A 288,358-nucleotide genomic window follows, 5' to 3' on the forward strand; every position below is an offset into this window, starting at 1 on the left:
ACCTAAATTCTCACCTTGTAATTATCCAGACAACCTGAATTCTCACCTTGTCACTGTCCAGACAACCCGAGTTCTCACCTAGTAATCCTAACATCTCCCCCTTTCTTTTGATTTAGAACATAGGACAGTCATGACCTTGAAACATAAATCCATCAATATGGGAAGTATTACAGATAATTACATAAATTACATAAGCACATAGTAACATAGTAACATAATACATTCTAGAAGTATATAACAAATAACATAATCAAATAATCATAAATTGAAAATTTATAAATGTCCATAAGTCCATTGTCCATTAGTCTCATCTTGTGTGAGGAAGTCCAATGATTCCTGCTGGTTTTTAAAGTTCTTTAACAGTCTTCTTATTATCCATGCTCTTTCAGTGTCAGATGTTTCTTAGATCTTCTCCTTTATTTTGAGGTCTTTCTCTTTTTCTGTCTCTCTCTGATGGACAAGGCGAATATGACTCGTTGGCACCCATCTGATTCCTTCTCCTGCTGAAGAAATACAAGCAAACCCTCTCCCCCAGGCAGTTAACCTCTCTGGTCCCTTCCATTCACCACTTTCTGGATCTCTCCACATCACCTGGCGATTATCTAAGGACAGTGGAGATGCTCGCACTGGACACTGCCCTTCTGGTGGGTTATAAAACCTGTCTGCCGGAGCCAGTGCATCTTTGTCAAAAATTAGAAAATTAATGGTATAGAGAACTAAATTTAGAAGTTCCCTAGGGCTACCTGTGGCTCCCCCTTTCTTTTGTTTTTGGAGGAGTGTCTTAATATCTCTCTTTCTTCTCTCTACTATTGCCTGCCCTTGAGGATTAAAGGGTATGCCCGTGGTATGTAAAATCTTATACTGTGCACAAAAGTGTGTAAAATGTTTGGATGTATATGCAGGTCCATTGTCTGTTTTTATTGCTTGTGGCACACCCATAATTGCAAAAGCTTGTATAAGGAATTCAGTGACCACTCGGGCTGTCTCTTTTGCTGCTAGCATTGCAAATGTGAATCCTGAAAAGGTGTCTACCACGACATGAATAAAAGATAGACGACCAAAAGATTTATAATGGGTCACATCCATTTGCCAGATTTCATTGGGTCTCAAACCACAAGGATTCTTCCCTGGAGGGAGTGTAGGAGCATGGAAAGGAAGACAAGCTGTACAGCTTTTTACTATGCTCCTAGCTTCCTCTCTTGTGATTCCAAATTGTAAACGTAAAGCTCGAGCAGCCTGTCTCTTTTATCCTCCCAGAGAATGGGCATGGGATAATGCAAGGGCTTCTGGGAAGAACCACCCCAGCCAATGAGCTTGCCCCCTCTATTAAGTCAATCTGAGTTCTCACCTTGTAATTATCCAGACAACCTGAATTCTCACCTTGTCACTGTCCAGACAACCCGAGTTCTCACCTAGTAATCCTAACATGTAACTGTATACTCTGAAGAGTATACAGTTCAGAAAAGTAGTAAATATACTTCTCCCTAAATCACACCACCTTGGAAAGGCCAAAACTTACAATTCACCAGAATTACCTCTGAAAAAAGCTGAAAAAAAAAACAATAATAAAAACAATTTTTTTTGAAACTTGGGAGAATGCCCCCACCCCTTGGGAAGCAGATCCCCACTTTAACACAGAGTTAAAAGTCAAGAAATAATAAGAAAATGAAGAAACATTTTTTTTAAATTCTGACCATAAGAGCCAAGAGGGAGGAAAGAAGCCAGAACATTGCCTGAACCCTTCAAGTTTCCCTTGAAAACAATTCTAAATCAATGTTCTGAATGGATTCTGGAGTGACAAAATTAACAAACATGTAAAGTGAAACAATTTTTCAGCTTAAGATATATGGAATGATTTCTGAAAAGGTCTGTCTCACTTAGGCAAGGAGGAATGCAGCCCAGTGCAGGCACAGGAGAGGGAATTTAGTGAGAGGCTTCTAGATAAAACACAGACCAGCACTGACAGCCATTCTAAATTGACTCAGAGGGACAGTGGTTCAGCAGTTCAGCTGTGACATATCCAACCCAAGCAGAGAATGCAAATTTTGATCCCCCAAATCTGATCATAACAGGTGGAAGTAGGCCAAGGCAACCAGCAGAGTGGGAAAGCTGCTAGCACTTTTAGCCACAGCAGGACAAGGCATTATCCCTTTGCAAAAAAAAAAAAAAAAAAAAAAAAACAAAAAAACAAAACAAAACAAAAAAAAAACCTGAGGATAATTGGTGAGGGAAAAGATGAAAGCATAGAGAAGAGTACAAATGAAAAAAAATAGGATGGAGGGAAATAGAGTTGATAATAATAACTGTGAATGAGAATGGGAGAATATTTCCGTAAGTCACAAATAGATAACAGAGTGTCTTAAAAGTCAGAAACATGAAATATGTTGCTTGCAAGAAACACATTTGAAGCAAAGTGGCACACACAGAAAAAAGGTAAATGGTTGAAACAGAATCTATTATGGTTCACTTGAAGTTTAAAAAAAAAGCAGAGGCGGCAATCCTGATCTCAGTTCAAATAAAAGTAAAAATAGACCTAGTTAAAAGAGATAAAGAAGAAACTACATCTTGCTGAAGGGTACCATAGAACATGAAGTAATATCAATACTAAACATATATGCATCATACTGTGTAGCATCCAAATTCTTAGTGAAGAAGTTAAATGAGCTTCAGGCAGAAATAGAGAAAAAAACTATACTAGTCAGGGATCTCAATCTCTTCTCAGAACTAAATCTAACCACAAAATAAACAACAAACAAGTTAAGGAGATGAATAGTATTTTCGAAAAGTTAGTATAAAAGCCCTCTGAATAAAACTGAGTGGGGATAAAAAAAAATGTAGTTTTTTTTTTTTTTTTCCCCTGAAGAGTATGCTACACCTACACAAAAAGTGAACATGAATTAGGGAATAAAAACCTCACTACCAAATTCAGAAATGCAGAAATATTAAATGCATCCTTTTCAGATCATGATGGAATAAAAATTGCATGCAATCAAAGGCCATGGAAAAATAGACCAAAAATTAACTAGAAACTAAATAGCCTGAGATTAAAGAATTGCTGGATCAAACAACAAATCATAGAAATAATCGATGTCATCCAAGAGAATGACAATAATGAGACAACCCACCAAAATTTATGGGATAAAGCCAAAGCAGTTGCTGGGGGAAATTTTATATCTCTAGAGGTTTACATTTTAAAAATAGAGAAAGAGATCACTAAAGTAGGCATGTATAAGGGTTCATAAGAGAGATCAGGCAAGCATAGTTAGGATATAACACAGGTCTATGGCCTGGAGGTCCCTGGACATGATTGGGTATAAGTACATAGGGCTTTCCTTCTTGGGTAGGACTTCTAGCCATGATGGGTATCCTAATTACTCTTAAATGGAGTCAGGACTGGGAAGTATCTCTGTCTCTGATTGATTATGTAGGGTGACCTGCATATAAACTCAGTGGAGGAGGAACCCTACCCATTTTTACCTGGAGTGTGGCCACGGGGAGAGAGACTAAGATAGTGCAGGAGGTCATAGGGTGAAGTGTAAACCATGTGAAATAGTCTAAGATTGCCTGCTAAAACTCTTGGGGTGCTTTATTGTGCTTAAACTGTGTCAGTATGAGATATCAGCCAGAGGATTTCTGAAGGTCTCAGGAAGAGATAAGATTGATAATATTTACCAGAGATTTCTCTGCTACTCTTGGAATTAGGAGAGAACTGGCAATAGCAAAGACAACAATAGTATCTTGCAGACATGGGAATAAAAAAAGCTAGAAGAATAAATTAAAAATCCAAAATTAAATACCAATTTACTGATTTTTAAAATCAAAAGATCAATAAAAGTGAAAATAATATAACTATTGAAATAATAAGTAAATTGAAGAATTGGTTTTATGTAAAAAAAACATTAGACTAGATAAATATGTTCCCAATTATATGCCAAATTTAATTAAAATGGATGGATAATTATATGAAATATAAATTGTTCAGATTAGCATAACAGGAAATAAAATACTTAATCCCATTTTAAAAAATAATTTGAACAATCCATCAATGAACTCCTTAAGGAAAGAAAAAAAAATTCCAGAACAGATAGATTTACAAGTGAATTCCAACAAACATTTGAAGAACAATTTATTCCAATAATATATAAACTATTTGGAAAAAAATAAATGAGGAAGGATTCCTGCAAAATTCTGTTTATGACATAGATATCTACTTATATATAAACCAGGAAGAAAAAAAAATTTATAGGACAAGTTACCTAATGAATACTGGTGAAAAAATATATTACAGAAAATATTAGCAAAGAGATTATATCAATTTATCACCAGGATAAAACATTAAGATCATGTGGGATTTATATTATGAATGTACAGATGTTTTAATGTGAGAAAAATGATTTGCATAATTGATCATATTAAAAACCTAACAGAAATTACATGACAATTTCAATAGATTCAGAAAAGGCATTTTACAAAACCCAACACCTATTCCTAATAAAAACACTGTGAAGTGTAGGAATAAAGGAAGTTTTCCTTAAAGTGATAAGTAACATATATCCAAAATCACCCTCAAGTATTATGAGTAATAGGGTTTTTAAAAAGATAAATGGTGAAACAAGGATGTACAATATTACCACTATTATGCAATATACAACAGAAAATTTAGCTTTAGCAATGAGAGAATAAAGAAAAAATTGAAGGAATTGTAAGCAATGAAGAAACAAAACTACCCTTTTTTAAAAATTTTATTTATTTATGATTTTTTTCACAGTATATATGCATGAGTAATTTTTTTTAATAATATTATCCCTTGTATTCATTTTTCCAAATTATCCCCTCCCTCCCTCTACTCCCTCCCCTGGATGACAGGCAATCCCATACATTTTACATATGTTACAATATAACCAAGATACAATATATGTGTGTAAATACCATTTTCTTGTTACACATTAAGTATTAGATTCCGAAGGTATAAGTAACCTGGGTAGATAGACAGTAGTGCTAACAATTTACATTCACTTCCCAGTGTTCCTTCTCTGGGTGTAGCTGTTTCTGTCCATCATTGATCAACTGGAAGTGAGTTGGATCTTCTTTATGTTGAAAATATCCACTTCCATCAGAATACATCTTCATACAACATTGAAGTATACAGCGATCTTCTGGTTCTATTCGTTTCACTCAGCATGAGTTGATGTAAGTCTCTTCAAGCCTCTCTTTATTCCTCCTGCTGGTCATTTCTTACAGAGCAATAATATTCCATAACCTTCATATATCATAATTTACCCAACCATTCTCCAATTGATGGACATCCATTCATCTTCCAGTTTATAGCCACACGAAAAGAGCTGCCATAAACATTTTGGCACATACAGATCCCTTTCTGCTCTTTGGTATTTCTTTGGGATATAAGCCCAATAGCAGCAATGCAAGATCAAAGGGTATGCACAGTTTGATAACTTTTTGGACATAGTTCCAAAGTGCTCTCCAGAATGGCTGGATTCTTTCACAACTCCACCAACAATGTATTAGTGTCCCAGTTTTCCCACATCCCTTCCAACATTCATCATTATTTGTTCCTGTCATCTTAGCCAATCTGACAGGTGTGTAGTGGTATCTCAGAGTTGTCTTAATTTGCATTTCTCTGATCAGTAGTGATTTGGAACACTTTCATATGAATGGATATAATTTCAATTTCATCATCTGAGAATTGTCTGTTCATATCCTTTGTCAATTTATAAATTGGAGAATGGTTTGATTTCTTATAAATTAGGATCAATGCTCTATATATTTTGGAAATGAGACCTTTATCAGAACCTTTAACTTTAAAAATATTTTCCCAATTTGTTACTTCCTTTCTAATCTTGTTTGCATTAGTATTGTTTGTACAGAAACTTTTTAGTTTGATGTAATAAAAATCTTCTATTTTGTGATCAATAATGATCTCTAGTTCTCCTCTGGTCATAAATTCCTTCCACCTCCACAGGTCTGAGAGGTAGACTATTCTCTGTTCCTCTAATCTATTTATTATCTCCCTCTTTATGCCTAAATCATGGACCCATTTTGATCTTATCTTGGTATATGGTGTTAAGTGTGGATCCATATCTAATTTCTGCCATACTTATTTCCAGTATTCCCAACAGTTTTTTTTTCCAAATAATGAATTTTTATCCCTAATGTTGGTATCTTTGGGTTTGACAAAGACTAAATTGCTATAAACGTACCGTTTTTTGTCCTTTGTATCTAATCTGTTCCACTGATCTACCGGTCTATTTCTTAGCCAATACCAAATGGTTTTGGTGACTGCTGCTATATCATATAGCTTTAGAGCAGGTACACTTAGACCACCTTCATCTAACTTTTTTTTTATTAGTTCCCTTGCAATTCTCGACATTTTATTCTTCCTTATGAATTTTGTAGTTATTTTTTCTGGGTCATTTAAATAGTTTCTTGGGAGTCTGATTGGTATAGCACTAAATAAATAGATGAGTTTGGGGAGTATTGTCATCTTTATTATATTTGCTCGGCCTATCCAAGAGCACTGAATGTCTTTCCAATTATTTAAATCTGACTTCATTTTTGTGGCAAGTGTTTCTTAATCTTTCTCATATAATTCCTGACTAGTCTTTGGTAGATGGATTCCCAAATACTTTATACTCTCAACATTTGTTTGGAATGGAATTTCTCTTTGTATCTCTTGCTGTTGCATTTTGTTGGTGATATATAAAAATGCTAAGGATTTATGTGGATTTATTTTGTATCCTGTAACTTTGCTAAAATTCTGAATTATTTCTAATAGCTTTTTAGCAGAGTCTTTGGGGTTCTCTAAGTATACCATCATGTCATCTGCAAAAAGTGATAGTTCGATTTCCACATTTCCTACTCTAATTCCTTGAATCTCTTTCTCAGCTCTTATTGCAGAGGTTAGCATTTCTAGTACTATATTGAATAGTACTGGTGATAGTGGGCAACCTTGTTTCACTCCTGATCCTACTGGGAAAGGCTGCAGTTTATTTCTATTGCATATTATGCTTATTGATGGTCATAAATAGATGTTCCTGATTATTCTAAGGAATAGTCCATTTATTCCTATACTCTCAAGCGTTTTTAGTAGGAATGGATGTTGGATTTTATCAAATGCTTTTTCTGCATCTATTGACATGATCATATGGTTTTTATTAATTTGATTATAAATATGGTCAATTATACTAATAGTTTTCCTAATATTAAACCAGCCCTGCAGTCCTGGTATAAATCCTATTTGATCATAGTGTATTATCCTGGGGATGATTTTCTGAAGTCTCTTTCCTAATATCTTATTTAAGATTTTAGCATCAATATTCATTAAGGAAATTGGTCTATAATTTTCTTTCTCAGTTTTCGATCGACCTGGTTTAGGTATCAGTACCATGTCTGTGTCATAAAAGGAGTTTGGTAGGACTCCTTCATCCCCTATTTTTTCAAATAGTTTATATAGCATTGGGGCTAATTGTTCTTTAAATGTTTGGTAGAATTCACATGTAAATCCATCTGGTCCTGGGGATTTTTTCCTGGGTAGTTGATTAATAGCTTGTTCTGTTTCTTTTTCTGAAATGGGACTATTTAAGTAATTTGTCTCCTCCACTATTAATGTAGGAAGCCTATATTTTTGGAGAAAGTCATCCATTTCACGTAAGTTATCAAATTTATTGGCATAAAGTTGGGCAAAGTAACTCATTATTTCTCTAATTTCCTCTTCATTGGTGGAAAGGTTCCCCATTTTCATTTGTAAGACTAACAATTTGATTTTCCTCTTTGCTTTTTCTGATCAGATTTACCAAAGGTTTATCTATTTTATAGGCTTTTCCTAAAACCAACTCTTTGTTACATTTATTAATTCAATAGTTTTTTTTTTTACTTTCAATATTATTGATTTCTCCTTTTAATTTTAGTATTTTAAGTTTGATTTTTGGTTGGGGGTTTTTAATTTGGTCTTTTTCTAGGTTTTTAAGTTGCAGGCACAATTTGTTATTCTTCTCTTTCTCTATATTGTTCAAATAAGCCTCTAAAGATATAAAATTTCCCCTTATTACTGCTTTAGCTGCATCTCACAGATTTTGGTATGATGTCTCATCATTGTCATTATCTTGGGTGAAATAATTAATTGTTTCTATAATTTGCTGTTTCACCCAGTCATTCTTTAAGATGAGATTATTCAGTTTCCAATTACTTTTTGGTCTATTTACCCCTAACTTTTTACTGAATGTAGCTTTTATTGCATTGTGATCTGAGAAGAAGACATTTATTATTTCTGCCTTCCTACATTTAATTTTGAGATCTTTATGTCCTAATATATGGTCAATTTTTGTATAGGATCCATGAACTGCTGAGAAGAAAGTATATTCCTTTCTATTGCCATTCAGTTTTCTCCAAAGGTCTATCATACCTAGTTTTTCTAATGTTCTATTTACTTTTTTAATTTCTTTCTTGTTTGTTTTGTGGTTTGATTTGTCTAAATTTGAGAGTGCAAGGTTGAGATCTCCCACTATTATAGTTTTACTGTTTATTTCTTCTTGCAATTCTCTCAACTTTTCCTTTAGAAAGTTAGATGCTATACCACTTGGTGCATATATGTTTAGTATTGATATGGCTTCATTATTTATGCTACCTTTCAGCAGGATATAGTTTCCTTCCTTATCTTTTTTAACTAGATCAACTTCTGCTTTTGCTTGATCTGAGATAAGGATGGCTACCCCTGCTTTTTTGGCTTTACCTGAAGCATAATAGATTCTGCTCCAACCTTTTACCTTTACTCTGTATGTATCTCCCTGCTTTAAGTGTGTTTCCTGTAAACAACATATTGTAGGGTTCTGACTTTTGATCCAGTCTGCTATCTGTCTCTGTTTGATGGGAGCGTTCATCCCATTCACATTTACAGTTAAAATTACTCATTCTGTATTTCCTGCCATCATATTATCCCCAGATTATGCTTTTTCCCTTGACCCCCCTGAACCCCGTCCCCTATATTTAATTTATAGACCCCACTTGTGATGCACAGCCCTACCTACCTTTTTTTTAGTATCCCTCCCCCCTCCTTCCAAGTTCCGTCCCTTATTCCCCTTTTCCTTTTCCCATTTCTTCTCCCTCCTTTTAATGAGGTGAGAGATAATTCTCTGAAAAACAAATATATCAATTATTTACTCTTTGAGACTATTCTGATGAGAGTAAGATTCACACAATGTTTCTTCCCCTCTCTAAATTCCCTCAGATATGGTATATTTTCTATGCCTCTTCTTGGGATGTAGTTTCTCTCTTTTATTACTCCTTCCCCTTTTTCTGATACTACCCCCTTCCCTTTACTACTCCCCCCTTTTTTTTCTATCAGTAAAATCAAATTATCCATGTGTACTTTCTATATATCCACAACAGAGATACAGTTCTCAAGGGTTCTGTGTACCTTTTTCTGTTTCTCTTCAGTGTTGTGGATGTAGATCAAATTTTTTGTTTAAGTCTGTTTTTTTTTTCTTAGAAACATATGGAATTCCTCTATTTCATTGAATGATCATCTTCTTCCATGGAAAAAAAAAATGCTAAACTTAGCTGGGTAGTTTATTTTTGGTTGCAATCCTTGATCTTTTGCCTTTCAGAATATCAGGTTCCAGACCCTTTGATCTTTTAATATAGAGGCAGCCAGATCTCTAGTGACCCTTATTGTGGCCCCATGATATTTGAATTGCTTTTTTCTAGCTGCTTGCAATATTATTTCCTTTGTGTGGTAATTCTGCAGCTTAGCCACAATATTCTGTGAAGTTTTTTTTGTTTTTTTTGTTTTTGTTTTTTTTAGGGTCTTTTTCTTTTTCTTTTTTTTTTTTTTTTTTTTTAGATCAATTTGGCTTTAATGGAGCAGCATTGATGGAAGAAATATGAAATGATTGGAACTTGGTTATGAAAAATTTTAAAGACCAAACACAAGTCTATCCTAGAGACTCATAGGAAAAGTTGTATTACTATTCTGAGAAATTTTCACTGGTAGAGAGGCTGGTCAAGATGGTCTCATCTAAAAAGACCTTTAATTTTAATATTCTTTTTTTTTTTCATATTTTTTAATTATATATATATATATATATTATAATATTATCCCTTGTATTCATTTTTCCAAATTACCCCCCCTCCCTCTATTCCCTCCCCCCGACGACAGGCAATACCATACATTTTACATGTGTTACAATATAGTCTAAGTACAATACATGTGTGTGAATATCATTTTCTTGTTGCACAATAAACATTAGAATCCGAAGGTACATGCAACCTGGGCAGACAGATATTAGTGCTAACAATTTACATTCCCCTCCCAGTGTTTCTTCTCTGGGTGTAGCTACCTCTGTCCATCATTGATCAACTGGAAGTGAGTTGGATCTTCTTTATGTTGAAGATTTCCACTTCCATCAGAATACATCCTCATACAGTATTGTTGTTGAAGTATAAAGTGATCTTCTGGTTCTGCTCATTTCACTCAGCATCAGTTGATTTAAGTCTCTCCAACCCTCTCTGTATTCCTCCTGCTGGTCATTTCTTACCGAGCAATAATATTCCATAACCTTCATATACCACAATTTACCCAACCATTCTCCAACTGATGGACATCCATTCATCTTCCAGTTTCTAGTTACAACAAAAAGAGCTGCCACAAACATTTTGGCACATATATGTTTCTTTCTGCTCTTTAGTATTTCTTTGGGATATAATCCCAGTAGTAGCGCTGCTGGGTCAAAGGGTATGCACAGTTTGATAACTTTTTGGGCATAATTCCAGATTGCTCTCCAGAATGGCTGGATTCTTTCACAACTCCACCAGCAATGTATTAGTGTCCCAATTTTCCCACATCCCCTCCAACATTTGTCATTATTTGTTCCTGTCATCTTAGCCAATCTGACAGGTATGTAGTGGTATCTCAGAGTGGTCTTAATTTGCATTTCTCTGATCAGTAGTGATTTGGAACACTCTTTCATGTGAGTGGATATAGTTTCAATTTCTTCCTCTGAGAATTGTCTGTTCATATCCTTTGACCATTTATTAATTGGAGAATGGTTCGGTTTCTTATAAATTATGGTCAGTTCTCTATATTTTGGAAATGAGACCTTTGTCAGAACCTTTGTTTTTAAAAATATTTTCCCAATTTGTTACTTCCCTTCTAATCTTGTTTGCATTAGTATTATTTGTACAGAAACTTTTTAGTTTGATGTAATCAAAATCTGCTATTTTGTGATCAATAATGATCTCTAGTTCTCCTCTGGTCATAAATTCCTTCCTCCTCCACAAGTCTGAGAGGTAGATTATCCTCTGTTCCTCTAATCTATTTATTATCTCCCTCTTTATGCCTAAATCATGGACCCATTTTGATCTTATCTTGGTATATGGTGTTAAGTGTGGATCCATATCTAATTTCTGCCATACTAATTTCCAGTTTTCCCAACAGTTTTTTCCGAATAATGAATTTTTATCCCTAATGTTGGAATCTTTGGGTTTGTCAAAGATTAGATTGTTATAGATGTACCCTTTTTTGTCCTTTGTATCTAATCTGTTCCACTGATCTACCGGTCTATTTCGTAGCCAATACCAAATGGTTTTGGTGACTGCTGCTATATAATATAGTTTTAGATCAGGTAAACTTAGACCACCTTCCTCTGAGTTTTTTTTCATTAGTTCCCTTGCAATTCTTGACCTTTTATTCTTCCATATGAATTTTGTTGTTATTTTTTCTAGGTCATTAAAATAGTTTCCTGGGAGTCTGATTGGTATAGCACTAAATAAATAGATTAGTTTGGGGAGTGTTGTCATCTTTATTATATTCGCTCGGCCTATCCAAGAGCACTGAATGTCTTTCCAATTATTTAAATCTGATTTTATTTTTGTGGCAAGTGTTTTGTAATTTTTCTCATATAATTCCTGACTTTTCTTTGGTAGATGGATTCCCAAATATTTTATACTCTCAACATTTGTTTGGAATGGAATTTCTCTTTGTATCTCTTGCTGTTGCATTTTGTTAGTGATATATAAAAATGCCGAGGATTTATGTGGATTTATTTTGTATCCTGCCACTTTGCTGAAATTTTGAATTATTTCTAGTAGCTTTTTAGCAGAGTCTTTGGGGTTCTCCTAGTATACCATCATGTCATCTGCAAAAAGTGATAGTTTAATTTCCTCATTTCCTACTCTAATTCTTTGAATCTCTTTCTCGGCTCTTATTGCCGAGGCTAGTGTTTCTAGTACTATATTGAATAGTAATGGTGATAGTGGACAACCTTGTTTCACTCCTGATCTTACTGGGAAAGGTTGCAGTTTATTTCTATTGCTTACTGATGGTCTTAAATATATACTCCTGATTATTCTAAGGAATAATCCATTTATTCCTATACTCTCAAGAGTTTTTAGTAGGAATGGATGTTGGATTTTGTCAAATGCTTTTTCTGCATCTATTGAGATGACCATATGGTTCTTATTAATTTGATTATTAATATGGTCAATTATATTAATAGTTTTCCTAATATTAAACCAGCCCTGCATTCCTGGAATAAATCCTACTTGATCATAGTGTATTATCTTGGAGATGATTTTCTGAATTCTTTTTGCTAATATCTTATTTAAGATTTTAGCATCAATATTCATTAAGGAGATTGGTCTATAATTTTCTTTCTCAGTTTTCGATCTACCAGGTTTAGGTATCAGTACCATGTCTGTGTCATAAAAGGAATTTGGTAGGACTCCTTCATCCCCTATTTTTTCAAATAATTTATATAACATTGGGGCTAATTGTTCTTTAAATGTTTGGTAGAATTCACATGTGAATCCATCTGGCCCGGGGGATTTTTTCCTGGGGAGTTGATTAATAGCTTGTTCTATTTCTTTTTCTGAAATGGGACTATTTAAGCAATTTATCTCCTCCTCTGTTAATCTAGGGAGCCTATATTTTTGGAGGAAGTCATCCATTTCACTTAAGTTATCAAATTTATTGGCATAAAGTTGGGCAAAGTAACTCCTTATTATTTCTCTAATTTCCTCTTCATTGGTGGAAAGATCCCCCTTTTCATTTGTAAGACTATCAATTTGATTTTCCTCTTTCTTTTTTTTGATCAAATTTACCAAAGGTTTATCTATTTTATTGGCTTTTTCATAAAAGCAACTCTTGGTTTTATTTATTAATTCAATAGTTTTTTTTACTTTCAATTTTATTGATTTCTCCTTTTAATTTTTGTATTTCGAGTTTAATTTTTGGTTGGGGGTTTATAATTTGGTCTTTTTCTAGCCTTTTAAGTTGTAAGCCCAATTCGTTAATCTTCTCTTTCTCAATTTTCTTCAAATAAGCCTCTAAAGATATAAAATTTCCCCTTATTACTGCTTTAGCTGCATCCCAAAGATTTTGATATGATGTCTCATCATTATCATTATCTTGGGTGAAATTGTTAATTGTTTCTATAATTTGCTCTTTCACCCAGTAATTCTTTAAGATGAGATTATTCAGTTTCCAATTACTTTTTGGTCTATTTACCCCTAACTTTTTACTGAATATAGCTTTTATTGCATTGTGATCTGAGAAGAAGGCATTTATTATTTCTGCCTTCCTACATTTAATTTTGAGATCTTTATGTCCTAGTATATGGTCAATTTTTGTATAGGATCCATGAACTGCTGAGAAGAAAGTATATTCCTTCCTATTGCCATTCAGTTTTCTCCAAAGGTCTATCATACCTAGTTTTTCTAATGTTCTATTTACTTTTTTAATTTCTTTCTTGTTTGTTTTGTGGTTTGATTTGTCTAAATCTGAGAGTGCAAGGTTGAGATCTCCCACTATTATAGTTTTACTGTCTATTTCTTCTTGCAGTTCTCTTAACTTTTCCTTTAGAAAGTTAGATGCTATACCACTTGGTGCATATATGTTTAGTATTGATATGGCTTCATTATTTATGCTACCTTTCAGCAGGATATAGTTTCCTTCCTTATCTTTTTTAACAAGATCTACTTCTGCTTTTGCTTGATCTGAGATAAGGATAGCTACCCCTGCTTTTTTGGCTTTACCTGAAGCATAATAGGCTCTGTTCCAACCTTTTACCTTTACTCTGTATGTATCTCCCTGCTTTAAGTGTGTTTCCTGTAGGCAACATATTGTAGGGTTCTGCTTTTTGATCCAATCTACTATCCGTCTCCGTTTGATGGGATCGTTCATCCCATTTACATTTACAGTTAAAATTACTAATTCTGTATTTCCTGCCATCGTATTATCCCCAGATTATGCTTTTTTCCCTTGACCCCCCCTGATCCCCCTCCCCGATATTTAATTTACAGACCCCCCTTGTGACGCGCAACCCTCCCTCTTTTTTTTTTTTTTTTTTAGGATCCCTCCCCCCTCCCTCCAAGTCCCTTCACTTATTCTCCTTTTCCTTTTCCCTTTTCCTCTCCCCCCTTTTAATGAGGTGAGAGAAAATTCTCTGAAAAACAAATATGTTAATTATTTACTCTTTGAGCCTCTTCTGATGAGAGTAAGATTCACACAATGATTCTCCCCCTCACTAAGTTCCCTCAGATATGGTGTATTTTCTATGTCTCTTCCTGGGATATAGTTTCCCTCTTTTTATCACTCCTTCCCCTTTTTCTGAACCGACCTCCTTCCCTTTACTACACCCCCCTTTTTTTCTTTTATATCAGTAAAATCAAATTATCCTTGAGTATTTTTTATATACCCACAACAGAGTTACAGTTCTCAAGGGTTCTGTGTACCTTTTTCTGTTTCTCTTCAGTCTTGTGGATGTAGATCAAATTTTTTGTTTAAGTCTGGTTTTTTTCTTAGAAACATATAGAATTCCTCTGTTTCATTGAATGACCATCTTCTTCCATGGAAAAAGATGCTAAACTTAGCTGGGTAGTTCATTCTTGGTTGCAGTCCTTGATCTTTTGCCTTTTGGAATATCAGGTTCCAGGCCCTTCTATCTTTTAATGTGGAGGCAGCCAGATCTTGGGTTACCCTTATTGTGGCACCTTGGTATTTAAATTGTTTTTTTCTAGCTGCTTGCAGGATTTTCTCCTTTGTGTGGTAATTCTGCAGCTTAGCCACTATATTCCGTGGTGTTCTTTTTTTAGGGTCTATTTCAGAAGGAGTTCGATGAATTCTTTCCACATCTACTTTCCCTTCTGTTTCTATTATCTCTGGACAGTTCTCTTTGATAATTTCCTGTAAAATAGAATCTAGGCTCTTTTTTTGGTCATAGTTTTCTGGAAGTCCAATAATCCGCAGATTATCTCTCCTAGATCTATTTTCCAGGTCTATAGATTTTCCCAGTAAGTATTTGACGTTGTTCTCCAGCTTCTCATTTTTTTTGTTTTGTTTGACTGATTCTTGGGTTCTCTGTGAATCATTCATTTCTATTTGTTCCATCCTGACTTTTAAGGAGTTATTTTCTTCTTTCACAGTTTTTAGTTCTTTTTGTAAATGCCCAATTTCGTTTTTAAATTAATTATTTTGCTCTATTGAATTTTTTTCCATTTCCCTAATTTTTTTTTTTGAGAATTATTTTCTTTTTCCAATTCAGAAATTCTATTTTCTTGAGACTTTTTTATCTTTTCCAATTCAGAAATCCTACTTTCCTGTGTTTTTTTAACCTTTTCTAATTCACTAATTTTGTTTCCCTGCATCTCCTGTGAATTCTTTATTTTTTCCAACTCCAATTTCAGGACGTTGTTATTCTCTATCATAACTTCCCTTTCCTTTCCCCATTTTTCTTCGATCTCCCTCAATTTTTTAAGAGCTTCTTCTAGGAGAGAGTTATGTGATGCGGGGCAGGAATCGTTCCCCTTTAGGTTGTTATCTTCTGAATCTTTGCTGTTAACTTCCTCGGGGTTGGATACCCGCTCTTTCTCTGTATAGAAGGAATCTATAGTTTTTCTAGCTTTTTTGCTCATACTTAAAAAAATCTTTTGGGGTCTGTCCCTGGGGTAGGAAATTATTTACTTCTTTACCAGCTTCCTCCCAGACCGGATGGATGCAGCGGCCCCTGCGCCTGAGCTAAGAGAGAGCTCTGGGAGAGAGTTCCCTACCCCCTCCCTGGAAGTGCCTCAGAGGTGATTAGCACTACTGTGCTTCGAGGGTGTAGAATAGTGAAGACAGCAGGAAGCCCAGCCTATGTGTCCGGGTGGGGCGTGGATGTCTGCAGCAGGTGACGTAAGAAGCCCCTGTGCTCAAACTGGAAGTGTCTGCCAGAAACCGCGGTCCCTAGTTCAAAGGTTCTGCTTCTCTGGGACTTCCTGGAGCTGAGTTCCACTCCCTCCAGCTAAGCTAGGCAGAGTGTGTTGCCTTGGGCCGTATCCACCCACTTGTCAGTCTCTTAACTATTCTCAGGAGGTAGCTGAGGCCACACCCCCTGGTGCTGAGATCTGCTGAGTCACCCCCAGGGTCCGGGGGGAGGGGGGGGAATCTAATCTGAGTTTTAAAATATTTTGGCTTTCTCTTCTGAACTGCTAAATAATTAGCAGAGAAGAGCTAACAGCCTGTGCCAGATTCCTTTACCTCAGTGGCTTCTGTGATCCCAGAGCCCTTCCCAGCGCAATGGGCGCAGTGTGCCCCTACCCCACCGTCTGTGCTGGTCTTTCTTATTCCTCCCCTGAGAACTGACCTTTCCTGTTGAAACTCCAGATTCTCTTCAGCTGGTAAGTCGTGCTTCCAGTCCTTGTGGTATCTATCAGTCCTGAGCTAATTTTGAGACTTAATTTATCTAATTGGTTGTGAGGGAGTGAGGACGTTCACTGAGTTGTGTGTTTCTTCTCCGCCATCTTGGCTCCGCCCCCTAATTTTAATCTTTTAGGGTCTTTTTCAGAAGGTGTTCGATGAATTCTTTCCACATCTACTTTCCCTTCTGTTTCTATTATCTCTGGAAAGTTCTCTTTGATAATTTCCTGTAAAATAGAATCTAGGCTCTTTTCTTGGTCATAGTTTTTAGGAAGTCCAATGATCCTCAGATAATCTCTCCTAGATCTATTTTCCAGGTCTATAGATTTTCCCAGTAAGAATTTGACATTATTCTCCAGCTTTTCATTTTGTTTTGTTTTGTTTAAGTGATTCTTGGGTTATCAATAAATCATTCATTTCTATTTGTTCCGTCCTGATTTTTAAGGAGTTATTTTCTTCATTCACAGTTTTTCGTTCTTTTTTATATGCCCAATTGAGTTTTTAAATGAATTATTTTGCTTTATTGAAATTTTCTCCATTTCCCTAATTTTTTTAGAGAATTATTTTCTTTTTCTAATAGAGAAGTCCTGTTTTCTTGAGACTTTTTTATCTTTTCCAATTCAGAAATCCTACTTTCCTGTGATTTTTTGATCTTTTCTAATTCACAAATTTTGTTTCCCTGAATCTCCTGTGAATTCTTTATTTTTTCCAACTCAAATTTCAGAACGTTGTTATTCTCTATCATAGCTTCTCTTTCCTTTCCCCATTTTTCTTCAAACTCTCTTAAGTTTTTAATAGGCTCTTCTAGGAGAGAGTTATGTGATGGCGGGCAGGTATCATTCCCTTTTAGGCTGTTATCTGCTGACTCTCTGCTATTAACTTCCTTGGGGTTGGATACCTGCTCTTTCTCTGTGTAGAAGGAATCAATGGTTCTTTTTTGCTTTTTACTCATATTTAAAAAAAATCTTTGGGGGTCTGTCCTTGGGGTAAGAAATTATTTATTTCCTCCCAGCCCAGATGGATGCTATGGCTCCTGTACCTAAGCTAAGAGAGAGCTCTGGGAGAGAGTTCCCCTCTCCATTCCTGGAAGTTCCTCAGGGGTGATTAGTACGGCTGTGGCTGCACTATGAGGGTTGCCTAGTGAAGGACCCCCACTGTGTGTCCTAGAGACTTCCCTGAAGTTTAATACTGAACAGTAAAGGCAACACAAAACCCAGCCAATGTGTCCTGTGGGGTGTGGATGTCAGCAGCTGACATGAAAAGCCCCTGCACTCAAACTGGAAGTGTGTGTCCAGAAACGCCGTCCCTATTTCAAAGGTTCCGCTTCTCTGGGACTTCTGTGCCTGAGTTCCACAGCCTCCAGCCGAGCCAGGCACTATGCCAATTAGATGTTGCCTTGGGCCGGGTCCCTGCTTTTAAGCTCTTAACTACTCCCATGTGAAGCCCGGGCAGCCGGAGTCAGCCGCACCCGCAGTGCAGCAATCTGTTAGGTCAGTTCAGGGTTGATTCTAGGATCTGGCTTTATATTTTAAAGTGGCTTGATTTCTCTTCTGAACTGCTGTTTTATAAGCAGAGAAGAGCTATCAGCCTGTGCCAGATTCTTCTATCTCAGTGGCTTCTCTGATCCCAGATTTCTCTCCAGTACGATCAGCACAGTGCGCTAGCCCCCAACTGTCTGTGCTGGCCTCTTTTGTTTTCCTCCCCTGGGAACTGACCTTTTCTGTTGAAACTCCAGATTCTTTTCAGTTGGTAAGTCGTGTTTCTAGTCCTTGTGGTTTCTTATCAGTCCAGTGTTATTTTTGAGGCTGATTTAACTAATTGGTATTGCAGGAAGAAGGGAGCTCACAAAATCGCTTGTATCTTCTCCGCCATCTTGGCTCCGCCCCTGTATGACTGTTTGAAAAATACAAAGACTCAAGCTTCTGGACTAAGATCTCATTATTTGACAAAAATTGATGGGAAAATTGAAAATAACATGGTAGAAAACAGGCATATATCAACATTTCATACTCTATGCCAAGATAAAGTCAAAATGTGTTCAAGAATAAGACAAAAAAGATAATACTGTAAGCAAATTAGAAAAGCAAAGGATAGTTTACTTGTCAGATCTTTGAAGAAGAAAGGAATTCATGACCAAAGTAAAACTAACGATTATTGGTAAATGCAAAATGTATAGTTATAATTACATCAATGTAAAACAGTTTTTACACAAATAAAACCAATGCAGCCAAGATTATAATAGAAGCAGAAAGTTGGGAAACAAATATTATAGCCAGTATTTCAGATAAAGGCCACATTTCTAAAATATATAAAGAATTGAATCAAATTTATAAGAATAAAAGTAATTTCTCAATTGAAAAATGATCAAAGGTATATAAACAGATGAAAAAATTAAAACTATGTATAGTCATATAAAATTCTCTAACTCACTATTGATCAGAGAAATGAAAATTAAAACAACTTTGAAGTTGTTTATTATATTATATTATATTATATTATATTATATTATATTATATTAATCAGATTGGCTAGGATGACAGAAAATGATAATGATAAAAATGAAAAACAGGGATGCTAATGCTTTTAAATTGGTGATAATAAGTAAATGTTTCATTGAGTTCTCTTCACTTGTAAGAGCTTTAAACTTTAAAAAACAGCTTTTGTCAAAGCACATGACATCAGTGAGATAGACTTCTTTAGCCAACTAGGCAAATATATCATTCCCTCTTTGAGGCAATTACAATGAGAGAGAGGTTAATGTGCTCCCCTCCCTGCTTTCCCCCATTTTTTCTTCTCTGTTAAATCTCTTTCAGACATGTTTTGTCATTTTTATGATTCAAGTTAATTCCAATAAATGTAATAGAAAAAAACAGTCTGTTTCCACAGAGAGAATTAAGGAGATTGAATATGGATCAAAGTACTGTATTTTCATCCCTTTTATTGTTGTTTACTTTTAAACCCTTTCTTGTTTTGATGAGTGTTGTGGGCTAATCCAACTTTTTTGTTTGTTTGTTTGTTTCAATTTTTTTATTATAACTTTTAGTTGACAGTACGTATGCATGGGTAAACTTTTGCAACATTATCCCTTGCACTCATTTCTGTTCCGACTTTTCCCTTCCCTCCCTCCCCCATTCCATTAGATAGCAGGTAGTCTTATACATGTTAAATATGTTAGAGTATATCTTAGATACAATATATGTGTGCAGAACTGAACAGATCTCTTGTTGCACAGGAAGAATTGGATTCAGAAGATAAAAATAACCTGGGAAGAAAAACAAGAATGCAAACAGTTCACACTCATTTCCCAGTGTTCCTTTTCTGTGTGTAACTGATTCTGTCCATCACTGATCAATTGGAACTGAATTAGATCTTCTCTTTGTCAAAGATACCCACTTCCATCAGAATACATGCTCATATAATATTGTTGTTGAAGTGTATAATGAGTGTATAATGATCTCTTAGTTCTATTCATTTCACTCAGCATCAGTTCATGTAAGTCTTTCCAAGCCTCTCTGTATTCATCTTGCTGGTCATTTTTTTACAGAACAATAATATTCTATAACATTCATATACCATAATTTACCCAAACATTCTCCAGTTGATGGGCATCCAATCATTTCCAGTTTCTAGCCACTACAAAAAGGGCTGCTCAAGCATTTTGGCACACACTGGTCCCTTTCCCTTCTTTATTATCTCTTTGGGATATAAGTCCAGTAGTAACATTGCTGAATCAAACGGAATGCAAAGTTTAATAACTTTTTGGGCATAAGTCCATATTGCTCTCCAGAATGGTTGTAATCCAACTATTCTTGAGAGTGATTTGGAACTATACCCAATGGCTATAAATCTGTGCAAATCATTTGATCCAGCAGTGCCATTATTGTATCTGTATCCAAAAATGATCATTAAAAATGGAAAAGAACTCACATGTGCAAAAAAAAAAAAAAAAAAAAAAAGTTTATAACAGCTCGTTTTGTGGTTGTAAAGGGCAGGAGCTTTGGAGAAATATACTTAAGGCTCAGTATGGTTGATTTAAACAAGGTATTAACTTAGTGGAATTGATAAGACAATGGTTATCTAGTTTAGCATGTGTGTGCTCTAGTTCAGTTTGATTGCCCTAGTGATATAATAATTGGTTTATACTCAGTATACTGGATTGATGTAATTGTAATAGAGGATATAAACTGGGACAAACTCAGTCAGAGACAGACTTGGAGAAAACAGAGAACTGGAGGCTGGAGCTCAAGCTCTCTGACTCAAAGAGATTTCAAGAGAGAGAGACATTCCATATTTGATCAGACTCATGGGAGTTCTCCTGCTTCCTGCACTTTGGGACATTCCATCTCCCACCATTGTGATGGCTGGCCTTTCCTTCTGCATTTCCTCTACTGGGACCAAGGCCTATCTGAAGGCCCTTCAGAAAGCTAGCTAAACCCCCAGTGAAGGAGACACACTGTGAAGAAGACAATAAAGACTTTGAACTTTATCTCTGGCTATTTTCATGGAGTTTACTTTGCTGAAATGAAGGCTGGTCCCAAGACCTCCAGAAAGCTGACCAGAGCATTATATTTTGGCACCTGAACATGGAAATAAGGATCTACATTCATCAGTCCAGGCTAAGGTTCAGGCCTTATTAGATATAGTACAAGAGTAACTTGAGCAAATTATCTTCTCTAAGTCCTTGGAATTCCCCTGTATTTGTTGTAAAAAATAAATCTGGAAAATGGAGGATTTGACTATTTAAGAAAAGTAAATACACAGATGGAAACTATGGGAACTCTTAAGCCTGGACTTCCATCTCTTACTCAGTTGCCTAGAGAATGTCCTCTTTGGGTTATAGACATTAAGAATTGTTTCTATTCTATCCCTCTAGATAAGGAGGAAAAAAAAATATTGCCTTTTCAGTGCCCAGTGTTAATTTAGCTGAGCCTTATAAAAGATATGATTGGACAGTTTTTCCACAGGGAATGAAAAATAGCAATACTATATGTCAAATGCATTTTGCTGCTGCTCTTACTCCAGTAAGAAAAGCATTTCCAAAAGTAATGTTATTACATTACATGGATGATATCTTGGGGTATGTACCTGAGGAGCAATTGTTAAAGAAGCATGTTTACAAAAGACCATAGAAACACTAAGTAATTACAAATTGCATATAGATTCAGAAAAAAAATTCAAAGACATGCTCCTTTTCAATATTTAGGATATGAAGTATATCTTTCATTTTAAGGGAGACACTGCTTTAAACTCACCATCACAGCTTACAAAAGAAGCTCAAGAAGCTTTGAGAAAATTGAACTGTCTTTATCCAATGTGATTTAGAAGAATTACTCAAAAATGCTTGGAAATATCAGTTTTTGCTACAAAAGAGGCACCCATAGCAGTCCTTCATCAAATACACAGTGTTATAGAGTCGGGTGCAACTCCCAGCACAATATAAAAAAGACTTACTCCTTACCCAGTGGCTAGAATTTTATTAAAAGCCATTAAGCAAGGAATACAATTATCAGGGATAAGACTTGACAAGATATAAACCTTTTGTACCAATGAACAAATTAATGTATGCTATGAAACCATCCCAGAGTGGCAAATTTTATTGGCCATAGCTCAAAATTTTACACATGCATCCCCATTACAGATAACCTGGCTATTACATAATTGGCAATAGATTTTTGAAGAAAAGATTTCTAAGGTTCCTCTTAAAGGACCAACTGTCTTTACAGATGCATTGAAACATAATATTTCTGCTGTATATTCTCATGATTTAACTATAACGAGAGTAGTTAGAATTCTTTTAGTCCACTCAGCAAAATGAATTGTATGCAAACATTCTAGCTCTTAATTATTATCCAGGAGATATAAATATAATATCTGATCTGGCCTATTCAGTAGGTGTAGTACAAAGAGTTGCAACAGCCCAAATAAAATGTGTAGCTTCTAATATATATATCAGCTCTTTAAGGAACTTCAAGAGCAAGTGAGAAAGCATCCAGGCAAGATTTATATCTTGCATATCCACTCTCATTGTGGACTTCCAGGTTCTATTTTTTTATGGAAATTTAAAGGCAGATAGCCTTCTAACCATGTTAGCCAATATTCCTTTATTTCAGGCACCACCAAAATGTCATTCTAAATATCATCAGGCTGCTCAAGTTTTACTTATGAAATTTGGGATAACCAAAGACGAATCTAGGAGCATAGTAAAAAGCTGTATAGCTTGCCTTCCTTTCCATGCTTTGCTCCCTCCAGGGAAGAACACTTGTGGTTTGAGATCCAATGAAATTTGGCAAATAGATGTGACCCATTGTAAAACTTGTGGTTGTCTGTTTTTTATCCATGTTGTAGTGGACACTTTTTCAAGATTTACTTTTGCATTACCAGAAGCAAAAGAAACAGCCCAAGTGGTCACTGAATTTCTTATCCAAGCTTTCACAATCATGGGTTTGCCACAAGCAATAAAAACAAATAATGGACTTGCATATACTTCTCAACATTTTGTACACTTTTGTGCACAGTATCAGATTTCACACACCATTGACATACTTTTTAACTTTCAAGAACAGGCAATAGTAGAGAGGAGAAACAGACATCAAGATACTCCTCCAAAAACAAAAGAAAGGAGGAGTCACAAATAACCTTAGAGAACTTCTCAATTTAGCTCTCTGTACCATTATTATTATTATTATTTTTGATAAAGATGCCCTGGCTCCAGTAGATTGGTATCATAACCCACCAGAGGGGCAGTGTCCAGTGTGAGCAGCTCCACTATCTTTAGATAATTGCCAGGCGTTGTGGAGACATCCAGAAAGTGGTAAATGGAAGGGACCAGATAGGTTGAATGCTTGGGGGAGAGAGTTTGCTTGTATCTCAAAAGATGCAGAAAGAATCAGATGGGTGCAAATGAATCATATTCACCTTGTCCATCAGAGAGAGACAGAAAAAGAGAAAAAACCTCAAAACAAAGGAAAAGACCTAAGAAACATCTGAAGAAACACTGAAAGAGCATGGCTGATAATGGGACTGTTATAGAACTTCAAACCTGCAGGAATCATTGGATTCCCTGAAACATGATGAGACCATTGCAGGACTTCAAAACATGCAGGAATTATCAAACTCCCTGACACATGAAATAATGAAAAATAAATTGATTTTGGACTAATTCTAGGACTTATGGACATGTATAATTCCTCATATTGATTCATGTTATTTGGTAATACCTCCCATGTTGATGGATTTATGTATCCCTGTATCAAGTGAGACCCTTCAGAAACTCCCTAATCTGGTTTTTGTTGGAATACATGGGATAGCTGCTGGAGTACATGGGAGCCAGCTGACAGTGGCTGCTGAAGATCCAATGCAGACCCTTCAGAAACCCCCTAATCTGTTTTTTGTTGGAATACATGGGATTGCTGCTGGAATACATGGGAGCCAGCTGACAGTGGCTGCTGAAGATCCAATGCAGAATGGATTTCTTCTTGTGAGAGGATGATGCAAGGAGACTGAGAGACAGTTGCTGCTCTCTGACCTCTCTAACTGAGAGGCTGTTGTATTATTTGACCTCTCTCCTCTTTCCTCTGTCTATAATTTATCTCTTTGCCAGTACACAACACCTGTGTTAGCAAAGGCTGTCTTTCAACTCCTTCAGATGTTATGATCCTCAGCTGTGGAGGCTCTCAGGGAATTGACCTGTCCCTTAACAGGTTTGATTCCCCATTTCCCCTTGGTGATTTCACTTCCTTTCCTGAGATGTCAGAGAGGGTTGTTTTTACCCCCTTTTCTCAGAAGACAGGAAGGGACTGATCACTTCCTTTTTGAAGTTCTCATCTCCCTGAGAAGTCATGGAGAGCATGACCAATTATGTTCTAAAACAAAAGAAAGCAGGGGATATAAAGGGCGGGAACTTTGGAGAAATATGCTTAAAGCTTAGTATGATTGTTTTAAACAAGGTATTAAGTCAGTGGAATTGATAATACAATGGTTATCTAGTTTAGCATGTGAGCTCTCTAATTCAGTATGATTGCCCTAGTGATATAATGATTGGTTTATACTCAGAATGCTGCAATGATGTAATTCTAATAGAGCATATAAACTGGGATAAACTCAGTCAGAGACAGACTTGGAGAAAACAGAAAACTGGAGGCTGGAGCTCAAGCTCTCTGAGTCAAAGAGATTTCAAGAAAGAGACATTCCATCTTTGATCAGCCTCATGGTGGCTCTCCTGCTTCCTGCACTTTGGGACATTCCATCTCCCACCATTGTGGTGGCTGGCCTATCCTCCTGCATTTCCTCTACTGAGACCAAGGCCCATCTGAAGGCCCTCCAGAAAGCTAGCTGAGTCCCAGGTGAAAGAGATAGATTGTAAAGGAGACTATAATAAACACTTTTGGACTTTATCTCTGGCTATTTTTGTGGTGATTACTCAGCTGAAATAAAGCCTGGTCCCAAGACTTCCAGAAAGCAAACCAGGACATTACAGTGCTCACAAGGATTTGGAAGTTGAATTGCTGCTCATCAAATGGAGAATAAAATATTATTGCTCTATGAGAAATGATGAGCAGTTAGATTTTTAAAAAGTATCAAAAAACTTGCATGAACTCATGCTGAGTGAAATGAGTAGGACCAGGAACACATTGCACACAGTAAGAGCAATACTGTATGATGATCAACTATGATAGTTCAGCTTTTCTTGGCAAGTATTTTATATATATTTTGAAAAATAAAATACTATTGAGGAAAAAAATCTGACCATTGAGAGTTACTATGGTAACAAGGAAGAACAAAACACATTCAAAAGAAGACAAAAAGGTCAAAATTCATACCTCCAAAGCCCTCTAGAAAATAAGAATTGGTTTTAGATCATGGAAGAGCATTTAAACATCTTTTAAAATTAAGTAAGAGGTATAGAGAAGAAATTGGCAAAAGAAATAAGAGTGATTCAAAAAATCATAAAAAGAATTCAGCACTTTGGTAAAGGAAGCAAATACTGGCATGCATTGATAATACTGAAGAAAATGACACTTTAAAAAACCAGAATAATAACCATAATAAACCAGAATGATAAAAAGACACAAAAATCAAATATAAATAACAATTCCTTGAAAAGCTGAATTAAACAAAAGGAAAAGGAGATACACTAAAAAAAAAAAAAAAAAAAAAAAAAAAAAAAACCTCCTTAAAAAGTAAAACTAGCTAACTGGAAAAGGAGGTACAAAAGGTTACTGAGGAAAGTAATTCCATAAAAGCTGGATTTTGGCCAAGTGGAAGCTACTGACTATGAGACATCAAGAAATTATCAAATAAAATCAAAAGAATGAAAAGAAAATAAGAAATTATCTATTAAAAACAATCAAGAGAGATAAACTGCCTGAAAGCCATGTTTTATTTTTGTTGTTGTTATATTTTCCCCCTAAGGTAATAGGAGTTAAGTGACTTGCTCAGGGTCACACAGCCAGGAATTGTTAAACATCTGAGGCCAGATTTGAACTCAAGTCCTCCTGACTTCATAGCTGGCACTCTGTCCACTATACCAACTAGCTGCTCCTAACCATGTTTTCTAGATATTCTAAAAACAGTGGGTAAAATAGAAATTTAAAGAATCCACTAATCACTTCCTGAAAGACAACCTCAAGATGAAAACTCCCAGATCAAAGATTAAATACTACAAGCAACAATAAAGAAGCAATTAAAATATCATGAAGGTACTGTCAGGCTAATACAAGATTTAAGAAAGTTCGAATTACAAGGTGTTTCCCCTCCCTGCTTCCCCTATTTTTTTTTCTCTACTGTTAAATCTCTTTCAGGCATTCTTTATGTCATTTTTGTGATTCAAGTCTATTCCAATAGACTGAATAGAAAGTACAATCAGTCTCCAGAGAGATAACTTTAGCGACTGAATATGGATCAAAGCATAGTATTTTCAATTTTTTTTTGTTATTGTTTGCTTTTTTCCCCTTGTTTTGATCTTTTTTGTTGTTCAGTATGATGAACATAGAAATAAATATGTTTAGAAGAATTACACATTTTTAATGTATATTAGATAGTGTTTTATCTGGAGGAGAAAGGAAGGAGAGAGGACAAAAATCTGGAACACAAGGTTTTACAAAGTTGAAAACTGAAACTATCTTTGCGCATATATTTGGAAAAAATAAAATACTATTAAATTTTTTTTAAAAATATTGTCATACCATTATGTTAAAATCACACTTCTACTTTCTCTCTGTCCCTGTCTCTCTGTCTCTCTGTCTCTCTGTCTCTCTGTCTCTCTGTATATATATATATATATATATATATATATATATATATATATATATATATATATATATATATATATATATATATATATATATATATATATATATATATATATATATATATATATATATATTCCTTCTAACTTTCTTATTAAGGAGAAAAATTTTAGGAGTTATAAATATCATTTCTTCATGTAGGAATTTTAACAGTTTAACCTCACTGAATCCTTTATGGTTTCTCTCACCTGTTAACCTTTTTATAATTCTTTTGCACCTTTTATTTGAAAGTCAAATCTGTTCAACTCTGATATTTTCATCAGGAATGCTTTTTTCTATTTCATTGAATATCCATTTCCTCCCAAAGGGATATATTTAGTTTTGTTGAATAGATCATTCTTAGTTGTATACCTAACTTTTTGCTCTCCAGATTATGATATCTAAATCCCCCAGATCTTTTAATAAGAACATTGCTAAATCTTATATGTATATGACTGTGATTTAGTTCTATTGCACTTTAAGAAATGATGAACAGGATGCTCTCAGAAAAATATGGAATTGTATAAACTGATGCAAAGTGAAATGAGCAGAACAAGTAAAACTTTGAATACAGTGTTTTGAATAACTTAACTATTCTCAGCAATATAATGATCCAATGCAATTTAGAAGGACTTATGATGAACAGTGCTGTCCATCTTCAGAAAAAGAACTTGTAGAGCTTGAATGCACATTAAAGGTATTTTCCTTCATTTTTTTATGTTTCCATTTTTGTGTTTTCTTTCACAGAATAATTTACATGGGGATGTGCTTTACGTAACTATACATATATAACATGTCAAATTATTTTGTCTACTCAATCAAAGGAGAAGAGTGTGAGGGAGAGAGAGGAGTGGAAAAAGGAGGGAAAGAGAAATACACAGGAAGGGAAATAAACAGCATTCATAACTGAAAAAAATATATAGCAAGTTTCTCTGATAAAGTCCTCATTTCTCATATATATAGGGAACTGAGTCAAATTTACAAAAAAATAAGAACTATTACTATTAATGATAAATGTCCAAAGGACATCAATAGGCAATTTTCAAATGAAGTAATAAAAGCTTTTTATAATTTTATTAAAAATGTTTAAATCACCATAAATTAAATAAATATAAATTAAAATAACTCTAAGGTACCACCTCCTAGCTATATGATTGATTAACATAGTAAAGGAAAAGGAAAAAATGTGTAAATGGGTTGGGGAATAATACTACAGAAATACTATATTACATACTAATACACTTTTGGTGGAACTGTAAGCTAATTCATATTCTGGAGGACAATATACAGGTAAGCAGGAACAACAATAAAATCATGTATACCCTTTGATTCAGTATACCAAAGATTCTTTTTTTAGTTTTTGTTTTTTTTTTTTAATAAGAAAAGGGTTTATATGTACAAAAATATTTAAAGCAGTTCTTTTTATGGTGGCAAAGGATTTGAAAGCAAGGGGATGCCTATCATTTAGGTAATGACTACACAAGTTTTAGTATGAAATATTATTATAAATAAGAAATGAGTTGGATGATCTCAGAAAGCCTGGAAAAATTTACATGAATCAATAAAAAGTAAAATGAAGATAACCAGGAAAACATTAAATATCCTAACAGCAATACTATACTATGCTACACTTATGCTACACTGTGAACAATGTAGCTATTCTCAGAAATAAAATGATCCAAGGCAATTCTAAAGGACTAATGATTAAAAAACAAAACAAAAACAAACAAACAAAAAAAAACAAAGCAAAAAAAACAAACAAAAACTATCTATTTCTAGAGAATGAACTAATAGAGTCTGAATGAAGAGTGAAGCATGTTTTTTGTTTGTTTTTAATTGATCTATTTTTGTTGTTGTTGTTGTTTTCCTTTTTCATTGGGGGAAAGAATATGCATTTTCTTTTACATCATAATTAATATGGAAATGTGTTTTACATGACTGCACAAGTATTGTAATGCCAGAGAAACTTGAGGCAAGAAAAAGATTGGTTTTTAATCTTTTGATGTGGAGTTTTAGGCTAGCTGACAAGATTCTAACTGAGGAACTGAGGCAGGGAACTTTTATAGGGTTTTAGTTAATTAGGATTTGCAAGTAGGATACAAAAGCCGAGAATACAATTACTCTTAACATTTTTCATTTGTTGTCTTTACTTCAGAGTGAGAGAGAGCTGAGAGGGAGGAGTTAATTTGATATTTACAGATTGATTGTGGCTTAGGCCCTGTCAGACAAGAAAGGAATACCATTCTTGGATAGATAGGGAATATAACTTAAGTTATTTTAGGCAGCCGACAAGATAACAGTTCTATTCCAGGGTAGTTTGGGACTCCATCGAGTAAGATGGAGTCAGAGTGGCAGGCACCTGGATATTGTTTTCCTTTTCTGTTCTTTATTGTGTCACAATGGTATGTAAAGCTCAATTTCCAGTCCTAATGCCAAGGAAAGGGGGGGGCAGTGCCCAACGATATGGCAAATTAAATTTCTTGGTTTCTCACTGAGATGTTTGTGGAAAGAAAGAACTTGGAATAATTTTTAAATGCTAAAATATATATTTTACATATTATTGGAGGAAAATAAAATATTGAATAAATATAAACATTGTTCAGGAATGCTACCTCCCAATCCATAAATATCAAACTCAAATAGTAAAAATGCTCATTATATGTTATTCCATAAGGAGTTTTAACTAAAAAATTAACATTTTTATGTTTTATTATATTTTTCTTGATTTTGACAAGTATTTCTCTGTTACATTTTAAGTCACCTAAGTCAGTCCTTCAGATGACCTTGAGTTTGCAAATTCTCTAACTCTGTAGTCTATAAGATACATAAATTCTTCTTAACTTGATTCCAGCATTATTCAATATTTCTTCCATAATACAAATAGAAGGAAGAAGAGGCACAATAAAAACAAAAAGAGAAAACTCTCACTCACAAGTACCTTTCCTCTTCAACAAACCACATATTGTTTGTTGTTGTTGTTTAAAAGTAATTAATTAATTTATTTTATTATTCTTATAGCTATTTATTTACAAGATATATGCATGGGTAATTTTTCAGCATTGACCCTTGCAAAACCTTCTGTTCCAATGTTTCCCCTCCTTCCTCCCACTCCCTACCCTAGATGGCAGGTAGATCCATACATGTTAAATATGTTAAAGTATATGTAAAATATAATATATGTTTATGTATCCATACACTTATTTTGCTGCACAAGAAAAATTGGACTAAGGTTAAAAATAACCTAAGATGAAAATCAAAAATGTAAGTGGACAAAACCAGAGGGAATGAAAATGCTATGTTGTGGTTCATACACATTTCCAAATAGTTTTTTTTTTTTTTTTTGCTGGGTGTACCTGGTTCTCTTCATTATCGAACAAATAGAACTCATTTGGTTCATCTCATTGTTGAAGAGAGCCATGGCCATCAGAATTGATTACGATAATGTACTGTTGTTGAAATATATAATGACGTCCTGGTCCTGCTCATTTCACTCAGACCACTTCATGTAAGTCTTTTGAGGCCTTTCTGAAATCATCCTGCTGGTCATTTTTTACAGAACAATAATATTCCATAACATTCATATACCACGACTTATTCAGCCATTTTCCAATTAATGGGCATCCATTCAATTTGCAGTTTCTAGCAAATACAAAAAGGGCTGACACAAACATTTTGGAATACAGGTCCCGTTACCTTTTTCAGTTTGATAATTTTTTTGAGCACAGTTCCAAATTGCTCTCCAGAATAGTTGGATTCATTCACAATTCCAACAAAAATGCATCAGTGTCCTAGTTTTCCCGCATCGCCTCCAAGATTCAGCATTGTCTTTCCCAGTCATCCCAGCCAATCTGACAGGTGTGTAGTGGTATCTCAGAGCTGTCTTAATTTGCATTTCTCCCATTAATAGTGATTTGGAGCATCTTTTCATATGGCTAGAAATAGTTTCTATATCTTCATCAGAAAATTATCTGTTCATATCCTTTGACCATTTATCAATGGGAGAATAGCTTGATTTCTTATAAATTAGAGTCAATTCTCTGTATATTTTTGAAATGAGGCCTTTATTAGACCCTTTGAGTTTAAAAATGTTTTCCCAATTTATTGCTTTCCTTCTAATTTTATCTTCATTAGTTTTGTTTGTACAAAAGCTTTTTAATTTGATATAATCAAAGTTTTCTATCTTGTGATCAATAATGATATCTAGTTCTTCTTTGGTCACAAATTCCTTCCTCCTCCACAGGTCTGAGAGATTATACTATTCTATGTTCTTCTAATTCATTTATAATCTCATTCTTTATGGCTAGATCATGAACCCATTTTGACCTTATCTTGATGTATGGTGTTAAGTGTCAGTCAATGCCTAGTTTCTGCAAATATTAATTTCCAATTTTCCCAGCAGTTTTTGTTAAACATTGAATTCTTATCCCAAAAGCTGGGGTCTTTGGGCTTGTCAAACACTAGATTATTAAAGTTATTGATTATTTTGTCCTGTGAATCTAAACTATTCCACTGATCAACTAGTCTATTTCTTAGCCAATACCAAATGGTTTTGATAGCCACTGCTTTATAATATAGTTTTAGATCTGGTTCAGCTAGGCCACTTTCATTTGATTTTTTTTTCATTAGTTCCCTTGAAAGTCTTGACTTTTGTTCTTCCATATGAATTTTGTTGTTATTTTTAATAGGTCATTAAAATAATTTTTGGAAGTCTGATTGGTATAGCAGTAAATCAATAGATTAGTTTCAGTAGTATTGTAATCTTTATTATATTTGCTCACCCTATCCAAGAGTATATATTTCCAATTGGTTAGATCTGACTTTATTTATGTGGAAAATGTTTTGTAGTTTTGCTCATATAATTCCTGACTTTCCCTTGTCAAATAAATACCCAAATATTTTATAAAATCAACACTTATTTTAAATGGAATTTCTTGCTGTACCTCTTGTCTTGCTGTTGGATTTTGTTAGTGATGTATAAAAATGCTCATGATTTATGTGGGTTTATTTTGTATCTTGCAATTTTGCTAAAGTTGTGGATTATTTCTAATAGTTTTTTAGTAGAATTTCTGGGATTCTCTAAGTATACCATCATATCTTCTGCAAAGAGTGATAATTTGGTTTCCACATTACCTGCTCTAATTCCTTTAATTTCTTTTTTAACTCCTTGCTGAAGCTAGCATTTCTAATAAAATATTGAATAGTAATGGTGATAGTGGGCAACTTTGTTTTACACCTGATCTTACTGAGAATGGTTCCAATTTATCCCCATTATATATAATGCTTACTTATGGTTTTAAATAGATGCTATTGACTATTTTAAGAAAAAGCCCATTTATTTCTATACTCTCAAGTGTTTTTAATAGGAATGGATGCTGAATTTTATCAAATGCTTTTTCTGTATCTATTGAGAGAATCATACTTTTTTTTTGTTAATTTGGTTATAGATACAGTCGTTTATGCTAGTAGTTTTCCTAATATTGAACCAGCCCTGCATTCTGGTGTAAATTCTACATGGTCATGCTATATTATCCTGGGGATGATTTTCTGCAATCTCCTTCTAATATTTTATTTAAGATTTTTGCATCAATATTCATTAGGGAAATTGGTCTATAATTTTCTTTCTCTGTTTTCAACTTACCTGATTTAGGTATCTGTACCATGTCTTTACTATAAAAGGAATATGAGAGGAGTCCTTCATTACTTATTTTTAAACAGTTCATATAAAATTGTAGTTAATTTTTCTTAAAATGTTTTGTAAAATTCACATGTAATTCCATCTGTCCTGGGAATTTTTTTCTTAAGTAGTTTATTAATAGCTTGTATTTTTTTTGAAATTGGATTATTTAAGATTAGAGGAACAGAGTATAGTCTACCTCTCAGACCTGTGGGTGAGGAAGGAATTTATGACCATAGGAGAATTAGAGATCATTATTGATCACAAAATAGAAGATTTTTATTACATCAAATTAAAAAGCTTTTGCATAAACAAAACTAATGCAAACAAGATTAGAAGGGAAGTAACAAATTGGGAAAATATTTTTACAGTTAAAGGTTCTAATAAAGGCCTAATTTCCAAAATATATAGAGAACTGACCCTAATTTATAAAAAATCAAATCATTCTCCAATTAATAAATGGTCAAAGGATATGAACAGACAATTTTCATATGATGAAATTTAAACTATATCCACTCATATGAAAGAGTGTTCCAAATCACTACTGATCAGAGAAATGCAAATTAAGAAAGACAACTCTGAGATATCACTATACACTTGTCAGATTTGCTAAGATGACAGGAAAAGATAATGATGAATGTTGGAAGGGATTTGGGAAAACTGGGACACTGATGCATTGTTGGTGGAGTTGTGAAAGAATCCAGCCATTTTGGAGAGCAATTTGGAACTATGCCCCAAAAGTTATCGAACTGTGCATAACTTTTGATCCAGCAGTGCTACTACTGGGCTTATATCCCAAAGAAATACTAAAGTTGAGGAAGGGACCTCTATGTGCCAAAATGGTTGTGGCAGTTCTTTTTGTAGTGCCTAGAAAATGGAAAATTAATGGATGTCCATCAATTGGAGAATGGTTGGGTAAATTGTGGTATCTAGATGTTATGGAATATTATTGCTCTGTAAGAAATGACCAGCAGTATGAATACAGAGAGGTTTGGAGAGCTTTACATGAACTGATGCTGAGTGAAATGAGCAGAACCAGAAGATGACTGTACACTTCAACAACAATACTGTATGAAGATATATTCTGATGGAAGTGGATATCTTCACATAAAGAAGATCCAACTCACTTCCAGTTGACCAATGATGGACAGAAACAGCTACACACGGAGAAGGAACACTGGGAATTGAATGTAAAGTGTTAGCACTACTGTCTTTCTATCCAGGTTACTTATACCTTTGGAATCCAATTCTTAAAGTGCAACAAAAAAATTTGATTTACACACATATATTGTGTCTAGGCTATACTGTAACACATTTAATATATATGGGATTGTCATCTAGGGTCAGGAGTGGAGGGAGGGGAAAATTTGGAAAAATGAATAAAAGGGATACTGCTATAGAAAAAAATCACTCATGAATATGTACTGTGAAGAAAATTGTTTATAATTATAAAATTAATTTTTAAAATGGGACTATTTAAGCAATTTACTTCCTCCTCTGTTAATTTTGGCAGCCTATATTTTTGAAGATAGGCATCCATTTCAATTAAGTCATCAAATTTATTAGCATAAAGTTGGGCAAAGTAACTCATTATTGCTTTAATTTCCTCTTCAGTGGTGGAAAGTTCTCCCTTTTAATTTTTAAGACAAACAATTTGATTTTCCTCTTTCCTTTCTCTAATCAAATATACCAAAGGTTTAATTATTTTTTCAGTTTTTTCTTAAAACCAACTCTTAGTTTTATTTATTAATTCAATTTTTTTACTTTCAATTTTATTAATTTCTCCTTTTAATTTTAGAATTTCAAGTTTAGTATTTGATTGTGGGTTTTTAATTTGCTCTTTTTCTCGCTTTTTAAATTTGCAAGCCTAATTCGTTGATCTTCTCTTTCTCTATTTTATTGAAGTAAGCCTCTAGAGATATAAAATTTCCCCTTATTATCATTTTGGCTGCATCCCATAAATTTCAGTATGTTGTCTCATTGTTGTCATTCTCTTGGGTGAAATTATTAATTATGTTTATGATTTGCTGTTTCACCCAATCATTCTTTAAGATGAGATTATTTAGTTTCCCATTACTCTTTGGTCTATTTACCCCTAGCTTGTTGTGGAATATAGTTTTTATTTCATTGTGATCTGAAAAGAATGCATTTACTATTTCTGCCTTCCTGCATTTAATTTTGACATCTTTATGTCCTAATATATGGTCAATTTTTTATAGGTTCTAGGAACTGCTGAAAAGAAAGTATTCTCCTTTATGTCTCCATTCAGTTCTCTCCAAGGATCTATCATATCTATTTTTTCTAATATTCTGTGTACCTTTTTAACTTCTTTCTTATTTGTTTTGTGGTTTGACTTATCTAATTCTAAGAGTGCAAGGTTGAGATCTCCCACTATTATAGTTTTGCTGTGTATTTCTTCTTTCAATTCTTTTAATTTCTCCTTCAGGAAGTTAGATGCTGTACCACTTGGTGCATATATGTTTAGTATTGATATTACTTCTATTGATATTGCTGAGTATTTAGTATATTTAGTATTGATATTGCTACTATTGATATTGTTGGGTAGTTTATTTTTGGCTGCATTCCAAGTTCTTTTGCCTTACAGAACTATCATCTTTCAGGCCCTTCAATCCTTTAATATGGAAGCTGTTAGATGCTAAGTGATCCTTATAGTGGCTTCTTGCTATTTGTATTGTTTTTTTTTTTTTTTCCTGGCTACTAGTAACATTTTCCCTTAGTCTTATAGTTCTGAAATTTAGCCACAATATTTCTTGGAGTTTTTATTTTGGGGTCTTTTTCCGAAGGTGTTCTATGAGTTCTTTCAATGCCTGTTTTACCTTCTAATTCTATTACATCTGGGCAGTTCTCTTTGATGATTTCCTGTAAAATAGTGTCTAAGCTCTTTTTTTCATCATAATTTTCAGGAAGTCCAATAATCCTTGGATTATCTCTCCTAGATCTGTTTTCCAGTTCTGTTGTTTTTCCAGGTAGATATTTAACACTTTTCATTTTTTTTTTCTTTTTTTCTTTTTTTTGGTTTTCTTCACTGATTCTTGATCTCTTAACGAATCATTCATTTCTATTTGTTCAGTTCTGTTTTTGTTGATTTATTTTCTTTATTACTTTTTTTTTTACTTCTTTTTGTATATATCCAATTCAGTTTTTAAATGAGTTCTTTTGCTCTATGGATTTTTTTTCCCATTATACTATTTTTTTAACTGAGTTATTTTCTTTTCCTACTTCCCAAATCCTACTTTCCTGGTAGTTCTTTATCTTTTCCAATTCATTAATTCTGTTTCCCTGAGATTTCTTTACCTTTTCCATTTCACATTTCAGGAAATTGTTTTCTTTTTCCACTTTATCAAATTTTTCTTTTTATGAGTTATTTGCTTTTTCCATATTCTCTTGCAGAGCTTCTCTTTCCTTTCCCCATTTTTCTTTTATCTCTCTTTTAAGATTTTTTCTAATTTCTTCTAGGAGAGCTTTGTCCACTTTGGAGTTTCTCTAGAGATTGATTGCTATTAATCTCCTCAGGGTTAGAAATCTGCTCTTTCTCTGTATAGAAGCTATCTATAATTAGATTTCACTTGGCTTTTTTACTCATTTTTAAAAGCCCTTAATGTCTGCCTTCAGGGCAGGGAGGTTCTCAGCTTCCTCTACAGAACTGGGATATATGGAGAGTAGCTGTCCTGTGAATGGGCTGTGAAGTGTGGCCAGGCTCATGTGGAAATGTCACTGTCCAGGGCAGAGTCCTGCTATGTGGAACAGTGGCCTCCCTGGGATGAGTGGCTGAGCAGTGGAAGTGTCACTGCCCTTGGCTGAGCCCCCCCCTGTAGACTGTGGTTTTGCAGCTGCACTGTGATCTTGTGTTGAATCACATCTGGTGCTGGTGGGTGTGGCAAGGTGTTCTTAAGCTCTGGGGTTTTGGGGTACACTCTGCCTTTGGTTTTTGTGTAACTTCTCTGCTGATCTACTGCTTTGCAACCAAAGCAGAGCAGCCAATCCATGGTAGAGTCCTCCCTATAAATTCTCCACCTACAGAGACTGCACCCCATCTCTGGACCCCTCAATGTGAGCTAGCCTCCATGTTCTGCTTCCTTGCCTGCATTGACCTACTCCTGCCAGATCAACACAGACCTTTCTGGCAATCTTCCAAGTTATCTTTAGTTGGTAATTTGTTGTACTCCCAATATTCTTGGATTTTACCAGTCAAATACTATTTCTGAGGCTGAATTAGGTAATTAGTAAATGAGGGTAGAAGGGAACTCAGAATGCAGCGTGTATCATCTCAGCCATTTTGGTTCTGCCCCTCCCCAATTGTTGTTGTTGATGGTTATTAATGAAAAGTCTCAGTTTTTTTGTCAAGATTTATTCTTTGTGATCCTAAGACAGTGGGTTAAGGATAACCACCAGTTGTCAGTTCTATTACTTCAAAAGACTCAATCTGAGATGTCATTCAAGGTTTCAGCCTTAGGTGATAAAACTTTCCCTTATACCAACTATACTAATTGTTACAAAGTTTTGTATCTCTCTAACTTTAAGCAATATTTTCTCCTTTCTACTTATTGAATATATTCTTCCAACAAAAGGAAGAAAATCAGTAGGGAAGAAAAAAAACAAAAAAACAATTCACAACATAAAAAAAAAAATCAGGTTAATTTGCAGAAGCTAAATTAGATAGTTAATTTTCACTTATTTTCAAATATCTCTGACATTTTCTCCTTTTCTTTATTTCACTCACATATCTAAAAATTTATTTCTTTTTGTGTCTTGTTCCAATTATTATCATTTTATTACTCATGGTAAAATTCAGATGAAGTCAAAATGTAAATGATCTTGCAAGCTCAATTTACTCTTTGACAATCAGCCTCTTCCCCATTGCTTTAGAATTTACTACAAAAGTAATTTTAATCATTAAAACTCATGAGCAACATGAACAAAACAGATTTTTTTTCAGTCTTTTGTAAATACTTAAAAAAACCAGCAAAAGACCAGGTTTATCTTTAAAACTGAATCAGTTCAATTTTAATTTGATCAGTGATTCCTCATCATGAGGAACCTAAAAATATTCTTTTCTTTTGTTTTATTGTTTTTTTTTGTTTTGTTTTGTTCTGTTTTGTTTTTGTTTTTTTTTTAAGCAATCAGTGGCAAGTGACTTGTCTAGGTTCACATAGCTAGTAAGTGTCAGGTGCCTGAACCTGGTTTTGACACAGGTTCACCTGATTTTAGACTACCTAAAGAGCCCCTACTAAACTACTTAAAGAGTCCTTTTTCTAAGAGTTTCTAAAATTATATAAACATATAATATTTTAAGAAAGGCAGTTTAATATGATGGGTGAAAAACTGACCTCTAATCAGGAAGACTATTTTAAATATAGATTCTGTGAGGTTCCTCAGGTATCATTAGACAAATGTCTTTAGAGTTAAATTGGCAGAGAAAGTATCAACTGGAAATTGACGAAATATCACAATGAAATTCAATACAATGAAACATAGATTGACAACTTTTTTGGTAGAAATTATTTACTAAAAGTTCTGTAAACTTGTGAATAAAACATCTAGTTCAAAAATCAAATTAACAATAAACTTGGAAAGGCTTGATATACAATTAACCATATTTTCTCAAATAAGACTAAAGAAAACAATACATATGTATCAAAATGGATAACTGTTTAGTTGAATTGTTTCTAATCTGAATTGAATCACTCAAAAAATGGCATTTTCATGTGTAAGTAGAGGTTTCTATGTGAAACCATAATTTTTATTTCACAGTCTTTTTATTTTTTAAATTATACAATCATTTCTATGTTACTTTCATCTTGTCCTGCTTTTGTGTTCTTGTTCCTTTAACTTTCATCTCATTTCTGTACTTAAAAAAAATTAATAGTTCCCTTTTTTGACATAACAATTTTTAAATTCTCTATCCTCAACATCCCTCCACTAAAATTCAAGAGTAAGAAAGATTTTAAAAATCACCATAGTCAAGCAAAATGAATCTCCCATATCTATATCCAAAAATGTATGTCTCCTTATTTTGTCTTCATCCATTCTCTGAAGAAGGTGAGTAATATCTTTCATGGTTATTTCATTCATCAGCATTCTTCTTGTCTTTCTTCTTTTAAAATTCATATTTTCTACTTTTGTTTAAATGCTTTTTATCTTGATGCTTTTCACCTCACTATGCATCATTTCATACTACCCAATTATAACTCTATAAACAATTCTTTCATTTTTTAACAGCATAATTATATTCCATTACATTAATGTGCCATATTTTGTTTAGGGTTTCCCTGATTGTCTCAAAGGCTATCTAAAGAATCATACTCCCTTCTAATTATTTGACAACATCTCTATCTGTCTCTGTCTCTGTTTATTTTGTATATCTGTGTAAGAATACATATATATGTATACACATATATACATTCTCACATACATATATATATATATAAAGACATATCCATAGCTATAGGATTTCTACTCCTAAATATCCAAAAGATAGTTGATACTGCAGGATTAGAGTTCAGATTAGATACTCAGGATTAAAGAATAAAATTCATTTGTAAATCATCTCCAAAGAAGTGATAATTAAACCTTTTGATTGTTGATGAAATCACCAAAAGTGATAATATAAAACAAGAGATCTACAAATAAATATATTATGCATATATATATATATATAATATATACACATACATACACACATATATAACATGTTTATGTATACATGTTTACATGATGTGTCTCTATGTGTGTGTGTACATGAGCAATTTATAATAGGAAAGTGGTTTATCCCAGGATTGTTTCCAACTAAACTCCATTTTAAAATGACAATGTCATAATCATCATCATTGCAAAAACAACAGGAGCAGCAACAACAACCTCACAGTTATTTTGAAAATCAGATTCCAAATGTGTCCTCAATAATGTTATTAGTGTTAATCAATTTATCAGATCCCAGTAGTATTCTACTTAGAAAAAAAAAAAAAAAAAGAGGAATTATATGGGGGCACTATTGACTCATTTAAAAGTAGGCAACAGTGACCTATGAAAACGATTTTTCGAAAGCTCTCTACATGATTAAACAATACTTTATAAAATAGAATAATAAGGCTGCATGAGAATTAAAAGTATTTAAGATGTAACCATAGTCACCAAGTTAATTGCAATTCTAACTACATAGCTATCAGTTTAGAATATCTGTACGAAATTCAAAGGCTTTTTGAAGTGACACAGATACTCTTTTGAGCCTTCTCAAGTACTGGGATATGAAGTAAATAACACCTAATTCTATCTAAATCTCACTTCTTTTAATACAAATAATTTCTGTTATAGATTAATTTAGCAAAAAATTACATTCTTTCTTCAGCACATTCTCTTTGCTTGCTCATGGACTTTAACTATTAGAAAGTAGTGTAGTTACAGTGTGCTGTAATAGATTAGCTAGTTTTCTATATATCATAATATTTGTTTCATTAAAAAAATCATACAATTGGTCATTTTACATTGTGTATAGTTACAATATATACTATGTTTAATTATAGATCTGGATAAAAATGTGCTCCATGGCAAAGTAGTAAAATAATGTTTATTTTTACAAATGTGAAAATACAATAGAAAATGGAACTGGGTGAGACACTTAATCTACAAATTCTCATTAGATATTTGCCAAAAAAAAATCATCAATTTTAATTAAATAGAGTAAGTGCAAATGTATCAAAGGTGAATCAAGAATACTTTTATATTTTGAGTTATGCTTATTGAATTTCAAAAGAGAAAAAAGATAAATTACATTAGAATGGTTTCTACAAAGAATTAACACTCAAGAAACCAGGTGACTAAAGTTTTAATTATAAGAAAGTATTTTGAATCAAATTATAAAAATAGAATTGATTTTTTTTGGAAGAAGGAATAAGGTCCCTCTGTACCTATAATATTATTAGTGCAGGGAATTTTCATTGATGAGATTAACTCATTACTGAATGTCACCAACTTTTTTCCAGCTTATAGATTTAGAATTGCTTTGGGGCAATGAGGGATTACATGATTTATCCTATATGTCTCAGTAAAACTTAAGTTCAAGTTTTCACTCCAACTATAGCCCTCTATTCATCCTGCCATGCTAAGTCTCCAACAAATATTTTTTTCTCTTTCCAATTTACACTTTGTTCTCCTAAACAGGAAAATAAATGAAAGAAAATTAATTAACTAATTGAATGCTGTATTTATCAAAAGTTGTCCCTTGTCCCATTCTCCCTGAGGACTGATCCCATTCCTTCATCCATCTTCTATTCTACAGTGTAGCTGAAAACATCCTAATCCTTTAAGTTATCCTTAAATTTACTTTCCAGTGTCAGTTCATTCTGAACTCTAGCAGTATTTTTACAGGATCCTGCTATAATTGTGTAATTATCCCTTATTACCTGCACTTTTTTCATCTTCTGAACATGTCTTTTTAAATATCAAAGATAGTTGTTAATCTCCATGTGAGTCAATGTCAGTGATTTCTGACAAAAGTCTATTTTCTTTCTCATGGAAAGTGTTGTCCTGTTCTTTAGAAGTCTCTTTGGATTTCTGGAAGTTTTCTCTGGCTTCCCTTCTCATACAATTTTATCTAGTGAGAATCTAAGAGTCCTTTTTTTTTTTTTTTGAAAATAATAAAATCAACTCTCAGAAAATATTATGTGTATGCAAACTATACCCAGTTTTCTTCTCTTCAATAACAAATTTTAACAGAAAGTTGCCATTTCCCCTAAGGTTTAAATAACTTATCTCTTAATAAACTTTTTCTTATTTCTGGTCAACAAAATCTATCTTTTTTGGATCTTTCACCATTTGGAGGATGAATTTAAAGAAATCTTTAGCCATTTTATTTTAGCCAGGAAAAGAGCTTCATCAGGCATACAAATGCAACAATCCCTTGAAGAGTGTTAAATAATTACAAAGAACCATGGGATTTACATTTCTTTCAAGTTTTGAAGAACCTGTGATGAATGCTTGTATAGAATTGGAGATAATGGAGGTAAAGGTTTTTTTCAAGGTGGTGAGATTTGGAAAGACATTTTTCATGTTCTTAAAGAATGGAACTGCAGGTGTGACTGGCACCAGTTGCTATTCTAATCTGTATTGCAGGCATGAGAATCCCACCAATTCTTTATTCTTCTCTCCTTATTTGCCTCAAAAGTTCCCCAAACTCTTGCTATTGCTCCATGGGATTTTTTTTTTTTTTAATGAACAAACAAAACAAGCAAAAAACACTTTCTCCTCATTTGTCCAAGAGCTTATTTCCCCTTAGTTTCTCTTTATTCTAAATTCAGAACTTTAAATTAGAAGGGTTTTGTGATAAGTAGCTTATTGTCAGGGATTGTGACAGAGATGATTCAAGTCCTTCATCTATGCTCACCTTTGTATCAGGATAAATTTATTTCCTAAATCCATAAGATTTTCTCTTTTTCTTTGCTTATACTCTGATGACATGTGGCTTCCGTTTCTCTCCCAAGTGATGTTATCCAAATGCTTCCCCTCAGCTTTCTGGAAATATTCACATAATTATATCATAATATGATATACTACTCCTACTACTCTATATTATGCCCTTTTAATCATCATTTTTTAAATTAAACATCAGTTTACACAATCATGGGAAATAAATTTTATGTATATTTCTGTTTTATGTAAGGACTGTTATTTGTTGTTCTATAAACTTCAGTATAGGGGATATAGATGGCCATCATCATTACTAAAACTAAGAAAGGTCCAATATCACAGGCTAGTAATTTTCTAAGATTTGATTCAAATTCAGGTTTTCCTGATATCTAATGTTCAGTCCTCTATGCTACCTATATCAATCAATAGACATTTGTTAAGCAATTGCTATGTTCCAGGGATTGTACTAAGTATTAGAGATATAAAAAGAGGCAGAAGATAATCCCTGAACTCAAAGAGCTTACAGTCTAATGAGAATGACAACTTGAAAACAAATATATGCAAACAAAGTTATGTGCAAGATAAATGAGAAATTGTTATGAGAGAGAAGGCATTGAATTAAGATGTGTTTGTGAAGGACTTCTTAAGATATTTAGTCTTCCAAAAAAACAAATTTGGAAGACTGGACATTTGACATGGACTCGAAGAGACTGAAATTCTGTATCTCTCAGTGTCCCCATCTTCTCTTTCTCCTCTTTTTGTCTCTGTCTATATCTGTCTGTCTCTTTCACTGTCTCTATCTCTGTCTTATTCTGCCTTTCTGTGTTTCTCTGTCTCTGTTTCTGTCCAATACTATTGGACTTTAAGAGAGATGTTACATTCTTAATTTGATAGGATTTTGCAAAACTATCAAGGATCCAGAGTCACATATACATCATGATCAAACTGATCATGATCATTTCCTTAGTATTAAGTCAGTGAAAGTTATACAGTACTTTACATATATGTATATATATACATATATATACACACATATATATGTATGTATATATGTATGTATGTATATGTGTGTGTGTATGTGTGTATGCTGTTATAAATGTTCTATTGAATGGAGGCATAGAACTGGTTTTCATTGTTTCCCAATATGTTATATTCAAAAATAGAAAAAAATATAATTACAACTTTCTGAGTTATAGCATGGGCACTGTAGAAATACAGGACTAATCAAATATTTATTAGCAGAAGCTGTCATATAGCATGCTAGTTTAAATTTTTTTTTTTCTGTTTTCATTTCAAAAAATTAGATTTCATTATCCTTTTTAAGTTATGATCATCAGGATTTCACTTAATTTGTTAATTAGAAAGAATTCTCAGGTATAATGCATGAGTGGTTGTGAACACACTTAGTTCTTTGAAGGGACTAGGATGTTCTGTAGAGACATAGCTCAGCTTTTAAAAACTGTATTTCCCATTGCTGACAGAGACAAAATTGGTCTTCATGCTTATCTAAGATTTTATATTAAGGAAAAAAGAAATTGTATAGCTGTCCAAGGAACTAATTTTATAACATTCTAGTCCCCGAAATTTGGAACTTGAAAAATGAATTGCATGCAAATCTGAAATAGAAAGAAGGTGTCACCTAAAAATTATATTTTCAGGCAATTATTTATTGAAAATACTTCATCCCTATATATGATCTTATGATAACAGGTTTAATGATGAAATAAGATTGAATTTATTCACTTTTCAAGGTTTCATATCTATATGATCTTAAATGCTATCCAAAAGTGATGGGCATGGCATAATATTAAAATTTGAGAATAATTTAACAATTAATATTTACAAAAGTAAAAATTAGTGATAAAGATCTTTAAATTAAAAAAAATAATCTGGAATATAAGCTTTTAAAATGTTTCTGATCAGAAAAAAATTAAATGAGTTAATAAAAAAGCAAGGTACTAATACAAATAAAATTATAACATAGATCATATTCATATTTTTGTATGCCTACTAATAACTTTTGAGAAAGTTTCCTCTGTTGAGGACTGCAGGATGATGTCTATTTCTGAGTAAACAGGGAAGAGATTATGAGTAGAATATTTGGGAAAAAATAAAAAAAAATAAAAACTAGAAAAACAAATTTGGGCAACTAGAAGGAAAAAAAAATGTAAAGAGACCCTTACATTCTAAAAGGAGGAGGGGATGTAGAGCCAAGATAGTGTAGAGTTGAAAGGTCTTTGTCTGAGCTCTTCCTGGCTTCCTTCAGCATCAAACCAGATCAAGCCTCTGAAAGGGTTTTGGAATGAAAGAATTCACAAAGATTTGGAATGAATCAAATTTCCATCAGAAGATAATTTGGAACAACTTTAGAAAAGATCTGTCTCAATCAGGCAGGATGGGAGGTAGCTCAGTACAAGCACAACACAGGGAAACCCAAGTCAGCCCAAGGTGGGGAGGCTCTGCAAATTTGGAAAATCTACTGGAAGACTCTTAGACAAAATAAATATAGCTGGCTACTCTGTCTTGCCTCAGAAGCCAATGGATCATTCAACTAGCTGATTTAACAGAAGTAGAAAAAGAAAAGGATAACAAAAGAGGGACTGTGAAAGAAGAGGGCAATAAAGGTGGTGATGAAAAACAAAATACTGGGGAGTAGGGAAAGGAGGAAAGGAAAGACAAAAAATTTAAGTTGGGGAAAATAAGATGGTGGGAAATACAATTAGTCATTTCAACTGTGAATGTAAATGAGATGAACTTTCCTATAAAACCAAAGCAGATAGCTGACGATTAAAAACCCAGAATCCTACAATATGTTATTTACAAGAAATACATTTAAAGCAGAGGGATATATAAAGAATAAAGGGGAAATTCTGGAGCATAACCTATTATGCTTCAGTTGAAATTTTAAAAAAATTAGGGATATTGATTCTGATCTCAGATCAAGTAAAAGCAAAAAAATATATCTAATTAAAAGAGATAAGGAAGGAAATTACATAGTGCTAAAGTGTACCACAGACAATGAGAAAATACCAATACTAAATATATATGTACCAAGTGATATAGCATGAAAATTCTTAGAGAAGTTAAGAGAGTGGCAAGAAGATATAGACAGCAAAACTATAATGCTGGTGGGGGCAAGGGGATTTACACCTTGCTCTATCAGAACTAGATAAATCGAACTACAAATAAATCAGAAAAGAAATGAAGGTGGTACATAGAATGATAGGAAAGTTAGGGATGATAAACATTTGGAGAAAATTGGATGGGGACAGAAATAAATATACATTTTTGGTGGTACATGGATTCTATACCAAAACGTACCCTGTATCAAGGGATAAAACATCAAAATTAAATTCAGAAAGGCAGAAATAGTAAATTCATCTTTTACAAATCATGATGAAATAAAATTAGACAAAATAAAGATCCGGGGGGGGGGGGGGGGAAGAGTGAAACAACAAATGATAGAGACAATTGATAATTTAATTCACAAGAATTATAATAATCAAGCATACCAAAATTTTTTTTTTATTGTAGCCAAAGCAGTTCGTAGGGAAAATTTTATATCTCGAGATGTTTAGTTAAATAAAATAGAGAAAAAGAAGATCAAAGAATTGGATATACCACCAAAAAAGCTGGACAAAAGCTAAAAATCTTCCAATTATATAAAAATTTTAAAATTCTGAAAATAAAAGGGGAGATTACTAAAATTGAAAGTAAGAAAACTAATGAACAAAAACAAAACTAAGAATTCGTTTTATGAAAAAGTTAACAAAATATATAAATGTTTAGTTAATTTGATTAGAAAAAAAGAAAGAAGAAATCAAATTTCTAGTATTAAAAATAAAAAGAGTCTACTTTCCACCAATTAAGAGGAAATTGGAGCAATAATTAGGAGCCATTTTGCCCAACTATGTGCCAATATACCTAATAATCTAAGTAAAATGATTAAATACTTACAAAAAATATAAATTGCCAGATTAAGATGATGAAATAAATTACTTAGCTAGTCCCATTTCAGAAAAAAAGAAAGTGAACAAGATATTAACCAGTTCCATAAGAAAAACTCTCCAGGGTCAGATGGATGTACAAGTAAATTCTACCAAACATTTAAACACTAATTACAAATACTATGCAAACTATTTAAAAAAAAAAACAGGGAAAGAAGGAATCCTAACAAATTTCTTTTATGATACAGATATGGTACTGATATCTAAACCAGTTAGGATGAAAACAGAGAAAGAAATTTATAGACCAATTTTCCTAGTGAATATTGATACAAAAATCTTAAATAAAATAATAGCAAAGAAATTACAGCAAGTTATGCTCAAGAAATACACCATGACCAAGCAGGATTTATACCAGGATATCAGGGGTAGTTCAATATTAGGAAAATTTATTAGCATAATTGACTAGCTAATAAAAATCATATGATTATCTCAAAGGACGTAGAAAAAAAATTGACAAAATCCAATATTTGTTCCTATTAAAAACATTAGAGAGTATAAGAATAAATGAAGTTTTCCTTAAAATGATCAATAGTATCTATTTAAAACAATTAGCCAGAATCATATGTAATGGGGATAAACTAGAATAAATCCCAATAAGATCAGGAATGAAACAAGGTTGTCCACTATCACCATTGCTATTCAATATTACATTAGAAATCGTATTTTTTGGAAGTGGATATCTTCAACACAGAGAAGAGCTAATCCAATTCCAATTGATCAATGATGGACAGAATCAGCCACATCCAGAAAAGGAACACTGGGAAATGAGTGTAAACTGTTATTTTTACCTTCTGAATCCAATTCTTCCTGTGCAATAAGAAATTCGGTTCTACACACATATATTGTATCTAGAATATATTATAATATATTTAACATGTATAAGACTGCCTGCCATCTGGGGAAGGGGGTTGGGGGAGGAAGGGAAAAAATCTGAACAGAAGTAAGTTCAAGGGATAATGTTGTAAAAAATTACCCATGCATATGTACTGTCAAAAAAAAGTTATAATTATAAAATAAAATAAAAAAAAAAAACAAACACACACACACACAAAATAAACACACACACACACACACACACACAAACAAACTAAAAGAATACAAAAAAAATTAAAAATAATTTTTTTTAAATCCTATCTTTTAGGAATAGCTAGGTGGTGCAGTGGATAGAGAACCAGTCTTGAAGTCTGGAAGACCTGAGTTCAAATCTGATCTCAGACACCTAATACTTTCTAGCTGTGTGATTCTGGGCAAGTCATTTAACCCTAATAGCATCAGCAAGAAAAAAAAAAAAAAAAAAAAAAAGTTAGATTTAGCAATAAAAGAAGAAAAATAAATTGATAGTATACTGAAAGAATCCTAGGGGCAGCTAGGTGGTGCAGTGGATAGAGCACTAGCCCTGAATTCAGGAGGACTGGAGTTCAAATCTGATCTCAGATACTTAACACTTCCTAGCTGTGTGACCCTGGGCAAGTCACTTAACCCTAGCCTCGGGGAAAAAAAAAAAAAAAGAATCCTAGAGGATCAATTAAAAAACTATTGGAAACAATGAACAACTTTGGCAAAGTTGCAGGATATAAAATAAAACCACACAAATTATCAGAATTTTTATGTTACCAATAAATTCCAGCAGCAAGAGATACAAAGATAAATTCCTGTAGATTCAAAATAACAGTAGATAATATAAATTTGGGAGGCTACCTGCAAAGACAAAATCAGGAACTATATGAACACACAATTACAAAACACTTTCCACACAAATTAAGTTAGATCTAAGCAATTGGAAGAATATGAAGTGCTCATGGGTACACCAAGGTAATCATAAAAAATAACAATTCTACCTACATTAATCTATTTATTCAGTGTCATGCCAATTAAACTTCCAAGAAATTCCTTTATAGAGCTAGAAAAAATAATAACAAAGTTCACCTGGGAAGAACAAAAAGTCAAAAATTTCAAGAAAATTAATGAAAAAATGCAAATGAAGGTGTGCTAGCTATAGCAGACCTAAAATTATATTATAAAACGACAGTCATCAAAACCATTTCATACTATGAAATAAATTAGCTGATCAATGGAATAGGTTATGTTCACAAGATACAATAACCAATAGCTACAGTGATCTAATATTTGGTAAACCCAAAGACCTCATTTTCTGAGATAAAGAACACACTAGTTGACAAAAATTGGAAAATAGCATCAGAGAGACTAGTCACTTACCAACACCTAATACCCAATACCAAGGTTAGAAGGGAAGCAAAAAACTATGGGAAAAATTACATCTAAGGGTTCTGATAAGGGCCTCATTTCTAAAATATATAGATAATTGATATTTAAAATATTATTTAAAAGATATTTAAAAGAACTCAAGCCATTCTCCAATTAATAACTGATCAATGAATAAATTTCAGATGTAGAAATTAAAATCGTTTCTATTCTCTATTGATTATAAAAATGCAAAATAAGACAACTCTGATATAACACTACCCACCTCTCAGATTGGCTAAGATGACAGGAAAAGATAATGACAAATATTGGAGGGTATGCGGGAAAACTGAGACACTAATACATTGTTGGTGAAGTTGTGAATTGATCCAAACATTCTGGAGAACAATTTGGAGCTATGCCCAAAGTACTGTCAAACTGTGCATGCGTTTTGACCTAGGACCTAGGAGTGTCCCTACTTGTTCTATTTGCAAAGAAGATCATAAAAAAGGGAAAAGGACCTTTTTGTAAAAATGTTTATGGCAGCCCTTTTTTAGTAGCAAGGATCAGGAAAGTGAGTATATGCCTATCAGTTGGAGAATGGCTGAATATGTGATAGCATATGAATGTTATGGTATATAAATATGAATGGAATATTATTGTTCTAAAAGAAATAATCAACACAATTATTTCAAAAAGGCCTGCAGAGACATATATGAACTGATGCTGAGTGAACTGAGTACATGTTGTGCCCATGCTCCCTGACTTCTCAGGAATGGAGGTGAAAACACCAAAAAGGAGGTGATCATGCCCACCCTGACTTCTCAGGAAGGGAGATGGAAGCACTAAAAAAAGGAGATAATCATGCCCTCCCTGACATCTCAGGAAGGGAGATGAAAAACACCAAAAGGAAGTGGGGATTGCTAGCGGGTTTCTGAGCTGAAGGGTCTTATTAGAGACAGGTATGCACAAACCCATCAGGATGGGAGGTGTTACACGAGCAATAACGCACAGGCTATAAGTGATGACTCTCCCCACAGTCAATGAAGGCTTGATGAGGTATAACAAACATGAATTGTACATGCAAGTAGTAATATAACAAACAATATAAATCAAAATGGTCTTGTAAAACATTTCCAGAAGTCCTAGAAGGAGGGTATGTAAACATTAGTCATACATATGCCTTCTTCAGCAACCAAGTGATAGTCCCAAACCAAACTATTTTCCATTGCTTCACTTGGCAGGAAATCCAATGATTCCTGGGGTCTTATCATGTCTCAGAAAATCCAATGATTCCTGAGGGTTTTGAAGTCCTACAACAATCTTTTCATATTTCAGGGATTCCAATAATTCCTGAGGATTTTTAAGTACAACAATTTTTGATGTCCATGAGTCAAACACCATAACTGCCAGTCTCTTTCAGTGGTGGGCACAGTCAGCAACAGAACCACCCGATGTTTCTTGGGTCTTCTCCTTTGTTTCAAGGGTCTGCTTCATCTCTCTCTGAGGTACAAGGCAAATACAGCTCATTGGCACCCATCTGATTCCTTCTCCATCTCTACAGATACAAGCAAACCCTCTCCCCCAAGCAATTAACCTATCCGGACCCTTCCATTTACCACTTTTTGGGTCTCTCCACATGACCTGGAGATTATCTAAAGACAGTGGAGCTGCTAGTACTGGACACTGCCCTTACTGTGGGTTATAAAACCTGTCTGCCAGAGCCAGTGCATCTTTGTCAAAGATTAAGAAGTTAATAGTAGGGCGGAGCCAAGATGGCGGAGAAGAAACACACGTCTCTGTGAACGTCCTCACTCCCTCACAACCAATTAGATAAATTAAGTCTCAGAATTAGCTCAGGACTGATAGATACCATAAGGACTGGAAGCACGACTTACCAGCTGAAGAGAATCTGGAGTTTCAGCAGGAAAGGTCAGTTCACAGGGGAGGAAGAAGAGAGACCAGCACAGACGGTGGGGTAGTGGCACACTGCGCCCATTGCACTGGGAAAGGCTCTGGGATCAGAAAAGCCACTGAGGTAAAGGAATCTGGCACAGGCTGTTAGCTCTTCTCTGTTAATTATTTAGCAGTTCAGAAGAGAAAGCCAAAATATTTTAAAACTCAGATTAGATTTTCCCTGGACCCTGGAGGTGACTCAGCAGATCTCGGCACCAGGGGGTGTGGCCTCAGCTACCTCCTGAGAATAGTTAAGAGATTGACAAGTGGGTGGATACGGCCAAGGCAACACACACTGCCTAGCTTAGCTGGAGGGAGTGGAACTCAGCTCCAGGAAGTCCCGGGGAAGCGGAACCTTTGAACTAGGGGCCACGGTTTCTGGCAGACACTTCCAGTTTGAGCACAGGGGCTTTTCACGTCACCTGCTGCAGACATCCACTCCCCACCCTGACACATAGGCTGGGCTTTGTGCTGTCTTTACTATTCTACGCCCTCGAAGCACAGTAGTGCTAATCACCTCTGAGGCACTTCCAGGGAGGGGGTGGGGAACTCTCTCCCAGAGCTCTATCTTAGCTCAGGCGCAGGAGCCACTGCATCCATCTGGTCTGGGAGGAAGCTGGTAAAGAAGTAAATAAATAATTTCCTACCCCAGGGACAGACCCCAAAAGATTTTTTTAAATATGAGCAAAAAAGCTAGAAAAACCATAGATTCCTTCTATACAGAGAAAGAGCGGGTATCTAACCCCGAGGAAGTTAACAGCAGAGAATCAGCAGATAACAACCCGAAGGGGAACGATCCCTGCCCCCCATCACATAACTCTCTCCTAGAAGAAACTCTTAAAAAATTAAGGGAGTTTGAAGAAAAATGGGGAAAGGAAAGGGAAGCTATGATAGAGAATAACAACGTCCTGAAATTGGAGTTGGAAAAAATAAAGAATTCACAGGAGATGCAGGGAAACAAAATTTATGAATTAGAAAAGGTTAAAAAAAACACAGGAAAGTAGGATTTCTGAATTGGAAAAGATAAAAAAGTCTCAAGAAAATAGAATTTCTGAACTGGAAAAAGAAAATAATTCTCAAAAAAAAAATTAGGGAAATGGAAAAAAATTCAATAGAGCAAAATAATTCATTTAAAAACGAAATTGGGCATTTACAAAAAGAACTAAAAACTGTGAAAGAAGAAAATAACTCCTTAAAAGTCAGGATGGAACAAATAGAAATGAATGATTCACAGAGAACCCAAGAATCAGTCAAACAAAACAAAAAAAAAAAAAAAATGAGAAGCTGGAGAACAACGTCAAATACTTACTGGGAAAATCTATAGACCTGGAAAATAGATCTAGGAGAGATAATCTGCGGATTATTGGACTTCCAGAAAACTATGACCAAAAAAAGAGCCTAGATTCTATTTTACAGGAAATTATCAAAGAGAACTGTCCAGAGATAATAGAAACAGAAGGGAAAGTAGATGTGGAAAGAATTCATCGAACTCCTTCTGAAATAGACCCTAAAAAAAGAAAACCACGGAATATAGTGGCTAAGCTGCAGAATTACCACACAAAGGAGAAAATCCTGCAAGCAGCTAGAAAAAAACAATTTAAATACCAAGGTGCCACAATAAGGGTCACCCAAGATCTGGCTGCCTCCACATTAAAAGATAGAAGGGCCTGGAACCTGATATTCCGTAAGGCAAAAGATCAAGGACTGCAACCAAGAATGAACTACCCAGCTAAGTTTAGCATCTTTTTCCATGGAAGAAGATGGTCATTCAATGAAACAGAGGAATTCTATATGTTTCTAAGAAAAAAACCAGACTTAAACAAAAAATGTGATCTACATCCACAAGACTGAAGAGAAACAGAAAAAGGTACACAGAACCCTTGAGAACTGTAACTCTGTTGTGGGTATATAAAAAGTACTCACGGATAATTTGATTTTACTGATATAAAAGAAAAAAAGGGGGGTGTAGTAAAGGGAAGGAGGTCGGTTCAGAAAAAGGGGAAGGAGTGATAAAAAGAGGGAAACTACATCCCAGGAAGAGGCATAGAAAATACACCATATCTGAGGGAACTTAGTGAGGGGAAGAATCATTGTGTGAATCTTACTCTCATCAGGAGAGGCTCAAAGAGTAAATAATTAACATATTTGTTTTTCAGAGAATTTTCTCTCACCTCATTAAAAGGGGGGAGAGGAAAAGGGAAAAGGAAAAGGAGAATAAGTGAAGGGACTTGGAGGGAGGGGGGAGGGATCCTAAAATAAAAAAAAAAAAAAAAAAGAAGTTAATAGTATAAAAGGCTGGATTTAGAAGTTCTCTAGGGTTACCTGTGGCTCCCCCTTTCTTTTGTTTTTGGAGGAGTGTCTTAGTATCTCTTCTTCTTCTCTCTCCTATTGCCTGATCTTGAAGACTAAAAGGTATGCCAGTGGTATGTAAAATCTTATACTGTGCACAAAAGTGTGCAAAATGTTTAGAAGTATATGCAGGTCCATTGTCTGTTTTTATTGCTTGTGGCACATCCAAAATTGCAAATGCTTGTATAAGGAATTCAGTGACCACTCGGGCTGTCTCTCTTGCTGCTGGTATTGCAAAAGTGAATCCTGAAAAGGTGTCTACCACGATGTGGATAAAAGATAGACGACCAAAAGATTTATAATGGGTTACATCCATTTGCCAAATTTCATTAGGTCTCAAACAATGAGGGTTCTTTCCTGGAGGGAGTGTAGGAGCATGGAAAAGAAGGCAAGCTGTACAGGCATTTACTATGCTCCTAGCTTCTTCTCTTGTTATTCCAAATTGTAAAAGTAAAGCTTGGACAGCCTGAGGATATTTAGAATGAGATTCCTGGGCTTCTTGAAATAAAGGAGTATTGGCCAACAAAGTTAGAGTGCTATCTGCTTTTGAATTACCATCAAAAATAGGACTTGGAAGTCTACTTTGAGAGTGGACATGCAAGATATAAATTTTACCTGGGTGCTTTCTCACTTGCTCTTGAAGTTCCTTAAAGAGCTGATATATATATATATATATATATATATATATATATATATATATATATATATATATATATATATATATATATATATATATATATATATATATATATATATATATATATATTGGAGGCTACAAATTTTATTTGGGCTGTGGCAATTCTTTGTACCAGTTCAAATCATTGGTATCGAAATAATTTATATTTATCTACCAGAAAAACTGATCAAACTCCCAGAAATCCCATTCCCTTGAGAGAAAAAATGAACTAAAATCTATTTGGCCCTTTCATCTGTCCTAATAGATATTAGATATAGATATCTGTCCTAATATATATATGTCCAAATAGGCCAAATCATATATTATATTTATGTCTCCTGGATAAGTAAGAGTTAGAATGATTGTATACACTTCATTCTGTTGAGTGGACAGAAAAGGAGTTCTGACTACTCTATAGTTAAGTCACGAGAGAATACAGCACAAATATTATGTTTAGATGCATCTGTAAAGAGAGTTGGTCCTTTAAGAGGAACTTTAGAAACCTTTTCTTCAAGAATCCATCGCCAATTATGTAACAATCTGGTTATCTTTAATGGAGACCTGTGTGTAAAATTTGGAGCCATGGCTAATAAAATTTGCCACTCTGGGATGGTTCCACAGCACACATTAACTTGTGCATTAGTATAAAAGGTGTATATCTTGTCAGGTCTTCTCCCAGATAATTGTACTGCTCGCTTAATGACCTTTAATAAAATCCTAGCCATAAGCACTGGGTAAGGAGTAAGGCTTTGTTCTGGTTGTGCTTGGAGATTCACCCACTCTATCACACTGTCTCCTTGATGAAGGACTGCTGTGAGTTCCTCTTGTGTAGCAAAAACTGATATTTCCAAGGGTTTTTGAGTGACTCTTTCAACCACATTGGATAAATCCAATTCAACTTGTCTCAAAGCCTTTTGAACTTCTTTTGTAAATTGGTATGGTGAATTTAAAGCACTGTCTCACCTTAAAATGTCATATAATGGTTGCAATTAATAGGGAGTCAAGCCTAACATGGGACACATCCATTGGATATCTCCTATCAATTTCTGGAAGTCATTTCAGCTTCTCTGTTCTTAAGGAGAGTTTTTGTACTCTAAGCATCTTAAGATATACTTCTTATCCTAAATATTGAAAAGGAACATGTCTTTGAATTTTTTCTGGAGCTATGTGCAATTTATTATTTCTTAGTGTTTCTATGGTTTTTTGTAGACATGCTTCTAATATTTGTTCCTCAGGTGCACATCCCAATATATCATCTGTGTAATGTAACAACATTACTTTTGGAAATGTTTTTCTTACTGGAGTAAGAGCAGCAGCAACATACATTTGACACATAGTAGGGCTGTTTTTCATTTCCTGTGGCAAAACTGTCCATTCATATCTTTTATAAGGCTCAGCTAAGTTAACGCTGGGCATTGAAAAGGCAAATCTTTTCATATCCTCCTTATCTAGAGGGATAGAATTCAAGCAATCCTTAATGTCTATGACCCAAAGAGGCCATTCTCTAGGCAACTGAGTAGGAGATGGGAGTCCAGGTTGAAGAGTTCCCATAATTTCCATCTGTTCATTTACCTTTCTTAAATCAGTCAACATTCTCCATTTTCCAGATTTCTTTTTTACAACAAATACTGGTGAATTCCAAGGACTTAGAGAAGGTTCTAAGTGTCCTTGGTCAAGTTGCTCCTGCACTATATCTAATAAGGCCTGCATTTTATCGCTACCTAAGGTCCACTGTTCTATCCACACTGGTGTATCAGTTTTCCATTGGATAGCAACAGGTGAAAGTGTTGGCAGGCCTTCAACAACAGCCCTGCCTAAAAAACTGAAGTATTCATTTTTAACCCTAATTGTTGTAAAATGTCTCTTCCCCACAGATTGATGGGGATTTTTTCAACTATAAAAGGCGTAAAAACTCCTGTTTCACATTCAAATATCCATCTTAAAGAGGTAGCACTAACTTCAGCTGCTATTGATCCTCCTACCCCAGACATGTAGATGTCTGCCTTAATCTTTGGCCAGTGACTGGGCTAGCTGGCACCTCTAATGACTGTGCAATCTGCACTTCTGTCTACCAGTCTTTCTCATGGTATGCCATTTATATAGATGGTGAGCATAGGTCGATCAGCTGTCACAGCTGCTGTCCAGTATATTCCTGGGTTTTGCTGCTTGGAGTCAGAACGTGGGTGACTGTCATCAGATTGCTTATTAGGGGTCTGTATCAATAAAACCTATGCTACTACTTCCCCTGGTTGATAAGTCATACATTGTCTGCCTGTGTTAGTGACTGGGATATTATCTACACATTCCCCAGTTTCCCACATCAGTGTATGAATGAACACTGTCTTGTAAGTACTCTCAGGAGGTGAAATGGTAAAGCCTACTGTCCCTGGAGGCAAGGGATCCATAGTTTGGAAAGGAACAGATTTAACCTCTCCAGGGGGTATCTCAATTGTCCCAGCTGCATACAACTCTATCCTCCCTAATTGTAGTCCCTTTCTCCCATCATGTTGCTTCCTGGCTGATGGATTGTGTAATCCCTTTCTCCCCTCAGATGGCTTCCTGGCTGATTAGTCATGTCTGGGTATTGGACTTGGAGGCACTCTCTCAGTGTAGCATTGGCTGCCATCATGCCCCAAGTGTTTTTTGCCTGGGGCCCTGGAGCTGGCCCACTCATTCCATTTCCCTGAATCAGTCTACACTCTGATGCCCAATGCAATAATTTGTTGCATTTTGGACACAGGGTATTGGGTCTTGTTCTCCCACCCTGTTTTCTCACTCTGTCTCTATGCCAACATTGAGCTTTCAGCTGCCCTACTTTACCACATTGAAAGCATTGATGAGTCTCTCTGGAAGTCCCTTGCCAAAAGAGACCCTGTCTTCCCATGTTGGGATCTTGGGAAGTCTGCATCATAGCCTAGCTATAAAAGGCATGTGTGCCCACTGTGGCACAGCAACTTATAATCTCCTCTAAAGTAGCATCCTTGCTTAGTCCTAGTAAAATTCTTCTGCAAATCTCATTAGCATTTTCTTTAGCAAATTGCCTTATCAAAATGTCTGTTACTGTAGTTTCACCATTAGTCCATATGATAGCTGTCTGTAAATGTCCCACAAAATCAGCAAAGAGTTCATTTGATCCTTGTACAATTTTTGTGAAAGTCTCACCCTTGTTGTTTTTATTGGGGAGAGAAGCCCATGCTTTGATAGCAGCAGCAGCAATTTGCTCATATGATGCTATGAAGTAATTAATCTGTACTGAAATTTCTGCATAAGAACCTACACCTGTTAGTTGCTCACAGGTGATAGAAGTATTAACTCCACTTTGACTATTTTTGGGGGCTTGTATCCTACAGAGTTCACTATATTCAGAAAGCCACAACAAGTTTTGTCCAGGTTCTAAGCATACCCTTGCTATAGATTTCCAGTCACTAGGGGTTAAGACTTCATAAGCCAAATTCTGTAATAACATCTTAACATAAGCTGATGTAGCCCCATAAAGAGTGCAAGCCTTTTTCAGGTCTTTGAGGACATCTTGACCTGAAGAGTTAAACTGTTCAATCACGGGAAAAATTTGAAGTCTCAGATCCCCTATTTCCTTCCCTTCTTCTGTAGCTTTAAGTACTGTTTTTTGCAACCTAGTCATAGGTGGTGCTGATTGCTGGGGGGGAGGGGCTGATGATATCACAGCCCCTCCTACTACTCCTCCTCCCTTCATCACAGAAGGTGGAGTTAATGGGGGCCTGTCAATAATCTGCTCTCAAGGCCTCATGAGAGCCAGAATTACTACACCCTTGAAACTCATTTAAATTCCCATGCAAGGTCTGTAAGGTCTGGAGACTGTTCATTGTCTTCCTTTTTTTCCTCACACTTCTAAAACTTTTCCTTTTTCTACAACTTGCATGACTGTAAATTGAATTATGTTATATATATATAACAAGCCTCTGTGGAAATTGAATGCTGACCTCTATTGTAGAATTCACAAAGTTGTTGTCCAACAAGTTTCCAATTATCTATACTTATTTCTTCTTCCTCTAAGAACCAAGGGGACGTGTGTTTTAATGTACCTAAGAGTCTAGCAATCTGTTCCCTGGTTATAATTAAACCTTGCCCCTCCATTAACTTAAACATGTTTTCTATAGCACCACTTTGGGGTGGGGATGGGCTGCGGGGGAGAATCTTTTCCTAACATTTGCCCCATTTCAGCTATAAAAGGTTACTAGAAACCTAACAAAGTAAGTTCCTTGTTTATCTATTAAAATACTCACCTAATTTCCTGGTCACCAGAGGACTTCAGTGAAAGTAGGGTGCTTGGCCCACATGTTGGATGCCAAATATTGTACCCACCTTAGTACCCTAGATATCTTAGAATCAACTGGAGTCAGAATAAGCAAAAGTCTTTATTTATGGTTTTTTGGGGTTCACCATCAGGGGATTAGATATAGGAATCTCCATACCTCCTTTCTCTCTCTCCACCTCCAAAGAATGATCCTGCCCTCTCCTACTCCACCCGGTGATCTCTCCTCCCTTCTCTCACCACACCCACAGATCCAGCCAGCATAGAGTTGAGTAGGGTCATCCTCCAAACATGTTAATAGAGAATTGTTCAAATGGTAATTAGCCTTAAATGCTAGGTTAAGTGCATCTGCTCACTTCTAGACCTTTACAAGTAGAACCAAGAAAACACTGCACAAGGCAACAGTAAGATTATATAATAATCAATCCTGATAGGCATGGCTCTTTTCAACAGTGAGGTGATTCAGGCAAATTCCAATAGAATTGTGATGAAAAGAGCTATCTGCACCCAAAGAGAGGACTGTGGGAACTGTGTATGGACCATAAAATTGTATTTTCACTCTTTTTGCTGCTATTTGCTTGTATTTTCTTTTCTCATTTTTTTTTATCCTTTTTGATCTGATTTTTCTTGTGCAGGGAAATAATTATGAAAATATGTATAGAAGAATTGTACATGTTTAAACCATATAGGATTACTTATTTTCTAGGGGAGGGGTTGGGGGAAAGGAGGGAGAAAATATTTGAAAAATGAGGTTTTGACTTCTGGCCAAAATGTCAGAGAGGACACACACACCTATTTATTCTCTGTCTTTGCTCGCAGAATTTATTTCATGACAAGCCTCAGAATTAGTGCTTAACTGGAAAAAAAAAAAAAAAAAAAAAAAAAAAAAAAAAAACGCACAAGTAATTACCAACAGAAGATATCCTTGAAATTCTCCAGAAAAGGTCTGTTTTTGCTCAGGGACAAGGACATCTAGATTGGTTGCAGGCTGAGGGTGGGCAGTGAGAGCTTGTCAGGCAGCTCACACTGTGCAGACCTGAGGGGGGAGGGATGCTATCTCTTCTGTTTCTGTGGAAAGACCTTTACCACATTGTGGTGATTCTATCTTGACAGGAAGCCAGGATCAACCGAGAAGATGTAAACACAGGAGGTAAAGACTATAATTCTGAAAAGCTAGGGTCTCTCAGGACCTGGCCCCACCACCCGGGGTGTCTCAGCATGTTCTTAAAGGCTAAGAGTCTCAGAGAGTAAATGCAGCGCAGCAATTGCTGTCCTGCTAGTGGATCGCTGCTGTCCCCCGCAGTCTGTAGAGGGAGCCCAGTAACACCATCCAGCCCCCCTTTCCCCCAAAAAAGCAGACTATAGTTGTTTTTCTTGTTAATTTGTTTACTTTGATTCTTCTCTGACAATGAGCAAAAAATTCAAAAGGACTCTAACCATTAATAGCTTCTATATGGATAGAGAGCAGGCTTTAAACCCTGAGGAAACTAAAAACAGACTATTTACAGATGAATCCCCAAAGGGAGATATGATCTGCTCCTCAATACACAAAACTATCATAGAAGAAATCAAAAAGGCTCTCACAAGAGAGCTAGGAGAAAAATATGAGAAAAAGATTGGCAAGAGAGTCTGGATAAGTCAGCCCACTCATTTAAAGATAGACTGGATAAAGAAATCAAATAATTGGAAAAAAGAATTAGTGAGTTGGAAAAAGAAAATACCTCTCTAAAAAATAAAATTGGTGAAATAGAAAAAAATTCCATAGAACAAAACAACTGAAAACTCAATTGGACAATTAGAAAAAAGATATAAAAAAGTGAGTGAAGAAAACACTTCATTGAAAATCAGAATCAAACAAATAGAATTGAATGACTCCAGGAGTCACCAAGAATCAGTCAAGCCAAACCAAAAAAATGTAACAATGGAAAACAATGTCAAATACCTTCTTGGGAAAACAACAGACCTGGAAAATAGATCCAGGAGAGAAAATCTGAGAATTATTAGACTATGATGAATATGATGAAAAAAAGAGGCTGGACACTATTTTCCTGGAAATTATCAAAGAAAACTGCCGAGACATTTTAGAAAAGAGGGTAAAATAGAAATTGAAAGAATTCATCAATCACCTACTGAAAGAGAACATAAATTCAAACCACCAAGAAATATAGTGGCCAAATTCCAAAACTATCAGATGAAAGAAAAAATACTGCAAGCTGCTACAAAAAAATCAATTCAAATATGGAGTAGCCACAATAAAGATTATCAAGGATCTAGCAGCATCCACATTAAAGGATTGAAGGGCCTGGAATATGATATTCTGAAAGGCTAAGGGACTTGGTATGCAGCCAAAAATAACTTACCCTGCAAAAATGAGCATCTTTTTCCAGGGAAGAAGATGGACATTCAATGAAATAAGTGAATTTCATCTATTCTTGATGGAAAAAAACACTATCTAAAGAAAAAGTTTGATCTCCAAATAGAGAACTCAAGAGATTACTAAAAAGGTAAAAAGAAATCTTGAGAACTATATTTCTGCCATAAAGATATATAAAGAATGCATGTATAATTTGTTCTAGAAACTAGAGGTGGAAAGGAAATTGTACTAGGAAAAGAGTAAGTAAAGTGGTTGTGCTACATCTCATGAAGGCAAAAGTAACCTATTATATCTGACAGAAAGAATGGAGGGGGATGAACATAGTGTGTATCATATTCTCATTAGAATTGGCTTAAAGAGAAAAATATAGACATATTCGATTTATGGTGAAACTCCTTCCACTTCATTGAAAAGTGAGAGGGGAAAAGTGAAAAGGGAAGGAGTAAGTAAGCAGAAGGGAATATAGAAATTGTGAGGAAAAGGGGTAAAATAGGGGGAGGAACTCTAAGGTGGGAGAACTATACTAAAAAGGGAGGATTGTGAGAAGCAAGTGGTGCTCACAAGTTTAATACTGGGGAGGGAGGTAAGGGGGAAGGAAAGGAGAAAAGCATAAGCAGGGGTTTAAAAGATGGCAAGTAATAAAGAATTAGTAATTTTAACCATAAATGTGAATGGGGTAAACACCTCCATAAAGAGGAAGCAGTTAGCAGACTGGATTAAAAGCCAGAATCCTACAATATGTTGTTTATAGGAAACATCTGAAACAAGGTGATACATACAGAATAAAGTTAAAAAGTTGGAGCATAATCTATTATGCTTCTGGTGAAGCCAAAAAAGCAGGGGTAGCCATCCTCATCTGAGATCAAGCAAAAGCAAAAATTGATCTAATTAAAAGAGATAAGGAAGTGCATTATATCTTGCTAAAGGGTACTATAGATAATGAAGCAATATCAATATTGAATATATATGCACAAAGTGGTGTAGCATTTATATTCTTAAAAGAGAAATTAAGAGAGATGCAAGAAGAAATAGCAAAACTATAATAGTGGGAGATCTCAACCTTGAAATCTCAGAATTAGATAAATCAAACCACAAAATAAATAAGAAAGAAGTCAACTAGGTAAATAGAATACTAGAAAAGTTAGATATGATAGATCTTTGGAGAAAACTAAATGCAGACAGAAAGGAGTACACTTTCTTCTCAGCAGTTCATGGAACTTACACAAAAATTGACCATATATTAGAACATAAAAACCTCAAACTCAAATGCAGTAAGGCAGAAATAGTAAGTGTATCCTTTTCAGACCATGATGCAATGAAAGTTACATTCAATAAAAGCCAAGGGAAAGATGAGGTTTTACAAGGGTGAATGTTTATACTATCTTTGCATATATTTTCAAAATGAAAAGCTATTATTAAAAAATAAAGAAAATAAAATGAGAGGGAAAAAAATGCCCCTTAAGAATTTCATTGTCTTTTAGCATCAAATGCAGACTAAAAAATAGATAAATATAAGGCCTCACAGAGAATTTCTCTTGACTTTTTAAAATAATAGTGGAAAGACAAGAGCAAATAAACATATTAGGGAAGAAATGAAAATAAAAGAAGGAATCATTATTTTCATAATTTGAAAGTCTCAGGGGAAGAGCATCCAAATATAAATAGGAAGTGATGGACATAAACATTTGTCCATCTCACTCTTATCTATACTCGGTAAAAGAAAGTGGAATGTTGACAGATAAAGTATTTGGCCCAAAAAATCATTAAAATTATGAAATTTCACGATTAAGCATTAAATAGCATTTAAAATATATTGTTTAAAGTGATATGTTGAAAACAGAAAAAGGGAGGAGAGACAATTGGGAAAGTAGAGTTGGAGAGAAAATAGTCCTTAGTCAAAAAAGAAGAAAAAAATAAGTACTTCAAATTTTTAGGATAGATCAAAAGGAAAGAATTAAAAGGAGAAAATATAAGAAATAATAAATGAGGACTGAACTGAATGAAAAGAGGAGGATCAGAGGTGTTTTATCAGACCAGTTGCAGTAGATACATTTTGCTAGATTTATTGACTTTTCTTTTTTTCTTTTCTTTTCTTTTATTTTTTTTTTTTGTTATCTTTTTTCTTTAAAGTGAGGGCAGCAAGTAGCAAAGATACATGATTATGAACAAAATGAAGACACAATTAACGATCATCACTGTGATTGTGAATGGGATAAATTCAGAAGCAGAACATAACAATATGTTATTTAAAAGACACACATGATATATGAATGTCATATAAACTTTAAATGAGGGATCAGAGCATAATTTATTATAATTCAGGAATATCCAAAAAATTAGATATGACAATCATGATTTTAGACAAGACAAAAGTAAAATTAAACATGATTAAAAGGCATAAAAAGGAAGCTCTGTTATGTATCAAGCAATATAGATAATGACATTGTATCTATAATTAATATGTAAGAACTAAAAAGTATAGCTCATACTCTTTAATGAAAAAGCTAATCAAACAGCATGAAACAAGTGATTACAAAATTATCCCAGAGCTGCATTTATTTATTTTAGGCACAGAGAAAAAAAAAAAAAAAAAGAATGAACCAGCTATGCAATTCAGGCTATTAAGCTACCAGTATCAATCAATAAAAAAGCATTAATTAAACATCTGCTATGCACCAGGCATTGTGCTAATTTCCAGAGATACATAAAGAAGCAAAAGATAATCCTTGCCTTGTAGTTTACAATATAATGGGGGAAACAACATGGATATATGCAAAAGAAAACATGTACAGGATAAATAGGAAATTATTAGCAGAGAAAAAGCAGTGTAATCAAGATGAGTTTGGGAAAGACTTCCTATACAAAATGAAATGAAGCCAGCCAATAAATGGAGTAGAGAATGGAGAACATTCCAGAAATGGTGAAATATCAGAGAAAATGCCAAGAGCAAAAAATAGTGTTTTGCTTTCAGGCTGTCTATGAAGTCAGTGTCACTGCATTGAAAAGTATGAAAAATAATAATTCATAAGAAATAAAAGGAAATTGTACAAAAAACAAAAAAAAATTTAATTATATGAAAATTTTGATGACTTAATGTTACAGATAAACTGTTTTTAAAAATATTTAAAATATCCAGATTAACAAGATACAAATAGAAAAAATGCATAATAAAACCTCAGAAAAAGAAATTTAATAATTTATATACAAACTCAGCATATATGGTATATATGCATGGGATATGAAGGCCAGGTGAATTTAAAAATGAATTTTATAAAACATTCAAAGGAAATTGACTCCAATATTAAATTAATTATTTATAAATTTATAAAAATTAAGAAATTAGACGACTTATTGTATTGGAATTTTAGGGAGACTAAAGAGGAACATTATTCATCATTGTGGGTTCTTAAAGCTGTGATCAGATAAAAGCAAGGAGAAATCAATTAGTAATGACCCAAGTAGTCTTTTATTCCAGACAGCTGGGATAAGGTAGACATCAAGATGGAAGGCATATTTACATGTGAATTCTACCAAACATTTAAAGAACAACTAACTCCAATGCTATATAAACTATTTGAAAAAATAGGGATTGAAGGAGTCCTACCAAATTCTTTTTATGACACAGACCTGGTACTGATACCTAAACCAGGTAGATCAAAAACTGAGAAAGAAAACTATAGACCAATTTCCTTAATGAATATTGATGCTAAAATCTTAAATAAGATATTAGCAAAAAGACTTCAGAAAATAATCCCCAGGATACTACACTATGATCAAGTAGGATTTATACCAGGAATGCAGGGCTGGTTTAATATTAGGAAAACTATTAGTATAATTGACCATATTAATAATTAAATTAATAAAAACCATATGATCATCTCAATAGATGCAGAAAAAGCATCTGACAAAATCCAACATCCATTCCTATTAAAAACGCTTGAGAGTATAGGAATAAATTGACTATTCCTTAAAATAATAACGAGCATATATTTAAAACCTTCAGTAAACATCATATGTAATGGTGATAAACTAGAACCTTTCCCTGTAAGATCAGGAGTGAAACAAGGTTGCCCACTATCACCATTACTATTCAATATAGTACTAGAAACACCAGCCTGGGCAATAAGAGCCAAGAAAGAGATTCAAGGAATTAGAGTAGGAAATGAGGAAATCAAACTATCACTCTTTGCAGATGACATGATGGTATACTTAGAGAACCCCAAAGACTCTGCTAAAAAGCTATTGGAAATAATTCAGAATTTAAGCAAAGTTGCAGGATACAAAATAAATCCATATAAATCCTCAGCATTTTTATCCATTACCAACACAATCCAACAGCAAGAGATACAAAGAGAAATTCCATTCAAAATAACGGTCCATAGTATAAAATATTTGGGAATATATCTACCAAAGGAAAGTCAGGAATTATATGAACAAAATTACAAAACTCTTGCCACAAAAATAAAGTCAGATTTAAATAATTGGAAAGACATTAAGTGCTCCTAGATAGGCCAAGCGAATACAATTAAGATGACAATACTCCCTTAACTAATCTATTTATTTAGTGCTATACCAATCAGACTCCCAAGAAACTATTTTAATGACCTAGAAAAAATAACAACAGAATTCATATGGAACAACAAAAGTTCGAGAATTTCAAGGGAAGTAATTTTTTAAAAGTACATTATTGATCACAAAATAGAAAATTTTTATTACATAAAATTAAAAAGGTTTTGTACAAACAAAACTAATGCAAACAAGATTAGAAGGGAATTAGTAAATTGGGAAAACATTTTTACAGTTAAAGGTTTTGATAAAGGGCTCATCTCCAAAATATACAGAGAATTGACTTTAATTTAGGTATCAGTACCATGTCTGTGTCATAAAAGGAATTTGGTAGGACTCCTTCAATCCTTATTTTTTCAAATAATTTATATAGCATTGGAGTTAGTTGTTCTTTAAATGTTTGGTAGAATTCAGAAGCAGAATATTCCTGGGGAATTTTTTCCTGGGGAATGGATTAATAGCTTTGTTCTATTTCTTTTTCTGAAATGGGACTACTTAAGCAATTTATCTCCTCCTCTGTTAATCTAGGAAGCCTATATTTTTGGAGGAAGTCATCTATTTCACTCAAGTTATCAAATTTATTGGCATAAAGTTGGGAGGTCTTTTATATCAGTGTTGGAAAGGTGTAAAGACAAAGGTGACATCATCATGTTCAGGAATACAATTTTCTTCCCACCAGTCCAGTTGTCACATTCTCACATCCACAATTCTTCATCCACTCTAAGAGACCCATAGGCACAAACCACTTCAGATCACCACCAAAACTCTCATTTAAACTAAGTACAGTATTATAGTCCAAATGGACATGGGGTTTTGGGCCTTGTTCTCTCACCATGTCTTCTCACTCTATCTCTGTGGCAATACTGAGCTTTCAGATGCCCTACTTTACCACATTGAAAGCATTGATGAGTCTCTCTGGGAGTCCCTTACCACGAGGGACCCTTTTTTCCCATGTTCTGCATCTTAGCCTGGGCATAAAAGTCATTTATGTCCACTCTGGCACAACATCTTATGATGTCCTCCTTTTGTAGTTCCCATATAATTCTTCTACAAACCTCATTAGCATTTTCCTTAGCAAGTTGTTTGATCATTATTTCTGTAACTGCATTTTTTCCATTCGTATGACAGCTGTTTGCAGACATCCCACAAAATCAGTAAAAAGTTCATGTGGACCTTGCTCTATTTTCCTGAAGGCTTCTCCTCTCTCTTTTCCTGAGAGGGAGCCCCATGCTTTGATAGTAGCACTAGTAATTTGCTCATCAAAGAGTAATTAATCTGTACTTTAGTGACTGCATACTGACACTAATTGGTCAAAGGTGATTTGTATATTAACTCCAATTTGCCTATTTCCTTGTGCTTATATTCTACATAGTTTACTGTACTCTGAAAGCCGCAAGAAGTTTTGTCCAAGTTCTAAACATGTCCTTGCTATAGATTTCCAATCACTAGGGGTCAACATTTCATAAACCAAATTCTCTAATACCATCTTAATGTAAGATGATGTAGCCCAAAAGGAGTGCAACCCTTTTTCAAATACTTGATTTTTCCAGATTAAAAGGAGTATATCTTCTCCTTTCTTGACCTGAAATGTCAAACTCTTCAATAATGGGGTATGCATTTATTTTTAGATTAGATATATCTGTCCTTTTTTGGTTTAATTAATGCCTTTTGTAATGGTGTCACAGGCTGCTTCATAGGTGGTATTAATTGTGTTACTGCCCTTCCCCCTCCTCCTTTTTCTCCACCCATGAAGGCTTAAGTGAGGAGGGATGGCTCCTGCTGTGAAGCACCACACTCCTTTATTTCATCAGAATTGTACTTTTTTCTTGTCTAATTCTTTATCCTTTTCACCTAGTTTGTCAGTATCCTCCCCCTCCTGAAGGTTCTTCTTTTTCTTTATTCTAATACTTATAATTTACTAAAGCCAGTTGTATTAAGTTTTATGTATAAAATGGTTATTTAGGAATTGAATTAGGACCATTATCATTATAATATTCACATAGTTGCTCTCCTACTAATTTTCACTCATCTGAATCTAATTCTTTTTTCTTTTTCCAAGGAGATGTGTATTTTAATATTTCAAAGAGTTCAATGATCTGCATCCAAGTTACAATCAAACCTTGTTTTTTTATGAGTTTAACTATGTTTTCGACACATTTTCCTTGAAGTGGAAAAGGCTCCTTTCTAAACATTTGTCCCATTTCAGCTGAAACACTACTTTATCCCTTAACAAAGTTTCCTTCTTGTCTATTGTTGTACTCACCCTAATTTCTGGGTCATGGAGACTATTTCACTGAATTCAGAATAGGAGGCTTTTCCACTAAAATCAGGAGGAGCTCTAATATGATATTCTTGAAAGAAAAAAAGATCTGGGATTCTAATATATATATATATATATCCATTGGGGGAAATGAAAATATGATAAAATCAAGAATTTGGAACTTATTAAAAAAAACTAATCTTTAAAAATGCACATGTTATTGGAAAATACTTAATGTAAAATATGTATATTTAACATAATCCGTTTTAAGGAAATTTTAGATACTATTCAATGTAACTGTCTCAAACAAAGAAAAGGGAGACAGTTATCAAATACATGTGGCTATATAAAAATGAATGGTATCCTTATTGGAGAAAATTCATATTATTTGTAACAGGAACTATATAAAGAACTTATTGTCTAAGAACAAGTATTCTCCTTTTTTAAAAAAATAACTTTTATATTTTCTCCAGTTACATGTGGAAACATTTTTGGTAATATGTATGCATTAAACAACAAGAAGAACATTTTCTTATGAATCATGTTGGGAGAGAAAAATCAGGAAAAAAGAGGAAAACCACAAGGAAAAAAAAAGAGAAAAAAGAAAAAAAATGAACAAAGGATATGTTGATTTACATTCAGTCTCCATAGTTTTACATCCAAAGTTTATTTGGATTGCCTTGAATCACTAAACCTCTGAACAGAACCAGGTTTGTCACAGTTGATCATTCCACAATCTTGCTTTTTCTATATACTATATTCCTGATTCTTCTTGTTTCACTCAGCATCAATTTGTGTAAATCTTTGCATTCTTTCCTAAAACCAGCTTCTTCATTATTTTTATGGAACAATATTTCATTATTTTCATATACCATAATTTATTCAACCATTTTCCAACTGATGGGCATTTACTACTTTTCCAGTGCTTTGCTACCATGAAAAGAACTGCTACAAACATTTTTGCACATGTGGGTCCTTTTCTCTCTTTTATGATTTCTTTGGGATATAGATCCAATAGTTGAGGTTGGGAAGGGGGACCCCAAAAGTCCTAGACCAGTGTTGCAAGATATCTCAAAAGAATTTGCAAACTTAAATATATCTCCTAGTCCTAGTCAAGGAGCAAAGATTTATTGAAAAAAATGATTTGAAGATTTCTGGCCAAGGTGGAAGAGAGGAGGCACATGAATTATCTTCTGCTGGTTATAATATTTATAATATAACATTTGTGGGTTTTACCATCCAGAGCTAATTCAGAGGATAGATTTGCTTATTAGTCTTAGGGTTGTAGGAGAAGGTCAGAAAGAACTCCACCATCTTGGCTCCACTCTCCTTTCATTTTTAGAGTTTGGCATTTGATTGGGGTTTTTGAAAGGAGAACACTTTCTTCTAAGCAGTTCACGGAACCTATATGAAAAGTTGACCATATATTAGAATATAAAGACCTCAAAATCAAATGCAAATAGGCAGATATAGGAAATTCATTTTTTTTCAGATCATCATGCAATACAAGTTACATTCAATAAAGGGCCAGGGGAAAATAGATCAAAAAGAAATTGGAAACTAAATAATTTCATCCTAAAGATTTAACAGGTGAAATAGCAAAGCATAGATACAATCAATAATTTCATCCAAGACAATGACAAGAATGAGAAAACATACCAAAATTTGTAGTATGCAGCCAAAGCAGAATTCATGGGGAATTTTCTATCTCTAGATGCTTATTTGCATAGAATAGAGAAAGAGAAAATCAATGAATTGGGCTTGCAACTTTAAAAGCTAGGGGAAAAAAAATTGACAAACCCCAATCAAATGTCAAACTTGAAATTCTAAAAATAAAAGGAGAGATCAATAAAATTGAAACTAAAAAAAAAAAAACCTATTGAAGCAATAAATAAAATGAAGAGTCAGTTTTATGAAAAAAACCAACAAAATCGATAAACCTTTAATTAATTTGATTAGAAAAAGGAAAGAGGAAAATCAAATTGTTAGTCTCAAAAATGAAAAGGGAGAAGTTTCCACTAAAGAAGAAATTAGAGCAATAATTAGGAGATCCTTTGATCAAGTTTATGACAATAAATTTAACAACCTAAGTGAAATGGAGGCATATCTCCAAAAATATAGGTTGGCCAGATTAACAGAAGAGGAAATAAATTACTGAAACAGTCCCATTTTAGGAAAAAAATAGAAGAAGCTATTAATCTATTCCCTAAGAAAAAAATCCCCAGGATTAGATGGATTTACATGTGAGTTCTACCAAAAAAATTAAAGAACAATTAATTTCAATACTATATAAACTATTTGAAAAAAAAATAGAATGAAGGACTCCCACCAAACTCCTTTTATAACACTGACATGGTACTGACGGTAGGATGAAAATAGAGAAAGAAAATTATAGACCAATCTCCCTAATGAATATCCATGCAAAAATCTTAAATAAAACATTAGCAAAGAGATTACAGAAAATCATCTCCAGGATAATGCACCATTTATTTTATACTAGAAATTCAGGTCTGGTTCAATGTTGGGAAAACTATTAGTATAATTGACTATATCAATAAATAAATTAACAAAAAACATATGATTATCTCAATAGGTGTAGAAAAAGCCTTTAATAAAATCCAACATCCATTCCTATTTAAGAAACACACACACACACACACACACACACACACACACACACACACACACACGAAAGTATAGGAATAAACAGAATTTTCCATAAAATAGTCCATAGCATCTATTTAAAATTATTAGCAAGCAGCATGTATAATGGGGATAAATTAAAACCATTCCCAATAAGTTTAGGGATTAAACAAAGTTGCCCACTATCACCATTACTATTCAATATTATATTAGAAATGCTAGCTTTGGCAATAAGAGAAGAAAAAGAGATTAAAGGAATTAGAGTAGGTAATGAGTAAAGCAAGTCATCACTCTTTGTAGATGATATGATGGTATACTTAGAGAACCTTATTGAATCAATGAAAAAACAATTAGACATAATCAACAACTTTAGCAATGTTGCAGGATACAAAATAAATCTACATAAATCATCAGCATTCTTATACATCACTAAGAAAGTCCAACAGCAAAAAATACAAAGGGAAATTCCATTTAAAATAATTTTGATAGGATAAAATATTTCAAAAGCTATTTGCCAAAGGAGGGTTAGAAACTATATGAGCAAAACTACAAAACGCTTTCCACACAAATAAAGTCAGATTTAAACAACTGGAAAAATATTAAGTGCTCTTGGATAAGTTGAGAGAATATAACAAAGATGACAATACTACCTAAACTAATGTATTTATTTAGTGCTATACCAATCAAACTCCCAAGGAAATTTTACTAACCTAGGAAAAATAAGAACAAAATTCATCTGGAAGAACAAAAAGTCAATAATTTAAAGGGAATTAATGAAAAGAAAAGCAAATTAAGATGGCCTAGCTATACCAGATCTACCATTATATTATAAAGCAGTGGTCATTAAAACCATTTGGTATTGGCTAAGAAATAGAAAAGTTGATCAGTGGAATAGGTTAAATTCACAGAACAAAATAGTCAATGACTAGAGCAATCTAATATTTGACAAACCAAAGATATCAGCTTTTGGGATAAGAATTCACTATTTGCCAAAAAGTGCTGGGAAATTTGGAAACTAGTATGGCAGAAACTAGGCACTGACCCACACTTAACACTATATACCAAGCTAAGGCCAAAATTGTTTCATGATCTAGGCATAAAGAATGATATTATAAATATATTAGAAGAACATAGGATAGTTTACCTCTCAGATTTGTAGAGGAGGAAGGAAATTGTGGCCAAAGATGTATTAGAGATCATAATTGATCACAAAATAGATAATTTTGATTCTATTAAGTTAAAAACTTTTTGTACAAAAAAATTAATGCACACAAGGTTAGAAGGGAAGCAATAAACTGGGAAAACATTTTTATAAAGATTCTCTTTAAGGCCTCATTTCTAAAATATAGAGAGAATTGACTCAAATTTGAAGTACTTCAAGGCATTCTCCAATTGATCAATGGTCAAAGACATAGACAATTTCCAGATGAAGAATTTCAAACTATTTGTGGTCACATGAAAAGGTGTTCCAAATCACTATTAATTAGAGAAATGCAAATTAAGACATCTCTGAGATACCACTACACCCCTGTCAGATTGACTAAGATGACAGGAAACAGTAATGACCAATGTTGGAGGGGATGTGAGAAAACTGGGATGATGATACATTGTTGTTTCAACTGTGAATGGATCCAACCATTCTGAAGAGCAATTTGGAATTATGCTCAAAAAGTTATCAAACTGTGCATACCCTTTGATCCAATATGTAAACATGTAAACATGTAAGTGTTTCTACCAGGTTTGTATTCCAAAGAGATCTTAAGGGAGGAAAAGGGACCCACATGTACAAAAATGTTTGTGGTAGCTTTCTTTGTAGTGGCAAGAAACTGGAAATTGAGTGATTGCCCACCAATTGGAGAATGGCTGAATAAAATTATGGTATTTGAATGTTTGGGAATATAATTGTTCTGTAAGAAACAATCAGTAAGATGATTTCAGAGAGGTTTGGAGAAATCTTCCAACACCAAAAAGCTACTATAAAATTTTTGTAACAATAGCTCCCCTTCCTTTCATTTCCTCGGAATAATTTTTTATCACATGGTGAGTTCTTGGCTCCAATATGGCTCTTTCTGTGTTTCAAAACACTAGATTACTATGGTAAAATTTTATGCTGCATTATGAAGCTAATCTTTATCTCTGATCCACTAATCCATTTCTTAGCCACTAGTAGATTTTTGTTGATGATTATTACTTTGTAATATACTTTGAAATCTGGTATTTCTAGAATGTCTTCTTTTACATTTTTTGTCATTGATTTAATTGATTTTCTTTTGCTTTTCTGTATGAACTTTTTGTTTTGTTTCACTCAGATGTATAAAATAACATTTTGGTACCTTAATTGATATCTTTATATCAAAGCTGCTTAAATTGTGGATTGCAACCCACAGTTCATATGAAATTGTATAACTAAATGGGGAGTTCACAAAATTATGATTTATTATGAGTTAATATTTCATTTGTATATTTACTTTATATACCTATGTGCCCAGAGTTGTATACCCAGAGTTCTCAAGTGAAAAGGGGTGGCTAGTAGACAAAGTTTAAGAAGCTCTATTCTAAGTATTCTATCACATCTACAAAGAATGATAGTTTTGTTACTTATTACTTATTCTCATTCTTTCAATTTCCTTTTCTTGTTTTATTATTGTAATTAGCACTTCTAGTACAATATTGAATAATAATGATGCTAATGGATATCTTTGATTTTGGATAATGGACAATGTTTTTATGCTTTCCCAGTCACCATGGAGTAAAGCAGAGTTGTGTTTTTGTTTTTTTGTTTGTTTGTTTGTTTGTTTTTTGCATTTGCTTCCTTCTTTTTCAGCACAATTTTTTCAAATGATGTTGGGCATCATCAACCAGAAAAAAAATGCATCAAGGTTAGTTACTGCTAATGGTAAATTATTTAACTTGAAAAAGGCTACAAGTCAACACTGAAGTGGAGGGAGAATTGATGCACAACACTTTGCCTAAAAATTGTGTACTAAAGGCAGTCTCTGAGATTGACATGTAACAGAGTATGGACTCATTCTCTGCTGCTTGTACTAATTTTTTCCTAACAATTAACACCAAGAAAATAAAGTTCTCTAATCAGCATTGCAATATCCAGATGTGATACCATTGATTAATTTTGAATGTTATTGATTTCATTTTTCTTCACAGTATACTTGGGATATGCACTTAGATTATGAATTTGATAAGTGCATTATCAAAGCTAACAGTATTTTGAGTTCTCCAATGGAAATTGTGGGAGAGAAGAGGTATTAAGTTACTTACCAAATGGAGGATCCACAGAGCCATTATACTTGTTGCATTGCTGTATGCCTGTAAAACTTGGTATATCTGGTATACCAGCACATCAGTGTCATGACAGGAAACTGAATCATTTCCATGTGAATTGTCTTAGGAAGATTCTGAAGATCATCTGGAAACATAAGGTGCAGACATTGGAGAACTTTCTCAAGTTCAACTGCTAAGCATTCAAATTATAACTTTAATGACCTAGTTATGTTGTTTGAATTCTAAATATATATTTTCCTGAGATATTATTTTATAGAGAACTCAAGCAATGTAAGTACTCCATTGAGGTCCAAAGAAATGACAAATGAATACTTTAAAGATTTCTCTAAATAATTTTTTAATTGATTGTGAGACATGAGAAACACTACCACAAAAATACCTAGCATGGCATATTTATATAAAACTAGGTCCAGGACTCTATGAGTGAAATAAAATTTCATTAGCTCAAAAGGAATGTGAGATGTACAGATTTTCACTGTAAATGTTCATATGACTTATTTGTACCTAAACTGTGGTTGGGACTTCCATGCCTGTATTGGTCTGACCAGCCACAGTTTAACATACTATACTTTCATTTTGACATAGTAATGTCATCTTAGCTCTCTTCAAGAATGAAGGACAAAAACAACCTGGAACTTGGCTATAATATTTCTGAAAGTTTTCATTGTTTTTATCTTTTTCAGAAGTTAAATGCCAATTTATTTCATTTTCTATTTTAACCTCTTGATCTAAGATATCAGGGCAAAATGTGAAAATATCCAGCCCTTTATTTAACTCTATGTTTTTAATTTTTAAGTGTATTTCTTATGAATAACATAATGTCGAATTGTGGGTTTTAATCCATTATGCTAAACACTTCTGTTTTTTTGGTAACTTCAACCAATTCATATTGATAGTTATGCTTCTTATAAACTTTATTATATCCTATTTTCTTCTGTTTTTCTTTCATTTTTTCTTACCCTCTTTTTTTTCTTGAAAAATGTTTTCCTTTTGGTTACTTCCTTCTACCTCTGTCTATCACCATTCTCTCTCATTCCTTCTCCCTATGCATGTATACATATGTGTGTATGTATGTGTTTTTCCCTTTGAATAAATTCATTTGAAAATGAAGTTCAAGATTATTCACAGAAACAACAAAATTATGCAACAATCACTTCAGATGAACGTGACTCTTTTCAACAATGAGATGATTCAGGCAACTTCCAATAATCACCCTGCATGAAAGAGGATTGTGGGGACTGAATATGGATCACAACATACTATTTTCACCTTTTTGTTGTGGTTTGTTTACATTTTGTTTTTTTTATTGCATTTTTTTTCCTTCTGGGTATGATTTTTCTTGTGCAGCATGGGATTGGAGGAAGGGAGGGAGAAAAAATTTGGAATATAAGATTTCTAAGGATGTATTGAAAACTGTTTTTGTATATATTTGAAAATAAAAAGCTATTATTAAAAAACAAAAAGAAAAAATGAAGTTCAAGTGTTGCTTCCACATTTTTCTTTTCCCTCTCATTACAAAGGCTCTTCTTTGTGCAAATATCTTTTATAAGATAATTCCTTGCATTTTTCCTCCACCTTTGCCTTTCAGGACATCTCTCTTTTATATGCATATGCTTTTCAAAGATCATCCCAACTTAATAAACTCAATCCTGTGCACTCTTTCTATCTATATTTTTTCCTAACCATGATGATATTAGGAGGTACATGCGTCATCATCTCACATGGAAATATGATCTATTTAATATTCTTTATTTCTCCTTCATATTTATTTTGTAATACTTCTCTTGGATTTTATATTTGAAAATCACATTTTCTATTTAGCGTGGGTGTGATATTATGTTCTCTAAATTGTAATTGTTCTCTTGGGGGGCAGATTTCTTGGGAAGCTTCTGGAGGCAAGCTTAGTTTCAGTTCAGTTCAATAATCCCAAAATGCAGCCAGGAGTTAAAGTCCAGATCCTTTATTGTGTCCTTCAAAATCCTGAATCTTTTCCTGGGTCCAGTTAGCTTTCTTAGAGACCTTTCTCTCTCTTTGGCTCCCGAGAGCTCTTGTCTGAATGTCTCCAGTCAGCTTCGGCCTCTCATGCTCCCAATGTCTCCAGCCAGCATGAAAGTTGAAGTGGGAATGAATTTTCACCCTGAATCTCCTAAGAAGTTTTCCCAAAGTCCTCCTTGGCCCTGAGAACTTCCTGCTTATTTGAGTATACACAACACTGAGTATACACTAATCATTTCATAACTATGAAACCATTACTTAGGATTAAATCAATGCTAAATTAGATTTAATCATTGTCTCCTCAATTCCACTCAGTACCTTGTTTCAAGTATCAGATCAATCATACTGAACCATTAGATCATTATATCCATTCCAGTGATTTAGAACCTTGTAAGAATCATAAAACTTGGGTCTTTTCAATAGCAATGCTTAAAAATATCCATTTCTTCTCTTAAAATATTATTCTCAGTTTTGCTTATTAAGTTATTCTTGATTGCAGTTCCATACCTTACACATCACAGAATGCTTTATTCCAAGCCCTCCACTATTTAACGCAGTAGTGCTAAATTTTCTATAATCACAACTGTGCCTTCACATTATTTTGAATAGCTTATTTTTAACTGTTTGGAGTACTTTCTCTTTGACTGGAAGCTTTGGATTTTGTTATAATATTCCTTGGAATTTTCATTTTGAAATTTCTTTCAGTTTATGATGGACTCTTTCCATGTTTTCTATTTTACCTTCTGATTTTAGTATATGAGGAGGACAAGTTTTCTTTATTATTTCTTGAAATATGTAGTCCCTTTCTTTGATCTTGTATTTCAGGTAATAATTCTTTAAATTATCATTCCTCAATCCTTTTTCCACGTCAATTTTCTGATGAGACAGTTTTATATTTTTTTCTAATCTTTGGACTTTTGTACATATCCAAGTTTAATTGAAACTAAAAGAGAAAATAACCAATTAAATAAATCTCACCTACAAATATGATAAAAATCTTATAGTCAAGATATATGTAAAATTTATTTTAAAAAAAACCAAAACAAAAGCCATTCTCCCATAAGTGGCAACAAAAGAGGGATGAACAAGTCATTCTCAAAAAAAGACTAAACTATCAATAATCATATAAAGTATAATAGTTATCATTAATATTAAAAATATAAATTCAAGCAACTCTGTAGTTGACCTCACACCTGTGAGAATTTCAAAATGTCAAAGAAAATCCTGACAATGTTAGAGTAGCTATAGAAGGACAGTATCATTAATGTTCTCATTGCATTTGAAGAAACATCAAAGCAAGAGAGCACAGTGGAAACAAAAAATGAATAACAAAATAATCCCTACTTGTAAGGAAGATTCATTCTAACTATGACACCCAAAAGTAAATACATTCTTCATAATTATTACCCAGTGATACCACTAGTAGGCATAAACCTCAGAGACCAAAGATTCAAGGAAAGAATGTTGTGTCAATAAATATTTGGGGCAATTATTTTTATAGTGACAAACAAATGGAGATTAGAGCTATACTGAGCATTTGAACAATGACTGAAGAAATTGTGGCAGATGGATTTATATCATTAAGACTAAGAAAAATGTAATGAATTCATAAAAACCTGGTTTCAGATAATATTTTGTGATAATTAAAATATTATAAAAGAAAATAAGGTTTAAGAGTTAAGAATTATGTGACTAAAATTGACTCCATGACTCCAGAACTAATAGTTCAGCTTGCTTTTTTCAGAAAAAGTGATGTTGTTGAGCTGCAAAATAAGATGCATATTTTCAGAGAGGATCAATGTATAGATTTTGGTTTTTTTTCTTTTCATTTTTAAAGTTTATTTTATTTTTAATTTATAAAATAAAACATTTTCATAGCAATAATAAAAATGCACATGAAACTGCAATTTTATTATGTACAAGCTGTTATTTCTTTTAAATATTTAACAAATTTACAACATAAATTTCTTTTTTTTCTTACCTACGACCTCCACCTTAGAGATGACTACTATTAGACACAAATATGTGTGTACACAATTTGTTATTCTTAATTATACTTATTTGTTACGAGAATGCTTTATTTGGAGTGGAATGAGAGAGAAAGGAGATACAGATTTTAAAATGAATGAAATATTTTACAAAACAAAAAAGAGAATAGAGCTGACTTCAGAAAGGGACACAGGAGGCCAATTTTATTATTATCTTATTAAATTAAATTTATATTTGCTTATAATAGAAATATACAATTCACACTAAAAATTAAAGTTAAGCCTTAATTAAAAATAACATGCAGGAGAATGTTATTACATATTGCACCCTATATTGCAAAATTACTTGTATTATTCTTTGTGCTAGACTTTAACACAGCAAAAATTATAATTTAGTAAATTCCCAAAATTTATTAAACCCTATCTTGATATTTTTTCCCTTTAGAAGCTTGTAAGTGCTGAGAAATTATTTTATTTAGAAACATGTTATTCATTATTCATGTTCATAAAATATGAAAAAATACTGTTGTTGAAATATTTTGGTTGTACCTGTAATATTTATGAATGTAGTAATTTGACTAATTAAATGGCAGAGTGAACATTATAAGAATTTGTATGGGGAAAGAGTCTATATAACTTCCCATTATACGTAATTACAAAAATAACAGTATGGATATAGTGCCAACACTAAACCATGACAGTCATTCTTTTTGGTTTCACAAAGCTCAAGGTAAATTCATCTCTTCTGTAAAGTTTCATTAAATTTTAAGGCATATTCGCAAAGTGAAATGTGCATATAATATAATCTATGCAGTATCAAAAATACCCTTTGGTATATTTTAATACTTATTTTAAAATATACTTCATGATGTATTTTGGATCATTTTTTTTTGTTAAAAGTAGGTATTCCTTGATTAAATGACTGTACTATTTAACATATGACACATATATAGCCTTTTAAGCTTTAAAGTATTTTTACAAGTGCTAATTATGTCTCATAACATACTGATTAAGGCAGTCTGCTATTTACAATCATTATCCTTAATCTACAGGGGACTGTAGACTGGTTGGTGACACCAGAAAGGTAATGTCACAAGTGGAATTATGACTGGCTGCTTACATAGACAGTGGAACCAAATCTTCCATGAATTTGCCTGGTAAAATAAGATATTTCTTCAAGGGAAGAGCCAAATATTTCTCTGCCAGAGCTTCTCTCCATTTTTTCTTCTGCTGCTGAGCTGGAGAATTAGATTATTTTTCTGGGTTAGGCTCCAGGTCTTTTCTGCCTTAATATCAATTTGTGATCATTTTTCTTATTCTATATGCTCTACTGTAGTATAACACAAATAGATGGTTGGAGTTAAGGTATTATTATAATCTGAAGTTGAATAAATCTCAAATACACTATAAACTCACTCAAATACAGTGTAAACTAAAGCAGTAATATGTCATAAGACATTCCAATTGTGTATCTTTTTAGTGCTCTTTGTCCCATTATTTGGGACACTACTCATTAATTGACTCTACTTGTATCCCATACATAGGATAAGCTCTCACTCTTCATAAATTCATATATGTTTAAAGAAATTGGCTTTTTGGGGAGGGCTAAGGGATCTTGATTCTAAATCTCTCCCTTTTAGCCTTAGTTTATATCTACTATCCTGGTTACTGTTCTAGGGACTATGAGTAATCAATTTTGACAGTATTACTGAATTCTGCCTTGCCCCTTGATAGGACTTCTTAGCTCTCTGTCTCTGTCTCTGAATCTGTCTCTGTCTCTATATCTCTCTGTGTGTCCCTATGTCCCTCTATCTGTCTCTCTTTATCTCTCTCTTATCTTTCTATCTAAATTGTTTTTATTAAATTTAGTAAATTAATTTACTTATTATCTATTTACCTATTTATTTGTTGAATGTGTATGATGGACCTCTTTGGAAAACTGGTAAATATTACAGATATCTACTTAAAACAATGCTTCTAATTGTATAAAATTGAATATATAGAATAACAAGGAAACCAATTATATTGAAATATATTTATCAAAAATATTTTAAATAAGCTCACAGATCCAAATTTAAAGACTCCTTCAGAGAAAACTTTAATTTATCTTTGACTCATGGCCTCTTAGTCCATTGATCTATTTTCTAACATGAATAATATCAAAATCTCCCCCCCAACCTATTTCTCTGAAAACATTTTATAATATTTACAGAAAAACCCATTTTCCAATTAAAAATAAGACAACATAACTCCTTTTACTTTTAGGCCTTATTTATTTTCTTGTGTTCTTTTCTGTTTTTAAAGAATTTTCTGGGCATGCTTTTATTCTTTCTATTTTTCTTGTTCTTTTTTTCTTTTCTTTTTCTTTCTTTCTTTCTTTTTTTTCCTATTACCATCACTTTAACTTATTCTCCCATTCAACAATCCTGATATCACTAAATGAAAATCTTCTCTTTTAACAACTAAATATAGTCATGGAATATTTAAGTAAAAATTAGATCTATAATTATTGAGAAGCTTAAGAAGTGATTCCTCTCCAGATGCTCAGAATGCTATGAGAGCTTATGATTTAACCACCTGATCAAAAGTAGTTTCTTGTTTACTGATAGAGAAAAAATATAAAATCTTTAACCTGGTATTGAAATCTTCCCATTCAGTTTCCAAATTACCTTTCCATTCTCTTTTCATCTAGTTTCATTTAATGAATTTTATGTTCTGTTTAAACTCAATATTCTCTTCAAATTCAATGATATGATCTTACTCTGTTTTTTCTTGCTTCTATGTTTAATCAGTGTGCCTGGAATGTACTCCTTTCAAATCTGCCTATTGAAACTCTCCCCTTTCTTTAAGGCCAAGCTAGTCCCAAGAGTTGAAAGGATCAAAATCTTCCTTTCTGACTTGTCATTCAAATCTTTCTTTCTACTCTTTGACCTTTCTGCATCTATCATATTCTAATTTGTATTTCAGTTATTCATGCACAACTCTTGTCCATCTTTTTAGGTTAATAACTCCTTCTATTCAGGAAATAATCAAATTTGTGTCTGCATTTCAGCACCTAATACATTATGTTCCATATATTTAGTGCTTAATAAATATTTGTATAATTGAACTAAAGACAATGTCACATATTAAATTCTTAGCCCCTAAATTAGCTGATTATATTAGGAAAAAAAGAATCCTAACAAAAACAAAGGGAAAGAAACACAATAGAAATGACATTTGAAGTGAGAGAGAATTTAAACGAGGAAATGACAGAAGAAAAGGCTATACATATCAAGTTCTGGGATGTTTCTGGTAGATGATGAAATGCAAGATAAAATACTATTATAAAGATATTGACTTCTGAGACACTAGGTATGAATATATTGAGATATTGAAACTGAGGAAACAGATGAAATTAAGACTAAAATAGAAGATACTTATGGAAGACAAATATAATTTTATATATTTTTCATTTATAATTGTCTTTTTAAATTTAAATATTATGTTTTACTGTAATAGACATTTCTTACTTAGCACATACCTATATGATGCCTGATTCTTACAATCAGATATCTTTCTCCACAGATAATTAAGCCAGTTAGTTAATAGCATAATTGCAAAAGAGAGAAAATATTGCTTCATTGTCTTTTAACTTCATTTTTATTAATATCATTGTAGTCATTGTGTATAAGATTATTTACTGTCTTTTGTCATTTTTCAATAGCTCATATTTCTCTATTACTATCATTCATCAATAATACTTTATTTCTAAAATATCAGACTCATGTCTTATTTTCAGGTGTTATCACAGATGCTATTGTCCTTATAATTTTTTGCACATTAGTCTTTCTGTTCTTTCAACACACTAACTAAGATATAGTCAAATCCAGTGCTTGTGGGTAGGCCGAGCGAATATAATAAAGATGACAATACTCCCCAAACTAATCTATTTATTTAGTGCTATACCAATCAGAGTCCCAAGAAACTATTTTAGTGGCCTAGAAAATATAACAACAAAGTTCATATGGAAGAATAAAAGGTCGAGAATTTCAAGGGAATTAATGAAAAAAAAAAGTCAGATGAAGGTGGTCTAGGTATACCTGATCTAAAGCTATATTATATAGCAGCAGTCACCAAAACCATTTGGTATTGGCTAAGAAATAGACCGGTTGATCAGTGGAACAGATTAGGTACAAAGGACAAAAAAAGGTACAACTATAGCAATCTAGTGTTTGATAAACCCAAAGATACCAACATTAAGGATAAAAATTCATTATTTGAAAAAAAAAAACTGTTGGGAAAACTGGAAATTAGTATGCTAGAAATTAGATATGGATCCACACTTAAGACCATATACCAAGATAAGATCAAAATAGGTCCATGATTTAGGCATAAAGAATGACATCATAAATCGATTAGCAGAACAGAGAATAGTCTACCTCTCAGACCAGTGGAGAAGGAAGGAATTTATGACTAGAGAAGAACTAACTAGAGATCATTATTGATCACAAAATAGAAGATTTTGATTACATCAAACTAAAAAGTTTCTGTACAAACAATACTAATGCAAACAAGATTAGAAGGGAAGTAACAAATTTCGAAAATATTTTTACAGTTAAAGGTTCTGATAAAAGTCTCATTTCCAAAATATAGAGAGAATTGATCCTAATTTATAAGAAATCAAACCATTCTCCAACTGATAAATCGTCAAAGGATATGAACAGACAATTCTCAGATAATGAAGTTGAAACTATATCCACTCATATGAAAGAGTGTTCCAAATCACTACTGATCAGAGAAATGCAAATTAAGACAACTCTGAGATACCACTACACACCTGTCAGATTGGCTAAGATGACAGGAAAAAAATAATGATGAATGTTGGAGGGGATGTGGGAAAACTGGGACACTAATACATTGTTGGTGGAGTTGTGAAAGAATCCAGCCATTCTGGAGAGCAATCTGGAACTATGCCCAAAAAGTTATCAAATTGTGCATACCCTTTTGATCCAGCAGTGCTACTACTGGGCAAAAGAAATCCCAAAGAAATACTAAAGAGGGGAAAGGGACCTATGTGTGCCAAAATGTTTGTAGCAGCTCTTTTTGTAGTGACTAGAAACTGGAAGATGAATGGATGTCCATCAATTGGAGAATGGTTGGGTAAATTATGAAATATGAAGGCTATGGAATATTATTGCTCTGTAAAAAATGACCAGCAGGATGAATTCAGAAAGGCTTGGAGAGACTTTCATGAACTGATTCTGAGTGAAATGAGCAGAACCAGAAGATCACTATACACTTCAACAACAATACTGTATGAAGATGTATTCTGATGGAAGTGGATATCTTCAACATAAAGAAGATCCAACTCACTTCCAGTTGATCAATGATGGACAGAAACAACTACACCCAGAGAAGGAACACTGGGAATTGAATATAAACTGTTAGCACTACTGTCTATCTATCCAGGTTACTTATACCTTTGGAATCCAATACTTAACGTGAAACAAAAAAATTAGATTTACACACATATATTATATCTAGGTTATACTGTAACACATGTAAAATGTATGGGATTGCCTGTCATCTAGGGGAGGGAGTAAAGAGAGGGAGGGGAAAATCTGGAAAAATGAATACAAGGGATAATATTATAAAAAAAATTACTCATTCATGCATATATACTGTCAAAAAAATTTGTAATTATAAAATTAATTTTAAAAAAAGAAACTATGGGTCAAGAGATAATTTTTTTTCTTATGCAATTCCAAAATTCTAACTAAAGCAGTTGAACCCAGACATAGCTCTACCTACAATTCATTATCAAATTTCGCTTCCCACAGTCATTACACAATGTTTTTCTTCATATTTTACTATGTTTGCTAATTTAATGGGTGATGAGCAGTTTTCATAAGGTTGTTTTTTTCCACTTATTTGGTTTTTAGTGATTTATATTTTTAAATGTAGTTTTTATAATATTCATTTCTTTTTTCTCAAAACTATTTGGAAACTTTTCAGAACTTGTGAATAAGAGAATGATTCTTAAGTCTTATAGACCTCGGTCAATATAATATAGATTTTAGATATCAGATTTTTCTCAGAGTAAACATAAAGGCCTTTCCCCAAAAATCGATAGTTTTTTTTCTGATTCTAGCAATATTGATTTTATTTACATCCCTTATTTAGGATGATATCTGGGATCTGCCCTCATTTAATGCCTTTTGTTTGATTTTCTTCTACTTTTTTTTCAATTAGAAATTCTTGCCTCTAATTTTATTACCAAGTAAATATTCCTAAAGCTAATGTACATCAGCGTCTACTCTATATCATATTGAATAGTTTCTATGGTATGGAATGTTTAAATTATTTAATTGTATCTTAGTATATCTCACGAGTAGGGCTTGGACTCATATCTTGTTTATTTTAAGGATAATTCACTAGCTATTATTGAATAAATTACATTCAACAAGACAGTCAATTTTTGAAGCAAAGTATTGCCACATAGCAAGTTAAATCAATCAAAACAACACGTATTTCAAATGCTTCTAAAAGTATTTCACAGTTGAGTTATTATTTATCAAAATCTTGAAATTTAACAAATAAACACTCCTCATTTCACAAGAACTATAGTAAAGGAATATTTTGTAATATTTGCCTTTGGACCATTGTTCTGCAGAGAAAAGTTTTCTTAATATTTAAATAAATCATAAAATCCTAAATTTCAAGATAATTAAAGCTCAGAAATAGGAAGTAACAGGTTCCCAAACAAAGAAACTTGAGGCTATTGAAATTTAAATATTAAATAAGAATAAAAGGCCTCTTTTTTAATGTGTATCTAGCACTTAGCACAATGTCTAAAACATAGTGCTCACTTTATAAACTCTTATTGGTTTTATAATTATCCTAAGATAATTAATTAATTAATTCCAAGAAATCAGTGATTAAAATACAAAAATATAATCTTGTGACAAATGTACCAAAAGTAATTGAGTTTTTGTGATATAAAATTAAGGCTAAATTTTAGAATATCTTGTATTTTTCCTTCAATTTATCATAGAAGAGTAAGCACTAATCCTGATCCATCTTCAAGCAGGAACATCTAATGTTTTAGTTTCTTGAACAAAAAAAAAAAAAAAAAGTAACTGTTAGCTTTGTAACTGTAAGTTGCATCTCTGAGCATTTGTATTTTTTGAAAATAAGCAGTTTTTTGTGTGATTTTAATTTATACCAGTGAGAATATACATCTTTGGAGAATAATCTATATTCCTCTTGAGAGCATACTTGAAAAAAGGTATGAGAAGAGAACAGGAAGATTTTCATAAATTCTATTCTTTAGACAACTACATATTTACAATCACACAATTGCCTGAAAGATTCCAAGAATACAAGCTCCAACTGTGTTCATAGATTGTTGACTTTAACAAAATAATTAAATTAGTACTGCTAAACTGACAAATCCCTGTGATGGAAATCATTGTAAGTTGTACTGTACCTTATTAATGTTTCTAAACAGTTTTAGCTATTCAAGGAATTTTATCAAAATATTCTATAATCAACAAAATTTTTTAAATTACTAGAACATCAGCCACATCAGTCATCAACACAAAATTATGTAATATATTGGACCATTAATTGGTCATCAATATATTAAGGTAAAAAAGATGAATCTTACTTCCTTTTTAATAGATTAGTGGATCTTTAAGGATACTGAAGTGGTCTGTTTCCAACAGTGTACTTTGTAAAACAATTGTCTTTATCATTTTATGAATTTTTTATTATTTTCCTCCATAATAACTACATAGGCAATCCAGCAAATATGCTAGCAACTTCATTAAATAAATTTTTTCATTGAATATATATCCATAAAACATTCAGGTTATTCATTGTACTTTCCCTTCTCATAATTGGGCTACCTCTTTTTGTTTTATTCTATATCATTATAGTTATGTCCTTTATGCAGATTCTCTGGTGTAATTCTTCATTTACAAAATGAAGCAACACTCGCACTCAGCACTGATCTTTGACTAATCCATAATTGAAAATTCTTTTCAGACTATTAACATTACATGACATACTCATAAAATATAAAAAAGAATGATTTTGCAAAAGAAAAAAAAAAGAATGATTTTATTGGTATAATGAATTACCAGGTGAAAAAAATTCATCTTCCAATAGAAGGTTGCACTTTCTTCCTGATTGAAATGTCTTGAAATTTGTCGAGAGCATTGATGAGCCAAGTGACTTGTCTGGAGTCTTGTAAGAAATATGTTCTAGACTTGCTATTAATACTTATGTTTGAATTATACCTAATACTTAAAATACACATTATTTAACTATTCAGAATCTTGTATTGATCAACTCTATGATGGTTTTAATAACAATTTTACTAACATGGTAACAAAACTGTTTTGAGGAAAGTACTTTATATATCTTGTGTATTTTTGAAATTATAGATTTTCTCCCCGTCTTCTAAACTTTATCATGAACTCGATTGATTGTAAATTATACTAGGTGAGGAGGGCTGAGATGCTTTTATTTGCTAGGATAGCAAACCAGAAAGGTTTACATACCAATAAGTGAGAGTAAAATAATATTACCAAACAAAATTGGAAGAAAATTATTATAAAACAGAATAAATGTCTGAGAATTAAAAATAGCAGATTACAATCTACCATGGGGAAAGTGCATTTCTATACTCAAAAAAAATATTGCTTTTTTTTTCCAATAATGTAAAAAAGACTACAGAAAAGGATTTCAGTTTAATGCAAAGAAGAAAATGTAACCTATATTGTGTCATGCTCAAAAAATAATGATAGATGAAGATCTTTGATATCATTCTTTAAGAAAAGTAAAGAATATTTTATGTGGGCTGAATAATGTCTTCTGGTTTTAGTCACAGATAAATATTTTCAATCGATTCCTTAGTGATAATTTGTTGTTGTTGTTTTTTTTTTTTTTCAGAATTTGAGATATCTGCTGTTCAGTGACTCATTGCTAACAGTATGATCATAGCAGCTCAGTTTTTAGGTGATCGTTAGACTTGAAAACAGGTGTCTGAAATAACCTGAAAAGCTATTGCTTGTTTAATTTGTGTTTTGCATGGCATCTCTCTTCTCTATAACTGCAGGGTTCTGTTCTCTACCATGGGGGAAAAGTCATCATTGCAACTTGATTGATGCATAGTTTATTAAGGCTACAAGAATTATTTGTACAAACTTGTCATTACCTCCTACTGGATGCCTTTCTATGTTGTCCAATCTTCCCCAACCAACTATACAGTGAGAACTGTCCATCTTTTAAATACATGATTGATGTTCCACAAATTTTATTAGCATGGATGAATCAACAGCTGTTAGGTAAAATAAAATAAGACAACCATTTATTTCACACCCTTGACAGCTGTCAAGAAATATTAATATACTTGAATCAGGAAAAGAGTACAGAACAACTGCAGCAGGGTCCATGATAACCAGATGGCAAGAGTAATGGAGTCAATCTTTTATTGATTTAACCACTCTCAACTCATTCCTCATGCTCTTTCCCTTGGGATAAACTGGTTTTAGAAAGCATGTGCAAAATTAAAACTACTGAAGAATAAATGCCTGCTGTAAATATCCATATGTTCTTAAGTCAGATACCATGTGCAAATACAGAATAGACTGACAGCTCTATGAGATGATAATAGAGAATATAGATGATATGAGAAGGCATAATTGAGGTAGGAATATAAGTTTTAGAGAATGAATAAAGATCATGATGGTATAGATGTGTTATTGGTATGAAAAGCTTTGGCTAAACTGACTATCATATAGAGAGTTTTGGCCATGTTAAAAATCCAGTGAGAGGCAAGCCAGGTAATTTTAAAATTTTATTTAACTTTATTTTTATTAATAATATATGTTACATATATTATGTATTATTAATTATAATACATATAAATATATAATAATATAAATTATTAAAATTTAACTTTATTTTTAAATATATATGTATATTCATTTGAACATATTTCCATATGAGCCATATTGGGGAAGAAAAATCAGAAAAAAATGGAAAAATCATGAGAAATAAAAACAAGAGAAAATAAAAGATAAAAGTAATATGCCTCAAACTGCATTCAATCTCTATAATCCTCTCTTTGAATGTGGATAAAATTTGCCATACAAAGGTTTTTGGAATTGGCTTGGATCACTGAATTGCTGAAAAGAACTAAATCTGTCATAGTAGATGATCATATAATCTTTATGTTGCTGTGAAGAATCTTTTCCTGGCTCTGCTCACTTCATTCACCATCAGCTCATGTAAGTATTTCTAGGCTTTTCTGTAATCTTTCTATTCATAATTTCTTTTAGAACAATAGTATTCTATTCCATTCATATAACTTAATCAGCTATTCCTCAATTGATGGGCATCTACTCATTTATCAATTCTTTGCCAACACAAAAAGTACTACTACAAACATTTGCATATGTGGATATCTTTCACTCTTTTATGGGATACAGACATAGTAACAAGCAAAATGACTTTCAATGAAATGATAGCACTAGTAAATGGCAGCAATTGTCAATTAGGAAGCAATGTCTTGAGGTATCATGACCAATTAAAAATGTTAACATTGTTATTTGAATAATTATTTGTATTGTTTTTTATTAAAGTTATTATTTTTAATTTCAAAACATATGTGTACATAATTTTCAACATTCACCCTTGCAAAACGTGGTGTTCCAAATTTTTCCCTCCTTTTCCCCACCTGTTCCACTAGATGGTAAGTTATCCAATATATGTTAAACGTGCAATTTTTCTATTCATATTTCCACAATTATCATGCTGCACAAGAAAAATCAGAACAAAAAGGAAAAAAATGAAAAAGAAAACAAAATGCAAGCACACAACAACAGAAAGAGTGAAAAAAGCTATGTTGTACTTCATATTCAGCTCCCACAATCCTCTCTCTAAGTGTAGATGGCTCTCTTCATCACAAGATCGTTGGAACTGATCTGAATCATCACATTGTTGGAAAGAGCCACATCTATCAAAATTGATCATCATATAATCTTCTCGTTGCCATGTACAATGATCTCCTGGTTCTGCTCATTTCACTTAACATCAGTTCATGTAAGTCTCTCCAAGTCTCTCTAAAATCATCCTGCTGATTGCTTCATATAAAAAAATTAATATTTCATAGAATTCATATTCCATAACTTGTTCAGCCATTTTCCAGCTGATGAGCATCTATTCAGTTTCCATTTCTTGCCACCTCAAAAATGGCTATCGAAAACATTTTTGCACATGTGAGTCCATTTCCCTCCTTTATGATCTCTTTGGGATATAAATCCAGCAGAGACACTGCTGGAAAAAAAGGATATGCACAATTTGATAACCCTTAGTGCCAAATTGCTCTGCAGAATAGTTGGATCAGTTGACTACTCCAAAAATGTCTTATTGTCCAAGTTTTCCCATATCCACCCCAATATTCATCATTATCTTTTCCTATCATCTTAGGAAATCTGAGAGGTGTGTGATGGTACCTCAGAATTATTGAATTAACTTGCATTTCTTTTTTTTTTTTAGGCTGGGGTTAAGTGACTTGCCCAGAGTCACACAGCTAGGAAGTGTTAAGTGTCTGAGACCAAATTTGAACTCAGGTCCTCCTGAATTCAAGACTGGTATTCTATCCACTGCGCCACCTAGCTGCCCCTAATTTGCATTTCTTTGAGTAATAGTGATTCAGAGCACCTTTTCATATGACTAGAAATGGTTTTAATTTCTTCATCTAAAAATTGTCTGTTTATATCCTTTGATCATTTAGCAATTGGAGAATAGCTTGAATTCTTATAAATTTGAGTTAATTTTCTATATATTTTAGAAATGAGGCCTTTATCAAAATCCTTGAATGTAAAAAAAATTTCTCAGTTTATTACTTCCCTTCTAATCTTGTCTGAAATGGTTTTGTTTTAACATAATATAGTCAAAATTATCTATTTTGTGTTCAGTAATGAACTCCAGTTCTTCTTTGGACAAATTCCTTCCTTCTCCACAGTTCTGAGATAGGTTATACTTTGTTTTTCAAATTGATTTATAATACCAATTTTTATGACTAAATTATGAACTCATTCTAATCTTATTTTGGGTATAGTGTGCAGGTATGTGTCAATAGCTAATTTCAGTCACATCAATTTCTAATTTTCCCAGCAATTTTTGTCCAATGGTGAATTCTTATCCCAGATACTGGGTCTTTGGGTTTATCAAACACTAGATTACTATAGTCATTAATTATTGTGTATTGTAAATCTAACCTATTCCACTGATCAGCTACTCTATTTTTTGCCAGTATCAAAAGATTTTGATGACTGTTGCTTTGTCATAGAGTTTTAGGTCTGATACAACTAAGCCACCTTTCTTTTCTTTTCTTTTCTTTTTTTTAAATTAATTCCCTTGAAATTCTTAACCATTTTTTCTTTCAAATGAACTTTATTATTTTTTCTAGATCTGTAAAATTATTTCTTGGAAGTGTGATTGGTATGACATTGAATAATTAAATTAATTTAGCAGTAGTGTCATTTTTAATATATTAGTTTGGCTTACCCATGAGTACATGATATTTTTTCATCCGATTAGATCTGACTTTATTTATGTGGAAAGTGTCTTGTAAATGTTTTCCATACAGTTCCTAATTTTGTTTTGGCAGGTAGACTACCAAATATTTTATATTATTGACAGTTATTTTAAATGAAATTTCTCTTTGTATCTCTTGTTGTTGGACTTTGTTGGTAACAAATAGATGATTTCTGTGGATTCATTTTATATCCTACAACTTTGCAAAAATTGTCAATTGTTTCTAGTAGTTTTTAGTTGATTCTCTATGATTCTCTAAGTATACCATACTATCACTTTTTGGTTTCCTCATTTCCTACTCTAACTTATTTAATTTCTTTTTCTTTTCTTATTACCAAAGCTACCATTTCTAATACAATATTGAATACTAATGGTGATGTTTTGCCCCTGATTTTATTGGCAATGGTTATAGTTCATCTCCATTACAAATGATTCTGACATGTTTTTAAATAGATACTATTAATCATTTTAAGAAAAACTCTATTTATTCTTATACTCTCTAGGGTTTTTAATAGGAATGGGTATTATATTTTATCAAATGCTTTTTCTGCATCTATTGAGATAATTAGATAATTTTTATTAGCTTGTTTATTGATATAGTCAATTATGCTAATAGTTTTCCTAATATTGAGTGACCCTTGCATTTCTGGTATAAGTCATATTTGGTCATAGTGTATTTTCCTGAGGATAACTTGCTGTAATCTGTTGCTATTATTTTATTTAGGATTTTTGCATCAATATTCATTAAGGAAATGGGTCTAAAATTTTCTTTCTCTGTTTTGACCATACTTGGTTTAGCTATCTGCACCATGTCTGTGTCATTAAAATGAATTTTGTAGGACTCTTTATTTTCCTATCTTTCCAGATAGTTTGAAAAGTATTGGAATTAATTATTCTTTGAATGTTTCATAGAATTCACATGTAAATCAATCTGATTCTGGAGATTTTTTCTTAGGGACTTAATTAATAATTTGTTTGATTTATTTTTTCTAAAGTGGGACAATAAAATATTTTATTTACTACTCTGTTAATCTGGACAATCTAAATCTTTATAAATATCCATCCATTTTACTTAGATTATCAGATTATTTGGCATTCAGTTGGGCAAAATGGCTCCTATTTATTGTTCTAATTTCCTCTTTATTGTTGGAAAGTTAACTATTTTTGATATTAACAATGTGATGTTATCTTTCATTTTTGAAATCAAATTAGCTAAATGTTTATATATTTTGTTGAATTTTTCATAAAACCAACTCAGTTTTGTTTATTAGTTCAATAGTTGTTGGGTTTTTTTTTTACTTCAACTTTATTAATCATCATTTTCATTTTCAGAATTTTAAATTTGATATTTAACTGGTAATTTTAAATTTGGTCTTTTTCAAGCATTTTTAGTTGCATGCCTAATTCGTTGATCTTTTCTTTCTTCATTTTATTCAATTAAGCATCTAGAGATATAAAACTTCCCCTAAGAATTACTTTGGTTGAACCCCTTAACTTTTAATATGTTATATCATTATTTCATTCTCTTGAATGAAATTATTGATTATATCTATGATTTGTGGTTTACCCACTCATTCTTTAGGATAAGATTATTTTGTTTTCAAATAATTTTTATATAAATTTCTCTGGCCCTTTATTACATGTAATTTTTATTTCATCATGATCTGCATTTACTATTTCTGCCTTTTGATTTTGAGGTTTTATGCCCTAATACATGGTCCGTTTTCATATAGAGAAAAATGTATATATCTTTCTGTTTCCATTCAATTTTCTCCAAAGGTCTATCATACCTTACTTTTTACAAATACTATTTACCTCCTTAACTTCTTTCTTATTTATTTTGTGGTTCAATTTATCTAGTTCTGAGAGAGTAAAGTTGAGATTCCTCACTGTCTAATTTTTTTCAGTATTCTTAAATTCTCTAGGAATTTTTATGCTATACCACTTGGTGTATATATGTTTAGTATTGATATTACTTCATTATTTATAGTACCTTTTAATAGGATGTAGTTTCCTTCCTTATCTCTTTTAATTAGATCTATTTTTGATTTTGTTTGATCTGAGATCAGGATTGCTTTCCCTGATTTTTTTTTTTTTATTTGAGCTGAAGCATAATAAATTCTGCTCCAGGCTTTTAATTTTACTCTGAATATATCACTGTTTTAAATGTGTTTCTTGTAAACAACATATTTAGGAGTCTAGCTTTTAATCCAGTCTGCTTCCCCCTTCCATTTTATGTAAGAGTTCATCCCATTCACATTCACAGTTAAAATTACTCTCTATTTCCTGCCATCTTCTTTTCCCTAAATTATACTTTTCTCTTTCCTTTCCTATTTCCTTTTCCTCAACATTTTGCTTCTGACCACATCCTCCCTCAAACAACCCTCCTTTTTTACTGCCCTTCCCTGTTCTTATATCTTTCCCTTTCTATTTTTGTTCCCCCTTTTCTTACCCCCCCATTTCTTTTCCCTTCTCCCTCCTACTTCCCTATAAGGTGAGACAAACTTCTCTGTGAAAATAATTGTGTCTGACATTTTCTCTTTGAGTCAAATCTGAAGAGAGTAAGATTTGCACAATATTCATCACCTTCTCTTCTTTCCCTCAATTACAATAGGTTTTCTTTGCCTCTTAATGACTTGTAATTTACCCCATTTTACTTTCATCTTCTTCTTCCAGTACAATTCCCTTTCCACTTCTAGTTTCCTTTTTATATTATCACAATAAACTCAAATTATACCTGCACCCTCTAAGTATACCCATAACAGAGATTCAGTTCTCAAGAGTCAAACATATCATTTTCCCATAAAAGAATGTAAGCTTTTAAATTTAAAAAAAAAAAAAGTTATTTTTTCTTTCTTCTTTATATTTTTGTGCTTTACTCAAATTTTTTTTTATTTGAAGATTAAATTTTCTTTTCAGCTCTAATCTTTTAATCAGAAATAAATTAAATTCAACTGTTTCATCAAATATCCAAATTTTCCTTGAAAGATAATGTGTAATTATACTGGATAGTTAATTCTTGGCTGCCTTCCCAGTTTCCTAGCCTTTTGCAATATCAGACTCCAAGGTTCTTCCATACTTTATGGTGGAAGCTGTTAAGTCCTGGTTGATTCTGAGTGTGACTTCAACATATTTGAATTACTTCTTTCTGGCTGCTTGCAATATTTTCTCCTTTATCTCAGGATTCTGCAATATTCTTTGCAATTTCCATTTTGGGGGCTCTTTAAGGAAGTGAACAATGAATTCTTTTACTGGCCATTTTACCTTCTGTTTCTGGGACATCATGACAGTTTTTCTTCATGATTTTCTGAAATATGATAACTAGGATTTTTTTTTTCATCATGGTTTTCGGGAAGTGCAATAATTCTTGGATTATTTCTCCTAAATGCATTTTCCATATCAGTTGTTTTTCCAATGAGAAAATTTACATTTTCTTCTATTTTTTTTTTTTACTTTTTTGGTTTTCTTTGACTGGTTCTTGATTTTTCATTGGTTCATTCACTTCCATTTGTTAAATTCTAATTTTTATTGAATTATTTTCTTCTTAGCTTTTTTATCTCCTTTTATATTTGCCCAATTGAACTTTTTAATTAGCTATCTTGTTGATTGGATTTTTTTTTCCATTTCTCAAATTCTGTTTTTCATTGAGGTGGTTTCTTTTTCAAATTTGTTTTGTAAGGGATTATATGCTTTCCCCCCAATTCATCAAAGATATTTTGTAAAGAGTTATATGATTTTTCCATTTACTAAATCTATTTTCTAAAAAGTTCTTCAGAAAATTTGTTTCCCTTTCCAAACTTTCTTGCAAAGTTCTCGTTTCCTTTCTCTATTTTTTTTCTCTTAAATCTATCTTAAGATCCTTTTTGAATTCTTCCAAGAGAACTTTGTGAGATGGGGACCATCTCATATTACTCTTGAGGGTTTCATGTGGAGACATGTTGTCTTTAGTGTTCTCAGAATTGGAAGTGTTCTTCACTATCACTGTTTCTCACTGAACTTCACTGTTATTCACCATAAAAGCTGTCTATGGTCAGAGTTCTTTCTGCTTTTTTGCTCATTTTTAAAAGGTTGAGGTCTGCTCCTAGGCAAAAGGGAGATTATTCTAATTATTCCTCTAAAGATAACAGTGGCTTTATGGCTGGTGCTATTGACTTCCTTCCATTACTGGCTGGACATGGTCAACTCCTATGTTTTTCTGAGGTTGAAAGGCTTATTTTGTGCCTTTTGTATTTGTGTTGGACGTCTCACAGCTAATTTGCTGATCTACTGATTTCTGAAGCTGTACAGAGTAGCCAACACAACTCTATTTTGGCTAAGAGACTCCTGGTAGGTTCTTCTATGCATAGATGATACACCACCTTGGGTTCCTACACTATGCCTTCACTTGACCTTTTCCTCCCATGCTCAATTAAAACAGATCTTTTTTGAAATTCTTCCAAAAACTCTTCTGATGAAAATTTGTTAACACTCCAAATATTTGTAGGTTCTCTCACTCAAAAACCCATTCAGAGGCCTAATCTGGTGTTGATTTCAGTGACTCCAGGAAGAGCTCAGATAAAAAACAGTCTACTCTCTGCCATCTTGGTTCTACTCTGAAGATTTATTCTTTAAAAATAATGCTGCTAGAAACTACGCATAGACTTATACCTAACACCATGCACCAAAACAAGGTCAAAATGGATTCATGATCTAAACATAAAGAATAATATTATAAAAAAAATAGAAAAACATAGAATAGTTTACCTCTCAAATTTGTGGAGGAAGAAATAATTCATAATCAAAGAAGAACTAGAGATTGACCACATTATTGACCACAAAATAGATAATTTTGATTAAGTTTAAAAGATTTTGTGCAAATAAAATTAATGTAGATAAAATGTAGATAAAAGCCTCATTTATAAAATATATAGAGAATTGACTCAAATTTATAAGAAATCAAGCCATTCTCCAGTTGATCAAAAGTCAAAGACAAAGAACAATTTTCAGATTAAGAAATTGAAACTATTTCTAGTCATATGAAAAGATGCTCCAAATCATTATTGATCAGAGAAATGCAAATTAAGACAACTCTGAGATACTACTCTTTACACCTCTCAGATTGGCTAAGATGACAGGAAAAGATAATGGCCAATGTTGGAGGGATTGTGGGAAAACTGGGACACTGATACATTGCTGTTGGAACTGTGAACAGATCTAATCATTCTGGAGAGCAATTTGGAATTATGCTCAAAAAGTTATCAAACTGTGCATATCCTTTGATCCAACAGTGTTTCTACTGGGCTCATATTACAAAAGATTTTAAAGGAGGGAAAGGGACCTACATCTGCAAAAATGTTTGTGGCAGCCTTTTTTTGTAGTGTCTAGAAACTAGAAACTGAGTGGATACTCATCAATTGGATAATGGCTGAATAAATTGTGGTATATGAATGTCATGGATTATAGATACTCATCAATTGGATAATGGCTGAATAAATTGTGGTATATGAATGACATGGATTATAATTGTTCTGTAAACAACCAAAGGATAATTTTCAAAGAGGCCTGGAGAGATTTATGTGAACTGATGCAAAGTGAAATGAGCAGAATCACGAGATAATTATACAGGGCAACAAGACTGTATGATAATCAATTCTGATGGTCATGGCTTCTTCAACATGAGATGATCCAAACCAGTTCCAATTGTTCATTGATGAAGAGAGTCATCTACACCCAACAAGAGAACTATGGGAAATGATTGTGGACCACAACATAGAATTTCATGATTTCTATAGATGTTTGCTTGCATTTTGTTTTCCTTTTCAGATTTGTTTCCCTAGACCTGATTTTTCTTGTGCAGCAAGATAACTGTATAAATATATATACATATATTGGATTTAACATATATTTTAACATATTTAACATGTATTGGACTACCTGCCATCTAGGGGAGGGGTTGGGGGAAAGGAGAGAAAAATTATGAACAGAAAGTTTTGCAAGGGTCAATGTTGAAAAATTACCCATGTATATGTTTTGTAAATAAAAAGCTTTAATAAAAATATATAAATAAAATGAGCTGAGAAAGGAAAAAAAATAATCATAATAATGCTGCTACAATATAATGGTAGAGAACTGTAACTAATGACTAGAACTCAGAAAAATTAAAATAAAATTCTCCCTTATTGCAAATTTAATGAAAAATTTAGTTATGACAGGGGATAATGGAGACAAACCATTGGACACTGCATTATGAGTAGCGTTACCAAACAATGTTACACTTTGCTTGAAGGCTGAAGGAGAAGAAACAGAAACTAGGATGCTGCTTCCCATGTGTGGACAAAGAAGCTTTTGTTAGGAAATCAATTATAATGGAGTATGAGAAAACAAAGGATATCTAAGGATTGTTACAATAAATTTTAGTGCCTTGAGAAAACAATCCTGTTTAATTTGTAAACCATCTCCTTCTCTCCCACCACTCTTCAAGTTTGGCCTACTAAAGACAAAACAGATTGTTTCTGTGGCTTTATTTCTCCTAAGTAAGTAGATATGTATAAATGGGAACACAATGAGAACTGATCTCATGGTGGGCCTACGTATCAAGTTATAAAAACAAGAATCATGGAGTTGGAATGGTGTGATCACATAGTGATTTTTTTGGTGTGGTCTATTTTTCAGAACTGGAAGTTGATTTTTCAGCATAGCAGGGGACGTTCTGGGCCAGCATGGCAACACCCCAAGGAATACTGCAAGAAACTTCCAATGTGTCCAGCTTAAGAAATGTTCGATTTTATCTGATTCTCAGATCAAGGTGATGGGACTAAAAGCTGCCCCAATGAGGACAAAGCAACATAGTCTTTTTCCTTCCTCCTTCTCATTTTCCCTCCTTCACTTCATCCCTTCCTTTCTCTCTTCCTCCCTCCCTTCTTTTCTTCTTCCATTACTCTCTTTCTGTTTTTCCCTTCCTCCCTTCCTTCCTTCCATTTTGTATCATATGGTGAAAAATAAAATGATCAAATTTTCTCTCACATTAAAAAAGAAAAAGCCTAATTTGTTCCCAGCATTTTTTTGGTTTCCAGGTATATTTCTGCAAAAATTCCATAAAATTAGTTTGGATAATCTATATCTTTTGTTTTGTTTTACTTTCTAAGTCTAATAGAATACCAATTTATAGATTTCCAGAAGTATAATTATTTCATTTCTGTTCTTGGAAAATATTTATTTTATGTATTGAAGCATTATATTAATTCATAGTTTTTCAGATAATATTAAAAATTGAGATTTAGTGAAGATTGTAAGGCAGAAAGCCATGCTTTGATCTAGGCTCAGCTGTGCAATTACGACATTATCTAAGTGACTATAGGTAATTAACTTAATCCCACTGGGCTTATTTTCTCATCTTTAACATAAAAAAAGATTCATATAAATGACATTTTCTTAATTCCAAAATCTTTGCATTCATAACTAGTTAGTGCAGTTTTGTCTTCTACATAATTGATTATAGATGAATTAAATATATTAACATTTTTTTAATAAAATAGCATTATGGTGTGACCAACAAGATAATTCTTTTCTCCTTTCCCCACAGCCTTTTAAAACTTTCCAAAATAGGAATTACCTGAAAGAGATTATGTCATTTCAGTTAGTCTCCATCACATAGGTCACTAAAACTTTATAGAAGCAAGAACAAAAGGAAAAAAAAAGGCAAAAAAGTTTAAACTCTTTAATATGCTTACTTAGTTTTTTTTTGATCCCCATGATGGCGGAGAAGAAACACACGACTCTGTGAACGTCCTCACTCCCTCACAACCAATTAGATAAATCAGCCTCAGAATAAGCCCAGGACTGATAGATACCACAAGGACTGGAAGCAAGACTTACCAGGTGAAGAGAATCTGGAGTTTCAACAGGAAAGGTCAGTCTCCAGGGGAGGAAGAAGAGAGGGCAGCACAGACGGCTGGGTGCTCGCATACTGCACCCATTGCGCTGGGAAGGGCTCTGGGATCAGAGAAGCCACTGAGGTAAAGGAATCTGGCACAGGCTGTTAGCTCTTCTCTGCTAATTATTTAGCAGTTCAGAAGAGAAAGCCAAAATATTTTAAAACTCAGATTAGATTTTCCCTGGACCCTGGAGGTGACTCAGCAGATCTCAGCACCAGGGGGTGTGGCCTCAGCTACCACCTGAGAATAGTTAAGAGATTGACAAGTGGGTGGATACGGGCCAAGGCAACACACACTGCCTAGCTTAGCTGGAGGGAGTGGAACTCAGCTCCAGGAAGTCCCAGAGAAGCGGAACCTTTGAACTAGGGACCGCGGTTTCTGGCAGACACTTCCAGTTTGAGCACAGGGGCTTTTCACATCACCTGCTGCAGACATCCACGCCCCACCGGGACACATAGGCTGGGCTTTGTGCTGTCTTTACTATTCTACGCCCTCGAAGCACAGTAGTGCTAATCACCTCTGAGGCACTTCTAGGGAGGGGGTGGGGAACTCTCTCCCAGAGCTCTATCTTAGCTCAGGCGCAGGAGCTGCTGCATCCATCTGGTCTGGGAGGAAGCTGGTAAAGAAGTAAATAAATAATTTCCGACCCCAGGGACAGACCCCAAAAGATTTTTTAAATATGAGCAAAAAAGCCAGAAAAACTATAGATTCCTTCTATACAGAGAAAGAGCGGGTATCCAACCCCGAGGACGTTAACAGCAGAGAGTCAGCAGATAACAACCTAAAGGGAAACGATTCCTGCCCCCCATCACATAAATCTCTCCTAGAAGAAGCTCTTAAAAAATTAAGGGAGTTTGAAGAAAAATGGGGAAAGGAAAGGGAAGCTATGATAGAGAATAACAACGTCCTGAAATTGGAGTTGGAAAAAATAAAGAATTCACAGGAGATGCAGGGAAACAAAATTTATGAATTAGAAAAGGTTAAAAAAAACACAGGAAAGTAGGATTTCTGAATTGGAAAAGATAAAAAAGTCTCAAGAAAATAGAATTTCTGAATTGGAAAAAGAAAATAATTCTCAAAAAAAAATTAGGGAAATGGAAAAAAATTCAATAGAGCAAAATAATTAATTTAAAAACGAAATTGGGCATTTACAAAAAGAACTAAAAACTGTGAAAGAAGAAAATAACTCCTTAAAAGTCAGGATGGAACAAATAGAAATGAATGATTCACAGAGAACCCAAGAATCAGTCAAACAAAACAAAAAAAAAATGAGAAGCTGGAGAACAACGTCAAATACTTACTGGGAAAATCTATAGACCTGGAAAATAGATCTAGGAGAGATAATCTGCGGATTATTGGACTTCCAGAAAACTATGACCAAAAAAAGAGCCTAGATTCTATTTTACAGGAAATTATCAAAGAGAAATGTCCAGAGATAATAGAAACAGAAGGGAAAGTAGATGTGGAAAGAATTCATCGAACTCCTTCTGAAATAGACCCTAAAAAAAGAACACCACGGAATATAGTGGCTAAGCTGCAGAATTACCACACAAAGGAGAAAATCCTGCAAGCAGCTAGAAAAAAAACAATTTAAATACCAAGGTGCCACAATAAGGGTCACCCAAGATCTGGCTGCCTCCACATTAAAAGATAGAAGGGCCTGGAACCTGATATTCCGTAAGGCAAAAGATCAAGGACTGCAACCAAGAATGAACTACCCAGCTAAGTTTAGCATCTTTTTCCATGGAAGAAGATGGTCATTCAATGAAATAGAGGAATTCTATATGTTTCTAAGAAAAAAACCAGACTTAAACAAAAAATTTGATGTACATCCACAAGACTGAAGAGAAACAGAAAATGGTACACAGAACACTTGAGAACTGTAACTCTGTTGTGGGTATATAAAAAGTACTCAAGGATAATTTGATTTTACTGATATAAAATAAAAAAGGGGGGGTGTAGTAAAGGGAAGGAGGTCGGTTCAGAAAAAGGGGAAGGAATGATAAAAAGAGGGAAACTACATCCCAGGAAGAGGCATAGAAAATACACCATATCTGAGGGAATTTAGTGAGAGGGAGAATCATTGTGTGAATCTTACTCTCACCAGAAGAGGCTCAAAGAGTAAATAATTAACATATTTGTTTTGCAGAGAATTTTCTCTCACCTCACTAAAAGGGGGGAGAGGAAAAGGGAAAAGGAAAAGGAGAATAAGTGAAGGGACTTGGAGGGAGGGGGGAGGGATCCTAAAAAAAAAAAAAAAAAGAGGGAGGGTTGCGCATCACAAGGGGGGTCTGTAAATTAAATATCGGGGAGGGGGATCAGGGGGGTCAAGGGAAAAAAGCATAATCTGGGGATAATATAATGGCAGGAAATACAGAATTAGTAATTTTAACTGTAAATGTAAATGGGATGAACGATCCCATCAAACGGAGACGGATAGCAGATTGGATCAAAAAGCAGAACCCTACAATATGTTGTCTACAGGAAACACACTTAAAGCAGGGAGATACATACAGAGTAAAGGTAAAAGGTTGGAACAGAGCCTATTATGCTTCAGGTAAAGCCAAAAAAGCAGGGGTAGCTATCCTTATCTCAGATCAAGCAAAAGCAGAAGTAGATCTCGTTAAAAAAGATAAGGAAGGAAACTATATCCTGCTGAAAGGTAGCATAAATAATGAAGCCATATCAATACTAAACATATATGCACCAAGTGGTATAGCATCTAACTTTCTAAAGGAAAAGTTAAGAGAACTGCAAGAAGAAATAGACAGTAAAACTATAATAGTGGGAGATCTCAACCTTGCACTCTCAGATTTAGACAAATCAAACCACAAAACAAACAAGAAAGAAATTTAAAAAGTAAATAGAACATTAGAAAAACTAGGTATGATAGACCTTTGGAGAAAACTGAATGGCAATAGGAAGGAATATACTTTCTTCTCAGCAGTTCATGGATCCTATACAAAAATTGACCATATACTAGGACATAAAGATCTCAAAATTAAATGTAGGAAGGAAGAAATAATAAATGCCTTCTTCTCAGACCACAATGCAATAAAAGCTACATTCAGTAAAAAGTTAGGGGTAAATAGACCAAAAAGTAATTGGAAACTGAATAATCTCATCTTAAAGAATGACTGGGTGAAAGAGCAAATTATAGAAACACTTAACAATTTCACCCAAGATAATGACAATGATGAGACATCATATCAAAATCTTTGGGATGCAGCTAAAGCAGTAATAAGGGGAAATTTTATATCTTTAGAGGCTTATTTGAAGAAAATAGAGAAAGAGAGGATTAACGAATTGGGCTTACAACTTAAAAGGCTAGAAAAAGACCAAATTATAAACCCCCAACCAAAAATTAAACTTGAAATACAAAAATTAAAAGGAGAAATCAATAATATTGAAAGTAAAAAAACTATTGAATTAATAAATAAAACCAAGAGTTGGTTTTATGAAAAAGCCAATAAAATAGATAAACCTTTGGTAAATTTGATCAAAAAAAAGAAAGAGGAAAATCAAATTGATAGTCTTACAAATGAAAAGGGGGATCTTTCCACCAATGAAGAGGAAATTAGAGAAATAATGAGTTACTTTGCTCAACTTTATGCCAATAAATTTGATAACTTAAGTGAAATGGATGACTTCCTCCAAAAATATAGGCTCCCGAGATTAACAGAGGAGGAGATAAATTGCTTAAATAGTCCCATTTCAGAAAAAGAAATAGAACAAGCTATTAATCAACTCCCCAGGAAAAAATCCCCAGGGCCAGATGGATTCACATGTGAATTCTACCAAACATTTAAAGAACAATTAGCCCCAATGTTATATAAATTATTTGAAAAAATAGGGGATGAAGGAGTCCTACCAAACTCCTTTTATGACACCGACATGGTACTGATACCTAAACCAGGTAGATCGAAAACTGAGAAAGAAAATTATAGACCAATCTCCTTAATGAATATTGATGCTAAAATCTTAAATAAGATATTAGCAAAAAGACTTCAGAAAATCATCTCCAAGATAATACACTATGATCAAGTAGGATTTATTCCAGGAATGCAGGGCTGGTTTAATATTAGGAAAACTATTAATATAATTGACCATATTAATAATCAAATTAATAAGAACCATATGATCATCTCAATAGATGCAGAAAAAGCATTTGACAAAATCCAACATCCATTCCTACTAAAAACTCTTGAGAGTATAGGAATAAATGGATTATTCCTTAGAATAATCAGGAGTATATATTTAAGACCGTCAGTAAGCATAATATGCAATAGAAATAAACTGCAACCTTTCCCAGTAAGATCAGGAGTGAAACAAGGTTGCCCACTATCACCATTACTATTCAATATAGTACTAGAAACGCTAGCCTCGGCAATAAGAGCCGAGAAAGAGATTCAAGGAATTAGAGTAGGAAATGAGGAAATCAAACTATCACTTTTTGCAGATGACATGATGGTATACTTAGAGAACCCCAAAGACTCTGCTAAAAAGCTACTAGAAATAATTCAAAATTTCAGCAAAGTGGCAGGATACAAAATAAATCCACATAAATCCTCGGCATTTTTATATATCACTAACAAAATGCAACAGCAAGAGATACAAAGAGAAATTCCATTCCAAACAAATGTTGAGAGTATAAAATATTTGGGAATCCATCTACCAAAGAAAAGTCAGGAATTATATGAGAAAAATTACAAAACACTTGCCACAAAAATAAAATCAGATTTAAATAATTGGAAAGACATTCAGTGCTCTTGGATAGGCCGAGCGAATATAATAAAGATGACAATACTCCCCAAACTAATCTATTTATTTAGTGCTATACCAATCAGACTCCCAAGAAACTATTTCAATGACCTAGAAAAAATAACAATAAAATTCATATTTTAGAATAAAAGGTCGAGAATTGCAAGGGAACTAATGAAAAAAAACTCAGAGGAAGGTGGTCTAAGTGTACCTGATCTATAGCTATATTATATAGCAGCAGTCACCAAAACCATTTGGTATTGGCTAAGAAATAGACCGGTAGATCAGTGGAACAGATTAGATACAAAGGACAAAAAAGGGTACATCTATAGCAATCTAATCTTTGACAAACCCAAAGATTCCAACATTAGGGATAAAAATTCATTATTCGGAAAAAACTGTTGGGAAAACTGGAAATTAGTATGGCAGAAATTAGATATGGATCCACACTTAACACCATATACCAAGATAAGATCAAAATGGATCCATTATTTAGGCATAAAGAGGGAGATAATAAATAGATTAGAGGAACAGAGGATAATCTACCTCTCAGACTTGTGGAGGAGGAAGGAATTTATGACCAGAGGAGAACTAGAGATCCTTATTGATCACAAAATAGAAGATTTTGATTACATCAAACTAAAAAGTTTCTGTACAAATAATACTAATGCAAACAAGATTAGAAGGGAAGTAACAAATTGGGAAAATATTTTTAAAAACAAAGTTTCTGACAAAGGTCTCATTTCCAAAATATATAGAGAACTGACCCTAATTTATAAGAAACCGAACCATTCTCCAATTGATAAATGGTCAAAAGATATGAACAGACAATTCTCAGAGGAAGAAATTGAAACTATATCCACTCACATGAAAGAGTGTTCCAAATCACTACTGATCAGAGAAATGCAAATTAAGACCACTCTGAGATACCACTACACACCTGTCAGATTGGCTAAGACGACAGGAACAAATAATGATGAATGTTGGAGGGGATGTGGGGAAACTGGGACACTAATACATTGCTGGTGGAGTTGCAAAAGAATCTAGCCATTCTGGAGAGCAATCTGGAATTATGCCCAAAAAGTTATCAAACTGTGCATACCCTTTGACCCAGCAGCGCTACTACTGGGATTATATCCCAAAGAAATACTAAAGAGCGGAAAGAGACATATATGTGCCAAAATGTTTGTGGCAGCTCTTTTGTTGTAGCTAGAAACTGGAAGATGAATGGATGTCCATCAGTTGGAGAATGGTTGGGTAAATTGTGGTATATGAAGGTTATGGAATATTATTGCTCGGTAAGAAATGACCAGCAGGAGGAATATAGAGAGGCCTGGAGAGACTTAAATCAACTGATGCTGAGTGAAATGAGCAGAACCAGAAGATCACTGTACACTTCAACAACAATACTGTATGAGGATGTATTCTGATGGAAGTGGAAATCTTCAACATAAAGAAGATCCAACTCACTTCCAGTTGATCAATGATGGACAGAGGTAGCTACACCCAGAGAAGAAACACTGGGAGGGGAATGTAAATTGTTAGCACTAATATCTGTCTGCCCAGGTTGCATGTACCTTCGGATTCTAATGTTTATTGTGCAACAAGAAAATGATATTCACACACATGTATTGTACCTAGACTATATTGTAACACATGTAAAATGTATGGGATTGCCTGTCATCGGGGGGAGGGAATAGAGGGAGGGGGGGATAATTTGGAAAAATGAATACAAGGGATAATATTATAAAATATATATATATATAATAAAAAATTAAAAAAAAAATAAAAGACATCCACTAATATAAAAAAAAAATGCTTACTTAATACTATCTTCTCTTATAAAGCACAATTCTGGGGTAGGGCTTACAATAACATTACAACGTAGACTTACCACAAAAATTCAATTCTATCTCTTCCTCCCTGCTCTCAGTGCTGTAGAAAATCAGAAGACAAAAGCTTGCTCTTTGCTGTACAATAACATAACACCTTTTATAGTAACAAAAGTAAGCCACAAAACTAAAGAAGAGAAAGAATGTCAGAAATAATATTAAATATGTAGTTGTATGACACTCAAATAAGCCTAGGAAAAAGAGCCCAGAATCAAAATGGGATCTCTGAGGACAGAGAAATGTGCAGTGCTAAATGTAGGAGGAGAATGTGATGGTTTTGAGATTGAGATGCAGAAAAACTATATTCCTTCCCAAAAAGGAAAGAGTCAGGAAATAACTTTTCAGATTTCTCCTGATGGTAGTGTACTTGTATCAGACTGTCTTATCTATATAGTTTCTTGTTCTTTTATTTTTCCAAGATACTGGCCTCCTCCAAAGTCCACCAACCATTTCTTATCAGATTTTATGCTACTTTCTGCTATTAAATCCTCACTTGTAATGAGTCACTTTTCTGGAGGTGATTGAGGGTGAGTTTTCACAGAGTGGTCTACTTATTGTACTTTCTCTACTACTTAAATCATTTCATTTTTTTCAAGTTTACAGCATTTTCATTATTACAGAAGTCTTTATGGATAACTAAATCAATTTCAGCATGGAAATCTTTTGCTTGTTGGGTCATTCTGGCCATATTTGCTCCTTCTGAGAGTACCATATTCTTTTTCCTTGAAAGATAGCCATCCTCTAGTAACACACATTTGGAAGGCAACTACCCTTCATATTGAATAATATTTCTGAATTTAATTAATTCTGTTTCAACATCTAGTATAATTAATTTCACCATTTGCAAGGATTCTTTATGCAGAATTTCAGTTTTTTTTAACCTCAGAATTTCCACATATATAAATTTCCTCTCCAGATATGTCATCAAATAACCTATTTTATTACTTCAGATGACTACCTTGTCCTTTATCAGTTCTAATACATGCTGAGTTTTATACAAGATCTTGTCCAAGAAGATAAAAGGGTTCTTCCCTGAAAAGATTCTGAATCTGAATTTATAACTGTCTCCAATGAGATATTTACTCATGAGTTTATACAATTTTTTTACTCATTTACTCATACTTTCTTTCTTTTGTTTTGACTACTCCCTCAAAAGCTTTCTCTTAATTAGCTTAGGGCACCCAAACAAGGTTTTAACAGTACAAGGTTTCCCCTTAATTACTATGCTCTCAAGTTCTCCTCATCTCATTATGATTTTTATTTTCCTGATCAATTTCCTCTCTTACAGAACAAAGATTCAATTAAAACAAGGTCTATTCTTGTCAGTATATTCTATATTTTGAATGACTAAAGTGCTCAGTATATTTACAGAACACTAAGTAATTGGTCTCTGGATATGTGATCTTAATATAATTTACACTATGAACCTGACAAATTTTTATCTTCCTTATAATTTTAATTAAATGTTCTAATCTTTATTTTTTGGTCCATTCCTAAAATAAAATTACTCAATGGGATTTCTCAGTTCAAAAACATAAAAACAATTTTTGAGCACATCATATGAATTTGGTTATTAGATTGATCCATGATAATGGTATTCAACAAACCAATAAAAGTGAGGTAAAAGCCCTATTTACAATATTGTATTGGAATGGCAGAGGCAAACAATGTTCTAAGAAGAAGATAAGTAACTGATAAATAGTAAAAATATGTATAAATTGATAACAATATGATGGTAATAGCACTCCATTCATAATGCAATTGGTAATGACTAAATGACATTGACCCTTTAGAATATTCAATTCTCTGTCATTATTCAAAAAGATATTCTGTACATGTAAATAACTTATAATTGATCAGAGTGTTATGGGGCAGGGAATCAACCTAAAAGAAATTAATGAAACATAAAACAAAACAAATCAGAATTAAAATAATACAATTAAAAACTGAGATGTTTAAAATTTTATAACAACTGAAAAAAAAATTCAGATTGGAAACATTTATTTAAGCTTTCAGCTTCTGTATCCCAATTTTGATAGTGTAATGCAGTTTCCCTATCAATCTTTCCTCCACTTCTATATTTCCAGTATAGGACTATCTTGATTTTACTAATAGATAAAAAAAAAATCCAATAGTGGTATTATAAGGACATTAAAAATTTAGAGTAGTTTATTCTACAATAATTCATTCCTAGCTTTGGATTTAAGAGACCACTCAATATATTGTCATAATGATTTTTACTCCAGATCAAGTCAGCTAAGAATCTGAACCAAATCTCTCTAAATAGGGAAACCCTTTTTCCCCTTCCCTCCCCCCCATCACTTTGCTTTCTTCCTCTCTTCTGCTTTCTTGTCTTTGTGTCTCTGTATCTTTCTTTGTTTCTCTTTTTATCCCTGTCTCTGTTTCTCTGTTACTCTAATTTTCTGTATCTGTCTTTCATTCTGCCCCTGTCTCTGTCTCTTTTTTGTCATCCTCTCTGTCTCTCCATCTCTGACATGCTATCTCTTGATTTTTATGTCTCTTTCTATGTCTCTGTATGTATGTGTCTCTGATATATGTATGTATGTGTATGAATATACATATACATTTGTATTTTTAAGGACTAAATAAAATAAATGCATAGCATTCATATAAATCAATAGTATTTTATGGTTAGTGTAGTGGATATAAGCAAATTCATTAACTTGGCATGAAGAAATCTATTTTTAAAAATTTATTTTAAAAATGTAAATAGGGAAAAATGTATTTCCATGTATACTTCAAAACATGAGAGAATTCAAAATATAGAGCAATAAATTTTCATTTTAAGAAAGCCTATAAAATATATAGTACATGAATTCAAAACTGTCCATCTTTTTCTTTGCTTCTTTGAAGGTTTTCTTTTGTTCTCTGTGTGCACTTTTTATTTTATTCTTCCCTCCCACCTTCATAGCCCCCTCTACCAACAAGGTTACAATTAAATGTGAAGACATAAACACAGAGAGAGAAGGAGAGAGAAGGAGAGAGGGAGAGATAGGTATATAAATATCTATGTTAATAAATATTTATATACATATTAGAGATACATATAATTATACATTTATATAGATACATTTGCATTCATATGCATATATGTAACACTATACTATGCTTATTTGTCCTGTTTCTCTGAAATTAGATATCATCATCATAAGTACAAGTCTTACCAAAATTTTCTAAATCCACTAATATCATTTCCTTTACCATAGTAATAGTACAATCTTATATAGTTATTTTAAATAATCTAACACCATATTTTAGGCAACATATAGTATAGTTTAATTATTTTTTCCTCTTTTGATTAGATCTATTTTACCTTTAACTTTGTCTAAGATTGTGATCACTATCCCTGCCTTTTTTAACCTAATAAATACTATTCCTGATTTATTTCATGATGTATATACCTCTTATTTCCGATCCCTACTGTTTCCTTTGCTTTACTTCTACCTGCTACTTTGCCCTGCTATTATTTAACCTGCATCATCCTCAAAGGATCCTGGCTCTATCCTCTTACTTCACCCTTTCCTGTAGCTGTCTTGTTTCCATCTCATTTTAGGAGATTTGTATGGTCTTCCAAAATTGCATATATGTTTGTGTGTGTGTGTGTGTATGTGTATGTATCTCCCTCTTTATCCCACATACATACATTTTATTTAATTCCCATTAATCTACACACCCTTCTCTACCCCTTACTTTATTCTATTCCCTCATCCCTTTATTTAGGTAAAAATTTAGAAAACTTTCATTCCTTTCCAAATGTATATGTTATTATCTTTAACCCAGATCTGATGTGAGTAGGGGTTCCTCTAAAAATCCATTCCTTATTCCCTCTCCTGTCCATAACACTTAATTTCTTATTTCTTTTTCATTTGAGGAGACTTTTATTCCCCTTTAGATGTATATCCCTGTTTAACCCATCTTTGATTAGAATTGGGTTCCAGAACTATCTGCCTTCCTAATCTATTTTTTTTGTCTCAATTCTTTCCCTTACACTTAATTTGCATAAGATTATTGGCAGTTTTTGGGTTCTTGATCTAGACATAAAGAATAATATCATAAACAAATTAGAAGAGCATAGGATCATTTACCTCTTGGATCTATGGAGAAGGAAGAAATTTGTGACTAAAGTAGAATTGGAGATCATTATTTATCATATGTTAATTTTGATTATATTAAGTTAAAAAGTTTTTGCAGACAAGATTAAAACAGAAACACTAAACTGGGAAAATATTTTTTACATTCATGGGTTCTGATAAAGGCCTCATTTCTAAAATATATAGAGAAGTGACCAAAATTTATAAGAATTCAAGCAATTCTTCAACTGATAAATGATGAAAGAATATGAACAATTTTCAGATGAAGAAATTGAAACCATTTCTAGTCTCCGAATCAGTATTGATCAGAGAAATGCAAATTAAGACAACTCTGAGATACCACCACATGCCTGTCAGATTGGCTAAGATGAGAGGAAAAGATAAAGACAAATGTTGGAGGGGATGTGGGAGAAAATTGTGACACTATTACATTATAGATGGAATTGTGAATGGATCCAATCATTCTGGAGAGCAATTTGGAACTATGCCCAAAGAATTATCAAACTGTGCATAACCTATGATCCAGCAGTGGTACTACTGGGCTTATTTCCACAAGAGATCTTTTTTTTTTCATTTCATTTTTTTATTAATTTTATAATTATAAATTTTTGACAATTCATAAGCATGGGTAATTTTTTTAAAACATTATCCCTTGTATTCACTTCTTTTCCAAATTTTCCCCTCTCTCCCTCTGCTCCCTCCGGCAATCCCATATCATTAAATATGTTACAGTATATCCTAGATACAATATATGTGTGTAAAACCAAATTTCTTGTTGTACGATAAGAATTGGATTCTGAAGGTAAAAGTAACCTGGGTAGAAAGACAATAGTGCAAACAATTCCCAGTGTTCCTTCTCTGAGTGTAGTGGTTTCTGGCCATCATTGATCAACTGGAACTGAGTTAGATCTTCTCTATGTTGAAGATATCCATTTACATCAGAATACATCTTCATACAACATTGAAGTGTATAATGATCTCCTGGTTCTGCTCATTTCACTCAGCATTAGTTGATGTAAGTCTCTCCAAGCCTCTCTGTATTCCTCCTGCTGGTCATTTCTTACAGAGCAATAATATTCCATAACCTTCATATACCGTAATTTACCCAACTATTCTCCAACTGATGGACATCCATTCATCTTCCAGTTTCTAGCCACTACGAAAAGAGCTGCCACAAACATTTTGGCACATACAGGTCCCTTTCCCCTCCTCAGTATTTCTTTGGTATATAAGCCCAATAACAGCAATGCTAAATCAAAGGGTATGCACAGTTTGATAACTTTTGGGGAATAGTTCCAAATTGCTCTCCAGAATAGCTGGATTCTTTCACAACTCCACCAACAATGTATTAGTGTCCCAGTTTTCCCACATCCCCTCCAACATTCATCATTATTTGTTCCTGTCATCTTTCCACACAGTCTTTTGCCTTTAAATCCATTGCAAAGTCATCACAAATTCCATCACAACTTATCCAGAGCTAAACCACAGTCCTTAATTATTCCTATTATCTTCCTCCTCAGTTTCTATTCCCAAACTACCAAAAACAGCTGGAGAAAGCCTCATGGCTTGTTTAATTGAGTACATTACAAATTCTTGCTATCTAACTTTTGCTTGGCCCTTCCGACAAGGAAGTACTCCTTTCCCTGCTCAATTTTCTATTTTATTTCCTAAGGAATATATTTTAAATCATCTTTTTTCCTCAAGATTCCTACCTATACCTTCCTCTCTACTGTCCCAGTCACCTGAGGCCACTGTTTCTTACTTTGCTGAGAAACTAATTAAATTTGAGATAATTCTGCTTCTTTCATTCTTTTTAACTCAAAATCCTATGATATCATCTCTCCTACTCTCTAATTTCCCATTCAATGAAAAAGAAGCCCTTTTCCTTTCCAAAAGCAATTCTTTTACATTTTAATTTGACCCCTCATCCTATCTTCTCCACCAATTGAATTCTCAGTTACCCTGCATCTTTAATTTTCAACATCTTCCTAACAATTGATTCCTTCCCCATAGCTATCAAATATGTTGAACTTTTTCCAACCAAAAAGGAAAAAAAGAACTCTTTCTTTAGAGTCCATCATCTCTTGAAGCTACCATAATCTCTTCCTCAAAAAAGCAAAAACAAAAACAAAAAGTCAGTGGCAAAACACTTAGTACTTTATTTGTGGCTAGGTGACATGGTGAATAGAGCTTTGAATTTAAGAAGAATTAAATTCAAATTCAGCCTCAGGTTTATTTATCTGTCTCCAGCCCTAGTCTCTGACCACAACTTTTGTGACATATCACAAATTTGAACTTAAAAAAAAAATTCCAGAGACATCTTAAAATTAATATCTTTAAAACTAAATTAATTATCTCTCCCCAAATTATACTCCTCTTTCAAGTCATGATTATTTCCAGTCTTCCAAGTACATTGACTCAGCATTATACTAGTGGCTCCTTATACTCTAGTACTAAGTAAATGTAACTAGTAAGTGTTTCTGTTCTGGCCAGAAACACTTAGTGTCTTCCCCTGCCACAATGATTTTTATTTTTAAAAATTTTAGTAGGTAAAGCAGGCAGTCTTTTTACTCATTTCTAAACTATTCATCTAATGGGTTTTGCCTCAGACAAACTGAGATCTGAGAAAGACCTTAGTTTACCAAGGCCAGCGACATAGTGTACCTTCTAAAGGATATGTAGTAATAACCCTAAAGCTACCTGGCCTTGGGAGTCATGTAGTTGGAAAGGTTATATTTCTTCCCCTGGGTTATCCTGCCCCAGTTTATTCTATATAACCAAGATGTTATGGTTACAAATATTGCTGGCTGCCAAATAACAGCCTATTGGTCAAAGATAGAGTTTCTGAGACTAATGAGCAACAATAATGAGGTTCTTAAAGTTGATGCAGGTACAGAACAATATTGGGTATCTGCTACTTGACCGAATAGTAAGATTTAAGCATAAAAACACTCCTCCAGAAGGTTCCCCCTTGAACTTTGTTCAGAGAATAATGGGTATTGAACCTGCTCACAAAGTCAAAACTAAATCACTCCTCAATTATACCTCTAAGCCATAAAATAAGCATGTCAGTAACATGAAGCATGCAGTTTCTCTTTTTCCTATAAATGTATCTTCTTGCCCCTGGCTCTCTGATAACCTCTTTTTGAACTTAGTCTTGACTTGGAGATGAATCTGAGGCTACAAATATTTTTGAGACACTCGTGACACCAATCTGGAACCCAAATCTTTTGGGGGTCCCCCTTAAACCTTAACACCAGGGTCTCCCACTGTACCTAGGCCATCTCCAGTCTTTCTAAACTATATACTTCCCCTGGTCCCAAATAGTTCTGGAGGAGAGAGTGAGGTTAGTGATTTTGCACAGAGCTGACTCATTTAAATCCAATTCATTTGATAGTCACGTTATCACCTTCTTGATGTCACTGATCCTCTTTGAGAACAAAGGACAAATAAAACCAATTCTCCAGTACCCACAAATGTAATAAAAAAAAAAAAAAAAAAAACAAAAACAAAAAACTCTGATGATTCTACTTTCAAATCTTTCTTGTCTGATTCTTTCCAACTGCCTTAATTCACCTCTCACTGAGTTTATTGCAACTTCCTTCTACTTGGTCTCCTGGATTCAAAATTCTCTTCACTCCAGTGCATACAAAAGGTTGCTGCCAAAGTAATTTCCCTTAAAGAAATCTGAAAATATAACTCCTCTTCCTGCAAAATTCCAAGGGTTCCTTCTTGCTTTAACAATTAAATACAAATTCTTATGTTTTGCTTTAAAAGCCTTAAATGATATGGCTCAACCTATCTTTCTAGGCTCATTGGATTCCTCTCCTTTCCATATTCTTCAGTCCAATTAAATTGATCTTTTTATTGTGCACAGAACTATCTTTTGCCTCCATGTCTTTGCATTAGTAACCAGCAACAAGCAAAACCTGGAATGCACTCCTTCCTTATTACTTCCTCATAGAATCTCATTAAGATAAAGCACAAGCACCAATTTCTGAATGTATTTTCTTAGTTCTCTTCCTAATCCATTCCAAAATGTTTTATTCAATTATTTTGTATAAATGTACATTTATTCACTTTATATCTGTTTTTATAAGTAAACAGACATATATATTTATATATGTGTATATATATATATATATATATACACACACACAAAAATGAGCATACATATAAATATTTCCCCCAGTAGAATATTAAAATCTTTGCCAGGGAAGGTTATCTTAGTTTATTTGTTTGCTTTTACTTTGTACCTTTAACACAGTGTTTAGCCCTTAGTAGGAACTTAATAAATTCTTATTGAAATTTTGATTTTTCTACTTATCAGCTGTAAAATTCAGGGTGAGTAGTTTCCCTTTTTTGGTTATCTGTTTACCAATCTATGGGATTACATGTTTGGATTAGATAAAACTAGCAATCCTTTCTAGTCTTGTGTCTTTTATCTTTGACTTTTGTTGTTCATGTTATATTTTCTCAAATATAATCTCATTGAAATTAGGGACTCTGGTTTTTCTTTAAATTTTCAATGAATATTCTTTCCAAACTATCTCAAAATGCAGCATAGTGTCATTCCTGTCATCAGAATGCAATGGATATTAATGATAATGTTGATAACTTAGAAAGGGCAAAATGTTTCAACTCAGTTTTAAGTCTTAGTGGTAAATGTCAACAGAAAAGTCATGTTAGGTGGCTGAAAGATAAAGCAATGAATTATTTGAAGTAAAATTAACCACTTAGGACACAGAGATGGGATCTCAAATCTTATAATAATCTTCAACTACCTAGGAATGCTTTCAATCAAACAAATTGCTCCCTACGTGTTTTTTTTTTTTTTGTTGTTGTTGTTGTTTTTTTTTTTTGGTAACAAATTTAATTTGTTTTTAAGGGAAATTTGATATTACTTGAAATCCCATTGTGTATAATTCATTGGAACATATGATAAAACTTATGATAAGTAAATTTTGATAAGACATTTGATAAGTATATTAATAATTATCTACTGATATCATAACTATAGTACAATCTTGCAGCAATTCATATTCAGTATAGAATATTTCTGTTTAAATGACTCCATTATCATCTAAGCTATTCAACTAAGATTTTATTTCATATACACACACAATATTCATATATATGTTACATATTAGCATGTATAGGTTATGTATAATTATTAAATATATTAATTCATCTGCCCTAATAAAAATTTTATTTACAAGAATGTTGGTTGTGACTATCATATTGCCATCTTATGCATAGTAAGATGAATACTTGCCTTCAGATGAACCTAGAAAGATTAACAAGCTATCTGAATGAAAGTCAACTAACAATAAAATTATGTAAAACTATTGGGATATTGCTGATCTTTTGAGCTGCTGACAAGAGTAGAAATTTCCAAATGAATGCCTACAAAACAAACATGAGTGCAACAATTTCTACAATAGTTACACAATATTGTGATTGAATCTCCTTTTAATATAAAGTTAACAATCTGCTATTATAAGCAAATATTTGGAAAATAATAATTCTTCTTTACCTTACACAAATGTACTGCTAAAATTGTTATAGGAAACAATTGACAGACACAAAGAAGAAAAAGTAGCTATCCCTGGACTTCCAAGCCATTATTAATAAAATCATTCTTAAGACATTATTATTTTTAAATTTATTTTTGCCAAGTACTTCTTTGCTACTTACTACATGAAACACTTTGTGTTAAGCGCTGTTTTTCTCTTTGTTGTTTGTTAGCCTAAACCAGATCTGTGGTCTCAAAAGCATATATAATCTTGATAAGGAAACTCACTATGTAAACCAAGACCTGTTTTGATTTATAGATTTTAAGGATTTTTGAGGAACACTGGGAGTTTAAATAACTTGCTCAAATTTATATAACTTTTATATTTCTTTCTGATTCAAAGCCATGTAATAATCTCATCTTTCATGGAATATCCAATCTTGAGTGAAAGAACATAATATTTTTCAGATAAATATACTGTGAATAAAAAGTAAATTGTTAATACTATATGATGATCAATTCTGATGGACCTGGCCATCTTCAACAATGAGATGAACCAAATCAGCTCCAATAGAGCAATAATGAATTGAAAGAACTCTAGGAGATGACTATGAACCACTACATAGAATTCCCAATATCTCTATTTTTGTCCACCTGCAGTTTTGATTTCCTTCACAGGCAAATTATACACTATTTCAAAGTCCTATTCTTTTTATATAGCAAGATAACTGTTTGGACATATATACATATATTGTATTTAATTTATGCTTTAACATATTTAGCATGTATTGGTTAACCTGCCATCTGGGGAAGGGGTGGGGGAGAGGAAGGGAAAAATTGGAACAAAAGATTTTGCAATTGTCAATGCTGTAAAATTACCCATGCATATATCTGGTAAATAAAAAGCTTTAATAAAAAAGAAAAAAATAGGAAATTGTTAGAAGTACTATAAGACACATATTGAATGGTGTGTAAGGGCAGAAAAAAAAGATGGAAATAATATTTCTGGCTGAGAGGGAATAAGCATTTGCTTTTGAAATGTACCAGGAAAATGATAATTTTGATAGAGATTGATGGAATGTAAGAAGGTATGTTGTTTCTAAATAAAAAATACAGAAAAAGCAAAAACTTTAGGGTGAGGAAGCTGAATAACATATGGTGAACCTTAAGTCTGGCTAGAATAGAACTTAGTTTTCACAAATTGAAATAATGATATCTCATTTTGAAAATATAGTTAGTAATCACAATATAGTAAGTCAACATATTTATTCATTAATTTTATTAATTTAATTTTATCATATTATTATTGATATTATTATATTACATTATAAATATTATTTACTTATTTGTTAGAAAATAAGCTATTGAAGGGAATTGGTTATTTTTAGTGCCTAGGATGAATTAGCTGTTTTGTAAAATTTAATGAGTTTAATTTACAACTCAAAAGAAAAACTTCAAATTTACACATAAAATCTTCTTTAACTGACTTTCAATTATATTTACCATTAGCTATTCTAAATGCTGACCATATTCTAATTTAAATCTCAATTGTTCTCTCTACATAGGAAAAGAGAAGAGGCCTTTAAATGTATTTTATAGTAAAGAAAAATCTAGTTTTACCTTCAGATTTCTTAAGACAGCAAAAATTCTGATTTTGTTTCAGATTTTCAAGGTAAGTATCTCATACTTGTTATTTTATAAATGATATCTTTCCAAAGCTGGAGACCCATATTTCAGATATGATTGTCTGCCACTTTTTCTGTCCCATGTATATAGTGGCCTAAGTGCCTTGGCTTTATTAGGGCAGCTGAATTTACAAAGTTTTGTCTTAGGGAGAACTAAATGGCATAGTGGATAAAGCACTAGCCCAAAACTCAGTAGAACCTGAGTTCAAATTTAGCTTCAGATATTTAACGCCTCACCACCAACAACATAAAATTGGTCTCCTTTAAGCTATGAAACTTAGCTAGAGTTAAAAGTTGTGACCTACAAACAAGGTAGAGCCTGACTTTAACAAAATGAGGTAAAAGGTCACCTAACAAATTTAAGAAAATTCTGTGATTAGAGTCAACATTTCCTTTGGGGAAGAGATGGGATGATGTCCATAGTGGAGGCATTCTAGTTTAGAGTTAGAGGTAGAGAAATGAAATGGAGTCCTTAAAGTCCAGGAGGTTTCAGAGGCAAAATCCAAAGTTCTTTGGAAATTGTAGGGATAATGGCCAGAGTGAAGATGGCTTGATATGGAGTCATTTGTCAAGAAGTGAAGTGAAATCTTACTCCTGGGGAAGAAAGTGGGAAAGGTCTTTTAATATCCATGGTGGTTCCAGAGCTGCACTAAAGAATGATAGTAATAGCTAGAGTAAAATAGGGATGATTTGATTACACTTTAGTAAATTTATATGAAGACAAAGGAACAGTGAGAAATTTCTAAAACTGCCAGCTTTAAAGGTTTCTGAAGTCAGCAATTTATTAAAAAATGCATCCTCTGATTTTGATTATAAAATTAAAAAGATTTTGCCCAAACAAAATCAATGCAACTAAGATTAGAAAAGAAACAGAAAACTGGAAAAAAGAGTTTAGATCCATGGGTTCTGATAAAGGCCTCATTTCTAAAAATATGGAGAAAATGACTCAAATCTTTAAGAACACATTCTCCAACAATTAGCCCCAATGCTATATAAACTATTTGAAAAAAATTGGGAATGAAGGAGTTCTACCAAATTCCTTTTATGACACAGACATGGTACTGATACCTAAACCAGGAAGGTTGAAAACAGAGAAAGAAAATTATGGACCAATCTCCCTAATGAATATTGATGTAAAAATCTTAAATAAGATATTATCAAAAAGACTACAGCAAATCATCCCCAGGATAATACACCATGATCAAGTAGGATTTATACCAGGAATGCAGGAATGGATCAATATTAGGAAAACTATCAGTATAATTGGCCATATTAATAACCAAATTAACAAAAAACATATCCATCCATTCCTATTAAAAACATTTGAAAGTATAGGAATAAATGGACTTTTCCTTAAAATAATCAGCAGCATCTATTTAAAACCATCAGTAAGCATCATATGTAATGGGGATAAACTGGAACCATTCCCAATAAGATCAAAAGTGAAACAAGGTTACCCACTATCACCATTACTATTCAATATAGTATTAGAAATGCTAGCTTTGGCAATAATAGTTGAGAAAGAGATTAAAAGCATTAGAATAGGTAATGAGAAAACCAAATTATCACTCTTTGCTGATGATATGATGGTATATTTAGAGAACTCCAGAGATTCTACTAAAAAGCTATTAGAAATAATCCACAACTTTAGCAAACTTGCAGGATATAAAATAAACCCACATATGTCATCAGCATTCTTATATATCACTGACAAAATCCAACAGTTAGAGCTACAAAGAGAAATTCCATTTAAAGTAACTACCGATAGTATAAAATATTTAGGAATCTATCTGCCAAGGGAAAATCAGAAACTATATGAGCAAAACTACAAAACACTTTCCACACAAATAAAGTCAGATCAAATGAATTGGAAAAATATTAAATGCTCTTGGATAGGGAGAGCAAAGATAATAAAGATAATAATACTACCCAAACTAATCTATTTATTTAGCATTATAACAAACTCCCCAAAATAATATTTTAATGACCTAGAAAAAATAAAAATTAAGTTCATATGGAAAAACAAAAGGTCAAGAATTTCAAGGGAATTAATTTAAAAAAAAATCAAAGGAAGATGGTCTAGATGTACCAGATCTTGTATTATATTATAAAGCAGCAGTTACCAAAAGTATTTGGTATTGGCTAAGAAATAGACTATTTGATCAGTGGAATAGGTTAAATTCAAAGGACAAAACAGTCAATAACTTTAATAATCTAGTCTTTGACAAACCCAAAGACCCCAGCTTTTGGGATAAGAACTCACTGTTTGACAAAAATTGCTGGGAAAATTGGAAATTAGTATGGCAGAAACTAGATATTGACCCACACTTAACACTGCACACCAACGTAAGAGCAAAATGGATTCATGATCTAGACATAAAGAATGAGATTATAAATAAATTAGAAGAACATAGGATAAGTTACCTCTCAGATTTGTGGAAAAGGAAGGAATTTATGACCAAAGAGGAACTAGAGATCATTATTAATCACAAAATATATTGGCTAGAATGACAGGGAAAGATAATGCATAATGTTGGAGGGGATGTGGGAAAATTGCAACACTGATACATTGTTTGTAGAATTGTGAATACATCCAGCCATTCTGGAAAATGATTTGGAACTATGCTCAAAAAGTTATCAAACTGTTCATGCCCTTTGATCCAGCAGTGTTACTACTGGGCTTATATTCCAAAGAGATTTTAAAGAAGGGAAAGGGACATGTATGTACAAGAATGTTTGTGGCAGCCCTCTTTGTAGTGGCCAGAAACTGGAAACTAAGTGGATGCCCATCAATTGGAGAATGGCTGAATAAATTGTGGTTTATGAATATTATGGAATATTATTGTTCTGTAAGAAATGACCAACAGGATGATTTCAAAAAGGCTTTGAAAGACTTACATGAACTGATGCTGAGTGAAATGAGCAGGACCAGGAGATCATTGTATACTTCAACAACAGTACTATGTGATGATCAATTCTGATGGATTTGGCCATTTTCAACAATGAGATGAATCAAATCAGTTCCAATAGAGCAATAATGAACTGAACCAGCTACACCCAGTGAAAGAACTCTAGGAAATGATTATGAACCATTACATAGAATTCTCAATCCCTCTATTTTTGTCTGCCTGCATTTTTTATTTCCTTCACAGGCTAATTGTACACTATTTCAAAGTCCTATTCTTTTTGTACAACAAAACAAGTGTTTGGACATGTATACATATATTACATTTAATTTATGCTTTAATATATTTAACTTGTATTGGTCAACCTGACATCTCGAGGGGGGAGGAAAGGAAAAATTGAAACAAAAGATTTGGCAATTGTCAATGATGAAAAATTACCCATACATATATCTTGTAAATAAAAAGCTATAATAATAAAAAAAGAACACATTCTCCAAATGACAAATGAAAAAATCCAAATGATAAATAAATCAGAGGATATGAAATAAGATTAAGACATTAAAGGCATTTCTAGTTATATGAAAAAATGCTATAACAATATAATCAAATAATGTAATAAAAAGTTATTGATTAGAAATATGAAAATTAAGACAATTTATAGATGTTACTCTCAGATTCACTAAGATGACAGGAAAAGATAATGATTAATGTTGGCGGGGATGTGGGAAAACTGGGACACTAATACATTATTTTTGGAATTGTGAACTGATCTAAGCATTCTGGAAAGCAATTTGGAATTTTGTCTAAAGGGCTATCAATCTGTGTATATTCTATGATCTTGCAGTGTTTCTACCGTGTCTGTATCCCAAAGAAATCATAGAAAAGGGGAAAAGTCCCACATGTGCAAAAAGGTTTGTAGCAGTTCTTTTGTAGTGGCAAAGAACTAGAAACTGAGTGGATACCTATTTGTTGGGGAATGGCTAAATAAGATATCGCATATATATGTTTTGGAATGTTATGGTTCTATAAGAAACAATCAGCAGGATAATTTCAGAAAGGCCTGGAGAGACTTACATGAATTGATGCTAAGTGAAGTGAGTAGAATCACTTCAGCAATAACAACAAGATTATATGATGATCGGGGGTGGAGCCAAGATGGCGGAGAAGAAACACACATCTCTGTGAACGTCCTCACTCCCTCACAACCAATTAGATAAATTAAGTCTCAGAATTAGCTCAGGACTGACAGATACCACAAGGACTGGAAGCACGACTTACCAGCTGAAGAGAATCTGGAGTTTCAACAGGAAAGGTCAGTTCTCAGGGGAGGAATAAGAGAGACCAGCACAGACGGTGGGGTAGTGGGACACTGCGCCCATTGCGCTGGGAAGGGCTCTGGGATCAGAGAAGCCACTGAGGTAAAGGAATCTGGCACAGGCTGTTAGCTCTTCTCTGCTAATTATTTAGCAGTTCAGAAGAGAAAGCCAAAATATTTTAAAACTCAGATTAGATTTTCCCCGATCCTGGGGGGTGACTCAGCAGAGAATCGGCACCAGGGGGTGTGGCTTCAGCTACCTCCTGAGAATAGTTAAGAGACTGACAAGTGGTTGGATACGGCCCAAGGCAACACACACTGCCTAGCTTAGCTGGAGGGAGTGGAACTCAGCTCCAGGAAGTCCCAGAGAAGCGGAACCTTTGAACTAGGGACCGCGGTTTCTGGCAGACACTTCCAGTTTGAGTGCAGGGACTTCTCACGTCACCTGCTGCAGACATCCACTCCTCACCCGGACACATAGGCTGGGCTTCCTGCAGTCTTCACTATTCTACGCCCTCGAAGCACAGTAGTGCTAATCACCTCTGAGGCACTTCCAGGGAGGGGGTGGGGAACTCTCTCCCAGAGCTCTCTCTTAGCGCAGGCCCAGGGGCCGCTGCATCCATCCGGTCTGGGAGGAAGCTGGTAAAGAAGTAAATAATTTCCTACCCCAGGGACAGACCCCAAAACATTTTTTAAGTATGAGCAAAAAAGCTAGAAAAACTATAGATTCCTTCTATACAGAGAAAGAGCGGGTACCCAACCCCGAGGAAGTTAACAGCAAAGATTCAGAAGATAACAACCTAAAGGGGAACGATTCCTGCCCCCCATCACATAACTCTCTCCTAGAAGAAGCTCTAAAAAAATTGAGGGAGATCGAAGAAAAATGGGGAAAAGAAAGGGAAGTTATGATAGAGAATAACAACGTCCTGAAATTGGAGTTGGAAAAAATAAAGAATTCACAGGAGATGCAGGGAAACAAAATTAGTGAATTAGAAAAGGTTAAAAAAACACAAGAAAGTAGGATTTCTGAATTGGAAAAGATAAAAAAGTCTCAAGAAAATAGAATTTCTGAATTGGAAAAAGAAAATAATTCTCAAAAAAAAAATTAGGGAAATGGAAAAAAATTCAATAGAGCAAAATAATTCATTTAAAAACGAAATTGGGCATTTACAAAAAGAACTAAAAACTGTGAAAGAAGAAAATAACTCCTTAAAAGTCAGGATGGAACAAATAGAAATGAATGATTCACAGAGAACCCAAGAATCAGTCAAACAAAACAAAAAAAAATGAGAAGCTGGAGAACAACGTCAAATACTTACTGGGAAAATCTATAGACCTGGAAAATAGATCTAGGAGAGATAATCTACGGATTATTGGACTTCCAGAAAACTATGACCAAAAAAAGAGCCTGGATTCTATTTTACAGGAAATTATCAAAGAGAACTGTCCAGAGATAATAGAAACAGAAGGGAAAGTAGATGTGGAAAGAATTCATCGAACTCCTTCTGAAATAGACCCTAAAAAAAGAACACCACGGAATATAGTGGCTAAGCTGCAGAATTACCACACAAAGGAGAAAATCCTGCAAGCAGCTAGAAAAAAACAATTTAAATACCAAGGTGCCACAATAAGGGTCACCCAAGATCTGGCTGCCTCCACATTAAAAGATAGAAGGGCCTGGAACCTGATATTCCATAAGGCAAAAGATCAAGGACTGCAACCAAGAATGAACTACCCAGCTAAGTTTAGCATCTTTTTCCATGGAAGAAGATGGTCATTCAATGAAACAGAGGAATTCTATATGTTTCTAAGAAAAAAACCAAACTTAAACAAAAAATTTGATCTACATCCACAAGACTGAAGAGAAACAGAAAAAGGTACACAGAACCCTTGAGAACTGTAACTCTGTTGTGGGTATATAAAAAATACTCAAGGATAATTTGATTTTACTGATATAAAAGAAAAAAAGGGGGGTGTAGTAAAGGGAAGGAGGTCGGTTCAGAAAAAGGGGAAGGAGTGATAAAAAGAGGGAAACTACATCCCAGGAAGAGACATAGAAAATACACCATATCTGAGGGAACTTAGTGAGGGGGAGAATCATTGTGTGAATCTTACTCTCATCAGAAGAGGCTCAAAGAGTAAATAATTAACATATTTGTTTTTCAGAGAATTTTCTCTCACCTCATTAAAAGGGGGGAGAGGAAAAGGGAAAAGGAAAAGGAGAATAAGTGAAGGGACTTGGAGGGAGGGGGGAGGGATCCTAAAAAAAAAAAAAAAAAAAGAGGGAGGGTTGCGCGTCACAAGGGGGGTCTGTAAATTAAATATCGGGGAGGGGGATCGGGGGTCAAGGGAAAAAAGCATAATCTGGGGATAATACGATGGCAGGAAATACAGAATTAGTAATTTTAACTGTAAATGTAAATGGGATGAACGATCCCATCAAACGGAGACGGATAGTAGATTGGATCAAAAAGCAGAACCCTACAATATGTTGCCTACAGGAAACACACTTAAAGCAGGGAGATACATACAGAGTAAAGGTAAAAGGTTGGAACAGAGCCTATTATGCTTCAGGTAAAGCCAAAAAAGCAGGGGTAGCTATCCTTATCTCAGATCAAGCAAAAGCAGAAGTAGATCTCGTTAAAAAAGATAAGGAAGGAAACTATATCCTGCTGAAAGGTAGCATAAATAATGAAGCCATATCAATACTAAACATATATGCACCAAGTGGTATAGCATCTAACTTTCTAAAGGAAAAGTTAAGAGAACTGCAAGAAGAAATAGACAGTAAAACTATAATAGTGGGAGATCTCAACCTTGCACTCTCAGATTTAGACAAATCAAACCACAAAACAAACAAGAAAGAAATTAAAAAAGTAAATAGAACATTAGAAAAACTAGGTATGATAGACCTTTGGAGAAAACTGAATGGCAATAGGAAGGAATATACTTTCTTCTCAGCAGTTCATGGATCCTATACAAAAATTGACCATATACTAGGACATAAAGATCTCAAAATTAAATGTAGGAAGGCAGAAATAATAAATGCCTTCTTCTCAGATCACAATGCAATAAAAGCTACATTCAGTAAAAAGTTAGGGGTAAATAGACCAAAAAGTAATTGGAAACTGAATAATCTCATCTTAAAGAATGACTGGGTGAAAGAGCAAATTATAGAAACAATTAACAATTTCACCCAAGATAATGATAATGATGAGACATCATATCAAAATCTTTGGGATGCAGCTAAAGCGGTAATAAGGGGAAATTTTATATCTTTAGAGGCTTATTTGAAGAAAATTGAGAAAGAGAAGATTAACGAATTGGGCTTAGAACTTAAAAGGCTAGAAAAAGACCAAATTATAAACCCCCAACCAAAAATTAAACTCGAAATACAAAAATTAAAAGGAGAAATCAATAAAATTGAAAGTAAAAAAACTATTGAATTAATAAATAAAACCAAGAGTTGGTTTTATGAAAAAGCCAATAAAATAGATAAACCTTTGGTAAATTTGATCAAAAAAAAGAAAGAGGAAAATCAAATTGATAGTCTTACAAATGAAAAGGGGGATCTTTCCACCAATGAAGAGGAAATTAGAGAAATAATAAGGAGTTACTTTGCCCAACTTTATGCCAATAAATTTGATAACTTAAGTGAAATGGATGACTTCCTCCAAAAATATAGGCTCCCGAGATTAACAGAGGAGGAGATAAATTGCTTAAATAGTCCCATTTCAGAAAAAGAAATAGAACAAGCTATTAATCAACTCCCCAGGAAAAAATCCCCAGGGCCAGATGGATTCACATGTGAATTCTACCAAACATTTAAAGAACAATTAGCCCCAATGTTATATAAATTATTTGAAAAAATAGGGGATGAAGGAGTCCTACCAAATTCCTTTTATGACACAGACATGGTACTGATACCTAAACCTGGTAGATCGAAAACTGAGAAAGAAAATTATAGACCAATCTCCTTAATGAATATTGATGCTAAAATCTTAAATAAGATATTAGCAAAAAGACTTCAGAAAATCATCTCCAAGATAATACACTATGATCAAGTAGGATTTATTCCAGGAATGCAGGGCTGGTTTAATATTAGGAAAACTATTAATATAATTGACCATATTAATAATCAAATTAATAAGAACCATATGATCATCTCAATAGATGCAGAAAAAGCATTTGACAAAATCCAACATCCATTCCTACTAAAAACTCTTGAGAGTATAGGAATAAATGGATTATTCCTTAGAATAATCAGGAGTATATATTTAAGACCGTCAGTAAGCATAATATGCAATAGAAATAAACTGCAACCTTTCCCAGTAAGATCAGGAGTGAAACAAGGTTGCCCACTATCACCATTACTATTCAATATAGTACTAGAAACGCTAGCCTCGGCAATAAGAGCCGAGAAAGAGATTCAAGGAATTAGAGTAGGAAATGAGGAAATTAAACTATCACTTTTTTCAGATGACATGATGGTATACTTAGAGAACCCCAAAGACTCTGCTAAAAAGCTACTAGAAATAATTCAAAATTTCAGCAAAGTGGCAGGATACAAAATAAATCCACATAAATCCTCGGCATTTTTATATATCACTAACAAAATGCAACAGCAAGAGATACAAAGAGAAATTCCATTCCAAACAAATGTTGAGAGTATAAAATATTTGGGAATCCATCTACCAAAGAAAAGTCAGGAATTATATGAGAAAAATTACAAAACACTTGCCACAAAAATAAAATCAGATTTAAATAATTGGAAAGACATTCAGTGCTCTTGGATAGGCCGAGCGAATATAATAAAGATAACAATACTCCCCAAACTAATCTATTTATTTAGTGCTATACCAATCAGACTCCCAAGAAACTATTTTAATGACCTAGAAAAAATAACAACAAAATTCATATGGAAGAATAAAAGGTCAAGAATTGCAACGGAACTAATGAAAAAAAAACTCAGAGGAAGGTGGTCTAAGTGTACCTGATCTAAAGCTATATTATATAGCAGCAGTCACCAAAACCATTTGGTATTGGCTAAGAAATAGACCGGTAGATCAGTGGAACAGATTAGATACAAAGGACAAAAAAGGGTACATCTATAGCAATCTAATCTTTGACAAACCCAAAGATTCCAACATTAGGGATAAAAATTCATTATTCGGAAAAAACTGTTGGGAAAACTGGAAATTAGTATGGCAGAAATTAGATATGGACCCACACTTAACACCATATACCAAGATAAGATCAAAATGGGTCCATGATTTAGGCATAAAGAGGGAGATAATAAATAGATTAGAGGAACAGAGGATAATCTACCTCTCAGACTTGTGGAGGAGGAAGGAATTTATGACCAGAGGAGAACTAGAGAACATTATTGATCACAAAATAGAAGATTTTGATTACATCAAACTAAAAAGTTTCTGTACAAATAATACTAATGCAAACAAGATTAGAAGGGAAGTAACAAATTGGGAAAATATTTTTAAAAACAAAGGTTCTGACAAAGGTCTCATTTCCAAAATATATAGAGAACTGACCATAATTTATAAGAAACCGAACCATTCTCCAATTGATAAATGGTCAAGGGATATGAACAGACAATTCTCAGAGGAAGAAATTGAAACTATATCCACTCACATGAATGAGTGTTCCAAATCACTACTGATCAGAGAAATGCAAATTAAGACCACTCTGAGATACCACTACACACCTGTCAGATTGGCTAAGATGACAGGAACAAATAATGACAAATGTTGGAGGGGATGTGGGGAAATTGGGACACTAATACATTGCTGGTGGAGTTGTGAAAGAATCCAGCCATTCTGGAGAGCAATCTGGAATTATGCCCAAAAAGTTATCAAACTGTGCATACCCTTTGACCCAGCAGCGCTACTACTGGGATTATATCCCAAAGAAATACTAAAGAGCGGAAAGAGACATATATGTGCCAAAATGTTTGTGGCAGCTCTTTTTGTTGTAGCTAGAAACTGGAAGATGAATGGATGTCCATCAGTTGGAGAATGGTTGGGTAAATTGTGGTATATGAAGGTTATGGAATATTATTGCTCGGTAAGAAATGACCAGCAGGAGGAATATAGAGAGGCCTGGAGAGACTTAAATCAACTGATGCTGAGTGAAATGAGCAGAACCAGAAGATCACTGTATACTTCAACAACAATACTGTATGAGGATGTATTCTGATGGAAGTGGAAATCTTCAACATAAAGAAGATCCAACTCACTTCCAGTTGATCAATGATGGACAGAGGTAGCTACACCCAGAGAAGAAACACTGGGAGGGGAATGTAAATTGTTAGCACTAATATCTGTCTGCCCAGGTTGCATGTACCTTCGGATTCTAATGTTTATTGTGCAACAAGAAAATGATATTCACACACATGTATTGTACTTAGACTATATTGTAACACATGTAAAATGTATGGGATTGCCTGTCGTCAGGGGGAGGGAATAGAGGGAGGGGGGGTAATTTGGAAAAATGAATACAAGGGATAATATTATAAAATATATATATATATATATATAATAAAAAAAAAATCTTTGGGATGCAGCTAAAGCAGTAATAAGGGGAAATTTTATATCTTTAGAGGCTTATTTGAAGAAAATTGAGAAAGAGAAGATTAACGAATTGGGCTTACAACTTAAAAGGCTAGAAAAAGACCAAATTATAAACCCCCAATCAAAAATTAAACTCGAAATACAAAAATTAAAAGGAGAAATCAATAAAATTGAAAGTAAAAAAACTATTGAATTAATAAATAAAACCAAGAGTTGGTTTTATGAAAAAGCCAATAAAATAGATAAACCTTTGGTAAATTTGATCAAAAAAAAAGAAAGAGGAAAATCAAATTGATAGTCTTACAAATGAAAAGGGGGATCTTTCCACCAATGAAGAGGAAATTAGAGAAATAATGAGTTACTTTGCTCAACTTTATGCCAATAAATTTGATAACTTAAGTGAAATGGATGACTTCCTCCAAAAATATAGGCTCTCTAGATTAACAGAGGAGGAGATAAATTGCTTAAATAGTCCCATTTCAGAAAAAGAAATAGAACAAGCTATTAATCAACTCCCCAGGAAAAAATCCCCAGGGCCAGATGGATTCACATGTGAATTCTACCAAACATTTAAAGAACAATTAGCCCCAATGTTATATAAATTATTTGAAAAAATAGGGGATGAAGGAGTCCTACCAAACTCCTTTTATGACACAGACATGGTACTGATACCTAAACCTGGTAGATCGAAAACTGAGAAAGAAAATTATAGACCAATCTCCTTAATGAATATTGATGCTAAAATCTTAAATAAGATATTAGCAAAAAGACTTCAGAAAATCATCTCCAAGATAATACACTATGATCAAGTAGGATTTATTCCAGGAATGCAGGGCTGGTTTAATATTAGGAAAACTATTAATATAATTGACCATATTGATAATCAAATTAATAAGAACCATATGATCATCTCAATAGATGCAGAAAAAGCATTTGACAAAATCCAACATCCATTCCTACTAAAAACTCTTGAGAGTATAGGAATAAATGGACTATTCCTCAGAATAATCAGGAGCATATATTTAAGACCTTCAGTAAGCATAATATGCAATAGAAATAAACTGCAACCTTTCCCAGTAAGATCAGGAGTGAAACAAGGTTGCCCACTACCACCATTACTATTCAATATAGTACTAGAAACGCTAGCCTCGGCAATAAGAGCCGAGGAAGAGATTCAAGGAATTAGAGTAGGAAATGAGGAAATCAAACTATCACTTTTTGCAGATGACATGATGGTATACTTAGAGAACCTCAAAGACTCTGCTAAAAAGCTACTAGAAATAATTCAAAATTTCAGCAAAGTGGCAGGATACAAAATAAATCCACATAAATCCTCGGCATTTTTATATATCACTAACAAAATGCAACAGCAAGAGATACAAAGAGAAATTCCATTCCAAACAAATGTTGAGAGTATAAAATATTTGGGAATCCATCTACCAAAGAAAAGTCAGGAATTATATGAGAAAAATTACAAAACACTTGCCACAAAAATAAAATCAGATTTAAATAATTGGAAAGACATTCAGTGCTCTTGGATAGGCCGAGCGAATATAATAAAGATGACAATACTCCCCAAACTAATCTATTTATTTAGTGATATACCAATCAGACTCCCAAGAAACTATTTTAATGACCTAGAAAAAATAACAACAAAATTCATATGGAAGAATAAAAGGTCAAGAATTGCAACGGAACTAATGAAAAAAAACTCAGAGGAAGGTGGTCTAAGTGTACCTGATCTAAAGCTATATTATATAGCAGTAGTCACCAAAACCATTTGGTATTGGCTAAGAAATAGCCCGGTAGATCAGTGGAACAGATTAGATACAAAGGACAAAAAAGGGTACATCTATAGCAATCTAATCTTTGACAAACCCAAAGATTCCAACATTAGGGATAAAAATTCATTATTCGGAAAAAACTGTTGGGAAAACTGGAAATTAGTATGGCAGAAATTAGATATGGATCCACACTTAACACCATATACCAAGATAAGATCAAAATGGGTCCATGATTTAGGCATAAAGAGTGAGATAATAAATAGATTAGAGGAACAGAGGATAGTCTACCTCTCAGACTTGTGGAGGAGGAAGGAATTTATGACCAGAGGAGAACTAGAGATCATTATTGATCACAAAATAGAAGATTTTGATTACATCAAACTAAAAAGTTTCTGTACAAATAATACTAATGCAAACAAGATTAGAAGGGAAGTAACAAATTGGGAAAATATTTTTAAAAACAAAGGTTCTGACAAAGGTCTCATTTCCAAAATATATAGAGAACTGACCATAATTTATAAGAAACTGAACCATTCTCCAATTGATAAATGGTCAAAGGATATGAACAGACAATTCTCAGAGGAAGAAATTGAAACTATATCCACTCATATGAAAGAGTGTTCCAAATCACTACTGATCAGAGAAATGCAAATTAAGACCACTCTGAGATACCACTACACACCTGTCAGATTGGCTAAGATGACAGGAACAAATAATGACAAATGTTGGAGGGGATGTGGGGAAATTGGGACACTAATACATTGCTGGTGGAGTTGCGAAAGAATCCAGCCATTCTGGAGAGCAATCTGGAATTATGCCAAAAAAGTTATCAAACTGTGCATACCCTTTGACCCAGCAGCGCTACTACTGGGATTATATCCCAAAGAAATACTAAAGAGCGGAAAGAGACATATATGTGCCAAAATGTTTGTGGCAGCTCTTTTTGTTGTAGCTAGAAACTGGAAGATGAATGGATGTCCATCAGTTGGAGAATGGTTGGGTAAATTGTGGTATATGAAGGTTATGGAATATTATTGCTCGGTAAGAAATGACCAGCAGGAGGAATATAGAGAGGCCTGGAGAGACTTAAATCAACTGATGCTGAGTGAAATGAGCAGAACCAGAAGATCATTGTACACTTCAACAACAATACTGTATGAGGATGTATTCTGATGGAAGTGGAAATCTTCAACATAAAGAAGATCCAACTCACTTCCAGTTGATCAATGATGGACAGAGGTAGCTACACCCAGAGAAGAAACACTGGGAGGGGAATGTAAATTGTTAGCACTAATATCTGTCTGCCCAGGTTGCATGTACCTTCGGATTCTAATGTTTATTGTGCAACAAGAAAATGATATTCACACACATGTATTGTATCTAGACTATATTGTAACACATGTAAAATGTATGGGATTGCCTGTCGCCGGGGGAAGGGAATAGAGGGAGGGGGGGTAATTTGGAAAAATGAATACAAGGGATAATATTATACAAAATATATATATATATATATATATATATATATATATATATATATAATAAAAAAAAAAAGATTATATGATGATCAACTCTGATGGATATGGTTCTTTTCAACAATGGTTTGATTTATACCTATTCTAATAGACTTGTGATGGAGAGAGCCATCTGAATCCAGAAAGAAGAGAACTGAATGTGGATCACAACATAGTATTTTCACCTTTGTTGTTATTTGCTTGGTTTTTTTCTCACTTTCTTTTCCTTTTTGATCTAATCTTTCTTGTGCCGCATGAAAAATGAGGAAATACATACAGAAGAATTGCACGTGTTTAAATAATATTAGATTACTTGCTGTCTAGGTAAAAGGGATAGGAAAAAGGGAGGGTGAAAAATTTGGAATACAATGTTCTGCAAGAGTGAATAGTGAAAACTATATTTGCATGTATTTTGAAAATAAAAAAGTTATTGTTTAAAAAAAAAAACTCCCTCATGACAGAATTTTTCTTTTTTTACAGAAGTGAAATGTTTACCCCATACTTCCATATAAACCTGATGAACAATCCAAGAATTGAAAATGGAGGGCCTACATATTGATTTTTACATATTCAGTCAATCCAATGATGCACTTACAGGGTCATGAATTCAAAGAATATGTTGTTATGCCACAGTCTCCTTGAGCCGTTCTACCTCAGTTTCCCTGCACTAGTTTCCCTCATTGTCCTGACTGAATTTCCCTGAATTGTTCTATCTCAGTTTCCTTAACTGTTCTGCCTCAGTCCCCTAAGTTGTAACCCTCCCCTTCCTTCCCCCCCGCCCAGTTCATTAAGACTGAGGACCATTTGCTCTAAGGTTATAAATTGTCAATGGGAGATGAGGAGCAGATCAGACTTCCTGACGCCTAGCTCCTTCTGCCCCCAAGAATTTATGACACTGCCCCTCTAAAATATTCCAAAAGATAAGACTATCTTGGATACGTCACTGACATCTTTACTTCTGTTATTCAAACATTCTGACTCTGGCTTTTAGTAAAAATTTACAACTCCTGCCCCCCATCCTGAAAAGGCTTCTAATTTTCCCGCTCTTTTTCCTTTCCTTTGTCTGAAGAGCTATAAAAGTGCTTATAATCCCCCCATTCATTACTGGATACTTTGAGACGAGAATCCTGTCCAGTCAATTAAACTCTCTAATTAATAAAATATTAAAAAAAAAAAAAAAACTCTCTAATCTCTATCTTGCCTCAGTTTCTCTGGCATTACAATGTATTTTCAAATTAAAAGGCCAGATTCTTTAGTACTTCACCAAAATAATCTTTGTTCCCCTCAGAATGAAAATATCAATCAATGGAATAAATGCATTGCAATAAAAAGGGAACACAGAGGCAGTTACGTATAATTATGTTACTGTAACAAGACTTTGATTCTCTTTAAATTTCATTTCACTATTGACTAATCATGAAACTATGTATATGTCATTAAAATCTAGTTCTATTTTGCAAAAAATGATTTAATTCTATTATATTGTCAATGGTTTGACAATAGCTCAAATGAAATATAGTATATATATATATATATGATGTTTGTTTATTATTTATTTATTTAATTAGAGATGGAAGGGATTATAATCAAAATTATTATTTTACAACTGTCAAAATTGCACACCAGAAAATTAAAGTGACTTGATCAAGATCATATAGACAATGTGTCAGAACTAAAATTTAAATTTGGGTCTGATAAATTCATCAAATTTAGCACTTTTTCCACTGTACCCTACTGATGTCTAGTCAAAATGCCAGGAAGATCACCAAATACTGCCAGTCTGGGAAGGAAATAAAATGGAAAAAATCCAAAACAAAACTTCTCAACTGTGTTAAGTGCTAAATGAATTGAATCAATATTATTTTTCCTACCTAATAAGAGTTAATTTTAATTTACCTAAAAGACAAGCTATTATAAAAAACTGTTTGCCGACTCTCATTCTTGCATTATTAATATAGAGATAGATATAGTTACATAGATGTATGCATATATATGGTTGCATGTGTGTTTATATATAAGATGCTCAGATAAATGAGGAAAAGCAACTGTACACACACACACACACACATATATATATATATAGTGTACATGTTCATTTTATATATATATATATATATATATATATCAACATACATACATATACATATTTAGTTGGACCTAGGCACAGGAAAGAATCTTTCCCGCAACATAAGTAATAAATGGTCAACTAACCTTTGCTTCAAGACTTTCACTGAGAAGAAATGCACTGTTTCAAAACAACCCATTTCTGTATGGATAGATCTAATTGTTATGCAGTTGTATGTTTTTCTCCTTCACACTCAGCCTAAAATTCCACTTATCTAATTCTACCCATTGCTCTTAGGACAAAGATCCCAAATAATTCCTCTTCCATATGACAGTTCTTCAAATGTTTGATAATAGCCATCATCAAGCATCTTTTCTTCTCCAAATTAAACATTTTTAATTCTTTACCTAAAAGTGAGGGTGTTCCTCTATGAGGTTCTAGCTATCAAAATTTCAGAAGTTAAATTTTGGTGACTCTAAGGACACATTCACATAGACACACAGACACAGACATATATATACATACATATATATATATATATACATACATACATACATACACAGAAATACACACACATACACACATACATATACATAGATATATGTATGTGGGTATATAAACTGCATATTAGCACTCCATAAAAGTTCTGATGAAAGGAAGGGAGAAGCTGAATCATAACACTTGAGAACATTTTCTCCCTCCTCTCTGTCACTGTCTTTTTGTCTCTCTCTCCCTCCCTCTCCATTGTTCTCCCTTCTTCCCTCCCTCCCCTCACTCTCTTTCTTCCTTCTTCCCTTTTCTCTCTGTCTCTCTGTCTCTGTCTCTCTGTCTCTGTCTCTCTCTCTCTCTCTCTCTCTCTCTCTCTCTCTCTCTCTCTCTCTCTCTCTCTCTCTCTGTCTCTCTCTCATACTCCAAGTCAAATTCCTTCTGCTTACAATCTTGCAGTGGCTCTTCTACTCTCCCCCATGCAAATATATAAATAAAGATCTATAGTTTCATAAAGATATGGAGCTCTTTACATTAATAAAAAATGTTTCTGCAATCTATAGAATTAGACAATTCCCTTTAGGTCCTGAGAGGTTAAGAGGCTTTCACAGGAATACACAGCCGGTAGGTGTCAGGGTATCAGAGGAGCGGCTCAAACCCACATTTCTATATGTCAAGGCTAGCCCATCCACCACTATAGCATTCTGCTTCTCTTTCCTATTCCCTTAGATGAAGACTATAGGGTTTTGTTTACTTTTGTTTTTGTTTTTAAATCAAAAGCTATTTGCTGGGATTCTGGCTAAATTTCACAAAAGTGATACCTTAATATTTTCAGAAGTTTCTTTTGATTTTTTTTTTTTTTAGTAAAGTGAGCATGTGCATGGAAAATTACATTCTTGATCATTTCAAGGCAGTTGCCCTCTCCAACTGTTTAGTAACTTTTTAATATCCTAACTAAATACTACACTACATTTTAATTCAGTAAATAGAACAAATTTATAGATTAAACAAATGTAAAACTCCAGGATTTAGCTTCAGATTACATGACAAAAATGTTAATTTCTTAATCCATCAAAAATGTTTTCTGTTGATTGCTATAGTTAAATCTAATCCACAAACCTATTAGATTACATAATTTTTAAATTAAATCTCAACATACAACTCTCTCCTCTTTTCTCTTCCTCTCCCTTCTTTCTACTTGCAGAAGATTTTAGCAATCTCTAAGAACCCAGGATACAAACCTTCACTTATCTCATGGTGTTTTACTCATTATCATACTGATTACAGATGTGGTATTTTCTTTATCCTCTTGAAGGCTATAAGCACGGCAGAGAAAACAGCTGCTCTAATGCTGCTGTGCAATAATAAATCAAAAGCAAGTACTTCAGGTGATAAGATGCCATAAAAAGAAACATGTTAAAAATACAAATTTGGACTGAGGGGAAAAACATTAAAGGCCAACTTAGATAAACTAAATGAAATCAAGCAAAGTCCCTACATAGATACAGAAACTAATTGAAAGCATTAGTAATAGACTATCCAATTCTTATTTCATTATTTCAGGGCTTTGTAATTTCAGTCTTATGTTGTTTCCCTACTCCCACCACCTCAATACTGTAAAATATAGAATTTTCAAAGTTTACTACAGTATTTTATGAGTTATGACCAAATAAATCATCATCTGTCTGAAAACTAAGCAGAGAAGTGATTCAGGGGGAAAAATTAGGTATGAGGTCAGGAAGATAAACACAAATCTTACATTATCTAACTTAAGCAGGTCATTTAAAGTTCTGTTTTCCTCAGTCTTCTCAATTACACTTGGGGATAATAATGGGCATAATTGGGATAATGATAGTACATGCATAGTACATGCATAGTACAGCCTTGCAAGTATATTGTAAAGAACAAATCAAATAATATTTATAAAATACTTAACACAGTCCTGGTATGTAGCAGATGATTAATAAATGTTTTTTTTTTTTTTTCTCTTCTTTTTCCTTTCCTTTGCTAATGGACCTTTTTGATTAAGAGATCTGGGTTTTGGCAACAAAGTAAGAATCATGTCAATGGAGAGAAATGGAAATTTTACTGTAATGTAGAAAATTTATAGAAAATTCATTTTCTGGATGACAACATTTTGAGACATACTTGGTCCTCTAGTCATACAGTCTTGGAAATAGCAGTGGCATCATTTCAAAACATGTTTCTTCCCCTTTAGTATCTAGAACCTACATAGCTTCTCAGAATTCACATCTTTCCCAAGTAAACATACTCTGCTTTCCCCAGTACAAAAATTGCAAGTCATGGCTCTTTGAAAGTAAGACTTGTCAGAATTTTCATTCCATTCGCAAAACCTAAGAAAACGCAAAATTAACCCAAGATCATGTTGAATAATTAGTGTAGGGTTTTAATGGAGAATTTACACATTGTATAAAATTATATAACCTAGTTTTAGTCAATCTATACAAATCCCGAACCCAATGACACTGACTTGAATATAATGTTTAATAAGTACATGTTGAACTAAATTAAATCTTTTTGTATATTAAAACTAGAATATATCAGGATTGTTAAAAACAAAAAAAGGGGGCGTCTAGTCTGCATGTTGATTGATATCTATATCAGTTGTATAATATTTTATTCTAAAATATTTCCACAACACAGAGCCATCTCTATTAGAAAAAAAGATATTTAATAGCTAAAATAATGTGCTTTTGTATTCTTATCTATATTGCTTTCCAAAGTTTCCTCAAGAATTCACATCGTATAACTATTACCTAATTATTGTAATTAAATACTTGCAGGCCAAGAAACAAATTCAAAAGATATTATCTTTAAGATTTGAAGATAGAGGATGGCGGAGAAGAAACACACGACTCTGTGAACGTCCTTACTCCCTCACAACCAATTAGATAAATCAGCCTCAGAAATAGCGCTGGACTGATAGATACCACAAGGACTGGAAGCACGACTTACCAGCTGAAGAGAATCTGGAGTTTCAACAGAAAAGGTCAGTTCCCAGGGGAGGAAGAAGAGAGACCAGCACAGAGGGCTGGGTGCTAGCATACTGCAATGATCACGCTGGGAAGGGCTCTGGGATCAGAGAAGCCACTGAGATAAAGGAATCTGGCACAGGCTGTTAGCTCTTCTCTGCTTATAATACGGCAGTTCAGAAGAGAAATCTAAACTACTTTAAAAATTCAAAGATAGATTAGATCTTCCCGGATCCTGGGGGTGACTCAGCAGATCTCGGCACTGGGGTGTGTGGCCCCTAGCTCCCACCTGAGACTAGTTAAGAGATTGAGAAGTGGGCGGATACGGCCCAAGGCAACACACACTGCTGAGCTCAGCTGGAGGGTGTGGAACTCAGCTCCCAAAGTCCCAGAGAAGCAGAACCTTTGAAGTAGGGACTGCAGTTTCTGGCAGACAATTCCAGTTTGAGTGAAGGGGCTTTTCCCTTCACCTGCTGCAGACATCCATGCCCCACTGGGACACATAGGCTGGGCTTTGTGTGCCTTTAATGTTCAGTCTCAAACCTCAGGGAAGCCGCTAGAATACAGGGCCCTCAAGGCACAGCAGTGCTAGTCACCTCTGAGGCACTTCCAGGGAAGGGGTGGGGAACTCTTTCCCAGAGCTCTCTCTTAGCTCAAGCACAGGGGCTGCTGCATCCATACAGTCTGGGAGGAAGCTGGTAAAGAAGTAAATAAATAATTTCCTACCCCAAGGAAAGACCCCAAAAGATTTTTTAAGTATGAACAAAAAAGAAAGAAAAACTATAGATTCCTTCTACACAGAGAAAGAGCGGGTATCCAACCCCGAGGAAGTTAACAGCAGAGAGTCAGCAGATAACAACCTAAAGGGGAATGATTCCTGCCCCCCATCACATAACTCTCTCCTAGAAGAGACTATTAAAAACTTAAGACAGTTTGAAGAAAAATGGGGAAAGGAAAGAGAAGCTATGATAGAGAATAACAACGTTCTGAAATTTGAGTTGAAAAAAATAAAGAATTCACAGGAGATGCAGGGAAAAAAATTTGTGAATTAGAAAAGGTTAAAAAACCACAGGAAAGTAGGATTTCTGAATTGGAAAAGATAAAAAAAGTCTCAAGAAAATAGAAATTCTGAATTGGAAAAAGAAAATAATTTTCAAAAAAAAATTAGGGAAATGGAAAACAATTCAATAGAGCAAAATAATTCATTTAAAAAAGAAATTGGGCATTTACAAAAAGAACTAAAAACTGTGAAAGAAGAAAATAACTCCTTAAAAGTCAGGATGGAACAAATAGAAATGAATGATTCACAGAGAACCCAAGAATCAGTCAAACAAAACAAAAAAAAATGAGAAGCTGGAGAACAACGTCAAATACTTACTGGGAAAATCTATAGACCTGGAAAATAGATCTAGGAGAGATAATCTGTGGATCATTGGACTTCCCGAAAACTATGACCAAAAAAAGAGCATAGATTCTATTTTACAGGAAATTATCAAAGAGAAATGTCCAGAGATAATAGAAACAGAAGGGAAAGTAGATGTGGAAAGAATTCATCGAACTCCTTCTGAAATAGACCCTAAAAAAAGAACACCACAGAATATTGTGGCTAAGCTGCAGAATTATCACACAAAGGAGAAAATCTTGCAAACAGCTAGAAAAAAACAATTTAAATACCAAGGTGCTACAATAAGGGTCACTCAAGATCTGGCTGCCTCTACATTAAAAGATAGAAGGGCCTGGAACCTGATATTCTGTAAGGCAAAAGATCAAGGACTGCAACCAAGAATGAACTACCCAGCTAAGTTTAGCGTCTTTTTCCATGGAAGAAGATGGTCATTCAATGAAATAGAGGAATTCTATATGTTTCTAAGAAAAAAACCAGACTTAAACAAAAAATTTGATCTACATCCACAAGACTGAAGAGAAACAGAAAAAGGTACACAGAATCCTTGAGAACTGTAACTTTGTTCTGGATATATAAAAAAGTACTCAAGGATAATTTGATTTTACTGATATAAAAGAAAAAAAGGGGGGTGTAGTAAAGGGAAGGAGGTCATTTCAGAAAAAGGGGAAGGAATGATAAAAAGAGGGAAACTACATCCCAGGAAGAGGCATAGAAAATACACCATATCTGAGGGAATTTAGTGAGGGGGAGAATCATTGTGTGAATCTTACTCTCACCAGAAGAGGCTCAAAGAGTAAATAATTGACATATTTGTTTTTCAGTGAATTTTCTCTCACCTCATTGAAAGGGGGGAGAAGAAAAGGGAAAAGGAAAAGGAGAATAAGTGAAGGGACTTGGAGGGAGGGGGGAGGGATACTAAAAAAAGGGAGGGCTATGCATCACAAGGGGAGTCTGTAAGTTAAATATTGGGGAGGAAGATCAGGGGGGTGAAGGGAAAAAGCATAATCTGGGGATAATACGATGGCAGGAAATACAGAATTAGTAATTTTAACTGTAAATGTGAATGGGATGAACGCTCCCATCAAATGGAGACGGATAGCAGACTGGATCAAAAGTCAGAACCCTACAATATGTTGTTTACAGGAAACACACTTAAAGCAGGGAGATACATACAGAGTAAAGGTAAAAGGTTGGAACAGAACCTATAATGCTTCAGGTAAAGCCAAAAAAGCAGGGGTAGCTATCCTTATCTCAGATCAAGCAAAAACAGAAGTTGATCTAGTTAAAAAAGATAAGGAAGGAAACTATAACCTGCTGAAAGGTAGCATAAATAATGAAGCCATATCAATACTAAACATATATGCACCAAGTGTTATAGCATCTAACTTTCTAAAGGAAAAGTTAAGAGAATTGCAAGAAGAAATAGACAGTAAAACTATAATAGTGGGAGATCTCAACCTTGCACTCTCAGATTTAGACAAATCAAACCACAAAACAAACAAGAAAGAAATTTAAAAAGTAAATAGAACATTAGAAAAACTAGGTATGATAGACCTTTGGAGAAAACTGAATGGCAATAGAAAGGAATATACTTTCTTCTCAGCAGTTCATGGATCCTATACAAAAATAGACCATATATTAGGACATAAAGATCTCAAAATTAAATGTAGGAAGGCAAAAATAATAAATGCCTTCTTCTCAGACCACAATGCAATAAAAGCTACATTCAGTAAAAAGTTAGGGTTAAATAGACCAAAAAGTAATTGGAAAATGAACAAATCTCATCTTAAAGAATGACTGGGTGAAACAGCAAATTATAGAAACAATTAATAATTTCACCCAAGATAATGACAATGATGAAACATCATACCAAAATCTGTGGGATGCAGCTAAAGCAGTAATAAGGGGTAATTTTATATCTTTAGAGGCTTATTTGAAGAAAATAGAGAAAGAGAAGTTTACCGAATTGGGCTTGCAACTTAAAAGGCTAGAAAAAGACCAAATTAAAAACCCCCAACCAAAAATTAAACTTGAAATTCAAAAATTAAAAGGAGAAATCAATAATATTGAAAGTAAAAAAAACTATTGAATTAATAAATAAAACCAAGAGTTGTTTTTATGAAAAAGCCAATAAAATAGATAAACCTTTGGTAAATCTGATCAGAAAAAAGAAAGAGGAAAATCATATTGTTAGTCTTACAAATGAAAAGGGGATCTTTCCACCAATGAAGAGGAAATTAGAGAAATGATAAGGAGTTACTTTGCCCAACTTTATGCCAATAAATTTCATAACTTAAGTGAAATGGATGACTTCCTCCAAAAATATAGGCTCCCGAGATTAACAGAGGAGGAGATAAATTGCTTAAATAGTCCCATTTCAAAAAAAGAAATAGAAGAAGCTATTAATCAACTCCCCAGGAAAAAATCCCCAGAACTAATGGATTCACATGTGAATTCTACCAAACATTTAAAGAATAATTAGCCCAAATGTTATATAAATTATTTGAAAAAATAGGGGATGAAGGAGTCCTACCAAATTCCTTTTATGACACTGACATGGTACTGATACCTAAACCAGGTCGATCGAAAACTGAGAAAGAAAATTATAGACCAATTTCCTTAATGAATATTGATGCTAAAATCTTAAATAAGATATTAGCAAAAAGACTTCAGAAAATCATCTCCAGGATAATACACTATGATCAAGTAGGATTTATTCCAGGAATGCAGGGCTGGTTTAATATTAGGAAAACTATTAATATAATTGACCATATTAATAATCAAATTAATAAAAACCATATGTTCATCTCAATACATGCAGAAAAAGCATTTGACAAAACCCAACATCCATTCCTACTAAAAACTCTTGAGAGTATAGGAAAAAATGGACTATTCCTTAGAATAATCAGGAGCATATATTTAAGACCGTCAGTAAGCATAATATGCAATAGAAATAAACTGCAACCTTTCCCAGTAAGATCAGGAGTGAAACAAGGTTGCCCACTATCACCATTACTATTCAATATAGTACTAGAAATGCTAGCCTCGGCAATAAGAGCCGAGAAAGAGATTCAAGGAATTAGAGTAGGAAATGAGGAAATCAAACTATCACTTTTTGCAGATGACATGATGGTATACTTAGAGAACCCCAAAGACTCTGCTAAAAAGCTATTAGAAATAATTCAAAATTTCAGCAAAGTGGCAGGATACAAAATAAATCCACATAAATCCTCGGCATTTTTATATATCACTAACAAAATGCAACAGCAAGAGATACAAAGAGAAATTCCATTCCAAACAAATGTTGAGAGTATAAAGTATTTGGGAATCCATATACCAAAGAAAAGTCAGGAGTTATATGAGAAAAATTATGAAACGTTTGCAACAAAAATAAAGTCAGATTTAAATAATTGGAAAGACATTCAGTGCTCTTGGATAGGCCAAGCAAATATAATAAAGATGACGATACTCCTCAAACTAATCTATTTATTTAGTGCTATACCAATCAGACTCCCAAGAAACTATTTTAATGACCTAGAAAAAATAACAACAAAATTCATATGGAAGAATAAAAGGTCAAGAATTGCAAGGGAACTAATGAAAAAAAACTCAGAGGAAGGTGGTCTAAGTGTACCTGATCTAAAGCTATATTATATAGCAGCAGTCACCAAAACCATTTGGTATTGGCTAAGAAATAGACCGGTAGATCAGTGCAACAGATTAGATACAAAGGACAAAAAAGGGTACATCTATAGCAATCTAATCTTTGACAAACGCAAAGATACCAACATTATGGATAAAAATTCATTATTTGGAAAAACTGTTGGGAAAACTGGAAATTAATATGGCAGAAATTAGATATGGATCCACACTTAACACCATATACCAAGATAAGATCAAAATGGGTCCATGATTTAGGCATAAAGAGGGAGATAATAAATAGATTAGAGGAACAGAGGATAGTCTACCTCTCAGACTTGTAGAGGAGGAAGGAATTTATGACCAGAGGAGAACTAGAGATCATTATTGATCACAAAATAGAAGATTTTGATTACATCATACTAAAAAGTTTCTGTACAAACAATACTAATGCAAACAAGATTAGAAGGGAAGTAACAAATTGGGAAAATATTTTTAAAAGCAAAGTTTCTGACAAAGGTCTCATTTCCAAAATATATAGAGAACTGACCCTAATTTATAAGAAACCGAACCATTCTCCAATTGATAAATGGTCAAAGGATATGAACAGACAATTCTCAGAGGAAGAAATTGAAACTATATCCACTCATATGAAAGAGTGTTCCAAATCACTACTGATCAGAGAAATGCAAATTAAGACAACTCTGAGATACCACTACACACCTGTCAGATTGGCTAAGATGACAGGAACAAATAATGATGAATATTGGATGGGATGTGGGAAAACTGGGACACTAATACATTGCTGGTGGAGTTGTCAAAAAATCCAGCCATTCTGGAGAGCAATTTGGAACTATGCCCAAAAAGTTATCAAACTGTGCATACCCTTTGACCCAGCAGCGCTACTACTGGGCTTATATCCCAAAGACATACTAAAGAGCGGAAAGAGACATATATGTGCCAAAATGTTTGTGGCAGCTCTTTTTGTTGTAGCTAGAAACTGGAAGATGAATGGATGTCCATCAGTTGGAGAATGGTTGGGTAAATTGTGGTATATGAAGGTTATGGAATATTATTGCTCTGTAAGAAATGACCAGCAGGAGGAATACAGAGAGGCCTGGAGAGACTTAAATCAACTGATGCTGAGTGAAATGAGCAGAACCAGAAGATCACTGTACACTTCAAACGCAAAACTGTATGAGGATATATTCTGATGGTAGTGGAAATCTTCAACATAAAGAAGATCCAACTCACTTCCAGTTGATCAATGATGGACAGAGGTAGCTACACCCAGAGAAGAAACACTGGGAGGGGAATGTAAATTGTTAGCACTAATATCTGTCTGCCCAGGTTGCATGTACCTTCAGAATCTAATGCTTATTGTGCAACAAGAAAATAGTATTTACACACATGTATTGTATCTAGGTTATATTGTAACACATGTAAAATGTATGGGATTGCCTGTCATCGGGGGGAGGGAATAAAGGGAGGGGGAGATAATTTGGAAAAATGAATACAAGGGATAATATTAAAAAAATACAATAAAAAATTAAAAAAAAAAGATTTGAAGATAGAGGTGAGGAATAATTTCATTATTACTCTACATGATAGTTTTTAAAATCTTGCCTGGGTGGCGTATGCAGTATAGGAAATGTGCAAATTAACTAGGGCAAAGTGTGATAATCAAATTAATTGAATTGTATAATAAACTTTAGAAAATCTTTACATATGAAAAAACCTCTTAATAATACAAAAGGTCCTTCTTTTATTGTAATGACTGTTTTTAGGTTTTGATATTGAGTTCTACTCTTCTGATATATTCTTTAACTTACCATCATGAAATCCAATTCTTATCACATATGATATTACATATTATTTCTGACCAAAGGTACATTTTCTCCAAGCCTTGATTGTAGGATATAATTCTCAATGCATTTTAAATCAGATGAGTTTTAGGGCCAATGAAGCATTTTTATTCCCTCTTTTAGGTATTATTTCAGTCTTTCTTAAGGCATGACATGTTGAAGATCATGTTTTAGTATTCTATCTCAATCTAAAATTTTTATAATTATGGAACAATTATGCTTCTTAGAGCATCAATATATTTATCAGAGTTCATCTTATCCCGAAGGACAATGCATCCAGGGATACTAGATATGAATATTTGAAATGAAATAAAAAATTTTAAATATTCCCACATCTTATCTGCTCATCTATTCTTCACGATAACAGTTTTAGTAAACCCCTAAATAAAAAGTGAGCTTGAGCAGAAAAACAAATAATAGCAACAAAACTATTTTCAGACCTTGTATTGTTTATTCTTCAAACCAAAAGAAATCAGTATTTTTTAAACTAGTATTCTAACTATTCTCCAAATTTCAAATTCAAGAATACCATTTTAAAAGATAAACTCTTAGGGCCTTTGGAAGATCTTTTCTTATGTTATTATTACATGACTTTGCAGCAAAAACTGTCAATTCTGGGTGCTATTCATTCATTTTTAACAACAAATTCTTACATACTTTGTTTAAAAAGATCTTGTTTCATTGTGTATTTCTGTGATTTTTGAAACATTTGATTGCCTTACACCCATAAGTTTCAATAACTCTAATAGTCATTTACATATGATCTTTAAAAGCATAACTTTTTTTCTGTAACCTTTCCTTGGAATAATAATATTTTTAATGATATAATTAAAAATTCAAAAAACATCACTTAAACAGTTTTAGATGATATTGCATCTAGATCTTAACAAATGGAGAACAACAACAACAACAACAACAACAACAACAACAACAACAAAAAAGATGGGAAAACCAGCTCAATCTGGTTACAGTTTGTCAAGAAAAAATATTTTGAGCATATCTAGACTAAGTATGCATATAAACCTAAACCCAAAACTGCTTGATGTTGTGACCCTATCAAACTATATCAAAATTATCAACTATCCCCAAATAATTTGTACAGTACTCTATTTCAGTGGATAACAGAGAAGAAAGAAAAAAAAATGTGACTTTGTCATTGGAATACATATATAAATAGATAGATAAAATACCAATATGCACGCATACATTCAAGATCACCTGTACAGGAAAAAAAAATAAAAGAAACATGAATTTTGAAAATAAATAATAATACAATCATGATAATAATTATGTACATATTGATATAGTTGTATGATTCAGTAGTTCTTCATTCTCAAAGAGAATCAAAATGAAATCATTGTTAGAGTTGAGTTACATTGTGCCCAACTGTAGCTAATCAGACCAATGGAAGCTCAGAATGCTCTGCCACTTAATCAGGCACAAATAATCCCTATGATTATTTTGGGTGGCTATTCCAACTCTGAAATTCTCTCATTTCTTCTGAGCTAATTAAATTCTTTTTTTTGCTCATAGAGCACACAACACCTTCTCTAATTAGGGCACATGATGCTGTGTGGTCCTTTGCCACTGTCTCCCATTGTCATACAATCAATTTTAACATTCTTAAGAGAGCTCTTGAATGTGTCCTTATATTGCTTTTTCTGACCACCTTGTGAGCACCTACCCTGTGTGAGTTCTCCATAAAATAATCTTTTGACAAGTGTACACTTGACATTCAAACAATATGGCCAGCCCAACAGAGTGGTGCTTTCTGCAGTAGAACTGGATTAAAACTAAACTGCTTGGCAATTTAGTTCAAGAAAGGATCTCAGTATTTTGGTAACTTATTCTGCCAGGTGATCTTCATAATTTTTCTCAAACAATTAAAATGGAAGCAATTCAGTTTCCTGGCATGACACTGCCATATTGCCCAGGTTTCATTAGCATACAACAAAGAGATTAGCACAATGACTCTATAGACCTTCAGTTTGGAACTATCTATCTCCTCTCCCACACTTTCCTTTGGAGTCTCTGAAACAATGAGCCAACTCTGGTAATGTATGTCAACCTCATTATCAATGTGGCCATCCCTAGAAAATATACTGCCAAAGGAAATTAATTTATCCACAAAATTCTTCACTATTTACTATAACTGATAATTTCACATATGGATGGTGTGGTGTTAGCTGCTAATGTATCTGTGTTTTCTTGATATTAATTGTGAAGCCAAAATTAGCATAAGCAGCAAATAAAGGATTTGAATTTTCTGGAAATTTTTTCAGAGCTCTCTCTTTTTTGCCAAAACAGAGCAAATAATAAATCCCAGGCTTAACTTTAATAATTTATCTTTCAAAAGGCAAGGAATCTACAAGAGGAAAATTTTAATACTTTTGAACTCACTTTTCAGACTTAATGGTTTTATGGCTTAGGACTCTAGAAGAAGCTATTTCTTTACCTGTTAGCAAGTATCTCTGATAAAGGCCCTATTTCCTACCTATATAGAGAATCAAGTCAAATTTATAAGAATACAAATTATTCCCAGTTGATAATTGGGGAAATTATATATATATATATATATATATATATATATATATATATATATATATATATATATATATATAGGCTGTTTTCAGATTAAGAAATCAAAGCTATCTACAATTATATAAAATATGTTTTAAGTTACTACTGATTAGAATAATGCAAATTAAAATAACTCTGAAGGGCTACCTCATATCTATCATATTGGGAAATATAACAGAAAAAAATGACACATGTTGGTGAGGATGTGGAAAATTAGGATATCAGCGCAGTGTTGGTTGTGAACTAATCAAACCATTGGTGAGAGAAATTTGGACAAATTTGAAACAATTTCAAAGAGCTATAAAACCGTGCAAATTACTTGATTCATCAATACTACTACTAGATCTATATTCCAAAGAGACTTTTTAAAAGCAATTGTGGGGATCTATCTGTATAAAAATATTTATAGAAGTTTTGTTTTGTTTTTGGTGATGGCAAAGAACTGGTAATGGAGAATATCTGTAATTTGTGGAATAGCTGAACAAGTTGTGTGGAATGATGATAATAAAATGATATTGTTCTATAAGAAAGGATGAGCAAGATGATTTGAAGAAAAAAATAGATTTACATAAACTGATACAAAATGAAATGAGCAGAACCTTCAGAACACAAGAACAGAAATATTACACGATGATCATGTAATGCTGATGAAACTGAGGCAAGAAACAAATTCATTCATTTTTAACATTTTAATTGTGGAAAGTTAGCTGGTGGAATAGGACTCATATTCAAAAATCATTTAACCCTGAGCAACTGAGCCAGGGAACTTTAAAAGGGTCCTTAGCTAATTAGCATTTACAAGCAGAATATAGAAACTGAGAAAGCAATTAGTCTAACATTTTACAGCTGTTGTCTTTACTTCAGGAAAAGAGATGAAATAGGAGTCAACTTAGTATTTGCAGCCATGGATGCTGGCTCAGTTCCTCTCATAGAAGGGAATAGGACCATTCTTAGATAGAAAGGTACTTCTAACAAGGACATAAGCAGGAAAAGAGATAACATAATTCTACTCCAGGGTAAGTATGGATAAGGATGGAGTCAGAGTGGCAAGCACCTGGATCATTGCTTTTCTATTCTTCATTTTGTCACAATGGTATGTAAGACTCAATCTCCAGTCTTAATGTCAAGGAAAAGGGGGGCATGGGAGTAGAGGAGCAGCACCCAACATTCAACCATGAATGACTTATCTAGTGTCAACAATTATTGACCCTTAACAATTCTGAAGGACTCATGATGAAAAATGCTACCCTTCTCCAGAGAAATAACTAATGGTATTATTGCAAACAAAAGCATAATCTTTTCTACTTTATTTTGTGTGTGTGTGTGTGTGTGTGTGTATGTGTGTCTGTATACAGTCTGCCTTTTTCCCCCCTACAATTTGACTAATGTGGAAATATCTTTTGCATGATTATACATATATATCCTATATAAAATTACTTACCGTCTCAGGGAGGGCTGTAGAAAAGGAAAGAGAATGTGGAAATCATTTTTTGGGAGGAAAAGGAATGTTAAAGATTGTTTTTAACCTACTTGGGGAAAAAATATCATTCAAAAGAAATATTTCTCCCTCGAGAGTTCTAGGCCTAATTTTGAGAGAATGGGATTTCTAAGACTATCACTCATGACCTCCTGCAACTATTTTCCAATGTAACTTAATCAGTTGGCAAGAAAGAATCAATATCAATTAACCAATAAAGTCAATTAATTTTTACAAAAGGATATATACTAACAATGATAAGAAGAACTGAAATACAACCACATTTTCTTAAATATAACCTTCTTTGAGGACAAATAAAAAAGTTCCTTGTTTGAGAAGTCATATTTGCATTATTAAAAAAAAAAAAAAAGTCTGCTCTGCCAATGTTAGGGCAGTATTTCCTGATTCTGATAGTCTGTTTCTTTCTTTGTAGAGTTTCCATCATATTTACTGCTGTCTATGTGTATAAAAAGATCATGAATGGTAATGTGACAAGAAGAAATATAAACACTTAAATGATCATAAATCAGTCATTTTATTATATGAAGGCATGCAAGCATGTGGCTCTTTTATCTTATGTGGCCTCAAATAACTTGACACTTACTATCTGGGTGTCACTGGGCAAGTCACTAAATCCTGATTGATATAAACAAATAAATGATAAGTTATGTATTAATTTTTTTCTCTCAATTGGTCAATATCATAAATTAGGTAAGTGAATAGGGAACTGATTAAAGAGATATGAGGAAATAAAGTAAAATCCCAGAAATCAATATAAAATTAAGGTGATTCAGGGAAAACATAATCACGTTTAAAAACATTTGCTATGCTATAATTCCAGATAAGTAAAATCATTTTCCATTTTTAATCCCCTAATTTAACTATCCATAAGGAAACTCTAGATATGACAATATATCTTTATATTTTTGAAAGTTCTTTGTAAAAGATGAAGTTAATTATATTGGTTGATGAAAGAATGTTTTCATAAAATCTTATTTACAGAAATGATGTGGAAGCACTCAGGTATTCATGAAAGCCAATTCACTTCAGACTGATTTTCCTTTACTAGCAATATCATTTTTCATGTATTTCCTTTAAAGAATCGTTCTTTAGATTAATTACTTCAAAGACTCCAAAGTCACAGAGCTACAGACATATGAGAAAGAGCTATCTGAATAAAATTTAGCATGAGATACAAATTTAAAATTTCTCACATTTAGGGGAGCTGGAAAACAGACTGATTTCAGTTCTACGGAGAGAAAGAAGCTGAGAATGTGTATCATTGAACAAGACCTTTCTGTGTTTGCTTGGCTTTCGTGATTATTATTCTCAGTCATCAGGATCTCTTTCTATAGGTTACAACTCAATGAACATGAATATGATCAAGAAAGGGGCACGGTTATTGTCTTGAAAATGTAGTTTAATATTAATAGATAATAAAGAAAAGTAAAAACAAAAAAGAGAGAAGAAAGTCAAACTAAAATTTTTGGAACGAGCAGATATATCCCATTTTATTTGATAAAATATACAAATAGCTAGCATAATTTTTGGAAAAGAAAGAAAAATAGAAATTAATAAAAATTGGAAAAATAATTCACAATTAAAAAGAAATAAAGGAAACAATTAGAAATAAATTGATCAGTTACACAAACAAAACTGATACATTAAATGGATGCTTACTTAAACATATAAAATACTCAGATTAAGAAAACAAATAATTCAAATTATCCATCCTAAGGAAAAAAAAATTTAAAAGCTACAAATAAACTCTGAAATAAAAAGAAAAATAAGTAAGACATTAGATGTATTTACAAGTGAATTATTTCAAATAGTCAAAGAAAAATAATCACAATATTATATAAATTACTGACAAAAGTAAAAAAGAAGGGATGCTTGTAATGATTTTCTATGATCTAAAACAAGCCTGATATATGAACCATGGAGAACCAAAGCCAAGAAAAAATACTATAGTCAACTGTGGCAACTATGTTCATAAGGAACAATAGTCTATTGTATGATCTTTAAATTATACATAATCAGATGAGGATTGGTTCAACATAAGGAAAATTACAACTCCAGTAAATTAAATTTATAATAACAAGAAATGTTATGATTATATCAGTAGATGTAGAAAAAACTTTTGATAAAATATTTGTCTGAAAAACTAGAAACAGAAATAAATGAACTTTACTTCAATATGGGATGTAGGATTTATCTAAAATTAAGAGCAAACTTTATTTGTAATGAACAAATTAAAATTAAACAAATTAAAAGCCTTTCAAATAAGATTCTCTCTACTATTCTATCTCATATTTAGCATACTGAGTAAAATGCTAGTTACAACAAGAAGTAACTAAGTGGATAGAATATTGGAGTTGGTGTAGCAAGACCAGAGTTCAAATCTTCCCTTACCACCACTAGCAGTGTGACTCTTGGCAAATCATCTAACCTCTCTGAGCCTCTTAAATAATCTATAAATTAGAAATAATAAGAGAATTTACCTATCAATGGTGTTTCTAAGATAAAATGGGTTAATATTTGTAAAGTACTTTGCAAACTTAAAAAAATTCATAATCACTTGTTATTATTATTAAAACATTTAATTTAATAATAGTCAACTAAAAAATTAAGCAGAGTTGTAAGATATGAAGTAAGCACCTATAACTTATCAGCATTACTGTGTATTACCAATTAAATCTATAGTGAGATAGGAGAAAATCTATTCAAGAGATGTATAGAATGTGGAGTCCCTCTTTTGTATGTTCCTATATATATTGTCTTTTTTTAATCTTTCTTTTTTTGTCTTGGAGTATTGCTTAGTGAAGGTATCACTCTTTCAAAAAATATGCACAATTTTTAAAAATAGTTTTCTTTATTTCTTTATTTCAAACTGACTGAACTAATTTACAATTCTACCAAGTGATTTAACATGCTTGTTTTCCCATAACCGCACTGGTATTTGTCATTCTCTCTTCCTTCCTTCCTTCCTTCCTTCTTTTCTTCCTTCCTTCCTTCCTTCCTTCCTTCCTTCCTTCCTTCCTTCCTTCCTTCCTTCCTTCCTTCCTTCCTTCCTTCCTTCCTTCCTTCCTTTCTATTTTGCCAGCTTTGTCAGTATGAACAGAAGTGTGTGGAACTTCAGAATTATTTTAATTTGAATTTCTCTAATTTTCAGTTATTTGGAGCATTTTTTGTTAATTTGGCTGATAGTTTGAAATTCTTCTTTTCAAAGCTGCCTATTCATTTCCTTTAAATATTTATCAATTGAGAATGAATCTCCTTATAAATCTGTATTAGTTCCATATATATAGGACAACTATGACCCCAAAGCAAATTAAAATTAGAGATACTGAAGATAGAAAAGCAAAAGAGATTTATATCTCCTGAGAAAGGTCAACTCCTCAACAGACTAGGTGTTATTAGTAAAGGACTGCAAAATGCAACCTGCAAAACACAAGATTATATAGAACCTAACCAGAAGCTCCCATCTCCCCCACTGATCTTTTCTCATTTTTTTCTGGGGGAGTCCAGCTTTCCACCCAAAATGAGGAAATCTATTCCAGAAACAAACAAAAAAAAAAATACTAGTAAATAACAAACTATTTACCCATTAAGTACTTAAATGGTAATTAAGAGGTGGTGGTAGAGAGAAAAGAAATGAAATGTTTAAAATAATCCAACACCTGCAGCTTTTAGCTTTACATATTTATTATTACAATTTATTATTACAAAGTCTCAAATTACAGTTAGTGCATAGGTCAAGGCCACATTCTTATGAGAGGTCTTTTTTCAGTTTATCCCATTCATGTACATAACTTGGAAATTAGACTGCTTTCATTCCAATTTTAGTAGTGCTAAAGTTCAAAGGACACCCCCAAAAGGTTGGGATTACAGACCAATGTCAAAAGAATTTCAGACTTGTAATCATCTCTGAGTCAAGAAGCAAAGTTTATTATAATTGTAGTGCCAATTGAAGAAGGCTAAATTCCAAAACAATTTAGCAAAGAACCCAGACCAAGAGAATAAATTTATAGAACAAAGTTAGAGACCAGAGCTTTTGCTAATTTTATGGCTTATAGGTAGTTTTGAGTAGTGTCTTAGGAACTCAGTTATCACTGAACAACAGATTATTTATCCGACAGTCAGCAGTGTTTGTAGGACTATACTTTAGTATTCCTAAGGCCAGGAAACCTTAGGATCAGTGACAGATTGTTGGAACAATAGCATTTCTAAGGTCATGAGATGTAAGAATTATTGCTATGTTTTCTTTAAAATCTAGGGAAAGAAATATTTAACTATATTATTGATTGGGACTAATTAGATGAAGTATTTCTCAGTATTGTCCCAGAACTTTGGACCTTGGGAGGTCATTTGTTCTTTGGAGGAAAGAACTTTGAACCTGGAGATGCAGAAGTTGCAAGAAATGACATGATCTGTGGGAGGCAGCTAGCATTAGTGATCATTGGTCAAGGATGGTTATATCCTGTTAGTTTATCCAATGAGAAGGCTAGAGTCTTTTGCTTTTAAACCATGGACTAGCCAGAAATAGGTCAGGTTCCAGGAGCACATGGCAGGAGCTGGGATGGCTCCCAGATGTATCTGGGCCTCTCCCTGCAGGGATTAAATAAATGCTTTCTCTTTGTACCTGATTATGTCTCTGATTAGTTCATTGGATTTGGAAGGGGGTCTTGCCCCCGACCAGTCCAGCAAATTATTATATTCCTAAAACTAGGAGACTTCAGCCTAACTACTATATTTTCTGTAGAATTTGTACCCCCCTCTGCCCCATCATTAGCATTCACCCGCCTTTTAAAAAATTTATGAAAACTCTGCCTACCTCCCATTCACAATAGAAAATAAAACCCCAGTGACTAATATGTACAGTCAAACAAAAAAACAAAAAACCCTTCATTCACTGTATCACAAAAATCATATATAGAGCACAATGTTTTATCAGTTTTTTTTTTGAATCATGTTTTGTCACTACATGATCATTTTCCCTCGCCTATCTTTATAAAAGAGATGAAAGGGGTGAGAGAGGAGTTTTCACTATAATATTCACCATCATTGCTCAAATTTGATGTCATTGTATTTCTTTAACCCCATTATATATGTCATAACTCCACCTCTACCAATTTAACCCTTTATTTTATCCCTTTAGTTTCCTTTTTCTTTCAAGATCATTGAAGCATAAGAAAACCAAACCAAACCAAAACAAACAAAAAACAAGAACAACAACAAAAAATGCCCAGTCCTATTTTATTTAAAGCCATTGATAATTCCAAAGTTCTCAAGAAATATGTACTTTATCTATTTGAATAGAGTTTGTTCTTGTTTAATACCATAAAATGTGTTATATGACAGTCTTAGTCGTCTTTGATCTTTTCATCAAGAATTTTATGAAGCTCTTTCAGTAAAAAGAACTACTTTTTCCTCTGTTGGATTATATTTTTTTTTTCCTGAGTAAATTATGTTTTGTTTTAAGCTTATTTTAATGTCAGAGAAACTGAGGCAAGACACATATTGGTTTTTAATTTTTTTAAATGTGAAAGGTTTCAGGTAGCTGGATGAATGGAACTCATGTTCAAAAATCATTCGATTCTGGATGACTGAAACAGGGAACTTTTATAGCTAATTAGGGTTTTCAAATAGAATCAGATAAGAGAGGCAAATGCACTGGGTGAGCAAAAAAGCCATAATTCCAGGAAAGTGTCATAGCTTAGTCATGACAGGATAAGGGTCAAGATAAGAAAGTCAAGGGCAGGAGACAGTGAAGTGAGGGACAATACTCAAAAGAAGGGGGAATCATCCCAGCACCGATTGAGATAAGGCACCTGGAGTTTTATGACTAAATGGTATTTCAAGGCTTCTTTTCTGACTCAATTCTCCCAGTCCTGATGGCAATGGAAAAGACTGCAAGGGTGGGAGAGTGAGAGGGCTATAATAATTTTATTCAGGGCATAACACTATCTTGTATTCTAAGTACTCTATTACTTTATAGTAGGGGCCACTTAAATGTGCTTTGATCCTGATTGTGACACTTTGGTACTTGAATTATTTCTTTCTCTCTGTTTGAAATGATATTTTTTTTCCTTTGACCAAAAATTCTGGATTTCAACTATGTTATTCCTGGGAATTTTGTCTGTGGACCAGATTCATGATCTTGGACTGGAAAAATGACTTATGGTTTCTTCTTAGGTTTCCTGATCACTACTTAGTTCAGCCTTCTTCTGAATGGTTTGTGAAGAGCTTGTTTGTCCTGCTTCTTACTACTATACTATATTTTATAGTCTTCAATCTCTAAGTTCCTTAAAAGCAGTGATTAAGGCTATTTTTCATTGCTTCTAGCCCTAAGTCCTATAAATGTTGTGACGAGATGTGAGAAAGTAGCAATTCCTGAGAAATTCTAAGGCTATCTGGTCTTGGGAGTGCCACAAACAATGCTGGCCAATGGTTATTCTATTGGTCAGTAAGCTGTGGAACTCAATGATTGGAACTACACCTCTACCACTCAACAGTTGTACTTCTTAACTGTAATATTAGCATATCAGCCTAATCTTTATTTCTCTTTCCCTTTAAGTTATCTTCTTGATTCTGATGCTTTGCTTAAAAAAACAAAAAACAAAAAAAAACAAAAAAACAAAACAAAAAAAAAAAAAAAAACTCTTTTGAACTTTAGCCTCCTTCAATTGGCAGCACAATTATCTCCTTAATACTGACTCTTAGCTAAATCCCTGAATTAGCCCGATGTCAAGCAGCTTAATAAATCTTTGCCCCTAACTTGGTGATAAACTGTGTGTGCGAATCTTTCACCCATGGGAGACTCTAATCTTATTGCCTGTCTCTCCTCAACAGCTGGTCATTTGCTAAATCTTTGTTGAATAAAAATCATTATAAAATAGAAGTTATAAGTATTGAATAAAGAATAAATAAAACAAGAACTATCTCCTATCTTCATAACCTGACAATTCTTTTTTCAATTTTAAGTATTAATCTACTTTCTATAGATGATGTGACATTATAGTGATGTAATAAGATACTGACTGTTACTAATTCACATTAGGAATCTTATAGAAATGCTTGTATCACCAGTATTTTTCTCAATAAAAAGAGAATAACAGGCAAGGACATCCTATTCTATTTTAGAGACTAGTGTGCTGTGAGATCTTGATTTTACACTACAGAAAGTAACCAGTGATATTTTGCAAACATTTTTGTGGTGATAATATATTTGAAGTCATCAGTGTCTTTGAGGATCCTTTAGGGGATTTCGAAATATCATTTTTTAAAGTAAACTTTGCAAAATATTTTTTTCTGCAGAAGTAAATATATGAAAGCTACCAAAGTTTGTGCATTTAAACTAAATAGAGCTATTTAAGTACAAGAATTTATTCTAATCTTATTTGACTCTTGAAATATTTTTTCAACTGATCTTTGTTTTCATTTATCATTTTTCATATATATATAAAACAACGTTTTCTTGCTTCCCAGACAACACTTGAGCAGATTGATTACATCAGTAGGGTAAATGTGTGATAACACATGTAAGGGGTAATCAAATCGACAATGATTAAGCAGCATGGGCACAGTAAACACAAGCACACTCTAACTTGCCAGTCACACTGTATCTTCAGTAATTTAAGTCCTGATCAGATTATTAATCAAGCTACCTATATATAACAAATGCCTTTACTCAGATGTGAAGTACAAAATGATGTAATTTAGTTGCTAAAATGGGGCTAGATCAAAATTCTTGGCTAAAATCAATCTGATTCTCATTGGTCATCATTAGATTTTAGGTCAAGCCCCATTTAGTCATTATTTGGGTCCTGATTGATTTGGAATGAATGTAAATAACAATCATTTCTGCTTTGTCCAGAAACCAAAGGATCTTCCCCTACAGTATTTATTTATTTAGATTTTTTTTTTTTGGACTAGGTAAAGGAGGAGATTCTTTGCCTCAATAGGTACCTAGCCTTAATCACTGGATGGGTGTGGCCTCAGTCAAACTTAGACCTGTTGAAAACTGGAAAAGGGTCAAATAAGAAGGTTAAGGGTAAGACCTGGCAAGGCCAGGCCTTTAAAAGATTCGTCTTCCATTTCAGAGATGGCTGGTCAATCCTCTTGATTTATATCTTGCCACTGTCCTCAGAAGACTCTGGAAGGGAAGGTGAGACAAGTGATCTTGAACAGTCGACCCTCACTCAAATCCAATTCACTTGCAATTCACTTGCATCCCCTTCTGATACCATGGTCTTCTTCCAGAATGAAAGACAAACAATTACAACAATAACTTTGGGATCCCAACCAGGAGGCTGGGTTATTTATTGCAAGTGATGCCAAGATCTGGCTGCCTCCACATTAAAAGATAGAAGGGCCTGGAACCTGATATTCCGAAAGGCAAAAGATCAAGGATTGCAACCAAGAATAAACTACCCAGCTAAGTTTAGCATCTTTTTCCATGGAAGAAGATGGTCATTCAGTGAAATAGAGGAATTCCATGTTTCTAAGAAAAAAACCAGACTTAAACAAAAAATTTGCTCTACATCCACAAGACTGAAGAGAAACAGAAAAAGGTACACAGAACCCTTGAGAACTGTAACTCTGTTGTGGATATATAGAAAGTATACATGGATAATTTGATTTTACTGATATAAAAGAAAAAAAAGGATGGGGTATAGTAAAGGGAAGGGGGTAGTATCAGAAAAAAGGGAGGGAGTGATAAAGAGGGAAACTACATCCCAGGAAGAGGCATAGAAAATACACCATATCTGAGGGAATTTAGAGAGGGGGAGAATCATTGTGTAAATCTTACTCTCATCAGAAGAGGCTCAAAGAGTAAATAATTGTCATATTTGTTTTTCAGAGAATTCTCTCTCACCTCATTAAAAGGGGGGAGAGGAAAAGGGAAAAGGAAAAGGAGAATAAGGGAAGGGACGTGGAGGGAGGGGGAGGGATACTAAAAAAAAAAGGGAGGGCTGTGCGTCACAAGGGGGGTCTATAAATTAAATATTGGGGAAGGGGTTCAGGGGGGTCAAGGGAAAAAGCATAATCCGGGGATAATATGATGGCAGGAAATACAGAATTAGTAATTTTAACTGTAAATGTGAATGGGATGAATGCTCCCATCAAACGGAGACGGATAGCAGACTGAATCAAAAATCAGAACCCTACAATATGTTGTTTACAGGAAACACACTTAAAGCAGGGAGATACATATAGAGTCAAGGTAAAAGGTTGGAGCAGAATCTATTATGCTTCAGGTAAAGCCAAAAAAGCAGGGGTAGCTATCCTTATCTCAGATCAAGCAAAAGCAGAAGTTGATCTAATTAAAAGAGATAAGGAAGGAAACTATATCCTGCTGAAAGGTAGCAAGTGATGCAGGAAACCATATACACATCAAGCATTGTCATTTTGTTCTTTTATGAGCTTCAACAAAATATTGTGATTCAGTAAATTTAAAAATAAACAAATCTTCTGCATACTAAAAAGAAATTTGTGATTTCCTGCATCATTTTTTAGTAAGAGCCACTGACCAAGAGAAAAAAAAAAAAAAAGTAAAAAACAATTGAGAAATATGTATATGTTTGTGTATGTGGCTGGAGGGAGAGTGTTTTATTTCCTTTCTTTTGAAGAGAGAGAGAGAGAATGTGATGTGTTTTCTTTGTGAGAAAGAACTCATTCACATTCAATATATCCAGATTTTTAAAATTATGAAATGGCCAACAATACATTATGCAACAAATTAAACACATGAAATCAACTTGAAAGCTGTAGACACATTCTAAATGATCGCTCATAGAATGACTATCTCAAAACTTTTAATTTGTAGTATTCCTCTTTTCGTAATACTTAATTCTTAGCTATCTCAACAGATTCATAGAAGCAATGTTAATTAATATTGGCAGCATTTTTTCCTTTATTTTTTCACAGAAATAAGTAGGAAAGTGAAACTTAGGAAATTTGTTTTCTTGAAAATAGACATTTTGCTGACTCAGTGTTTGCTCCTGAGGAAGCAATTTAGAATTGTTATACATTTGTTTTATTATCTTCAAGATAATGATGATTTATTTAACAAGTGGAATAGTACTTCCATAGACTATTAAATTAAAGAAGAGAGGTAGAACTTTCCATTTCCCCCTTCCTTTTTTAGCTATTAAGTTAAAGCTCATACAATGTAGTAAGAAATTTATGTAGGGAATAGGTGATGTCAAGAGGAAGACATAGTCACAAGCATTCTGGTCTAATCTTATTTTGCAATCTCAGTAAGAATCTGAAGTGGGAAAAACAAAAGATGTCTTTGGCCATAAATGGTACATGATTCTTCTACTTGCACTTTACACCACTCTCCCACCCCCACCCTCGCCCTCCCACCCCTGCCCAATAACTTTTATGAATATTCTCTTCATTTTTTTCTAGAAGTAGATAAGATGGACAGATCACATTAGGAGGTCAAGGACCATGCTCTATACTCTTGTGCTCTTTTAGATGGGAGAGTAGAGAGTATTCAGAAGGAGTGGTCAATATCAGATATATCAGATATATCAGTCTTATTATCTATCAAATTTATGGAGTTCATTGTTATCTGGAGAGAACAATTACCATTGAGTTAGTAGTTGGAAAACCAGATTGGAAAGGTTTGGAGAATGATTGAGAAATATAAAGAATATAGATAGCTTTCTATACTCTCAGCATCCCCTGAACCTGGGAGTTTATCTGAGAAGGGAAAGAAAAATAGAATTCTACTTGCTTGTGTTTAAGGGAATTGAAGAGTCTGCAAGTTTTATTTTGTTTTGGGGGGAACTGGAGAACATGAAGACATGTAAAGGCAGAAAAAACATCATAGGTGGGTTATCTAAAGCAGCATTCTCTTGTTACAGGTTTTAATAAAAAAGGAAGTTTACTTTGATCACATATGACTAAAGTAAACAGCAAGGATACAGTGACTCAGCTTCTTTGGATAAAATCTTCCTTTTCTCTCTATGGAATTGAATCTAGATAGTTATCAGTATAGAGGGTCACAGGGGCCCACCAAGTATAAGAAGTGCAGAATCCACATTGATGTGGTTCGAGCATCAAAATGGAATGTGGCTTGTTTAGTCTTGTGAAGAATTCACAATGGCCCTTCTCTTTGGCAAAAGATAGATTTATTTAGGGAATAAATTACAGGAAAAATGAAGGGATACAATGAACACTGGGAATGGTAAATATGAAATAGAGTTGGGGAAAGCATACTGAAAGGGACTAGATGAGACTTTCTTAAAAAGTCTATGTAACTAGCCCTAAATCACATGATCCCTATTCTCAGAGATCTACAAAGCCAGAAGATCAGGTCTTGGGCCTAGGTTGCCGGAAGTCAAATAATCTCTGGGCTAGAGGTCTCTAAAAGCCAAGATCCTAGGTCAGTGACAGAAAGTAATAGGGAGTGACATGAATCAGACAACATTAGTCACCATTGGTCAATGACGGTTAGTTCCTTTTAGTCTATCCAATGAAAAGACTTGGCTCTTTTGCTATTTAACCAGTTTTAATGCTTTCTGCTTATCAAGGTCAAGCACAAGTTGGGAGCTGAGATGCTTCTCCTGTGTGCTTAGGCCTCTCCCTACAGGGACAAGTAAATGCTTTCTCTTTATATCTGAAAATGTCTCTGATTAGTTCACTTGAGAAGGAGATTCTAGCACCCGTCCCACACAATATGAAAGACAAGTTCCTCAGTGGAACTCACAATTGCCTAGGAGAAAGGAAGCAGTCCATGAGGTTGGGGCATGTCCTTAGCTGGCAGGCTAAATCCTGAAAGGGACTTAGCACCCTAAAAGAGTTAGCTCTAAGGAGAAGTGGGATCGAGAAGTATAGTGGAGGAAGGAGAGACACCATGTGGCATAGGGGAAGGGGAAGAGGAAAGACACCAGGAGGCAGAGTGCTGTGATAGACTGACCCAAAAGAAGGCAGCAGCCATGTGATGGCTCATAAGTAGATTTTACAAGGGAAATTTAGCCTTAAGGACATGACTGGGATTTCTGACAGGGCTTAGTAATGTGAAACTGCTCAAGACCCCTAAAAAGGATGGGTCTCAGGGGTTTAATATAACTTGGATTTCAGACTGCACAACCTCCTCAGAAGGTAGGGTTATCTATATCAATGCTTTGTCCCTGATTGCCTCAGAGATTAATTTTTATCAGTTCCTCTGCTAATTCACCAAACATTGAATAGCTCATCAACATGCCTTAGAATTTTAATTGGCCCTAATTCAAAAAGTTATCTCAGAAAAGCTGGGTACAAATCAAGTTTCTTCAGGGAGGAAATCTTTACCATGGAATCCACTAGAGAATGTGAAGTATAAGGAAGTTGTATGGGAATTGTGTTTGTTGGGAGAAAGCTGTGACAGAGTATGGGAGCTGCATTAGAAAATCATTGTCTTATCTCAGAAGGGCTGTTGTTTGTCTCTCATTGTCAAGGAGGACCATGACATTAGGGATATGATGAGACATGACATGTAAGTTAGACTCCAGAAGCTGTGCAAAATCACCAGCCTCACTTTCCCTTCTAGAACCAGCTGGGATCAATTGAAAGGATCAGGACAACAGGAGATGGACCTGAATTCAGAAGAAGACCTTAGCCTTTTTAAGCTAACTTCTTTAACAGGTTTGACTAGGGCAGCACCCATTCAGGGATTACCCCAGCATAGAAGGGGATAATAAATAGGGAGAGACTTGAAGACTTCAGAGAGGGAATAAAGAAAGTGATTCTGATGAAAAAAAACAGGAAGGGATGAATCCATAGTAAGAAGAACCAAGTTCTTGTTAGATACTGAGAGAGAAAGAAATTGAAAAAACATAGGAGATAAGAGTTTTATGACAACATTTCATTAGCTTTAGTATTCTCAGTTTAAGATAACAGTCCTTAGTGAAGTTGAAGGAGTTAGAGATATGTTTGGAAAATTTAAGAAAAGAATGAAAGATTTGAATAGTTTCTGAAAGAAAGGGAGATAAAGAATCAATTCAGGAAGAATGGAAATATAATAAAACAAAAGAAGGGTTGATTAAAATTAGTGTTGATAGATAAGTATTCTGAGTGCTGTCTTCTTATTAGGAGAAAATGAGGATCTATAGCATAGTGAATAGACCTCTGCTGGTAAAGCTGTGAAAGCAATGCAATCTAATACAATGAAATGAACATTAGCTTCATAATTGACTAGAGTTAAAAATCAACCTCTGATGCTTACTAGCAATTTAGTTATGGAAAAAGAACTTAACCTTGCTGAGACTCATTCTTCTTATCTATAAAGTGAAGTTTGTTGAATCAAATGATTTCTAAAATCACTTGCAACTTTAGAGCTGAGTATTTCAAGAACAAAATGTACAAATTAAAGTGCTATGATCTCCATTATTGGAGGATACTTCAAATTAATGAGACTATAAATCTAATGGAGTATTTTTGCATGTATTCATAAAATGTATATACATATATGCCACATGCATAGTACACATATGTACTATGCATTATATATACACATATGCCACATGCATATATCTTCTAGCTATCTTCATATTGCAGGTTTATATTGAGTCAATGAATCACAAAATTATCAAATTTATGAAACACATTGTATGCATCTGTGTATATATACACATATGCAAAAAAAATTTTAAATGTGAATTATATGATAATTAGTATTGAATTAGTATTTATTTCATAAAAAATGAATTAACTATTAGAGCATTAAATTAAATTCTTTAGAAAATTAACCAAGGCATCAGATAAACTAAGAAACAATAGTCTGAAGTATGATTTAATATTTTTTCCTTGAAGCTAATGTTCACTAGTAAGATTTTTAAAAGAAATATCTTCTTTAAAATCAGATATTTGTTTTAATTATTCCCATATTACTGTTCTTCAGCAGACAATGTCTGATAGACAATTGATTAACACAATTCTTAGGCTTATCCTACTTTTCTATCACTTTGGGGTGACATAAATCATTTCAACATTAGTAACTTAGAAATCCTCTAATTAGAGATAAGGCTAGATTTTATCAATAATAAAATATGAATAGCTTTTTAAATGTCACTACTATTTCTATGTGACCATAATATTCGACTATTATAAATCTCTGGAGAAAATAATTTTTAGTTAGTTATTTAGTTGATATAAGTGTTGAATCTACAAAGTAAATTTATGGAAGATTTAATCCTCTTGCTTAAAAAAAAGTGAATACACTGTTCAATTGTCATCTCTACATTTCAATAGTCATAAGTGTTATCATCTATTTTGCTTCTTAAATTGTTGGTTACAATAATACATCCTTGAAAAGGCAAACAACTATTTATAAAGTGCAATACAATGTATACAAGTATACTTTTGCATTGTACAGATGAAATAATCTCATTGAATGAAAGCCAATATGATATTTGTTTAGTGATCTACCATTATAATGGGAAAGAAGGAAGACCTATTCACAACAGGATTCTAAACAGCCCTAAAACCATTAGTTCTGACTGATAAATAAAGAGACTTTAAATAATTGCTTTGGCCAGCATCTGACCTAGAAACAAAAAGCAAAAAGGCAATCCTAACCCTCAAGTCCCTAACTTGGGAAGCAGATAAAAAGAAGCTTAAAAGGTGTGTGAGTGAGGAAGAGTGAATTTGGAGATGGAATTCAGCCATGAGAAGCAATGAGACAATATTGATCTCAGCTAAACTCCTTCTGAGAGGAGCCATCAAATCAGTCAGAGAGGGCATTGGGCTTAATACTTTCACTAGGTGAATCTCTGAGTTAGAGTGAGTTTTTGAGAAGAAGAAGTTGAAGAGACAAAGTCCAGATTTCAGTCTGGGGAGAATGAGAAATCTGACATCAGCTTATAGATGATTATTTTCTACAGTTATCTAGTTGTTCTTTTGTTGTACCACAAAAACAGTTAGCAAAACTTTAGGTTCTTATTATTTTTTTCTTTCTGAGGCTGGGGTTAAGTGACTTGCCCAGGATCACACAGCTAAGAAGCGTTAAGTGTCTGAGACCAGATTTGAACTTGGGTTCGCCTGAATTCAAGGCTGGTGCTCTATCCACTGTGCCACCTAGCTGCCCCTAGGTTTTTTTGTTTTTTTTTTAAATATATACTGATTATTTCCTAATGAAGTTCCAAAAAATGTTTCCTTATATCTAAGCATTTGAAATAATCTTATAAGAATATTAACCGATTTTTTCAGCTCTCATCCACATAACTTGTGAAATAGTCTATTTACTTATGAAAGCAATATAAAAGTATTCAAAACTTAGAATTTTGTCCACAATTACATTAAAAATAAATATAAATGGTCATTGGTGGCATCAAAATATTACCACTGAAGAATAGAAACAACTAATTATATGACTATTACAAAAATATACACAAGCACATAAAATCTGCACATTTGTTTTGGGTATTCTTGATGACCAAGTTAATAAGAAAAAGTATTCTTTTAAAAGTATTATTTCATAGTAGGCAATATCTCTCTAATACTTCTTTCAAGATGTAGAGAATTAATGATATTATAGTGCTTTTATTGTTTGCTGATGTTTTTTAAAGCATATGAATCAATAGATCAAAATATTTTTAAAGGTCTCTTCCAATAAGGTATATCCAATTAATGGATCAAAATTTGTTCAGAATGATAGGAATTTAACAATAGTATATGTTGTATACAACCTCTTTATCATAAATATCAAGCAAGGCAGAAAACTGGAAGATAATTATCAATTCTATGGAGGAGATCAAATGAAGGTAAGGAATGGAAGATGGATTCTCAGTGGACAGTAAAAAAGTTCCTGTTTTCAGTTGATATTGTGCCAGTTATATTAAGGTGTGAAATATTGCAGAATTTCCTTGAAACTAATGAAATATATATATATATATGCATATATATACATATATATTTATATATACATATGTATATGTATATGTATATATATATATTGTATTATAAATATATATATATGTTTACATTTATATATAATAAATATATATTTCTATATTGTAAATATACATATACATCTATGTGTATATATATATATATATATATATATATATATATATATATATATATTCATATATACAGAGAGAGAGAGTATTCCCAAAGTTCAGTTTTAAGCTATTTAAATTTATTGTGCCTGTCTATTTATCTATCTATTCTTGGACACTCAGTTTAAGTAAAAAACAAGCTGAATTCAGAATTAAGGAGAAAGCAAATAGACTGAATTACATTTGGAAAATTCTAAAACTTTATAAAATCAGCTGACACTTATTCCAAATATAAAACCCCATTTAAAAAAAAAGTTTCAGTATTACATTAATGTTATTATATGGTTATGAATAATGAAGTAGTCTTCCCTTTTTTGAAAAAATATGAAACTAATGACTACTTAGAAATGGGGCATATTTGAAAAAGATTATGTATTATAAAAACAAGAGGCTTAAACTTAAACACAGATATGAAGTAAATATCAAACCTTTCATAATTGGTTCTTTTTTCAAATCTCAAGTCTGTTATCACATTTTAATTGTGAATAAAAATTCTGAAATTTTATTTTAAAGTTGGAAGTATATAAATGTCTTTTAAGAGCTTTAAGAAATGTTATTTAAATGAAGATAAACATATCATATTTTCCCTAAAGCATCTACTTATATTTAATAAAAACATTCTTTCTTCTACCCTTAATTAAGTTATATATGAGATCTATAATACAGTAATCAAACATCTGCTTGCCATTTTCCTAACTTTATTTTAATTTCCAAGGTACTATTGTCATTTTTCCTGTTTTTTTTTTTCAATTCAGTAATAAAAAATTAACATAATGCACAAAGCATTTAGCTCTTCTTAAAATATTAGCATTTTATCTTCTCTAACTTTAATTTTGTGGATACTATCTACATTTTTGGAAGAAAATGCCTATTTTACATGCAAAGTTCCCTTCTACATATTCGTGCTGTAGTCCTATATAATTAATTTTGTGCTTGAAATTATTTTAATTTTGCATATTATGGTTAATATTCATTAGAAATTCCATTCTTACCTAGTATAATTGCATTTTTTTTCAAATTTAGTATGCTTGCATTCTATTCCTTTGACCTTTACTTCCTCCCATGTAAATTCAGATGATTTGAAGGTAATATTCTCTTCTCATTAATATCTACATTCTTGCTTTAACTGCTTGTGCTTAATGCCTTTAACTAAGTTTTTATTCCTTCATAAATATTTGGCAACTTTAGTTATTTTCCTTATGTTCCTCTACAGGGGACTTATTCATACTTTATTTTTGTTAGAGAGGTTTCCTCTTGAACTTAGTGCTCTGTTTCAGCTTTTTTATAGGCTGGAAATTTTGTTTCTTTTACAAGTATCTCTCTCTCTCTCTGTCTCTGTCTCTGTCTCTGTCTCTGTCTCTCTCTCTCTGTCTCTCTCTCTCTCTCTCTCTCTCTCTCTCTCTCTCTCTCTCTCTCTCTCTCTCTGTCACACACACACACACACACACACACACATTGCCCCAAGTCCATGAATTTTCCATGTATTTTAGATAGTGGAATCAATCCATTCCATACACAGAATAAGGCATGGATATGCCCATGTCTCCCTCTTTTTTTTTTTTTTTTTTTTTTTTTTTTAGGAAATTAAAATAAATAAATAAAAAGATAAATTGCTCTACTGACCAAGGATAGGAAACCATTTGATAAAATATAACTGAAGCTTACCATTTTAAAAAAGATTGAAAGAAATAGAGATTTTTCTCTCAATACATAAAACTATATTTAAGGCACATCTCTATCATGTGTAATATAAAAGGAGGAAAAAATGAATATGACATGTAAATATCTTTGATTATAAAATATCAAGAACAAATATCATTGATAGAGTTAATATCATTCACTGATAGACAAATAATATTTTTAAACAATCAGTGTGGTAACAAACAAATATTTGAACAATGTCAGATTTTTCTTTGCTTCTGATTTCTGATTTAGCTGGCATATGATATACTCACCATCATCTCCTCTTACTTCCCCCTGAGATTAGGCCATCTACTTAACTCAAAGAGCAATATATAGATCAGACCCTCTGGGACATGGATAAACAGCTAGCCATTAGTAAGACAATTCTTAATCTATTGGAGAGAACAAAATGAAACCTGAAATTTGATCTTTCATCCAAAATAATATTCCTCTATCAGAGTCTGAAATGATACTGTCCTGTTGCCTCACCTACTCTCCTGGCAGTGGCCTCTCCAGTGATGGTGATCTGTGATTTCTGTTGCCCTTACACCTTATTCCCCCTCTTTCAAGTATCAAAGTATTCCTTTTTTTCCAAGGTGCATCTCTCCAGTTTTTCTTAGGAGATAGAATTGCTAATTATACTTCATTCTGCTCCCAGTGGAAAGCTGTTTTCTTTTATAAGACAAATTCTCTAAGATTATCAGAGATCACACTATCAGGGAAGACATAAATTAACTATAGCACCTTCTCCAAGTTATTCTCCATTACTCTTTATCCTTGTACTTTAAGACAATTATTCCAGACAGTATGTATATATTTGTATTCATTTGGTACTTTACATGTCCAATACGATAAAACAATTGTTTCAAGAAAATATTCATGATCTATAGATATGAGGCTTCTTCTCTAAATCCTTGGCTTATCTAAATCTGTATTTAGAGGAGATGTTTTCTAGAATGCTTATTGCTTATCTTTACCAAACTCTACTTTGATATAAAGAATGTATGTATGCTAATTTAATCTGATTGAGCTTTTTTTAAGTTTTCATAGGCTCTTTTTACATTCCTATCCCATGCAACAGATTTTCAAATATACCACTCATTTATGGTGATATTTTTAGAAATGTTTATCAAAAGTACTGTAAACACAAGATAATCAAGTGTCCCTGAAAGTTACATTTCTTATTGACTCTCTACATGTGATAAAACTATCAATTCATTTTTTCTTCTTTGTGAAGAAGCTATGTTACTTTCCATTTATCTGCAATTTATTTTTGTCCTGTAAAATCATTCAGAGAAAAATTTCAAGTTCCAAATGTCAATTCATAATGGACAATGAATGCAAATTTAGAATATCAATAATTAATGCTTATAAATAGTCTAAAAAGTTTTATGATTTTTAGTAATGGCATCCCACCTTTTGTCACTATGTCACAGTCAATACAGAAATGAAGGAGCTGAATCTTTTATTATCTCATTCTGTATTTTAAAAGTGCAATATAAAGAGAATGTGCAAATTTTTATCTTCATTTTAAATATATTAAAAATTAATGTTTCATTTCTTGACTTGCATGTGAATTGGATTTAAGTGAAACACTGTTGCAGAGTTACTCTAACTCTCTCTTTCAGAGTCATAAAGTCCAGATGCAAGATAAAAATCAGGATGATTGGCATTGACCAAGATGACAGTGGATAACCTTGGCATCTTTGATGTTTGACCAGGTTGTAAACACTCCACAACTTGATTCAACTGTCCTCATGGTAACTGGTAGCAGCTTTCATGGCTGATGGAACAAATGGCTCTCATTCACCTATTCCTCCTGGGTAATCTCAACATCACATCACTTTATGTTGTCATTGGTCCTCGTCAAAAACAAAGGATAAATACCAAGGATAAAGTAAATATATGATTTCCAAAGCCCTTCTGCTTTATGTGATTCCCCCAGCCTTTCCTTCCTTTCTCTTTTTTACATTTAAAAAATACTGCAATTGCTCAGTTCTCATTTCCTCTTTCATCTCCTTCCTTCCTCTTTCCTCTTCCCCTCCCTTCCTCTCTTCACCTTTCCTCTTCTCTCCTTTTCTCATTTTTGTTTGACAATTTTCTTTCATATAAGTAGCATTCTTCTCTCTTCCAACTCTTTGCTTCTTAAAAACCATACTGCTTTGTTAAGGGACAGGTCAATTCCCCGAGAGCTTCCACAGCTGTGGAACATAACACCTGAAGGATTTCCAAGGCAGCCTTTGCTGACACAGTTGTTGTGGACTAGGAATGAGATAAATTGGAGGCAGAGGTAAGAGGAGGGAGATCAGACAATGCATCAGCCTCTCAGTCAGAGAGGTCAGAGAATAGCAACTGCCTTTCAGTCTCCTTGTATAATCCTTTCACAAGAACAGATCCATTCTGGGTTGGATCTCCAAGCAGCCACTGTTAGGTGGCTCCAGTTAATTCAGCAGCTCTCCCATGTATTCCAACACTACTTCACAACAATATTTGTCACTCAAAACAAGTAAAGAGAACATGGAAATATGGTCTAACATTGTATTATATTTTGGTTGTTATATCACAAAACTGATATTTAACTTTCAATTCACTAAAAGCCTAAGACAATTTTCAGACATTCTTGTTAATTATACTTCTCTATCTTTTCCTTATGAAATGTTTTATGCTTTTATCTAAGAGGCATTGATAAAATGTCATTCAATACAAAGTCAAACAAAGCTCTTTGGAACATCCCACTGATATTGTTTTGACAAGTTGTCATCTATGAAGAAATAATTATATCAAACAGTCTAAACTTAGAAAGAGAAATCAAGAATGCTACAAATTAACCAGCAAATATGTGAGCAGGACCCTGTTCCTTATAGACTAATAAATTAATTCCTGTAAGCATTTATATATCAGTTAATACCTATGCTACAGAAACACTTTTTTCCAAAATAATGAATGAAGACAACCTGTTCAATATCTAATTTTTTTGAGAAAAATGTCATATAGAGACAAAACAAAAAACAATAAAACAAAGACCCACTAAGAATAAATCAAACAAACTCAAAAGAATGAAAAAATGGAAGAAAATGGGAAATACCTCATTGGAAAAATAGATGACCCCAAAAATAGATGCAGAAGAGACAATAAAACAAAGACCAAAGACCTCATGCTAGCTTCTGTAGAGGGCTGGAAAGATTGCAGAAGGCTGAAACTTTGAAAAGGAATACTTGAATCTAAGACAGCAGAGTACTTAAGGCTAATTACCTACTCAATGTAAGATAATGGTTCTATAAACATATACTTAGATGATATGGTGATGTGATGGCTCTCCTCAAGATTGGTACCTGCTGAATGTGGTGTGTTAAGGGAAGGATTAGAGGGCTGATGGGGGGAGCCAGAGTCTCTCTGCTGCAGCTGCTCAGGAGGGAAGACTTTGGGCTCCAGACTCGAGTCCAGGATTCATCTTTGATTAGCCATGTGGCAGCTTGCCTGCCTCCTTCAATTCTCCTCCTAAAGACCAAGGTCTTTGACTGATTCTGACTCTGACTGATAGTGAGGCCCTCCAGAGAGCTAGCCCAGACATTACAAGCCTCAATGTTATTCACTTTCTCTCTTCTTCCTTCCTTCCTTTCTTTTTTGTGTTTTTGTTTGTTTGTTCCTCCCTCCCTTCCTTGATTCCTCTGTGTCTCTCTTTTCTTTCCTTCCTTTCTTCTTTTTTTTCCTTTTTCTCTCCCCTTCTTGTCATTTATTTTAGGAAAATAGTAATTTCATAGGACAAAGTTCACTCCATTGATCCATATTAACACTGATGTGTATTTTCTTTTGTATCTCATTAGGATGGCCCATAGATTGTTGATAAGAACCATCATGAGCATTAAAAGCTTCTCTAGGTTGCCAGATTTTGCATCAGTGCCATAAGCTTCAGTGAACTCAGAATTGCTTTCATGCTAAGGTGAGGTATCAAAGGAGAACTTTTGTGGAGAAAATATATTATTTTTAAATACCATATAAGGTGAGTAAATATGCCAAAGATCTTTGATTTGGTAGAGGCAATGCCCATTTGCAGTCTAGTATACAAATTATTAAAGAGCTTCTTGGTGATTAGAAAGGTCAATTCATTTACCCATGGTCACAATGGAGACATTTTCATGATTGTCAGAGGCAAAATCAGATACAAGTCTTTTTTATTACAAGCACAGTACTTTATCCTATATGCCCCTTCATCTTTCCTTTTCCTAGATGAAATAGATAATAGAACTTAAAACAGTATCCAGAAGAAATCATACTCTATTGTGACTACAGATTTATATATATGTATATATGTACATATATGTATATATATATATATGTACATATATATATATTTATGTCACATATGGGCATATATACATATATACTTATGTATTTAGATGCATGTGTATATCTAGGATTTGCTCTTCCTATGAATATATATATATATATATGTACATATATATATATATATATATATATTTACACAGATATATATATATGTGTGTGTGTGTGCTTATGCTCATACACACATATTTAATTTGTGTAATTTTGTGTGTATATGTATATCTAATGAGGGTTTGATACTTCTGTCTTCTAGATAAAGAAAGAAAAAAGAATGTGATTCTACTCTTTTAGCTTAGGAGTTAAAAAGAAAAGAATATTAATTTGTCTTTATACTTTTAGACAAGAAAATGAATTTTGTTATTGGGATAAAATCTTTGATTGACTTTTAAGATTACCAGAGTCTTCTCCTAGTCTTTGAATACCTGAATTACAAGAAAAACAACTGACAAGATTGCTTAGAAGCATTGACTTGATCCATTACAACAGCAACACAGCAGGTAACTCCTCTAGGGGACAGGGTAAGCAACCTAAATACAGAAATAACATTAGCATAAGGAAGACAAATGGCAAGTGAGAAAACTGTCAAGTAGATAGACTTTAATGAGTAAAGATCTCTAAACTCTGGTGACTGAGACCACAGGGACATCTACTTCAAACATTTAGATGATTTTTTAAAATATCATCTTCATTTTCATTATATTCCCTTGTATTCACTTCTTGCCCTAATTCAGGAACTCTTTCCTTATAGAAAAAAAATTGAAAATAAATTAATAAAAAACAAAATAACATTTTTAAAAAAGACACAGAAATAAAGGATGTTCAACAAAACTAATCAAAGCCTAAATTGAGTCTGACATTATGTAAAATGTCAGATTTCACATTTTGTGTTTAGTATTTCGTATGTCATATGTCATATTTCACAGTCACAGTCCCATCTGTGAAGTCACTGAAAAGAAAAGAGAGGGTAGTCTTATTTTCATATTGAGAGTAGGGGGTAAGAATTTTTTTCTATAATAACAGAATAATTAGTTTACTTTTTTAATCATTGTTACTCCATCAACAAGGTTATAGTGATTATGTACAGTTTTCCTGCAACTACTTGCTTCATTTTTCATAATTTAAAAAGAATTTTATCATTTCTTGCAAGGAAGTAGTGTTCATATGCATCTACCACAGTATGTTAAGTTTTACCTCCAGATGATGGGTATGATGATAGGTATCTCCTTACCAGCATCATCACTTTTGAACTCCATATAACTGACTGTATCTTTAACAGTGATTTCACTGGATCAAGGGATTATGGCAATTTCAGTTACTTTCTTAGCATAATTCCTAATTGTTTTCCAGAATAGATATACTAATTTATAGCTTGAAAATAGTGCTTTAGCTTTCCTGTCTTCTTATATTTCCTCTAAAATCAACTCTTCCCATTATTCACTATCTTTGCCAACTTGTACTATATCAATTAATACTTTTCAATTCTTTAATTAATAGCTTCTTGGAGCTACCTTTTATATGGCCATTAGTAGTTAGCAATTTTATAATGGTTTAGACCAAATGATGCAATCTAGGAAAGCGATTCCTAGTTACCAAATGATAAAATTGTAATAGGTAGCAAATATTGGGGTTTGGTCATGTAAAAAATTCACAATGGCTATTCTCCGACAAATCGTAGGTTTATTTAGGGGAAAAGGTTTCAGATAAAATGAAGGAACATAGACACCCGGAGTAGTAAATATAAAATAGAGTTGGGAGAGCTAGCAAGGAAAGGAGTTTTAACAATTAATGCTGGAAAAAGACAAGTTCTCTAGTGGAACTCACAATTAACCAGGAAAAAGAGAATATGTTATGAGGTTAAAGAATTCCCCTAGTTGGCAGGCTAAATCCATAAAGGAGTTTTTTACCCTAAAAAAAGAGTTAATTACCTAAAAGGAGAAAAACAAAATAAGGCATGGTGGGGGTATCAGAGGAGAGACACCAATAAGGAAGAATGGTGTGGTGGGCTATAACTCCACAAGGGATTCAGCAAAGATGTCATGAGCCATGGACAGATGTAAAGGAGAAATTCAACCTCCGGAGCTCCTATAAGTGCTCCAGGAAGCAATTCCATCAATGCTGGAGTGCCTCTCTGCCACCTGCACCCAATCACTAAGGACCTCATTAATTTTTCTTTTGAAAACTTTATATTTATATCCTTTGACAACTTAAGCATTGGAAAATGATTTGGTGTTAGCTGTTAACTCCTTACATGTTTTACCTATCAGACTATCTGTTGCTATTGCTATTGCTGTTATTTTCTTTTCATTGCTTCTCTTCTCTATGCAAACTTTCTTATCTTATAGCTCATTTCCTCAAATACAAAATTACTCAACTTTCCCAATATTATTTTGTATACTTTGATAAACTGATTTATGAATTTTTAAAATTTGTTCTGAACTTAGTTATTTGTAATTTTAGACTTCAAAAAAAAAAATTGGGGGCTCCCTTCAAATAAAGACTGCATAATTTAACACTGTTCACTACCGGAATCTACAGTTTCCTCTGCATAGGATTTTAAAATACATCCCTAAAAAAAGAATAAAAACCTAATAGTATAAGTAGGATAAAATCCCCTGGCATATTGGACAATAAAAATTTAAAATAAGTCTTCATAAGAATCAGAGGTTAGATAGCTTGCATGTAAAAGAATGAGGTGGAAGTACTGTTGCTATTTCTGGGAAAAAAAAAAAAAAAGAAGATAGTTTTATAGATCCTGAGTTAGAAATAATCATAGAAGTAACTGAGGCCAAAATAAATTAAATAACTTCCTCAGGGTCACCCAGCTAGTAAATGTCTGAGATCAGCTTTGAACTCAGGAGTATCCTGACTCCAGATTTTTGTCTACTACTCCACCTACCTGCCTACAAACAAAAGTATCATTTAATATACATGTTATAGGATAGAGAGAAGGGGATGAATGGGTATTAAATAATAACATTGATCAAATTGCAAATCAATATCCTGTTATATCAAACAATTTGAGACAAGGAAAATATAATTTCATATTACATTTTGTTTGTCTAAATTATAGCTTTAGGTTTCTAGGCATACCTACTGTTTACTATAGTGACTTAGAAATGATTATTTAGAGTGGAATTTTATTTCTGTATGATATTATTTTTATCATAATCTGTTCAAATATATGAAATTGATAATTTTATAAAAACTATGACAAAAAAAGCTGATAACCTATGAATCTTGCATCACTGAATCACTTCTAATAGTTGGTAGGATTTAATAAATTCAGTGTTCATAAATTCTTGCATTCATCTTCTGTGCCTTTCTTATAAGATGCAAAATTATACATCTAATGGTAAAAAAAAAAAAAAGTTTATTAAAAAATTGCCTAATAAAGTCACACTTCTCAAAAATCATGAAAAAGTATAAGGACAAATAAGGCTGATGAGACAACTAAAATGAGTTATTTGTTTTATGTTAAACATACCATAAAAATAAGCAAGAAAAAGAAGAACTTTGATAATGTCTTCTTAGATATAATTACACATTTCCAGAGACCACATAATTAATGATATAAGTCTACGAGAACACGTCCAGACATTTTTCATTTCTTTTGATTTCTTTACTTTCATATGGATCCTTCTTCATCAAAGATTCAACTAACTTGTTTAAAAATGACAATTATTTACTTATTTTCCTAGTTTTTCTACAGGTATCTCTTTAGTCTCCCTTGAATTTGCAATGGATTTGCTGTTGTTATTTTATAAATATGTGTGCTGCAACTGATTACTAGAGAGTAAGTGGCAGAACTGAGATTCTAATTCAGTTCTTATGAAAATCCAATAATTTTCCATTGAACCACCCAATCTTGTTTTAAAACTAGGGGAAAAATAATCAAACAATTAAAAAAAAAGAAAACAAAACTAGAAAATACATATAATTCTGCTTCAAAGAAATCATTTTGAGTAGAAATTCTCATATTCATCCCTTGCTCTTACCTTCTTTGAACTGAAAAATTTGGATGACAGCCTATAGGAACATACAAGTACAAAACAAGGTTCCTGATGGCAGGAAGTATTTATTTTTGTTATTGCTTAATTATAATATTTTTACATAGTAAATGCTTAATATATATTTAATAAAATTTAGTTTACAAGCAGTGAAGGTGAGTACTTTGGCAGCCTCTTGTATTGGAATGAATTGAACCAGAATGACAGCACCAGAAATAAGAAAGACAAAGATGAGCTATTTTGAAGACTGCTGTCTGTATTTACATGATTGTCAAGGCAAGACACATTAGGGATATTTTTGAGTTGGAATATTCACTTCATATTCTCAAAGTACAATGAAGAGTATAGCATTTACGTAGTCCTTTCTATGAAAATATTTTTCATTGTTTCTAGTTAATTCTAAAGCAAGAAAATTACTTTTGAAATTTATATTTATATTATATATGTGATTACCTTGTTCAAAACTACTTAAGGAATATTTTCATTTCTAGTACATTAAGCATATTATATATACATATATATACATACATACATACATACAATACAAACATATATTATATATGTATGTATATGTGTATATGATATACCCAGACATTATTCCTTCACACAGTATTATGTCATGTAAGCATAATAAAATTTTCACTAAGTATTGCTTTCAGTAAAGATCAAATCTTGTTCTTTGTTCCTAGCAAATTACTAGAGAATGATATAGATTAAAACAATTCTTTCACATTACCATTACATGTATTCACCAGTGAGTACTAAAACACTGACTAAAAGAAAACAGAAAAAAAGATGGAAAAAAAACAAAGCAGATCAAGTTATGTAAACTTAAATGCACTGAACCAGAGAAAAAGAATATGTCTTGGTAATTAAGTCCTTAAGAAAGATGGATATTTGCAGTAGTAAGTATTAAAATAATAATAATTGTATGTAGAATATTCAAAATCTTAAAGTTTTAATACTATAGGAAAATATTTTCGTGCAAAATTTTTTTTTTTAATTCCTTTCTTAGGCCTGAAGAGACTTATATGAACTGATGCTGAGTGAAATGAGCAGGACCAGGAGATCATTATATACTTCAACAACAATACTACATGATGATCAATTTTGATTGATGTGGTCATCTTCAACAATGAGATGAACCAAATCAGTTCCAATAGAGTAATAATGTGGTCTAGAGATCCACGTGTTCACTATCAAGCTCCTTACCTCTCTTGGCTATCCATTCACTCAGCTCAGCTACTCCAGGAAAAAGAGATCGACCTCCTGCTGGCAGTAGGCTTAAATAAAGGGTCTGTGAGGTCACATACACAGACAATCAGTGAAGGAGCTTCATCCCATTAAGAAGCTATCTTGATATGACAAGAGCCTTGCCCCTGGGTCAGTCCCTAGCCACAGAAAATTACTTTTGGGCCTCTCAAACCTCCTATTGCAGTGTGGCGGCCCATTTAAAGAATGCTTACATCTAATAATAATATAATGTGATATGATATGATATAAGAAAGCTGCTCATCTCATCATTTTTTCTATTTTCTTTTAGTCAATGTTTCAGTACTCACTGGTGAATATATGTAATGGTAATGTGAAATAATTGTTTTAATCATGATATGAATGTGACTTTGTATTCTTGAAGACTATGCTAGTAAAGTATAAGCTTTGGCAGATTTTACCATGGTGGAAATGCTTGTCATATTGTCATAACAATAAATCAATTCTATTTTCTGAAGTATAGCTATTTATGGAGAGATAAATCACTAGAAGTTGTATTGTGTACCTAATGATGATTTTTATTTTGGGAGTTATATAAAGGTAATTCATGAAACAAGAAAAAAAATACTCTCAGTCCTCATAGCAAAGGAGGCAAAGCGTTCTAAGAGTCATATGGGATTATACTATCAAGAAACTTTAAGTCTTAGTAATCTGAGTCAGTAACGTGGTGGAGTCAATAAAGCATTAAACTAAGAATCAATCAAAAAGGCTCATCTTTATAAATTCAAATACAATTCTCAGACACCTTCTGGTTGTATGATCCTAAGCGATTAATTGTTTGCCTCAATTTCTTCATCTGTTCAATGAGGTGAAATTACAAGCCACTCAAGTATCTTTGTCAAGAAAACCTCAAAAGAGTGTCACAAAGAGTTGAATGTGACAAAACCACAACAAATCAGTGCATATACATATTATTTGAGGAAATCATATTTTTCTTTATAATATTCTTATGAATGAAACCAGAAATTGAAAGTTGCAGTTTAAATTCAAGGATAATTTATGACAATTCTATGACAAGTAAAGAAATGACTGAGTTTTATTGTTTATCGTTTATCTTAAGACAACAAAAAATCCTAATTTCATATAATATAAGAACATCATATGTTATTATATTTATTAGGAATCCTCCATGACTATATGCAGAAGCATTACTAAGAAAAAAAGATGTAGTATTTCTATCAATCATCTGATAAAACCTTCCAAATTAAATAAAAGTACCATACTCTGACACTTAATGAATTCTATGGAAAAATAAGAAAATGTGAGTATTGCCAGAAATATATAGAAAGCATAATTTAAGAAGGAATGTGACCAAAGAGTTGTAAATTACACAATTGTTTTGTGCCTTTACATCATGATTTTTTTTTGAGTCAAGAATTAGCAGGCTGTGGTCAAAGTAGGCACCAGATACCATCATAAAAATGAAATAAGTTACATCTTAACAGACAGGAAATTTATTGTTATTAAATAGGAGTTATCCCACATGAGTTAAATGTCTCGGTACAGCTAAACTTCTATTCTTCAGAACTAAAACAAAACAATAAAAAGAAAAAAACAACAACAACAAAAATGATATATAATTCAGACAAGTTACTCCTGAACATATAGAAATATATATATAAAATTCCAAATTTAGGAAATCAGACAAGCATTTACTCAACATTGTAGAATATAAAAAAAGATGATTGTGCACTAAACTACAAATATATTATATGCTACTTCTTTTTTCTTTTAAATGTTATCTTGTAACTTTCCCCCCCCCTTTTTTTTTCTTTTCTCCCTGCTCTGCCCTAGAGATAGCTACCCTTAGACAGAAATATGTATATAAAACTATTCTATACATACTTCTATTTGTTGATTCTTTCTCTGGATCCAAATAATATCTTCTTTCATACGTCCTTTGTGGTCAGTTTGGCTTTTTTAACAATAAAAATGAATTAGTCACTCAAAATTGTTGTCAAAATAATAGTGTCATTGTTTACAATATTCTCTTGCTTCTGCTGTTTTCTCTTTACTATTTCATTCAACTCTCTATCCATGTTTTTTTTCTAAGATCATCAAGCTCATCAATTCTTAGAGCACATCGTATTCCAAGACAAACATATACTATATATGATTGGGAAACAAACCTAGTTATTGATAATCAACACTTTTTCTTTTATTTATAATGTTTTCAAATTAAAAGGTCCTTAAAGCTGACTTCTACATCATGGTCTCTCTAGAGCTTCCCTCAATGCATGGCGATTCCTCACCTTGGAAAATCCATCCATCATGACATTTCTTTTCTTTAATTTGTGAGTTCCTTCTGGAGTTTCTATTTTGATTTTGAAGAGAGACCCCTCTAAAAACTTTCATTCCCTTTCAGTTGCACTTCTGACTTTATAAATTATTAAAGTCTATGCAGTTGGTACCTTTAATCTCCCTTTCCCTTTTTTGGCTTACTTTTGTGTAACCTTTTTTGGCTTACTTTTGTGGTTGCCTTCCACAATATAATAAGCTCCTTGAGGGTAAGAACAATACATTTGTTTTGATTTTTTTTTTCATTTTTTGTATCTACAACATGTATTATAGTTCCTAGCACATAATTACCATTTTTAAAAAATTTTATAATTATAAATTTTTTGCCGGATATATGCATGAGTAATTTTTTTACAACATAATCCCTTGTATTCATTTTTCCAAATTTTCCCCTCCCTCCCTCTACTCCTTCCCCTAGATGACAGGCAATCCCATACATTTTACATGTGTTATAGTATAACCCAGATACACTATATGTGTGTAAATCCAATTTTCTTAGTGTACGTTAAGTATTAGATTCCAAAGGTATAAGTAACCTGGGTAGATAGACAGTAATGCTAACAATTTACATTCACTTCCCAGTGTTCCTTCTCTGGGTGTAGTTGTTTCTGTCCATCATTGATTAACTGGAAGTGAGTTGTATCTTCTTTATGTTGAAGATATCCACTTCCATCAGAATACATCTTCATAAAATGATATTCACACACATGTATTGTACCTAGACTATATTGTAACACATGTAAAATGTATGGGATTGCCTGTCATCGGGGGGAGGGAATAGAGGGAGGGGGGGTAATTTGGAAAAATGAATACAAAAATAAAAAAAATAAAAAATAAAAAAAATAAAAAAAAAGAAGACAATTATAGGTGATATAACCAAAAAAAAAAAAAAAAAAAAAAAAGAATACATCTTCATACAGCATTGTTGTTGACGTGTACAGCGATCTTCTGGTTCTGTTCATTTCACTCAGCATCAGTTCATGTAAGTCTCTCCAAACCTTTCTGAATTCATCCTGCTGGTCATTTCTTACATAGCAATAACATTCCATATGCCATAATTTACCCAACCATTCTCCAATTGATGGACATCCATTCATCTTCCAGTATCTAGCCACTACGAAAACAGCTGCCACAAACATTTTGGCACATACAGGTCCCTTTCCACTCTTTAGTATTTCTTTGGGATATAAGCCCAATAGCAGCACTGCTGGATCAAAGGGTATGCACAGTTTGATAACTTTTTGGGCATAATAACTACCATTTTTAAAGATGAGTAAACCTAGAAAGTATAAGTTATTTACACAAGGTCATATAGCAAGTGATTTCAATAGAGTTGTTACTGATAAAAGAATCACTGATCAGAATAAATTTAAAAGGCAAACTAAATTTCAAATTCCAGCTATATTTGTATTCCCTATTTACTTGAGCATAGAAATCCAATTATTTCTTTTTGTTGTTAGTCCTTAGTTCTCAGAGCACAAATGATATCACAAGGTTGATGTTTTGACTTATGAGTGGATTAGATTTAAGTGAGAAAGAACTGTGCAAAGTCCATAGTTATCTGATTCCAATGTTAAGACAAGTCAAGAGGACTTGCAATGGCCTAAGATGTAATAAGGTGATTTTCCTAAAACACAGGTTTAACCTATTCAATATACTCCAGTGCTTTCTTATTGCCTTCAGAATTAATTACAAAATTATATGTTTTGTATTTAAAGCCCTTCAAAATCTAGTCCCACCAATTTTTCCAGTTTTTTATATCTAACTCAATACCATGTAATCTTCAGTAAAATGATTCTGGCCTACTGACTGTTTCAAGAGCAAGTTACACAAACACAGCCTCCCTGGAATACTATAAAGGATTAGTCCTTAGGTATTTGCACTAAGGATATTGGAATGAGAAAAGAGAATACTTAAGACTGAAGAAATAGATTCACATGAAATTTGAACAAGTTCCCAGAACTGAACAAGATTTTTAAGACTAAATTTTTGTAGATTGTGGAGCAGTAGAAAAAGAACATTTATAGAACTAATAAGAAGAATAGCTTCTCATTACTGATAACATCTGGGGCTTTTCTCCATACCCATTCTCTTGTTTCTAATATTTTTTTTCCTCAGAATATCAGGCAAAATATTACAGAATAGACAAGGTTCAGAGAAGGCAACAGTAGAAAAGGCAAAGGATTTGGAATTAAGGATTATATTTTAATTTGGTTTATATAATACTATATATACTATAATAATCCAAAGAAGTCTTTTTTCTATGAAATAAAAAGAAATAGGCAAGATCAAGAGTTCTTAACTTTGGAATAGTGATCTGTAAATATGGATGTGCAAGTGTTTGTATTTTATGTATAGATATAGATATAGATATATCTGTACAACTATAGATAGCTTTACTTTTGTTCACCTTTAATTGAAATTTATCATTTTCTTCAAAAATGAATTTGGCAGCAAACTGATATTTCAAGAAGGTACCCTAAGTTCCAACAGACTGCCACAGGAGCCCATAGCAAAAAGGTTAAATAAAATGTCTCTTTTTGAATAAAAAATATCTTTATGAGAAATTTGTGATCCTTGGAATATGAAATATCAAATGGCTTAGGTTTATGATATACAAATTATTTAGATTTCATGTCTTGACTAAACCTTTAGGAGCTACACTCAATAACATGGACAATTAGTGTTAATAGAATATCATCATTTATTCTCTGAGAGAGTTCTATTGTTCTGCAATGATTATGCTTTAAGAACTTAACCTATAAAGTAACTTATTAAATGACATTTAAATTGTGGTAATTTAGCTATTTATGTATAAAAGTTTAAAAATGAAATTGTTCATGGTATAAAGGAAACCTATTGAGAAACAAATAGTCATATTTGAGACGAAAATCAATAATGACAGAGACACACAGAGCAAGAGACAGACAGACAGACAGACACAGAAAGAGACCTCATCTCCTGTATGGTTCTGGTTTTTTTAGATTTTGAGTTGAACAGAGTCAAATACTGATTTGACTTTACCATTTACTGACGGACCTTATACAAGTTTCCATTAACCTCTCTGATCCTTGGTCTCTTCATAAACAAAATGGAAAAATGACAATCTACTGTATATTGTAATGAAAGGAAAATTGAGGCAAGACAGAGATTGGTTATTAATCTTTTTATTGTGGAGAGTTTAAGCTAGACAAGTGGGATGGGACTCATGTGCAAAAATCAATCCAGCTCTGAGCAACTGAAGCAGGTAACTTTTATAGCTAACTTGAGTTTGCAAACAGAATAACCTGGATATAGGAGAAACAAAGGCAGATAAGAGGGGTGAGGAAAATGGGTGAGCAGACAAGACATAATTCCAGGAAAGGATCATAATTTAATCCTGACAGAATAAAGATCAAGATAAGAAGGTCAAGGGAAGGACACAGCAAGGTGAGGGGCAATACTCAAACAGAAGGGGAATTATCCTAGCAAGGATCAAGATAATGCACTTGGATTTTATGATACAATGGAATATAAAGTGGCCAGAACTTCAAGATTTTTTCTGACTCAATTCTCCCAGTTCTAATGGCAAGAAAAAAAAAAGTGAGGGGACAATAATAATTTTATTCAGGGCATAACAATATGTTGAAAAATTATCAGGAGTATAAAATGAGATGTTATATAAAATTCTTTTTAATCCTTAAGACTAAAAGAAAAATCTTTGGCAGCTGTGAGAAGAATCAATTAGAGAAAAAAAAAGTTGTAATCTGAAAAAAAAAAATTAGATGACAGTTGTAATGTTCTGGGAAAGAAATAATAAATATCCTCACTAAGGTAGTGAAATTTGTAAGATTTGGCAACAGGTTTTATATATGTGTGTGTGTGTGTGTGTGTGTGTGTATAGCGAGTAAATGGGATGTGTTAGAAATAACACTGAAAATCAGATATCAAGGAAAATTTAGTAAAGAAGAATCTGAAGGAATTGTCTTAACATTTCTGGCCAGAAGTGGGCCCTACTCCTCTTTGGGAAGAGGAAACACTAAGCACAGAAGTGGGGGATCCCTTATACTTGCTAGTTTGGCACAGTCCCTCCCTTCAGAGAAGGGATTGATTCGTTATATCCAATATCTGTAATCCAGATATTGTAATACAATATCTAAATTGTATTCCAGTACAGAAATTTCAATCTTTCTGAAATGCCCACTACATGTTTCCCCTTAATATGTATAAAACATGCTCCCCTCCTCATCAGACATCCCATGTTCAAAAATGGTGGAAAACTCCTCCTATAGGGTGTGTTTTTTAATATTCAGTTAGCCTATTAAGCAGGCACAGTAGTGATTTGGTCAAGTCAAGTTACTGACTGCAACTAGTTTGGGCTGGATGGGCTATTATCTTTAAGTTTTTGGTTTTCTCAAAACTACAAGAGTTTTCTTATTGACTGAATCCGTCTGTGCCTTCATAGCCCCCCCAGTTCCTTGTGTGCTCAAGGCTTTTATTGATCACTTGATTGTTTTGTGAATCCTAACCTTCCTTAACCTCTCACATTCTGAAAACCTCTCAATCAGTGGTACCCACTATCCTGCATTATCTCAAAACTTGTAACACTGTGGAAACCCAAATTTTCAGCATTTTTCACAATTTCCCCATTTCCTTTTTAATAAGGATTTGGTTTCCACATCTTTTTTGTTGCCCCTTCTTCAAACCTTTTAACATAATCTTACTTTCCTCATCTAAATTTTAATCTTCCTCAAAAGTAACCATTCTAATTTAACATTTCACTTTAAATTAAAAACTTAGAACCTGAAAAGAATAAGACTAACAAAGAAATACAATAAACTTGGCACAAATAAGAAGATAAACAATAATATAAGTTCCACAATCCTTAATTATATACAGGGTTCTGAGTAGACCCTCATCTTGAACCATTATCCCCCTTTTTCTGTCCTTTGGGGTGATGGAATTCTGGGGACAAGAGATAGAGATCTCAGTCTTCCACAAGAAGACATGGAATCATAACTGCTTCAAGCTCGAAAGGGGCATAGAGTTGCATTATCTTATAGGGTAAACCTTAAGGACCTTATTTCATATAGATTTATGTATCTATCAACAGATAGATTGACTAGGCCAAATATTCATTTACTTACTTATTTAGGATATAATTACCATATTTTTCAGATTGAAAACTGCAAGATCTTACATCCTGGTATTGTACTCATGATTTTTATTGATTACTTACTTTGTTTAAAGAAGCTTTCTATAAGTGGAAAAAGCTGGGACATAATTAATAATCAAAAACTGGTTCTTTGGGACTCAATCTGAGAGCTCACACATGATAGGATAAAGCTTCCTTAGCTCTGTTTTATAGTTGACAACCAATTATGCAGTAACAATTCTACCTTATAGATACTTAGGAATAGAAAAGTAGGTTTTTATTGAAAAGAACTCTCTTGGGAAACTGAATCAGAAGGATCCCACCTAAGCAGAGTCCAAAGTTGTCTTTCCAACTTTTTCCCAGATATTAACCTCCACCTGTAATAGTTCAAGATCACATTCCTCTGAGTATATAATGACACAATTCTCTCATATGGTGGATTATTGTCTTGATGACTGTTAGACAACCATATCTGAATTTAGACTCTGAATTATATCAGCTACAATTTCAAGAGATTTTATCTCAAATACCAAATCTCATCAATCAAAGCTTCAGATAAATTTAGTTCTCAAGGATCACATATCCTAAATAAGTATTGATTGCAATCCTACATTAATAAGAGTAAGTAATATCCTAGAAAGTCCTTAAGTCAGAAGAGCTTTCTGTTTTAAATTTTCCTCCTTAGCTTTATCTGTAGAGGGTTTCCTGTAGGAATTACCCCACGATTATAATTTGTTTATTTGGTTTCCTCCACTTCCCCTGATTCTCCTGGTTCAGAAACAGGTCCTTTAACTTTGGTATAATAAGTCCAACCTCTTTGAGCAGTTCTTACAGCAGTCTCAGTAGTTAGCAGAATCTGGAATGGTTCCATCCCAGTTAGGAAATCTCTTTTCCAAGATTTTAACAGTGCCTAGTCATCTGGTTTGAATGGATGTACAGTGAATTCAAGAGGTGGAGTCTGAGCAAGGAGTCCATTCAAAGTTCTGAAAAACAAGTAGATACTGCCAAAATATAGTCCCTTAGAAAGCTATTCTTCATCTGAAAGGATAGGATTCCTCCTTCTCCACCTAGGTAAGCTATTCCAGATAACATTTCAAAGGGTGATAATCTAATATCCTTCCTAGAGGCTGTTCTGACTCTGAGAAGTGCTAATGGCAAATATTTTCATCCAAGGTAACCTTGTTTCAATGTCTAGTTTAATGATTTGTTGTTTCAAAATTTGATTCATTTGTTCTATTCTTTCTGAGTAAGGTGGATGCCAAGAGGTATGGAATTCCCATTTAATTCCTAAACACATGATGACATCCTATAATACCCTAGCAGTAAAATGGGTTCCATTGTCTGAGTCAATACTTTCTACTAATTCAAACAGAGGAATGATCTGTTCAAGGACTTTGCTGATCCCAGTTGCCATAACTGAGCTCAGGGAAGAGGCTTCCAACCATCTAATTAAGTGATCTACAATTATCAATAAATGTTTGTTTCCCAACTAGTGGTATTTCAGTGAAATCCACCTGAATACTTTGGAAGTCTTAGTGAGATTTCTCTTCCCTCCTTCACTTATTTCCTCAGAACCTTTTTTGTCAACCTTCTGGCATAACATATCACACAACTTTCTGTGATTTGTTTTGCCACTGTATAAATCCCAATACACCTAAACTGTTTAAGAATCATATCTCACAGTGTCTAGGTTCTCCAGGGACTACTCCTATGGAGAATTCCCATCAGTTCTCTTGCTAAACTTTTGCTTATCTGGGAGTACCCACTATCCTTTTTTATCTTTAGTGGCTCCTAATTTATACAACTCTTCTCTTTCCTTTTGATTAAAGATGGGGATCACTTTGGGATGATCTATTTGAGATATTATATCATGGGGTTTTCTCTGTCACTTAGCCCAGCTCGCCTTGCTCCCTCATCTTTAAGCCAATTTCCCTTCACTTCCCTTTTTGTAACCTTTGATGTGTACCACTGCTATTTTTGATGGCAATAGTAAATTTTCTAATACTTTTCTGATTAGTTCACCATGAGCCAAATCCTTTCCTTACTATTTAGTAGGCCCTGTTCCTCCCAATTTTTTTCCAAAAGTATGGACTATTCCGTAGGCACATTTGGAATCTGTATATATAGTTCCTTCTTTCTCACTCAGTTTCTTAAGGGCCTGATTGAGAGCATAGAGTTTGCATATCTGTGCTGACCAATTCTTTGATAGAGATCCAGACTCATGTACTGACCAATCTTTCCCATTTATGATTGCATAACCATTCCTCTCCTTCAACCAATTATTAACACATCTAATAAACAATCTTTCTCCTGTTTCAAAAGGAATATCACTCAAATCCTATCTATCTTTGGTTTGGAAGTCTATTACATTCAGACTTTGTTCAGATTCAGATTAAAGTTCAGAGTTGATTACAGTTCTCAGTGCTTAAAACCAAATCTCTTTTTCCAGCAATTTGGATCCAGGTGTCTGGCTGCAGATAGTCTCAAAAACCCCAGAATCTGCTAAAATGTTTTAACAGTTCTATAATCTTAACTATTTCTGCAGACCCAAATTGGTATGTCCACAGAAACATATACATTTTTTTTCTCTTTTCTGAAAAACTTTCCCTTTCTCAGAACTAATCCAATAATGTTCAAAACAAGTGCTTTTAAATCTCAAATGGCCAGATCTTTTTTCTTTATAAATCAGCTGAGAGAAACAGAAAACAAAACACAGGCTCACTCACAAACACATAAACAGACAAAAAACAAACAGCTTTGAAATTCTTCCTTCTGTCTAGCACAGAGTTGTCTCTTCTGTTCCTTGACTCTACTCCTGAGAGCATCCTCCCAATTCCTTCCCAAGGATTTCTCCCCTTTCCCTAGACCTAAAACCAATTTCTCTTATTTGCAAATCCAGCAAATTTTGGCCTTCCAGTTGAAAGGAACGTCTCCAAACAACAAAGGGTGTTTCTTACATTTGTTCAACAAATCAACTTGCATGGTCTGCTGGCTGGCTCCCAATCATTGAGATTCTTCGGGCTTCCTCAAGACTTGTGGGTTGAAGCTGCAAGTTTGAAAGGTACGGGATTCAACCTCCAGGACCATTGAAATCAAAATGAGCTCTCTTTTCAAGGGATCCTACTGCTCTGTCTGAGGTCTGCAAGTTAAGCCCTATGTTGGGTACCAAAATTGTTAAAAATAACACTCGACAACTGAAAATCAGATATCAGGAAAAAAATTATTTAAGAAGAAACTTAAAGAATTGTCTTAATGTTTCTGGTCAGTAGCAGGCCCCAATCCTCTTTGTGAAGAGGAAACACTAAGAACATAATTGGGAGGCCCTTTATACTTGCTAGTATGGTGCAGCCCCTCCCTTCAGAGAAGGGATTGATTTGTTTTATCAGGGTTACAATCTTTCTGATATGCCTACTATTAAGTAGGCACAATAGTGATTTGGTCCTGTCATGTCATTGACCCCAAATAGTTTGGGTTGTATCAGCCATTATTTTAAGTGTGTGGTTTTCTCAAAACCACAAGTCTTTCTGATTGGCTGAATCCACCTGAGCCTTCATAGGACCCCAATTTCTTGTGTGCTCAAAGCTTCTATTGATCATTTAATTGTTCTGTGAATCCTAACATTATTAGGATATTTTCCATATAACTATTCCTATTTTCATTTTTTGTCCTAGCTAAATACATCTTGCTTACTTGTTGAGCTAATTTTACTCTTGGATAAATATTGGTCATGGCACTCAATCAAAATGGTTTAATGACTCAGTTACCTCCTAAATACAGAGCAATCATCTGCTGTTGATCCCATTATATCTTCTATCCAAGCCCTTCTAGTAGCAACAAGGGAATTTTAATCTTCTGATGATACTACTGTTGGTTTATACTATCTATGTTCCTTCAGTTTCCCATATTCTCCTATCTTTGTCTTGGACTGACCCAAACTTACCTTGTTTTATCTAGTGTTGGATACACAAACTAAATGGCTTTATAATTCTCAACAAAATCACAGAATCTTAAGAGTTGGAAAGAACTTAGCTCAAGCCATACGAGAAGAAGAATTTCTTCACCATTAACAAGTGAGATAAAATCAGTATCTTCCAAGGCAATCAATTCTACATTTTGTAGAAAGTATTTCCCTGCATTTTAGTCCCTGAATTTGACTTTTTTGTTATTTCCACTTAAGCCCTCTGGAGCTAGACAGAAGATATCTAATCCCTCTTCCATATAATAGTCCTTCAAAACACCTTCAAAACATCATGTCACACCCTCCAACTCTTCTCTCTTCCAAGCTAACCGAATTGAGTATTTCTGACAGATTTTTTATGCCATGAACTCAAGGCATTTAATCATCTTGTTTGCCCTCCTTTGAAAAGTCTAGTTTATCAAAGCACTTCTCAAATGCCAAATCTAAGTGAATATGCTACTCCAGATATGATCTGACCAGGGCAGATTAAAGCAGAATTGTAACTTCCCAAGTTCTGGACTAATGTACCTTTCACATCATAGATTAAGATGAATTCTTGGCTGTCATATCAGACCACAATGCTTACCCAAAGTGTGACTATAATACATAAAACCCCCTAAATCAGTTTTGTTCAAATTGCTGTCTAATCACCCCTATTCCAGATTGTACATGTTTGACTAATTGTTTAAATTTAAGTATAAGACTTGACATTTATTTCTCTTTATTTCTATTAAATTCAATTTTAATAAATTTGAGTATGTTGAGAAAATGTAAATCCTTATTATCTGGGTTATTTTATTGTCTCTAGCTTCATGATATCTACAATTTTAATTAGCATGTCATCTGTGCTTTTGGTTAAACAGCCCAGATCCAAGAATAGATCCCTGGAGGACTCCTTGGGAGATGTTCTTACAATTAAGCAAAACAATTAGAGGTTAGTTTTGGTGTCCATCCATGATAACCAATTTAATTGAATTATTATCTAGACTATATTCTATCTTTTAATGAAAGACAAGGATAAGACAACCAAATTCTTTGCTATTATCTAGGTAAATTAGATCAATGACATCCTCTTAATTTATAAATTTAGTCATCCTGCATAGTAAGAAAATGTTTGATTGAAAATAACCTGTTCTTGATGAAGCCATGCCGGTTCTTTGTAATCATGTTGTTTCCCCCCCCCCCTACATTTTCATTAGCCATTTCGTTAATGGTATAATATATCTTTATTTTTTTCCCTCTGGGATTTAAAACAAAGCTGTTAGATATACAGTATGTATACAGTGTGTAGATTTAATTTTCTATATTAAAAAGATCAGGACATTGATTTTTCCTTTCCTATATAAGCTGAACTTCAATTATCCACAATCTTTTAAAACTTACTGATATTACCTCAGCAATTAGAGATGCTAGATTTGTCATGCACACATACCTGGAAATTTTCTGATTGAAGAAACCTTTCATAAAAGGCTAACTCTGAGTCTTCTGGGTGATCTAATGAGATGTTTATCTGGCAAAAGTAGCTTGAACTCATTAAGAAAAAATAGATAATTTCTTACTGATACTTTGTCCAGATTCACTCCTTCAAACATACAAATTAGCTCTGCTCACATAACTCATCTTTGACCTTTTGGCTTTAATCAATCAACTATAATAGATGGGACTCAACCAGAAAAACTATTACCTATGAAACTAAGGAGGTAAATTTTGGAATGAGTAGAGAAAGATCAGTTTTGGGGGAAGCTGGCAGAGATAGCTCATTTTTTTTTTCCTTTTCAGTTTCTTTGGTCTTTTATATCCTTTCTTAGAACGTGTGTATTCATGCAGGCATGAATGCATATATGTACACTGGTGAAGATCTCTTAAAACTTAGATATAGTACATATTGCAGGAAAGGTTTATCTACAATGTTTAGGTACAATATTATTGTGAATGAGACATGCTAAAAGCAGTTTAGTTATCCATAGCACAGCAAATATACAATATGATTTTAGGAACCCACACAGAATGACTTGGAGAAGACATTCAGTCAAAGGTTATTGGCCTGTGTGGTTTCATTTGGAAACTTCAAAAATCCAAAGCTTACTGGTTTATACAGTGGAGATCCTTAGATTCTCTCTCTCTCTCTCTCTCTCTCTCTCTCTCTCTCTCTCTCTCTCTCTCTCTCTCTCTCTCTTTCTCTCTCTCTCTCTCTCTCTCTCTCTCTCTCTCTCTCTCTCTCTCTCTCTCTCTCTCTCTCTCTCTCTCTCTCTCTCTCTCTCTCTCTCTCTCTCTCTCTCTCTCTCTCTCTCTCTCTCTCTCTCTCTCCTTTCTCTCTCTCTCTCTTTCTGTCTTTTTTCTGGTGTGGGTGATGGATTCCTTTGGTAATTTGGTGAATTCTATGGACTGATTGGAAAAAAAAATTCTTAAATGTAAAGGAATGCAAATGAAAATTGATGGAAATGAGTTATTTTAACATATTTACCTTTATGTCTTTGTATTTGGATATGTAGGTATGCATCTTTTATTTCTTTATGCATTATATTACATGCATATAATATTTCTATGCACACATACATGTATATACAGTACAAATATATGTATATATAAATATGTATTTATGTATGTGTTTTTAAAATTTTCTAGCATTTGTGAATAATAAATTTAAGACTTTTACCTTTTAAATGAAAGATGAGTTGCAGAGTCAGGAGACACTTAAGCCATTGAAAACAGAAGAATTTGAAAAAGCAACTTGAAAGAAGATCCTGGAAAGAATATGAAGAGAAATATTGAAGACAGACCAGCTCTGTTGCTGTTGCAGTCCTTTGACATAAGGCTTCAGTTAAGTCGATTCTGATTGGGAATAGAAAGTGAGTTCTGATTGGGAATAGATAGAATCAATTGCATTAAACAAGATATTCAAGACGAAAAAGATAATTTTCTTCTACTACTAACTAGAGTTAACTTTCTGGATGTGTGTAGAAAAATGGATCATCTTTCTTATTTCCAATGATCTACTAACACCTCTTCTAAACCTGACCTTTTTTGCCCTACATGAAGGAGGAGAGAATTCCTAAAATATGGACCAGTTAAATCTGAGAGAACCCAGCCTATGCTGGACAGCCATGATAAATTTAATGTGTTTTACATAATAATAAGTTTCTTTCTAATAATGATGACATATTATTTTACTGTGCATCATTTAACACAATTGGCTGTCCTCTAAGAACAAAATGAGCCTGAAACTGAGCAACTACTTGCTCAACAATTAAGTTAGTTTTAAACTTGTTCTGAGTTATTCTTCCCATTTGTACCTCCACATATCTATGAAGGTCATTGGCTTAGCCCAATGGGAAAAAAAAATTAGGAAAAAAAAAGAGGCAGTAGTTTTATGTAGTATAGTACTATGATATATTAAGTGAAAAGCACTGACCATGAATTACATACATACATATGCCATTACTTTCCCCTGTCTGCCACAAGGGAAATGCAAATTAATTAATTAATTCCATCCCAAAGCCCACTGACATCAAAATATTTCTTTATTGGTGACTTAAAAAAATCTCCTCTCTCCTATTTCAGCAAATCCACCTTTGCCCTCTTACTCAAGTCAAGATATTAATCTTCACCAATAAAGAAATATTTTGATGTCAGTGGGCTTTGGGATGGAATTACATTTCTTAAAAATTTAATTAATTAATTTGCATTTACTTGCTGAGTGAACTTGGACAAATCATCTAACCTTTCTGACCTAATATTACAGGGTCACATATATATATATATATATATATATATATATATATATATATATATATATATGTGTGTGTGGAAAGGATCTTAGAAAGTCATTCAATTCAAACTTCTCCTCCTTTATTTTGTAGATAAGAAAAGTGTGTTCTAGAAAGGCCTTACCTGGTCACATTGCCAAAAATATCTATGGCAGGACATAAAAGCAAATCCTCCTGATTCCAAGTTCAGCCCACTATGTTATACCAGCTCTAAAAACAGGGTTATAAAGCTGGAAGAATCTTCTGAGGACATCATTTCTAATTCATTCATTTTACAAATGAGGAAACTGAAGCGAAACAACCTAAGTAAAGGTTGGATCTGAAATGGAAGCAGGATTTCAACCCAGGTCCAAAGACAATGTTGCTTTCACTGTTCTAAGCCATTTTCTTTCTATTGTCTCACCAACTTCTAATCATTTCATGCAAGTTTGTTATGGGGATAAAATTAAAATATCTAATAAGAGTTATATTAATGTATATGTCACTAATATAGATATGCATGTAGAAGAAAATGACAACTAATTTTTCATTTTTGACAGGAAAACATATGAAAGACAAAGAAGTCAACCATATAAATAAATGTTCAATCAATCAATATTAATAAATCAAATCAATAAGCATTTATTAAGCACCAGACACTCTGCTCAATTAAATAGATACAAATATAAAACCAAGAAATTTCCTGCCCTCCAGAAGCTTACATTCTCTTGAATTATTCAGTGTTTATGGTTAATTTTAAAGAGAAAAATCTAAATTCCCACATTTCAGTTGAAAAGAATATTTCTAGTTGTGGGAGACATGCATGGTTAGACAATAATCCATATAATAAAGACTTTAAATAAGTCAAAAGTCAGTAGTTTAACAGAGAAGGAAAAGAGCTAATACAATTCCATGATTTGTTTATTTAATATCCAAAATATGATAAATGATAGTTTCTGGTTATTGTTGCTGGTGGTGGTGGTCTATCTTTTCAGTTGTGCTCAACTCTTCATGATCCCATTTAAGTTTTTATTAACAATGATACTGGAGTGGTTTGTCATTTCCCTCTCCAGCTCATTTTACAGATGAGAAAACTGAGGCAAAAAGAATTGTGACTTACTCAGGGTAACACAAGTCAAGTGTGAAACCAGATTTGACCCCATAAATATGTCTTCTTGACTCTAAATCCAGAGCTCCATCTACTGAAACAGGTAAGCTTCCTTAGTTCCTTGATAAAGTCCCCTAATTGAGTTGATAGCACTATTCTTGCAAAGGTAACACTTTAGGAAATATGTTAATAAAATTCAACACATTTATAAGAGAAGAGGTTGTCAGATGTTTTAAAAGATTTTAGCCTAGTTATGTAAAAAAGAGATTTGATTTGTTTTACTTGAATCTAAAAAGTGGAACTAGGACAAACAAGTAAAAAAAAAGTACAGAGAGGCAAATTTCCAGATAACTATAGAGGAAAAAATACTCAAAATGAGAACTGCTTAAAAGTTAATGGACTACTAGAAGAGGTGGTGAGTTTCTCATCATGGGAACACTTCAAGTAGAAATTGTCTGATCACATGCCAATAACATTATAAAGGGAATTTTTGCTAAGCACAGTGTTGGGTTACATCGGATTCTATAATAATATTTATCACATTTGAACAATGGAATATAATTTTTAAATGTAGAGACAGATTTCTATGTAGGCACATTTACTAAAGATTTATTTTAATGCAATTCTTATTTATTTTCTTCCTCAGAGTAATTTTAAACCTATTATTCTGATCATCTATGAATCATAGATAATGGAGACAATGTATTAAACAACCACCATCACTACCATCAACAATTAGAGTAATACCACCAACAATAATTATTATGCTAATAATATATAATTTTTATTTTACCCTCACAATGATTATTGTAGGTAGAAGCCATTAGTATCTTCATTTTACAAATGAAAAAGCTAAGGCATAGAGAGGTTACATGACGTACCAATGATCACATAACTAGTTCATAGGATTCCTTTCTAGCTCAACAGAAATATGGTTTAAAAGGCATTTTCTTTATGATCTTCTGATTCTATATTGAGATCTATTTTCACTTCTCATCTAATCTAAAAGGAGCATTTTTCATTTGGTTTTCCAAGATCTATCTTCAAGGAAGTTCACAATTTGATTTATGTTATAGAACCAAGCCAAGAATTTTGGCATCTGGAACAAATTCAGTTTGTGGGACAGATAGTTCAGACAATTCCTCTATTACTTGAGATAGGGACAATTGTCCACAATTTGAGTCAAGGACCATGAATAAGGAAAGGCAACCTGGGAGAACAGCAGGGCCTTCCTGGCATATGGTGTGAAAGAACTGCACAGTGGAGGAAAGTATACCTCCCAGCTCTTAGAACACCAAGGCAAAATTTCAGTTGACCTGCTAAAGTTTCAATTCTGCTTTTATTAAGGCTTATCTGTTCCATTCATGATAGTATTCAAAAGCATATAGAGTTTGATTCTTTTAAACTGGAACACTCAACTTCCTTTACTCAACTCAAACACCCCCATAGTTCCATTATGTCTGTAACCATCCAGATCTATTCTGTTGTATGGACTTGCTATTCAAGAGTGTCATCTGCCTTTTCTGAGTCAGTCATTCAAAGTAGAAATATTTGGAAGATAACCAATTCGCCATTGAACATATGCTTCTTGCATTGAGATTTATTGTTGCTGTTGTTTTGTTTTTGGTGGGTTTTTTTTCCCCTAGATTTTTTTTTCAAACAAGTATTTTTATTTATTTTATAGTTATCTGTCACTCCCCCTTCTCCTCTACCATCCACAATTAAGAAAATTAAATAATGGAGTAAAATTTTCTAAATTCCTCAATTGTATTCAGTTTTAAAGTATTTTCCTTTATATATTTTTGATCTTATAGGGCATCTAATATCTTCTGCTGATGTTGTAATGCTTTCATTTGGCTTGTTGCATAAAGAACTGGCAGTATATGCAGTTTCATTCTAGTTTGTAGTCGCTTCTGGGTATGTAATTGATGAATGGAGCCTTTCCAGTGCTGTTCCCTAAAATGGAAATCCTATCTTCATTGACAATCTTGAGATAACCAATAGCTCTGGCTCTTTTGGCCATCAGAATGATTTTTCCTAAGCTTCCAGCTTTTGGCTTGGCTAGAATAGCAAATGGAAAAAGTGTGGCCACTACTAATTCACATCACTCTTGAAGCCACGAGGTTAAACTTTAGCACTTTAATGGAAGTAGACCATTTCAAAGTACAACATCAAATTAGCAGATTATCTTCTGATATTTCTCTCTTTATATGAGGAGAAGCCATCTCTTCCCTGAAACCTGGCTGTTATTAGTTCTTTTGACAAAGAACAGCTAAGTAGTGCCCAAAGTCATTTTCTATCTTTTTAACCTTTTCTTTCTGATCACCAAAAGTGTCACAAGACTAAGTCTATTGAAGTTGAAAAGGCCTTCTAACTCCCACTTAATGCTTTCTTGCTAAATCACTCTTACATCATTTCAGGGGCTTTATTTTCAATAAACCACTAAAGACTCTCTTGATCAAATGTTTACACTAATTATCAGAGCTGAAGTCTAGCTTTCCTATTCAATTCTAAATCACCCAAGGTAAGGTGTTGACTATATAAAGAAGATCAGCATTTTCTTCCTGGAAAAAAGTTTCAAAAATTGTGTTTCTGTTTTTGGATGTGTTTTTTTGAGGGAAGTGGGAATATCTTAAATTATAATGTCACTCTCATTTCTCTGCCTGAATCATCTTTTACCTCTGCCTTGCACCAATTTTACAAAGATTATTTTTTAAAAATTATTTATTTGCAATTTCAATCATGCCATTCTGCTCTCTAGGAATCTAAGTAAGTTCATTAATGAAGAGTGGGAGATAACAGAGATAATTCATGTAAACATTTCATTTTATTGCTAAGAAAAGAAACTCAGAGAAATGAAACAAGTTTTCAGTCATATAAGTCCTAAGTAGAACTGGCCTGTGAACCTGTGTCATCTGTCTCTAAATTCCATTATAAATGTCATCTCTTAAATCCCTTGTGACATAAATGTTAAACTTCTACTTCATTGATTTAATGCATCCCTTTGTGAATTGTCCACTTTAACCAGGTTCAACTCCTTCTCTCACCTCTGAGAAATTGTATAAGCACTGATTTGAAGAGTATCAAAAGAGTATTGTCTCTAATCTCTTTCCTACATAACTTCAAGAAATTTCAAACATTAATTCAATAAACACTTGGAGGATGGTAGGTATAGACAAGGCATTAAGATTGATGCTGAGAGAAAAAAAAAAAAAACACTTTGAGGTTTTTGTTTGTTTGTTTTAAGTGCCTCTCTGTGGGTATGATTTGTTTTGCTTCCATAGAAAAATGATGACCTGAAAACAACAGTAGAATTCATTTAAAAATCAAATTATGAGTGTGATTAAAAAAAAAAAAAAATCCCCATTTGCTAACATAAGTTCCTTTAGCTTGGGTATCTCATTACTGTCTTGTCCTAAGAGAGTACTAGTTTCAATATGACATGTGCACAATTAATAGTTATTTAATGAAGGGAATGTTCAAAGTAATAAAGGAAAAATAGATATTAATAAATGAGTGAAATGTAGAAACAGAAAAAATTAATGTAGGAAATATAAATAATACATGTATTAAATAAATAACTTTTAAAAATAATTGCTTTATTTTCAAATAAAATAAGGCTTCTTTTTCTTTTTTATGTGTCATGTGTATGTTTATCTCTCTAATGAAGCCTATAGATGTCTAAGAACAATGTTTTTAAAAGAATAAAATAAAATACAATGGAAACCACTTCCTGTGAATTTCAGTATTATATTAAAACGAAACAAAACACAATAATAGCAACAACAAAGCAAACCAAAAAGTTCACAAACACTTTTAACAATACTTGAAATGAAAATTCTCAGCTGGTTAGACAGATGGACAAGTAGGTAGCTAGATAGACAGACAAACAGATAGATAAATGACCTGTTACCTAAAATATGAAAACATTGAAGTTTCAAATATACGTGTATACTCTCTCTCTCTCTCTCTCTCTCTCTCTCTCTCTCTCTCTCTCTCTCTGTATATATATATATATATATATATATATATATATATACACACACATAAATAGGTTCTGTGATTTTCTGAGATTTTGAGATAGGAGGTAAATAAAATCAAAGAGCAACATACTTTCTCAGTGACATTGCTAAAAAAAAAAAAAAATTGTGTTAGTTTTCTCTCCTTTGATCCCAAAGGTTCAAACAAAATGAAACAATACAAAACAAAACAAACAAACAAAAAATGGAAAATGTATTATGTTCCTTTAAAAAAAAAAATAGAGTAGGTCATTTTCCCCTCAGAAGAATCTTATTTGATATCCTTAATATCACTGCTTTTAGATTAAATAAAAATTTATTTTAATGTTATTCTTATAATTCAATAAATGGCGTTGGATAGAAATCAGAGGACATAGCATTTAATTCTGGCTTCATTCACAACATACTATTTATAATTCATTTAACTACTTATTTTTCTCAGTGTAAAATTGTATAATTGGAAAAGATGATAAAGTCTATTTTAGTTCTAACTCAATGGTAATATAATATATTTAATAAAAATATTTTTTAGATCAAGAACTATGCTGAGTTCTAAGGATATTCAAAGTAAGTCTGAGACAAATATTGTGTTTTCCCAACACTTTGGGGAGAAAAAAAAAATCAACACATGATACAATTAGTAACCAAGATTGAAGAAGTATAGGTATAATAAGTATATAATAAGAAGTATAATAAATATAATAATATAATAAGTATATAAGTATATAATAGAGGGTTAGACTAGGAAGTAGGATGACCTAGTATAAAATACTACTTTTTGTTGCTAACAAGGTAAGTGTCCATGTGGATTATATAAAAACATTGAACTTTGGGTTTCTAAACTTTAAAATACTTAATAATGATAGCAAGAGTTACTATGTCACTTTAAGGTTTGCAAAGCATTTTACATGTTATCTTATTTGATCCTTAGAGCAATCCTGTGAGGAAGGTACAAGTGTTATTTTACAAATGAAAAATATCAAAGTGAGAAAGTTTAAGTGATTTGCGTAGTATCATATAACTAGAAAGTAAATGTTGATTCTTTCTACTTGTAGGTACAATACTTTCTCCACTATACCACCTAGAAGACTCCATAATAGTGATAACACCTGAAAAAATAGCTTCACAGAGCTAATCACTATTGTGAAGTATGATAATATAGTCTAGTGGAAAGTGTGTTGAACTGAGAAATATGGAGATGCATACACATGCACGTGCACACACACACACACACACACACACACACCCCACACACACACACACCCCACACACACACTATCCCAAATTTCTTAGGGCATTTTAAACTATTTAAGCTTAAGCCTTCCTCATCCTCTATCAGCTCCCCATCCCATGCAATATTTTTATAATAGGTTGGGAAAGAGATGGCAAAGTTGAAAACTCAGTTAGAAAGAAATGAGCGTATCAGATTCATCCCATATATTACATTTTCCTAAAATAAAAATCTCATCATTTCCTTTATTCTACATATTCACTGGCATTTTACATTGATAAAGTAAGGGGGGAAAAAAACACAACTCAGCCTGAAATTTAAAGCCAATTACAGCTTTTTCTTTAAAAAAAAAAAAAATCAATTTACTACTTATTTATTTTTAAATGTTTGTTTTTAAATTTGAATTTCAAATTTGACCCCTTCTTCCTACCTACTCCCTTAGTTACTGAGAAGGCAAGCAATATGACACCAATTATACATATGAAATCATCCAAAATATTTCGATATTAGCCATATTTAAAAATAAAACAAGAAAAAATAAATAAAATATGAACATTATACTTCAGTTTGCACTCAGGATTAACTGATTCTCATTTTAGCACTGGATAGACATTTTTCATCCTGAGTTCTTTGGAATTCTCTTGGATCACTGTATCCATCAGAAAAACCAAGCCTTTCAGTGTGGATCATCATTGCAATATTGCTGTAATAGGGTATAACGATCTCACTTTGTATTGCTCATCCTGGTTTTGCTATGTTTTTTTTTTTTTTTTTCTGAAACTATCCCCTGATCATTTCTTTCTTTCTTTTTTTTTTTAATAATAGCTTTTTTATTTTCAAAATTTATGCAAAGATAGTTTTCTACATTAATCCTTTCAAAATCTTGTGTTCAAGTTTTTCTCCTTCCCTTCCTCTACCCCCTACCCCAGATAGCAAATAATTCAATATATATTAAATATGTGCAATTTTTCAATACATATTTTCACAATTATTATGCTGCATAAAATTTTGATAAAAAAATTTATAAAGAAAACAAAAAAACAAGAAAATAACAACAACTATGTCACTTTAAGGTTATGATCCATATTCATTCCCCCAGTCTTCTTTCTGGATGCAGATAGCTCACTCTGTCACAAATATATTGGAACTGGTGTAAATCACCTCATTGTTGAAAAGAGCCGAATCATCACATAATCTTGTTGCTGTGTATAATGTTTTTTTTTGTTCTACTCACTTCACTCAGCATCAATTCATGTAAGTCTCTCCAGGTCCCTCTGAAATAATCTTGCTGATCATTTCTTATACAACAATAACATTCCATAATATTTATATACTATAACTTATTCAGCCATCCTCCAACTAATGGACATCCACTCAGTTTCCATTTCTTTGCCACTACAAGGCTGCTACAAACATTTTTAGGTCCTTTTCCTTTTTTAATGATCTTTTTGGATACATTCCTATTAGAGATATGTCTGGGTTCAAAGGATATACACTGATAGCCTTTTGAGCACAATTCCAAATTCCTCTCTAGAATGGTTAGATCACTTCATAACTCCAGCAACAATGTATTAATGCCCCAGTTTTCCCACAACCCCTCTAACATTTATCATTATCTTTTCCTGTAATCTTGGCCAATCTGAGAAGTGTGTAGTGGTATCTTAGAGTTGTCTTAATTTATATTACTTTGATCAATAGTGACAGAGAATTTTTTTTCATATGATTAGAAATAGTTTTAATTTATTCATCTGAAATTGTTTGTTCATATCATTTGACCATTTCCCCTGATCATTCTTTAAAACAAAATAGTATACCATCACAATCATATGGTTCAGTGTGAAGTCCTTCAATGTCTCATTATTTGCTAACAACAATAGCAAAAGACTTCCACAATTATTTTTGTACATGTAGGTCTTTTTTTTTATCCCTTTGGGGTACAGAACTAGTATTACTATTATTGGTTCAAATGGTATGTACAGTTTTTAGCCCTATGGATATAGTTACAAAATATTCTTTGGAATGGTTGAACCATTCCATCTACTAGCAGTTCATTAGTGTACCTATTTTTCCCTTCATTCCCTCCAGTCATTTTTGATAGGTGTGAAGTGGTACCCCACAGATGCTTTGATCTGCAATTCCCAAGTCAATGGTGATTTAGAATATTTTTTCATATGACCACTATTGATTTTGATTTTTCCTTCTGAAAACTTTCTGTTTATATCCTTTGACCATTTATTGATTGTAAAATGGCTCTTTAAAAAAAAAATTTAACTTGATTTTATACTTAATATATATTTGAAAAAAGGCATTTGTCAGAGATGCTGTATTTTTTAAAGAATAATATTTTATTATCTATGGTATCTTTTAGCATAATAAAATTTCCCTGATTATCTCTTTTAATAAGGTTTATTTTTGCTTCGTCTTTGTCAGATCATAATTGCTACCCCTGCAGTTTTTACTTCAGCTAAAGCATATTAAATTCTGCATCAGACTTTTAACTCTTTTTGTGTATTTTTAATTCAACTGTGTCTCTTGTAAATAAGATATTGTTTGATTATGATTTCTAATCCATTCTGTTATCTGGTTCTTTTTATTAGGGACCCATCCCATTTTCTTCAGATTTTTCTGTTCTCTCTTTTTATTCTATGCCTATTTTGCTTCTAATTACTGAATGTATCATATCTTTTTTTTTTTTTTTCACACATAGCTCTTTACCTTTCTTTTTAATTTTCTTCCTGTCCTTTTTCCCTATTGAACAAGTTGCATTTTTATACATAATTCTGTGTGTGTGTGTGTGTGTGTGTGTGTGTGTGTGTTAGGTGTTCCAGGAGATAGAGTACCCTGCTTGGAGTCAGGTTTGGAGAATCATTTTCCTGAATTCAAATCTGCCTTCACACACTTAATGGCTCTGGACATATCAATGATCCCTGTTTAACTGAGTTGCCACATTTGTATTATGCACTCCAGCAATCTTGCCAAGAAAAATCTAACTTAGGGTCATGAAAAGGCTGATATGGCTGATACAACTGGAAATAAACAGAAACGCATATGCACACATACATGCATGTATATATGCACTACACATATATTTACATACATTTTTCCCCATTTTGAACCAGTTCTAATGAAAGTAGATTCAAATATTGCCTACATCCTTACATTTACCCCTTCATTTTAAATACCTTTCTTTGCAAGACTCTTTTATGTGACAAAATTTGCCTCTTTCTACTTTTCCTTTCCCTCTTCTCCCAGTGTCCTCCTCACTCTCACCCCTCAATATATTAACAATCATTCCTCTTAATTTACATATACATACACACACATACACTCATATACACACTCCTTTTAACTTCCCTAAAACTTCATACATATATATATATATATATATATATATACATATATATATATATATATATATATATATATATATATATATATTTTACCTTTTCCTACATCATTTTGCTTTTTCATATTACATAATACTCAGGTCTATGACAATCTTTCTTTCAAACTACCCAATTACTAATGACACTGATTTATATTTATAAAGACAAACAGTTTGTTTGTCTTTATTGAGTTACTTGTAATTAGTCTTTGATTTTTAACTTATTGAATCTTTTCTTTTTATTTATTATCTTTTATTTATTATTCTTGGATCTTGTATGTCAAATTTTCTATTAAGTTCATATCTTTATGCAGTAAAAGCCTGAAAGAATGGTGATTCAGGAGTTCTTTTCAATGGATTTTTGTGCCTCTTTTGCCATTTGGTCAATACTATTTTTTTAATTAAAAAAAAAAAACTTATTTAGTATTTTTATGCTCCCTTTATGAAACTATTGATTTTCCTTTTGCAAAATTTTTTCCCACCAATCTCATTCTTCTTCCCAAATTTTCTCTCTGCTACACTTTATCTGTCTCTTGAAATCTTCTAGGAACTCTTGATATATTTGTGGTCATTTAACATTTTTCTTTGAGGCCATTTTGCAGCTATTTTCAAATTTTTGTCTTCTGAATTTGTATAGTGGTTTTTCTTGACACTATAATCACTTTTTTGTTCAGTTTTTTATTGCTGTTTGCTCATTTTTTTTCAGTTTTTTCTTTAACATTAAATATTTTGTTAAACTTGGGCTCTGGTCAATTTCCCTGTACTCACTTTTTGATTAGCTGTCAAACTTCCTTACTCTCTCTGGGTTGAGAGTCCCTGAAGCCTGTGCAGCTGCCAAAGCAAACCACTGCTATATCTGGGGCCTTAGGATAAGCCTCCATTTGGGTACCACAGACTTCTCTTGATGACCTCTTGGGCTAGAAAAATGTCTCTTTCCAACAATTTGTTTTCTCTGTTGATCCAAAATATGATTTGAGGGATTATTTTCAAGTTGTTTGGAGGAAAATTTTGGCAGAGTTTAGTTGGGAGGCTGCCACTAATTGACCATTTTGGCTCTGCCTACATTCTATTCTTAAACTGATTTTTCTCACCCCTTGCCCCAAACCCCTCCCCCCACACACATGTGCACACTGAATTTTCTTTACTATATGAAAGAAAAGAGATGGCACAGTCTGAAATTTCGTTTGAAGGTAATGAGTCCAATAGATTCAGCAGGTATAAAGGGACCTGGCTTAACACATCTGATACCTGAACAAAGTTTTCCATTTACTTAAGTATTTAGTAAATATGGATGAATGAACCAATGCCATAAATCAGAGTAATTATGAAGAGAAATATAGATTGCGTTTAAAAAGATGAATTTGCAAGCAAGTTAAGAAGAAAGCATGTGAAGACTTTCTTGACAAAATGGATATATGAGAACATTTCTCCCCTCTCCACTCCCACCCCCAAAAGGCCATGAAGCCACTTAAGAGCTTGGTCACATGTCAAAGACACCAAAGTCTTCTCTATCCTGGGTCATCACCAGTCATATTGACTTTTGTTCTGACACTGGATTTCAATGAATCTGGAAGAAAGAGTGAGGTTGCTGACTGTGCAACGTGACCTCATTTAATTCCAATTCATATATAAGTCAAGACATTACACTATGAGGTCATTGATTGTTTTTGATAATGAAGGTTGAACAACAATAACAACAAACAAAAATGTTAATAACAATATGAATAGAATCTACAACATTCTTGTTTTTGCTGTTTTTTTTTTAATGTAATTTATTATAAATTTTTGTCTGCCTAATGTAGGTCCTTGATTTCTTTTTTCCTGTTCTTCTTGATAGGGATTCTGATTTTTGATATTTTGAGTTATCGAATTTTAGGTTCTGTATATATACCTAAATGTATATCTGAACCACTCTCCTACTCCCAAGTTGATTTCTTTAAACCTGACCTTTACTAATATCTATAATCCTTACTGCTCCTTTGTGACTTAGTTATGTCTACAATGTAGTAATTTTCTTATCTGCTTTATCTATAAAATCAAATATAATCAATTATCTATTGCTAAATTTTTTATCTTTAATGCCTCTTGGCTAAACTAACTAAAACCCAAAAGTTTTTAAAAAATAAATGTAACATAAGAATTTTGGAATTCAGCAATAAACAAGCAACTTGAAAACTATTAGGCATTTACTATTATATTTTACTAAGTTCTAGTGATAGTTAATAAATATTTATTAAGCACCTACCACATGCTTCCCCCACCTGCTCACCCAGAATTGCTGTTTTATTTTAAGTTTATTAATTGATGCTAATTTAAGAATCTCTGTCTATCAACAATGAAAGGCTACTTCCCAGTTTATTGCACATAGAAAATGAAAGGTTATGTTCTTCATCATACAGATGTATCTTGAATAATGCTGTAATGCTGAGTATAAGGAGGATAAATCTTGCACATGAAACACCCAAATTTATTCCTAAACTTAGAAAAAAAATAAATTATCACAGTGCTCTGGCTTTGATATTAATATATTTTAGTTTACTGAAGAAACTACAAATTCCTTTAAAATCCAATTCATTCTGGAATACATGTGACCTCAAATATTGAGGAGCACATATTCTGTTAGATTCTACCAAAATGAAAAGGCTTCAAGTATGGGCCTAATTATGATTATTGCAATAAGATATTTGAAGAACTGTCAACCTAAAGTTCTTGGAAACTTTAGCTTCCAAGCTAAAAGGAATGTTTAATCAGCAACAGAATAATGATTATGTAATTAATATTTGGAGCCTTAGGAGCATCTACTAAATCATACAGGAAGATTTTGTAATCAGTTTTGGTAGAAGCAACTTAATAAAATTATGATTTTAAATAAGTAACAAGAGACAGGAAAATAATTGAATGAACAGGAACAAAGAAGGAGAAGAATTCCATAAAGATTTTAATGAAATTATAGAAATACTCATTTTTTCACCAATATAAAGAAAACCACGGTGGCTTTAAGGTCATTTAAAAAAAATGATATCTAAGTATATCCTTTCTTATTCACCAAAATATCCATGGAATAATTACTAAGAATTTAAAGACCATTCTAATGACCAAAATGTTGTGATTTTTATTAACAATTTCAGAGAAAATAAACACAATTTTCCTCTCATACTGGATAAATAATACCTTTTAAAATTGTAAATTCTGGAAGAAAGACAAATGAAGAAAACACCTCACCAAAAAAAAAAAAAAAATGATATTGCTTGGAAAGAATCAGATACAGTTAGGGAAACAGAAAATGGTATTTGCAGAAGTTCATACACTTGAAGAGACTCTTATTCTCTGATGATAATGGCATATTATTTCTCTACCTGCTGGGAAAAAAGCACTGAAACTGAGGAGCAAATATATTTGCAATTTATATCAGCATTGTGCTATAGCAATATATGAGATGTGGCACTATCATCTTTCTTAGAGATAACCTATATAGGAAAACTACCATTACTGATAAGAATTAACTGTAGTTAGCCTTAGAAATGATAACTTAAGAGGTTGTGTAGTATCCAATGCTTTGTGAGAGGAAAAGATAGGAGAATTTAATAGAAAGATGCATTCATGCAATAAATGAAGATGTTAGGGAAACCTTGCAACAGATGAAGTTATTATTCACCTGAGTGGTTTCTTCCACTCAGATCAATGGATATAGCTTCAGACTACTGAACAGCTATTTTAAGTATTATAGATAAAAATTTCAAGATTTCACAAATGTCTCTTGCCATTAAACCAACTTGTCATAGTTGTTCAAGAACTTTGTGATGGAAAAAGTTAAAATAAAGAATTGTACTATAATGGTTAATAGATTTGACACATTTTAACGAAAATTTCTAATCACTGCATGACTTGGAAGCAAATACTAAGAAATGCTTAAAACCTATCCATCAGTCACTCGGTCACTTTTTCAAAGGAAAACTTTGCTATCTGATGAGATTCACCACCACCACCAAACAGATAGTGGAAATTCAATTGAACCATATTATGTAATTAATCTTGTCATCTCTCTGTAGGGCAAACCTGACTTTTGAACTTATCTAAGTGGTTCTTATCATCCTATACATACCAGCTCTATTTTCCTTATTTCTAAAATTAGATTCCTTCTAAAATATACTAATAAAACCAATTGCAACATGATGATGGTAATAAAAAGAAGAACATTTAATGTAAGTAATATGTTTGAATGATTTTTCCTTTACTAAACTGACTTCTTTAACTTACATGATGGAAAGGAATTATTGAAAATAACTGAACTATGTTGCATGTGTCCATATTACCTGGAGCCAATGAATGTTAATCCTCATTCTTGGATGTAGTCTGTTATCTTACTGTTTCTACCCTAGCTATCCTTTGACTTATTTTGTTTGGAGACTTCCAAAATAATGAAATGAGTTACCAGATCAATCAGTCAAATACATTTATTGAATACAACAGATAACAGAACTGTGTTATCTTTTTATAAAACAAATCAAGAGGCAGAGCCAAGAGGGAAGATTAGAGATAGTCGACCCAAACAATTCTAACATTATTCTCTAAACAACTTTAAAATAATGCCTCAAATCAAATTCTGAAGTAACAAAACCAACAAAAGATGAGAGAGAGATGTTTTTTCCCAGTCCAAAACAGCTAAGGACATCAGCAGGAGTGGCCTGTGATAGTGGATATGATTGGAGGGAATAAACCTGAGGGTAGTAGCTACAACATGAGCTTATAGATGACCATGCCTGTTCCTAGTTGCTTCCAGATCTCTGAACCCAGGGATAGAAAGAGTATTATACAATTAGTCAGAAAGGATTGTTGAGGACCATGAGCTGCTACTAAGTACTGTTTGCCAACTCTGTTGCTTATACTTAGCTTTGTGTTGTAGTGCAAGATGGAAGGAAAGAGGCACTTGGGATTGCAAGATAGTGAGAGCCCTGCTCTCAGTTTCACTGCTGTTAGGAGTCCAACCACTTGTGACTTCAAGGGAAGAGGAACCTTTCTGCTCTGGAAACAGAAGCATTATACTGAAAAGTTTTAACTTGGGTTTGTACCTCCCCATCCCACCACATAGTCCAATTTTAATATAAAGTCCTAATGGAAGAAATATAGTAGATTAATAAGCAAACTGCCCCCCCCCAAACAAGAATTTTATGATAAAGGATACAACAATGACGGAATACCAAAATACAAACTCAGAAGAAGAAAATAACTTGAAAAAAACTAAAAGCAAAGTTTCAAAGGGAATAAGAAAAACAAAAACAAAAACAAAAATCAAATTAAGTACACGTCTATAGAGAATTTTTGGGAAAAAAAAATTAAAAAGATATAATAATGGTTAAGGAAAAGGTGGGAAAACAAATGAGACTCATGACAGAAAATTATAAAAAGAGAATTCACAGGCTTAGTAAAAGGGGCACAAAAATATTGAAAAATAATACATTATTGAACAAGTGGGAAAATAAAAAGTTTGCAGAAGAAAATCTTTAAAAAATTAAAATTGGACAAGTAGAACAAATTAAGTATCAATATGTAATAAAAACAAAGTTAAAAAATTGACATGAAAAATTGATGAGAGATAATTTAAGAATTGTTGATTACTTTAAAAAAAGCCAACATCATATTTTAAGAAATCATAAATAGAAACTGCAGTAATATCTTCAAAAAAAAAGGAAATAATATGGAGATTGAAAGAATCCATCAATAACTTCATGAAAAAGATTCAAAATAATAATTCTTAAGTAAATTATAACCAAATTTCAGAACTCCCAGTTAAAGGATAAAATATTGCAAGAAGCCTGAAATAAACAATTTAAATATTGTAGAGCCACAGTCAGAATTACAAAAGATTTAGCCATTATAATATTAAAGAAGTGGAGGGTTTAGAAGCAAAGAAGCTAGAATCAAAACCAAAATAACATTTAAAAATTGATTATAATATTTCTAAGGAATAAATGATATTTAATAACATGGAGTACTTTCAAAAATGTATGATGAAAATACCAGAGCTGAATAGAAAATGTGGTATTCAAACATCAGAAAGAAGAGAAGAATAAAATATAGACATGAAAGAGTAGTCATAAAAGAGTTAATAAAATTTAATTGTTTAAATTTCTATATGAAAAATAAAACATGTAACTCCCAAGAAATTTATTCTTATTAAGGCACATAGAAGGAATCTACATAGACAGAGCATTGGTTGAGTGGGTTGATTCTGTACGAATGATCTAAAAAAAAAAAAAAAGAAGAGGTAAGAAAGAATATCTTGAGAGAAAGGGGAAGGGAGAAGAAGACAAGGGAAAATTTACCTCATATAAAAGGTTTTCAGGGAAGAGTTTTGACAGTTGGAGAAGTGAACACTAAGACAATCGTAAAGCAATGTTTGACCTTCAAACTCAGTGGAATTGGTTTAAAGAAGGAAGAATATATACACAATTAATTGGGTAAAAAATTATATCTTAATCAGTAGGAAAATACAGAGAAAGTAGATAAGAGAAAAGGGGTGTGTGTGTGATAAACAGAAGACTTGGAATGCAATCATCAGAAATAATATAGAATTTTGAGAAGGAACAGATGGGAAAAAAGGGAATGATTAATAGAAATAAATAGGTTGTGGAAAAATACATAATAATCTACTGTGAATAAATGCGGATGGATTAAAACCCATAAAATAAAAGTGGATAAAAGATTGTTTGGAAAACAGAAGCCAAGATCATATTGTTTATAAGAGACACACTTGAAATAGAAAGACAAACATAAAGACAAAAAATAAGGGGTTTTTATATAATCTATTATGCTTTAATTGAAGTAAAAAAAGACAGTAACCATGATCTTATAAAAAAAAAAAAGTGACCCAATTAAAAGAGAGAATCAGGGTAATTACCTTTTGCTAAAAGGTGCATGTGGTAATGTGTAATTACACTGTGGTAATATATTTTTTTAATTGCAAAATGTTTCTCAGATGAAGGTTTCATATAGAATTGAGTCAAATGTATAAAAATAAGAACCATTCCCCATATGGTCAAAGGGTATGAATAAGGAGGCTACCAAAGAAGATATCAAAGCCATACATAATCATTAGAAAAAAATTAGAGAAATGAAAATTACAATTAAGTGAAAGTAATGCCTTATACCTATCACACTAACAATGCAGAAAAAGGAAATCATTAGTGCTAAATAAAATGTGGAAAAATTGAGAAACTAATTCATTGTTTGTAGAGTTGTAAACTGGTCTTTACAGTAGGTTTATATCCCAAAGATATCAAAGGAAAAAGGGGAAAAAGACCTAAAAGGCAAAAGCATTTAAAGCACTTCTTTTTCTAGTGACAAAGAATTGGAAATTAAAGGAATGCTCATCATTTTGGTAATAGCTGAACAAGTTGTGCTTTAGGATTTTGATGCAATAGTATTATGTAAAGAGTCCAGACTAGTTCTCTGGAAGACCTTGGGATTAGCCTGAGTCCTTGGTCTTAGTGGAGGAGTGAAGGGGGCAGGAGAACTGCCATGCGGCTGGTCAAAGATAGAATCTGGAATTTGGTGTCTTTTCTTGTGTCTGTGGCTGAGAGTTGTGACTGAAAAAGCATTGTGATTCTGACACTCCCTTTAAATACTCCAGTATGATTACATCACTACCTCATACTGAGTATGCACAACCATACTGAGCATGCACAACTATAGAACATTACATCATCATTACATCACCATATACCCTTAATTATATGTGCTTAACTAGAGTGATTACATCATTTGCTAGAGAATCATACTGTCTTACTTATACCTTTTCAGAGTTCCAGTCTTCTACATCTCCAGCTTTCTTTTGTTATAGAACACATGTGGTCACACCATCCCTGACTTCTCAGGAAAGAAGATGAGAACACAAAAGGAAAATGGGGAGTCAAACCAGATATTGTTAGTGGGTTTCCTCTGGGCCGAAATTGAAACAGGGAGGTATTACACAAGCACATAGTAATATAACTCAGTCTAGTAATGATGGTTCTTCCCACAACTGGTGCAGGCTTAGTGTGGTGTAACAAACATGAATCATACATTCAAGTAGTGATGTAACAAACAGTATGAATCATCATGAGAGGAATCATATAGGCAATTAATGATATAACAAACAATATGAATATACATGTCCATAAGTCCCAGAAGAGGGATATATAAATAACAAACACACATACAACTCTTTCAGCAGCCAAGAGATAGTCCAAAACCAATCTATTGTCCATTACCTCTCATGTTAGGGAATCCAACGATTCCTGCAAGTTTTGAAGTCCTGCAATAGTCTTATCATGTCTCAGAGAATCCAATGATTCCTGAAGGTTTTCAAGTCCTGCAAAAATCTTATAATGTCTCAGGGAATCCAATGATTCCTGTGGGTTTTGAAGTCCTGCATCAGTCTCATTAACAATTTTTTATGTTCACGAGGCAATTGCCATAACTTCCATGCTCTTTCAGAGGTGGGTACAGTCAGAGATGTTTCTTGAGTCCTCTCCTTTCCTTCGAGGGTTTTCACTTTTTCTGTCTCTCTCCAATGAACAAAGTGAATATGACTCATTGGCACCCATCTAATTCTTTCTCCATCTGTAGAGATACAAGCAAATCCTCTCCCCCAAGCAATTAACCTATCTGGTCCTTTCCATTCACCACTTTCTGAATCTCTCTACATCACCATGGTTATCTAAAGATAATTGAGCTGCTCACATTAGACACTGCCCTTCTGGTGGGTTATAAAATTTGTGCTGGAGCCAGTGCATTTTTATTGAATTTTTTTAAAAAATTAAGTGTAAAGAACTAAATTTAAAAGTTCTCTAGGATAACCTTTGGCTCTCACTTTCTTTTGTTTTTGAAGGAGTGTCTTGATGTCTGTTTTTTCTCTCTACTATTGCCTGTCCTTGAGGATTAAAGGATATGCCAGTAGTATGCACTGTATACAAAAGTGTGCAAAATGTTTAGAAGTATATAGGTCAATCATCTGTTTTTATTGCTTGTGGCACACCCATAATTGCAAAAGCTTATATAAGGAATTCAGTGACCACTTGGGCTTTCTCTTTTGCTGCAAGTAATGTAAAAGTAAATCCTGAAAAAGTGTCCATTACAACATGGATAAAAGATACACAACCCCAAGTTTTATAATGGATCACATCAATTTGCCAAATTGGGTCTCAAACCATGAGGGTTCTTCCCTGGAGGGACCAAAGGAGCATGGAAAGGAAGGCAAGCTGTACAGCCTTTTACTATGCTCCTAGCTTTCCCTTTGGTTATCCCAAATTGCAAATGTAAAGTTCAAGCAGCCTGATGACATCTAGAATGAGATTCTTGGTTTGCCTGAAATAAAGGAGTATTGGTTAATATAGTTAGAAGGCTATGTCTCTTTGAATTTCCATAAAAATAGGACCTGGAAGTCTACTATGAGAGTGGACATGCAAGATATAAATCTTGCCTGTATGCTTTCTCACCTGCTCTTGAAATTCCTTAAAGAGCTGATATATTAGAAGCAACAAATTTCATTTGGGCTGTGGCAGTTCTTTGTACCACACCTACTGAATAGGCTGAGTCAGATATTATATTTACATCTCCTGGATAATAAGTAAGAGCTAGCATGATTGCGTACAATTCATTTTGCTGAGTGGACTGAAAAAGAATTCTAATTACTCTCTTTATAGTTAAATCATGAGAATATACAGCACAAATGTTACATTTGGATGCATCTCTAAAGATAGTTGGTCCTTTAAGAGAAACTTAAAAAACTTTTCTTTAAGAATCCATTGCCAATTATGTAATAGCTGGGTTATTTTTAATGGAGACTCATGAGTAAAATTTAGAGCTGTAGCTAACAAATTTTGCCCCTCTGGGATAGTTTCACACCATACGTTAATTTGTGCATTGGTATAAAAGGTGTATATCTCTTCAGATCTTATCCCAGATAATTGTACTGCTCACTTAATGGCCTTTAATAAAATTCTAGCCATAAGCACTGGGTAAGGAGTAAGGCTTTGTTCTGGTTGTGCTGAAAGGTTCCCCCACTCTATCACATTGTCTCTTTGATAAAGGGCTGCTGTGGATGTCTCTTTTGTAGCAAAAACGGATATTTCCAATGGTTTTTGAGTGACTCTTTCAACTACATTGGATAAAGCAAGTACAACCAACGTCTCTCAAAGCCTCTTGAGAGTGGTGAATTTAAAGCAGTGTCTCCCCTTAAAATGTCATAATGGTTGTAATTGATAGGTAGTTAAACCTAACACTGCATGCATCCATTGGATACCTCCTATCAATTTCTGAAAGTCATTTAAAATGTTCAACTTCTATGTCCTTAAAGAAAACTTTTCTACTGTAAGGACCTCAAAATGTACTTCATATCCTAAATATTGCAAAGGAATGTGCCTTTGAATTTTTTCTGGAGCTATATGCAATTTGTAGTTCCTTAGTGTTTCTAAGGTCTTCTGTAGACATGTTTCTAACATTGCTCCTCAGGTGCAGGTGCAAATCTTAATATTACAATTCATGTAACGGAACAACATAAATTTTGGAAAAGCTTTTTTTTTTTTATTCATTTTTCCAAATTATACCCTCCCTCCCTCCACTCCCTGCCCCTGATGGCAGGTAATCCCATACATTTTACATGTGTTATAATATAACCTAGATACAATATATGTGTTTAAATACCATTTTCTTGTTGCACATTAATTATTAGCTTCCAAAGGTATAAGTAACCTGGATAGATAGACAGTAGTGCTAACAATTTACATTCACTTCCCAGTGTTCCTTCTCTGGGTGTAGTTATTTTTGTCCATCATTGATCAACTGGAAGTGAGTTGGATCTTCTTTATGTTGAAGATTTCCACTTCCATCAGAATACATGCTCATACAGTATTGTTGTTGAAGTGTATAGTGATCTTCTGGTTCTGCTCATTTCACTCAGCATCAGTTGATTTAAGTCTCTCCAGGCCTCTCTGTATTCCTCCTGCGGGTCATTTCTTACAGAGCAATAATATTCCATAACCTTCATATACCACAATTTACCCAACCATTCTCCAATTGATGGACATCCATTCAACTTCCAGTTTCTAGCTACAACAAAAAGAGCTGCCACAAACATTTTGGCACATACAGGTCCCTTTCCACTCTTTAGTATTTCTTTGGGATATAATCCCAATAACAGCAATGCTGGGTCAAAGGGTATGCACAGTTTGATAACTTTTTGGGCATAGTTCCAAATTGCTCTCCAGAATGGCTGGATTCTTTCACAACTCCACCAACAATGTATCAGTCCCAGTTTTCCCACATCCCCTCCAACATTCATCATTATTTGTTCCTGTCATCTTAGACAATCTGACAGGTGTGTAGTGGTATCTCAGAGTTGTCTTAATTTTCATTTCTCTGATCAGTAGTGATTTGGAACACTCTTTCATATGAGTGGAAATAGTTTCAATTTCATCATCTGAGAATTGTCTTTTCATATCCCTGGACCATTTATAAATTGGAGAATGGTTTGGTTTCCTATAAATCAGGGTCAGTTCTCTATATATTTTGGAAATGAGACCTTTGTCAGAACCTTTACTTTTAAAAATATTTTCCCAATTTGTTACTTCCCTTCTAATCTTGTTTGCATTAGTATTTTTTTCACAGAAACTTTTTAGTTTGATGTAATCAAAATCTTCTATTTTGTGAACAATAATGATCTCTAGTTCTCCTCTGGTCATAAATTCCTTCCTCCTCCACAGGTCTGAGAGGTAGACTATTCTCTGTTGCACTAATCTATTTATTATCTCATTCTTTATGCCTAAATAATGGAACCATTTTGATCTTATCTTGGTATATGGTGTTAAGTGTGGATCCATATCTAATTTCTGCCATACTAATTTCCAGTTTTCCCAACAGTTTTTTCCAAATAATGAATTTTTGTCCCTAATGTTGGTATCTTTGGGTTTGTCAAAGATTAGATTGCTATAGATGTACCCTTTTTTGTCCTTTGTATCTAATCTGTTTCACTGATCTACCGTTCTATTTCTTAGCCAGTACCAAATGGTTTTGATGACTGCTGCTATATAATATAGCTTTAGATCAGGTACACTTACGCCACCTTCCTTTGACTTTTTTTTCATTAGTTCCCTTGCAATTCTTGACCTTTTATTCTTCCATATGAATTTGTTGTTATTTTTTCTATGTCATTAAAATAGTTTCTTGGGAGTCTGATTGGTATAGCACTAAATAAATAGATTAGTTTGGGGAGTATTGTCATCTTTATTATATTCGCTCGGCCTATCCAAGAGCACTGAATGTCTTTCCAATTATTTAAATCTGACTTTATATTTTTGGCAAGTGTTTTATAATTTTTCTCATATAATTCTTGACTATTCTTTGGTAGATGGATTCCCAAATACTTTATACTCTCAACATTTGTTTGGAATGGAATTTCTCTTTGTATCTCTTGCTATTGCATTTTGTTGGTGATATATAAGAATGCTGAGGATTTATGTGGATTTATTTTGTATCCTGCCACTTTGCTGAAATTTTGAATTATTTCTAGTAGCTTTTTAGCAGAGTCTTTGGGGTTCTCTAAGTATACCATCATGTCATCTGCAAAAAGTGATAGATTAATTTCCTCATTTCCTACTCTAATTCCTTGAATCTCTTTCTCGGCTCTTATTGCCGAGGCTAGAGTTTCTAGTACTATATTGAATAGTAATGGTGATAGTGGGCAACCTTGTTTCACTCCTGATCTTACTGGGAAAGGTTGCAGTTTATTTCTATTGCATATTATGCTTACTGAAGGTCTTAAATATATGCTCCTGATTATTCTAAGGAATAGTCCATTTATTCCTATACTCTCAAGAGTTTTTAGTAGGAATGGATGTTGGATTTTGTCAGATGCTTTTTCTGCATCTATAGAGATGATCATATGGTTTTTATTAATTCGATTATTAATATGGTCAATTATATTAATAGTTTTCCTAAGATTAAACGAGCCCTGCATTCCTGGTATGAATCCTACTTGATCATAGTGTATTATCCTGGGGATGATTTTCTGAATTCTTTTTGCTAATATCTTATTTAAGATTTTAGCATCAATATTCATTAAGGAAATTGGTCTATAATTTTCTTTCTCAGTTTTCGATCGACCTGGTTTAGGTATCAGTACCATGTCTGTGTCATAAAAGGAGTTTGGTAGGACTCCTCCATCCCCTATTTTTTCAAATAGTTTATATAGCATTGGGGCTAATTGTTCTTTAAATGTTTCGTAGAATTCACATGTAAATCCATCTGGTCCTGGGGATTTTTTCCTGGGGAGTTGATTAATAGCTTGTTCTATTTCTTTTTCTGAAATGGGACTATTTAAGCAATTTATCTCCTCCTCTGTTAATCTAGGAAGCCTCTATTTTTGGAGGAAGTCATCCATTTCACTTAAGTTATCAAATTTATTGGCATAAAGTTGGGCAAAGTAACTCCTTATTATTTCTCTAATTTCCTCTTCATTGGTGGAAAGATCCCCCTTTTCATTTGTAAGAATAACAATTTGATTTTCCTCTTTCTTTTTTCTGATCAGATTTACCAAAGGTTTATCTATTTTATTGGCTTTTTCATAAAACCAACTCTTGGTTTTATTTATTAATTCAATAGTTTTTTTTTACTTTCAATATTATTGATTTCTCCTTTTAATTTTTGAATTTCAAGTTTAATTTTTGGTTGGGGGTTTTTAATTTGGTCTTTTTCTAGCCTTTTAAGTTTCAAGCCCAATTAATTAATATTCTATTTCTCTATTTTCTTCAAATAAGCCTCTAAAGATATAAAATTTCCCCTTATTACTGCTTTACCTGCATCCCACAGATTTTGGTATAATGTCTCATCATTGTCATTATCTTGGGTGAAATTATTAATTGTTTCTATAATTTGCTCTTTCACCCAGTCATTCTTTAAGATGAGATTATTCAGTTTTCAATTACTTTTTGGTCGATTTAACCCTAACTTTTTACTGAATATAGCTTTTATTGCATTGTGGTCTGAGAAGAAGGCATTTATTATTTCTTCCTTCCTACATATAATTTTGAGATCTTTATGTCCTAATATATGGTCAATTTTTGTATAGGATCCATGAACTGCTGAGAAGAAAGTATATTCCTTTTTATTGCCATTCAGTTTTATCCAAAGGTCTATCATACCTAGTTTTTCTAATGTTCTATTTAGTTTTTTAATTTCTTTCTTATTTGTTTTGTGGTTTGATTTGTCTAAATCTGAGAGTGCAAGGTTGAGATCTCCCACTATTATAGTTTTACTGTCTATTTCTTCTTGCAACTCTCTTAACTTTTCCTTTAGAAAGTTAGATGCTATACCACTTGGTGCATATATGTTTAGTATTGATATGGCTTCATTATTTATGCTACCTGTCAGCAGGATATAGTTTCCTTCCTTATCTCTTTTAATTAGATCAACTTCTGCTTTTGCTTGATCTGAGATAAGGATAGCTACCCCTGCTTTTTTGGCTTTACCTGAAGCATAATAGGCTCTGTTCCAACCTTTTACCTTTACTCTATATGTATCTCCCTGCTTTAAGTGTGTTTCCTGTAAACAACATATTGTAGGGTTGTGATTTTTGATCCAGTCTGCTATCCGTCTCCATTTGATGGGAGCGTTCATCCCATTCACATTTACAGTTAAAATTACTAATTCTGTATTTCCTGCCATCATATTATCCCCAGATTATGCTTTTTCCCTTGACCCCCCTGATCCCCTTCCCTGATATTTAATTTATAGACCCCCCTTGTGACGTGCAGCCCTCCCTTTTTTTTTTAGTATCCCTCCTCCCTCCCTCCATGTCCCTTCCCTTATTCTCCTTTTCCTTTTCCCTTTTCCACTCCCCCCTTTTAATGAGGTGAGAGAGAATTCTCTGAAAAACAAACATGACAATTATTTACTCTTTGAGCCTCTTCTGATGAGAGTAAGATTTACACAATGATTCTCCCCCTCTCTAAATTCCCTCAGATATGGTGTATTTTCTATGCCTCTTCCTGGGATGTAGTTTCCCTCTTTTTATCACTCCCTCCCCTTTTTCTGATACTACCCCCTTCCCTTTACTACACCCCCTCCTTTTTTTTCTTTTATATCAGTAAAATCAAATTATCCATACGTACTTTCTATATACCCACAACAGAGATATAGTTCTCAAGGGTTCTGTGTACCTTTTTCTGTTTCTCTTCAGTCTTGTGAATGTAGATCAAATTTTTTGTTTAAGTCTGTTTTTTTTTTCTTAGAAACATATGGAATTCCTCTATTTCATTGAATGACCATCTTCTTCCATGAAAAAAGATGCTAAACTTAGCTGTGTAGTTTATTCTTGGTTGCAATCCTTGATCTTTTGCCTTTCAGAATATCAGGTTCCAGTTCCTTCTATCTTTTAATGTGGAGGCAGCCAGATCTTGTGTGACCCTTATTGTGGCACCTTGGTATTTAAATTTTTTTTTTCTAGCTGCTTGCAGGATTTTCTCCTTTGTGTGGTAATTCTGCAGCTTAGCCACAATATTCCGTGGTGTTCTTTTTTTAGGATCTATTTCAGAAGGAGTTCAATGAATTCTTTCAACATCTACTTTCCCCTCTGTTTGTATTATCTCTGGACAGTTCTCTTTGATAATTTCCTGTAAAATAGAATCTAGGCTCTTTTTTTGGTCATAGTTTTCGGGAAGTCCAATGATCCTCAGATTATCTCTCCTAGATCTATTTTCCAGCTCTATAGATTTTCCCAGTAAGTATTTGACGTTATTCTCCAGCTTTTCATTTATTTTTTTTTTTGTTTTGTTTGACTGATTCTTGGGTTCTCAATGAATCATTCATTTCTATTTGTTCCATCCTGACTTTTAAGGAGTTATTTTCTTCATTCACAGTTTTTAGTTCTTTTTGTAAATGCCTAATTTCATTTTTAAATGAGTTATTTTGCTCTATTGAATTTTTATCCATTTCCCTAATTTTTTTGAGAATTATTTTCTTTTTCCAATTCAGAAATCCTATTTTCTTGAGACTTTTTTATCTTCTCCAAATCAGAAATCCTATTTTCTTGAGACTTTTTCATCTTCTCCAGTTCAGAAATCCTACTTTCCTGTGATTTTTTTACCTTTTCTACTTCACTAATTTTGTTTCCCTGCATTTCCTGTGAATTCTTTATTTTTTCCAACTCCAATTTCATAGCTTCTCTTTCCTTTCCCCATTTTTCTTCAAACTCTCTTAACTTTTTAATAGTCTCTTCAAGGAGAGAGTTATGTGATGGGGGACAGGAATTGTTCCCCTTTAGGTTGTTATCTGCTGACTCTCTGCTGTTAACTTCCTCGGGATTGGATACCCGCTCTTTCTCTGTGTAGAAGGAATCTATAGTTTTTTTTGGCTTTTTACTCATACTTAAAAAATCTTTTGGGCTCTGTCCCTGGGGTAGGAAATTATTTATTTATTTCTTTACCAGCTTCTTCCCAGACAGGATGGATGCAGCGGCCCCTGTGCCTGAGCTAAGAGAGAGCTCCGGGAGAGAGTTCCCCACCCCCTCCCTGGAAGTGCCTCAGAGGTGATCAGCACTGCTGTTCTTTGAGGGCGCTGTGTTCTAGCGGCTTCCCTTAGGTTTGAGACTTAACAGCAAAGGCGACTCAAAGCCTAGCCTATGCGTCCCGATGGGGAGTGGATGTCAGCAGCAGGTGACGTGAAAAGCCCCTGCACTCAAACTGGAAGTGTCTGCCAGAAACCAAGGTCCCTAGTTCAAAGGTTCTGCTTCTCTGGGACTTCCGGGGCTGAGTTCCACAGCATCCAGGGGAGCCAGGCACTATGAGTTACCACCCTGCCCACTTTTCAATCTCTTAACTACCCCCAGGTGAAAGCCTGGATTGCCTATGTCGGCCACACCCACAGTGCTAAGATCTGCTTAGTCACCCCCGGGAGCCGGGAAAATCTAATCTGGTTTTAAATTAAGTTGGCCTGATTTCTCTTCTGCACTGCTGTATTATAAGCAGAGAAGAGTTAACAGCCTGTGCCAGATTCCTCTATCTCAGGGGCTTCTCTGATCCCTGAGCCCTCCCCAGCGCAATTGGGGCAGTGTGCCACTACCCCACCATCTGCCCTGGCCTCTCTTCTTCCTCCCCTGGGAGCTGACCTTTCCTGTTGAAACTCCAGATTCTCTTCAGTTGGCAAGTCGTGCTTCCAGTGCTTGTGGATTCTATCAGTCCAGCGCTATTTCTGAGGCTGATTATATCTAGTTAGTTGTGAGGGAAGAAAGGAGCTTACACAGTGGCGTGTATCTTCTCGGCCATCTTGGCTCCGCCCCCTTGGAAATGCTTTTCTTACTGGAGGAAGAGCAGCAGTAACATACATTCAACACATAGTAGGGCTGTTTTTCATTCCCTGTGCAAAATTCTCCATTCATATCTTTTATAAGGCTTAGCTAAGTTAATGCAGGGAACTGAAAAGGCAAATATTTTCATGACCTCTTATCTAGAGGGATAGAATAGAAACAACCCTTAATGTCTATAACCCAAAAAGGCCATTCTCTAGCCAATTGAGATGGAAGTCCAGATTGAAGAGTTCCCATAGTTTCCATCTGTTCATTTACTTTTCTTAAATCAGTCAATATCCTCCATTTTCCAGATTTCTTTTTTACAACAAATACAGAGGAATTCCAAGGACTTAGAAAAAAAAATTAAGTGTCTTTGATCAAGTTGCTCCTATACTATATCTAATAAGGTCTGAATTCTATCACTTGCTAAGGGCCACTATTCTTCCCACAGCAGTGTATCAGTTTCCCATTAAAAGAGAACATGTGAGAGTGCAGGCAGGCATTCAACAGCAACCCTGCTTAAAAAGCCTAAGTACTTAATTGTAGTCCTAACTGTTATAAGATGTCTTTTCCCTATATATTGATGGGGATTTTTTCAACTACAAAAGGAGTAAAAACTCCTGTTTTACCTTCAAATATCCATCTAAAAGGGGTAGCACTAACTTCAGCTGCTATTGATCCTCCTACCCCAGACATGTAGGTGTCTGCCTTAGTCTTTGGCCAGTGACTGGGCCAGTTGGCACCTCTAATGACTGTGCGATCTGCATCCATGTCTACCAATCCTTCTGATGGGTTATAAAATTTGTCTGCCAGAGCCAATGCATCTTTATTGAAAATTTTTTTTAAATTTCATAGTGCAATTTTACATAGATAGTGAGCATAGTATGGTCAGCTGTAGCAACTGCAGACTAGAATATTCCTGGATTTTGTTGTTGACAGTCAAAATCTGGGTAAATATCACCAGATTGCTTATTAGGAGTCTGTATCAGTAAACTTGATATTACTATGTGTCATAGATCACACATTTTCTAACTGTATTAGTGACTGAATTATTACCTACAAGTTATTATTTACACATTCCCCAGTTTCCCAAATCAGTGTGTGGATGGATACTGTTTCGTAAATACTCTCAGGAGGTGACATGGTCAAGCCTACTGTGTCTGGAGGAAAAGGATCTATAGGACAGACAGGGACAGATTTAACAACTCCAGAATATATCTCAGTAGTCCCATCTGCATACAACTCAATTCTCCCCAATTGTAATCCCTTTCTCCCATCAGGTTGCTTTTCAGCTGAATAAACATGTTGGAGTACTAAACTTCTAAAGACTCTCTGGCTTCTGGTAATATTGGCTACCATCATGTCCCAAGTGTTTTTGCCTGGGGCCCTGCAGCTGAGCCCCCATTTCCTATTTCCCTGAGTCAATCTACATTATGATGCTCAATGGAAACCTTTTTTGCATTTTGGACATGGGGTTTTGGGTCTTGTTCTCCCACCCTGTTTTTTTCAATTTATATTTTGCTAACATTGAGCCTTCGAATGCCCTACTTTACCACACTGAAAGCATTAACAAATCTTTCTGGAAGTTCCTTTGTTAGGCCCATTCTCACCTAACTAATGCTAATCAGTTCTTATTCCTAGGCCTATTAGAGACTCTGGTAAATATAATATCAATCTTACCTCTGTTTTGAGGCCCCCAGAATCCTCTGGCTGCTATCTCATAGGGACTTTATTCACATGGTTCACATCTACTCTATGACTTCCTGCCTATCTCAGTAATGCTCCTCCAGGCCAAGATCTAGATGGTAAAAAGAGATGGAGTTCTTCCTGCCCAGAGCTTATATAAGGTCTATAATATCAAAGACACAAACCAATAGATGATGAAGGTTACATCCCAAACTTGACCGAGATTTCAGAATGAGACTTTAGAATTCCCGCCATGGCTAGAGGTCCCACTCACAAAGCAAGTTCCTAAGTACTCAACTCCAATCACATCCAGGAATCTCAGAGACTATTGGTCCACTTACATCTCAATTGTGCTTGCCTGACCTTTCTAGGGCCCTTACATTCTTTGTCAAAAGGGACTCTGTCTTCCCATATTCAGATCTTAAAAATTCTGCATCATAGCCTGAGTATAAAAGGCGTTTGTGCCCACTTTGGCACAGCGTCTTATGATCTCCTCTAAAGGAGCATCATTGTGCTAGTATAATTCTACAAATCTCATTAGCATTTTCCTTACAAGTTGTCATAACATAATTTCTGTTGCTACATTTTAACCACAATTTCACCAAACAGCTGTTTGCAGACTTCCCACAAAATCAGCAGAGTTCATTTGTACCTTGTGCTATTTTTGTGAAGGCTTCCTCTCTATCTTGTCTTCCTGGAAGGGTGTCCCATGCTTTGATAGCAGCAGAAGCAATTTGTTTCTATGCTGTCAAAGGATAATTAATCTGTGCTAAAGTGTCTGCCTAAAGACTGAAATCTGCTAATTGATCAGAGATGACTAGTATATTAACTCCAGGTTGCCTATTTTGTTGGGCTTATATCCTACAGAGTTCACTATACTCAGAAAGCCACAACAAATTTTTGTCCAGGTTTTCCAAACATGTCTTTGCTATTCTCTAATAACATTTTAACATAAGATAATGTAGATGCATAAAGAGTGCAAGTCTTTTTCAGATCTTTGATAATTTCTAGGTTAAAAGGGATGTATCTTCTTTCTTGACCTGAAGAGTCAGACTCTTCAGTCACAGGATATGCTTTTATTCTCAAATCAAATGAATCCTGTCCTTCCTCTTTAGCTTTAGCTAGTGTCTTTTGTAATCATCTTATAGAGGGTACACAAAGCTGCTTCATGGGTGGTGCTGATGGTGTCACTGCCCCTTCCACTCCTCCTCCTCCCTCCACCCATGAAGGTGAAATTGAGGGAAAAAGGTCAGGAGATGGGGAATGCTCTAAGTGTGTCTGCTGGGGTATAGGTGAAAGTGAAATTGAGCTGTAAAAGTGAGAAGCATCACACCCCTTAAGTTCATCAAAGCTGTACTTAACTCCTTTCTTGTCCAATTCTTGATGATTTTCAGCTGCTTTGTGAGTCCCATCACTCTCCTGATCTTTCTCCTCACACTTCCTTGTCTGGCTGTCCACCTTAAAATTTTTCCTTTTTTAAAGAACTTGTGGGATTCTTTAAAGTCAGTTATAATATATTTTATATATAGAATGTTTCCTCCAGAATTGAATCAAGACCCATAGCTTCATAATATTCAATTAGTTATTCTCCCACTATTTTCCACATATCTGGCTCTAATTTTTCTTCCTTAGAAAGCCAGGGAGACGTGCACTCTAATATATTTAAGAGCCCAGTAATCTGTTTTTGCATTACCAACAAATCTAGTAACCTAATTATGCATGCTACATACTTCTCTTGGGGTGGGTGAGGCTCTTTTCTTCGTATTTGCCTCATTTCTGCTGAAAAAGAAAGTGGCTATTTTAGCCCTTATCAAGGTTTTGAATTTTTGCTCATCTATTTTTAAACTCACCTTATTTCTAGGTCACAGGGACTTCTCCACTGAGCTTAGGATCATTACAGTCAAACTGCTAAGTGTAAGTCCTTACATCCAGAGCCTCAAAATGTAGTGTGCTTCTTTCAGTGCCCCACATTTAGGATGCCAGAATGTAATGTCCAGACTAACTTTCTGGAAGATCTCTGGACAGGCCTTGGTCTTTAAGTGGAGAAGTGATGAAGGCATGAGAACCATCAGGAGATTAGTCAAAGATGGAGTCTGGAGTCTGGAGTCTGAAGTCTGAAGATTTTTCTCTGTCTGTGGCAGAGACTCTTCTGTGTCTGTGGATGAGAGGGTCATTCCCAATTCTTCCAGCCCTTAAATATTTCAGTACTATTACATCACTGTAGCAACTGAGCATGTGCAACCATTACATCATCATATCACATTAAATATATGTTTAGAGAACCATTATCCCATCAATCACACTGTTTAAGTGCTTAACTATGAGACCCTGTTGTCCTTGATTCAAGTATACCTTTTCAGAGTTTTGGCCCTCTACACTCAATATTATTTCATTTTTCTAAATACATTTAAAGATAGTTTTCAACATTCCTTTTTGTAAGAATTTCTCTTCCAAACTTTTCTTCCTTTCTCCCTTACCTTCCCCATCCAAGACAGCAAACAATCTGATATGCATTAAATATATACAATCCTTTTAAACATGTTCATATTTGTCATTTTTTGCAAGAAAATTCAGACCTAGGTTATATAATATCAAATAATAACTAATGCTATAATTCACGTCCCATAAATCGCTTTAGAAAAGTCATGATCTCTATCTGCCTCAGTTTTTTCCAACTGTAAATTCAAAATCAAATTATCACTTAACTCCCAGTTATTGTGAGGATAAAATTAGATAAATATATGTAATGTGTTTAATATAGCACAATGCTCACAGGAGATACATAATACTTATTTATTTCCCTTCCTAGTATTTACAACTAGCTTGATAGCATTATTTTTCCATCTTAAAAAAAAAAACCAAAAACTCTTATATCAGTATCCCTTTCTTCATTTACATAGCTATCACTATCATGTAGATTTTCATCAAGACATTGGTTTCCTCAATGAAATTTTTGCTTACAGTTTCTCACTTTTTACAATAAATTGTTCACATTGCCAACAAATATGTTGCTAAGATATATAACTTTCCTTCTTCGTGTATTTTCAGATGTGTTTTCATTGTATTATTAAATATGTTTTCTTTTTCTTCATTAAAATGTAACTCTCAGAAAGTATTAGGGATCTGTAATGTTTTAATTTATTTGTCTAGCTTTTTTAGCTGCACACTCAATTCACTGATCTTTTCTTTCTCCATTTTACTCAGCTAGAGATACAAAATTTACTCTCATAAAATTTACTCTCATAACTGCTTTGGCTACATCCCATAAGTTTTGGTGTGTTGTCTTTTAAATGACATTCTCTTGGATGAAATTATTGATTGATTTGTTGTTTGACCCATTCATTTTTTAAGGATTGGATTATTTAGTTTCTAATTAATTTTTTATCTATTTATCCAAGACCCTTTACTATAATTAATTTTTATTGCATCTTCACTTGTAAATGTTTGTATTATAAAATAAAACAAATCCATTGGATTTTTAAAGAAGTAAAATTTAAACTAGAAGAGATATACACAGATATCTACAAAAATAGATATCAGAGGAAGTTAAATGTTCAGTAGAACAGCATATGGCAAACTTTATGTCTATTTACATAGCATCCAGCAAGCAACATGCAGTGGAAAAAGTTCTACCAGAGAAACATGAAATGGAGGCACACAGCAAATCAACTTAAGAAAAGAATATTAGGTTTGTAGGGAATATTCCCTGTAACACCATATGATAACACTAGAAGAAGCTATTAGTTCCCCTGAAGAATTTGGAGTATTAGTAGTCACTCAATGCATGTATCTTAAATACATATTCCTCCAATATATCTGGCTCCCTACTTGTCTAACATGGGCACATTTATAAGCTAAGATTGCCCACTTTGACATTATATGCTCTATATGTGAAACATATGTTGTTTATGTATATATTCTTTCATATATTCTATAGATTGAACACAAAATTCTCTATGGGTATTTACCCACCAACATTATGTGAACTTTAGGTTTATGGGAATTTCTCCCCCTATTTTTTTTTTTGCTATTCCATTTCACTAAATGACTTTTTGTTAAAGCATTTGGGTCCTCTAATTATTAAGAATGAGAATTCATGAAATATAATTTTTGGAGATGAAGATCCACAGAATACAATAAGCCTCTAGTACTTGTTCCAGGTTGATGGATGTTACTTAGAAAATAGCTTCTGTTTAATGATGTTTATGAATTCTTATCTTATTTCAAGGCTCAGTTCAAAGGCCACTAGATACCTTTCATGACATAACACCCCCTAGGACTTATTTTCTCCCTCCACAAATTACCTTGCAATTATTTATTTGCAGACATGATTTATCTACTCTCTTTATGCTTAATAAGCTTCTTGGAGATAGGGACTATTTGTTTTTGTCTTTGTTTCCCTGGTGTCTTGTTCAGTGCTTCATATAAAGCAGGTAGCTAATTAATATAATTAATGCTTAATGAGTTGAATTCTGGGGTGGAACAAGTTTTAAACTTGAACCTGTGCTGTATGATGTGTGAACTGTGTACTCTGATGATTTCTTGAGCAGTTTTCAAAGCAGCATAGAAAATTGTATTTATCAATAGCCACCAGAGTTGCCACTAACAGGTAACTAGTCTATCCTTGAAATGTATATGATGCTTGCTCAACCAGATAATTAGAGACTGTTTGAAGAGAGCACTCTCTCTCCTTATTATTCTACTAGATATAATTTTTATGCTGTGAAAAAATAGAAACAAAAAGAATTAGTAGATACTGATTAAAATCTATATTACATGTAACAGAATTATTTACAAGGTAAATAATGCTGTTTTAGAGAATCCTTTCTTAACTGAATAATTTTCATTGGCTAATAACTTCTGAAGTAACTCAAAACCTCCTTTTCTCATCATATGGGGATAAAAATAGTAAAATTTAGTATTTATTTATCAACTTGTTTATAAAGCATATATACATATGTAAAAATGCTTATTTGATTTTTATATGAATATTTAAATATTATTATTAGCTTGATTTTTTACATGAAGAACCTGGAATTGAGATAAGCTAATTAGTAAGTATTTGAGCCAGAATTTCAACTCAAATCTTCCTGATTCCAAGTCCAATAAATTATCCATTTCTTCACCTCGCTGATGTTCATAAAAGATTGTATTCATATCGTGCTTTTAGATTTTGCTATACATTGCACTCCTTTTCTTGTTTGATAATATTCCTATGACTATCTCACAAGGCTGAACAAAGTAATTCTATACTTTCTAAAAAAATAAAAAAACAAACAAACAAACCAAAAACTATATAATATGAACTATGAGACCATCTTTGTTATTCCATAGCAGATTGTAATCTATATTAAAAAGTTTCTTCTTTTGAATGCAGAACATAATTTATTCTTAGCAGAGGGTTGAAAAGACAAATAAAAAGCATAATTGTTCCTTTCATAACTTCCTTTTAATCCTTTTTTTTTTTTTTTTTGAGGAAAAACAGAAAAAGAAATAACAGAAGGGTAAGAGGGAAAGAACAAAAAAAAAAAAAAAGAGTAGAAGTAGAAAAGAAAGTCAAGGAGGGGAAAGGAAGTGTGGGAGAGGAGGAAACTTGAATATTTTTCTGTTCTCCTAAATGTAGATGTCCCACTTCATGATTAGTGCTTTTCCCTCAATTCTACAACTGCAGATATATTTTATTTTTCATTCCATACAAAGACAGAAATGCATATTCTTTTTCTATTGTTCCAATACAATTGTGATTTTTATATTGACAACAGTAAAAATCACCTATCATCCTTATTAAAGAAGAAATGCATTTAAGGTGAGGAAGACAAAGTTCCTAAGTGCTTAATAAAACTGTTTCCTTGTTTAGCCCAAGTGAATTGGTCTTAAGAGAATTTTCATACTTCAAATTGAAAATAACCCAATGTCCTGATCATTGATTTTTCTTTTGTGTTTCTCTACAGTGAGATAGGAGAAATATATGCCGTATTTGTACAATACATTAAAAAAATTACAGGGAAAAGCGTCAAATCTTATACTTGGATTCGAGGAAATAAAGAAAAGAAAATTCAAGTGTATAATGAAAGTTGCCAAACTGAACAGTAATTCACCTAGAAAACTCAGAAGTTAGGAGAAAAGGTTAATGTATTGCAAAGTCATATGAGACAATAGTGTGTTCTAGTTGATACCCACATCCACTACCACTTGACACATATAAACACACACATAAACACACACACACACATACAAGATAATGTTATTCATTGATGCATTCAATAGGAATAGAGATAGATACTGGGCCTGTAATTTTATTGGTATAGGGAATTCCTGTTTAGGGGAATTCCCTCTACCATTTTAGGTCAGATCTTCTATATAGTTTATTGCCTTAGACAGTTGTCTCAAGAACTGAGATTTTAAGTAACCTTCCCAGTTTCACACAGGAGTCATGTGTTGGAGATGGGACTTGAATACAGATTTTCTAGTGTTGTAGGCCTGATGCATCCTGTTGCATTAAGAAAAGTAAACTTCTCAGATCTAGAGATAAAAGAGGCCTAATATATCTGCTTTAATCTGACTCTATTAGGAATCTGGACATAATATTTTAGAAAGGACACAGATTTAAAAGGAGAATATCTGGGAAAGGAGACCAGAATGTGGAAAAGCACTGAAACCATACCAAATAAGAATTAGTAGAAAGATATGACCAAACCTAGAGAACAGATATCCCAGAGAAATGACAGATATCATCAAATATTTTTACAGCTGAAAGGGGTAGAAAGATTATACTAGTTTTCTGTAGAGGAAAAAGAAAAAAAAAAATCTAAGAGCAAAGAATAAAAATTGCAAAGTCACAGATTTGTTTATTTCATTGTCCCTTTTTGTTATTATAGTAATTTCCAAATATATCATGGGGCTCCTTCTCTTTTTTCTCTTTCCCTTCTGACCCCACTTTCTTATCATTCAATAAACCATTATCTTGTAACAACAAAATGTTAAGCAAAACCAACTGGTACAAAATTACATTTGACATAACTTAGAATAATCTGCACTCAAAAGTTCCCAACTATTCCTCAGAACCAGTTTGTCGTTGTAGTTACAAAGTTTGAATTTGCTTTACTTTTATTTTTATTTGCATAATTTCATAAAATTTGTATAACTATGATTTCCTGAATCTTCTTACTTCATTTTGTACTTGTTCATACAAATTTTCTCATGCTTCTCTACCATGTATTGACCAGGTACATACACACAAGTGTGTGTGTGGCATACATATATATATATATATATATATATATATATATATATATATATATATATATATATATATATTTATAAAATTATCCCTTGTATTCATTTTTCCAAATTACCCCCCCTCCCTCTATTCCCTCCCCCCGATGACAGGCAATCCCATACATTTTACATGTGTTACAATATAATCTAGATACAATACATGTGTGTGAATATCATTTTCTTGTTGCACAATAAACATTAGAATCCGAAGGTACATGCAACCTGGGCAGACAGATATTAGTGCTAACAATTTACATTCACTTCCCAGTGTTTCTTCTCTGGGTGTAGCTACCTCTGTCCATCATTGATCAACTGGAAGTGAGTTGGATCTTCTTTATGTTGAAGATTTCCACTTCCATCAGAATACAATTGTTGTTGAAGTGTACAGTGATCTTCTGGTTCTGCTCATTTCACTCAGCATCAGTTGATTTAAGTCTCTCCAGGCCTCTCTGTATTCCTCCTGCTGGTCATTTCTTACAGAGCAATAATATTCCATAACCTTCATATACCACAATTTACCCAACCATTCTCCAACCGATGGACATCCATTCATCTTCCAGTTTCTAGCTACAACAAAAAGAGCTGCCACAAACATTTTGGCACATATATGTCTCTTTCCGCTCTTTAGTATTTCTTTGGGATATAATCCCAGTAGTAGCGCTGCTGGGTCAAAGGGTATGCACAGTTTGATAGCTTTTTGGGCATAATTCCAGATTGCTCTCCAGAATGGCTGGATTCTTTCGCAACTCCACCAGCAATGTATTAGTGTCCCAATGTCCCCACATCCCCTCCAACATTTATCATTATTTGTTCCTGTCATCTTAGCCAATCTGACAGGTGTGTAGTGGTATCTCAGAGTGGTCTTAATTTGCATTTCTCTGATCAATAGTGATTTGGAACACTCTTTCATGTGAGTGGATATAGTTTCAATTTCTTCCTCTGAGAATTGTCTGTTCATATCCTTTGACCATTTATCAATTGGAGAATGGTTCGGTTTCTTATAAATTATGGTCAGTTCTCTATATATTTTGGAAATGAGACCTTTGTCAGAACCTTTGTTTTTAAAAATATTTTCCCAATTTGTTACTTCCCTTCTAATCTTGTTTGCATTAGTATTATTTGTACAGAAACTTTTTAGTTTGATGTAATCAAAATCTTCTATTTTGTGATCAATAATGATCTCTAGTTCTCCTCTGGTCATAAATTCCTTCCTCCTCCACAAGTCTGAGAGGTAGATTATCCTCTGTTCCGCGAATCTATTTATTATCTCCCTCTTTATGCCTAAATCATGGACCCATTTTGATCTTATCTTGGTATATGGTGTTAAGTGTGGATCCATATCTAAGTTCTGCCATACTAATTTCCAGTTTTCCCAACAGTTTTTTCCGAATAATGAATTTTTATCCCTAATGTTGGTATCTTTGGGTTTGTCAAAGATTAGGTTGCTATATATGTACCCTTTTTTGTCCTTTGTATCTAATCTGTTCCACTGATCTACCGGTCTATTTCTTAGCCAATACCAAATGGTTTTGGTGACTGCTGCTATATAATATAGCTTTAGATCAGGTACACTTAGACCACCTTCCTGTGAGTTTTTTTTCATTAGTTCCGTTGCAATTCTTGACCTTTTATTCTTCCATATGAATTTTGTTGTTATTTTTTCTAGGTCATTAAAATAGTTTCTTGGGAGTCTGATTGGTATAGCACTAAATAAATAGATTAGTTTGGGGAGTATTGTCATCTTTATTATATTCGCTCGGCCTATCCAAGAGCACTGAATGTCTTTCCAATTATTTAAATCCGATTTTATTTTTGTGGCAAGTGTTTTGTAATTTTTCTCATATAATTCCTGACTTTTCTTTGGTAGATGGATTCCCAAATATTTTATACTCTCAACATTTGTTTGGAATGGAATTTCTCTTTGTATCTCTTGTTGTTGCATTTTGTTAGTGATATATAAAAATGCCGAGGATTTATGTGGATTTATTTTGTATCCTGCCACTTTGCTGAAATTTTGAATTATTTCTAGTAGCTTTTTAGAAGAGTCTTTGGGGTTCTCTAAGTATACCATCATGTCATCTGCAAAAAGTGAAAGTTTAATTTCCTCATTTCCTACTCTAATTCCTTGAATCTCTTTCTCGGCTCTTATTGCCGAGGCTAGCGTTTCTAGTACTATATTGAATAGTAATGGTGATAGTGGGCAACCTTGTTTCACTCCTGATCTTACTGGGAAAGGTTGCAGTTTATTTCTATTGCATATTATGCTTACTGAAGGTCTTAAATATATGCTCCTGATTATTCTAAGGAATAGTCCATTTATTCCTATACTCTCAAGAGTTTTTAGTAGGAATGGATGTTGGATTTTGTCAAATGCTTATTCTGCATCTATTGAGATGATCATATGGTTCTTATTAATTTGATTATTAATATGGTCAATTATATTAATAGTTTTCCTAATATTAAACCAGCCCTGCATTCCTGGAATAAATCCTACTTGATCATAGTGTATTATCTTGGAGATGATTTTCTGAAGTCTTTTTGCTAATATCTTATTTAAGATTTCAGCATCAATATTCATTAAGGAGATTGATCTATAATTTTCTTTCTCAGTTTTCGATCTACCTGGTTTAGGTATCAGTACCATGTCTGTGTCATAAAAGGAGTTTGGTAGGACTCCTTCATCCCCTATTTTTTCAAATAATTTATATAACATTGGGGCTAATTGTTCTTTAAATGTTTGGTAGAATTCACATGTGAATCCATCTGGCCCTGGGGATTTTTTCCTGGGGAGTTGATTAATAGCTTGTTCTATTTCTTTTTCTGAAATGGGACTATTTAAGCAATTTATCTCCTCCTCTGTTAATCTAGGGAGCCTATATTTTTGGAGGAAGTCATCCATTTCACTTAAGTTATCAGATTTATTGGCATAAAGTTGGGCAAAGTAACTCCTTATTATTTCTCTAATTTCCTCTTCATTGGTGGAAAGATCCCCCTTTTCATTTGTAAGACTATCAATTTGATTTTCCTTTCTTTTTTTTGATCAAATTTACCAAAGGTTTATCTATTTTATTGGCTTTTTCATAAAACCAACTCTTGGTTTTATTTATTAATTCAATAGTTTTTTTACTTTCAATTTTATTGATTTCTCCTTTTAATTTTTGTATTTCAAGTTTAATTTTTGGTTGGGGGTTTATAATTTGGTCTTTTTCTAGCCTTTTAAGTTCTAAGCCCAATTCGTTAATCTTCTCTTTCTCAATTTTCTTCAAATAAGCCTCTAAAGATATAAAATTTCCCCTTATTACTGCTTTACCTGCATCCCACAGATTTTTGGTATAATGTCTCATCATTGTCATTATCTTGGGTGAAATTATTAATTGTTTCTATAATTTGCTGTTTCACCCAGTCATTCTTTAAGATGAGATTATTCAGTTTCCAATTACTTTTTGGTCTATTTACCCCTAACTTTTTACTGAATGTAGCTTTTATTGCATTGTGATCTGAGAAGAAGGCATTTATTATTTCTGCCTTCCTACATTTAATTTTGAGATCTTTATGTCCTAATATATGGTCAATTTTTGTATAGGATCCATGAACTGCTGAGAAGAAAGTATATTCCTTTCTATTGCCATTCAGTTTTCTCCAAAGGTCTATCATACCTAGTTTTTCTAATATTCTATTTACTTTTTTAATTTCTTTCTTGTTTGTTTTGTGGTTTGATTTGTCTAAATCTGAGAGTGCAAGGTTGAGATCTCCCACTATTATAGTTTTACTGTCTATTTCTTCTTGCAGTTCTCTTAACTTTTCCTTTAGAAAGTTAGATGCTATACCACTTGGTGCATATATGTTTAGTATTGATATGGCTTCATTATTTATGCTACCTTTCAGCAGGATATAGTTTCCTTCCTTATCTTTTTTAACGAGATCTATTTCTGCTTTTGCTTGATCTGAGATAAGGATAGCTACCCCTGCTTTTTTGGCTTTACCTGAAGCATAATAGGCTCTGTTCCAACCTTTTACCTTTATTCTGTATGTATCTCCCTGCTTTAAGTGTGTTTCCTGTAGGCAACATATTGTAGGGTTCTGCTTTTTGATCCAATCTGCTATCCGTCTCCGTTTGATGGGATCGTTCATCCCATTTACATTTACAGTTAAAATTACTAATTCTGTATTTCCTGCCATCGTATTATCCCCAGATTATGCTTTTTTCCCTTGACCCTCCTGATCCCCCTCCCCGATATTTAATTTACAGACCCCCCTTGTGACGTGCAACCCTCCCTCTTTTTTTTTTTTTTTTTTTTTTTTAGGATCCCTCCCCCCTCCCTCCAAGTCCCTTCACTTATTCTCCTTTTCTTTTCCCTTTTCCCTTTTCCTCTCCCCCCTTTTAATGAGGTGAGAGAAAATTCTCTGAAAAACAAATATGTTAATTATTTACTCTTTGAGCCTCTCCTGATGAGAGTAAGATTCACACAATGATTCTCCCCCTCACTAAGTTCCCTCAGATATGGTGTATTTTCTATGCCTCTTCCTGGGATGTAGTTTCCCTCTTTTTATCACTCCTTCCCCTTTTTCTGAACCGACCTACTTCCCTTTACTACACCCCCCTTTTTTTCTTTTATATCAGTAAAATCAAATTATCCTTGAGTATTTTTTATATACCCACAACAGAGTTACAGTTCTCAAGGGTTCTGTGTACCTTTTTCTGTTTCTCTTCAGTCTTGTGGATGTAGATCAAATTTTTTGTTTAAGTCTGGTTTTTTTCTTAGAAACATATAGAATTCCTCTGTTTCATTGAATGACCATCTTCTTCCATGGAAAAAGATGCTAAACTTAGCTGGGTAGTTCATTCTTGGTTGCAGTCCTTGATCTTTTGCCTTACGGAATATCAGGTTCCAGGCCCTTCTATCTTTTAATGTGGAGGCAGCCAGATCTTGGGTGACCCTTATTGTGGCACCTTGGTATTTAAATTGTTTCTTTCTAGCTGCTTGCAGGATTTTCTCCTTTGTGTGGTAATTCTGCAGCTTAGCCACTATATTCCGTGGTGTTCTTTTTTTAGGGTCTATTTCAGAAGGAGTTCGATGAATTCTTTCAACATCTACTTTCCCTTCTGTTTCTATTATCTCTGGACAGTTCTCTTTGATAATTTCCTGTAAAATAGAATCTAGGCTCTTTTTTTGGTCATAGTTTTCTGGAAGTCCAATAATCCGCAGATTATCTCTCCTAGATCTATTTTCCAGGTCTATAGATTTTCCCAGTAAGTATTTGACGTTGTTCTCCAGCTTCTCATTTTTTTTGTTTTGTTTGACTGATTCTTGGGTTCTCTGTGAATCATTCATTTCTATTTGTTCCATCCTGACTTTTAAGGAGTTATTTTCTTCTTTCACAGTTTTTAGTTCTTTTTGTAAATGCCCAATTTTGTTTTTAAATGAATTATTTTGCTCTATTGAATTTTTTTCCATTTCCCTAATTTTTTTTTTGAGAATTATTTTCTTTTTCCAATTCAGAAATTCTATTTTCTTGAGACTTTTTTATCTTTTCCAATTCAGAAATCCTACTTTCCTGTGTTTTTTTAACCTTTTCTAATTCATAAATTTTGTTTCCCTGCATCTCCTGTGAATTCTTTATTTTTTCCAACTCCAATTTCAGGACGTTGTTATTCTCTATCCTAGTTTCCCTTTCCTTTCCCCATTTTTCTTCAATCTCCCTCAATTTTTTAAGAGTTTCTTCTAGGAGAGAGTTATGTGATGGGGGGCAGGAATCGTTCCCCTTTGGGTTGTTATCTGCTGACTCTCTGCTGTTAACTTTCTCGGGGTTGGATACCCGCTCTTTCTCTGTATAGAAGGAATCTATGGTTTTTCTAGCTTTTTTGCTCATATTTAAAAAAATCTTTTGGGGTCTGTCCCTGGGGTAGGAAATTATTTATTTACTTCTTTACCAGCTTCCTCCCAGACCGGATGGATGCAGAGGCTCCTGCGCCTGAGCTAAGATAGAGCTCTGGGAGAGAGTTCCCCACCCCCTCCCTGGAAGTGCCTCAGAGGTGATTAGCACTACTGTGCTTCGAGGGCGTAGAATAGTAAAGACAGCAGGAAGCCCAGCCTATGTGTCCGGGTGGGGAGTGGATGTCTGCAGCAGGTGACGTGAAAAGCCCCTGTGCTCAAACTGGAAGTGTCTGCCAGAAACTGCGGTCCCTAGTTCAAAGGTTCCGCTTCTCTGGGACTTCCTGGAGCTGAGTTCCACTCCCTCCAGCTAAGCTAGGCAGTGTGTGTTGCTTTGGGCCGTATCCACCCACTTGTCAATCTCTTAACTATTCTCAGGAGGTAGCTGAGGCCACGCCCCCTGGTGCTGAGATCTGCTGAGTCACCTCCAGGGTCCGGGGAAAATCCAATCTGAGTTTTGGCTTTCTCTTTTGAACTGCTAAATTATTAGCAGAGAAGAGCTAACAGCCTGTGCCACATTCCTTTACCTCAGTGGCTTCTCTGATCCCAGAGCCCTTCCCAGCGCAATGGGCGCAGTGTGCCACTACCCCACCGTCTGTGCTGGTCTCTCTTATTCCTCCCCTGAGAACTGACTGACCTTTCCTGTTGAAACTCCAGATTCTCTTCAGCTGGTAAGTCGTGCTTCCAGTCCTTATGGTATCTATCAGTCCTGAGCTAATTCTGAGACTTAATTTATCTAATTGGTTGTGAGGGAGTGAGGACGTTCACAGAGACGTGTGTTTCTTCTCCACCATCTTGGCTCCGCCCCTATATATATATAATTTTAAGAGGCATTATAAGTTTGTTTTATATATATATATATATGTGTGTGTGTGTGTGTGTGTGTGTGTGTGTGTGTGTGTGCACATTATAACATTACTTATCATAGTAGGAAAAATATTGAAAACCAAAGTAAATACTCATCTACTGGGGCATGACTGAGCAAACTATAGTATATAAACAAGTTAAACAGAGTAAACTATGGTATATGAACAAAGAAAAATATTAATGACCTTTAAGAATAACAAGAAACTTTCAGAGAAGCAGATTTCTTCATAGGTTGGGCAGGAGGAAATGGTACAAGGTATCAAAGTCAGCGACTTAAGTGTCCATAAAATATTTTGAGGGATTTTCCATGTAATTGTCATTTCTGCCACTTAATGCTTGGTTACCATGACAAAAAACAAAACAAATCAAAACAAAACAACAACAAAAAATAAAATAAAACAAGATTGGAAAGCCTCTAAATTACTTCCTATGATTAAGCAACTGAACTTCCAATCTGCAGCTCACAGCTCTAGGCCTTATATACAGAATTTAGATACTAGTCTATCAAATTGATTAATGTTGATTACAATGTAATGATTGTCCAAATAAATCATCTTTCACATTACAAAATAGAACAGAGTTAAGATTGACATAATAGGGAGGAGAGCAGAGCCTGAAGAAGAGATTTCTTGATAGAGCTAACCTAAAATAAAATGGACCAGAAAGACAATTGTTTCTTAGCTTTAACTATATGCAGTTATTTTACACTATTGACTGATTCAATTAAATAAAGTTTTGTGAGAGTAGAGATAGAAGATAAATCAGTTGCTTTATTGAATCAATCAGTTGAAATAATTTCTGTTGATCAATAAATTTAGGCAAAAGTATTCATCCAGTAATCCCTTAATGTAACCCCAGATATAATAACATAACTATAAGCAGAGCACTGTTCTACTTATACTGGAAAAGAGGTAGAATTAATGAAGATATGTTCTCTTCTCTAAAAAAGATACAAATAATCAATGTATAAGAGCATCATGACAAATGCATTAATTTTTTTTTTTATGAGACATAGAGAAGGAATACTCTTATCAATAAGATGAAAGTATGGTGAGGTGGTATGAAATTAGAGAAACCTTTCTGAAGGAAATGGCATGTTTATTGACATTTATTGAACCAGCAGGAAATAAGCAGATGAAGAAGATAAAGTAATGTGTAACTAAATTAGCAATATACAGATAAACATTTAATATGCTTTTAATGATTGTGTTGATCGTAAAATTGATTTACTATCTGCATAAAAAAATGCCAGTGAAAAATATTTTGCCTCATAGAATTTTAATCCAACTCTCCAGTGTAATATAATCAAATAATTTATCAATAAAATTTTAGACCATATCTAAGAGCATAACAGCTATGAATAAATTTAAATTAGCCTAGGAAAGTACTTCAAGTATTTGCTTAGTTTCAGCAATGTTTTCTTAGTTAAATTATTTTTACATGAGTTAGACTTTCATGATTTAAAGAACAAGGTATCTGATTCCCAAAATTGCTTTTGTTTTGTTTATGACAGTAAAAATTCTTAAAAGATTACAATAATGACTTTGTTAAACAAATGTAATGAGAACATGTATAATCTGTTAATGTCTCATAGAATTCTTGGAGTCTTTTTAGAACTTAAAATGTTCCATATGTTTTCTTGAGGTGAAAAGTTAAAAACAACCATTTAACTTCTGAATTTGAGTTAATGTTATGAGAACATTTAGAACCCAGAGATTATTATACACAACAATAGCAATATTATACAATTTTTTTTAAAAATTAAAGCATTTTATTTACAAAGAATATGCATGGGTAATTTTTCCAACAGTGACCCTTGCATAACCTTTTGTTCCAAGTTTTCCTTCCTTCCCTCCACTTCTTTCCCTAGCTGGCAGGTAGTTCAATACATGTTAAGTATATTGAAATGTTAGGTCCAAAGTATGTATGTATGTATCTATCTATCTATATGTATATAGATAGATAGATATATCTATGTATATATATATATATGTGTGTGTGTATATATATATATATATAATATATATATATAATATATATATATTTATACAGTTATCTTGTTGCACAAGAAAAAATAGATCAACAAGGAAGAAAAAGAAAAACTGAAAAAGAAAATATAATGCAAGTGAATAACAGAAATAGCAAGAATACTATGTGTGTTCCACACTCAGTTCCCACAGTCCTCTCTCTGGCTGTAGATGGCTCCTTCATCACTGAATAAGTGGAACTGGTTTGAATTATTTCATTGTTGAAGACAGTTATGTCCATCAGAATTGATTATCTTATAACCTTGTTGCCCATGTATAATGATCTCCTCCTTCTGCTCCTGTCTCTCCAAGCTTCTCTGAAATCATGTTAGGTTCTTACTAAGTGCTAATGAGATAATGAGATATTAGGTTCTTACTAAGTACTAAGTCGGTACTTAACAATTCTCTAGTTCCAGCCTTTAGGGGAGTTTTACCCCTGTGAACTTCTGGGGAGGAGCTTAATGTTTAAAAGGAGCAAGTTCATTGGTACAAGTAATCTTCCCACAAGCCCTTGCATTATCCCATGCCCATTCTCTTGGAGGATAAAAGAAGACACCATTGAGCAAGGAGAGTCTTGTCTGGGCCAGAGTTGGCGGTTCTCTATAGGAAGAAGAATCTGGCCGAGAGACTGAGTTGAGACATCAGATCTCCTCCCAGAGAGTGATCGACAGTCTCTGGAGACAGCAGAACATTACAATCATCCTGCTGATCATTTCTTACAGAACAATAATATTCCATGACATTCATATACCATAATTTATTTAGCCATTCTCCAATTGATGGGTATCCACTCAGTTTCCAGTTTCTTAACACTACAAAAAGTGCTACCACAAACATTTTTGCACATGTGGGTCCTTTTCCCTCCTTTAAGATTTCTTTGAGATATAAGGCCAGTAGAAACACTAATGGAGCAAAGGGTATGCATAATTTGATAACTTTTTGAGCATAGTTCCAAACTGCTCTTCAGAATGGTTGGATCCATTCACTGTTCCACCAAAAATGTCCTAGTGTCCTAGTTTTCCCACATTCTCTTCAACATTCATCATTATCTTTTCTTGTCATCTTAGCCAGCTCGTTATTTTTCCCAATTAAGTATGTTACATTTTTTTCTATTTTTATTTCATTTTCTTGTTTTGCTTAACTGATTCTTGTTGTCTCTTTGAGTCATTCATTTCCATTTGTTGACTTCTGAATTTTAGTGAATTATTTTCATTTACTTTTTGTACTTTTTATATTTGTCCAATTGAATTTTTAAATGTGTTGTTTTTTTCTATGGAATTTTTCTCATTTCAAAATTTCTGTTTTCAAAACTAATGCAAACAAGATTAGAAGGGAAGTAACAAATTGGGAAAATATTTTTACAGTTAAAGGTTCTGATAAAGGCCTTATTTCCAAAATATATAGAGAAATGACTCTATAAGAAATCAAGCCATTCTCCAATTAATAAATGGTCAAAGGATATGAATAGACAATTTTCAGATGATGAAATTGAAACTATTTCTACTCATATGAAAGAGTGTTCCAAATCAATATTGATCAGAGAAATGCAAATTAAGACAACCAATATACACCTGTCAGATTGGCTAAGATGACCAGGCACAAATAAATGAATGTTGGAAGGGATGTGAAAAAATTGGGATACTGATGCATTGTTGGTGGAGTTGTGAAAGAATCCAACCATTCTGGAGAGCAATCTGGAATTATGCCCCAAAAGTTATCAAACTATGCATACCCTTTGATCAAGCAGTGCTACTACTGGGCTTATATCCCAAGGAAATCCTAAAGAAGGGAAAGGGAGCTGTATGTGCCAAAATGTTTGTGACAGCCCTTTTTGTAGTGGCTAGAAACTGGAAAATTAATGGATGCCCATCAATTGGAGAATGATTGGGTAAATTATAGTATATGAATGTTGTGGAATATTGCTCTGTAAGAAATGACCAGCAGGATGAATACAGAAAGACTTGGAGAGCCTGATGAACTGATGCTGAGTGAAATGAGCAGAACTCATTATATACTTCAACAATAATAGTATACTGAGAATGTATTCTGATGGAAGTGAACATCTTCAACAAAGAGAAGATCAACAGTTCCAGTTGATCAATGATGGACAAAATCAGCTATACCCAGAGAAGGAACACCGGGAAATGAGTGTAAACTGTTTGCATTTTTGTCTTTCTTACCATATTATTTTTACCTTCTGAATCCAATTCTTCATGTGCAACAAGAAATTTGATTCTGCACACATATATTGTATCTAGGATACACTATTACACATTTAACATGTATGGGACTTCCACCTGACATCTACGGGAGGAGGTGGAGGGACGGAGGGGAAAATTTGGATCAGAAGTCAGTACAATGGATAATGTTGTAAAAAAAAAAAAAATACCCATGCATATGTACTGTCAACAAAATTATAATTGTAAAATTTGAATAAATAAATAAATAAATATTTCTGTTTTTTAAAAAGTTATCTTCTCTTTCCATTTCACAAATTCTGTTTTTAGGGAGTTATTTTCTTTTTGTGTTTCACAAATTCTGTTTTTTAAGGAGTTGCTTTCTTTTTTCTGTTTCACAAATTATGTTTTCCTTGGAGTTGTTTTCTTTGTTCCATTTATCAAATATATCTTTTAATGAATTATATGCTTTTTCATTTCATTAAGTCTATTTTGTGTTGCCTTTTCTAAACCCTATTGCAAAGCTTTCATTTCCTTTCCCCATTTTCTTCCAGCTCTCTTTTAAGATCCTTTTTAATTTCTTCTAGGATAGTTTTGTGTGATAGGAACCAGATTATATCACCTTTGGGGGCTTCATCTGGAGACAATCTACCTTTAGTACCCTCAGAGTTTGAAATTGATCCTTCTCTTTCTCCATAAAACCTGTCTACCATTAGAGTCCTCTTTATTTTTTCATCATTTTTTTTTTTTTTTTTTTAAAGTTAAGGTCTGTTTGGGCAGGGGAGGTTTTTCAAGTAGTAACTATCCTGGGTCGGTGCTGATTCATTTCCAGTGCTGGGTGGGTATGGTCAGGTCCCATGAGATTCTGCCATTCTGGGGTTCATTATTGATCTTTTGTGTTTGTGTTGGATGTTTTATAACTTCTCTGCTGATCTGACTTTCAAACAGAACAGAGTGTCCAACACTGAGGTAGATTCCTGTAGATCCCTCCCCATAGATTCTCTTCCACAAAGAGTCCACACTGCTAGGCAGAGTCAACACTACCTCAGGACTCTGTGTGTTTGTGCTCAGCAGCTTGTGCTTCACTGCTTCCTTCCTGTTTCCGATTGAAAACAGACTTTTTCTGCTGATCTTCAAAATTATCTTGTGCTGGTAGTTTTGTTGCACTCTCCAATATTCATGGATTCTGCCCAGTCAGAGCTAATTCAGAGGCTGAATTTGCTAATTAGTCTGAATGTTGTAAAGAAGGTCAGAGAGAACATGGTTTGTCTCTGACATCTACAATGATCAATTCTGATGGATGTGGCTCTCTTCAACAATGATATGATTCAAACTGGTTTCACTTGTTCAGTGATGAAGAAAGCCATCTTCAACCAAAGAGAGAATCGTAGGAACAGAGTGTGGAACACACTACAACATCCCCTTCTCTCTGTTGTTATTTGCTTCCATTTTGTTTTCTTTATCAGTTTTTCTTTTTCTTCCTTCTTGATCTGATTTTTCTTGTGCAGCAAGTTAGACTGTATAAATATGTGTATGTATATTGGATTTAACATGCATTTTAACATATTTAACATTTATTGGACTACCTGCCAGCTGGGGGGGGGAGGAGGAGAAAATTTGGAAGTTTTGCAAGGGTCAATGTTGGAAAAATTACCCATGAATATGTTTTGTAAATAAAAAGCTTTAATAATAATAATTTTAAAAGTCACTCATAGGCATGGTGAGTTAGCAACCTTGAGATTCCACTCTCCCACACAGACTAATCTTTCCATTTCAGTTTTGTACTCTGTAGGCTATGCTCTTCCTTTTTTCCAAAAAATGGGCTTCAGAAAAGAAAAAAAACAAATCTCCTTCTAGAATGCCTTTAAGATAAAACTTTCAAATTTGGGATTACTCATGAGTTAAACTCCAAATCTGAAAAAAGTTCTCTAATAAATCAGTGACTTTTTTGTTATGTGACTGAGCAGAAGACTCTCACTTAACTAGTCACTTTGGCTGTCAAGGTCCATTCAACAATCTTTGACTTGTACTCAGAAAAGGCAGATAAGCACCAAGAACCAGTTATCCAGAAACTTTAGGGTCCCTGGATAAATTTATATATAGTTATCTATGAACTTCTCCTGAAAGTAGTAATAAAGTCTGCAACTGGGGCATTGGTTAAGATTGGCCAAGTCCTTAGAGAATTTATTATTTTTTCTATTTGATTACTATCTAAATTAACACAGGGCAAATTTAAGGGGAATGTTTTTTATTAGGCATATGTAGCTAATGGGTTTTCCGCATCAAATCTTGTCTTCCAATAAAATCTAGTGTCTCCCATTACCTCAAAGATCAAATATGAAATCCCCTGTTTGCATTTTTAAGTTCTTTATAATCTGTTCCCTCCTAATCTTTTTTATTTTTCTTATACTTCACTCCCCTCTAATTTCCAATGTCTCTAGCCTTCCTTTTCTTCCTCCCATATCTATTTACTCAGCTCTATCAGTTTTCACTGACTGTCTCTCATGCCTGAAATTTTTTTAATTAATAATTTTTTATTATATATATATATTTATATATATATATATATTTTTATAATATTATCCCTTGTATTCATTTTTCCAAATTATCACCCCCTCCCTTTATTCCCTCCCCCCGATGACAGGCAATCCCATACATTTTACATGTGTTACAATATAGTCTAGATACAATACATGTATGTGAATATCATTTTCTTGTTGCACAATAAACTTTAGATTCCGAAGGTACATGCAACCTGGGCAGACAGATATTAGTGCTAACAATTTACATTCACTTCCCAGTGTTTCTTCTCTGGGTGTAGCTACCTCTGTCCATCATTGATCAACTGGAAGTGAGTTGGTTTTTCTTTATGTTGAAGATTTCCACTTCCATCAGAATACATCCTCATACAGTATTGTTGCTGAAGTGTACAGTGATCTTCTGGTTCTGCTCATTTCACTCAGCATCAGTTGATGTAAGTCTCTCCAGGCCTCTCTGTATTCCTCCTGCTGGTCATTTCTTACAGAGCAATAATATTCCATAACCTTCATATACCATAATTTACCCAACCATTCTCCAACTGATGGACATCCATTCATCTTCCAGTTTCTAGCTACTACAAAAAGAGCTGCCACAAACATTTTGGCACATATATGTCTTTTTTCCGCTCTTTAGTATTTCTTTGGGATATAAGCCCAGTAGTAGCGCTGCTGGGTCAAAGGGTATGCACAGTTTGATAACTTTTTGGGCATAATTCCAGATTGCTCTCCAGAATGGCTGGATTCTTTCGCAACTCCACCAGCAATGTATTAGTGTCCCAGTTTCCCCACATCCCCTCCAACATTCATCATTATTTGTTCCTGTCATCTTAGCCAATCTGACAGGTGTGTAGTGGTATCTCAGAGTTGTCTTAATTTGCATTTCTCTGATCAATAGTGATTTGATGCCTGAAAATTTTAACCTTCTCATCTCTACCTCCTGGCTTCCCTAACTTCCATCAAATTTCAGCAAAATTGCCACCTTCTGCAAGAGATTTTTCTTACTCCTCTCCTTCCCTTATTATTAGGGCTCTTCCTGTAAGAATATTTTCCAATTTCTCTTATATCAAACTTCTTTGTACATATTTGCTATCATATTTCCCCTTAGCATCATATTATAAGTTCCTTGAGGGTAGGAATTGCACTTGCCTTTCTTTGAATCCACAGTGCCTGGTCCTTAGTAAATTCATTAAATGCTCCTCATTCTTTATTCTTATTCAGTAAGAACTCACACTGTGTTGTGGGTGGGTTTTTTTGGGGGGAGGGGAGAAGGAGCTGGGGGAAACAAGCATAATTGTAATTGATACCAACTCTATAAACTCTATAAGGAAAATTCTAATACCCTAATATATTTAAATAAATACTTATTTACAATTCTAGAATTCTCCATTGCACAACACAGATAGAGATCAACTTGGCCTTAGTATGTAGGTGTTATCAATCAACTACTTTGAATGTAAATAATCTCAAAATAGCTTCTGATCACAGGTTCTGCTCATCTTATGATTGACTTGAGCTGTATCCACATATATTCATTAGGATGTTTGCTACAGAAGTAATCCCCATGTAGCCCCACAGATTGGATTATGGTCTGTTTAATTTTCTGACCTCTAATAGCATTTGCTGGCTCTCTTAAGTTCTTATTATATTGCATACTATATTATAATTGCTGTTTAATTCACGATGAAGAAAAGATTTTAGGACTGCATTTTGTTTTTCCAAATCAAATACTTAAAAAACCCAACAAATAACAAGCACAGGAAGATCATATATTATCTGTATTTTTTTCATCACTTATATAGATTTAAAAAAAATATTTCCTTTACTGGAAAATCATTTGTAGAAGTCTGACTATTTCTCATATGTTCATTCAGAATGCCCTTGATATGCATGTAAATCATCCTCATAAAGATTATATAAAAATGAACCAAATTGATACATGGATCAGTAGTTACTGATGTTCCCTTAAACATCTTCTTCTCCTACAATGCCTTCTGTAATGATCCTTAAATGTTTTCAAGAATATGTTGCCTTGAGCATGGATTTCCTTGGAGTATATTTGGTCTGGTCCAGTAGTTCTTTTTTACTTCCTTTTATTAAGTATCATTTTTTCTTCATGTAGTACTTTGTTATTCTGAGGTAATAGTATACAAAAATGGCAATTCTTTTGTTTCTGATAATGAGAAATAGATCATTTTAGATATGATGACAATTTTATTCTACATTATATCAGTTTGTTGTCCTTCAGTTTCATCTGTGAAAGCTCTTGAGTTTAATGAATCATGTAGGTCTCATTTCAAACTTTTTTAAACCTATTCTTACACTGTGTTATTTAACAACCTTCTGCACACCATCGTAATATTTTACAAATGAGTTTATATTCTAAACCAGTAAAGCTTTTAACTGTCATACATCTGCATTAAATTAGGTTTGGTGTTTGCTGACTAATGTAGTTTTTGTTAACTTTTGACTTTCTAGTGAAAAGTAATTAATAACAATTTTTTCAAGTAACAGTGATTATTGAGATAAATTTCTTTTTCTTTTTTTTAATTTCAAAATTTTAAATATTGATTACTTTTTGGTCAAGTAGAATCTGAACATATTCATTTATAACCTTTCTTATGATTTGTTGATGATTTGAAGTTTCTATGCAATTTTTTAAATTTTCTCTACATAAAAATATACATTTATATACATTTCCTGACAAACAAAACCATAGAAATCATCTTATTCAATTATCGAATTAACATTGAACAAGTAGAAAACTAGAAAGATACTTGAACAGGGAATTTGTAACTGTTGTGAAATAAGCCTTGTGCAGTGTCAAAATGAAAAAGGCATATTCTTTATTGACAGGGGATACACTGGCAATGATGATGTCGTCCAGCTATTTCTATTTCTCAATTATTCTGTGATTGTTACAGTCAATCCCAGAATAATACAAGGCATCCTAAATGAGTTCCATGATTATTGAAAAGAGTTAAAATTAACACTCCATATAGAAAAATTGTGATATAATGTTTAATATCCAGATATTATGAATGAACTTAGTCAATAAACCAATCTATATGTTTTGTATAGATATTGGAAATGGATATTGAGTTAGTTCCAGAATTGAAAAATAAGAAAAAGTGCAAGATGAATTTTATTTAAGAAATTATGCTATTATTTGAATAATGATTTCTGATAATGAACTTGCATGAGGAGGGATATCATTGAGGAAACATGGGAAAATGAGATGGCCTATTCATGTGGCAGAAATAAGAGATAAAAGAGAGAAAGCTATGTACTTCATTTATATAATTAAAATGCAGAGAGATCCAAAGGAAGATCTATAGCATCTTGGTAGCTGCTTTGTTGAATATCTATGAAAAGATATGGACAAGAATGTTACAGGATTGAAAGGTTTGGATGAGTTGACTTCTTAATGGATAAAGTAAATATCTGTATTACTGAGGACACAAATCCCTATATGTATACATAGTGGCTCCATTGAGCTGCCCCATTCCCTAACCCATTTTCATAGTTTATATCTCCAAGTGGGCAAATAAGTTAAAAATTGTTATTAGTTACTTTTCATGAGAAATCCAAAATTTAACAGAAATTATATTAGTCAGCAAACACCAAACCTATTTTAATGGAGAGATATGCCAGTTAAGAGCTATACTATTTTAGAATATAAATTCATTTGTAAAATATGATGGAATGCAGAAAAATGTTAAGTTAAAAGCATTCTATGATTATAGTTTCATGAAGTGATAGATCTCAAAGGGTAAATTGATTTTGATTCTAATTAGTTAGTGAACAAAGTTACTTTAAAACAAATGCATTTATTTACATGTGATAAATGAGGTGGAGCTATGATGGCAGAAAAAGCCAGGAACTCACTAGAGCTTTCCCTTAAACCCCTCCAAATGCATTTAAATAATGACTCTAAATAAATTTTAGAGTAACAGAACCCACAAAAAGACAGAATGAAACAATTTTCTAACCTAAGGCAACTTAGAAGGTCAGCAGGAAACTCTTTCACACCAAGGTGTGAGTGGAACAGGTTCTGGGCACAGGCCTTGTCAGCACAGCCTAACCCACCAAACTAGTGTAAGAGCCTTTAAAACAGTGGCAGCAGTGACAGTTTTAGAACTCTCAGTTCACAGATACTGAAAAAAGCTTAAAAGATTAGCAGGAAAAATTTGTTGCATTTAGGGTACTAGAATCTTAGGAAATCAGGAAAATAGGAGAGGGCCTCAGGAGCCAATGAATCAGCAGCACACAGTGATTTTAGCAAGCAGCAGCAGCAGCAACAAGCAAGGCGCTGTCAAAGGTCTCAGCCCACAGAGAGTAAGAGGGCCAAGTACCTGATCAGAAGGAGGTCTCTTAAGGCAGGACTTTGTCGCTTTCTCCACACTCAAATCTGGGACACAGTCCTGGCTTCTAGTCCCAGAGTGAAGAGGAGTACTAATAGAATAGAACTTATAGATACAATGCAGGAGAAATCCTTCTCACAGTTCCAGGGTGGAAGAGAGTGTTTGTGGTTGCTCAGAGATCAAAATACAGGTCAGGAGAATAGTAGACACACTTCTCCTTAGATCACATCATCTTGGAACATCTAAAAATTTACAGGTTCTGAGAAGTATCTCTGAAAATAGCTACACAAAATCTCTGAAGCTTGAAACATTGTGTCTTCCATGGAGAAAGAGGTCTACTTTAACAAATATTTGAAAGTCAAGTAATAGGCTGTGGAAAATGAATAAATGATGGGAAAAAAAATTCTGTCCATAGAAAGTTACTATGTTGACAAGTAAGATCAAAATACATAGAAGAAGATAACAAAGTCAAAACTTTACATCTTAAGCCATCAAGAAAAATAAGAATTGGTTTCAAGCCATGGAAGAGCTCAAAAGAGATTTTGAAAATCAAGTAATAAAGATAGAGGAAAAAATTGAGAAGAGAAAAGACAAGAGGAAATGCATCCAAGGAAATACTAATAAACTTTGGATAGAAAATTCCATCTGCATCCAAAAAGAGAACTATGGAGATTGAATATGAATCAACACATGCAATGTTTTGTTTTTTTTTTCATTTTGTTCTGATCTTTCTCTCTCAACATGATTAATAAAGAAATGTGCATTTAAAAAGCCAATATACATTCAAACAGGAAAAAAAAAAAGAAACAATAAGAAACAATAACAAAAAGAATTGCAAAAAGCCAATGAGAAGAATGCCTTAAGAAGCAAAATTGTTCAAGTGGGGAAAAGGCACAAAAATTTACTAAGAAAAATAATTCTTTAATATTGAGCATATATGGAATCTAAGTTCACAAAAAATCAATATACAATAAAATAAAATCAATGTTCTTGTGCAGCAAAATAACTGTATGGATATGTAAACATATATTATATTTAACATATACTTTAACATATTTAACATGTATGGGTCTATCTGCTATCTAAGGGAGGGGGTAGGGAAAAGGAGGGGAAAAGTTGGAACAGAAGGTTTTGCAAGGGCCAATGCTGAAAAATTACCCATACGTATATCTTGTAAATAAAAAGCTATAATAATAATAATAATAATAATAATAATAATAATAATAATAATCAAAAGAATGGAGAAAATAAGGAAACAATATAAAATATCTCATTGGGAAAATAGATCCAGGAGAAATATTTTTAAATTATTGGACTATATGAAAACCATGATCCAAGCAAACAACAAATAAATTAAAAAATAGATGAGCCTAGACATCATCTTTCAAGAAATTATCAAAGAAAACTTTCCTTATATACTAGAACCAGAGGGTAAAATAGAAATTGAAAATATCCACTGATAACCTTCTGAAAGAGATTTCAAGTTGAGAAAAGACCAGAATTGAATAAAAATTTTGACTTTTTAAATACAGAACATAGGAGAAGCATAAGGGAGTAATCAGGAAAGGGAAATTATAAGAAATTGAATAAGGTTAATATTTTATTTTCCTATATAAAAGAATCATACTTGTAACTCATAAGAACTTTCTCATTATTAAGGCAATTAGGAGAGTTAGAAAAATTATATTCAGGCAGAGGGAACAGGTGTGAATTGAATATGCTGGGATAATATCTAAAAAATAAATTAAGAGATGAGAGAGAAATGTATTGGAAGAAAGGGAAAGGGAGAAGTAGAATGGTATAAATTATCATAAAAGAGGCAAGAGAAAGCTTTTACAGTGGAGGAAAAGAGAGTAAGCAAAGGGAGTGGGAGTGAATCTTATTCTCATCAGAATTGACTCAAAGAGGGAATAACATATATATGCAATATATAAGAAGCTATCTTACCATGCAGGAAAATAGGAGGGGAAGGGGATATGAGAAGGGGGAGGGTCATTGGAGGGAGGGCACATTGTGGAAAGGGATAGTCAGAAGCAAAACACTTTTGAGGAGGGACAGAATAAAATGAGAGAGGGAATAGAATAAGTGGGGGGGGGGATATACAATTAGTGAATTGTGAAAGCAAGTTTCTCTGATAAAAGTCTCATTTCTAAAATATATAGAGAACAGATTTTTCAAAATTAAGGACCATTTCCCAATTGATAAGTGATAAATCAATAGATTTGTGCTTTTAGGAAGAACTAAAAACTATGCCATAAAATCAGCATGAGTCTGGTGTGTAAGGGATTCTATTTCCTGAATACTTTTACAACTACAAGCATTTTATTCTTCCCTAGTCTTACTGACAACTCAAATTTCAAGATGGTTATCTTTTTTTTTTTTAATCTTTTTAAAAAATCTTTTTTAATCATCAAGAAGCCATCACCAAAGGGATAGAGAATGAAAATTGCTTTCCTTTGGATTTGGTACATTATTTAATAGGTACAAGGGAAATTATGAAAATTTTCAAGGAGTGGGTTCTTAAATTTGACTGTGCTTTTAAATACTTCTTTGTCTAGTTTTGGCTCCAAGGTGTATACCCATTTAGCCAAGCATAAAGTATCTTAATCTATTGTTTAAAACCTTATCTTATTATATACATTATATATATATGTATTATAAACAGTATGTATACTGAAATGAATGCACACAAATCACATTATCACCTGGCACCTGCATCCTGTAATTTCATCAAGTGAAACAAGAATCAGTTGATCAGTTGATCAAGGATTCCTTCATTTATAATATTATAAATTCTTAGAAGATAGAGCAAAATTGAAAAATTATTGCTGATTCATCTGGATCAAGCTTAGGAGTTGGGAGAACTGTTGTTATATATTCAAAAATGATAAATAAAATTTATAATATTAAATAACTGATTTCATATTTTAGTGATAAGTGAATGATCATGATAAGTGAAAAGATCTCCAAAACAATAATAATTGTAACTTAAGCATCATCATTTGTTTCAGAGAGTGAGAAAATTATTTCTAAGAACTTACAAAACTATGCCTTGTAAATAGAATCAGTGTATACTTTAATCCTTGGTGTCACCACAATGACATGACTAAACATTTCCAGAAGCTTCCATAGTCAGTAAAATTTGACTTTCTAGATAATATGAATACCTTGTTGACAAAGGTTACACATGCTTGGAATAGAATATTTTTTGGAAAATATATTTGGGAGAATGTAAAAGATTATGTGCAGAATTATTTTCTATAATATTAAGAAGCAGATAAATGCTTATATATGTTGAGGACATCTAGCTACTTTTGTTTATAATTGATAATGTGTGTACTTTTTATTTAATAGGCATCCATTCTGTGCACTATGCTTAATATTAGGAATACAATAATAATAGTTGATGCTTTTAAAGTGTTTACATAATAGTGAGGGCTGGAGAAATATTCAGTAAATACAGATGTGTTAATATATACAAAGTAAATAGTAAAAGGTAAAGTGATTCTTTGGCAAAAGGTTGTTGTTTTGTTTTTCAGTACAATTAACATTTGTTAAGCATCTATTGTGTAGTTAAATGGTGGAATCACAAATAAGAAAAAGAGACAATATATAAATAGGAGTGATGATATTGTGGAGTTAATGGCAAATGTAAACATAAAATACAAATATACATTCACAGCACTCTGTCCCCATTAGAGGAGCAGACTGTAGTCAATGAAGTAAAGAATTTCTACAACCAACCTAAATGCTGCCCTCCAAAATGCAAGTGGCTCATTCCAATTTTTGGGAAGTTCCTGTTGTCTCTAAGTTATAATCCTTCTCTGGGAGGAGATCTCTTTTTTGTAAAATCTTTTTCTCTGTGAGCAGGTTTCTTGGGAGCCTCCAGCCAGAGCAAAGGTAGAATCTTGAATCCTTTTCTTCCTGAATCCTGGCTCTGAATCTCTTCCAGCTCTTGTCCTTCCCCAATCCAGACTGCTTGTCCAGGCCCAATGTTGTCTTCTTTTATCCTCCCAGAGAATGGGCATGTGAGAACTCAGGGGCTTGTGGGAAAATACTTCAACCAATGAACTTGCTCCTCTTAAAGGTGCAAACTCCTTTAAACATGTAAACTCCCCCCCCCAGAAGTCCAAAGGTTCAAACTCCTTTCAAAGGCCTGAACCAATGATGTGAATTCTGAGCTAGAGAATTGTTTAGACAACCTCAGTTATCACCTTGTAATCCTAATAGGATATGAACAGACAATTTTCAGATAATGAAATTGAAACTATTTCTACTCATGTGAAAGAGTGTTCCAAAACACTATTGATCAGGGAAATGCAAATTAAGACAACTCTGAGATACCACTACACACCTGTCAGATTGGCTAAGATGAAAGGAAAAAATAATGATGAATGTTGGAGGGCATGTGGGAAAACTGGGACACTGATGCATTGTTGATGGAGCTGTGAAAGAATCCAACCATTCTGGAGTTTGAAAACTGTGCAAAGAAATACTAAAAAAGGGAAAGGGACCTGTACGTGCCAAAGTGTTTGTGGCAGCCCTTTTTGTAGTGGCTAGAAATTGGAAAATGAATGGATGTCCATCAATTGGAGAATAGTTGGGCAAATTATGGTATATGAATGTTATGGAATATTATTACTCTGTAAGAAATGACCAGCAAGAAGGGAACTAATGAAAAAAACCTCAGAGGAAGGTGGTCTAAGTGTACCTGATCTAAAGCTATATTATATAGCAGCAGTCACCAAAACCATTTGGTATTGGCTAAGAAATAGACCGGTAGATCAGTGGAACGGATTAGATACAAAGGACAAAAAAGGGTACAACTATAGCAACCTAATCTTTGACAAACCCAAAGATACCAACATTAGGGATAAAAATTCATTATTCGGAAAAAACTGTTGGGAAAACTGGAAATTAGTATGGCAGAAATTAGATATGGATCCACACTTAACACCATATACCAAGATAAGATCAAAATGGGTCCATGATTTAGGCATAAAGAGGGAGATAATAAATAGACTAGAGGAACAGAGGATAATCTACCTCTCAGACTTGTGGAGGAGGAAGGAATTTATGACCAGAGGAGAACTAGAGATCATTATTGAACACAAAATAGAAGATTTTGATTACATCAAACTAAAAAGTTTCTGTACAAATAATACTAATGCAAACAAGATTAGAAGGGAAGTAACAAATTGGGAAAATATTTTTAAAAACAAAGGTTCTGACAAAGGTCTCATTTCCAAAATATATAGAGAACTGACCATAATTTATAAGAAACCGAACCATTCTCCAATTGATTGATAAATGGTCAAAGGATATGAACAGACAATTCTCAGAGGAAGAAATTGAAACTATATCCACTCACATGAAAGAGTGTTCCAAATCACTACTGATCAGAGAAATGCAAATTAAGACCACTCTGAAATACCACTACACACCTGTCAGATTGGCTAAGATGACAGGAACAAATAATGATAAATGTTGGAGGGGATGTGGGGAAACTAGGACACTAATACATTGCTGGTGGAGTTGCGAAAGAATCCAGCCATTCTGGAGAGCAATCTGGAATTATGCCCAAAAAGCTATCAAACTGTGCATACCCTTTGACCCAGCAGCGCTACTACTGGGCTTATATCACAAAGAAATACTAAAGAGCAGAAAGAGACATATATGTGCCAAAATGTTTGTGGCAGCTCTTTTTGTAGTAGCTAGAAACTGGAAGATGAATGGATGTCCATCAGTTGGAGAATGGTTGGGTAAATTGTGGTATATGAAGGTTATGGAATATTATGGCTCTGTAAGAAATGACCAGCAGGAGGAATACAGAGAGGCCTGGAGAGACTTACATCAACTGATGCTAAGTGAAATGAGCAGAACCAGAAGATCACTGTACACTTCAACAACAATACTGTATGAGGATGTATTCTGATGGAAGTGGAAATCTTCAACATAAAGAAGATCCAACTCACTTCCAGTTGATCAATGATGGACAGAGGTAGCTACACCCAGAGAAGAAACACTGGGAAGTGAATGTAAATTGTTAGCACTAATATCTGTCTGCCCAGGTTGCATGTACCTTCGGATTCTAATGTTTATTGTGCAACAAGAAAATGATATTCACACACATGTATTGCACCTAGACTATATTGTAACACATGTAAAATGTATGGGATTGCCTGTCATTGGGGGGAGGGAATAAAGGGAGGGGGGGATAATTTGGAAAAATGAATACAAGGGATAATATTATAAAATATATATATATATATATATATATATATATATATATATATATATATATATAAAAAAAATTAAAAAAAAAAGAAAGAAAGCTTAGCCTAATTTCATTAATAAATTGGTTCCAGAAGATTTCTGCCCCCCCCCCAAAAAAAAAAAAAAAGAAATGACCAGCAAGATGAATACAGAGACACTTGGAGAGACTTACATGGACTGATGCTGAGTGAAAAAAGCAAAACCAGGAGATCATTATGCACTTCAACAATGATACTGTATGAGGATGTATTCTCATTGAAGTGGATATCTTCAACATAGAGAATATCTAATTCAGTTCCAGTTGATCAATGATGGACAGAAACAACTACACCAGAAAAGGAACACTGGGAATTGGGTGTAAACTGTTTGCACTATTGTATTTCTACTCAGGTTACTTTTACCTTCTGAATCCAATTCTTACCATGCAACAAGAAACTCGATTTTACACACATATATTGTATCTAGGATATACTATAATACATGTAACATGTATGGGATTGTCTGTCATCTAGGGGAGGGGGTAGAGGGAGGGAGGGAGGGAAAAATTTGTAAAAGAAGTGAGTACAAGGGATAATGCTGTAAAAAAAAATTGCCCATGCATATGTAATGTCAAAAAATTATAATTATAAAATTAATTTAAAAAAAAAAGAAAGTAAAGCTGAAAAAAAAAGTTAGTAGAGTGATGAAAGGACCTTGATTACAAACCAGTCTATAGAAGGCCAACCATTCTCCCTTTAGGTACCACAAAAAGTATCAATAACTACCTCCAGAACAGTTTAAGAGGAATTGAAGAGGGTAAAAAATATTCACCCCTAATTACTGAGAAAACAAGTGGAAAGACACTAGACACAGACATTCATCTCATAGCAAATACCAGGATAAGCTAAAATGGAAAAATAATTTAGGCATAAATTATAAGGGAGCATGGAAAAAATGCATCTGTCAAATCTTTGGATAAGGGAAGAATTTGGGACCCAATAAGAGATAGAAAGGATCATGGGGAGTGAAAAATTAGCAATTTTTGAAATTAAAGAAAAAAAAAAAACCTTTTGAATAAACAAGACCAATACAGGAAAAATAAGAAGAAAGCAGAAAACTGGGAAAATTTTATAATAAATTTCTCTGAAGAGGTCTAATTTCCCAAAGACATAGGAAACTAAGCAGAATGGTTAAAGAATATTAACACTCAATTTTCAGAACAAGAAAACTAAGATGGCACAAAAAATTCTTTACATCACTATTGACTCGAGAAATGCAAATTAAATAAGTCATTTTATCAGATTGGCTATCCCGACAGAAAAAAAAAAAAAAAAAAAAAAAAAAACAAATATTGGAGAAGATGTGGGAAAATTGAGACACTAATGTATTGCTGGTGGAATTGTGAACTACTCTGGACAAAAATTTGGAATTTATGCCCAAAGAACAATAAAATTTTGCATATCCCTGGCCCCAGCAATACCAATTCTACGTCTTTATCCCAAAGAGATTTTTTTTTTAAATGGAGTAAAGAGTAAGGACTTATTTGTTCAAAAATATTTAGAGCCACTCACTTTGAGCTGGCAAAGAAGCAGATATCTTGGAGGTGTCCATCAGTAGGGAACTGTCTGAACAAGTCTGGGTATATAATTGTGATATTATTGTGATATAAGAAAAAATGAGCTCAATGATTTCAGATAAATCTAGAAAGACTTTCACAAATTGAAGCAAAGTAAAGTGAGCAGAACCAGAAAACAACTATTCACAGTAACAGCAATATTGTTGATCAACTGTAAAAAATTTAGCAATACTGATATAATGATCAAGACAATTCTAAAGGAACCATGATGAAATCCATCTCCAGCAAAAGAATTAATAAATACCAAATATGGATTGAAGCAAAGTTTATCTTTTCCTTTGTTTGTCTTCTTCTTCTTCTTGTTTTTTTCCTATGTGTTTTCTTTTGCAATCCCTTGTTTTCTAGTATTAAAGTACTTTTCAGCAATCCTTTTCTCATGGTAGATATTTAAAATATCAACAACAGAGGGACTCAGTGGCTTGTCCAATATCCCTTCATGTAAGGAATCCTTTAGGATAAGGCAATCCCAAAGAAGAATATTAATCAAAAATTGTATAGTTTAGCAGAACTTGCCAATCTTAGAACCTGGAATGAGACAAAGCCAATTTGACTATAACCAAAAAAAAATGTCTTAAGAAGAGTGTCATGATATACAATAAGTTTGGAAAGACAAACTGGAATCATATTATAAAGGTATTTAAATGCTACCAGGGAAGCTTGTTTTTTTATCAAATAGATGCCTAAAAATCACCTGAGTATGAAAATGAAATGTGAAGTCCTATGCTTTTGGAACACCAATCTGATAGTTCTGAAGATGAATTGGAGAAGTAAAAAGTGAGATAAATGAAGCCCAATCAGGAGACTATTGCCAGATGAAAAGTGTAAAGGATCTGAATTTTTTTTTAATGTAGCAATTGATTAGATTAAATATGGTAAGGGAGAGGAAAGAGTAAAGAATGACTTTAAAGTTATAAATATGTGTACGTAGCATGATAGAGATAAACTTAATAAAAACAGGTAAGAAAGTAGGGGAGGCTAGAGAGAAAAATCATGATGAGTTGTGTTTTATATACACAATGTTTACATTGTTTTCTAAACAATGTTTAGTTGTTTACAATGTTTTCTAAAATGAAAATCATACATAATAAGAGAAAGGGGAGGAAAGAATACAAAATAGAACTTTGGAGAGGGTATGGTATAGTTACACAAAAAGAAAGAGTTGCACTTGATCTACAACAAATAATTAGCTATTCAGGAGGAAGAAGAACTAGGTGAATAATGTCACAAAAATCCAAGTAGGTTAAAATGGTAAAACATATCAAGTCCTACAGATAGATCAAGAAATATAAAGACTGAGAAGAGGATATTCAAATTGTTCTTGAAGAGACAAATGGTAACCTAGGAAAAAATAGTTTCAGATGAGTGATGAAAGTAAAAATTGGTTTGTGAGGAGCTGAGTGAAAAGAGGAAAAGGAATCATTAAGAGAAAGCAGCATTTTCCAGAATTTTGGATATGAGGGAGGAGAAATTGAATACTGTTCAGAAAATTATACAGCTTCTTTGATGAGATCTATAACCATGCAAAAGAGTTTGAGCTACATAAACAAGAGAATGAAGAATTCCTATAATTCTGATTACAATTTGCTTATAGATAGTTCACACAACTAGTCCATCAATATACATGTATATATGGATAAATAAACATATCTTTATATGCATATAATATAAATATAAATATGTGTACAGATATTTGTGGAGTACAAATGAATACATGTATATTATTGTACACAATATATAAATACATATATCTTTTAAAATATTTTAGTTTTACCATAATTTGGGCCCAGAACTGAACTCTAGGAAGGAAAACAGTTGAGTTGCATTAGAAAACAACTTAATTCTTTCAAAAATTCCAAGGTATTTTTTGAAGCAAAAAGTCCATCTCTTTAATATCAAGATTCTTCAAATAAAGAAGCACAATTTTAAGTTATATAATGGCATAGGAAGTCTTTACCACTCCCTCTTCATTCTAGCTCCTTCTCTCTGTTGAATATTTCCAATATATTTTTTACACAGTTTATTTGTACATAATTGTTGTAATGTTTTCTCCCAGATTAGTCTGTAAATTCCTTCAAATAAAGGATTTTCTTTAACTTTGCTTTGTATCCTCAGCATTTAGCACAGGGCTTGGCACATAATAAAAAATTTTCAAATATTTATTGAGAGATTGAGTCTATAAAAACTGTAGTTTATAGCTTCATAGAATTGAGCTAAAAGATAAATTTAAGTTCTTGCAAATAAGAAAAGTGAGGTGCTTACACACCAAGTTATACTTTTACAAAATTCTCTAATGATTTGGATCCTGAAATCTTCAACATCTTTAAGAGATGGATAAGAAAATATAGAAAGGTGATTGGGGGCTGGAATTCACAATAAAGTGTTGGACATTTATAGTGATAAATTAATATCGAATCTGTGTGTTACATGCTCCTTTTCTCTGTCAATATGTAGATGCATTATAATATTGGTATTTGGAGAAGCAGACAGATAAAATTGTGAAAGCAGAAAACTATATAATGGTTCCCAAATTCTAAGTACATAGAAATGGACCCTTCAGATATTTCTGAATATAAATTGTGCTTTTTAAATTCCAAACGCACAGTACTGCTATATCCATCACAGGTAGCACTTCAAGTTGGAGAACAAAATTAACAAGATCATGTATATATCCCTAAATAACTTTTGATTGGATGTAAAATAGAATTATATTCCATTATATTTCCCCAAAGCTATTTCATTAGATTTTCAGTTGTTACCTTGTGCTAGGATTTTACTTCTCAGACAACCAAGTAAAGTGGATTTCCATAAACATAAATCCTGTGGTCCCATAAGTTCCTCACATTAATGTCAATTTTGTAGTCATTCCAGATAATTCTTCATACAATTAACCCCTTATGATTTAACCTCTCAATCCTGCTGGAACTCTGTCTTCCCAGAAATCAGCCAGAGTCAGGATCACCAAAGATCTTTATTCTTAGTCTCTTAAGCTCGCCGGCAGGGGTTAGATCTAGCAAATCTCCATACCACCTTTCTCTCTCAAAATGCCATGAGAGAATCCCCAATTTCCTCTTCCTCCTCTTCCTCCCCCAACACACATCACTTCCCCTTCTTTGTCCCACCAATCAAGTCAGCACAGAACAGCTGGGGAGGGTCAATCAACCTTCAAACAAGTTAATAGAGAACCGTCCAATTGGCAATTAGTCTAACATGCTCCATTATCCAAGTGCATTTGCTCAGTTCTAGCCCTTTACATTTCCCACTTTCTTTTGTTTTAGAACACAGGTGGTCACGCCATCCCTGACTTTTTAGGGAGGTGAGAACCCCCAAAAGGTGATCACGACCCCCCTGACTTCTCAGGAGGGGAGATGAAAGCACTAAAAAGGAGATAATCACACCCTCCACAACATCTCAGGAAGAGAGATGAAAAGCACCAAAGGGAAGTGTGGATTGCTAGCAGATTTCTGGGTTGAAGGGTCTTATTAAAGACAAGTATGCACAAACCCATCAGCATGGGAGTTATTACACAAGCACATAGCAATAACACAGAGGCTCTCCCCACAATCAGTGCAGGCTCGATGTGGTGTGACAAACATGAATTGTACATGCAAGTAGTGATATAACAAACAATATAAATCAACCCGGTTTTGTAAAAGATTTCCAAAAGTCCTAGATAGAGGGTATGTAAACATCAGTTACACATATGCCTTCTTCAGCAACCAAGAGATAGTCCAAAACCAATCTATTGTCCATTGCATCGAATGTTATGGAATCCAATGATCCCCACAAGTTTTTGAAGTTCTGCATCAGTCTTTTTATATGTTAGGGAATCCAATGATCCCTACAGGTTTAGAAGTCCTGCAACAGTCTTATGATGCCTCAGGGAATCCAATGATTCCTGAGGACTTTCAAGTCCTACAATAGTCTTATGATGTCTCAAAGAATCCAATGATTCCTGAAGGCTTTCAAGTCCAACAATTTTTGATGTCCATGAGTCAAATGCCATAACTGCCAGGTTCTTTCAGTGGTGGGCACAGTCATCAAGGGAATCAATGTTTCTTGGGTCTTCTCCATCATTTCAAGGGTCTGCTCTGTCTCTCTTCAATGGACAAGGCGAATACAACTCATTGGCACCCATCTAATTCCTTCTCCATCTGTGGAGATACATGCAAACCCTCTCCCCCAAGCAGTTAACCTATCTGGTCCCTTTTATTTACCACTTTCTGGGTCTCTCCACATCACCTGGTAATTATCTAAAGACAGTGGAGCTGCTTGCACTGGACACTGTCCTTCCAGTGGATTATAAAACCTGTCTGCTGGAGTCAGTGCATTTTTGTTAAAAATTTTAAAAAAATAATGGTATAGAGAACTAAATTTAGAAGTTCTCTAGGGTTACCCGTGGCTCCCCCTTTCTTTTGTTTTTGGAGGAGTGTCTTAATATTTCTGTTTCTTCTCTCTACTATTGCCTGCCATTGAGGATTAAATGGTATGCCAGTGGTATGTAAAATCTTATACTGTGCACAAATGTGTGCAAAATGTTTAGATGTATATGCAGGTCCATTGTCTGTTTTTACTGCTTGTGGCACACCCATAATTGCAAATGCTTAGATAAGGAATTCAGTGGCCACTCAGGCTGTCTCTTTTGCTGCTGGCATTGCAAAAGTGAATCCTGCAAAGGTGTCTACCACGATGTGGATAAAAGATAGATGACCAAAAGATTTATAATGGGTCACATCCATTTGCCAAATTTCATTAGGTCTCAAACCACGAGGTTCTTCCCTGGAGGGAATATAGGAGCATGGAAAGGAAGGCAAGCTGTACAGGCTTTTACTATGTTCCTACTTTCTTCTCTTGTTATTCCAAATAGTAAAAATAAAGCTTGGGCAACCTGATGATATTTAGAATGAGATTCTTGTGCTTCTTGAAATAAAGGAGTATTGGTCAACATGGTTAGAAGGCTATCTGCCTTTGAATTACCATCAAAAATAGGACCTGGAAGTCCACTATGGGAGTGGACATGCAAAATATAAATCTTACCTGGATGCTTTCTCACTTGCTCTTGAAGTTCCTTAAAGAGTTGATACATATTGGAGGCTACAAATTTTATTTGGGGTATGGCAAGTCTTTGTACCACACCTATTGAATAGGCTGAATCAGATATTATATTTATGTCTCCTGGGTAATAAGCAAGAGCTAGAATGATTGCATACAATTCATTCTGCTGAGTGGAGTGAAAAGGTGAAAAGGATTACTTTCTTTATAGTTAAGTCACAAGAGTATACAGCACAAATATTATGTTTGGATGCATCTGTAAAGAGAGTTGGTCCTTTAAGAGGAACTTTAGAAACCTTTTCTTCAAGAATCCATCGCCAATTATGTAATGGTCTGGTTATCTTTAATGGAGACCCATGTGTAAAATTTGGAGACATGCTAATAAAATTTGCCACTTTGGGATGGTTTCACAGCACACATTAACTTGTGCATTAGTATAAAAGGTGTATATCTTGTCAGGTCTTATCCCAGATAATTGTACTGCTCATTTGATGGCCTTAATAAAATTCTAGCCACAAGCACTGGGTAAGGAATAAGGCTTTGTTCTGGTTGTGCTGAGAGGTTCCCCCACTCTATCACACTGTCTCCTTGATGAAGGACTGCTGTAGGTGCCTCTTGTGTAGCAAAAACTGATATTTCCAAGGATTTTTTAGTGACTCTTTCAACCACATTGGATAAAGCCAGTTCAATTTGTCTCAAAGCCTCTTGAGATTCTTTTGTAAGCTGACGTGGTGAATTTAAAGCACTGTCTCCCCTTAAAATGTCATATAATGGTTGCAATTGACAGGTAGTCAAGCCTAGCACAGGACACATCCATTGGATATCTCCTATCAATTTCTGGAAGTCATTTAAGGTATTTAGCTTCTCTGTTCTTAAGGAGAGTTTTTGTACTGTAAGCACCTTAGGATATACTTCATATCCTAAATATTGAAAAGGAGCATGTCTTTGAATCTTTTCTGAAGCTATGTGCAATTTATAATTCCTTAATGTTTCTATGGTTTTTTGTAGACATGCTTCTAACATTTGTTCCTCAGGTACACATCCCAATAGATCATCCATGTAATGTAATAACATTACTTTTGGAAATGCTTTTCTTACTGGAGTAAGAGCAGTATCAACATACATTTAACACATAGTAGGGCTGTTTTTCATTCCCTGTGGCAAAACTGTCCATTCATATCTTTTGTAAGGCTCATCTAAGTTAATGCTGGGCACTGAAAAGGCAATTTTTTTACATATCCTCCTTATCTAGAGGGATAGAATAGAAACAATCTTTAAGGTCTATAACCCACAGAGGCCATTCTCTAGGCAATTGAGTAGGAGATGGAAGTCCAGGTTGTAGAGTTCCCATAGTTTCCATCTGTTCATTTACCTTTCTTAAATCAGTCAACATCCTCCATTTTCCAGATTTCTTTTTTACAACAAATACTGGGGAAGTCCAAGGACTTAGAAAAGGTTGTAAGTGTCCTTGGTCAAGTTGTTCCTGTACTATGTCTAATAAGGCCTGAATTTTATCGCTACCTAAGGGCCACTGTTCTACCCATAGTGGTGTATCAGTTTTCCATTGGATAGGAACAGGTGAAAGTATTGGCAGGCCTTCAACAGAAGCCCTACCTAAAAAACTGAAGTACTCATTTTTAACCCTAATTGTTGTAAAATGTCTCTTCCCACAGATTGATGGGGATTTTTTCAACTATAAAAGGCATAAAAACTCCTGTTTCACTTTCAAATATCCATCTTAAAGGGGTAGCACTAACTTCATCTGCTATTGATCCTCCTACCCCAGACATGTAGGTGTCTGCCTTAATCTTTGGCCAGTGACTGGGCCAGTTGGCACCTCTAATGACTGTGCAATCTGCACCTGTGTATACCAGTGCTTCTCATGGTATGCTATTTAAATAAATGGTGAGCATAGGTTAGTCAGCTGTCACAGCTGCTGTCAAGTATATTCTTGGATTTTGCTGCTTGGAGTCAGAACATGGGTGACTGTCACCAGATTGCTTATTAGGGGTCTGTATCAATAAACCCGATGCTACTACTTCCCCTGGTTGATAAGTCACACATTGTCTACCTGTGTTCGTGACTGGCATATTATTTATATATTCCCCAGTTTCCCACATCAGTGGGAATCAGATGGACACTGTTTTGTAAGTACTCTCAGGAGGTGAAATGGTCAAGCCTATTGTACCTGGAGGCAAGGGATCCATAGGCTGGAGAGGAACAGATTTCACCTCTCCAGGGGGTATCTCAGTTGTCCCAGCTGCATACAGCTCTATCCTCCCTAATTGTAGTCCCTTTCTCCCATCACGTTGCTTCCTGGCTGACTGATTATGTAATCCCTTTCTCCCGTCAGGTGACTTCCTGTCTGATTGGTCATGTCTGGGTATTGGAGTTGTAGGCACTCTCTGGGTGTGGTATTGGCTGCCATCATGCCCCAAGTGTTTTTTGCCTGGGGCCCTGGAGCTGGGCCCCTCATTCCGTTTCCCTGAATCAGTCTACACTCTGATGCCCTCATTCCATTTCCCTGAATCAGTCTATACTCTGATGCCCAATGGAGTCCTCTGTTGCATTTTGGACATGGGGTTCAGATGGCCTACTTTACAGCATTGAAAGCATTGACGAGTCTGTCTGGAAGTTCCTTGCCAAAAGGGACCCTGTGTTCCCATGTTGGGATCTTGGTAAGTCTGATTCATAGCCTGGCTATAAAAGGTATTTGTGCCCACTGTGGCACAGTGTCTTATGATCTCCTCTAAAGGAGCATCCCTATGTAGTCCTAGTATAATCCTTCTATAAAACTCATTGGCATTTTCTCTAGCAAGTTGCCTTACCAAAATGTCTGTTACTATATTTTCACCATTAGTCCGTATGACAGCTGTCTGCAAATGTGCCACAAAATCAGCAAAGGGTTCATTTGGTCCTTGTACAATTTTTGTGAAGGTCTCACCCTTGTTGTTTTTACTGGGGAGAGAAGCCCATGCTTTGATAGCAGCAGCAGCAGCAATTTGCGCAAATGCTCTTATGGAGTAATTAATCTGTACTGAAGCTTCTGCATAAGAACCTACACCTGTTAGTAGGTCACAGGTGATTGAAGTATTAATTCTACTTTGACTATTTTGTTGGGCTTGAATCCTACAGAGCTCACTATATTCAGAAAGCCACAATAAGTTTTGTCCAGGTTCTAAGCACATCTTTGCAATAGTTTTCCAGTCACTAGGGGTTAAGGCTTCATAAGCCAAATTGTGTAGTAACATCTTAACATAATCTGATGTAGCCCCAAAGAGAGTGCAAGCTTTTTTCAGGTCTTTAAGGGCGTCCATATTAAAAGGAGCATATCTTCTACTTTTTTTGGCCTGCAGAATTATACTGTTGAATCATGGGAAAAATTTAAAGTTTGAAATCATTATCTATTTCTTTTTCATTTTTAATTGCTTCAATAAGCCCTTTCTGTAACCTAGTTATAGGGGTTGGTGATTGCTGGGGGGGAGGTGCTGATGGTATCACTGCCCCTTCCACTACCCCTCCTCCCTCCATCCCTGAAGGTGGAGTTGATGTGGGCCTTTCAATAATCTGCTCTCTAGTCGGGGTTGAAGTTTCTTCAAGGGAATCAGAGTTATCATACCGTAATTCCTCATTCAAATCCCCTTGCCCTCCGGGAAGGTTTTGAGATTGCTTATCTTCTATCTTTTTTTCCTCACACTTCCTTCTCTGTTCATTTTTAAAACTTTTCCTTCTCCTATAACTTGCTCGATAGTTTAAGTCTAATTGAACCACGTTGTATATATAAAATACCTCTGCGGAAATTGAACAAGGCCTATTTTTTGTGTAAAATTCTTTTAGTTGAAATCCTACTAACTTCCAATTATCTACAGTTAGTTTTTCTTCCTCTAAGAACCAAGGGGATGTGCATTTTAATGTGTCCAAGAGTTTATCAATCTGTAGCCAGGTTACAAATAAACTCTTCTCCTCAATTATCTTAATTATACTCTCCATAGCACCACTGCTGGGTGAGGCTGAAGCAGGGATTGGGGTTGGAGCAGGGTTGGCGGAGGTAGAGGGAATGTCTATACCTAACATCTGCCCCATCTCAGCTATTAGAGATTGCTGGTTTAGTCCTTAACAAGGTAAGTTCCTTATTTCTATTAGAATACTCATCTAATCTCCTGGTCACCAGAGGCCTTCTAAGGAAGTGGGGTGCTGGCCTCACGTTTGGACGCCAAAATGCTGGAACTCTGTCTTCCCAGAAATCAACCGGAGTTAGGATCACCAAAGATCTTTATTCTTGGTCTCTTAAGCTTGCTGGCAGGGGATTAGATCTAGCAAATCTCCACACATACCCTTCCTCTCTCAAAATGCCATGAGAGAATCCCCAATTTCCTCTTCCTCCTCCTACTCCTCCCACACACATCACTTCCCCCTCTTTGTCCCACCAATCAAGTCAGCACAGAACAGCTGGGGAGGGTCAACCTTCAAACAAGTTAATAGAGAACTGTCCAACTGGCAATTAGTCTCACGTGCTCCATTATCCAAGTGCATTTGCTCAGTTCTATCCCTTTACACAATCCTAAGCAGATGTATTTCAAAAATATTCACTTTCTGGTATGTTTTCAAGTTGATTACATAATTGGCCATTGGCTAGTACATAGTTCAGATCGTCCTTCCCAAACCAAGATCTCAATGTAGCCTATTAATCTTTAATTGTTGTTGATAATTTTTCAGAGAATTAAAAGAAAAAAAAAAAAGTTTGATAGAATTAAATAAGAAAAAGGAAATATATCATTTAGATGATCCCCTAATAACTATTTTACCTTTTTTATTAAAAAAAAAAAATTCTAAATTCATTAATTTGTTCTAACCATTATCATCATTTAAATCTATAAAGAGGTGATAGGACAAACAAATTTACTATCATACTTTTGAGGTTATATTGTCAGATTTTATAGGTGATTAAGTTTAATTTTTTATTGGGTCTAACTATAATAAACTTTTTTTTCCCCTCAGCCAGGACAGAAGGACATCTCAATACACTTTTGTTTTTAGTCTTTTTGTTGTTCAGGTGACCAGACACAATAATTAGCTATCACTATCTCTGAATCAAAAGAGTGATTGGTTTCCTTCCCAAAGTTCTTATCCAAATGACAATGAAGATGAAGCATATATTATTATAAACAAAAATAAACTTAAATAATAGTTTCAATGTTTATTCAAGAAGTTTATATTCAGAGTTTGTATTTGAGACTCATAGCAATCTTAAGTAAATTATACTACAAGAATTACTATAATCTTTATTTTACCAGTGAGGAAAATAAGGAGTCTCTTGGAGGTGCAATGACTTAATTATCATTCCATGATCACACAGAAAATAAAAGTTAGAGAAATGATTTGAAGTTATATCTATCAACTTCCAGATTGTGCCCTCTATACACTCATCAAAAGAACTTATTTCCTTACATTTAAATAATAACAATAATAATAATAACAAAATAATATCCGTTAAGAACTCCAAATTCCCTTTTGAGCCTTAAAAAATGTAGTCTTGGGGAAGAAGTCACATGGGATTCAGGTGTGTAGTAACATAAATTACATATTTATTAATTACCAGAAAATTGCAATGATAAATTTTGGATTAGGATTTAAAACCTTTAAAATATGATTATTAAAAGTTATTTTTTATTTCTAACAGTAAAGTATAATTCCTTCACTTTGAAATATCTTTCCATTTCTTCATTTTTTCTTTTTGTTTTTTTGTAGGACTAAAAAAGTTAATTATTTGCCTCCTATTTTTTATTTGCAGAAAGAAAACCATTACAAAAGCTCATGATGCATTATTCAAATATCATGTAAATTGTAATTTAAATCTACTCTTTAGGACTGTTTAATTTTCTGGGGTATTATATAGTACAACTTTTGAGGGAACAAGGAAAAAAAAAAATTAGAAATGTACCTGTTCCTTGTATGGAATTTGCAAGACATGTTAATTTTCTTTTCTCATATCTTGCTATGTGTCTTAATCACTCACTAGAACTAGGTACAAGTAGTCTTGTCTATTCAGTCGATAGGGTTTATAAAGGGCTGTTAAATTTAGGAAACAACCTCCTCTGTCTATTCAGTTAATCCTGTCCTCATTTTGATGATGAGCAATCATATACACTGTTTTTGATATTAAAATGCTAAGGCAATGGCAGTCTGAGTTAGTATAATTAAAGTACAAAATTACCCCACATAACAGCAAAGCAAATGTCCTTTTTTGGGGAAAAATAAATAAGCCTCATTCTTTATCATTTCAAAAGGGCAAATGAGTCCTTCATTTGGGGGCACAGTAGTTTCTTAAAGAAAACTGATTACATGTGTTTCAAAGTGTATATTTTTCCTACATCTCAAATTGGCCTCTTTTAGGCAAAATAAATTACTAATCATTTGCTATGAATAATAGGTCAATGGGTCATCCAATTAAATACAATGTCCAATTTCTCTTTAACAAGCCTGCCTCATATTAAACTACAAGAAAGGAGTGAAAAGGAAAAAAAAAAAAAAAATCAGAATAAAAAAGCTTCTTTCTTGGCCAAATCAAAGAAAACTGTTTAGAAACTGCCTCAACCAGAGATGACCTATAAGGAAGATAAGAGAAGGACCACACATGTACTGGAATATCATTTCCTCATTTTGAAATCTTTTATTGGGATTGAGATAGCACTAAATTTGAATACTGACTAACAAGTGTGGTAACTGAGGCTTTGTTTATATATAACATTGACTTGCCTTATTTTTAATACAGTAAAATAGTACAACTGTAAAAATGACTTAAGCCTTTTTTTACACTTTACAAAATTTTTCAGAAGTATTAAAAATGAACAAATGATGAACACAAGTTGGTGCAGATGCTTTTAATGAATTCAAAAAGAGAGACAAGATTCTATGACAATGTGGGAAGCATATTAGAATGGCAAAATAATTTTGTATAAGAATCTTAAATATTTAATCTAAGAGAGTTGGATTAAATTATCTTTAAAGTTATTTTCAGACTCACCTTGGGTATTATAAAAAGAATTGGCCTGGAAAGGGTCTGAATTTAAGTCTTTTTCCAAAATGCACTAAATACATAACCATGGGCAGATAATTTAACTTCTTAGTATTATACGCAGTACTCTAAAACTATAAATTAGAGATGAATTGCACATGTTTATAGAAAAAGCTATTTCTCAATATTAATACATAACATTTAATAAAATTGAGTGGAAGTCTTGCACTAGCTTTTTTTTTTTTTTTTGCTTATTTTGTTTGCTTATTGTTTGCTTTTAGGTTGGGGAAGAGAAAGGAATGTTTCTAGGCTATAAGGAAACAGCCATTCATATTAGGGAAATATAGAAGAGATTAAAAGAGTAGGGATGGTATAACAAGAAGTCTGTTAGAGAAGTAAATGAATATGATCATTTTTACATGTAGAGACATTTGCCTTGCAGATCTACCTCCATTTCATCTGCCCATCTTACCAGCTATTGTCACAAATGTCTTCTTCCTTGTGTGGCTAATCTACTTGAAATTAGAATTTATAATAAATCCACATAAATCCTCAGCATTTTTATATATCACCAACAAAATGCAACAGTAAGAGATACAAAGAGAAATTCCATTCCAAACAAATGTTGAGAGTATAAAGTATTTGGGAATCCATCTACCAAAGAATAGTCAGGAATTATATGAGAAAAATTATGAAACACTTGCCACAAAAATAAAGTCAGATTTAAATAACTGGAAAGACATTCAGTGCTCTTCGATAGGCCGAGCAAATATAATAAAGATGACAATACTCCTCAAACTAATCTATTTATTTAGTGCTATACCAATCAGACTCCCAAGAAACTATTTTAATGACCTAGAAAAAATAACAACAAAATTCATATGGAAGAATAAAAGGTCGAGAATTGCAAGGGAACTAATGAAAAAAAAAACAAAACTCAGAGGAAGGTGGTCTAAGTGTACCTGATCTAAAGCTATATTATATAGCAGCAGTCACCAAAACCATTTGGTATTGGCTAAGAAATAGAACGGTAGATCAGTGGAACAGATTAGATACAAAGGACAAAAAAGGGTACATCTATAGCAATCTAATCTTTGACAAACCCAAAGATACCAACATTAGGGATAAAAATTCATTATTTGGAAAAAAAAACTGTTGGGAAAACTGGAAATTAATATGGCAGAAATTAGATATGGATCCATACTTAACACCATATACCAAGATAAGATCAAAATGGGTCCATGATTTAGGCATAAAGAATGAGATAATAAATAGATTAGAGAAACAGAAAATAGTCTACCTTTCAGACCTGTGGAGGAGGAAGCAATTTATGACCAGAGGAGAACTAGAGATCATTATTGATCACAAAATAGAAGATTTTGATGACATCAAACTAAAAAGTTTCTGTACAAACAATACTAATGCAAACAAGATTAGAAGGGAAGTAACAAATTGGGAAAATATTTTTAAAGTTAAAAGTTCTGACAAAGGTCTCATTTCCAAAATATATAGAGAACTGACCCTAATTTATAAGAAATCAAACCATTCTCCAATTGATATATGGTCAAAGGATATGAACAGACAATTCTCAGATGATGAAATTGAAACTATATCCACTCATATGAAAGAGTGTTCCAAATCACTACTGATCACAGAAATGCAAATTAAGACAACTCTGAGATACCACTACACACCTGTCAGATTGGCTAAGATGACAGGAACAAATAATGATGAATGTTGGAGGGGATGTGGGATAACTGAGACACTGATACATTGTTGGCGGAGTTGTGAAAGAATCCAGCCATTCTGGAGAGCAATTTGGAACTATGCCCAAAAAGTTATCAAACTGTGCATATCCTTTGACCCAGCATTGCTGTTATTGGGCTTATATCCCAGAGAAATACTAAAGAGCAGAAAGGGACCTGTATGTGCCAAAATGTTTGTGGCAGCTCTTATTGTTGTAGCTAGAAACTGGAAGATGAATGGATGTCCATCAATTGGAGAGTGGTTGGGTAAATTATGGTATATGAAGATTATGGAATATTATTGCTCTGTAAGAAATGATCAGCAGGAGGAATACAGAGAGGCTTGAAGAGACTTACATCAACTGATGCTGAGTGAAATGAATAGAACCAGAAGATCGCTGTACACTTCAATGCTGTATGAAGATGTATTCTGATGGAAGTGGATATCTTCAACATAAAGAAGATCCAACTCACTTCCAGTTGATCAATGATGGACAGAAATAACTACACCCAGAGAAGGAACACTGGGAAGTGAATGTAAATTGTTAGCACTACTGTCTATCTACCCAGGTTACTTATACCTTTGGAATCTAATACTTAATGTGCAACGAGAAAATGGTATTTACACACATATATTGTATCTAAGTTATATTGTAACACATGTAAAATGTATGGGATTGCCTGTCATGGGGGGAGGGAGTGTAGGGAAGGGGGGGATAATTTTGAAAAAATGAATACAAGGGATAATGTTATAAAAAAAATTGCTCATGCATATATACTGTGGAAAAAAAATTCTAAAAAAAAAAAGAAAGAAATTGGAATTTATAATTTTAACCTCTCTGTTCTTTTACCTCAGTCTTCTGAACTTTCTATAATGTGGCTTCTAATCTCATCATTCAACTAAAATTGTTTCTTAAATCTAACAGCCCTTTATAAACCTCTTTACTTCTCATGGCCTTATTCATTCTCTTCTAATTAATATTTTCCATTTTAGTTGTTCATGATATTACATTATACTGACTCTAGAATCTTTTGCCAAAGCTTTTTTTTTTCAGTTTATATCCAGTAAGCATGTGCATTCCAGTGGGGTCTGTTGTGAACTCTTTTTTCCCCCCTCTTTCCTATATCAATTGTGAATATTATCAGCTCTCATATATCCAATTATCTTCGCTATACTGATGATTTTCAGTTCTAATTTTCTTGCCTGAATTCCAGACTTCCATCCTTGTATATTGTACATCTCAAATGTAATATCTTAAAAATATCAAAAATTCAACATTTCTTTAACTTCCCATCAAAACAAACTCTTTTTAACTCCCCTAATACAATCAAGTGCCCCAACATTTTTCTAGTCACTGAAACTTAGAATTACACTTTATCATCCTTAAAGTTTCACTCTCTTTCACTATATATATCCACAATCATCTGTTGCAAATTTCTGTTGATTTTTTTTTCCCCTGTCTTATATATCTATTTTTTGCCTCTTTCTCTCCTCAATTATTATGATTACTCTGGAACAAAATCTGTCAACTCACCTAGACTATTCTCTGCAACTTAAAATCTTAGAGAGCTGCCTATATAATGAGTGAACTTAAGTGCCATACCATACAGTAAGAATTGGAGATGAAAACTGATCATTTATCCTTGTTACTTGAAGATGCACTCTACATTCAAAATGTTCAGCTATTTTTATCAATGGAAATTACATTAAATGATATATATATTTTCCTTTATGGCTTGCTGTGTTCTGTAAGGACTTGTAAAGGACTGAAAATCTGAGTTGCACTGAGTCCAAGCACTTGAGACTAATTGCCAATTGGACAATACTCTATTAGCATATGCTTGGAGAATGACCCACCCATCATCCTATGCTGGCTAGATCTGTGGGTGTACACAGTGAATGAAAGGAGGTATCAGAGGGTGGAATAGGATCAGCAGGATTATTCTTTGGCAGTGGAAAGAGAGAAAGGAAGTGTGAAGATTCTTATATCTATTTCTCTGATAGGGCCCCTAAAAGACCAAGAATAAAGACTTTTGCTTATCCTGACTCTGGCTAATTCTAAGGTATCCAGGGTACTAAAGTAATCATTATAAGGACCAATGGATCTTTCCATTTGATTTTTGGCTGAAATATCCTATTTGTATTTTCTGCTTTTTAAAATATAAACTCCTTAAAGCCAGGTACACTCTTGCTTATCTATCAGGTATGTTATTAGAATTGAGATCTCATTCATTTTGTAAAAACAAAACAAAACAAAACAAACAAACAAACAACAACAACACACACACACACAAAAAAACAACAACCACCACCTGGAATTATGCTAAAACAATTCAAAATTTATGAACATTTTCAACCAGAGATATTTTACCTAAAGATGCCACCCAAAAAATACAAAGTCAGAAACAAATGACTTATGTATACCAAAATTATAGTAGCATCTTTTACTTTAACAAGGACCAGGAAATAAAATTCTTGTCATGAATTGGGAAATGCCAAAGGAAAACATTGTACAGGAAAGTAGCAAAATATTCCTGTGATATAACAAATAGTAAATATGAAAAAATTAGAAAATCATGAATTTTTATAATACTTAATGAAGAATAAAAGTAAGCAGTTCCTAGAAAATTATATAAACAATCCCTGAAATAATGTAAATGAAAAGAACAAGTAATATAAAAAACTGAAACATACACACAACTACACAAGGAAATGCTGTATAATCATCACAATTAGATGAGAAGATTGATAAAAGTGTATCTTTATTTTCATAGTCAGGATGAAAGACCACAGTCATAATGTTGGGGATTTCCAGGCTTATGGTGCATGAGACCAGGCTCCAGTGAAGTAAAAGAATTTACTCAATTTCTAAAATAAAAAGTAAAAGTTTATTTTAAATCACAGAGATCTCAGTGGACAAAAACTCCAAGTTGGGATTAGAGTGTTCTGCCTGTTTTGCTACAGTCCGAGTACTTAGTTATATGATCAGAGTTAGGCCTTGGGGGCTTTTGAGACAATAGAGAAGTTTTGGTTTGAATAGGCTTCAGTAAAGTTATAGAAAGTTTGACTGGTGATAGTTCAAATCAATAGAAAGCTTAAGTGGTGCTACTTAACATTAATTCAGTTCTTTTGAAAGTTAATAGGGGTACTTAGTTCAACTCCAAAGAAAACCTGGGTAGTGTCAGCTGAACTCTATAATAGAAAGGTAATTAGTGGTACTTAACAGAGGTGGGATTGGCTTCCAGGTCGATATAGGATTAAGGTCAAGGTCACTGATTTCTGATTTCTTGCTTCAGTTTCCCTGTCAATAGAATGTTGCATGGTTTTTAAATTTGGCCAATGTCTTGGTTGGATTTCCTTAACTGCTTTCTCTCTATATCTCTGATTCTGTCTCTCTGTCTGACTGTCTCTCCTATCTCATTTAATTTAAAAGTTATTGTCATTGTAGAAAATAATTGTATGTTTGTAGGAAAGAATAATCCATGACTGAATTAGTCAATTAAAACTGAGTGTGAACTGGGATTTCTTAAATCAATTAAAAAAGGATTTGATTGCATTCTAAAGAGCATATAAAAAAATAGATTTCTAGTTGAAGTTGAGAAGAAATGGAATTAATAAGAACACAGTCAGAATAAAATACAATCCATGAAGTAAACAATGAAGAAAAAAGAGGAGATGGGATGGAAATACTATCTATAATCTCTCTGTCTCTCTCTCTCTATACACACACACACACACACACACACACACACACACACACACACACGTGTGTGGCTTTATGCATACACGCATATGTGTGCAATACAAAACATATATATATATATCTCAAGATATATATTATTATATACACATATATGAACATATTTTATACTACATATACACATATCTATTTATGTAAATACATATAAATGGTGCTGGAATTTCCTAAACCAATTAAATAAAGTTGTTTAAAAAAATTCCAGGAATTAATGTAATGAAAAGTGTGCCCTATTTGGAATTAGTGGACCCAGATTTGAATTCTCCTTCTCCTGCTTTCTTATTCTGTATCATCAGATAGTCATTTAACCTGTATAAGTTTCCACTTTTCCTCATCCATAAAAGCAAAATGTGGGACTAGAGCAGGGATTTTTGAGTTCTAAATCAATGACATTATGAATGAATGAAAACTGGCACTTTTGAGATTTTTTTTTTTTTTTATTTAATAGGGACTGTGGCAGAGAACAGAAGTCCAGGAGTAGATCGGTTGTGAATTCTGCAAAGCCATTAGTGCCATGACAGAAATTTTAGAGATAGAGCCAAGATGGTGGAGTGAAGCCAGGGAATTACTTGAGCTTTTCCAGTTTCTCTATAAAAACACATCGTCCTTTGAACAAAGTCTGGAATGAAAGATCCAACCAAAAAATTCAATGAAACAATTTTCCAACTAAGATAGATTGGAAGGATTTCAAGAAAGATCACTCTCACTGGTGTGAAAGAGTTGCTCAAGCCCAGCTCAGGCTGTCCAAGAAAACCAGTGGCAGGGACTTAATTACAGTGGATCAGTAAATGAGACCCTCTGTCTTGGCTCAATAAAACAGTAGCAAAGCAGATAAGTTGGGTAGCCTCCAGTCCCAGTGAAGAAGGCAAATTGCCAACCAAGAAAACCAGGCAACAGCAGGTGGAACTGTCAGGCAACCTCATGCTGTGAACAAGGCATTAAACATAAAGCACTCCTGTGCTCATAATCAAGGTTCAAAGCAGCAAGAAGCTTTGGACAGAGCCCCCTGGACTGCAGGAACAGAGCTTGCTTTAAAAGTCATGCAATAGAAGAAAAAAAATAATAATAAAATAAAGAAAATTAGAAAGAAACAGAAGGATTGTTATGAACATGATAAAGGATCCAAGGGTCCAAGAGTCCAAGACTCCCTAAAACAACAAAAAGTCTATTAAGTGAATGATCCTATATTATTTTGCTGCAAGAAATGGTGCATCCTTATGGTCAAGGAGCACAGAGTTACAGAAGCAAGAGCTACTTTTCTTAACCAAACCTCTCCTATTTACCACCCAGTCTCCTCCCATTCATTCCTGATTCATTAAGATTCTGCTGATTAGTAGTATTTCCCTCTCTACCTTCTTCATGCCCTCCTACATTTGTTTCCCCTCTCTTGTCATGCATCCCATGTTCAAAGATGGTGGAAAATTTCTAGTGGATGTGTTGGTAAATATGCAATTAGTCAATTAAGCATGTTCATTTCTGATTTGCTTTTGCAAGGTTATTGACCCTCACTAGTTTAAGCTGTGGTAAGACTGGTGGAAAAGGATACAAGAACTCCTTTGTGAATGATTTGAGCTATCTGTTAAGCAACTTTGTTTATTATTATCATAGTTCTCAGAATTCATCTTCTCGGTGGAAACAAGCTGTGTTATTCCATCTTGAGGCCCATGCATCACAAAACCTTGGCCATAGAAAGTTACTAAGGTGACAGGGAAGCCCGAAACACCAACTCAGAAGAGGACAAAAGGCTTAAATGACAGAAATTGGAATAAAATTTATATTTAATAATATTTCATTTAATAGTCTTTCTACTATACAATATTTCCTTAATTTGCTATTTTTAAATATTAAATTAACAAACATATTTTTCAAAAAAAGGCCTTCTTTGATTGTATTCAAATTGGCTCAAAGTGGGAAACCATCTTGTCGGAAAATTTCTAATTTCTGAGTTGGCTATAAATGAACAGAAATAAAACAGAAACTGTACTCTGCTGACAAATTAACTCTAAAAGAAAAGAAGACATTTGTCAACATAGGTAATAAAAGGGAACAAAAAATAATGTCTCCTTAAAGGGAAAACAGATGTTTAACAATAAAATAATTTCAAAATTAAAATAAATTTGAATAAGAAACTAACTAGACAAAGAATTGTCCAACATACAAGATAATTGCTGATTTTTTTCTAGTTTCACAGATTTACCCATTGAAAGCTCACACTGGGTACAGATTATTTACAAATGTAGATCATTTTGCAAATTCCCTCTTGCAATGACTCAATAGAACTTGAAGGTGCTACAAAGTTCAGATCCTTTAAATCATAGTACTTTTATTTTTAGCTTACCAAACAAAAAAAAATATTATTGTAGCTTCCCATAAATGGTTCATATTTCTTTGGCCTCATCTTTTTAATACTCCTTTTCATTTCTGTTCCATTCTCATGTGCATAGATTGGCCTTTTAGCTAATACAATTTTTCCTGTGGCTCAGTTACATGAAGTTACCCTCTACAAAAATCCTTACTGTTATTAAAAGGAGTTTACTGCCTCATAAATTCAGAAGATTGCTTTACTTCACAGAAATGTTGTCATTACTTTATACTTCTGCAAAATCTCCAATAAACGCTTTCATTAATAATTCACTCCTGAAAAACTATGAGACTGGGCCTCAGTTTTAAGGCTCATTTCAACTCTTCTAATCTCAGTTTCATTTATGTTAAATCAGGAATTATACTTCATTAAAGCAAGGTCCCTGGTAGGGAAGTTGTCAGAATTAATGAAGGATATTTTTCTAAGGTTTTACACTTTTGGAAGTACATATTCATTTCACTATTTTGATATGTTCGATAAAACTATTTCTTACTTGGGTCTTTAAATTTGGTCTCAACTTGTGATTTGATGTCTAGGAAAATTTCAGGTGTGTGAGCCTTTCTCTACTCATTCATACCATCAACAGTTCCTCCTTAATTTATATTTAGAGAGAAATGTCTAGGATATTACATCCTCATATGTCTTAGAAGCAAGATCTGAATTCCGTTATTCTTGACTAGAAGATCACTACAACATATTCCCTCTCCTCAATTTTTTATATAGTTAAAAAAAAAAAGATTGTTTTTATTCAATTATTAGGTCATATTATCTAGAAGAATATCTAATTGCCAGTCTTCAAAAAACTACATATTCATTTTATATATATATATATATATATATATATATATATATATATATATATATATATATATATTTAATACACATATTTGCATATATATTCAGTTTTGAAATGTGTATTCAATATCCTTATGTGAATATACATACATATTACAATTTATAAGTATAATATTTCTCTCATTAGTTTCCAACATATAATTGGGAATAAATAATATGGACAGATCTAGTAGAGAAAAATAGATCTTCTTTGTGTGTACATTTGTGTATTTGTAAATTAGAATCTAGTAGTCCTATATTTGGTGTAGAAAGTACAGTAAAGTAGAGAATTTCAACCTCTCTGCTTAGTTTTAATTTTGTCATCAATAAGAGCTAATTAAAGCCAAACAAAAACTACTTCACAGCTTAATTTACCTTGACCTCTCTGTGGTAATCAAGTAATCATAATAATTAACAAACTTTCTTTTTCCTTTGTTTTCTAAGACATCACCTGGCATAATGTCCTTTCTGTTCAATAAATATTGATGGTGACAATGAAAATGCCAAATATTCTGAGCTCCTTGAGGATATAGACTATGACTTCTTTATTATTATATATCTAAGGGACTAAATGGGACACGATATACAATAGACACTTAATATAACTTTATTGAATTGATTTTGATGAAAAAAATTTCATATTATGTTTTAGAACACCTAGTATTTTATGCATAGAATAAAGGTGGCTGTGGCTCTTCTCCTTTGACATTATTACAAGTCATTTTTACCATCATCAGCCTTATTAGCTTGCTTAGCAACTTATTCTGTTGTTCACAAAAAATAAACAGAATTTTTAAATGATTTTCTGCTTGTTTAATTTTTTTCTTTTTTATATTCTGATATTTTTATAACATAAATTCCTTCTTTGTGCCTCCTATTGGCTTTTCATGTTGTCATCTACATTTAAATTTTTTTTTTTTCTGTTTGTTCTTTTTTTATTGTAGTAAGTTTATTTGTTGTTAATACATTTTGTTTTATGAATCATGTTGGGAAATAAAAATTAGAACAAAAGAGAAAAAACAGAAAAAAGAAGTGTATGTGTTGACTTACATTCCATCTCCTTAGTTCTTTTACTGGATACAGATGGCTTTTTCTGTCCAAAGTTTATTGGAATTGCTTTGAATCACTGAACCATTCAGAAGAACCAAGTCTTTCATAATTGAACATCACACATTCATGCTGTTATAGTGTATAGTGTATAGTATTTATAGTTCTTCTTGTTTCACTCAGCATCAGTTCATGTTACTCTTTCTAGGACTTTGTGCAATCAGCTTGTTCATTATTTTTATAGAACAATAAAATTCCATTACCTTCATGCACCACAACTTTTTCAGCCATTTCCCAATTGATAGACATCCACTCCTTTTCTAATTCTTTGCTACTACAAAAACTGCTGTCATATTTTTGCACATATAGGTCATTTTCCCTCTTTATTATTTTTTTGCAATACAGACCCAGTAGTGGCATCCATACTTTTATAGCCCTTTGGGCATAGTTTGGGCATAATTCCAGATTGATCTCCAGAATGGTTGAATCATTTTGATGCTGTTTGAGAGGTTTAAATTCCTGGTGGTCTAGAGGTTAGTGGCTATAAGAGAGTTGTCAGGAATCCCCTTTAAATTGGCCTCATGTTTTAGAAGTGAAAGAATTCACTCATTCCTGAATTATTAGTTGCAAAATGAAAGTTTATTGTTAGATAGAAAACAGTTTACCAAGAGACTGACTTCTATAGTGGTAAATCTATTGGAAAATGGAGTTTTGCACTGAGAATGCAATTCTCAGTGGACAGAAGGTCTTGGAAGCTGAGTGAGCTACCAAGGTCCATGTCCAAAGGACTTTAGATGATGAAAGCTATTATATTGAATGTCTTGGTGGAGGTTGGGACAGCCCAAGCAGGTTGGACCCAGTGGGGGTTGGGACAGCCCATGCAAGTCAGACAACCCGGATCTCCTATTGGAATTAACAACACTTCAAAGGGATGCTTTTTGACCAGGATTTGTAATTGAATCAAAGGCTCTGGCATCCTGGACAGATAATTTATCTAGGGAGGATATGCCTTCCCCAGGAGATGCTGAGAATCTGAGAGGGATAACAGATTAATAGGAAATACAGTTCCTTAAAGGGACCACAACACACTCCATTTTCACCATTCCAACAAGACATTAGAGGCCCAGTTTTCCTACATCCATTCCAAAATTTATCATTATGTTTTCCTGTCATCTTAGCCAAACTAAGAGATGTGAGCAGAGTTATTTTCATTTGCATTTAATTAATTGTGATTTAGAGCATTTTTATTTGAATTTAAATGGCTTTAGTTTGATCATTTGAAAATTCGTCTGTTTATATTCTTTTGCTATTTCTCATTTGGAGAATGACTTGTATTTTTATAAATTTGACATCATTCTTTATATATTTTAGAAATGAAACCTTTATCACTAATACTGAGTATAAATATTTCCCTCAGTTTTGTGCCTCTCTTTTAATCTTGTTGCTGATGATTTTGTTTGTGCAAAACTTTTAAATTTAAAGTAAACAAGGTTGTCTATTTTACCTTTCATAATGTTCTCTAGTTCTTCTTTGATCATAAATTCCTTCCTTCTCCAAAGATCTGATAGGTAGATTATCTCTTGTTCTCCTAATTTATTTATGGTATTATTCTTTATGGCCAAATCATGTATCCATTTTGATGTTATTTTGGAATGGAGTGTGAAATGTAGGTCTATGCCATTTCTGACATATTATTTTTTAGTTTTCCCAGAAATTTTTGTCTAATAGTGTATTCTTATTCCAGAAATTGGGGTTTGGGGGTTTAATTCTAGATTGCTATAAGCCTTGATTATTGTGTTGTGTGGATTTAACCTATTCCACTGATCCATCACTCTATTTCTCATCCAATATCAAATGGCTTTGATGACTGCTGCTTTCTAATATAGTTTTAAGTTTGGTACTGCTAAGCCACCATCCTTTGTATTTTCTTTTTCATTAATTCCCTTGATATTATTGACCTTTTGTCCTCGCAGATGAATCTTGTTAATTTTTTTTTCTATTTCTAAAAAATAATGTCTTGGCAGTTTGATTAGTATGGCACTGAAGAAGTAGACAAGTTAGGCAGAATTATCATTTTTATTATATTACTTCAGCCTAACCATGAACAATTTATATTTTTCCAGTTGTTTAGATCTGACTTTATTTGTTTGAGAATCATTTTGTAATTGTGTTTATATATTCCCTAGGTTAGTCTTTACAGTTAGACTCCCAAGTATTTTATTTTCTCTACAATAATTTTAAATGGAATTTCTCTTTCTATCTCTTGCTACTGGGCTTTGTCAGTAACATATAGAAATGGTGATTATTTGTGTGAATTTATTTTGTATCCTGCAATTTTGCTAAAGCTGTGAATTGTTTCCTGGAGGTTTTTTGATGTTTTTCTATGATTCTCCAAGTATATCATTATATCATCTGCAAAGAGTGATAATTTTATTTCCTCATTGCCTATACTAATTCCTTTAATATCTTTTTCTTTTCTTATTGCTAAAGCCAACATTATTAGTACAATATTGAATAATAGTGGTGATAATGGGTATCTTTGTTTCACCCCTAATCTTACTGGGAATGCATCCAGCTTCTCTCCATTATAAATAATGCTTATTGTAGGTTTTAGTTAGATACTGCTTATTATTTTAAGGAAAGCTCCCATTATCCCTATGCTTTCTAGTATTTTCAATAAGAATGGGTGCTATATTTTGTCAAAAGCTTTTTTTGCATCTATTTATATTATTACAGGATATCTGTTGGTTTTTTATTGATATGGTTGATTATGATACTATTTTTCCTGATATTGTGCCAGAACTGCATTCCTAGTATAAATTCCTCTTGGTCATAGTGTATTATCCTACTCATCAGTTGTAATCTCTTTGCTAATATTTTATTTAACATTTTTTCATCAATTTTCATTAGGGAGATTGGGCTATAATTTTCTTTCTCGGTTTTGACCCTTCCTGGTTAAGGTATGAGTGCCATATTTGTGTCAGAAGGAATTTGGCAGTACTCTTTCTTTAGCGATTTTTCCAAATAGTCTGCATAGAATTGGAATTAATTGTTCTTTAAATAACCTACATTTTTATTTAAATTTTCCACCTTGATTACTTGTCCTTTTATCCTTTCTCTTGTATTCCCTGTGACTTTTTCTTGTTTACTGCTTCCTTTGAATATTATAGAGATCCATAAGCACTTGCAGCCTTCTTGAGTTGAGGAATATGGGTTCCTAGACCAAGTTCTTCCCCTGAGTAAACTTTGGGGAAGGGGAGTTTCCAATCTCTTTTTCCTTAAACAATTTCATTTCCCTCTATGTCTGCCTTTGTTATGCCAGTAATTATGGGTCTTCCTCTAGTTTCTTCCTTCTTTGGGTTACTAATCAGTTATTTTCTGACACTGTTTATGGAGATGAGGGAGATTCAAGTTAAATCATTCAACAGTGAAGAAGCATTTTGTGGTTAGCAGAGTACCTGGTTGTGCTACATAGAAGCCCCTTAATAAATGCTTATGGATACTTGCATCAACTTCCCAGGAAAGCTGAGTAGCAACTCCAATTGGAGGGCTCTGAAAAAAGAGACAAGATTTCTAGAGGGGATTGTCATTATGTCCTTCATAATCAGATGGAGTCACTGATTATGAGATCTAAATACTTAAGCTCTCTGATACTACTTCATATATTCCCCTCTTCCTCCTTCCCTTCCTTCCTTCCTGGATCCTAATAATCTTCCTTTCTATTCATTCTTTCCTCCTATAGAGATTCAGAAGTGTTGTACCCCAAAAGTATATTGGAGTAATGGGCTTGATGGGAATCTGACAAGGGAAACTGAGTCTGGAGACCCCCAAAAAATAACTTCCCATGTTATCTTGACCTAGAATCCAGCCCAACCCCACCTCTGTTAAGTACCACTAATTTACCTTTCTATAGAGTTCAGCTGACAACACCCAAGTTTTCTATAGAGCTGAACTAATGCTAAGTACCCCTACTTAAGTTTCAATAGAACTGAATTCACCTTAAGTACCTTCACTTAAGTTCTACACAATTTGAACTATCACTAATCAAACTTTCTATGGCCTTACTGAAGCCTGTTCAAACCCAATAGCTCTGTATTGTCTCAAATCATATATATACTAGGGTGGGAAGAATGGGCAGATGAGCCTAACAGAACTCTAATTCCATCAAAGAGTTCTGCTCCATTTGAGATCTCTTGATGATTTATAATAAACTTAAAGTTCTACTTTTACTTATAATTTAGTAAATTCTTTTACTTCACCCGCACCTTGTCTCATCAAAAGCCTGCACATCCCTAACAGGCTGATGTCTCAATGTAAAATAATTTGTAAGCTTAAATCTTCTCCAAATCAAAAGGCAAAGATTTTATTATGCTGCTAATAGTGAACTAAATCCACAAAGGTTTTTAGTAAGGAGAATGGTTTTCACAATTAACAAGGGGAAAGACAAGTTCCCAGGCAGAACTCAGAATTAACCAAGGGGAAGATGTCTTAAAGAGAAAGAAATATTTAAGTTGTAGCAAATTTGTAATGAAGCCTCCACTCTTAGTCTTAAAAAAGAATTTAGGGAATTACTGAGTTAGTGAAATACAGTAAGTGCTTTTATAAAGGAAATAAACCTTGGGTGTTGGCATCATATTTTGGCTTTCTGGTTAGATATAGTAACAGTGGAGTTATATATATATATATATATTTTTTTTTTTTTTCCCAAGGAAAATAATTCAGCTAAGAATTCAACCAGAAGACTCCTCCTGGGATGGAGCTATAATAAAAGTCTACTTAAGGGACAAAAGACTCAATTAAGATCAAAAGATCAAGATAATCAGTGCTTCTTCCAGCTTGCCTCAAGAAGAAGGTGGTTATTAAATTCAGGCTTCCTTTCAATAGTACCATTCCTTGATATCTTGCCCAATTATAATAGATCTGGGTTTTTTTCCTCCACTATTCTCACTCCCATTTCCTTCATTAAAATTCAATAGTATTCACTAAGTACTTACTATGTTTCATACACTGTGCTAAGCAATGGGGAAACAACCACCAATTCATCTCTGAACCTCCCAAATTTACAATGTAATGGGGGAAGATAAAGCTGAGAGAAGTTAGAATGTGGGACTGGAGTTGGGGGTGAGGTGAGATGACACTGGGAGTTACATAAGGCACAGGAATATTTATCAAATTGAAAACAAGCATAGCTGCAAATAGAAAGTGGAATGAACTGCCAAATTCAGGCTTGCTCTCTATAGGAAACTTTTGGGTAGAATTTAATAGTTTATCATTTAAAGCCCTCTAAACAGAAGGAAGAGGAGACTGAATGAGATGGAAGCTAAAGGAATACTTTTTGGGGTATACCTTATAAGGCTTCTGATAAGCTATACCCTAGACTTTTTATATCACTAAACTGGAAAACAAGCTCTTCAGAAGAAAGGGGATAAATCCTTTCAACTTCTGGCTGGCTTCAAATACCCACAAGCCAATTTTTAATCCCAGAGGCAAGTCAGTGGAAACTTATTTTTCTTCTTCACCAAGCTACCCACTTGGGAGGAAAAGCTCTTCAATCCCTTATGAAACCAATTTTTGAGTTACAAGCTGGGAGAAACAATCAGGCAGGTCTGCCAGGCCTGCCCATTTTATGTCCAAATAAATTTTAAAGGAACTGTTAAACCTCCTCTTAGCCACTTCAGAAAAGGGGTATATAGCCAGGGGAAGACTGGCAAATAGACTTTACACATATGCCCCCTTGCAGAGGTCTCAAGTTGTATTTGGTCTTTGTTATCATCTTTACTAATTGGGTAGAAGGAAGTTTTTCCCTGCAGGACTGACAAAGCTCAGGAGGTATCAAAGTACTTGCTAAAAGAGATCATACCTCCCTTTAGCCTACCTAACTCCTTGCAGAGTGCTAATGTCCTGGCCTTCACTTCTCAGGTAACCCAAAATGTGATCAAGGCACTTAAAATCACTTACCTCCTCCACTCTGCCTGGCATCCTCAGGCTTCTGGGAAGATGGAGAAAATGTGTCACACCATTAGGGAGTCCTGACTAAATTGTACTTAGAGACTCTAGAGGATTGGATGAAGAATCTCCCTTTAGGGCTTCTTAGAGTCCACCTTGCACCTTTGGAGAACATTAAGCTGATCCCCTTTGAACTTCTGTTTGGAGGCCCTTCTTAACCTCTCATATTCTTGTAGATCCAGAACAGCATCTAGTTACTCAGTTTGCCACACAGCTTGATGCAGTGCAGAAAGCCCTTTCTAAATATGTAAATGAGCATCTCCCTAAACCTACATATAATCATACAATGACTTCCCCTGTAAATCCAGGGAACATGGTATGCTTGAAGCCTTGTAAGCCTGAAGGTGCTGATTCTGTAGGTGGAAAGGATCTTATAAGGTCATTCTAAGTACTCCAACATCTGTCAAACTGGAAGTATTCCCTAGGTCTATTCATATTTCTAGAATTAAAAATACTGCCTCTGTTACTTCTCCTTCAGATATTTCAGAATATTTCATAAATCCATAAAGGACCTGAAGCTACTCTTCTGCAGGACCCATGAAAACAGTCTAGAGAGAGAACAGTGAAATTGTCCTTCTTTCTCTCACTCTAATCAACTTTCTTACTTTTTTCCTCTCTAAGGATGAGAACTCTGCTCTTAGCATTTTCTCTTGGCTTTTCTTGATGTCATCCTATGGCCCCTACCAGTAGTTAACTTCTTCTTAGTGTTTTAAGCTAGTGAACTCTGTATTCAGGATTATTGGGTGAGCCCTCAGCATCCTGAAGGCAGCCCACAGATGGGGCCTGATGCATTATTTGCAAAGGCCCCATTCCCAATGTCACTATCTCCACCACATTTTTAACCTGCTTGTAAGATTTATTTCCTCCAGGCTCCAAGCTATGAACTTCCAGCTATTCTGAAGATCATGGCATAACTGACTTAGACACTAAACAACCCCTCAATATTGCTGCTGCTACCTTCAGATCTCGCACTTCCCCTCTTGGCCTGAACCCCCATTGAGCACAGGGATAGCTCTATGGCCTTTGTCAGCTTGAAGCAGCTCCAGAAGATGAGACCTTTGTCCCTTTGCCCAAAATAAATTTGGGAATGACTTCTTGAGGGGATAATGATATAATAGAAACTGTGTCCCCTTGATCTTTGCAGGGGGTAGACCTGGATTGGTAAAACCTTAAATCAAAACCCCTCCTGACCTTTGGGAGCATCCCCACCCTCCTACTTTATTCCTAGGGGAAACTACCACAATAATCTCCTGTTGAGACCCTGGATATCTTAGAATCAGCCAGAGTCAGGATAAGCAAAAGTCTTTATTCTTGGTCTTTTGGGGTCGCTGTCAGGGGATCAGATATAGGAATCTCCACATGTCTTTTCTCTTTTTCCACCGCCAAAGAATGATCCTGCCTGTCCTATTCCACCCTGGCATCTTTCTTTTCCTTCTTAGTCCACACCCACTGATTGAGCCAGCACAGAATAGTTGGGAAGGGTCATTAGCCCTAAGTGCTAGGCTACCTTGCAAGTAGGTTTTAAGTACATCTGCTTAGTTCTAGCCCTTTACAATCTCCACCTACAATTTATTTGGAGATCTTGGCCTGGGGCATAATCAACACCCTTTTTTGATTTGAAAATTAGCCTCTAATCTCTCCCTAGTACCAAACCATAGAAGGCTAATAAAAGACAAGATTCTGTACCCAAACCTTTGCTAATTCCTATCAGGAACTGGCCCACTGAGTGGTTTTTCAGTGTAATAAACCCTTTTTTTTTTAAACCTTACTTGGAAATTGGGACTGTGAATTCTTTTGCAAAAACCTGCAACACCAGCCCCATTGATGTTAGGGTATCTCTCACCCCTCATTTCTCACTCTTCAACAGAGGGAATATTTTGGCTCAATCCTTGGCTTCTATCTGAGACTTTGGTGTCCTCTTGGTTCTGTCTGAAGCCATAGTTTCCTCTAATATCTTCAGAATTCCTAGTCAGAAGTTGATTCTATCCATGTGTCCCTGACAATTAGCAAAGGGATTAAAGATGTTTTGGTTGATTCAATCCTCCAACAATTTTCCTGGCACTGTTTCCCCGGTGTTCTGTGATGAATTATCTCTTGCTGTTAATTTTCATGCTTCATAGAGTTCACAACTAGGCTGAGTTTCTCTGAGGAGTGTAATGTTAAGACTAAATCTTTCCTTGCTTATATTCTGATAAAACAGAATTGTATCTTGCTTCAAGTTTCCAAATACTAAAGCTTGAGGTAGTTTATTAAAGCCTTTGGATAGCTCATTTACCTTCACTCATGGGGGAGTCCTTGTCAATGCTTCTACATATGACATGACTTCCCTCCCCAAATTTACCACCTTCCTTGGTTTATTGATACTTGGACTCATTTCTCAGATGAATCTGCTTCTGAGATAGTTGTATGTATGTGTGTGTGTGTGTGGGGGGTGAGGGTATTTGTGTGTACAGTTCTGATTTAATGAAGAAGGTTTTGATTTTTTTTTTCCTTTATCAAATGTCTGAGATCAGTTTTCAGCACCATTTTATAGAACTTTAGTTTAATGTCTATTTGGACATATCATGGACTAGTTCAATAGTTGTGAATCCCATAATCTTAGGCCCTTTTGGAGGATTGCAAAGAGTACCTAGATCATTCCAAAATAAGATGATTGCTTAATACTTGTATTTTAATACACAAAAGAAATCATTTCTGGGCAAATTTTGTTTGTTTGTTTTTGTTTGTTTTCTGGCAAATAAAATAAACTACATTTAATAATTAATCATTTTAATGGAATTTTTTTAATTGTTGCATTTTTCAAATTATATATTGTATCTTTACCTTGTTGAATTGTTCAGAAATATTCTCTATACATTTTTAAACTTACTTTTTTTGGGGGACACACAGTGCCTAACTCAATATTATGTATTAAAGTTGTTTTTCATAAGTTAAGAAATTTTCTATGCTGATTAGTTTCCCAAACATTGTGCTATTATCTCTTTGATGAGTTAATATACCAACTTTGATATTAAAAAAAACAGGATTGAGAGTTAAGAGATCTTGGTCATATCATGATCCTAACACCTACTTTTCTAATCTAGCATCTTCATCTATAAAATGAATAAAAGATTTCAGAGCTGCTAAATTTAATGCCAGTTTAAAATTTTCTATGATTCTCTTATTTATAAGGAACAACTTTCTTGATAATGGGTAAGTCCATTCAAAAATAAATGCAATGAAAAAACAAAAGATTAAAACATATAAAATTTAAAAGTTTTTCTTCCCTTTATTCTTCTCTTATCTTGATAATAGGAACAAAAATTAACATTGTTATCTATTTTAAAGATTTCATCTTTTGTTTTTATAATAGAAACTTATAAACCCTTTTTTCTCCCAAATTTATATGTGGATCCCAATGTCTGCACAGATTTAAAAATCACTATATAATAAATTCAAATTAATTGCCCTAGTCTCCATTCTTTTGCTAATATCTCATTGGAAAGCAAAATAAGCCTTTATATTAATAGTCTTTATATGCTAGTCTCCAAAATAATCAGTATTTATGTGATGTTTTGCATTTTAATTTGCATAAACTTTTTAATTTGAGTCTCACTTAGATGTGGCTATATCTTTCTCACTTTACAGGAGTGGTGTCTCAAAACAGTTGAGTTACTTATTCATGCCTATTAGAAGTAGACATATGCTGGTAAAAAGGTTAGTATTTGGGTCTCTGAAGAAAAAAAATACATATAACACATTTTTAAACTTAATTTGCAGTAATTTGCATATCATTTTCTTATGTTTAGACATTTAACAGAATTATAAATCAAGCATTACTGTGCAGCATTTTTCAGTTATGTTATTGCACAGACTAAAAAATTTAACAAGTGACTTTCAAAAAACAGTTCAAACTGGCTCCAGATAATCCCAGTGTGGTGATATCCAAATTTAGTTCTTCCTAATTCAATGTCTACTCCTCTATCTACTTATGGCTAATCAAAATGCACATGTGCACATGCATTCAAATCACACCACACAACATCTTAAAGAGCAACCAAAGCAGCTCATAACTTGAGATCTAATAATGTCCTCAGAACAAAGAAAGAGTCACAGTGACAAAAGAGGCAGAGGTTTTCAGACAAAAGGAAAGAGTCTATTTTTGCCATTTAAAAATAAAATTTTTCTTACCAAAATGAAGCAAAAGACAAGCTCCTTTTTGTTCCAAAAGATATTACAGAGAGCAGAATAAATACTGGTCAAGAAACTCAGAAATAATTAATATTCTGGAGAAAAAGTTATATTTTATTTGATTCTAGTACATCCTTCATTGTTTGTATCAACCTTTAAGATTGAATCTAGTGGAAGTAAGACAATATTTTGTTCAAGAAGATATCTAACACTTTTCTTGCATATAGGTAAATCTTATCTTACAGCATTTCAACATTAATACATGTAAATTATGTTAACATTGGTAGAATATTATAAAGGAAATATCTTTTCAGTGTTAAATTTTTAAAAGATCTTTGAAAAAATATCTTAGTACCTAATGAATGAGTTTATTTTGAAGAAATATCTTTAACACTAGTTCATAAATTGTTCTGAGTTTCATTGCATTTTTGCTACAAAGATATATGACTGTTTACTTAACTCTGATTTAAGGTTATCTATTTTCATCTTGGCATGGACTGAGAAGCCATCAGTCTTCTGTCAGCATACATAATATAAGTCATTCAGCTCTAAAAGGCAAACCAATCACAGCAGCTTCTTTGACTGCAAAAAGTTAATTGAAAATGGTCAATTATTTTTGAATTTAAAGAGTGTGTAATATAATCCAATAAAGGTTTCAATGGGTCTATATCAAACATTTTAATTAACCAAAGAGCTGAAAAGGTTCATGAAAGAAGTGTTTAAAATTTGACCAGTGGGTCACCAAGTATGAAAACTTTTAAATTTCTTAAAAATTACATTCACATAGTGAATAGAATCTAGGGATAAATTGATTGCTGGTTTAATTGCCGCTATAAATTATATTTCATAATTTTAAAATATTTTAATTTCATTCATGAAAAGTATGACATGTTTAGCTACAGTAGTTTTTTATCCAATTTAGTTTGTAATATGTTTGTTTTTTCCAAGGTAAATTTGTTATAGTTATATATCCAAATCAATTTACCATTGATGAAATGACCAAGATGAAAGGGATTTGAATGTTATAGGAGATACATACATAGATAGGTAATAAAATGAAAAAGTGTCTACACTTAAGTACAAGAGCTCAATTTAATTTCCAACAAATACATTTTGAAAACATCCCCAAAGTAACTATATTATTTTTTACCATATTAAATATTAAATGATAGTTCTGAATAAATAGACTTATTTAGTAATTTATATAAATATTTTATGATGTTTAAAATTTGCAGTTTTTCCTTTAAATTCATTAATTAGCTTGATTGTTACAACAATCAAAGGATTTCAGAATATTTGTAAGGATCAAGGAAGAAATCAGTGGATATAGAAAAAAATGATAGCAGCAGAGTGATTAATTGAATGGGAACTCTAGAAAAATACAAGAAGAACACAAAAACAAGAGTTTCAAAATGAAGAAAAATAATTTTGTTTGTTAGGATTTCTTTTTTTATTTGCAGAATGAAATTTTAAAGGTCATTAATGGAAGAGACTAAACACAAAAGTAGGGTTGAAGAGGATTGAGATGACAGAATAAGAAATGAGAAATTGGAAAAGGTTGTTCATTTAAGTATTCAAGAGATTATGGGACTAACAGGTAGTAGGATTTGTGAATCTAGAGAGTTGTTGGGAAAGAGAATAGCTGATAATGGTAGATAATTAGATAAAATTTTTTTATCATCTCAAAGATTTGGTCTCTGAAGATCTGCCTCAAAGTCTCAGAAAGAGAAGTCCTTCTACTTATGACTATGTCAAATTGAAGGGTGTATGAGGTGTTCAGGGAGGAGTGGAACCTCTAGTGTGAGGGCTCAATGAACCCTTTTCAGAGCTGCCCAACTACTGTTGGTATCCACCTGTTACCCAGATCTCATATGTGACTCCAAGAAGTGGTACCATATGCAGCAGTCACATCCTAGTAAAACTCTCTCTGCAGACAAGCTAAACCAGGTTGAAGTTAGCCAACAGATCTCAAACTTATCCTTGAATTAGGGAGATAACTACTCCAAGACCTCCTCTGATAGAATGGGTGATTATAAAGTACTAAGAGCTTGTTTAGATACAAAGGAGGTCATCCACTTCACCAAGGCCATCATTAGTCTTTTATCTTGCCACTAGACTTCAAGAGAGAGCAAGACTGACAATTTTGTGCAACTTTAACTCACAAATCCAATTCATGAGAAAGCCATCAGCCCAGAATGTTGTTGAGGGGTGAGATAATCTAATAGCATTTGGGGGATCCCAGGCGGGTATTGTAGGTTTTGTGAAAGAATTCACAGTCCCAGTCTCCAAGTAGGGTTTGGCAGAAAGGGTTTATTTATACTGAACAGTTCTTAGAGGGCTAGAAACCTGATTAGGAATTTAGTAAAAGTTTGGGAGACAGAATTCAATTTTATTTAGTCTTCTATGGCCCAGGGTTAAGGTATTATCTCTGGATGAATTGAGGGAGTAGTCTCCAGGTCAATAGTGGGTGGCGATTATTCCCTAGGCTAGAAACTAAAGAGTAATCTCCAAGTGAATTGAAGGTAGAGATTATTTTAGGAGTTTCTCTAGGCCAGGTGAAAGGGGTGGGAGGAGTATTGTGAGACAGAACCAGGAGATTCACAGTTTTCTGACCCAGGCCCCCATAAAGTTCAGGAGACCACAGAGAATCCTATTATATCATTCCCCCCTCAAGCAGTCACTCCCAAATTTATTTGGGGCAAAGGGATGGAAGTCTCATCTTTGAAGCTGCTTCAAGCCTGCAAGGATCATAGGAGTTGTTCCTATGCTGAATAAAGCTTCAGGCCAGGAGGGGAAGTGCATGATTTGAAGATGACAGCAGCAATATCTAAAGGATGTTGAGTGTCCAAGTCAGTTATCCCAAGATCTTCAAACTGAACGAATGGTCAGAAGTTCATAGCTTGGAGGTTGGAGGAAACAAATCTCACAAAAGGATAAAAAATGCCGGGGCCATATATGAGCAAAAAAGAATAATTAAAAATGGAGTTAATATATGAGTTGGTAGAGACTGTAGCCAGGAACCCTATCCAGAGGAAGACTCAGGTGGGGAGGGAAGATGAAATGAGGTTTCCATGAATGTCTTGCATCCAGCCAGCTTTCTCTAAGATTTTCACTCAACCTGCTGTACAAACAGCAGGAGGTATTGACCAGAGCACAAACCTCTGCTTGAGTCAAGAAGATAATCCAAGGCCAACCTGTTATCAAAAACCATGTTAGCAAGAGTCCAAAAATTCTTGGATCTCCTGGAGAGGGTGTGCTATTTCATTGGCCAGCTGGTTGATTGTGACAGTCAGGTTGGAGAGGATGTTCTCATGTTCTAAGTATCCCATTCAGGGAACTCACATTGATGTGCCCTTCCTTAAATATCAAAGAACATTTCCCCCAAAACCCTACTTTTGTCTCCTTGAAGGGGTGGGGCAATGTTTCAGGCAGTGACATAGTGAAAGGAACACTCAGGTGACCTAGGGTGCTAGAACCATAGTGCTTAAAAGGGGTTAAGCATTGGCTAAAGAGGGTTCCAGTCAGAGGCATTCCTCTTAACAGATCCATCAGAAACATTGAAGAAAAATGGAGAACTTTTTTTACAGAGAAAAGCATATGCCTTAGATGTACAGTTGGTACCTAAGGTCAAGTTTTGTAGTAGCTTCCTGGTTAATTGTCTCTAAGGTTGATTATAATTGCATGACATTCTATCAATCAGAATTTCAGTTCTCAGGAAGTTATGGCGAAGCTTCAAGGAAGGTGGTGTAGAAGTATTATGAGGGAGTTTGCCAGGATAATCTTGTAATGGATATCCTACATTTATTTCTCAGGGTGTCCATAGTCACAGGTACAGCTAATCCTTGACCCACCAATACAGCTGGTACAGGTTGCCAAGGTGAAATTGTGGCAGGTGAAGGAGGAGTTACACCCACTTGCACCAATAGCATTGATGGTTGGTACAAGTCAGTGTCCCAACATCAGGGATGTAAACATGGCCATTATGGGCAACGGTGACATCTCCTGTCCCTGTGATATAGATGTTGTGTAGATATGAGATCTTTCCCACCAAAAAACAAAACAAAACAAAACAAAACAAAACAAAACAAAACAAAACGGGATAATCAGGTCAGAGTAGCTTTCCTGAGCATAGCCAATACAAATGGGGTGGCCTCCAGGATGGAGATGGTGACATTCAGGAATGGAGCCTTTGCAAAAAATGCATGTATGCTGATGGCCCATCCAAGAATCCTGAATGCCCCACTGCCCACAGAGTTTCCTAGCCTGACTTAGAAGTTAATATCCCTACTGATGGTGTAGTAACCTCACAGAGTAACACAAAGAGAGCTGGAGAGAGAGTACTAGAGCAAAGTTCTCATCCTTGGAATGGAAAAAAAAAAAAAAAAAAAAAAACATAAGGAAGAAGAACACAGTGAGAGAAAGAAGGGCACAGGCAATTTCACCTTTCTTTCTCCAGAGTGTTTTCAAGGGTCCTGTGGAAGAGTAGCTTCAGGTCCTCTATGGATTCATATTCTGAAATATCTGAGGGAGAAGTAACAGAAGCAGCACTTTTAATCCTAGAAACATGAGTCCAGTTGGGGAACTATTCCAGTTTGACTGACCTGGAGTAGTCAGAACAACCTTATATGGTCCTTTCCACTTTATATCCAGAGGGTCAGCACCTTGAGGCTTCCAAGATTTCAAGTATACTATGTCCCCTGGATTTACAGGAGAAGCAACCTGAGTATGGGTATCTGTAGATTTAGGGAGATGCTCATTTATGTATTCAGAAAGGGCTTTCTGCACTGCACCAAGCTGTGTGGCAAACTGAATAAGCAAATGCTGTTCTGGATCTACAAGAATCCGAGAGGTTAAGAGGGACCTCCCAAATAAGAAGTTCAAAGGGGCTCAGATCAATGTTCTCCACAAGTGTAAGGCAGACCCTAACAAGCCCTAATTGGAGGGAAATTCTTCACCCAATTCTTTTAAGTATCTAAGCACAGTTTAGTAAGGCCTCCCTTGAGAGTGTGATTCATTTTCTCCACCTTCTCAGAAGACTGAAGATGCCGGGCAGAATGGAGAATTTATGTGATTTTAAAAGTGTCTTGCACTTTTTTGGGGGTGTTACCTGAGAAATGAAAGCTGGAGCATTGTCATTATGCAAGGAGCTAGGCAGGCCAAATGAAGGTATGATCTCTTTTCGCAAGCACTTTTATACCTTCTGAGCTTTCTGAGTCCTGCAGAGAAAAGCTTCTATCCAATTAGTAAAAGTGTCAACAAAGACAAAAAACAACTTGAGACCTCTGCAAGAGGGCATATGTGTAAAATCTATTTGCCAATCTCCAATCTTCCCTTGGGTATGTACCTTTTCTTTGAACAGTTTTCAGGAGAGGGGGAGGTTTAACAGGTCCTTCAGGATTTACTTGGGCACAAACTGGACAGACCTGGCAAACCTGTCTGATCCTTTCTCTCAGCTTGTGACCAGCAAAAATATGTTTCATAAGGGATTGAAGAGCATTTCTTCCCAAGTGGGTAACTTGGTGAAAACCAAAAATAAGTTTTTACTGACTTGCCTCTGGGATTAAAAGTTGGCTTGAGCGTGTTTGAAACCAGCCAGAAGGAGAAAGTGTATATCCCCTTTCTTCTGCAAGGGCTTGTTCCTGTGGGTTATATGAAGTAGTATAAGAATTAGGGAGCTGAAGGATTAAAGGTACCACAGTCAAGGATAAATGAGCAGCAGCTCAAGCAGCTGAATCTGTAAACCTATTTCCCTTGGCCTGAAGTGAATCTCCCTTCTGGTGTCCTTTACAAAATATGACTGAAACCTCTCTGGGTTTGTGGACAGCTTGCAAAAGCTGTAGAATTTCCCCTGCATATTTAATAGGAGAATTCTTTGCTGTCAAAAGTCCCCTTTATTTTCATATAGTCTCATGAGCATGTAAAATATGAAAAGTGTATTTAGAATCTGCGTAGATATTCACTCTCATTCCCTTGCCCAGTTCCAAAGCTCTGGTTAGGGTAATGAGTTCAACGTTCTGGGCAGAGATCCCAAGAGTTAGTGACTTAGCTTCCAGAGTGCTATTAAAGGTCACCACAGAATAACTTGCCTTTCTTTGTCCATTTTTAAGAAAACTTGACCCATCTGTAAACCATTCACCCTTTGGGTTGTCAAGAGGAATGTCCCTCAAATCATGCGGACTGGAGTAGACAGAATCTAAAGCTTCCTCACAATTATGAATAATGTCACTAGATAGAGTGTTGTTGGGGTGCATAGTGGCAGGGTTAAGAATGTAACATACCTGGAGTGTCTGGTT

The sequence above is a fragment of the Sminthopsis crassicaudata genome, chromosome 1 (assembly GCF_048593235.1).
Source record: "Sminthopsis crassicaudata isolate SCR6 chromosome 1, ASM4859323v1, whole genome shotgun sequence".
Lineage (NCBI taxonomy): Eukaryota > Metazoa > Chordata > Mammalia > Dasyuromorphia > Dasyuridae > Sminthopsis > Sminthopsis crassicaudata.